This window comes from Cnephaeus nilssonii (genome assembly GCF_951640355.1).
Source record: "Cnephaeus nilssonii genome assembly, chromosome: 20".
Taxonomy (NCBI): domain Eukaryota; kingdom Metazoa; phylum Chordata; class Mammalia; order Chiroptera; family Vespertilionidae; genus Cnephaeus; species Cnephaeus nilssonii.
In genome coordinates, this window is record NC_137091.1 from 31,373,553 (window position 1) to 31,637,686 (window position 264,134).

The 264,134-nt window shown below is 50.0% G+C and overlaps 3 protein-coding genes and 2 pseudogenes across 5 annotated transcripts; 2 read left to right on the forward strand and 3 right to left on the reverse strand.

Moving 5' to 3' along the window:
• Positions 1-56,876: 56,876 nt before the first annotated feature.
• On the forward strand, positions 56,877-143,507 carry JPH3 (junctophilin 3; the record flags this gene model as incomplete). The annotated part of the gene is made up of 5 exons (XM_079799319.1): positions 56,877-57,258; positions 81,528-82,305; positions 136,156-136,280; positions 138,437-139,317; positions 141,945-143,507. The coding sequence occupies 5 exons, from the start codon at positions 56,877-56,879 to the stop codon at positions 142,023-142,025; spliced, it is 2,247 nt and encodes a 748-aa protein (XP_079655445.1). The 3' UTR covers positions 142,026-143,507.
• A 1,757-nt stretch (positions 143,508-145,264) lies between these two features.
• On the reverse strand, positions 145,265-202,000 carry KLHDC4 (kelch domain containing 4). Its single transcript, XM_079759622.1, has 12 exons — positions 201,842-202,000; positions 198,055-198,146; positions 194,840-194,918; positions 194,132-194,230; positions 182,854-182,990; positions 169,683-169,775; positions 165,481-165,640; positions 156,615-156,690; positions 154,539-154,747; positions 153,520-153,922; positions 152,691-152,801; positions 145,265-151,777 (listed from the first exon to the last, which is right to left on the reverse strand). Exons 1-12 carry the CDS (start codon positions 201,938-201,940, stop codon positions 151,605-151,607), a joined length of 1,731 nt encoding a protein of 576 aa, XP_079615748.1. The 5' UTR covers positions 201,941-202,000; the 3' UTR covers positions 145,265-151,604.
• A 10,526-nt stretch (positions 202,001-212,526) lies between these two features.
• On the reverse strand, positions 212,527-217,994 carry LOC307092483 (speedy protein E4-like; the record flags this gene model as incomplete). Its single annotated transcript, XM_079759763.1, has 7 exons — positions 212,527-212,625; positions 214,160-214,234; positions 214,403-214,574; positions 216,237-216,322; positions 216,513-216,571; positions 217,212-217,424; positions 217,886-217,994. The coding sequence occupies 7 exons, from the start codon at positions 217,992-217,994 to the stop codon at positions 212,527-212,529; spliced, it is 813 nt and encodes a 270-aa protein (XP_079615889.1).
• A 7,790-nt stretch (positions 217,995-225,784) lies between these two features.
• On the forward strand, positions 225,785-226,095 carry LOC307092295 (annotated as a pseudogene). Its single transcript has one exon. The product of its transcript is annotated as an uncharacterized misc_RNA (transcript).
• Positions 226,096-231,216: 5,121 nt separating this feature from the next.
• On the reverse strand, positions 231,217-231,534 carry LOC307092640 (thymosin beta-4-like; annotated as a pseudogene). Its single transcript has one exon. The product of its transcript is annotated as a thymosin beta-4-like (transcript).
• Between the last annotated feature and the right edge of the window lie 32,600 nt (positions 231,535-264,134).

Genomic DNA, 264,134 nt, shown 5'->3' on the forward strand with positions numbered 1-264,134 from the left:
CAAGGAGTCGTCAGGGGTTCTTGGGTCTCATTGGGGCGCAGGGGGTCACAAGGGAATTTCCCTTTTTGTAGCTGCCTCCAGCAGCTACTCAAAACAACCCCTGGAGGGGATGGACACCGGGTGGGCAGAGGCAGGGAGCGCGGCGCGGGTCCCAGGTGGCAAAGGAAAGCTCCCACAGAGGCGTTTTCATCTGGCAGTCCACTCTCTGTTCCCACTGGGAAAAGCGCTTGTCTCCTGCCAATGAAGGTGGCATGGGGGGGAACCAGTGACCCTTACACTGCAATCAGACTCCCTGACCTTTCTGAAAAGCCCCTCTACTTGAGTGTGTTTCCATTACAATTACTGATTTTAAAACTATAACTTAAGAGTTGACACACACACACAAGGACCAAGTGGCCTACAAAATATTTTCCTTTCCTTCCTAAAGATTTTACAATGTGCTGTAATCATTAATTACATCAAAGTTAAATGGCCAATTGAGACAAACACTTATGAGACCGTTTCTCCACCACTGATTAAGACTGGGTGGCAGCAGGTGTCAGAAATAAGATTCATTTAGTTTCTGAGCTTGCTGGGCAGACTTGGTGACTTTGCCAGCTCAAGCTTCCTTCTTATAAATAGTTAACTTTAAAATTTGGTCCCTGCTTTTAACCTCTTGGACCACAATTGTTACAACTTTATACCTTCAAATTAATAAACATAGACAGAAATTTTGTTAGGCGGGCCGATTCCCCCTCTGACAGAGAGCAAACACCCCTGGGAAAAAAGAAATCCCAGTGGCCACTCAGGGCGATTTGCTATGTGTCAGAGCACTCGGCCTTAAACAAATTAAATGTTTCTTTTTTCTTTCACAGACTTCTATATATGAACAAATAATTATACCCAGGCAGACAAACAAAATATCAAACAAACGTCTGTACTTACACCATTTCAGTGAACAAGTATTCTTATAGTTTTGTGATCTGAGCAGATAACAGGAACACTGCCTCTAAGTCCCCTGATGGGGGCCTCCCTTTCCCATATCCCAGGACAGGATTCTCGACTCATGTTTAAACAAGACTAATATTCCATGGACTGTGAGGGGAAAGTTATCCTACAGTCCGGCGTTGACCTGGGGGAAAAAATGCTTGGTCGGGGAGGGACAGGTTACACATAGAGTGTTATTTCAGGAGAGGCAAAACCTTGATAAAAGCTCAGTAATCCAATTACACAGTCAAAGGTTAAACAGGAAGGGAAGAACCACTCAATGTCCTCTGAGAGGATTTTAACAAACTGATAACAAACTGACAAAACCTTGACAAATCAAAACTCAACAAATAATATATATATATGGCCCAATTATGACAGAAAATATAAGACAAAAAGACAAAACCAACAGTCCTGATACCAATATGACAAAACACAAAACAAACACCTGTTGAGAGGGAGAGCCTCCAGCCCCTTCTGGGGGGTCCCTCTTTCCTCTCGCAGGAGGAGATTTCTTGTGAGCTGAAAGCCTGGATGGCTTCCTGACAGAAAAGATTTTCAATCCAGTTACAGATGCTATTAGAATCAGAATGAGAGAGGAAGGGAAAGATCAGGTTATGTCCTCTATGAGGATCCTAATAACTGAAAACAGTAAGTTATACAAATGGAACTTCAGCCTTAGTTTCACGTTGGACTATGATGTCACAGGCAGGGACAGAGCCTGTAAATCTCTCCGCCCCGCGAAGCTGTTAGCTGGGAGTCTCCCAGCACCAAAAGAGATAAGGAAGCTGTAAATAAAAGTTCTTTGAAATGTTATAAATGGATACTTTTAAATCAACCTTAGGACTTTAAAATTCAATTTAATACAGTAAATTCACAAATCAGAGCAAACTGAAACCTTCATTTATACAAACAGAGGAATTTTTATCTAAGTGGGCTGATTCCCTCTCTGACGGAGAACAAAGGGCTCTGAGAAAAAGGTGTCTCAGCAGCTGCTAAAGACCTTTGTATTCCGCAACAGCAGGTCCGCCCCATCTTTAAATAAATTAAACAGCAGAAAGAGACAACAAATACTTTCACATTTATCTTTATATACTAAACAGTCTGAGTTTTTGACTCCTATTAGATATTTACCAGAGTTTAAACAGTCACCTGATTAATTTGCCTGAGGAAGCTCTATGGCCTCAGGGGGGGGGTTAAGCTCCCCTTTCCACTCACTTGGAGTGGACTGAGTCTATCCCATAATGTCCGTCCAGTAAGTCCACAGAAGTCCACAGAAAGACACAGAAACCAAACAGACAAAGACACCCGGGAACAGCTGGACGATGGCCCTGTGCCAACCAGCGGGAGCGACCCGCTTCGTCCCAGAGTTTTGAGGGTAAGCCACTCCCCTCCAGACGAGGGTTTTTACGCCCCCCAGACGGGCGCGATCTTAACAATAAACCAAACAGACAAAGACAACCCGATCAGCGCCCTTACAGCAGGAGACCACCAGGCGTCCCTGGCTCTCCTCCACCCGTGGGGCGTCCCCCCGGGCTGCAACCTGTGGTCCTCCAGGCACGTCTACCGACCACTGTTCGGTCACTCTCACGAGTCGCCGAACGGCTGCAAAACCAGAAGTGCGCACACAGAACCAGACCAACTAAAACACAGGACAAAGACAGACAACTTTGGGGTACCCCTTCTTACCTCCAAGATCGACTCCGCGGATGAGGGGGGGCCGTCAATCCCGGACGAGCCCCCAAATGTAAGACCCCCAAAATGTAAGACCCCCAAAAGGGAGACCCTTACTCTGTCCCAGGAATCGGCGGCAACCCCAATCACCCGCAGGAGGCGTCACTTGATGCAAACCGCAAGAGGCTTTTATTCCAGCGCGCTGGGGCCCAACTCGTAACTCACGCAGGAGCAGAGGAGTTGAACCCCGAATGTAGAATCTTACACGCTTATAAAGGGAAAACTATAACCTGGGGCGGGGTACAATGTAATTCGGGGAATTTCTAAAGTGGACCTGGGCTTGTTTACAGTAAATTTTACAATAGACCTCCTGACTTAATCAGTTGTTCTTATCTGATAACCCTACCTCCTATTTTTCTTAATTGTTAGCACCTGTTGCTCAGAGCTGTTTCCTGGAACAGTTTAAGGCTTTTGTTCCCAGTACTGGAAAAAGGGGGTTTGTGGAACAGTTTAAGACTTTTGCTCCCAGTACTGGGAAAGGGGGTTTGTTTAGAGCTGTTTTGTTCTATCAGCCTCATCTCACACCCCGCACACTGCATATCAGACCCGAAAACTCTCTGGTTCGACCCCCTCTGGGAGGTACTGCCCTGCACCTTCATCTCTCCTGTTAGCTCCCAAATGCCCTGTGAGGGTCCAGCCTCCTCCATCTCTGTGTGTTTCGGAGGCAGGCAGCCCGTCCTAGTGGACTTGAATGGGCATGAGATGCCTTGCAAAGCCCGGGGCCTCTCCAGCAGGCACCTCACCTGGTTTATTGGAGGCTGCATTGGGTTGAATTGTGTCCCTCCAAAAAGGTGTGTTTAAGTCCTAATCCCTGTTACCTGTGGGTGTGGCCTCAATTGGAAATAAGGTCTTCACAAATGCCCAGTTAAGATGAAGTCATGTTGGATTGTTTGTGCCCTAAATCCAATGCCCACTGTCCTTGTAAGAAGAGACACAGTGACAGGCACACACAGAGGAGAAGACGTGATGCCCGCGGCAGAGACTGGAGGGATGCGGCCACAAACCCAAGGACACAAGATAGGGGGCCAGCACCCGAGGCTGGAGGAGGAGGCTGGAGGGATCCTCCCTTAGAACCTTCAGAGGGAGTCAGGCCCCACCCACACCTTGATCTCAGGCTTCTGGCCTGCAGAAAGTGAGAGAACAGGTTTCTAGGGGGTTCTTTAATTAGTTAATTTTAAGTTTTATTTTTTAATTGAATTTATTGGGGTGACATTGTTTGATAAAGTTGTAAGATTTCTGTTGTTTTAAGCCCTGAGATCTGTGGTCCTTTGTTAGGCAGCCCCAGGGAGGCAAGAGTTGGAGGGAGGCAGGCCTGGCCTGGCCCCTGGCTGTCGTTTCCTCTAAGACGGTGGGGGAGCATGCCGTTCCTACCCAGCCTCCGAGCCTGCTCAGCTGCTGCACGCAGACCTCTCCTCATGCACGTGTCCCCGTGTGTCCCTCCCTGGCTCTTCTGTGCTCTGAGGACATCCCTGAGGTCCTGCTTCCGACAGAGGAGTGGTGAACAATCCTGCCTCTGCCACTCACAGCAGGAGAGTGGATGTTCCCTCTGCACCTCAGTTTTCTCATCTGTGAAAGGGACTAGTAAGGATGGCACCAGACATGGCCTGTGCAGCGCACGTTTAGAAGGTGCTCAATAACTTCTCAAACAATGGCTGTGTGAAAAGAGACTACCAACCCCTTGATTTCCTCTTGGAAGCAACTTAGCCGCAGAGCAGGGAGCCAGGGTGGATCCTGTGTGGAGGACCGGAGCCTGGGTGAGCCTTTGGCTCCGGGCCGGGCCCTCACTCACATGGGGAGGGTTTTACAGGAGCGCTGAGGGGGAGAGTCCCCCTACGTGTACAAGTCACGTGCAACAGGCTCTTAGAGCTCCCGTGCAGTCTGCAAGTAAAAACCGGGTATTTGAGCGTTGGGAACAGACGAACAGATGCTGTGAGGTTCCAAGAGGAACATGAGCACTTCGAAGGCATCAAATCCAACGGGAAGTTTCTAAAGTCGGGTGCAATGCAGGCCCTCCTTGGTTTTCTGGCAACACATGGCAGCCTCAGTTTCAGAGTCTGACCTGTTCAGTGCCCCCTGCGGTGACATTCATTCACGCTGCCCAGCAGAAGGACTGATAATGGACCCTTTGCCAACAGTAAGTCCAGGCAGGAGTGAGCAGAGGGCCTGGGGCTCCCACAAGGGGGGGGGGCACCAACAGGAGACCCCAGGGCCCAGATCTTTTTGGGGCACCTGGGCCTGCCTTGTCCAGCCCCCTGGACCATTGCCTACGCTTGGAAGAATTTGCTTCCATTTGTGGGACTGGGCAGTGGAAGCCGCAGTCTGACAGAAGGCTGAGGTCAGATTTTTAAAAATATTTTTTTAATTGATTTTAGAGAGAGAGGAAGGGAGAGGGAGAGAGTGAAACATTGATGAGGGGGAAACATCAACATTGATTAGCTGCTTCATGCACACCCCCTGCTGGGGATCAAGCTTGCAACCCAGGCATGTGCCCTGACCAAGAATCAAATCGGCGACCTCTTGGTTCATGGGTCGATGCTCAACCACTGAGCCACACCTGCTGAGCTTGAAGTCAGATTTTTGTTGTTATTTTTTAGGATAGATATCTCCGTCGGACTCAAATGGGGGTGCTGTAGTCTGGTGTCGGTGGACACATGGACTTTAGAAATAAGGCATTTATTCTTTTTTTTATTAAGGTATTATATGTGTACATATCTTACCATTGCCCCCCCCACCCCACTCCCATATATGCCCTCACCCCCCAGAGTTTTGCATCCATTGGTTATGTTTATATGCATGCATACAAGTCCTTTGGTTGATCTCTTATCTTCCCCACCTCTCCCTAACCTTCCTGCTGTAATTTGACAGACTGTTTGATGCTTTACTGCCTCTGTATCTATCTTTTTGTTCAAGTTTATAGTGTTCTTTATTATCCATAAATGAGTGAGATCATGTGGTATTTTTCTTTCATTGACTGGCTTATTTCACTCAGCATAATGTTCTCCAATTCCATCCAGGTTGCTGCAAATGGTAAGAATTCCTTCTTTTTTATGGCAGCATAATATTCCATTGTGTAGATGTACCATAGTTTTCTGATCCAGTCATCTGCTGACGGGCACCTAGGCTGTTTCCAGATCTTAGCTATTGTAAATTGTGCTGCTATGAACATAGGGGTGCATATATCCTTTCTGCACTCACATGGATTTTCACTTTGGGGGGTTGACTGTTTTAAATGAACCATAAAACACGTGCCTGAATGTCCCTATGCCCTTTTCTGTAGCAATCAGTAAAGCGAGGCAGCCAGAGAACATTCTTAGACACAGAAGGCGCTTTAGAAGTAAAGATGTTGCTTTTAGTGTCATTTACCATTGAAAATGTTGGAAATAACTGACACGTCCAAGACTAGGGCAGTGGTCGGCAAACCGCGGCTCGCGAGCCACATATGGCTCTTTGGCCTCTTGAGTGTGGCTCTTCCACAAAGTACCACGTGCCCTAATTAAGTTAATAACAATGTACCTACCTATATAGTTTAAGTTTAAAAAATTTGGCTCTCAAAAGAAATTTCAGTCGTTGTCCTGTTGATATTTGGCTCTGTTGACTAATGAGTTGGCCGACCACTGGACTAGGGGATAAGGTAAGCAATGCTGCTTTCTCCAGACGGAACATGGGATCATCAGAAAGTGAGTAGAAATGTGGACTTGTGTCTGACCTACGGTCCAGCAACTCACATCCGGGACTCACCTCAAAGGCACACACAAGGCAGAGTACACTGGTCTGTTACAATCACCGTGGAAAAGCTCGGAAACCACCTCACGTCACCCAGCAGAGACTTGGGCTGCTGGCCTTGGACAGAATGGAATTAGTTTTTGCATCAGAAACAGACGGGCAAGTTCAAGGAGTTTAGTGAAGGGACAATTTATAAAGATGGGGGTGGAGTTAAAGGAGATTAACAAAGGAAGGGGAAGAAGCTCAGGCCTGGTAAGGGGAGCCCTTAGCACCCTGAGGCCTCTGGGTGGGAATGCAACCCCAGCCCACCCATGGGAGCAGCGGCGGGGGAGGAGGGGACGGGGCGGGGGGGGGGGCAGGCTGACGTGGGGTCTGTAGGATAGCAGGGTCATGTCAGAAGGTGGCCATAGCACTTAGAACCGATTGCTACAGAAAAGGGCCTAGGGACATCCAGGCACGTGTTTTATGGTTCATTTAAAACAGTCAACCCCCCAAAGTGAAAATCCACGTGAGTACAAAATCCTGAGTGCAATATATTTTAGTGCCGTTGCTCTTCTAATCTCCCTGGAGGTATAAGACTATAAAATGGCCCGGCCAGCATGGCTCAGTGGCCTATGATCCAGGAGGTCACAGTTTGATTCCTGGTGAGGGTTTCGGGTTCGATCCTCAGTGTGGGGCGTGCAGGAGGCAGCTGGTCAATGATTCTCTCTCATCATTGGTGTTTCTATCTCTCTCTCTCCCTCTCCCTTCCTCTCTGCAATCAATAAAAACATTGTTTAAAGTCATTGTATGAATATATGTATATATGTGAATGTATATAGAATGAAAAAATATATACAACAGCAAGCACATATGGAGGTATGATCTTAAGTTTGAAAATAAGCAAACGAATAAATGTACGTAGAGATTTTTTTTAAAAAAAATTACGCTCTGGCTGCAGGAGCACAAGGGGTTAGTAAGCAACAGCTCCAGGGGGTTGGGGCTAAGGGAGATACTCTTTTCCTCTCTCTCCTCGTTAGACTTCTATTTTCTGACTATTTTGCAATGAATATGTGTTGCTCTTAAATGAGAACAATATCTATTTTGCAATACATGCATAAATAAATGTTGCGAGGAAAGGCAGCGTTGGCCAGGATTATGAAACAGTGCGGACGGACACTTCCTGACACGCTGTGAGGCGCGTGAGAGGCCAGGCTGCCCACATGTGCGCTCCGGGGTCTGACACGTGCAGACAGGAGCGGCCCTGCCCTGGAAGGTGACGGTGATGGGCCCCTGACGTGAGGGCAGCGTGGGAGGGCTGCTTCTGCTCTTTCTCTGGGCAGAACCTTCTTCCTTAAGATCCGTGCACAAAAGCGAAGCAGATGGGCTTTGAGAAGAGGGCCCGGGCCCAGTATCAAGAAGGGGAGCTGGCCTCTATTTCCACAAGAGGAAGGGCCAGGTCAGGCCCAGAGGGTCCTGTGAGGCGGGACAGAGCCCAGTCTCCCAGTTCGCAGACGGGGACACGAGGCCCAGGGTGGGGCCGACACGCCTTCCGCACTCAATGCGCTCAGTTGTCACATTTGCACCCTGCAAGAGCTCTTAAGACTAAATACTCTTATAACAACCCACATCCTATCGAAACGGAGAGGTGATGCAGTTCACCAAAGGCCACACAGCCTGGAGCAGGCTTTGAACCCCAGAGCCTGACTCCCGAGGCCACATGCTGGGCTGTTTGCTGTCTCCCCCCCGGTAGAGCTTCTCCTCCCTGGTCACTCAACCTCCTCCGGGCCCCGGGTACAGTCCTCGTAGCTGAGCGCCACTGCCCCGCCTTGTCCAGGCTGTCCCCTCGCCTGAAGCACCCTCACTTTCTGCTCTGCCGGGGAGAAGCGGCTGGGCTCCTGCGTGGGCGGCATCCCTTCCCACGCACCGAGACTTGCCACCAGCTCTAGGCCATGCCTCCCCGCCCCCTCCAGCTCCCGGCCACAGCACAGTAACATCTCCGCTTCCTGGCTGGTCAGCGTTTTCTCATTCTGCCAAGACTTTCAGGAACACAGCTGGGATGGCTGGTGACCAGAGGGGCCTGGCCCTGAGTGGCCTTCCTGGCTGCTGGGCCCCAGGGAGATGGAGAGCTCAGAAAAGCTTCTCTTGTCTCCAGCTGCTGAGAGAGAGTCCAGCTGCCGGTTCAAGGGCCGAGTGGCCCTGACAGGCCTGTCCCTGGCTCAGGGCTGGCCTCGTTTCCCTTCCAGGAGGAGCAGAAAGCAGAACCTCAATCTGTGGGCACAGGCCGAGCCTGGGGGTGGGGTGGGGTGCAGAGGCCATTGCCGGGACACTGGCACCACCAATTGGGCTCAAGAGGTTAAAAAATTCCCACTGCTTGGGGAGGACAGGATGGACCACGATCCCTGCCAGCCCCTCAGCCAAGTTTGATTCCTGTGGGAGCACGGTGAGGCCTCGTGGGGTTTATGGAGGGACTTCAGGGGTCGATGAACTTGATGAGGAAAAGATTGCAGCCTTGTTTTTACCAACTTTTTTAAAAAAATTCCTCACCCAAGGATATGCCTATTGATTTTCTCTCTCTCTCTCTCTCTCTCTCTCTCTCTCTCTCTCTCTCTTAATATTCTTATTGATTTCAGAGAGGAAGGGAGAGAGAGAGAGATAGAAACATCAATGATGAGAGAGAATCATTTATTGGCTGCTTCCTGCACACCCCCCACTGGGGATCGAACCTGCAACCCAGGCATGTGCCCTGACCAGGAATCAAACTGTGACCTCCTAGTTCATAGGCCGACGCTCAACCACTGAACCACACCAGCTGGGCATGCCTATTGGTTTTAGAGAGAGGGGAAGGAAGGGAGAGAGAGAGAGAGAGAGAGAGAGAGAGAGAGAGAGAGAGAGAGAGAAACATTGATGTGAGACAGAACATCTATTAATTGCTTTCTGTAGCTGCAACCTTTTGATGCATGGGATGACACTCCAACCAACTGAGCCACACCGGCCAGAGCTTCACCAACTTTTAATTGATGCATTCAGGCCCCAGATTCAGTGGGATTAACTTTGCCAGCCATAGAAACCTTAGATGGGTCATGCCAGCTTCAGAGTAAGTAACCCTATGCGAACCTCCAGCCTTCCAGGCACGTGCTGTGATCATCCCCACTGTACTGATGAGAAAACCAAGGGTGGGCAGGGCAGTATCATTACTCAGGGTGCCACAGCTCATGAATAGCAGGTCTGGGATTTGAACCCGGGTCCACCTGACCCCAGCGCACACGCACTGAACCCATGCACTAGAACGCATCATCCCACCAGTGCCCAAAGCCTCCTGCCGGTCATCGCCAACGGGAAAGACCTCCGTATTAGAGCTTGTTATTTAAGGTGCTCGTGAAGCAACATTACTAGATCTTTATCTACAATGGTATTTTTAAAAAATATATATTTTATTGATTTTTTACAGAGAGGAAGGGAGAGGGATAGAGAGTTAGAAACATCGATCAGCTGCCTCCAGCACACTCCCTACTGGGGATGTGCCCACAACCAGGGTACATGCCCTTGACCGGGAATCGAACCTGGGACCCTTCAGTCCGCAGGCCAACGCTCTATCCACTGAGCCAAACCAGTTAGGGCTCTACAATGGTATTTTTAAAAAATTTTATGTAACTTCTTTGTCATACCCTGTACATTTTATTGGTGCATTGGAAACATTACTCTGAGAAGGGACCCATAAGCTTCACGAGAAGGCCAAAGGGGTCTGTCTGTCCATAGCATAAAAAGGGCTGGGAACCCTGGCTTTAGCGCATGCCCAGAAAATAATAGTAATGAGGATGAGGAAAATACAATGTGGCTCTCTGGTTCACTGCTCTATTTCAGTATCTAAATGAGCTCCCAATCGGGGGCAGCGCCAACAGGTGCCTGAGGGAAGGGCCCCTGTTCACCAGCCCCTGCTCTGTAGGTATAATCAAGGCAACCTTCAGGCAAACCGCCCTGGGGTCCCTCCTCCTGCTGAGATGGATTCCAGGGCGCCTCTCCTATTGAGTCCCTGGAGCAGCCGGGGGCCTCGATGCTGTCCCATGGAAGGGATGAGTCCTACAGGGCGTGCAGAGCATGACTCTGGATCAGACTAACCCAAGTTCAAATCCTGGTCCTCACAATTTACTAGCTGGGTGACCTTCAGCATTTCCACAACCTTTTGAAAGGTTTCCTCACCTGTAAATGGGTTTAATCACAGAATTTTAATAAAAATGTTCTATATGGACTTGCTTAATCACATATTTGTGCATCCATTTAGCCACCCATCCATACATCTCCATCCATTCATCTATCCACCCATTCATCAGCCATCCATCTGTCCATCTGTCCATCCATCCATCCATCCATCCATCCACTCACCTTCCTGTTCATCCCTCTTATTCTTTGATATATTCAGAGTATGTACATCTTTGCCTAAACACTTCAACATGCATATTGTTAACAAGATTTTAATATTTCAGAAATTTATTTTTACTTCTGGAAATGCAGATGGCTGAGTCCTGCTCCCTCCTTGCCTCTCCCCACTCCCACCCTGCAGACTGAGAGATCCCTGGCCAAGAACCAACAGGACTCTCTGAATTCCCTGCAGACCCCTGGTTCCTGGAGGAGCCTCCTCTGTGGAGAACCTGAGGACAGGAGCTGGTGTCTTACCGTAGCTCACCGGCGGCTCCTTTCTCTCAAAGCCCCTACTATGCGCTGAGTATTGCTTGTTGCTTTGGAGGCATATGCGTACCTTCTTCCCCTGGAGGCCCTGCCCATTCCGCTGGCGCTGAGCTGGGACCAGCTGCTCTCAGAGGTGGTGAGCTCCTGTCAGAAGCTCTGAAGGGGGCGGGAGGATGTCATAAAGAGGGTTCAAACCCAGAACAGGGGTTGAGCTACAAGAGGGTTTCTCAGCCGCAGCACTATTGATGTTCTGGGCTAGACTACTCTGCTGGGGACCGCCCCGGGGCACTCTGCACTGCGGGATGCCCTGCAGTATCCCTGGTTTCTGCCCACTAGATGCCGATAGCACCCACAGTCAACCAAAATGGCAACCAAAACTGACTCCATCATTGCAGATGCCCGCCCCCCCCCCAAGCCCTGGGAACAGGGGTGGGGGTGGAGTTGGGGGGAAGGACTCCCCCCAGTAGAGAACTCCTGAACTAAAGGAAGTGAAAGGTCCGCTTTTTTATTTTTTAATCCTCACCCAAGGAGTAAGGATATTTTTCCCATTGGTTTTTAGAAAGAGTGGAAGGGAGGGGGGAAGAGGAGAAAGAGAGAGAAAGGAGAGAGGAGAGAGGAACTTTGATGTGACAGAGACACATCGATTCGCTGTTTCCAACACTCACCCGAAGAGGGGAGGGGGAAGATGTGGGGATCGAACCCGAGAACCTCCGGTGCACAGGCCCGATGCTCTATCCACTGAGAAACACCAACCAGGGCGTCCCTTCTACCTTGAAATTCCATGATTTAGCCTGCTCTCAGGACTTCCCCCACCCCCATTCTCTTTGCTCATAGTGCTGCATCCTTTCTGTTGCTATGGAAACTGGGAATTTTCTTGCCTCTTCTGTCTCCTTGCTCACCTCGTTTATGCCTCTTTTAAACCAGCAGAGCTCGTGTGGCCAGCCCAGGGGACACCACTACAGACAGCCTCGGTTTCCTCTTCTGTCAGAGGAGAGCAGCAGCAGCCTGACCTCGGAGACGGAGGAGGATGAAGGAGGATGAAGGAGGATGAAGTGAGGGTGCAGGGAAAAGCGCCAGCACACTGTGGCAGGCAAGATGCACAGCTGCTCTTACAACTGGGGTTTAAGTGCGGGAAGCGGGGGGTGGAGGGGGATGAAGGGGGGGTGGGCAGCAAAGGAGAGTAGCCGGGCCTGGCTGGCGCGACAGGTGGGCTGGGCTGACACTCATCTGAAACTGAAGGACTGGTGCTCACTGGGCAGGTGGAGGAGCCTTGGTCTGGGAGTGGCCCTTGCCCCTGGAAGCGACAAGCTCCCTAGAGAGTATTAAGCCTGGGGGAGTGACCTATTGGGTGTGAGAATGGGGCTGGAGAGAGGACCGGTGGACCAGAGTGGGGCAGTTACCACAGTCCAGGAATAGATGGTGGGGCCTGGACCCAGTGGTGGGGGCCAGAGCAGAGGCTGAGCAGGAGGAAGGCAAACAGAGGGAGAGCAGGTTCTAATGAAGCAGGAAAGAGCCAGGAATGGGGTCAGGGGAAGAGCCAGGCTTCCCTGGGGGAGGAGCCAGGCCTCCTCCCGGCAGGGCCCGGCTTGGAGAGCCAGGCCTGGGGATGGGGCCAGGCCATTGATTGACTCAGGGGAGCAAAGCAGAAAAGCCGACCTTCTTACTGTCTCGCAGCCTGGTTTTCATGGGGCTACCTCTGTGCTTTCATCATAGTCTGAACCATCTGGCCATGCGGCACCATTAGACATTGCCAAAGCATGTGCCTGGAAAGATTGCAACAGCCTGGTGTCCCTCGGTGGGGGGGGGGGGGGGGGGGGCGCGTCACATGCCTTCAGGTAAACGCACACAATGAAGGATGCACAGCCCCTGTAACCACGTGTTCTGCCTGGAGGAAGTTAAGCTCTGTTGCAGAGTGAATACGTGCAGAACTGTATGCTCTGTGCTATCATTTGGCTGGAAAAGATAAACAACCTATGATCCAATGTGCTTATATGTGCATCCAGTTTTTCTGAAAGACCCCATGAAACCGGTCACGTTGCCTGCCTCTGGGGACGCTGGGAGCTGGAACAGGGCTGAGTGGAAGATCCTCCCTGTATCCCAGAGCCAGTTGGAAACTGCGCGTGGCTGCAGGGAACCAGCCCGACTGGCGCAGTGGAATAAGGGACGGTTCCTGCGGCGCCTGGGGCGTCCAGGGGCAGGCCGTCCGGTCTGGGCAGCAGCTCCACTCTGGCAACAGTGACCACATCCAGCTGCCGTCCTCAGGGCCACATGATGGCAGCTCTCCCACCAACATCTGTGTCCTCCAGGTGGGGAGGAGGTCTGTAAAACAGATACCAACGTTTCAAAAGCCCCATCCCCAACGTGTACCCGCCTCTGGCTGCAGGGAAAGCTGGGGCGTGTGGGTTTTCAGCCGGGACCTTGGCTCCCTGGTAAGAAGGAAGACGAGAGGCATGGAGACAGGTCTGGTACCCTGTGTGCTTCTGAATGTCGCACTAGGTAACTCAGTTACCTCTCAGGAACCAGCAGACCTCTCCAACACTTGCCCCATCCACCACTCCGCGGCTGGAGCCTGTTACACAGCCTGTCTGAGCTCCGAGCCCCCCGTGGAGCAGGATGCGGGAGGGAGAAGGCTCGGGGCAGCATGGACTCCTCACTTCCTACTGGTGGGAGGATGGGGACATGCCAGGTGACATGACAGATGGTGTCTGGGGGGTAGGGGGCAGCAGTCTCTAAGGTAATGAGGTAGCTCATTATCAGAAAATGTTTTGTAGTGGCCAAGAGTCCAGCCCCAGCCCAACTCCCTCAGCCCAGGGACGTGAGTTTGGGGCATGCTGCTGCCTGTCTAGAGAAGGCACAGCCCTGTCTTCATGCAAAGGGTTCTTTGACGCCCCTCTGTGATGAGCCAGGGTTCTCAAACCTGCCACCTGGAGATGGATGTGACTCAAATGCAGATCCTAGGCTGCTCTGCCCAGAGAGGAAGATTCGGTGGGTCAGAGGGGCCCAGCAACCTGGCTCCCAGGTGATTCTGGCACAGTCAAGTTCTTGGCTAGACCACAGAGCCATATTCAAATGTGATTTGTTGAGCACCTGTGATTTGCGGGGCACAATTTTCTTTCTAGACATTAGGTTTTGTGTAATCCTCACGGGGGTCACCACTGATGACCTAAAACTGTCATTAGCCCATTTCAAAGACAAAGGAATGGAAGCTGAGGATGTGAAGTCCCTTGGTCAAGATCACACAGCTGTCTTGGAGGAGTGTCTATCCTGGCAGACAGCCTTGCTCTTGAGAGCAAAGTCTTGCACCCGCATTGTCCGGTGTAGTCACACAGTGCGTTGCCACTTTAACCGATGGGGAGATTGAGGCTTAGGGCCTGTATCATCACTCTGAGTTCCAGCTGTACTGGGCAGTAGGTACCTGTATTTGTCAGAGAAACAGAACCAATGGGATGTTTATTTATAAATGTATTGATGTCTGTCTACCTATCATCTATCTATCTATCATCTTTCTATCTATCTATCTATCTATCTATCTATCTATCTATCTATCTATCTATCTATCCAGAGAGAAAAAGAGCAAGGTTAATTCTAAGGGGTTGGCTCAGCAAATAATGGAAGCTGGCATTTCAAAATCTGCAAGGTGAAAGAGCCAATGCTGCAGTTCCAATCGGAAGGCCATCCGCTAGCAGAACTCGCTCTTGCTTGGAGGAGGTCAGTCTCTTGCTCTATTCAGGCCTTCAAGTGATGGATGAGGCCCACCCAGATTATGGCAGGCAATCTGCTTTATTCAAAGTCTATGGTTTAAATGTTATTTTCATCCCAAAACATCCTCACAGCAACATCCAGAATAATGTTTAATTAGATATCTGGGTATCAGGGCTCAACCAAGTTGACATCTAAAATCAACCATCATGTCGGTTGGCCGGTTAGCGTAGTTGGTTAGAGCGTGGTGCTAATAAAATCAACCATCACAGTGCCCAATCATTGTTTGTTGAATGAATAAACGAACGTTTTGGGGGCTAGGCATTTCCCCTTGGTAATCATGATTGTATTAGGGAAGATTTCTCATCAATGGGCATCAACCTGGACATAGAAAAATCTACTGTGGCTCAGGCTGCATGCCCTGATGACTGTTTCTGTCCTGGCCCCATATGTCCTTTGCCAGAGGGAGGTAAGTCTAGACTGGGGCCTGCTCGTCACCTGTCTGCTGCTTCCTCCAATTAGACGTGTTCAGCCCTGCAGGGCGAGCTGGCTAGGATAATGGTGGCATCTCCAAGTGGCTGCCAGCTTTGTCCATAATTGGAAGCGTTCTTGCATCTAAGCACTAACCACCTTCCTGGAGGTTATAGAGCTTCGTGTTTCCAGACCTTGAACTTGAGGTGCCCCCGGTCTTCCTTCTCTGGTTATGTAACCTGCCACCTGGGAGAGGCTTCCAAATGTTTGTGGTGCTCAATTGACTTTGCCATTTCAGGAGGATATTCAGAATCTAGGCTGCCTGTTAGCAGGTGGTGTTAAGAAGGTGGCTCTGGAGTCCTGCTTTCTGGGTTCACATCCCCACTCTGCTGTTGGAACCGTGTGATGACTTAGCCTCCCTGAACCTCGGTCTCCTTGGCTGTCAGATGGAGAAAACAGTAGGATCTATTTCTTGGGTTGCTGTGAGAATCAAATGGGACGATGCATGAAATGTCTGATAAAGCCTGGCATGTAGAAGGATGTCCCTGAACCGAAGTACTGTCATTGTCATCATCTATAGACACCCAGCTCATCCGAGGGCAGCGTGCTGTGGCGGGAGGCCCCAGACTCCCTCCTCATTCTTGCCATGGGATTCACTAAAAAGGCTCAGGGAGGGGAGGTGGTGGTCTGCCCCAGTCACACATTGCCCATCTTCTCACACCCTTGCTCTCCAGTGTGAGAACTCAGAGACCTCAGGAGGCAGGTCTCCTGCATAGAGCGGGAGAGGCAGCTGGCCACCTGCCTGTGAGTGTGGCCTGTGTCAGCGCTGCTCAGGCCCCATTCTGTCCTCTCTGACTAGCCAGGAAGCTGAGCCTCCTGGGCATCTGATTCCTCATCTGTGAAATTGGGGTGCTGGTAGTAATTCCTCCCCAGGATAGTTTTAAAAAAAGAAATGAGATACTGTAAGAAAGGGGCTCATCCTAGACATAGTAAGTACTCAAAAATATACACTTAGGTGTAATTTACAGGGAACATTTTTATTAGAGATCTCAGCTCTTTGTATATTGAGCCAGCACCTTGATACTTTTATTAACTTTTTTAAAATGTAAGATTCACCATTTAACTATGTTAAAGTGTACAGTTCAGTGGCATTTGCTACATTGGAGAGTTGTTCCAGCCATAATCACTATCTAATTGCAGAACTTTAAATCACCCCAAAAAGAAGCACCATACCCATTACCAGTCACCACCATTTCCCCTCCCTCAGCCCCCGGTAGTCATGAACCTGCTTTCCATCCCTGTGGATTTGCCTGTTCTGGATATTTCTATATATAAAAGCCTAAGCGACCGAATGACGGGTCATTCGGTTGACTGGTCAATCAGTTGACCAGTCGCTATGGCACGCACTGACCACCAGTGGGCAGATGCTCAATGCAGGAACTTCCCCCTGGTGGTCAGTGCACTCCCACAGTGGGAGTGCCGCTCAGCTGACCGACCCATCCTGGCGGCCCACCAGCCCAGTGGCAGCCACTCCCTCCCTCAGTAGTCCTGCAGGTCCAATCTCCAGAGAATGGGCCAGGCACCAATGGACTAGTGTTACCCGCATGATCCCAACAGCACCTCTGACCTCCTGGAAGTTGGCCTCAGGCACCGCGGCCGCTTCCCGTTCCTAGATGCTCCACAAGGAAGAAAGGATACAAAAGCGCCGCCAGGTGGCTCCCGACAACCAGTGCAAACATCAGTGGAACAGATCCGGATCCTGGGCTGGCAAGGGCTTCCCACCGCCTGCCCAAAGGGCCGATCGCATCCTGCCACGCCGCCCCCCCCAGAACCCCAGCTGTGCATGAATTCATACACCAGGCCTCTAGCTTCATCTTACATAATAAAAAGGTAATATTTAAATTGCCATCACTCCGCTACGCCCATGATTGGGCCAGCGGGTGACACAGGGGGCGGGACTCGGGGTGGCTGGGGTGGTGATTGGGCTGGCAGGACGCTGAGCTCGCGTTGCCAGCGGCGACGCGAGCTCAGCGTCTGCGCCATGGCTGTGCTGCGGCACAGACAGGCCTCTGGGGCAGCAAGCCGAGCCGGCGTTTTGGAGGTTTGGAGGCGGTGGGCGGTGGGCGGGCGGCGGCTCCCCGGGGAAGAGTCTGGCGGCAGTTGGGCCGCAGGAGCACGTGGCGGCAGCCCCAGCCTTCCTGGGCGGGAGGCAAAGGCAAGACCCTGGCCTGGGCTCCGGCCGCAGGAGGACCACGCCCCCGCCCCGCCTCGCCCTAGGGGCCCAGGGACTTCGGAGCTGCCGACCAGCGGACAGACAGCTTACACGTGCATGATTAAATCATGCACTGGGCTTCTAGTATAAACATAATCAGACAATATGTGGCCTTCTATATCTGGCTTCTTTCACTGAATATAATGTTTGCAAGGTTCATCTACACTGCAGCATGAATCAGTACTTCGCTCCTTTTTATGGCCAAGTAATATTCCATTGTGTGGGCATACCACATTTGTTTATCCAGTCATCTATTTACCAGCAGTTGGGTTGTTTTCTTTCATTCCCTTTTTAAACATATTTTTATTAGTAGACATTTATTGAAATATAAATACAAGCAAAAAGCATGCAAATCCTAAGTTTACTGTTGGTTGAATTCTCAGAGTGAACCCACTCACATAACAGGACCCAGATCAAGAAACAGAACTTCAGCAGCCCAGTCCCCTTTCCTGTCCCCCCCCACCCCCCCCGCAGGCACGCCCCAAGCATAACCATGGGTATGACCTTCAACATGGAAGATTGGTTTCTGAGATTTGTACAGATGAAATTAGATAGCATGTGCTTCCTTAGTTCATAGCTTTGTTTATGTGATTCATCCATGTTGTTGTAGTTTTAGCTCCTTCATGTTCATGGTATCCCATTGTGTGAAGAGAACACATTTATTTACTCTACTATTGCTGGCCACGTGCGTTGCTCCCAGGTTAGGGCTATCACCATTTGTGCCGCTATGAACATTCTGGTACGTGTCTTTTGGTGAACAAATGCACTCATTCTGCTGAGCACATGCCTGAGAATGAAACTGGAATCATTGGGTATGTGTGTTCAGCTTTAGTAAATGTTGCCGGTTCTGCAAAGTTCTATAATTAAAGTTTCTCAAAGTGTCTGAAAATTCAAGTTGCACCACATCTTTGCCTTCTATTAACTTTTGTTTCCTTTAAAGTTTTATTGAGATATAACTCACAGACCATACAAGGTAGCCACTGCAAGTGTATAGTCCAATGGTGCTTACCATATCCGCAGAGCTGTGCAACCATCACCACAGTCAATTTTAGGACATTCCCATCACCCTAAAAAGAAACCCTGCACTCCCTAGGTGTCACCCCCACCCCCCACATTCCCACTAGCCCTAGGCAACCACTAATATACTTTCTGTCTCCATGGATTTGGACATTTCATATCAATGGGATCATATACTATTTGGTCTTTTGTCACTGGATTTTTCACTCAGAATAACATTTTCAGGGTTCTCCCAAGTTGTAGCATGTATCAGTCCTTCACTCCTATTTATGGCTGATGACTATTCCATTGTATGGATGGACCACATTTTGTTTATCCATTCATCACTGGATGGTCACTTGGGTTGTTTCCACCTTTTGGCTATTAGGAATAAACTATTATGAACATTCTTGTACAAATGTTTGTATGTTTTCATCTTTCTTGGGTATAAGCCTGGGAGTGGACTGCTAGGTCATATGGTAATTCTATGTTTAACTGTTTGGGAAACTGCCAGACTTGTTTCTCACCATTTTACATCCCCACCAGCAGTCGTCTCTGTGACCAAAAAAACATGCCACTCCACTAAATGGTACTGGCCAGGGGCAGGCCTCATGGAGCTCAGCATCTTCTCACAGGGGAGGAGGCTGGAGGGAGAAGGTGCCTGCTGTAATGCTGTGACCAGCCTGGGAAAGCCAGTGTCCGGGCAGTGTCCAGGGCCCTCGGTCTACCATGAACACAGTGGCCACTGCAGGGTCTGAAGAGGCGTCTGGCCCAGAGGCACTAGTGGGACTTGCTGCCCGTGGCCTCGGCCCTTCACCCGGAGCTGCCATGCTTCTCCGGTGGCAGGAGTCTCCTGGGAAGGACAATGGGTGCAACGATGAGGGGCCGGAACTTGGTTAAATTTCATCATTCCTAGGGAATTTCACAGAGGCCTGGCCAGAAATCCTGTCCAGCTCCTGGATCGTGTTCTGCTTAAGCCCAGCCTCTGCCTGATGGGGAGGTGCCCTTCCAAGTGGAGAAATTCCCCAGGACAGAGGGAGGGGCTCCTGGCCGCAAAGAAAGGCAGAGGCTCCTGGGCTGATGCCACTTGAACCAATGCGGAGAGGGATTCAGGCAGGCGCTGGCCAGCGGGACACCCGCGCTTCTGTGCAACACATTGGACGTTCAAGGCAGTCCTCAGGGACATGTCGATGGGCACCATCCCTGTGCCCCGAGAGGAGAGTCCCTGTGCAGGCTGCCTGCCTGCCTCTGCCTGCGCCGTGTTTCTTGCTGTAATGAGGCCCGGGGTCCATCAGAACCCGTGCTTGGCTGAGTTTCAGGGGCTTGGGCTCCGCCCCTGACTCCCAAGTGACCTTGGGCAAGTCCCCACCCATCCCGGGTCTCAGTTTACCTGTCAACAGGAGCATGGAGTCAAGTGAACAGCTCAGGGAAGCTGCACGGTGGCCTTTGGACGGCAATCCTCTGAGTCTGCGAGCGGGGCTGTGGCTCCCCCAGAGGAGGCCACGTGGAATGTGTTTATAGTCCTGAGCTGAGGAATGCCTGGGAGAGCACAACCCTGGCCTGGGTTCCTGTCCACGGGGGACTGCCCAGCATCCACGGAGCTGGTGGGCCCCCCAGTGGCAGGGAGGGAGAAGGGACAGCTTCCCCAGACAGTTCCATTGCCACCAGCACAGGGATCCGCTCGGAGGGATGCGGTTCTCTTTCTTCATTCGCTCAACTTTTAGCTCAGCAACCTGCACTAGGTGGACAGCTAACAGATATTAGTTGAAGGAATGAATGTATTCAGTCAATGAAGAATAGTGAAGCCTCGTGGTTGGAGGCCTGGGCGAGTGGGGCTAGGGCGGAGGCCCTCATGGTCTTGCTTGGCCTCCAGAGTACCCTGGCGAGGTGAGAATTGCATCTCTCCTTGAGGAGGAGGGAATGCCAGGGTAGAGGGGCAGGGGCCTGGACCCAGGACTGGCTTCCCTCAGGGCCCCTCTGTGCACCACACTGCCCTGTCCCTTAATCCTTACCTGCACAAGTCAGTGTGGGGGGTTTGGCAACACCCGTGTGTTGTAGGAAACCTGGGGGAGGGTCTGTTCCACCTCAAGGAATGTGGGGAAAGGTGCCACCGAGCAGGTCACCTCTGGGCCGGGCTCCACAGATGGACACGGGGCCCCAGGAGTGGGAAAGGGAACTGTGGGTGAGCCCCTCTGCACAACAGCTGTGAAGGTCTCCATCTCGTAGGACCGTGTGAGGATGCGGGGCACAGAGCAAGAGCTCAGTTTTAAAAAGCCAGTTGCCCTGTGCCCATTGCGGGCCCACTAACTTCGCAGATGGAATGGGAATGAGGGGTCAGGTCTGTGATAATATGATGGTGAGGACGATGATGCCACCCACCACTGGAGCCCACACATCCTAGCAGCGCAGGTGCTAATCTGTGTAGCTCTTGACACAGGGGTTTGAGAATAATCATTTGAAACCCAAACCCACTGCACCTCTTCTACCTTCTAAGGGTGGTGAGCAGCTGCATGAGTGTCCTGTGGCTGCTGTAACAAATGACCACAAACTCAGTGGCTTCTACAACACATTTATTCTCTGACAGCTCTGGGGGTCAGAAATCCAACACAGGCCTCAAGGGGCTAAAATCAGGTGTCACGGGGCTGGTGCCTCCTGGAGGCTCCAGAGGAGGACTTGCTTCCTCCTCTTTTCTGGCTTCTCAAGGTGCCACAGTCCTTGTTCGTGGCCTCATGTCACATCATCTCTCCCTGCTTCCCGTGTCTTCCTCTCTTGTGGTCAAATCTCCGTCTGCCTCCCTTTTATAAGGCCCACCCAGATAACCTAGGATCTGCTCCCATCTCAAGATCCTTACCCATGCCTGCACCTCTATTGCTGAGTCAGGTCACAGACCAGCAGAGTCCAGGGATCAGGACGGATGCCTTGCAGGGCTGCCGAGGTGTTTCTGCATCTACTAGGGTTCAGGAATCTGGAGAAGGGGCTGTGACTCAAATTAATAAAGAGGCTAAAGAAGAAATATGAATTTGGAAGGCATTTTGGGGGAGCCAGAGGAGGCTTAGTTCTAGTAATTAAGTTCTCTGAATCTCTGGATTCCTAGCTTTTTATTAACACACTAGAGGCCCAGTGCATGAAATTCAGCCCAGCCTGCACCCTCTTCAATCCGGGACCCCTTGGGGGATGTCCGATTGCCAGTTTAGGCCTGATCCTGTGTATCGGGCCTGAACTGGCAGTTGGACATCCCTCTCATAATCCAGGACCGCTGGCTCCTAACTGCTCACCTGCCTGCCAGCCTGATCACCACTAACTGCCCCCCGCCTTGCCAGCCTGTTTGCCCCCAACTGCCTGCCTGCCAACCTGGTGACCCTCCACTGCCCTCCTGCTGGCTTGGTCACCTCCAACTGTCCCCACCTCCCCCGCTGACCTGCTCGCCCCCAACTGCCCCCCCCAGCCTGATCACCCCCAACCACCCTCCCCTCCTGGCTTGATTGCCCCTAACCGGCTCTGCCTCGACCCCGCCACCATGGCTTTGTCTGGAAGGACGTCCAGAAGGTCTCCAGGTCTAATTAGCATATTACCCTTTTATTAATGTAGATTTTGCCCTATAGCAAAGCAGATATACATATCAAAGGTAAGGTTGGGTAAACAGTAAGATTATCAGGTTGGGGGAACTGCCTTCAGCTGTCTGGCAGCAGGTAATAACATGCAGATTTTCAGCCCTGGGGAAGCCCCAAGTTCCATCAACCTTTTGATGAACTTTTTGCACTTATGACCTGCTGGAATTAGCCTCCAACACAGGGCCATCACTCAGCCCACCACAGTGACATAATGAGCCCAGGGGGGGAACACATCTCTATACTACTCCCTGCCGCTTACAAAGACTGGAGGTGGCCAGAGAAGGATCTAGAAACACAGATCACGGCCTTTTCTTCCTGCCATGCAGGGTGGGACCCAGCTCAGGGGACCTGTCTCTGTGATGCTCATTGAGCCAGACATGACCCTACGGTGAGGACCCGAGAGCAGGAGCCCTCCCTGGCACCCAGTTTACTACCCCTCTTCCTCTAACTCATTTGACCCCTAATGAGCCTCCTGCACAGAGGGAGCCACCTGACAGTGGGACAGTAATTCGCTTCTCAGCACCAACCCGGATGGCTCAGAATGATTTCACAGCCATGGATGTCCACCCACCGCTAGCCCCTCAGACCGTGTGTGCATCCTTACGTCGAGTGGTGGCACCCATCATGTGGTGAGGCCTTTACGTGAGGACACCCACGTGACAAGTGAACACCCAGTGGTGGCCGTGCTCCTGGCAGCGTAGAGCCTGGGTGGTGGGTCAGGCTTCCTGGCCTCTGAGATCAAGGCAGTGTGGCTTCCTCTGTCTTCGGAGGTACAGTCTCGGCCTGGATGAGGCCATTGTTCCCGGAGCGATAGGTATTATTTTATGTTTACAAAAGGACCACAGGCTACTCGCTGAGAGTCCTGTTCAGCCAAGGGGACAGGATTGCTGTCACCAGCAGTGGTGGCGGGCAGAGCAGCCTCCACAGAAGGAAGATGGATGAGGCTGGGAGAGGACGGCCGGAGAAGCCTGGATCCAGGCCACTTCTCAGGCTGAGACCCACCGGCCATGACGGGCCAGAAACAACAATGCCTTCTTACCGCCACATTCATTGCTCAATTCAACATTCACACGATTTAAACTCTGAAATCTCTCTCTGGAGTTTTGCTTCCTGATCCATGGAACCATGGGAGTCCTCACAGTGGCCTCCAAGGCCTCTGACCTCGGTCCTCCCTGCCTCCCATTGCTAATAGTAACCACCACACGGAGCCCTGGGGACGGCTGCCCAGGTCCACCTCAGTCTGGCTCCAGAGCTCTGCCTTGTTTCTGGTTAAGGGTCAGCCCTAGGGTGTGGCCTGGCCCCCCTCCTGGTTCCCACCTGCCGTCTCCCCACCACCACCCCCGCCCAGGAAGAAGCCCCGGAGAAGCCAGGCCCACCTGGGTTCTCTGCAGCTCCTGGGCACCTGTAGTTGGAAGGTCCCAGCCTGGGTCACTGCTGTTGTCTCCATCCACTCCCACTTCCAGGCTACCACCATCACAAGCAAAAGGCAAAAAAAACAAACAAACAAAAAAAGCGGGGGGGAACCTACTTGGTTGATGCCCTGGCCAGCATTCCTAAACCCTGGTGGATTGCCCAATGCTGTGGGCACTTCTTAGGGACGAAGTTGTAAGTTTCTGGAAGGAGGTAGTGTATCACAGTGGTCAGGGATGCTGCCCACTCTTGGAGGGTGCCAGGCACAGATTCTTGTCATGACACCCAACCAGCATCCTATATACACATGTTTTAGGACATCCTGTGGTATATTCACGCAGGCGGAAACCCTTTTATAACTGTGTGTGTCTATGACCAAACTCCATTTTACAGACAGGAAGTATGGTTTTGTCTGTATTTACTCTGCACTGTTGCCAGGCATGCAACTATTTTTTTTAAATAAGTATTTATTCAAATGGCTTAGGGTTTGCAAACTGGAAACACAACTAGGCAATACCCAGAGTATTCTGAAGAAGAAAGCAAAGCTGAGGGTTCTTACAGCTCAAAGTACATCCTTGAGAAGAATCAGTCCTGCATTCTTAGCCTCTGGATTGGTCTAGATGCAGGTGGACTGGATAATAAATGCAGGTGGTCTGGATAATAGATGGAGGTGGTCTGGATAATAGATGGAGGTGGTCTGGATAATAGATGGAGGTGGTCTGGATAATAGATGGAGGTGGTCTGGATACATGAACATTCCTCCCTTAGTTCTTCAGGGGGTAATCAGAAGTTTATCTGAAGTTTGATGTATGTGTATGCCGTGCAGGCATTGAGGCAGAAATTCATGTAAATCAAGATTTTCTGCCAATGGGCCTTTCAGTCCCCAGATAGGGTGCGAGCCTATTGGCTAAGACTCCTAACTGCTCTGTAGTGTGAGCAAAATCCAGAGACTACCCACGAAGACCAGGCATGCAACTATTTTGCGAATGGTGGGGACGTTGCGCTTGTTCAGAACTTTGTCAAGAGGTTTCCACCATTTGAAAAGCCATGTGACCGGTAGGTGGGTCCCACTCTCCACACCTGGGTCAGGTGCCATCTGTACTGTCTTGTTCGTGTGAACCTGTGCACGCACACCAGCAGCTGATAGGTCCCTTCTCTCTTCCCGGGGGAGGGGGGACACAGATGAGCATCGTCCCATTGAAAAACGTGTTATTTTATGTTCCTACTAGAGGTGTGGTACACGGATTTGTGCACGGGTGGGGTCCCTCAGCCTGGCCTGTGCCCTCTCACAATCCGGGACCCCTAGGTGGGGATGTTGCACTTCTGAAGCTGCAGGTGGCCAGGGAGGAGCCCCAGCCAGGGCCAGGGCCCGGCACAGCTCTGCTGCTGCTCATCCCGGCCCCACTGCGTCTGCTGCTGCTGCCACCACCCAATAGCACTGCCACGGAGGCGGGAGAAGATCCTGCCGCCGCAGCTGCGCTCGCCACTCGCCAGCTGTGAGCTGGGCTTCTGGCTGAGCGGTGCTCCCGCTGTGGGAGCGCACTGACCACCAGGGGGCAGCTCCTGCATTGAGCGTCTGCCCCCAGGTGGTCAGTGTGAGTCATAGTAACCGTCGACTGGTCTGGTCATCCGGGCATTCCCGTCATTCCGGTTGTTCAGTCATAACGGTTGCTTAGGCTTTTATATATATAGATTAATTCCTTTCCTTTTAGATCTGCTGCAAACTGCAGCTGGACATTAAATGGCGTTGAGGAAATTGTTGGGTTTCTATGCATTTCACTTTAGGATGGCAATGGGGGTGTGAAATTATTTGCTAGGAAAGGGACACTGGTCTGTTGGATTAGGCACGATGGCCTGAGTGGACACACCTAGTGGCAGTTTCTGGGAACCCTAATTAGAGTATGCTGGATGATCAAGGCCAATTTTCCACATGCATGTGTGCAGGCGAGGACACAGCGGAATCAGCAGGTGAAAGGCCCCTTTTGCTCTATGCAATTGCGAGGGCAAGGACTCAGTAGCAGCAATATATGTACAGCACAAGCGCACCCGTATGTAACCTGTTTATGTTAATGTAGCATGGACGTCACGAATTGGCACAAGGCCTCTTCTGTTTGCGTGTGTATCACTAATTGGCATGAGGCCTCTTTTGTTTGAGCAGATATATAAATTTCCACTGACCAGGCGGTTGTGGGCTGCTCTGGGTGGCTGCTTTGGGCAACTGCTTTTGTGGGGCTACTTTGTCTGACGGCTCCTGTAGTAGCAATGGCTACTTGATCTACAATAAAATCTCTCCTCTATGTGCCTATGACTTCTCATGTCTTCATCTAATGCCCGGCGTCCGAGGAGCTGTGCACCCAACACAGTTCCAGTGCTCTTTTCCCCTCTAGCTCTGCCCCTTGCTCTTTTTGAAAAGAAAAAGGAAACTTTATTGAGGTATAACTGACATACGAAAACCTGCACATATTTAATGTACATAATTTGAGTTTGGACATATGCATACACCTGTGAAACCATCACCCCCATCTACATATGTATACTAGTATAAAACCCTAATATGCAAATAGACCCAATGGCACAACAACCAAACAACAGGTTGCTATGACGTGTGCTGACCAACAGGGGGCACGCACGGAACATGGCAGGCATCGGCAGCAGGCGGCAGAATGCGGAACATGGCAGGCGTTGGCCATGGAGGAGTGGTGGAGCAGGTGAGCGAGGTGCCAGACCAAGGTGGGGTGCCAGTCGCTGTCATCAGGGTGAGCCTCTAATGGTTACTGAAAATTCTTTGCTCCCATGCACTGCGATCCTGCCCGGCACTTGCACCTACTGCCGGCGCCAGCCCCGCTCACACCCGCTGCCAGTGCCCAGAGCCACTGCTCACACCTGCTGCCGGCACCTGGTGCCAGCCCCTATTGCTCAGCACCGTCAGCGGGTGAGAGCAGGGCCAGCACGATCAGGAGCGGCGGCAGTGGGAGCTGGGCTACCAGCAGACAGGGGACCAGGGGCCACGGCAGGAGGGGCTGGGCAGGGGCGCAGAAGATGGGCCGAGACCTGTCCCTGTGCCCACCACAGCCTCGGCCACAGCTCCTTTCCAGGTGCATGAATTTGTGCACTGGGCCCCTAGTTAAGTAATAAAAAGTTGCCATTGCCTCCAAACATTTCTTCATGCCCCTTTTTTGTTGCTTTTTAGGTTCTTTGTTTTTGGTGGTAAAAACACTTAACATGAGACCTACCCTCTAAACAAAATTTAAAGTGCACAATACAGTGCTGTTAACTGTAGGCACTATGCCATATAGCAGATTTCTAAACTTATGATCCAATGCTTTTTAAGAAAAATTGTTGTTAACCTTTTATTACAGACTATTTCAAACATACGCAAAAGTAGAGAAAAGAGCATAATTAACCCTATGTAGCTGTCACCAGCCTCAACTCAACGTTTTGCCATTTTGCCAATCTTGTTTCAACTGCTTTCCATTCTTCTTTTTACCCCCAAATTTTAAAGCAAATTCCAGACGTTGTGTCATTTGCATGTACGTATTTTGGTATGCTCTCTGACTGATAAAGAGCAAAAGAAAGTGCCCATTATGCCAGTGAGATACCTAACACAAATATTCCCTTAATATCATCACTATCCGAGCCATGTTCAAATTTATCCAGTGATGTCTTTATGTAATTTCTTAAAATCAGGACCCAAATATGGTTCACACAGTGCATTCGTTGTTTGTAAATTCTGTCTGGATGCTTTCCCTCACTGGTCGCTTTCCCTTCCCCCCAACCTCCCTGCACCCCATCCCAGATGAGGTGACATTTTTTTTCTTGCTTTCCCAGGAGGAAGTCTTTCTTTTCTTTTTCTTTCTTTTTCTTTTTTTTTTTTGTAATTTTTAATGGGATGATATTGACTAATAAAATTACATAGGTTTCAAGTGTACAATAAGCCTTTTCTTTTTCTCCCTATCTCCCACCTATCCCTTCATGGGCACCTGCTGCTCGTGTACTAAGACCTGGGGACACAGTGGTAAAAAATCCCTTGTCCCTGCTAGCATGACAGCATAATCGAGAGGGAGAGACGAGCCTTAAAAAAAAAAAAAAGCCATTGGAAGTTACCAGCAAAGAACAGAGCTTTCCTTCTTTCCTGTCTGCCTCCTCCTACCTGCTCTCAATTCAACTCCCTCCTGCCCCAGCGGGCCCTGATTTGTTAATTACCTCTGCCTCTCCCGCGCCTTCTTCTTCTCCAAGCTCAGAAGGACGCCTGTCTCCCAGCTAAAGAAGAAACCATCCTTCGTCCTGGCGGGGCTGCCTGCTTTGATAACTGTAGGCCCTCATCCATTCCTGTGTCCGCCACTGGGCTGAGCCCCTCACACATATCAGCCCAGGTATTTTCCCAGTGACCCCCAAAGCAGGGACTACTAAGTCCCTTTCACTGACAAGGACTGGCTCAGAGAAGTTTGTAACTTGTCCTAAAGTCGCCCTAGAGTCACAGCTGTTGACCTCCAGGGCAGAACGTGTACCCAAGCACTGTCTCGTGCTCAAGCTCTTGGCCAACGGGTCTTTTTATATTTATGGTTGAGGTAGCTGAATCTAGGTGGACACTTCTGACTCTCTTGAATTTAGAGGAATTGCATCAGCAGTCAGCGAATTACAGCCTGCAGACCAAATCCAGCCACTGCCTGTTTTTGTAATGAAAGTTTTATTGGAACACAGCCATGCCCATCATTTACATATTGCTCTGGCTGCTTTGGTTCTACAATCACAGAGCCCAGTAGTTTTTTGTTGTTGTTGTTTTTAAAAATATATTTTATTTATTTTTTACAGAGAGGAAGGGAGAGGAATAGAGAGTTAGAAACATTGATGGGAGAGAAACATCAATCAGCTGCCTCCTGCACACCTCCTACTGGGATGTGCCAGCAACCAAGATACATGCCCTTGACCGGAATCGAACCTGGGACCCTTCAGTCCGCAGTCCGATGACAGAGCCCAGTAGTTTTAACAGAGACCACATATCTGCAAAACCAAAAGTATTTACTACCTGGCCCTTTACAGAAAAAGTTGGCCAAACTCTGAGACGTATGTTTGACAGGAGGAAGGAAAGAAGGAAGGAAGGAAGGAAGGAAGGAAGGAAGGAAGGAAGGAAGGAAGGAAGGAAGGAAGGAAGGAAGGAAGGGAGAGAGGGAGGAAGGAAGGAAGGAAGGAAGGAAGGAAGGAAGGAAGGAAGGAAGGAAGGAAGGGAGGAAGGAAGAGAGGAAAGAAGGAAGGAAGGAAGGAAGGAAGGAAGGAAGGAAGGAAGGAAGGAAGGAAGGAAAGAAGGAAGAAAGGAAGAAAGGAAGGAAGGGGAGCTTCTTTCCCCCCAAAACTTAACTTATTTGATGGGGTCTTCCTGACAGAATCCTTTTCTGGAAGGTAGGTAGTGTTAGATTGTCGAGGTGAAAGTAAAAATCATAAACCCTGTGTCTGAATCCTAAGGATACGCTTTCCAGGTGAATTCCCTGCATGAGCTATTGAATTTAAATTTTTAACAAGAGAAAGAAAATAGCTTTGATTCCTTAACATGAAATCTCAAATCATTCCTCAGTTTACTCAATTCCAGCAACCAGTTTAGAGGGGCTCAAGGCAGAAATCCCTTCTCTCAGACTGGACCTCACTGTTACCAGAACGGGCGTGGTTTATTTGTGTGCGGGGGCAGAAGGCTCTGCCCACAGCGCGCATCTGACTGGCCCGGTATCCGAGGTCTGAGCTGAGTGCAAGACTTCGGATTGCATGCAGCTGGGCTCTAACACAGGGCGTTCCTTCCTCAGGTGAGCCTCTCAGACCACCTGCCTTTACGTGGTGGGAGTTGGGCCTGGCCAACTGAGTGTATTTGTTTCCTGACAGGGTGTTTTAAACAGCAGAAATGGAATTTCCCAGTCCCGGAGGCTGGAAGTCCGAGAGCAGGTGTCAGCAGGGATGGTTTCTCCTGAGGGCTGTGAGGGAGGAGTCTGTCCCAGGCTTGACTTGCAGATGGCTATCCTCTCCCGGTGTCCTTCCACTACACACCCCTGTGTCCTAATGTCCTCTTCTTATAAGGATACCATCCTTTTGCATTGGGGCCCACCTGTGTGACCTCATTTTAACTTGATGACCTCTGTAGAAACCCTGTGTCCAAAAATGGTCACATTCAGAAGTCCTGGGAGGTTAGGACTCTAACATATGACTTTTGGGGGACACAGTCTGCCTGTAACAGTGAGTTGGAGCCAGGCACAGAAAGCTTTGGTGAGGATGACTCCAGACTGTGGGTATAAATGAAGATGTTGGGACATTGGCGAGCAAACAAGGGACAATCTGGGCCCTCGTTCTCATGACCCCATGACCCCGACTCTCCCCAGTCTAGGCCTCCCACAGGCATTTCTGGGGGGCAGAAGGTGCATAAGAACCAACTCACCCACAGCCTTTGTCTGGGCTGTTGTGGCTGACCCAGTGACGTGGTGGTACTATTGGCATTTGGTAGGCAGGAAGCGAGGGAAGCTAAACATTCTGCAATTTCTGGGCACCATAAAGAGCTATCCTGCCCTGGGATGCCAACAGCGCCCCCTGGAGTAATGGCTGGAGATATGGCTGAATTCTTGAGGGGAAGCCATTGGGCTTGAGTGCTCCTCACCAGCTCCTCCATTTGAGGGGATCTCATGGCACAAATTAAAATGGAACATTTCTGTCATCCAGCTTGCCCCCCCCCCCAGCTTTTAAAATATTAGAAAATAGATTATTGATAAAATAATACTAATCAGAATTTATTGTGTTCAACACTTCACAGACATTTTTACATCAAGTCCTCAACAGTGCTGTGAGGAAGGCACTGTTATTTTCTCCCTCTGTAGGAAGAGGGCCAGAGATGGGAAGTCACCTGCCCAATGTCACACAGCTAATAGGAGAGGAACTGGTACCAGAAGCCTGGGTGTCTCCCAGGCTGCCCCATTCATATGCTTCAAAACATGTAAGCAATGACATTGACTGGGTGAAAGGAGGGTTTATCTGACCTCTGCTCCAAAACAATCTGGGGGCAGGTGGAGATGGAACAAGATGGGTCCGTGCTCTGCCTTCTTTGATAAGTTGGCATTTTCCATAGTAAATGTTTTTTTTTTAATGATATTGACTGAAAATACCCTCAAATATAAGGCAAGGTTTCTCCCCTCCCTCAAAAATGTGTCCCTTGCCCTAACCTGTTTGGCTCAGTGGATAGAACGTTGGTCCGCGGACTGAAGGATGCCGGGTCAAGGGCATGTAGTACCTTGGTTGCGGTTAGATCCCCAGTAGGGGGCGTGCAGGAGGCAGCTGATCAATGTTTCTCATTGATGTTTCTGACTCTCTATACCTCTCCCTTCCTCTCTGTGAAATCAATAAAAATATATTTTTAAAAAATATATCCCTTATTGTAAAATTAATATACAGAAATCTGTCACATTCTATATCCTAATAATGAACAGTCAGAGGGAGAAATGAAGAAAATAATCCCATTCACAATTACACCAAAAGAATAAAATACCTGGGATAAACTTAGCCAAGGAGGTGAAAGACCTGTACTCTGAAAACTATAAAACATTGAAGAAAGAAACTGGAGGACACAAATAAATGAAGTATATACAGTGCTCATGGATAGGAAAAACCAGTATCGTTAAAATGACTGTACTACACAAAGCAATTTACAGATTCAGTGGAGTTCCTATCAAAATATCAATGTCATTCATCTCAGAACTAGAACAAATAATCCTAAAATTTATATGGAACCACAAAAGACCCAGAATAGCCAAAGCAATCTTGAGGAAAAAGTTGGAGGTAACATGCCCCCTGATCTCGAACTATACTACAAGTTTATAGTAATCAAAACAGTATAGTACTAGCACAAAACAGACACATAGATCAATGGGACAGAATAGAGAAATAAACCCACGCTTATATGGTCAACTAATCTACAACAAAAAAGGCCAGAATATATACTGGAGAAACAACAGTTGCTTCAAGAAGTGGTGTCAGGAAACCTGGACAGATACATGCAAAAAAATGAAACTGGACCACTCTTTTATTTTTTTTTAAGATATATTTTCATTGATTTCAGAGAGAAAGGGAGAGGGAGAGAGAGAGATAGAAACATCAGTGCTAAGAGAGAATCATTGATCAGCTGCCTCCTGCACGCCCCCCATGGGGGATCGAGCCCACAACCTGGGCATGTGCCCTGACCAGGAATAGAACTGTGACCTCTTGGTTCATATGTAGATGCTCAACCACTGAGCCCCTCTTTTATACCATATACAAAAATGAACTCAAAATGTACTGAAGACCTGAAACCACAAAATTCATGGGGGGAAAAACACATAAATACATTATCTGACATTAGTCTGAGCAATATCTTTGTGGACACATCCCCTCCAGCAAGGAAAACAAAAGAAAAAAAATAAACAAATGGAACTTCATCAAACTAAAAATCTTCTGCAGAGAGAAGGAAACCATCAACAAAACAAAAAGGTGACATACTGACTGGAATATTTCCTCAAATGATGTATCTGATTAGAAATTGGTATTCAAAATACTAGTATATAAGAAGCTCATATAACTTAATAATAATAATAATAATAAAAACAATCTAATAAAAAATAAGCAGAAAAGACATTTTCCCAAAGAAGACATACAGGTGGCAAACAGCCATATGTAAAGATGCTCAACATCATCAAACACAGGGCAAATCAAAACCACAATGAGATACCACCTCACATCAGTCAGAATGGCTGTTATTAAAAAAAGCCAACAAGCCCTAGCCGGCTTGGCTCAGTGAATAGAGAGTGTCAGCCTGTGGACTGAAGGGTCCCAGGTTTGATTCTGGTCAAGGGCACATGTCTGGGCTGCGGGTTCAATCCCCAGTGGGGGGCATGCAGGAGGCAGCCAATTAATGATTCTCTATCATCATTGATGTTTCTATCTCTCTATCCCTCTCCCTTCCTCTCTGAAGTCAATAAAAAAAATTTTTTTAAAGTACTTCTTTCACACAAAAAAAGTCAACAAACATCAAGTGTTGGCGAGGATGAGTAGAAAAAAGAACCCTCTTGCACTGTTGGTGGGAATGGAAACTGGTGCAGCCACTATGGAAAACATTTTGGAGATTCCTCAAAAATTTAAAAATAGGTATACCATAAGATCCAGCAATTCCACTTCTGGGTATTATCCAAAGAAAACAAGAACAGTAATTCAAAAAGACATATGCACCCCCATGTTCATTGCAGCATTATTTACAACAGCCAAGATATGGAAGCAGCATAAGTGTCCGTCAATAGATGGATAAAAAAGATATGGTACATGTATATACACTATGAAATATTATACAGCAATAAAAAAAGACTCTTGCCATTTGTGACAACATGGATGGATCTAGAGGGTAATATGCTAAGTGAAAAAAGTTGGGCAGAGAAAGACAAATACTGTATTGTTTCACTTATACGTGGAATCTAAAAACAGACTCATAGGAACAGAGGCCAAAGGAATGGTTACCAGAAGGTAGAGAGTGGGAGATGGTGAAAAGGGGAAGGGGAATTTGGTCAGTAATATTGTGATAAGTTTACACGGCAACAGATGATTACTAGAATTAGTGGGGTAAGGTATAAAAATGTTGAACACTATATTGTACACCTAAAACTAATGTAACCAATTTAAGATTGTATACCAACTATATGTAAATAAATAAATAAATAAATAAATAAATAAATAAATAAATCTATATATATAAAAGCCTAAATGACCGAACGACTGTTTGATCAGTAGCTATAACGCACACTGACCAGCAGGGGGCAGACACTCAATGCATAGGCGTAGAAACATGGAACAGACTGATGAATCTCAGAAAGAAGGGGGCAAGGGGGAGGGTGAAAAGAGATTAACCAAAGATCTTATATGCATACTAGAGGCCTGGATTCATGCACCACTGGGGTCCCTCGGCCTGGCCCATGGGGATCGGGCCAAAACCGGCTCAGTGCCCGAATTGAGACGGGCCGGACATGCCCTGGAGCCCTTCCTCGGTCCCTCCTGGGCTCCAATAAGCCCTGATCGGGACTGGGTGAGACAGGCCAGCTCCTGCGAGGACTGGGCCGAAACCAGCAATCCAACATCCCCCAAGGGGTTCCGGATTGCAAGAGGGTGCAGTCCAGGCTGAGGGACCCCACCGGTGCACAAATCCATGCACTGGGCCTCTAGTAAATAAATAAATAAATAAATGAAATAGCGGGTGTGGGGGGGATGAATTCCTTACAACAGAGGGTGTGTGGTATACATGGTAGAGACAACACAAAATGGGGCCATATATCCATCACTGTGGAAACTGGGTGTTGTATATACCAATGTCCATCACACACTTCATCCTACTTTTGTATTTTGAAAATCTCCAAAATAAGAGTAAATAACAACAAAAATAGAAGAGCTCAGTTTAAAAATAAAGTCACCTAATAATTGTGTCTCTACAAGTCAGTCTTTCAATTATTTTACTTTGAACAACTGAATTCATTTGGAGAAGACACCTTGTTTGGAATGACCTCAAACAAAGCTAGCTACAGATCCTTATGGGGATAACCGGAGGAAGCAATAAAAAAGGATCCTCAAAATTACCTTAGCTCTAGCCAGTCTCCCTCCAGGAGGACCTGACAAGTGTAGATGTCACCGGGAATAAGCTGTTTAAAGATCCCCATTTGAAAGGAATACTGTAAGTGCTTAGGTTGTGAAGGCCAAGGATCTCAACCTACAAGTCAAATGGAGGAAAACTGTCCTAATATTTTGTAATAGAGGTGTGTATCTTGGTAAAGCCATTGCCAACAAGGTCCTGAATGAATGACAATCTCATAGGACTCAAGGGAAAACAAGAGGCTGTGCTTTGGAAAACCGGGTTTGAAGACTCAAGTAGTTCTTGAAGATTAAGATGCAATGTTGACAATGCATGCGATGGATTTGAATAAAATTGACTAAGGAAATATGAAGTGGAAAAAGCATTGATTCTAAATTAATGTCTTGATTAAGGAGACATCAACCAGCGCACCAAACAACTAAGACAATCATGTGAAGTGACGCCATGGGGCCATTCTTTCTCACCTAAATCGAATTGGGTGTTTGGGGGTCTTTAGGGATCCCCCATCCCATGAGGCTCAGCATCCTGGGCTGGATCCAGCGTCCAGCTGGCAGATGGGGTGTGAGCTTGGAAAGGCTGGACACGGGAGGTTTCTGAGACCAGGACCAGAAGTGATGTGACATATCACTGCCCCATTCCACTGGGCAGTCTCCGTCTTGGGTCTGTACTGACTGCCAGGGTGGCTGGGAAGGGGAGGCAGTCTGCATCTCCAGGAGGAAGAGGGAAATGGTTTGATGGACAGCTCGCCAATTTCTACCACACGTTCTATTTGATCTCATTTATGATTCTAAAAAATGCATTTTTAATGAATTAAATGTATACATATTCCTGTGACTATTTCATTGACATCCAAAACATTTCTATATTCAACTTGGGCCAAATATAGAAATGTTTTGGATGGTGGAGGATTTGATGGGCAATTCCCTGTATTGGGGGCTCCCTTATATTCAGGCAGAAGGGTGATTTCTTGATTTGGAAAGATGTTTGCATTAGAGGAAGTAAAAGGAGCAAATGAAGAATAAGAGTTCACAGTTAGTGAGTGCTCGCCGCTGCCCTCACCCCAACCACTGGGGAGGTGGGACGCTTGGTTGGAGGTTCAGGGTGGGACTTTGCTCCCTGGACCCCCACAGTCTGACTTCTGCATTCACTGCCTCCCCGTGAAAACACAGGAGGTAGATCAAGACTTTATCTTTCCATGAAAAAATATGCATAAATGTATGGGAAAATGGCCTAGAAGAAAACCCCCCAAAATGTTAATATTGGTGATCCCTTGGGAATAGAAAGGGGCAAGTTTTTATTTAGTAAAGCTTTTCTTGAACATACACATGGAAACGTGCACAGATCATAGGTGCACAGCCTGGTGTGTTTTCACACGTGAAAAACGCTGGGGGAAGTCCAAGCAGTAGAATGTCCCCTCTCCCAGGGTGGCCGCCACCCGGGCTTCTCACACCGCAGGTTAGCTTGGCCTGTTTGAACTCCACAGTAATGACACGCCTGGGAGGGTCTGGCTTCTTGCCCGGGAGGGTCATCTTTGTTGTGTGTGGATCAAGTTGGTTTGCTTCCTCGTAGTGGAATTGGGAGGTTTTAAACTCTTCCTTATGCTTATTTATAGTTTCTCGATTTCTACAATAAGTATATATTACATAATGAAACGCAGTTTTAAAAATCAAAGGGGGGAAAAAGTGCAAGCTGATTTCAAGAATTCAAACAACAACCACAAAATCGGCGCTGTCCTGGGGCTTCTGGTTCAGGAAAAGCTTCAAAACATATAATTTCTGGCCACGGCCAGCCTGTCTGTCGGCCAAAGGGGAGGAGCGCGGGCAGCTGTCGCCGCAGGCTATGTCCTCCTCCGCTCCGTGATCCGACCCGCAGGCAGGCGGGTGAGGCCTGAGGCTCGGAAGGCGCAGCCTCGCTCCTCTGCTCCGGCTAAATATATGCACTGGAGGCACTGCCCCCTGCTTTTTGGTCTCCCCCGGCCTTTTCCTTTTCCACTAAAGCTTGCAGTGAGGAGAAAAAAGAAACCCGCCCTCTGGGAGGATGAAAGGTCAGGCGGGAGGTGCCCTGGGGAGTGGAGGTCCTGTGTGCTGTGGGCAGAGGCTGCTTCAGAGTAACGGAGCTGGCCCTGGTGGCTGCCCGAGGAAGGACCCAGCTGTGCAGACTGGGTTGCAAACAGCCAGCTCTTCATTCTGAGGGCATGTGGGGTCCCACCTCCGCCTCTGGCTCCCCCAGGCTCCAGGCAGGTCTGGACGCCCGCCTGTCAGGGCCATGTGAGCTTGGGGGAGTCGCTCTCTCCTTGGAGTCCTCCCCGCTGACTGTAAGTGAGCCTATGGACAGATACACGCCGGGACTTCTTGTTCTCCTAAACGGCAAAGGGGCTGAAACAAAAGCAAAGATGGTGGGCGAGAGGTCACTCTGCTGTGTGGCTCAGAAGGAGAAATAGGTTTGTTTACATCTTCAAACACATGACTTCGAGGTTCAGAGTGTGAGCTCTTAAGTTGGGCTGTTTGGCTTTGCACCCTGGCCCCAGGTCTACCAGCCATGTGACTTTGGGAAAACCATTCTGCCTCTCTGAGCCCCAGTTCCCTCATCTGCAAAATGGGGATAATGGTAGAACTACATTCCAGGAGTAAATGGGTTAATAAATGTAAAGTTCTTAGAATGATGTGGGCCCGTAAGTGCTCAATAGCTACTGCTAGGTATGCAACATGCACATATACATGCACAACACATTCATGTACACATACATATACACACATGTACATTTATACATGTAACACCTACCAACATACACATACCCACACACATACACATATACACGCTTGCTTATATATACATATGCACACACATACACAATGCACACATGGATACACATATACACTTATAGTCTTAAAGGTCCCCAACCCCGCTATAATGTACTAAATACATACACACATATACAAGCATTCACACACAGAGAGAAGCATTCATGAACATACACACATTCACACTCACACACGTGTGTACACACATGGGTACACATGAGCCTTATCTAAAGTTGAAACCAGGGCCACAAGGACAGGGGGCGCTCCCTCTCGGGTATAAGCCGGCACTGCAGGACCCTGAGTGTGCAAGCCTCACTTGCCCTAGCCCCTCAATCCCCCAACCGGTGAGGGGAGGAGGGTTGGAAATCTAGGCCCATCAGACTCCAAAACTTCGTAACATGGAGGAAAATTCTAAAACTCTTCATGTGCCAGATTCTGTGTCAATAATTGATATTCGGGAACAAAGTTCATCTGGGAACTAGCTCCCTGCAAACTGGATCTGGATCTGAGTTTACTTCATTCATAGTATTACAATCGCTGGAGGGCAGCCAGTCAGGGTTTTGAGGGAATTGGCAGGGTTAGAGGAGGGCTGGGAGGGGCGGGGGGGGGGGGGGGGGGGGGGCGTTTACCATTGGTGCTTACACAGACATGCCACCCAGGCGCTCAGCTCGTGTGAGGGGGCCACAGCTCAGCAAGCTGTGACGGGGTCCATGCTGGTGGCTTCTGGTTCATCACATGCCCTCTGAGGCTAGGACACTATGAGGAAGAGATACTTTGAGGCTGTTGGTGGTGAAGCCAGCTGGATGCCCAAGTCCTCCTGCATTCTACCTCCTGGCCTCTGGTCGATGCTAAATGAGTGTATTCGTTACCTGCTGCTGTATGACAAATATCCCCAAACTCAGAAGCTTAAAGCAACAAACATGTGTTATCCCATGGTTTCGCAGGTCAAGAATCTGGGAGCTGCCTGAGTGGTTCTGGCTCATGTGGTTGCAGTCGGGGCTGTCAGGCGAGGCTTCAACTGAGTTGTGGTTGTTGGCAGGTCTCAGGTCCCCACTGGCTGTGGGTGGGAGGCCTCCATTCCTTGCTATGTCTCTCCATAGGGCAGTTTCCCAGCACGGAACCTGGCTTCTCACAGAGTGAGTGATGAGGAAGAGGGAGCCTAAGACAGAAGCCAGGCTTCCTATAACCTAATCTCAGAAGTGACATGGCACCACTCCTGCCATGTCCTAGCTGTCAGAGGTGAGTGACAGAGTCCAGCCCATGCTCATGTGCCGGAAACAAATCAGTTTCACTAAAAGAGAGATGTTGACAGGGAGCCAGGAAGGCTGGTCAACAACCTTAATTGCTCTAACCACTCACCCTTTAGTTGTTTACATTGTTAGCTGAAGCAGACTCCACCTTTATTTGTCCCATGTAAGTTTCTGTTTATCTCCTGCCTAAGGGCTACATGTAAATTTCTGTTTATCTGGCCTAAGATGTTTTTCCCCAAAACCTCAATAAAAGGGATGGCAGGGCCAGAGCAGTGAGTAGTTCTCCCACTAGAGCTGGACTACCACCTGGCCCCTCATTTCGCCAAATTGAATTTCTTCAAGTCTCCTTTCATTTGTGTGCGGCCCTTCTCCAGAACTGGAACCCTGAAACTAGAACCCTGAACCACTCGGAAAGTGGAAAAGGGGTTCCTACACTCATGAGCAGGAAAATCAAGCTCCACCTCTCGAGAATGTGTGGACGTCTTTAAAACCGCCAGCACAGGTGACCTCCCCACAGGTATGTGTGGTTTTGCAGCGGCATGTGATGCTCTGGTGATGAAGCAGAAGGGACTGGAGATTTGGAGTCTGATCTGTGCTCATCTCCTGGCCTGTCACTTCCTGAGTGGTCTTGCCCTCTTCATCTAAAAACAATGATTATAAGCATCAATTAGAAACAACCAAAAGCTTATCAGGATGCAAACTAGTTAAGAAGGCAGGGTTTAGTTACACAGTGGAATAATGTACTAATAATTATGTCAGTCATTTAAAAATAACCGAGAACTGCGTGGATCACCATGAATAAACCTAAAACGTTTTACTGAGAGAAGGAAGATGAGGTGCTAAAGGGTTTGAACAGTGTGGTCATCTTTAGGCAAACTCTGTGGCACAGAGTGTAAGGCGTGGGGTTTCTGGACGTCGGCACAGGTGGGAAACAGGCGCGGGACTAGTGCGCAGTAACTTCAGTAGGAGGTCGCCGCTGGGCCGGGTGGGAGGAAGAGGATGGGGTGAAGCTTCAACTCTCTAACTTTGATCCCATTAAAATGCACTCCTCAGCAAGTCTGCAAAAGATGAACATTTGTGCAAGCTGGGTGGTGTACATGGGTGGCTGGTACATGCTGAACTGTTCATAATTTAGAACCGGATGTGTATTTTGACAGTGGAACTGCTGTGAGGTTGCTCTGGGGGCAGGTGGGTTGAATGTACCCCCACAGGGGTCATCATGCTCCCTGCATGGTGTATGTGCACGTGTGTACACATATATAGCATGTGATGCATGTCATGAGAGTCATGCCAGACACAGGATGGCCAATGTTTTATTTTTTATTTATTTTTAAAAATATATATTTTATTGATTTTTTTACAGAGAGGAAGGGAGAGGGATAGAGAGTTAGAAACATCGATGGGATGAGAGAGAAACATCGATCAGCCGCCTCCTGCACACCCCCTACCGGGGATGTGCCCGCAACCAAGGTACATGCCCTGGACCGGAATCGAACCTGGGACCCGTCAGTCCACAGGCAGACGCTCTATCCACGGAGCCAAACCGACTAGGGCTGGATGGCCAGTGTTTTCATCTGGAACCAGGAAGTGGGCCTGTGGATGGGAAGCAGACTGACTCCATTTCAGATCCTGGGTGCTGGGAGCCTCTAAGCCTCACGCTGCTTTCTCTTTGCCCCACACCCAGGCAGGCTGACAGGGAATCCCAGGTGCTCCCCACCTCATTGCAGGGGATTCAAACCACACAGCCCCATTCAGCTCGACCCCACTCCAACCACAACCAGACCCCGGGCCAGTCTCCTTTCTCTGCTCCCTCAAGTCATTTGGGAAAAACCTGGGAGGCTGCCCTGCTCTCCCAGAAGCCTCATCACAGGAATAACACACTGGTCCTGCCCTCCTGGTGCTTGTGCAGCCATCACCTTCGGGAGGGGGTCCACCCTCTTCCTCCAGCGTGGCCACAGCACGATGACACCTGGGAAGCGCTTACCTCCTTACTCTGGAAGGTCAGGGCCAGGGGAGGCCTTACTAGCTATCTACTTATCGGCATCTGTCTGTTTCCGGGATCTCAGAGCTCGGCCCCCTCCCCAACACCCACCCCAGCTTCTCACTTTGGCCCCTGTCACTCCACCCCACTGCTCTCCCAGGGATGGACCGGCGAGGTCTTGGTGGAGAGAAGAGAAGGAGGCCAGCTCCCACTGACACGGGACAGATGCCGGGGCCGTGTGGGGCTCTTTGTCCTGCGTTGGCTCATCGGTCCTCCCAGGCATGTGGCTGTTGGAAGCTCGCCATGGAACACAGCCGCTCTGAAATGCTGGAAAGAGAAAATGGGGCCCTGAGTCTTAAAGGTCCCCAGAGGAATTCCCCAGCTGGCAGTGGGACTGAGGGGCCCAGAGCACCTTACGCTTGGGGGCACCTTAAATTCCATGACATACAGGTAATGTTGGGAGCAATATGTGATGGTGTACAAATATGCTGGCATAGCGTGTCCTGAGAATGGGGTACCTATAAAAAACGACCCTGAAGCTTTGCACTGAGGGTGAATATTGAACCATATGAAATTGCCCTTTCAGAAGGCAAAACTGGGCTCAGATCAGCAATTTTATCTGGTTCATGTGAAAAGCAAAACACTAAGTATTTTGTGCGCTCCCCCAGCTTCCTCTTGGATTAAAGTTGTTGGTGTTTGTGCAACCCCCCCCCCCCCCCCCATCTCCACTTCCGCCCCTACCCCCGCTTCCGCCCAAGGGACGCAGAGGTATCTGCAGCCTCTCAGGTGCAGTAGAAGCCCAGCAAACCCTGTCTCCCAAGGCGGCGGAGAGAGCTGCGGGCGCTGCACAGACGCTCCCGGCCAGACGGGGTCTCCCTCGGCCCGCCGTGCTCTCGCCGCTCGCAGCGCCGCAGGACCCAACCGAAGGCTGGGAGGCTGCAGGGAAGGCCCGCCGCGCACAAGGCTGGACCCCCGCTGCCTGGCCTCAGTGCCGAGAACCAGCCTCACCAATCCTCTCTGGGCGGAATAGATTCGCAGTAATTGGCGCACAAACAGCCCATCTGGGCTGGCGGCTAATGGCAGAGATTCAGGCTCCTCGGGGAGGGCAGGAGCTGTGCGGACGCGGGCAGGGTGCCAGGACCGGCTTCTCCAGCCCCCGCGGCTCCATACCAGCCAGCCAGGATCACACTCCCTGGGTCCCTGGTCTGTCCCGCCCCTCTGAGCACCAGGCTTCCTGCAAGAAGGGGATGGCAAGAACTGTGAGCGTCTGGGGCACCTCCTCCCCCTCAACCCCCCCTCTCGCCACTCAGAGTGTGGTCCTAGACCAGCGGCGTCAGCACCGCCTTAGAAACGGAGTCTCAGGCCCCGCCCAGTCCTGCCAAACCAGGATCAGAGCCTGGTGATGCTGACCCGCCGAGCAGCTGTAACCGGGAGGGCCGTCCAGGTGGCGCAGCAGGTTTGCAAAAATACCCTTTGACCTGGCTGTCCCGCGTTTGGAAGTTTATCCAAAGGAATCAGTCAGAAATGCCCACGCGGAGATGTTTGAAATGGCAGTGCAGTGCTGACCCTGGACGTCCGGCCCCAGGCACAGTGGATGTCCCAGCTCCTGTCCCTGGAGGCGGCTCGTGATGAAGAACTCACGGGAAAGTTGTGGAGCCCAAGGCTATCCAGCCACGACACAGTCGAGTTAGGAGCTGAGTTCGGACAGTGGGCTGTGGCCCCCACCAGCAGTGCCCTCTGCCTGCCTGTGTGAGCGCATCCATCATGGTGTCACTTGTGCGTCAGGGCGCAGAATGCCGCACCTCCAGCGCTGAGGGCTGGCGCAGTCCGTCTGTATAACTGGGTGTCCTGCTCTCCAGTTGGGAGCATGGATAGCAACCAGCCGCCTAGTAGGAGCCTATGGACACTTGCACAACACCCCTCTGGCCTGGCCTGACGTCCACACTCCCCTCCCTTCTTCCTGCCCCTGTAAAAAGTCCAGGGGAGGGTGTGCCTCTTCTGAGCCCAGGTCTGTGTTCCGCTCTTGCTGCTGAGGCTGCCATTGGCCGCCATTGGCCAGGGAAGCCGGGCTGTGGAGGGTCAGGCCCGTATCGCCATGGCAGCTTGGGTCAGTCCCCATTCTAGAGCTTGGTGCTTGAGACCAAGCGGGCTGGGAATTGGGGCAGGAGAGGACCACATCCCTCATGTACCTGCGGCTATGGGAGTTCCAAGTTAAATGGATTCCCAGCGCTCCTTCCTCAGGTGCACGCAGGTGCACGTGGCCACACAGGCAGGCATGACCACCTTCTCCACCACAGGCTTCGGAGAATGACGTGACAGAGGCCCAGTCGGCCCAGTAACAGTTACCCGCTGGGCTCAGAGTCAGCTGGCCTTCCTGCCACCTCTTGGTCTGCCTTCCAGGATCATCCCTGTCCCGTTTCTGCCCATAAGAGGGCGCTTCAGAGGCAGGGTGGACTCTGGAGCCAGACTGCCTGGGCGTGACTCCTGGCCCCACCGCTTAGCATCCGTGTGATCTTGGGCAAATGGCTTCACTTCTCTGTGCCTCAACTCCCCACCCCCCCCACCCCCGCTGTATGGGGTCGCAGTAGTAGACTTAGTTCATGCGGTTGTTGTGAAGATTAAATGAGTTACTATATGGAAAGCATTAAGCACATATGAGCACAACATAAACATTATAAAATTCTAAAGCATGATATGAATTATATATATACATAAATGTTTGCTATTATTAACAGCTGTAGACGGATACCAGCAACCATGAAGTTGGGCTGTAGAAGGCAGTTTAATGATGGGAAAATGTTCAGGACATGTGCTAAGTGTGGGGGAAGGGAGTAAAATACAAAACAGCCTTTTCAGTATGATGCTAATTTTGTAAAATACATACAAGCATCCCTATGATTTTTCGACTGTATGATGGTGTGCAAGTGATTCGCATGCAGTAGGAACCTGACTTCAAATTTTGAATTCTGGTTTTCCCTGGGCTAATGATAAGTGGTACATACTTACCCTCTTGTGATGCTGGGCAGTGGCCAGTCAGCCATGTGATCATGAGGGTAAACAACTGATACTCTACTATCTAGTGTTGCCAGCATTTTGGGGATATTATGTTTTGTTTTTGCATCCCATCATATCTACAAAATACCCACTGTGTCTTCTGTTTCTGGTGTGAAGAGGAAGGCAATTACTCCTAAAATGGAACAAGACAGTTGCAGGCTAATGTATGAGTTCTGAGTACATTTAAGGTAGGCTAGGCTAAGCTATGATGTTTGGTATGTTAGCTGTATTAAGTGAATTTTAGACTTATGATGGGGTTGCGGCCCCAATACCCCATCCTAAGTCAAAAATATCATAAGTCAAAGGGTATTTATATATTTGGGTTGACTATGCAAAGAAGAAAACAACAGGAGGAAGTAAATCAATTGTGAACTGTAACCACTGGGTGATGGGATGATGAAAATTTTAATTTCTTGTATGTGCTTTTCTGTATTTTCCAAAGTGTGTATAGTAAGTGTAATGGTTATAATATGCACCAAAAAACAATTTTTGAAAATATTTTTTATTGATTTCAGAGAGGAAGGGAGAGGGAGAGGGAGAGAGAGAAACATCAATGTGAGAGCCAAACATTGATTGGCTGCCTCCTATATGCACCCCAACTGGGGATTGAACCTGAAACCTTGGGTATGTGCCCAGACTGGGAATTGAATTGGCGACCTTGTGTTGCAAAGGATGATACTCAAACAACTAAGCCACACCGGCCAGGGCCCAAGCACATTTTTTAAAACTGCTCTGCAAAGAAGAAAGCTATAGTTCAAGGGGCCTCTGGGCCTTTTCATGAAGAGGAGCTACCTTTCATTTCAATGGGTTGCAGGGTAAGGTATGTGGGGGAGATGGACTGTGGGAGTAACAAGAACCACTATTCTCTTTCCCCAGCTCTCCAGGGAACTACAGAGACCCTGGTCCAGCAGGCTCTGCCCCTCCAGCTCCCGGGGCTTCTGTTTCCTTTCCCAGGAGGTGCCTTCCATGTGGGCTTGTGCTGATTCAACGGGTAATGCCTAGGCCAGCTCCTGGCACACAGCTCTTCATAAACGGAGGGATTGTCACCACATCCTGCCAGGTCAGCACTGACCATGACTTACATTCGTAGTGTGTGCAGGGCCTAATTCTGTGTAGGGAGGAGGGGCGGAGTCTTCTTCCCATCTGACAGGTGATGACTCTGAGGCTCAGAATGGCTGAGGGACTTGCTCAAGACCACACAGCTAGCAAAGGGCAGAGCTAAGGACTGAGCACACATCTTCTGAGTCTACCCCAGGCTTCCAGAAATTCTTTATCGTTCAGTTCTTGCTCAGTTAGAGGAGTCCTTAACTGACATAACTATTTCCCAGCCAAGCCTGTTCTCCACGTCATCAGTAACTGTAATTTCCATTGTCAGAGTTTTACAGTGTGATAGTTTTCTGGCCACGTGGGCAAAGACCACGCCCATTTTATTCTCTGCCACATCCCTAGCCCTAGCCTCAGGTTTCTGGAATGAACATAGAGTGAGCTGTTGAATATTCAGGGTGAAGGGTCTGTGTTTTGGAGGCAGGAGAGGTGGGTAGGGAGCGCAGTACAGAAAGAAGCTAATCTGATCAGCTCTTCACTTGACAAAGGGAGAGACTGGCTGCCAGTTCAAGGCCAGGTTTATTCTCTGATAAGGCAGAGCTCACAGAAGCTGTAATGGGCCTGGAGAGTCATCCGATTCAGGCAAGCCCCAGGCTCTTCAGCCCCTTATAGGGGAGTGGAGCTTGATTTATGCTCACGCTCTCTGATTGCTCCCCTCTCTGTGTTTTCCACATCCTGCCGGTCCTTCCTCCAGGAAGTCCTCGTGTGTCCAATCAGCTCTGGCCACAGTGGGGGACAGGAATAGGTGTCTTGGAACTTGGTCCATCCAGGTGCCTGGAGTGCTTTCCCCAAAATCCCATCGTGGGGCCCTGGACAACACTGACATCATTGGTTCAACCTCCCTCCCCCATCTTCAGGACTCTCACTTGGAAGGCAAGCCCACCACGATATAAAGATATACAACAGGCCAAAATGATGAGGGTGAGCAGTCCTCTCAAAGAAGGTGGGTGTGTTAGGGTCCTTCAACAACAACACTAAAAGTCACCACCAACAAAAGAAAAATTAGGTATATAGGACTTCGTCAAAATAAAAGTCTTTACTGCAAATAATAGATACCACAAAGAAAGTGAAAAGACCACCCTTGGAAGAAAATATTTGCAAAGCAGATGGATCTGATAAGAGATTTGTATACAGACTATAGAAAGAACTATAACTCAATAATAAAAGTATAAATTTAGAAAAGGGCAAAGGACTTGAATACATATTTCTCCAAAAGAGGATATACAAATGGCCAATAAGCACATGAAAAGATGCTCAGCATCATTAATCACTAGGGAAATAGTGCAGCTGGTCTGAAAACAGTCTGGCAGTGCCTCAAACGGTGAAATGGAACTACAATATAACCCAGCAATTACACTCCTAATTTTATGCCCAACAAAAATGAAAATATGTAGCCTCAGAAAAACCTGTATATGAATGCTCATAGCAGCACTATTCACAATAGCCAAAAGTGATGATGGATAAACAAAATGTGGTCCATCCACACACTGGAATATTACTTGGTATTAAGAAGGAATAAAGTCCTGATACATGCTATAACATTGATGAGCTTTGAAAGCATGCTGAGTGAGAGAAGTCAGTTATAAAATGCATATAGTGTATGGTTCCATTTATAGGAAAGGTCCAGAAGAAGCAAATCCATAGAAACAAGAAGTAGAGTAGTACTTTCCATGGGTTGTGGGGAGGGGAGAATAGGAAACAACTGCTAATAGGTACAGATTTCCTTTTGGGATGATGAAAAGGTAACATTACATTGTGGTGATAGTTAACAACTTTTATGATTATAATAAAAACATTGAATTATAAACTTTAAATGTATGTATTATATGATACTAGAGGCCTGGTGCACGAGATTCGTGCACTCGGGGGCCTGGGGGGGTCCCTCATCCTGGCCTGCGCCTTCTCGCAGTCCATGAGTCCTTGGGGGATGTCCGACTGATGGCCAGAAGCAGGCCTAAGCTGACAGTCGGACATCCGTAGTGCTCCTGCCACCACCGCCTCTGCGCTCTCCAGCCATGAGCCCGGCTTCTGGGCTTCTGGCTGAGGGGCGCTCCCCCTGTGGGCAGCTCCTGCATTGAGCATCTGCCCCCTGGTGGTCAGTGCGCATCATAGTGACTGGTTGTTCCCCCGTTAGGTCGATTTGCATATTGGCCTTTTATTATATAGGATGTGAATTATATCTCAATAAAGCTATGAAAAACATTTGTTTACAATTATTAGAAAACCCAACTCAGAGTGATATAAGCAAAAAGGGAATTTGTTAGCTTCTGTACTTCAGTAAGTGGGTAAGTTCAAACACAGGTCTGACTTCAGGTAATACTCGATTCAGGGCTAAACAGGTCAGCATAACTTGGAGGAAGATTACCCAACACATGGGCTGAGGATCAGGGAGCAATCTGAATGTTTTGCCTAAGTAGAGTAGGACAGATGCTGAACAACCCTATGTTCACTGCACTTGACTAAGCACGTGAGGGAGCTCTTCCTGGCTTTGTCTACGCAGAGGCAAGGTTGGGGGACAGGGCTGGGAGAGAGAAAGAGCTGTCCTCAGTCGCAATTACCTTCGAGTCACTCCATGATCCTGAGCAAATACTTGACCATCTTGTTTATTCATCACCCCAAATCATATTTATTGAGCACCTACTATGTACTGAGTTGGGGTAGTATGTGAACACAGCGGTCATGATTCCTGCCCTTAATTGTCTAGCAGAGAATGTTGATGATGAAACAAACCTGGACCACACAGTGTGTCAAATGCTATGAGTCAGAAGGCCCAAGGAGCTCTGGGAGCACAGGACAGGATCATCCATCTTGGCCCTGGATGGGGTAGGAGGTCAGGTAGGCTTCTAAGCTGAGACATGAAAGCATGCAGCAGGCAGGAGGAACAGAGTATGTGAGGGCGGAGGCCAGCCTAGGCAGGGGGGGACATAGGAGCAGGAAGTAGGGAAGAGAGAGGGGAGAGGGAGGAGGGATAGGCAGGCACTGGTCAGGGAGGTCTTGTCAACCATGTTAAGGAGGCTGGATGCTATCCTGAGGCCCGTGAGCTCTGATGAAACTCATCACTGATAGGATAGAAGTGAACTCACCTGGCCTGGCCTGCATACCAGCTGGTCTACTCTGGCCAGGTCTCCAATCCACCACTGTGACTTCCGGATTCACCTCCCCAACCTCTGACTTGACCCTCAGATACACCCAACAAACGATGGCAGCTCAGCCCCTGCCCCGACTCCATGACTTTCATCTCCCTCTCTGATGGACCAGCAGATCCATGGACCTCTTCCTGCCACTGCCTGCTCACTAATCTTCCATGGGGATGGACAAATCGGATACACAGTAGATAAGGAAAAGGCACGAGAAAACCACTAGCTGCCTGGCTCTAATGAGGTCTAATCACACTTATTAGCCCTGGGAGGCAGAGAAAGAGGAAATAGAAAAAGGCAATGCAGCCAGAAATGTTTTTCTGGATGTCTTTATGCATCCAATATGCCACCTGCTGAGCAGGAAGGGTGAGTGAAGCCTCCATAATCCTCCCCACTCCTCGGCCTGTGACTGTGCCCCCAGGTGCCATGTCTGTGATATCAGCCCGTGTCAAACAAGGTCAAAACGCAGATCAGAAGCAGCCACAGCTGAGTGAACATCTTAACAGCACCTCTGGGCTCCACCGTTCACTTATGTGACAAGCTTCGGTTCAACAAATGTTTAGGGAATGCTGACTCTTCATTCCTTTCTTCATTTGTCCATTAGTCATTTACTCCAAATGCAATCATCTCATTCCTAGTGTGAGCCAGACATCATGCTGGGTGTCAAGGGGGAGGAGAGGAATTTGACAGGGTCCCACCTTGCAGCACTCCCTCCCCCATGGGAGTGGATGAGTCCATGAATTAGAAGGTGACTACAGGGCAGAGTGACATATGCTGTAGTGGGAGGAGCACAGGTGCTCGGAGAAGAGGCACCTGGCCCGAGGGGTCCCTGGAGAGGGCTGTTTATGGTGAGTCCTGAGCGTGAACAAGTGTTCCTGGGCAAAGAGATGGGTGCACACGTTTCAGACTACATCCAGTGGTCGGTAAACTGTGGCTCGCGAGCCACATGCGGCCCTTTGGCCCCTTGAGTGTGACTCTCCCACAAAAATACCACGGCCTGAGCGAGTCGATTTTGAAGAAGTGGCGTTAGAAGAAGTTTAAGTTTAAAAAGTTTGGCTCTCAAAAGAAATTTCAATTGTTGTACTGTTGATATTTGGCTCTGTTGACTAATGAGTTTGCCGACCACCGACATAGACCAACAAGTGGAAGCAGGTATTTGTAATAGCCCTAAACTGGAAATAAGCCAAATGTCCAGTGCCGGGAGAATGGATATTCATGCAAGGGAATATTACACAGCAAAGAGAACACACAGACCCCAGAGATGCACAACCATGTGGCTGAACCTCAAACACAATGTTGGCATGTAGTATAATTCTAGTCACATTAAAGTTCAACAACAGGCAAAACTAAACTACAGTGCTTAGGAATACATACCACCTGGTATGCACAGGTGGCACAACTATAAGGACAAAAAGATGACTATAAATTCAGGTGAGTGGTTCTGTCTTGGGGGAGGAGAAAGCTATGATGGGGTAGGGGCGCATCTTGGGTTTTGGGGGTACTGATTATGTCCAATTCCTTGGCCTGGGTGGTTGTTCATGGGCATTTGCTATTAACCATTCATCAAATGGTACGAATACATGGCTTGACCTCAGACAACGACTCTTCTTCCCAGTGAGGGGACGTTTGCACACTTGAGACAGAAGAGTGTGGTGGTTCCAAGCTCTCTCTGCTGTCAGCTGCTTGGGCTCATTTCCACCTCGGGCAAGTGACTTGACCTGTCAAAGCCTTAGATTTCCTCATCTTTAAAATGGGGATAATAATAGTACTGGTCTCACTCAGTTGTTTTAGGCTTAAATGTGATAGTTAATGTAAAATGCTGAGCGCAGAGCCAGGGACATCAATGCAAACGTAATCATCGTTATCATCACCATCATCCCCTCATCCCCATCACCATGGCTATCACAACCATCATCATCATCATCACTGTCATCATGACATCACCACCACCACCTCAGCCTCTCTTTCCTTCTTGCTAACGCATCCAAATCACTCTGCATTATTCTACTCTTCCTCCTTTCCTCCACTTCTCTCTTCTTTGTAACTGTCTTCATCTAGAAACTGAATGATCAGTGACACTCCTTCTTAGGGGTCATAGATAATTGTAGTTCTTGGTAAGTAAGGAAGTAAAATTATGCCTGCCATTTTTCATAGCTCTTCCATTCTCAATGTCAAAGCAGCTGTCCCATCGACAGAATACATATCCCAATTCTTGATTCAAAATGTGCCTCCTCTACTTGCACTGAAAATGCTAATTATGTTTTCTTCCTGCTGTCACAAGGCAGGACCCCAGTCGCTGACCACAACTGAGTGGACACTTGACCTGCACTGGCCCAAATGGAATATCTCTCCCAGGAATCAGATGCATAGAGCCCAGGTTATTGCCTGTCAGGGTGCTGGACTGAGAGATGCTGGAAAGAACAGACTACGGCAGAGGAAACTGGTGTCTGGAGAGAAACATAAAGCATGAAGGCCAAGAGGAGAGACAGTGGGGCCCAGGAAAAGGGAGAGACTTGGGTTCTGACTTCAGTTCTTGGTTTCTCTCCAGAGCCTGCTTTTACCTTCAGCCTTGAGGTCAGAGAGGTCCACCTCTCTTCCAATAAATTGACACATTATCATCCCTCCTGGCCTATTGATTGTATAAGATTATTCTTTAAGTGTGTCGCCCCCACCCCTTTTTTATTTTTAAATATATTTTATTGATTTTTTTTACAGAGAGGAAGGAAGAGCGATAGAGAGTTAGAAACATCGATGAGAGAGAAACATCGATCAGCTGCCTCCTGCATACCCCGCACTGGGGATGTGCCCGCAACCAAGGCACATGCCCTTGACCAGAATCGAACCTGGGACCCTCCAGTCCGCAGGCTGACGCTCTAACCACTGAGCCAAACCGGTTAGGGCCCACCCTTTTAAAAAAAAAACACCAAAACCTGGATAGATTTATTTTCAAAGAAAACTTTACATTAGCTTTCTAAATCGAAAACCTGTAGCATATGATATTCTCAGAAGGAAACTAAAAATAAATACAACAAATAAATAAGAATAGATATAAACATCAAGAATAAAAAAAGTAAAATGTAAGTTTAAAAAAGCCTCATTAACTTAGAGTGTTTAAGAAATGCAAATTAAAATCACAATAATATACCATTACACATCCACTAGATTGGCTAACATGAAAAAGATTGACATTACCAAGTGTTGGTTAAGATATGAAGTAACTGGAACTCTCACCCTCTTCTGGGGGAGTGCAAATTGCACCAACCATTTAAAAAAACTAAATACTAAAATTAAATATATAGCTACCCTAGGTCCCAGTAAATTCATTCCTAGAAGTGACATACAAGAGTGCTCTTAGTAGCTTTATTCAAAATAACCCCAGATTGTCCTGGCTGGTGTGGCTCAGTTGATTGGAGCATTGTCCCATGCAGCAAAAGGTGGCAGGTTCAATTCCCAGTCAGGGCATTTGCAGGAGGCAACTGATCAATGTTTCTCGCTCACATTGAAGTTTCCCTCTCTTCCTGCCTCTCTTTAAAGTCAGACTGACAGGATTTAGATGAACTAAGGTGCTCAAGGTCTGGCACAGAGAAATGGGCCAACAGCATCCGGTCTTTCTGACTCCTCCTCTTGCTCTCACCCAGGGCTGGCACCTTTCTCTGCCTCTGGTTGGGGAGAACCAAGAGCCCCAGGACAATCCCAAAGTTTAGAACCTTATGAACACCTCCAATCAAGTATCTCTTCCCGGAGGCCGGAGTGTGGACAGGCGGAGAGTTACAACCAGAGGCTGTGAAGTGGTGGTGTGGGAGAAGGAGAGAATGGGGGAGGGAGGACACAGGGCATCTCCTGCACCCTTGGGCCATAGACAGCTCCTAAAACAGGTGACCATTCTTGGGAACAACCATCCCTGGAGAGGGAAGGAATAATAATAACAACTATGAGTTACTGAGGACCAACAAGATGCTAAGGACCACCCAACACCTTTCCTACCTGTGTCAGTTACTCTTCACCCCAACCCGACAAAGTGGGAATGGATGCTGGTGCCACTTTAAAGATGAGGAGAGAGGCATGGAGATTGCCCATAACTGGCTCCCAACAAGAAAGCAGCTGAGCTGGTTTTCAAACCCAGGCAGCTAAGGGGACTGACTGCATGGATGAGACAGGGGCCATCTTCCTAACAACTGTTCCTGGTGCTGCAGCCATGCCAGCCTCCCACATTTGCATGAGCCTGTGTAAGGGGATCAGTCTTGGGGTGCCACAGGGCTGGAACTGGCCTGAGGAGGCATCAGAAAAATAGCCCCTCAGAAGGCTCCGCTCAGCAGATCCATGCCTGCCACACCCACGGCCCTGATGACTAATCTGTGGCACAGAGACCGTAAGTAAACTCACCCCCCCCCCCCACACACACACACACAGCAGTGCAGGGTCACACTGGACTGCAGGAAGAGGGGCTGTGAGTGCAGAGGAAAATTCTAGAACTATAGAACCGATGGACCAGGAAAACCATCTGGTTTCCCATTTTATAGGTGAAGACCCTGGGAAGCTGGTGGACTTGCCCGAAGTCACACCATAAGTTAGTGTCAGAATCAAGACCAAAACCCAGGTCCCCCGATGCCCGGAGGGTATTATCCCTATCACCAAGCTTTTTGCCACCACCTCTTGGGTTGGTAATTTGTGCAGCAGAAGTGAATCATACACCCATTGTGTGCCTGCTACTTGGGGAGAGAGTAAACCACACAGATGTGTTTCCTTCCGCTTGAAGCTTACAGCCTGTTCTGGTTACTACTGCTGCATCACAAACCACCTCAAAACTCAGCGACTGAAAGTAGGGTTCCACAGATTGAACGTGACTGGATTTGGTGTAGGCACATAATTAATGTTAAATGAGGTCTTCAGGGTGGGGCCTGATCCTGTGGGATTAGTATATTAGAAAAAACACCTGAGCACTCTTGCTCACCTATGCTCACTGGTCTCTCTCTCTCTCTCTCTCTCTCTCTCTCTCTCTCTCTCTCTCTCTTTCTCGCTCTCCTTCCCTCTCTTGCCTTCCCCAACTGTGAGTACTCAGTGAGAGGTGATATCTGCAAGGAAGAGGGGTCTCACCAGAACCCAACCATGTTGCATCCTGTTCTCAGACTTCCAGCCTCCAGAATTGTGAGAAAATAAATTTCTGTGTTTAGCGCCGCCCGCCCCTCCTCCCCCCTCCCCCCCCCCCCCGCCCACCCGGGCTTACGGTTTTTTTGTTATGGCAGCCTGTGCAGCCTAATACACAGGGCTTGGCAAACTCCTTCAGTAAAGAACAAGATGGTAAATATTTTAGACTTTATGGGCATATGGTCTCCGTTGTCAGGATTCAACTCTGTTATTGTGGTGGGAAAGCAGCCATGGACATGTGTAAATGAACGGGGTGGTTGTGTTCCAATAAAACTTTACTTATAAAAGCAGGTAGTGGGCCGGATTTGGCCATTGAGCTGGAGTCTGTATGACCCCTAGCTGAACATAACAACAATCACTAATTTTGTTCAGAAATTGAAATTAGGACAAGACATGGTGGGGGAAGCTCCATGGGCGGGGTCTCTGCTCCAGATGGTCCGCCTGAGCGGATCTAGTTCAAGATGGTGCGCTCACATGGCTGCCAATATGTGCTGGGCTGGTTGGGAGCCCAGCTGGGGCTGTGGGCTGGAGGCCCTGTTTCTCTCCTTGTGCGCCTCTCCTCGGACTGCTTGGGCTTCCTTATAGCATGGAGCTCTGTTCCAAGCTCTAGCATCCTGAGAGCATGAGGCTGAAGCTGTGTCACTGTTGATGCCCTGACTTTCGAAGTCACACTGTGTCACTTCTGCTACGTTCACCAGCTAGCTCACCTCTCAGAAGGAGGAGTAGAGCCCCCAGAATGGGGCATCTTGATGCCGTGTGGGGGTAAACACCGCACAGGCCAGAAGACAGGTAACTAGATTGTAGCTCAGTTCTCTGGAGGAAACAACAGGCTTCTGTGGAGATAAAGGGAGGGTGTTTTCTCTACAGGGAAATGGAAGGCCTTTCAGGAGCTGAAGCCAGAACACTTCCCAGTCATGGTCATGGGAACTGGGAGAAGGGAATGGCAGTACAATGCCCAGAGGCCGGGAAGGTTACAGGCTGGGAAACCAGACCACCTGGGCTGGAATCCTGCCTGGTCATTATTTCCCTTTGGCCAGACACTTCACTCGGGTAGGCTCCACGTTGGTCTTTACGAAAGGAGGGTGTATAAGCCCAGGCCACCCAAGGAGTGCCCATGGGATCACTAATGTGAGATTCTCATCCCAGAGCACGATGCACACAGCCATGAACTATAGTGGTATAGTTTCTTGTTTTTCTCCCTGGTTTTTGTTTAGACATTGCTATGTTTGTAGTCTTGGAGAGTTTCCTCCAAAATGAAATCAATGCCTCCAGCCCCACCTTATGGGAGAACGATTTCCAAATTGCACAAAATGAATGCCTCTAATATCTGCATTCTAGACAGTAGAGTCTGTCACTGCTGGAGTGAATCTGACCATGCACGGGAGAGGAGGGAAGGTCAGTGGTGGGGGAGAGGGGTGCATTGGAATTGCCAGGGGAAGGGTATGCATTACCCAGAGGTAGAGGGTGCTGACCAGCAATTGCTTGCAGCCAATAAGATCTCAGTTGCAATCTACAGCTTCTCTGTGGAAGGGCTGCTGAATCAGCAAAAATCAGATTGGAAATGAAATGGAAGAAAGTGCGGAGTGTACAAGAGAAACAGCAATTTTATGTCAACAGTGTTTGGGATGGAGCAGGTTGAAAGCTGGGGGGCTCCACGTTGGAACTCATGATCTTTGCTGGGGTGGGGGTGGGGGCTGGTCTCCTAATAACACGACTTCCTATTTCTTCAGTGCTTACCATGTCCTGGGCACCCAGCTACTTGAATTCTCACAGCAACCTTATGGTAACTACCATTATGCCCATCTTATGGATGAGAACACTGAGCTCAGAGATTAAATCACTGCACAAAGCCACACAACTAGCCAGCCCTGGAAGCAGGATTTGAACCTGAATCTTGTGAGGAAAATCTGCAGCCCTTTGGCCTACGTATTTACTATATGTAATTTTTCATTTTCACCAAACAGCCCTGAGACGCTAGTTCACACCCACTTAGATTGACAAAATAAAATAAATGGAAACCTAATAGGAAGTCTGATAATACCAAGTGCTGGCCAGGAGGCAGCGAACCAGGAGCGCAGGTGCACTGCAGGGTCAGAAGGAAAATCGCCAGGTGTTCTGGAGAACAACTTCTACTGTGTCCGAGATGTGCCCCACTCAACAAATCCACCCCCAGGCATTCAGGGAAGCACTGGGGACAGGGCTAGAAGGTGCTTTGAATCTTTGCAACTGCAAATCACAAAGCTAAACTGAAAACTCCCTGAACGACCTCCCTGGGGGTGGGGGGTGGGGGGGGAGGGGGTGGCTAAGGAGGTGACTGCCCTCCAGGCTGGTGGCACTTTAGGGAGGGGGTTTGGGTGCCCAGGGCAAGACAAGAAGTCAGAGCTTGAACTTTGGAGGTCGGAGGAGGGGCTAGTTTTCCACGGAGGGTCTGTTTACCCAAAGGTGAAGAAGGCTGAGCAGAGCCCCTGGCTAATTGGAGGTTTCAATTTGCGGCCCTTCTAAATCTCAGCCTCCACTGCCTAGTTTGCAATTCCTGGCTCAACGCCATCGGAGACACCTGCCGGCACTCCCATTAGCCCGGACCCCCGCGCAGTCCCCCCCCCCCCCCGCCCCCCTTCCAGCGCTGGCTGCTGCATTTGCCACACGCGCTCCCGGAGAGCTGGGAACGCGGGCTCTGCCTGTGGATTTATGGTCCAGGAAATGCATTTTAAATTGGTCCCAGGATACTCAGATCCAGGAATCAGCTACCATCTCTTGGGGGAGAGGGTGGGGTGGGAGTATGTGTGGAGAGAGACCTAGTAACGCAGGAGATTCCACTTTACTCCCAAAGCGCGACCACTCCCGGAGTTGGGGGCTACCTGTTGTCTAGGGCGTAGGGGATGGGGGTATCTTACTCCAAGAGTGTGCGTGTGGCAGGACTTTCTTTTCATTTATGGGGAGGGGACATGTTTTCTGAGGCGAGCGCCCCTTACACCCCGCCCCCCCCCCCCCCGCCTCCCACATTTGGAACTAAACTGCTTGTAAGGAAAAGGACGGCTTATTTATCATGGGGAAAACCACCTGTGGTTTGCCCAGAGCTTCTCTAGTCAAGCCAGGGGCAGGCATCGCAGATAGGAGCCAGGTGGGATAGGCGAGGAACGGGGTTGGGGAGCGGAAACATTCGGGGGGGTCCCCAGACCGCCCAGGGCCTGCTCGGCCGGGCTTTACTCGCGGCTCCCTGGAGGGGTAGAAAGCGCTCTGGGTGCTGGGCGCCTTCCCATTACGCAGTTCCTGTCCCTTTAAATCCAAGTGCCGGGAAAGGTGGGGGCTGGGGTGCCCTGGCTGGACCCCTATTTCCAGGCAGACCCAGGCAAAGGGGGAAGCCTAGCGGGCCGGAGCGCCGGGTGGGGGATGAGGGCGGGGCGCCAGGGGTCCCCGCCGGCGCCCCTCGCCCTCTGCCACGCCCGGCAGCGCCCCTCTCAGGCCGCGGGCGCGCCAGGGACTGGGGGCCAGGGCGGGGGCGCGCGGGCGGGCGGGCGGGGTGCGGGGCGGGGGCGCGCGGGCAGGGTGCGGGCGCGCGCCGCGCCGGCCAGAGCGCGCAGGCCGGGCTCCCAGCGCACGCCGCCGCCGCCACTGCCCGACCCGCCGCATTGCTGCTGCTGCCGCCGCCGCCGCCGCCGCCGCCCCGGCCCGGCCCGCGGCCCCCAATATGGTGCAGCTGCCCGCGCCGCCGCCCGTGCCGCCGCCCGCGGGCCCCGCCGCCGCCCTCGGGCGCCCGCAGAGCGGCAGCCGCAGGTGGAAGCCTGCGCCCCGAGCCTGAGCCTCTGTCCCCGCGCCGGCCTGCGCGGCCAGCCCCGCGGGCTCGCCTCAGAGGGGCACTAGGCGCTGAGGTGGAGCCGTTTGCACCAGCGCTGCTGCTCCTGCCCCCTCCTTCCCTTCCCCTCCCCTCCCCTCCCCCTCCCTCCTCCCCTCCGGTCCTGTCTCCAGCGGGAGCGCGAGACGCTGGTCAGGCTCCGCGGCGCAGCTCAAAAATGAATAATCGCCCCCGATTGACTTAAATTCCACCGAAGCCGGCGCCGCGGCCGCCCGCCGCTCGGGATCTGCTCGCTGTGTTTTTGCTTTCTCCATTCTTCCTTTAAAAAAAAAAGAAAATAGCAAAACAAAACCAGCCAGCCAACCAAGAATCCGGTTTGTTGATCGCCTTATTTTTTCCCCCCACCGTTTGCGGGATTTGCAAACCGAATTACATGCATGTCCAGTGGGGGTAGGTTTAATTTTGACGATGGAGGGTCCTACTGTGGAGGCTGGGAGGACGGCAAGGCGCACGGCCATGGCGTCTGCACCGGCCCCAAGGGCCAGGGCGAATACACCGGCTCGTGGAGCCACGGCTTCGAGGTGCTGGGCGTCTACACCTGGCCCAGCGGCAACACGTACCAGGGCACTTGGGCGCAGGGCAAGCGCCACGGCATCGGCCTGGAGAGCAAGGGGAAGTGGGTGTACAAGGGCGAGTGGACGCACGGATTTAAGGGGCGCTACGGGGTGCGGGAGTGCACGGGCAACGGGGCCAAGTACGAAGGGACCTGGAGCAACGGGCTGCAGGACGGCTACGGCACCGAGACCTACTCAGATGGAGGTAGGTGCGCCGGTGCGGGCGGGCTGGGGTTGGGCGGAGGAGGGACCTTCTCTTGCCTCTTCTGTTTATCTCTGGGGAAGTTGAGCTTCTCCCTCCAGTGGGGCCGTGGGCACCTGGGCATTTCCTGGGGTTCTCTGGAGGCCCAGCTGCCCTGGCTACAGGTTGCCCCACTGCTTGGTGGGGGATAAGCACGCCTGTGCCAGCTGAAGGATGTTGGGGGGCTTTCCAGGAGCAGAGCCAGGCCCTGGAGTTGCGGAGTTGAGCAGAGTGTCTGTGCATCATCCAAGAGCAGGCCAGAAACCTGCGGAAAGGCCAGATTGGGCCTATGGCCTCCTCTGGGACCCACGGAGGGCGGAGAGGGACTGGGAGAGGGCCCCCTCCCCTTGTTGACAGAGCTCCCTTGGTGTGGGCCTCCTGGAGTCAGGCCCCAGCTTTGCTTCTTGTTTTCCTGTGGTGCCAAAGGGCCTTCCTCAGACCTGATCAACTCAAGCCAATGGAGACAGAGCGATTGGGAGAGCTATAGGCGGGGGACGCGAACCCAAACCACCACAACAAGGCAATAAACTTCTAGGTGGTTGGACATGGGCTAGCACTGTCGGAGCAGGCTGCTGAAAGGAGGGAGGGAGGGAGGGAGGCCCATCTGTTTCGCCAGAGCCCAGGAATCTCACCGTTCAGTGGCTGAATCATTTTCCCCATTAGTTCAGGGAATGCTCTGTGCCTTCATTCTAAGATGCCACCACATTCAGGGCTGAGCTGGTGCAGGAAGCCAGGGGAGCTGCCCACCCGCTGCCCACCACTGCTGTAAGGTGATTTCTGTGCAGGGAGCCTTGGTGGCCTTGCGGCTACCCCCCCCCCCCGCCCCAAGACACTCCAGTGTCCACTCCTTGGTGCATCTGAAAGGCATGGAGCATTTACTGTTCCTGGAAGCCAGACCCCAAACCAGCCTGCTCTCCACATGCAGCCCCCGCCCCCCACCCCCCACCTCCTCCCCACTCTGGGAGCTCATCTTCAGAAGTGGCAGGTAATTTTTCAGGCTCGGGCAAGGAGTGGGGCACAGCAGTGACTTGTGTGCTGCTGTGGGCATAGAAATCATGAGTGTACGTGTGGTCTTCTCCCTGCCTCTCGCTGCCTCCAAGTCTCATGAAGCAAGTCCTCAACACCTGCTCCCCGGCCACATCCAGGGGTGACAGAGGGCTGGAGAGTAATTATTATTTTGGCTTATGCAACGGAGAGGCAGGGTTCATTATTCCTGAAAGGGGAGGAGGCGTGGGGGGCAGTTAATTATATAATGCTCCTGCCTGTCACAGCCGTGCCCAGCCCTGGTCCCAGGCGGCCTCTTCGGTGCTGCTGCTGTTGTTTTCACTGATCAGGTTGGAGAGTTCTCTGACCCTGAGGTGTGGGCAGCAGACGGACCTGCTGGGTTCCAGGTCGTGTGTTTGTGTGTGTGTGTGTGTGTGTGTGTTGTGTGTATGCATAGTGAGGCCCCGTAGCAGATGTGGGTGGTACAGCAGCCTAGCACACCCAGCTGGGTACTTTGGGAGCCCAGGGGCAGTTGTCACCCCTGGGCTACCCAGGCTGCTCTGCAGATCCGTCCCTCCAGAGGTGTTCCCAGATGTGCCTGAGCCAGGAGAGTGGCTGCATGGTCCTATGCAGGGGGCCTCAGGTGGAGGCATGTGGAGGAGAGGAATTAGGAACTCCCCAGAACATCTGACGGTGAGGTCTAGCACCCCAGTGTGCCCACTTTCCCTGGATATCTTTAGTGGCCTGTGGAATTCTCTTCTTCGTTCAACAAATATCTACTGAGTGCCTACATTGAGCAGGTGCTCTGGACTCTGGGAAAACAGCAGTGAACAAAGCAGACAGAAATGTTGCCCTCATAGAGCTTCCACTTTAGAAGGAAAGGTGGTAATTACATTGTGATTACTGGGGGAAGAGAGGATCTGATTCTGTGGCTGGCCATGAGTTTAGGGTCTGACATGTTGATGTGAGAAACACTCCTTTTATTGGATTTATGCCCTTGGTCTCTTATCCCCCACCCAACCAGCTAAGCAGCGTTCAGCTCCTTGAAGCCCTTCCCCGCTGCACCTTCTTGCTTGAGTATCACATAATGTAGGGGTTCACGACCATTTTACAGATGAGGGTAGTAAGGCCCAGGAGCCAGGCCCTCAGCCTTTGGCGGCAGAGTTGAGAGTCTGAACCCTGATCTGTCCTCATCATACCACCTGTATGCCAACAGAGGCAGCATACCAATGCAGGGCGCCTGGGCCAGCTGCTCCCTTGTGGTTTGTGATGTGGCACGGCAGAAAATGGAATTGACCCTTCTGGTCTGGGATAATCAAGCCCAGAATCTGGGGCCATTTTGCTGGGACATGGCCCCACTTTTCATTAGGAAGGAGGTGACCGTGGAGACTGTGTACCTCTGAGCAAGCAGAGCCAAAGTGGGGCGTCTTAATCCGCCAGAACCAAACAGTGGGTTTCTGTGCCTTCCCCGGTGGGTCAGCTGGTGGGCTGTGATGCGTCTCCCTTCCCAGTGGGCAGAGCCTTTCATGAATTAATGCTTCAGCCCAACTTTTCCGGTGCACCAAGGATGGGAATATTGGGCAGGCATCAGCAAAGCTCCCAAACTTCAGCCCAGCTCCCAGTGCTGACTTGGGAAAACGGTGATACTCATGAATAATGCACAGATGGCAAATGTATTCTACATTTAGCTGGAATTGGTATGGAATCCATTTCCACTGGAGACACTTCTGCCAACTCCTCCTCCTCCTTCAGGTTCATCCTCCCCTGAGCGCAAGGCAGGTGTTGCTCATTGAAGTGAGCTGAGCGGCTTCCACAGTGTGTTGGGTGACTCCACGGAGATGGTGAGGCTGGGGGTGTGGGGAGGCAGGAGAACATGCTGTGGAGTTTACAGCTGTTGTGCTTGAATCCCAGCCGTGCCTTTGCTCTGTGACCTTGGGCAAGTTATTTCACCTCCCGTATTACTTTGTTTCTGTTTCTTCACCTGTTCAAAGGACTGATAATAATACCTGTAAATTAGGTGGGGATTAATTGAGGTGGTGTACGCAGGTGTACTAGCAAGCATTCCTTATTTTTTATCACTGTTTTATTATTATAGTTCACATGCCATGAATGCCACGTGTAATGATTATTTTTCAGAACCAATAGCCAGACATGACCATGATGATATTGAAAAGGACAATTCATAGCCATAGTACACACTCACTGTGTGCAGGGGAATGAGGCGAGTGTTTGGGTGAATTATAGCACTTAATTTCTGTACCTCTCCAGGATTGTTCCTCCCATTTCCCACATTGGGAAGTGGAGGCTCAGAGAAGGCAGATGAGCATTGGGCCACACCCGGATTCACACTCAGGATGGCGATACCAGAGCCTGGCTTTTGTGTGGAACACCTCTCTCTACACTGCCAAGTTCAGACTACCTCCTTGTTCTTCCCTCTTCCTCCACACCCATTCTTCTCTTCTGGGTGCAGCAGCCCAGACTTGTAGGCAAGTGCACTTTCGCAGGCGCGTACACCTGGACCCCCCCCCCCCCACCTCCAGTCCAGTCCCACCAGGCCCATTGCCTCTTCTCCACTCGCTGGACCCCTGCGCTAAGCTGCACAGGTAAATATTTCTTCCTGGGTGCCGTGTACAGAGGGTCCCTGGGACCAAAAGTTACCCCCTGCAAATAAACCCTCCCACAGCCTGAAAGATATGAGTCATCTCACACACCCGGCCTCTCCCCCTCATACACAGATTCCGTTCACCGGCCCAGATCCCTCCACCCCCACAAATCACACACGCCCACAGTCAAAATTCAGATCTCCCGGCGCCTGCGCGCGCAGGCGCACAACACACCTGTCACCCAGAGACGTTTTCCATCCTGTCCCCCAAAACACAGCCACGTGCACCCGCCCAGCTTTGTTCTCTGGCCAAGTACTCCACCCCCTACGATTCCTGCTCCTGAGAAGCAGCCGTCCCAGAGGGAGAGCGCTGGCCTAGAGGAGGGCTCAGATTACAGATGGAGCAGAATATGTCCTTTCCACTTTAAACATACGTTTATGCAGTTCATGCCCATAGGAAGGGAGAAACCCCTCATCCAAACAAAATAAGCAACCTTTGGGCATAATTTTGGTACTTGGCCATAAATATGTGAAATAATTTTTTTTTTGGGGGGGGGGTTAGTCTTCACCCAAGGATATTTTTCCATTGATTTTTAGAGAAAGTGGAAAGGAGAGGGAGAGACAGAAACATTGATGTCAGAGAAACACATTGATTGGTTGCCTCCTGCATGCACCCTGAACAGGGCCAGAAAACTTGCAACCAAGGTACATGCTCCTGACTGGAATCCAGCCTGGGACCCTTCAGTCCTTGGACTGATGCTCTGTCCACTGGGCCAAACTGGCCAGGGCAAAAGTAATTTTTTTAAAAAATCCAAATGCCCAGGTTAGGTGGAAGTGGGCCATCAGAACTCCTTTCAGAAAGAAAAAGAATCCAGCACTCAGCTATGGGAGATAAAAGCATCTCCTCAGAAATTCTCTTTCAGTCACTTTGGAGAGGGAGAAGGTGAAATGAGAAGGGAAAAGCAAATAACTAGTTCTTTGTTGCCAATAATAGCTGAGAAAGAAGTGTTACTGAAGACTCCCTCACCCAGCACAGCCCTGGAGCGATTTGATGGGCTTTATATTAGGAAGCCGAACGGGCTGGTGAGGAAGTGAGGATCAGCACCCTCCGAAAATAGCCACTCCACCAAAGTCAGTGAGTAGCCTCCGGCTGAGGTTAACAGTTAACGCAGCTAACCTGACAAAAGGGGGCTGTGGGCCCATCTGGCTAGAGAGGGAGACCCCGAAAAAACAAAGGGTGATAGTGGCTATAGCGGGAGAGCCAAGAACCTCTGCTGTTTTTCTACAAGACTCCTTTGCTTCCTCCATTTCCCGCAGGCCTCCACTACTAGCCACCAACTCTGAGCTGGTAATTTTGTACGTAAAACTCATTATGTCCTTCAATGACAAGATGTTTAGAGTTGTGAGCACTAGAAAAAGAGTAATGTTCGTTCTCATTTTCGACAGTGGTCTCTCCCCTCTTGGATCAGCCACTCCCTGAATTTGTAGTGTTCTGGTTTGTGAGAAGCCACAGGGTAGAGGAAGGTGGACGCTGTGGGGTTCTGGCGTCGCCACAAGCAGGCTCTGTGGTTTAGACCAAGGGCCTGGCTCTCTTGGGTTCACCTGTCTGCATTTAGGAGCAGGGAGGCTCTTCAGCACCTTGGAGAGCTCCCCACACACTGCCTGGGCGGCTGGCTTTGCTCTGATTCCCCAGGCCTCCTCCCCCAGCCAAACCTCCTCTCCTGGCCAGGGACCGCCTGGCTCGGACCCCCTCCTGCACACTTGGCTGTCAGAAGTCAGCGTGCTCGCGTTCTGCCACTGTGTGGGTTCCTTACTCCAAGAAACACCACCCCTGGGGGTGTTTGCCTATTTTTCACCCCAATCCTGTCAGTCCTTTCTAAAAAAGTTGAGTACCTTCCTGGTGTTTCCTGCTGCACTGGGGGAGCCTCTCCCAGCTGATGTAGGCGGGTTTGGGGCGGGTTATTTAGTAAGACTTGTAGGAGTCACTCTAAAGTCTGAGGTTGACTTCTGCCTCAGGTTGCATGTGCTCAGTGTCCTTAGAGCGTGCAGGGGTTATAAGTGTACAACCAAAAGCACGCAAAGGAGTGACCTTGTCTGTAGCAGCCAGCGAAAAGCTCTTGTACCACTGTTCTCTTTAAATCGGCATCAATGGACCAGGCATGCAGGCCAACCCTGCCCAATCCAGTGGCCACTGGCCACTGGCCACGTGTGACTATTTGAATTTAAATTTAAATGAGTTGAAATAGAATGTATACATTTCAGTGCCTCGGCCACACTGGTCACATTTCAAGTGCTCAATGGCCACATGTGACTAGTGATGGTACATATTGGACAGGGCGGAGGTAGAGCCTTCCCGTCATCATGGGACGTCCTCTTGGACAGTGCTGGTAGAGCGCAAGTAAGCTTCCAGGGACTACAACAGCGCCAGCATGCAGTGGCCACTCAGTAAATAGTTGTGGGATGAATGAACTGGGGAAATGCAGTCGTAGTTGATCATTTCATTCACCGTCATCATTTCATATGTCCATCTCATTGCAAGAACTTAGAACTGGGCATAGACCATTAAAGGGAAAATTTAAAACTCTCTTTAGAGTATCACTGTTATAAATCCTGATCAACTTTGTTTTGTTATTGGCTCTGCCATTGCTCATAAGTCCTTGCTAGTGTTTTACCTGAATACGATGGACGGTGTTGAATACAGTGAAGGATAGAGTGGTACTGTTCTAATGCTGCAAAGCAGTCACGACCAGAGGTCATTTTGGAGCACTGTTTAACGAGAAGCATTCATTCCAAAGTCCTCGCAAAGATGAGCAGGGGAGGGGACCCCTGCGTTGAATCTGGAAAGGTGGGCAGGGCAGCCGTTGCTCCAATACTGAAGTTGCTGACTTTGAAGAAAGCTTGTCCTCTCTCAGCCTCAGTGTTCTCATCGCTATGATGGAATCATAACACTTTTCCCCCTCTCAACATGCGCTATCTCCCACCTTCCCAGGAATGTCACAGGTTTTCATTGGGGCCCAGGGAGGGTCCCCTGGTGCTTTTGGAGGTGCCCAGAAATCAGGGGTCTGTTTGTGCTGCTGTAGGAACACAGGAGTTGGGCAGGGTGTTGGCTTGCCCTCTGTCTATCACCCGGCCAGTACTCTCCAAACTTGTGGGTCTATCAGGATCGCCTGGAGGGCAGGTTCAACAGATTGCTGACCCCCCCACCCCTGAATTTTGGGGCCTGAGATCTCTTGCGCAGGAATTTACATTTCTTACAAGTTTCAATTGATGCTGAAGATGCTGGTCCGGGGCCCCACCAAGATGGTCCCCTGGGAGTCAGTTACAAATGCAGAATCTCAGGCCCTAATGCAGATCTTCAGGGTTAGAATCCGAGTGTTTGGGAGATGTCCAGGAGGTTCAAATGTGGGAAGCACTGCTCTAGCACACAAGCGCCAACCTTGGCTGTGCATGCAGTCATCTGGGTGCTCAGGAAGATGCTGAAGCCGGGGCTGACTGAGGTGGCCTGCATGCAGCCTGGCATTGGGGTTCTCTTGTAAACCGTCCAGGTGGCTCTGGTGTGCAGCTCAGGTCGAGGGCCTCTCTTCCAAAGCATCCTCCGCTGCATATGGGAATCCCTGGGATGCATCTGGGGTTCCATCCAACCCCACTCAGCCAGGATCTTGGAGGGTGGCACCAGCCTTCGTATGTGATAAGGACAGGCAGGGCCAAGAGTCGCTGCTCTAGGCAGAGGTTTTCAAACTCTGGGTCATGTGGCTCATGAAATGAATGTGCTTCATTAAACTGAAAGAGACTAGGAAGCTTCTAAGCACAACACCTAGCGCGCAGTAAGGAAGAGCACTCTTATGTCTCTGCCTCTGTCACCACGGGGTCTTCTCCCCTGTGTCTGTGCCTTCTCTTCTTCCTTTCTTATCAGGACACCTGCCATTGGACTTAGGGCCCAGCCAAAACCTAGGTGATCTCATCTCAAGTTCTTTAACTTCACGGCATCTGCAAAGACCCTTTTCACAAGTAAGGGCCCATCCAGGTATCTGAGGTTAGGATGTACATGTAGCTTGGGAGGGGGGCAGGTCACTCTTCAGCTCACTGCAGTGTCTCGCAGACGTCACTTGGACAGTGCTCCAAAGCACATAAGTAAAACCTAGAGTCACAGGGAAGCCAGGGAGAGTCCTTTGAAAGAAGGATGCAGTTTTCAAATGTCTACTTTGTTCTGCGTACTGGGCTGTGCGCTTTACCGTAAATGTTCTCTCTCTTGTTCCTTAAAGCAGTGCTTTGAGATAAGCCATGTGCTCCCATTTAAGAGACGAGAAGGGTGGGGCTCACCGGGTTATGTGGCTTGATGAGGTCATATGTGGACATTGGGGCTCGACTGGCTCCAGAATTATCTCTAGCACCCAGTGATGGAGCAGTTATTTCAGCCACGTTCTTGCTTTACTGATGGGGGACCTGAGAGGCCCAGAGAGGAGCCCAGTGTCTGAAGTACAGGAGAGGCTGGGAAAGGTGACGCCACGGTCGTCTTCTTTTTTTTTTTTCCAGTTTCTTTTTTTCAAATTTTATTTATTTATTTATTTATTTGCCCTGACCAGAAGATACTTTTCCATTTAAAAAAAATTTTAAATTCTTTATTGTTTAAAGCATTATATATGTTTCCTTCCCCCCCCCCCCCATTGACCTCTCCCCAGCCTTTCCCACCCCCAGCACTGCCCTCACCCCCTAGTATCTGTGTCCTTGGGTTATGCTTATATGCATGCATACAAGTCTTTTGGTTGATTTCTTATCTCCCTCTCGCCCCCTCATTCCCTCTGAAGTTTGATGGTCTGTTTGCTGCTTCTCTGTCTCTGGATCTATTTTTGTTCATCAGTTTATGTTTATTATATTCTACAAATACGCCACGGTCTTCTTAAACCTGGCCTTCAGTGGGCCTCTGCCCAGCAGTTCATAAACTTGTGTGTTCTTCCAGGCCCTTCTGAGAGTGTGATGAAACTGTGGGTCCCTTCCCAGGACACACGCATGTCCTTGCACACATGCCATGTTTGTGGACACTTGTGGCGTTTACAGACTCCCTGGGGCTTATCCATGGACCCCAGGATAAGAGCCCTTCCAGTCTCCACAGATGCCTAAATGTGCAGAGATGGGTCTCATTGAGCATAGTGAGTGGGAGATGGGAGGAGGGCGGAGCCTACAGAACCCTGCAGGCCTGTGGAATCAAAAAGCAAAGGCCAGGAGGGGGCAGCGGGAGATGCTGGAACTCAGCAATATGTGGTCGCCAGTTTGAATCACCTGCCCCGGGCCCCAGGACAGGCTCCCCAGAAGAGCGCTCGGGAGTCTATAGCAGGATCACACACCTGGGCCGTCTGATGCAGGGGCTCCTAAGTACAGGCCTTGAGATGCACCTGTGCCCCTCCCAGTGAGTCTGTGCCTCAGGGGTGAGGATCCCTAGGAAGGATGTGAGGCATTTCTAGGTATAGTGGGTGGCAGTCTGACTGCAGGGAGGCCCAGGAGGGCTTTTCAATGGGGAGAGTTTCAGGAACTAAGGGAGGTAGGAGGCCCCTCCCAGGAATACCAGGAGGGGCCTACCTGGTAGGCAGGTATCACAGCCTCATCTTACTTGGAGGCTAGTTGTAAAAGCAAGACCAAAGGGCCATGAGCTGGTACCCCACTGTCAGCTTAGGGACTGTCCAGCTAACTTTTGTGCATAACCTTTCTGTGGCCCCGCTCCCAGCCATTTGGTTGTTCACTGTTCAGTTCAGAGCCCTAGCTGCTTGTGGGTCGTTTGGGGTGGTGGAGCAATAGTGGAATTGCACTTTGGTGAGCATGGTGTGGGGTAATGGGTGGGTTTGCCAGGTGTAGGGCACCCCTCCTCTGACCTCTGCAGGGCCTCTGGGCCCTCCATTAGTGCACGTGCTCCTGTGTACTGTAACCAGTGGCTTCTGTGACTAGAAGCTCCTAGAGGGCAGGGACCCGGTCTGCAGGGCTGCTCACTGCAGGGTGGCTCACTGGGGCCCTGGTGTGGCCACAGGACCTACAGCAGGGGAGGCAGGGAGCTCTGGAACTCACAGTTGGACAATGAATGCGGCATGACCTGTCAGTGGAGAGCTGGAGGATGTGTGGGGCGTGGGAGAAAGAGCGTGAGGGAGGGAGAACAGCATGTGCAAAGGCTCAGAGGCCAAACAAGCTTCGCTTGTTCCAAGAACCAAAGGAAGAGGCATGCGGCTGCAGCAGACTGAGGGGAGGGGTTTGGGGGGGGGGTCTGAGCTCAGAGATCTTCCCGGCCTCGGGAGGGACTTTGGATTTTGTCCGGGTGTCAGAGAAAGAGCAGCAACACTATCCGGTGTTTGTGGTTTTGTAATTAACCTTTTTTTGTTTTGAGATGATTGTAGATCTGCATGCATTGTGAGAAATAACACAGAGAGATCCCCTGTATCTTCCACCAAGCTTCCCCTATTGTAGTCACCTCCTTGACAACCACTAATTTACTGTCTCTATGGGTTTGCCTATTCTGGATATTTTGTACAAATGGAATCATATTACATGTGATTTATTTCATTTAACATAATGTTTTCAAGGTTTATCCACGTCACATATATCAGAACGCCATTCCTTTTTAAGACTGAATAATGTTCCATTGTGTGGCTGGACCACATTTTATTGATCTATTCATCAGTTGATGGACATTCAGGTTGGTCCCACCTTTGCGCTCTTGTGAATAGTCTGTTATGAACGTTCTTGTGCAAGTTTTCGTGTGGATGTATGTTTTCCACTCTCTTGGGTAGATGTCTACAAATGGAAGTGCTGGGTCACATGTTTCACCTTTTTGAGGAGCTGTTTTCCAGGGCGGCAGCACCATTTTACGTGTGTGTGTGTGTGTGTGTGTGTGTGTATGTGTGTGTGTGTCCTCAAGAGAATGTGGCAGAACTATAGCAGAGGTCAGGGCTTTCTCAGGTGGAGGCGGCTGGGTGACAGTGACCATGAGGTGTGCACAGGCACAGTGTCCTATGAGCTGGAGACCTGAGCCGGAGGAGGAAAAGCAGCAATGTGCAAGCCAGGGAGGACGTTAGTAGAGAGACAGTGGGAGGGGGTGAGGGGAGAGACACAGAGACAGAGGCAGAGGGAGAGGGAGAGAGACAGATGGGAGGGAGGGAGGGACAGAGAGACAGGAGAGCGGGAGGAGAAAAGAGGAAGGGAAGGAGAGGGAAGGGGAGGGAAGAAGGGGATGCAGAGACAGGAAGATGGGTGGATGTGAAGAGAGGGGGGCCGGGAGGGGAGAGGGAGGAGAGAAATGGAGAGGGAGAATGAATTGCTCCTGCTGCAGGGACACAGGGCACAGATTATTATCCCGCGCAGCAGCCTCTGCAGCAGGGCGCCCTGTTGCACAGGAGGAGGCATCACCCTCGTGGCCACATAGTCCCCAATACAGAGCAGGGGCCAGTGGGGGCAGAGCGCCCAGGCCCTTCCAGGGCCCCGCCCTGCCTCAGTTTCCGGTCCTGGGCCTGCCTCTTAGGACAGTGAAGAGCATTAACTAGAAACTGGGTCCTTGGAGTGTGGGGGGTTTCGGGGTAAAGCTCAACAGTATTTCCTTCTGGGCAAGCTGGGCAGGGGGTTTCCTGGGTGATTCTGAGCTTGTGGGAATCAGAGGAGTGGACTGAGCACTGGTGCGTCAGACCCTTAGTGGTCTCCAGCTGACCATGGGTGCCATGACCACCAGGTGCTGGGGCCCTTGGAGGGCAGCAGAGCACAGACACGGGCCCTCCCTCAAGGGCCCGTCAGCCTGGGAGACCCAGCCTGCTGCCTGTGCAACCAGCACTGACAGGTGCCTGGAAGGAGTGCTCTGCCCCAGCCAGTGTCACTGGGATGGGGTCTGGCCAGGTTCCCTGAGGGACGGGGGGCTGGGACCTGACAGAGGAACTAGGTGGGATCAGGGGTAGGGAGACCCCAGAAAGGGTCAGGGTCTCCAGTCTGTTTACCAGAACCCACCTGGAAGCCCTCAGTGTTCCCTGTGCTCTGGCCAGCAGCATCGTGGGGCATGAAGGCACAGTACTGGATGTCCTTTCCCTAAGCTTGGAGTGGCATTCGTGGGGCCACAGAGGCGGGCATGGACTGTGGGCGCTGTGTGTCCTTGGCCCTCTCCACCCTTGGCTGGCCGCTCTGGTGTCCGGAAGGGTGGGTGTGAGATTCATCCCGAGCTCTCCGGCCCTGCTCTGGCCTAGACAGGCCTGGACGTAACGTTATCTCGGGCTGTTTGCAGTCACTCTCACAGGATGTGCCATTTCTGTTGGTGCCGCCACCGTGGTTTGCTGCCCAGCTCCATCTCGGGTAGAGGTTAGTGAAAAATAAAGCTTAATTTCTCTCCACATGGGCCCCAGTTGTAACCACCCCAGGCTGGGGGCCCCTGTACCAACCCTGCCCTTGGGAGCAAATGCCATATGTGAGATTGATGCTTCACCTCTGTGTCCTGTGGGGAGCCCTGAGCCCACCCTTCTCCTCTGCATAGGCCACTGGGGGCCACTGGGAACATTTCAGGGGTTCTCTGTAGAGGTTTGGGGCACAGCTTGGAAATACCCCCCAGCTATGGGGCCCATTGTCTCCTGAGCAAGCTTTCTGAGAAATACTCATCCTGTGAGGGCCCCCCAAGGGGCCTGGGCAAGGAGGGGTGTTGTTATGAAACAGAGGCTTTTGGCATTTACAGAAAGTTGAGGGTGGACAGGGCAGCTGTGATATCTGTTAGGAGGGGCAGAGACCTCTGTTACCCTTCTCCGAGGCCAAGGAAGGCTGGGGCTGCTGACGCTGGGCTTGCCTCCTGGCTAGTCTGCCCTAGATGCAGGTGGCCTCGAGTGGCCTCGCCCAGGCACGTTCCTGCCTCCGGTCTGCATGAGTCTGAGGCCTTCTCAGGGAGCCTTCTCCCTGGAGTCCACTGCCCTGCCACTTCTCCCCCTCTTTCTATGTTTCCCCACCAGCCATTTAAATGTATGAGCTGGGCATTCAGTCACCAGGCCATTGTCCTCCGGGGCTTTGTGTGGGAGTACAGATCCCCACCCCCAGGAGGCACAAATCCTCTCTGGGCCTTGGTGTCTGAAACTGGAAAAACGAGGATAGTATCACCATTGTGAGAACTTCCTCATGAAGGTATCTTTCCCCCCTTGAAAATGTTGAATCTTTAAAAGATATGGTGTGCCCATAGTTCAAGATGTCAGTTAGTGCGGAAGCCAAAATAGTGCCTGGAACAAAACTCAGCAGGACCCTGGCCCCATCTGCTGCAGCCCTGAGCTACAGCTTTGAACTCTTTCAGCGGCGACTTCAGAGACTTACCTCCAAGTTGCTGCATATGTGCTCTTACTGCTTTCTTGGTTCATTCTCACTTTTAGCCATCTATTGACTTCCTATTATGGTAGCTGAAGATTTTTCAGTCTTTTAGAATACTCTTCCTCTTACCTTCCCTAACCATTCCAGTATTTTGTCACAATTTTTGGTTAACCATAGTCAATTTTTTTTTCATTATTAAAAGACTAATATAAGTATTTCTTATTACTGAGCCAAGGAATACACTCTGATTCTATACACGTTTCATGCACAACTTTAATTAGTAATTTCCTCCTTTTTGCAATTGCAGAGTTTTCTTGAAATCACTGGTTATTTCTTTCCAGATGCTCAGGAAAATACAATGCAGCTTGTCACATGAACAAACCCACCAGATTCTCTACAAATAATATATACATGCATGCATACCTACTTTTTATATATTTGTATATTTTCATTTATTGCTTTCTAGAAGTCATATCTTTATATATAAAAGCCAAGCGACCAGAATGACCGGAACGACCGCACACTGCAGCCTGCCAACCGGCCTGATGGGGGGCGGGGATGGCCAGCTAACCTCCCATGGCCCCTCTCCCTGGCCGGCCAGCCCCGATCGTCCCAATTGGGCAGGACGGCCGAACCCCACACCTGTGCATGAATTTGTGCACTGGGCCTCTAATCCTACCTAATAATAGACAAATATGCAAATTGACCGTACCTTCGCTATGCCCACGATTAGCCAGGAGGCGCGGGGGGGGGGCGGGACTCGGGGTGGCCGGGGTAGCTGATTGGGCCAGCGGGACACTGAGCTGCGTCGCCAGCAGCGGCACGAGCTCAGCGTCTGCGCCATATCTGTGCTGCGGCACAGAAGGGGCCTCTGGGGCAGCGAGCTGACGTGCCGCTGTGCGGACCATCAAAAGCGGGGGAGCTGAGTGCCTGTCTGCTCAGGCAGCAGGCCTTTCAGAATCCGGCTTCTGAAAGGCCTGCTGCCTGAGCGGACAGGCACTCAGCTCCCCCACAATCGAAAGCAAAAGTGTGGGAGCTGGGTGCCTGTCCGCTCAGGCAGCAGGCCTTTCAGAAGCCTCCGCCATGCCGGAGGCTTCTGAAAGGCCTGGTGCACCAGCGATCGAAAGGAAAGTGTGGGAGCTGGGTGCCTGTCCACTCAGGCACCAGGCCTTTCAGAAGCCTCCGCCACGCCAGAGGCTTCTGAAAGGCCTGGTGCACCAGTGATCGAAAGCGAAAGCGTGGGAGCTGGGTGCCTGTCCACTCAGGCAGCAGGCCTTTCAGAAGCCTCCGCCACACCAGAGGCTTCTGAAAGGCCTGGTGCACCAGCGATCGAAAGGAAAGCGTGGGAGCTGGGTGCCTGTCCACTCAGGCACCAGGCCTTTCAGAAGCCTCCGGCGCCTGGTGCACCAGCGGACAGGCACCCAGCTCCCCTGTGATCGAAAGCAAAAGCGTGTAGGGCACCCTACACGTGCATGATTCAGTCATGCACTGGGCCTCTAGTTTATACATATAGGGATATGTGCATTTATGTAGCTCCATTTGCACTAACCGCTCTTCTTCCTGGAAATTTCCTGTGTTGGACCTTCCCTGTGTCTTCCTCCTTCTTGGTTTACTCCCTCATTTTTGGTGGAGTGCATCCTGTAGTAGCTTTCTGAGAAAGGATGCATGGAAGATACAGTTTTGGTGGCTTGATAACTTGATTGATAAATTGATTGTGTGTAGAATTCTAGGTTAATAATTATTTTTGTTCAGAATTTGGTGGTGGAGATGGGGCAATTCCACCCACTGACTTCTCGGTTTGGGTGTTGCTGTTGAGAAGTCTCTTGCCATTCGGATTCTTGGTCCTTCACATGCAGTCTGTTTTTCTTTTTCTCCGGAAGCATTTGGGATCTTTGCTCATTGGAGTTCTGAAATTTCATAATGCCATATCTCAGTATGAGTCATTTTCCTTTCTCATGTGTCTGTGAGCCCCTTCAGCCTGGACACTCACATCCTGCAATTCTGGAGCAGTTCCCTGTTTTATACCTTTGGTGATTTTCCTTCATTGATCTCTGGGACTCCTAATACAGTCAAACCTTGGTTCTTGAACATCTCCCACCTTGAACAATTTGGTTTTCAACCCTTTCACACTGATACCTGTATGATCAGTCACGTGACTCTCAGGCAACAAAGGGGAGAATGTGCAAGTATGAGTCAGTTTACCACTAAACCTCATGTTGTTAACATCTTAGGAAATGGTGCTGTGAATAGTTTCTTTCTTTCTTTTTTTTTTTTACTTTTATTGCTGCTTATTATTATTGAATTTTCATTTTTACTATACATTTCATGTCCTTTTTGTTTTTAAATTGTTTATAGATTAAATAGTACATTAGACCTGTATTGTATACAAGCAAGGTTAAAACAGGGAATCATTTGTGGGCCTGGAACAGATAAATTCAATTTACATTGTTTCTAATGGGAAAAAAATGATTTGGTTTTCAAGCAGCCTTCCGGAACGAATTAAGTTCAAGAACCAAGGTTCCACTGGATTTGGGGCCTTCTGGGTGACTCTGATCTCACTATTTCTTACTACTTTGCTCACTTCTTTGTTCCAGTTTGTTGAAAGATTTTGTTGAACTTAGCTTCCAACTCATTGACCAAAATGGTTATTTTAGCCATCATGCTTTTAATTTCCAGGAGCTTCTTCTTTTTCTCCCGTGTTTCCTTTTTTACTGCATTTGATTCTCATTTTACGGATGCAGTATTTGATTTGAAGATATAATTGCTGGCTTCCCTGATGTCTTCTTCCACACTCTGCGTTTTCCATGATTCGCACACACTCTTTTCCCATTTATTTGTATGTTTTGGTGTTTGTCTTCTCTGTTGGAGGCCTTCTCCAAGTGTCTGATGACCCGTGGCTGTTCATTTACTGAAGTAAGGTACCTAAGAGCTGATTGGAAGTTCTGCGTGTGGAGGAAGCCTTCGCTGCCGGCCTGGTTCAGTCTTCAGAGGACCTCTCCTCTCATGCCAGGTGTAGCAATTTCAGCTGAATTGGCCGGGGGAGCAGGCAGGGTCTCAGTTCGGAATGACTTCCCTCGAATAGTCCTGTGTCTGGTCCATGCCTCACCCCCACCCCCACGCCCCTCTGCCTGGTGTCTCCCCCCCCCCCCCCCGGGCATGTTCTTCGGGTTCTATTTCTCCAGAAACTTTTCTCCTGTGTCCTAGATGTGGGGAGAAGGCTCTCTTTTAAAATGTATGGCTTGTATGTTCTTGGCAACATGACTTTTCATTCTTTCTCTTGGTTTGTCCTCCTAACTTTTACTTTGTGCTTATATAGTTACATCCCTGACTAGAGGCCGAGAGTTCTGTAATAGTTTCCCAGGGCTGTGATAGCAGAAAATCACTCTGGGGGTCTTAACGAACATTTGTTGTCTCACAGTTCTGGAGGTGGGGAGGCCAAATCAAGGTGCCGGCAGAGGTGGGTTCTGCCGCGGCCTCTCTCCTTGTCTCCTTGGCTTGCAGATGGCTGCGTTCTCACTGCCTCTTCACATGATTGTCCCTCTGTGCACGTGCCCCTGTGTCGCTTCCTCTTCTTTTTTTTTTTTAAATATTTTATTGATTTTTTACAGAGAGGAAGAGAGAGGGATAGAGAGTTAGAAACATTGATGAGAGAGAAACATCGATCAGCTGCCTCCTGCACACCCCCTCCTGGGGATGTGCCTGCAACCAAGGTACATGCCCTTGACCGGAATCGAACTTGGGACCCTTCAGTCCGCAGGCTGACGCTCTATCCACTGAGCCAAACCGGTTTCTGCTCACTTCCTCTTCTTATAGGGACATCAGTCCCATTGAAGCATGGCCCACCCTAATGGTCTCTCTCTCTTTTTCTTTTTTTTTTAAATCGTCTCCCAAGGATATTTTTTCCATTGCTTTTCAGAGAGAGTGGAAGGGAAGGAAGGGGAAAGAGAGATGAAAAGAAAGATCGATGTGAGAGAGACGCATTGATTGGTTGCCTCTCCCATGTGCCCCAATCAGGGCCAGGGATTGAACTGGCAACCCAGGTACGTGCCCTTGACAGGGAATCCAACCTGCAACCCCACCGTGCCTGGGCTGGCGATCTAACCATTTGGCAACACCGGCCAGAGCCCTGGTGGTCTCTTTTTAAAATAGTGGTACAATACACATAACATAAAATTTATTATCTTAACTGGTTTATTTATTTATTTATGTAAACCCTCACCCAAGGATATTTTTTCCATTGATTTTTAAAGAGCGGAAAGGAGTAAGGCAGGGGAAGAGAGGGGGAAAGAGAGAGAAACATCGATGTGAGAGAGACACATTGACTGGTTGCCTCCCACACGATCCCCAGTCACTACTGAGCCACACCAGCCAGGGCTTAACTGTTTTTAAATACATTCAGAATGTCGTGCAGCCGTCACCCATCCATCTCCAGAAAGCTTTTCATCTGGTAAAACTGAAACGCTGTGCCCATTAAATAATAATTCCCCAGCTCCCTTCCCCCAACCCCTGGCACCATCTTCCTACTCTCTGTACTGCTCTAAGTACCTCATGTAAGTGGAATCATACACTAATTGTCTTTTTGTATCTGGCTTATTTTCTTAGTATAATGTTCTCAAGATTGATTTGTGTTGTAGTGTGTGACAGAATTTCTTCCATTTTAAGGCTGAGAAATAGTCCATTGCATGGATGGACACATTTGCTTTATCCATTTATCCTTCCGTGGACACTTCGGTTGCTTGCACTTCTTGGCTGTCGTGAATAGTGAGTGTGCAAATATCTCTTTGAGACCCTGCTTTCATTTTGGGGGGATATATGCCCAGAAGTGGAATTGCTGCATCATATGGCAATTCTATGTTTAATTTCTTGAGGAACTGTCAGGCTTTTCCACAGTAGGTGAACTATTTTATGCTCCCACCAGCAGTACACATGGGTTCCTGCTTCTCCACATCCTCTCCAGCACTTGTTTCTGGTTTTTGTTCTGTGATAGCAGCCATTATAGTGGGTGTAAGGTGGTACTCAGTGTGGTTTTGACTTGCATTTCCCTCATGATCAGTGATGTTGAGCATCTTTTCATGTGCTCATTGCCTAACAACCTCATTTTATCTTAATCATTTCTTTAAAGACCTTATCTCCAAATGTGGGTACATCCTATGGTACCAGGGGTTAGGATTCCAACATATGGATTTGGGGGGACATAGTTCATCCCATAACAAATTCCACTAGCTATAACTCTTCAGAGCCCGCTAAAACAGATTTTTAAAAGTGATGCTTTCCGGTGTTGGTGATGATGTGGGGAAAATAATCACTCTTATGTGGTCTTTTCCAAGGGCAATTTATAAAAAAACCTTCTTTAAAATCTTCCTTTTGACCAAGCAGTTTCATTCTAGGAATTTATCCAAGGATATAACTTAATATTACGTACAAAGATTCGCTATCAAAAACGAGAACTACCTAAGTATTCGCAGGACAGTAATTTGGCTTGTAATTTGTAGGACTGTGGCACGTTCACGTGTTGTACTAGTTGCAACCATTATTAATGACGTAGAAAAGGTGGCGATAGGTCCAGGATACAGTGCAAACTAAGGAAGGTTCCAGAACATTGGACACCACCTGCGCCATGATGCTGCTACCCTGGCTCTGCTGCCCCTGACCTTGAACTAGTTGCTTCACCTCCTGATCTTCCTTTTCCGCATCCCTAACACCCAGGATGCCCTGATGAGAAGAGTTACCGGGGGGCTGTGACCGTGACAGGCCCCCTGGTCACCCCTGCCATCCTGGTTCATTAGGTCAGAGGCGGGGCCTCGGAACATGTATTTCTCCCCCTCTCTCTTTTTAAAAGCATAAAAACACAACAGGTGACTTCCATCTTATCTTCAGGGACACTTGGGAAGCAATAGCTTCCTCACTGGTCACTTCAGAGTCCTGCTGGCCTGGCGATTCGGGGGTGGCCCTCGCGCGGGGAAGTTGCTGTGGGTGGTCTTTCTAACTGTGGATGAAGTTTACTCTGACATCTGTGCCCACAGTGTCTGGGAAAACCACTTCCCAGTTGAACTGTGAAGCAAAAGGAAGAATGAAGAACTACTTGGTACATCTTCATCCTGGTCACACGGCCCCTCTGCCCACCGTTGGGACGGATGAGATAGGAAGGCGGGGTAAAGGGCGTTGGCCCAGCTGTGAAACAGGGGGCCTGGAGCTTTGTAAATGCCGTCTGTTAACCCGCGGGGGGGGGGGGGGGATGCCCTTCAACATGGGGTTCTCGTGGCCAAGTCTCACATGCGCAAAGGGCCTGGTGCTGCAAGGGTCAGAGCCCATTTCATCTGGCCAGGCATCTCCAGGCCACTCTGGAGGCCAGCACATAGTGGGACTGCATTTTCCATGAGGCTGGTTCTCTGGGCCTGTGGTGAAGGCTCCAGAACTTCAGCTGATGGGTAGGGGCTGCAGAGGAGGAAAATAAGAGTGTGTGTGAGATGGCGCAGGCCCGAGGCAGACGCAGGTACCTTGGCCACAGCTGACCTCCACACTACCCAATATGCCGGCGCTGGGGTTGAGGCCAGATCTCAGCTGGCCAGGCCGTGCTCTGGCCCAGAGCTCTGGTTTTCAGATTTAGAACCAAACAACACTGGTGCCCACACAAGCCAGGTGCTGCTGTGCCAGGTGCTGGAGTGGAACTCGGAGTGGGGTCCCCAGAGCACAGCGTCGCCTTGCCTGGGAGCTCGTTAGGAATGCAGATGCTTGCGTGCACCACCCTGTGGGGTCGGAAACTTGGGCTCAACATGCCTGGTGGGGGTGGGGGGATGTTGGTGCTTTTCCAGTGTGAGATCCACTGGTGGTCTTGCCTCGTCTGCTCTTCCCCGCGGCCTGGATCATTCCAGTGGGCCTTTGACAGGCACGGTTTAGGGAGGTTTATTTCCTCATCTGAGTCCACTCAGAGCTTCTGTCCAGGTCTTGCTGGTGTTCTGGGCAATAGGGAGCTCCCTCCCCACCCTCCTCAACGAGAGAGAGAAAGGTAACATGAGAGGAGGCCCCACGAGGGCCGAGGGCCGGCCCAGATGCCCCAGGAGCCTTCCTTGGGCGGGATCGGCTCCTGCAGCCGTCTCCTTGCTGAGCTGGCCTGCATTCTCCCTCTTGCTCTTTGCCTCCCTTGCTGTGGAGCCATGAGGCCGGCCGCCCAGGGCAGTCTCAGCAGAGCTCATCTGGAGGGTGTTTTGTATAACTCAATCCATTTTCTTACTGACGTCAGTTATGAAATCAGAGATATGTTCCCACGGGGAGCAAAAATGCAAAGACAACAAGGCTGCAGACTCTGGGCGGGCAGGCCTAGCCGCCCCTCCCGCCCAGCGCCTTATGTGCGTGCTACAGGATTTGGACCTGCGTGTGGCACAGGTGTCACCTCCATCATGCAGGAGGATAAGCCTAAGTCCCCAGGCTGCGGGCTCCGCTCTCCCAGAGCCCCAGCACCTCTGGGTGGCCCGCCCGGCAGGACCCTTTGGCCACAGGAGCTTGTTTGAAAGCCCGGGACCCTGGCTCTGCTCTCAAGAGCCCCTAGAACTTGATCAGCTCCTCTCTGTCTCGTTTTTGAGAGTTTTAAATTATATATACACTAGAGGCCCGATGCACGAAATTCGTGCAGGAGTAGGCTTTCCTTCCCCCGGCTGCCAGCGCCGGCTTCCCTCTGGCACCCGGGACCCGGGCTTCGCTCACAGCAGCCCCGGCTTTGTCTGGAAGGTCGTCCATTATGAAGGTCGCCCTTTGCTCTTTAACTTCCACTCCATCCTGACCTGTAAGTCCAGCCTCCTTTGAGGGGAAGCAGCGGTGTGGGGGCAGGTGGTTGGTCTCCTTCCTTTGCAGGGGATCCTCGGTTTGGGAGGGGCTGCATCCTTAGCACCCCAACCTCGGCAAAACCCAGGTGTCGTCTTGGGAGGTTCCAGTGGGGTGGCCATATTCAGCAAAATAACCTATGGGGTGGCTAGCTAAATTTGAATTTCAGATCACCTGCCCGATCTTCCCTAGTATAGGTCTGTCCCATGCAGTGTCCCCTAGCAAAGTGTGCGTTGTTCATGTGAAATGCAGATTTAACCTGGCGTGCTGCGTTTTATCTGGCAGCCCCACCCCCAGCTCACAAGTAGAAGGGGCAGTAAGGCAGGAATGAGCTTTGGAGGTGAGAGTCCTTGCCATGGCAGCCCGTTGCCAGCTTGAGGGGCTGCAGAAAGACCACTGTCTAGGCGGCCGTCTGGCCTTGTTCAGGGCCAGCTTCCCACGGGCCGCCTCACACCCAGGCAGGGGAGAAGCCACGGGGTCGCAGAGCCTTCCTTGTAACCGTGGACCGAGGCAAGCCTTGGAGTCTCCGCCCAGTGTGGGCCACGCTGGGATGCTGAGTGACACAGCCAGCCACTGCCTTGGCCTGGCCCTCCACGACTGTCCTCTGCTGGCAGCCAGTTGGCTGATCCTGGGGTGCTGGTGCAGAGGGTGCTGTGGGCATGGAGGCGCACTGCCTCCTTGGGGAGAAGGTGCGCTCTGCCCAGCACGGGCCATGCCGCCTGAGGGGGAGGAGGGCAGAGAGTGCCCCAAGTCAGGGGTAGCTTCCAGTGTTGATGGCCATGGGCCTACGCCCTACCTAGCTGCCTCGCCCTGTGCCCCAACCCCACCTTTGGGGGTTCAGAAGTCTAACCTCCTCGCCTCAGGGTGGGATGAATTCCGTTCAGCCCCCTACGTTGTCAGGCTGAGGCGGTGTCCAGCTGAGACCACCCCCTCTTGGCTCCCCCATGCCCTCCCTCCCTCCCTGTGCCCCCTCCGCTTACGAATCACGTGCACAAGGATGTGGTCTCAGGCTCTGCTCCTAGAAGACACCTGGGGCGGGGCCACTTTAAATGGCCAGGCTGCTTCTGCTGGAGCAGAGGGCTCTCGGGTGCTGGGGCCCTGGCCCCTTCCGGGCTGTCTGCACATCCTCCTCCAAGGTCCAGGTTTGTGTCGTGTGAAGAAGGAGGTGTCTAGAACGCAAGGCCCATTCCCCCTGGGGAGCTTGTAATCTGGTTGAGCAGGGAAGATGCATTCAGGCCCTCTCCTGAGTCCCCCATGGAGTGTGGATGCAGGCCCGATGCTGCGGCTGCTGGGTGGGGAGCCCTGTGGGCTGGAGTGTTCGCCCAGCTGCTACTGAGAAGGGGGTGCCAGCTGGGCTGGGTGTGATTTGAATGGTAGGGGTGGGGATTTTGAGTAAGCACAGGCTGTGTGGACGAGGTCTCAGAGACAGAGAAGCCCATGCGTGGCCAGGACCGGTTCTGACTTGGGGGTGATGGCCGTGCGGAGTGGTGACTAATCAGTGACAGATCATTGGGGACCACGTGTTTGGATTCCACACTTAGTTTGGATTTTGCCTCCAATGCAGGACAGGTAAAGAAAGGAGGTGGCCTAGGTGGGAGAGAGCAGGGCGTAGTGGGGAGTGGGGCAAACTGGATGGGGTGTGCCTACCTAGATGGGCCAACTATTGCTGCACTTCGGTCCATTTTACCGTCTGAAAATAAAGACCCAGGGCGGCTAGATCTTGCACTTTTTAGGAGAAACAAGAGATCTGAACTTTTATGTGAAATCTCTTGAATTTGAAATGTTGGCAGTCAATTCCAGTTTTTTATAAAAATGCTGTATGGGACAAATAAAAACCTGTATATTGGCAAGTTTTAGCCTCTGATTTGTAGTCTCTTAAGCCTCTGCTATAGTAAGTTAGAAGAGTAATGGGACAGGAACCCTCCCCCTTCCCCTCCCCCTCATTCTCACCCAAAGCCCTTACCAGGTAGGTAGAATGTCCCCCTCATTAGTGCTTTGCTAAGGCCTGGTAATAATTCTAATAACACATAGGACAGATGCAGATTGAGGTTGACTTCACATATGGCACCATGCTGAGTCATTTCATTCTCACAATGACACATAATATGAGGAATTTTAGACTCCTATTATAGATAAGGAAACTGAGGGTCAGAGAGGTCCAGAAACTTGCCTCAAGTCACACAGCCATATGTAGAGCAAGAATATGAGCTCAGTTTTCCTGATTTATTTTTCTTTCACTTTTGTTATGGTAAGATATAGATAACAAAAAAACATGCCATTTTAATCACAGTTCAGTGGCCTTAATTACATTCACAGTGTTACACAACCACCACCTCTAGTTTCAAAACTTTTTTTAAAAAAATATATTTTATTGATTTTTCACAGAGAGAAAGGGAGAGGGATAGAGAGCTAGAAACATCGATGAGAGAGATACATCGACCAGCTGCCTCCTGCACACCCCCCACCGGGGATGTGCCCGCAACCAATGTACATGCCCCTGACGGGAATTGAACCCGGGACCCTTCAGTCCGCAGACCGACGCTCTATCCACTGAGCCAAACCGGTTTCGGCTAGTTTCAAAACTTTTACATCACCTCAAACAGAAACTCTGTTTCCATTAAACAACCCCATTTCTCTCTCCCACCAGCCCTGGCAATTACCAATTCTGCTTTCTGTTTTTATGAGTCTAACTATTCTAAATACTTCATGTAAACAGAATAATATAGTTTTTGGCCTTTTGTGACTGGCTTATTTCACTCAGCATAATGTCCTCAAGGTTCATCCATGTTATAGCCTGGGCCAAAATTTTTCCTTTTTTAGGGCTGAATAACATTCCCCGTGTGGCTAGATCCCACTTTGTTAGCTCACGCATGCTTCGGTGGGCACTTGGGTTGTTCCCACCTGTTGGCTGTTGTGAAAAGTGCTGCTAGGAATGTGACCAAGATCTCTTCAAGTCCCTCCTTTTGGTTCTTTTGGGGACATCAGGCCGGCCAAGTTCAAGCCTTAAGGTCTTGAAGCACTAAGGTCCCCGTGCAGTTAAAGGTGTCCCGCCGAGTGCTCTCCCAGACTCCTCTCGGATACCGCTGGCCGTAGGGAAGTTAGTCTCCTCCGTGCTGTTTGCAGCCCAGATCTGTGTCCCTGAAGCTGCCGCTCACCGGGATGCGCTTCTGCGTTCTTCTTCACTGCGTCCCTCCGGTCTTCTCTGGGGGGCCTTCGGCCCATGTGGAGGTGGAGCGCTCCAGTTTTACTCTTGACTCTGTGCTCCTGACTGTGTACCACCGACTCCTGGCCTCCCGTCTCCCTCCCCAACTTCTAAGGGAGAGGACAAAAAGCAAGTGCGGGAAGCAGGATGGACGTGTCCTTAAAAATAACCATGAGTGATATAAGTTGTAAAAACGCACCACAGTGAGTCTGTTAACCGCACTGCGTTGTCCCAAGATAGGAGGACCATCGGGGTCTCTGTCCACCGTGTAAGGTGCCCGTCCTCCATCACTGCCTTGGGGAGCTCACCCTTTCTCCTCTGTCTCCACAGGGACCTACCAGGGCCAGTGGGTCGGCGGCATGCGCCAAGGCTATGGTGTGCGGCAGAGTGTCCCCTACGGCATGGCGGCGGTCATCCGCTCGCCCCTGAGGACATCCATCAACTCCCTGCGCAGTGAGCACACCAACGGCGCGGCGCTGCACCCGGACGCCTCCCCAGCGGTGGCCGGCTCCCCGGCCGTGTCCCGAGGGGGCTTCGTGCTCGTGGCCCACAGCGACTCGGAGATCCTCAAGAGCAAGAAGAAGGGGCTGTTCCGGCGCTCGCTGCTGAGCGGGCTGAAGCTGCGCAAGTCGGAGTCCAAGAGCAGCCTGGCCAGCCAGCGTAGCAAGCAGAGCTCGTTCCGCAGCGAGGCGGGCATGAGCACGGTCAGCTCCACGGCCAGCGACATCCACTCCACCATCAGCCTGGGCGAGGGCGAGGCCGAGCTGTCGGTCATCGAGGACGACATCGACGCCACCACCACCGAGACCTACGTGGGCGAGTGGAAGAATGACAAGCGGGCGGGCTTCGGCGTGAGCCAGCGCTCCGACGGGCTCAAGTACGAGGGCGAGTGGGCCAGCAACCGGCGGCACGGCTACGGCTGCATGACCTTCCCCGACGGCACCAAAGAGGAGGGCAAGTACAAGCAGAACATCCTCGTGAGCGGCAAGCGCAAGAACCTCATCCCGCTGCGTGCCAGCAAGATCCGGGAGAAGGTGGACCGGGCTGTGGAAGCGGCTGAGCGGGCTGCCACCATTGCCAAGCAGAAGGCGGAGATTGCAGCCTCCAGGTAGGACGGTGAGGGGGTGGCATGGGCAGCAGGGTGGTTCTGAGTTGCCAGCTGGGCCGGGTCTGACCAGTCATGCTGCCCGGTTAGAAGCCTACACTGGCATTTCTCAAAGTATGCCCCTGGGAACCCTGGGGTTCCTCAGAGGTTCTCAGAGGTGAGGCAAGGAAATGGTTGATCTGAGAGGTTCTCGGTCATATTGCCCCTCCTTAAACAGAGCAGTATCTCCTTTGTCTATGTCATATGCCGGTGTTGAATGTAAAATGTTGATGGATGCAGACGGTGGGCCATTCTGCTGGTAAGATGCGTAAGATGGTGCCGGCTAAGAGAAAGGTGCAATGCCACCGTGGCCGCATTCCCAGCTGGGCATGGAGTGCCCAGCATTGCTGGGACGTGGGAGGAGGGTGAAAGCTGCCCTGGCCATCTGGCCTCCAGCCCAGACTGTCCCTGGGCCCTGGGAGACAGCACCAACTGGACAGATCGGCCGTAGGCGCCCGGCGAGACTTGGTGCTGCGGGCCAGCAGCTGTTCTGAATGGGGTTCAGGACTTTGGGTTTGGGGTCGGCAGGGCGGGTGGACCTTAAGCAGTGGGTCTGGAGTTGATGTGGGTGGGCACCATGTTGGATTTTGCGGTGTCTTTGGTATTGGTGCAGGGGTGGGGGCTTCAGAGCTGGAAGAGTGGGTGCCGAGGGAGGGTCTCCCTGGGAGCTGCAGAGGTAAGCGTGTAAGCCCGGATGTGGTCCCGGTGAGGCTGTGGGAGGCTGTGGGCAGCAGGAACATGGCAGGTGCCTGCCGCAGGTTGAAGGAAGCTTCCCTGTTGAAACCCAGGGCCCCAGGTCGCCACACTCCTGGCTTCGAAAGGAACAGTCCCTGACGGAGTTAGCAAGGAGCTTTCACCATCCGTTTGCTTTCCTGGGTCAGGGCAGGGCCCTTGGGTGCCCTGAGAGTCCTGGGCGTTGGGACAGGGGTCTGGGACTGCTTTTGGTCCCTCAGGGTGCCCAGACAGGAGGCTTCTAGGAGCGGCGTCTTTCTGGATGATTCTGTGTTCCCAGCCAGGGCCAGCCTAGACTTACTCCAGGAAAGCGCCTGGCTCAGGATGCTCAGACCTTCCCAACCTCGTCACTTAATTAAAACGTTAGCTCATTTGGTTCTGGTTTTCGGTGACCTTTGGTCCACAGTGGAAGAACAAAAATGTGGTTGGCAGAGTACCTGCCACTCACAGCCTCCGAGGCTTCAGAGGCAGACGAAATCCATTCCAAGAGGCCGAAAGAAAAACGGCATTACTCCCTGGACACGGAGGTCAGAATTGCTCTGTGCACCCCTCGACTCCCCCAGACATGGTCGGGCAACAGAAATAAATAGGAGCGGCATTTATGACTACTCACCTGGTATTTTAGGATCAGTTTAGGTTCAATCGTTACTTTTCCCATTATAAGTGTAGCCCGTGCCCCATACAGGAAAATTGGAAAATAGAGTGGAAAAGGAGAAAAACGACATCAGGTCTGGTCTGCTATGTCACTAGAGACTCTGGTTGGCATTTTGCCCTGTTTCTTTCCTTTCAGCGTTTATCTTTTTACCATTCGTATTATGTTTGTTTTGTTGACCTCAGTGGACAAGAAGCAGTTACAGGGCAGGCCCCAGGATTGTCCAAGATTTGGGGTGCTCGTGCCCGCTCCCGTCTGGCTGCAGGTTAGCTCGCGGCCAAGGGCCTGGGAGGCAGAAGCGCAGCATTCAGTGGACACGGAACTGGTTTAATTTTAGAGTCTGATGACCCGGCGAACTTCTTAGGAGTGACGAATTCTCTGAAAAAATCCCCCAGAAATGGGGATAGGGGGGTGCTGGTTCCATTAAGGAAACGAAGGACGGGAGGAGCAACATACACAGCCCTCCCGTGTGGAGCCCGGTGTGCTCCTCGAAACCTCCCCCCCCCACCCCCCACCCCCCCCCGTCCTGAGCCATGCCAGGCCTCCCCTCCCTGCAGCTCCCGGCCTTGCAGGGAAGGGGGCATGTCTGCACATCCACGCGTGTGACCTGGTCGTGCTGCTCCTGGTGCCCAGGTTGCTCCTTGGAGGCCGGAAGTGACAGTGTCCTTGGTTGCCACGATGGGCATGAGACTGAGGCTCGTTCCAGGCTGCGGGTGGAGTTGCTCGTCCTGCATTTTCTCAATGAGCTTAGATTTGGAAAAAAAAGGAGGGAACAGAGGCTGCGTCCTCGAGAACAAAGCAGCAGATGGACGGCTGGGTCAGTGCCCCCAAGGCCCAGGCCCACCCTCCACTGGAGGGTGAAAGTGGCACGGCGGCCCCGTGGGGCTGCGCCGTGGCTGGCCCCGGGTGGACTCTGGTCACTGTCATCGCCAAAGAAAGAGACCGCCAGGCAACAAGGGAGCGGTGGCCGGCTGGGCGTGGGTTACTGAGCTGAATCAGAGAGACACGGTTTGGTGTGTCCTCCTCAGAGCGCCTGGGGCAGCTGCTGCTAGGAGGGGGACACAGGCTTTCTTGTGAAATGGGGGTCTCACCGAGTTTGAGTGCTGAGAGGTGGTCCCATTCCCTCCATTTCAGAGAGGCCCACGGTGGCTAAGGGCCGGGGACTGGCCACACAGCTAAGGGGGAGCTGGGATTCCTCCTGGGACAGGGTCTGCAGCAGGTTCCCAAGCCTCGCCGCCCCTGCCCCTTGTGTGCTGGAACTGCCTGCGGTGCGCAGACACATGCTGGCCGCCCCGAGATGCTGAGTGCCCGGGCTGCGGAGCCCTTCGCGTCTCTAGGTGATTCCCAGGCGGGCTCAGCACCCTCCGAAGGCGTGTAAGATGCAAATGGCTGGGCCCTACCTCCAGAGCTTCTGATTCGGCAGGTGGGTACCTAAGAACCTGCATTCCTGAGGAGCCCCCAGGATGCTGCCCCTAGAACCACGGCTCTCCTCTCTCACGGGAGGCCACCGCGGAGAGGAGACGCTCACAGCTGTGCCTGCGGCAGAGGCAGAAGGTGGAGGGTGCCCTGACAGGGTCTTCGGTGTGAGAGGAGAGGGAGGGGCAGGTGTACCAGGCGGGTTGATCTGGATGAGTTGAGATCAGAGCAGAAGGCGCCGCCGTCCTTCACCTGTGACTTCCTCCTCTGGGGTCCTCTTCCCCAAATTGTGAACCCCCATCAGAGATGGGCTGTGTTGTACTCCATTCTGCCCTGCCACCCAGCCAAGTTAAGTCCCAGCCAAGTGGGAAACTCAGGGGCACACTCAGCTAACTGCTGTAAGCTGCCTGTATTCGGATGGACCGCAGGTAAAGACCTCTCTTGCCTTCATGCACTCGGGACACTTTTATGAAGTATCTTCTACCCAGATAGCAAATAGTCACCTTTGCACCTGCTGCTTCTCACCCCTTGCCTCACCCGTGGCAGACATAACTAGTCGATCACAGTGCTCCTAGGTGCTGGGCTGGAAGATGAAACCTAATGGCCATCAGCTGTTGCTCAGCAGAGGTCCTGGTCCAGCCTGTGGTCTGGTTGGGAATCAAAATATAAACTAGAGATGCAAGAGGCATGGAGAACACCTGGTGCAGAGGTTCTCACACTTTACCTTTTCGTCACAGAGCCCTTTGTCGTGCAAACCCTTACAGCTCCCCCAGGTATAAAACAGATGAAGGTACTGTTCAGAGTCAAGCTGGGGGCCAGTCAGGGCACACGGTGGCCTGTTTGTCTCTCTCTTTCCTACCTCCGTGTGGTGGCCCCAGGACGTCCAGCAGTGTCCTGGGTTTGATGGTTCATGCTTGAGCAGGTTGTCTGACACTGCACCCAGTGCCGAGGGAGAGAGTGCTGGGATCGGCTAGCTATGTCTGCCCAGAGCCAGGCAGGGAGGGTGCTGGCTGCTGTGAAACCCAGGATCTCCTGGACCCTACAGACCCTGGGAGAGTTACTTGGGAATCTGGTGGTGTTCCTTTAGCTGGGACCCCCTCTCTCTGCCTCCTCTGTGATTTATCTCAAACGTTACTGTGAAGAGAGGTCAGAGGGTTTTGCTGAGTGGTAAAGAGCTGAGGGGAGGAGGTGTTTATTATCATGTACTGACTCCATTCTATTGGAACATGAACTCCCCAGGCCAGGGAGTCACTGTTGAGTCACTGGAGCCTGGGACGCTATGTGGCTTAGCAGCATAGCGTCTGTGTAATAGTTTGGAATGAATGAATGTATAACTGCTTCGGCCCCACTTTCATTGTCAAGGACAAAGGCTACTTCCTTTGGTTCTGGGGACCCGGAGGTATGGCAGTGCCATGGCCACCTTGGGGCACGGGATGACTGGGTCAAGCTCATAGGGAGCAGCGGTTGCCATAGCTGAGTGATCACTCCTTTCCAAGGGGACCCTGGGGTCCCGCTTGCCCCTTGGTGCCCACAGATTCTCGAGGTGCGAGGTGGACCCTCCTGGGTCCAGCAAGGCAGCACCTTCTGTCAAAGTTCATGGGAGAGAGAACTGTTTGCTCCTGAGGTTTAGGTCAGTGTCGTAGTGCCTGGGCCCCGACATCCCACAGAGGTGCTCTGTGGCCGTGGGCGGGTCACCGATTCTGCAGAGGGTGGTGCAGGTCAATTGCCCCTGGGGTCCCGTGTTGTGGGGATCACACCAGACGGTGTGTGTGTGTCCTGTGTAGCACTCACCCAGGCAGGGGGGTGTTTATGAAGGTGAGGATGAGAGCTCACTGTGTGCAACACTCCTGCTCACCACCACCCCCGCCCCCAGAGACCCTGCAGGCGACCAGGTTGGCTCCTGAACTTGCTCTTTGGGTTGATTGTGTGGCTGGAGTGGTGGGGGACAGATCTCTAGAACACGCGGGGCAGGATGATGCTCCAAACCCTCTGCATCTCCGCCCCCCCACTTCTTGGCCTGGCTTCCCCCTGGCGCTCAACCCGCAGCCTAGAGCTTGGAGCCAGCTCAGCTTCCTGGGAGTGACCGTTCGCTGTGCTTGGGGGTGAGGAGGAGGCAGACACGGACAGCTGTGCTTTTCGAGGAGCTCTTGTTACCCTGGGAGCAGCGCAGATGAACATGGGTGTGTGGGCAGGAGGCAGGGCTGGGCTGAGAGGCCTCGGGTGCAGAGGGCATCTGTCTGTCCTGGTGGAGGCGGGAGCCTTCCCGGAGATGGTTGGCCGGAGGAGGACACCTGCTCCTGTGCATTGAGGTCGCCATGGCAGTTGACAGGGCTGTAGCAACAGGCCCTTGGGCCGGCTCTCAGCTGATGCCTTGTCTTGTGATGCTTTGCTGAGTGAGCAGAATCCCAGGCAGGTGGAGCCAGGAGGGACCTTGATAGGCATTTAGATGGGAAATGACAAATTCTTGGCACATTGGCAGCCGTTCCTCCCTCCTGCAACCGTGGCAGACATGGCTAATTGATCGTTGCACTCAGAACCCTCACGCTAGGCAGGCAGGCCGGCCCTCTGAAGGATGGGGGCCACCTCTGCCAGCAAGGCAGGAAAGTGGGCCCAGTGGGTGTTACGACCTAGAGCTAGACCCCCTGTATTAGAGGGCAGTGCCGAGTCTCAGCCAGGACTAGACCTGGAGACTGCCTTCTGCCCTGCTCCATCTCTCAGCCCCTTCAGACCTGGGCTAAATTCAGGGACCCCCCCCCCCAGTCATAAATATGGGGGTGTTGGCTGACTCTTTAGGAATATTCTCCAATGACAGCGTTGCCACTAGAATGGGAAAGATTTGATGTACACGCCTCAGGTGCGCCCTGCTCAGGGAAGGTCTTCTTGTACAATCTTAAAACAACAAAACAGATTGGAATGAAGTAACTGTGTCCCACCGGGACCTGCTCATCTCCTTACAGGTGTGGATGAAAAGGGGCCACATGCTGACCTGACAAGCTCAGGGGAAGCCTGCGTGGCGGCCTTGCAAACTCAGAGACCTAAAGTCACCACAAAGGATGGTCTGAAATTAAAACTTTTTTAACTAAAAGCAGGTCATGGCAGATAGTCATGTCCCAGGCCGGTATCTTCCCTGACAACGGGCAACCTTTGCCTTAACTGAGTCTATCTATTGCCTTTTTGTGTCTAGATAATACATCATTGGAATGTCAAAGTAATTTTCCTTTTTCCAGACGCCTCAAAGTACAGGCACTGCTCTGCAGAGACCACAAATCCCCCCTCCCCCCCCCCGCATTGTTATTTAGTTAATTGTTGACTGTCAACTATCCTGCATCAACTATATAAAAGAAATATGTCTATCATTTTACTTACTACCCAATCCCAAAGGTTTCCCCACTTTGCTTTCTCCTGCCTCCCCAATCTGTCACAAGTGGATTTCATGCAACCCACTTACACCTTCTCCTTTGATTGTAATGTATAAAATAAGATGCAAAACTGTCATTCTCCGGAGCATTATTTCAGTCCATTAATATTTTGCTTCCCGGCAATTGTTGACAGTTTGGCTCAAATAAACTCACAAAATTTCTCTACAGGTTTGAATGTTTCTTCTGTTGACACAGGAAATTACAGTCTTTTCAACATATAGGCAGATAGGTATGTCATACATTCATGATTCCTTGTATGTAATGGAATTGCACTGTCCGTGGTGTTGTTTTATAACCTGTTTTGCTTTTCTCCTCACTCACATCAAGGACATCTTTACATATCAGCATATCTAGACTTGTATGTTTCTCTAATGGCTACGGAATGCCCCATGTTGGTCCAACCCTTACTCTATTTGTCGATGTTTTGGATGCGTCTGATCTTTCAGTCTTTCAAATAAGGCAGCAGAGACTATCCTTGTCCACCCACCTTGCTGCTGGCGTGGGTATGTTTGCACCGTGGTCTCCCAGAGCAGGCACTGCTGGCTGAGAGGTGGGTGGATTTAAAGTCTGTGGGAGATGCTGCCACATTGCTTGGGGAAAAGGCCACGCCAGTTTACCGTGGCTGGGATGGAGGCCTGCAGGAGGAGGTGGTGGGTGGCCTTGACAATGGCTGTGCCCCCGAGGGGTTTCTCCCTGAGGTGGGCTGCTAATAGCCCCCAAAGAGGTCCATGTCCTACATCCTGGACTCTGTGGCCGTCCCCGTCCATGGCATAAAGGGACTTGGCAGAGTGATTAAATTAAGATTTTGAGGTGAGGGGATTATACAGGATTATCTGGGTGTGGGGGGAGGCAGGTCATTGTAATCACAGGGTCCTTATTAGAGGAAGACAGGAGGGCCAGAGTAGGAAGGAGCTGGAATGATGCAAGTAGAGCTTGGAGTGATGTGGCCACAAGCTAAGAATGCAGGCGGCCCCTAGCAGCTGAGAAACATAAGACACAGATTCTCCCCTGGAGCTTCCAGAAGGAAACAACCCTGCCAACACCTTGATCTCAGCCCCAGTAGGTTCAGTTGGCCCTCTGACCTCCAGAACTGGAAGATGAGCCGAGTGTATTATGATATGAAGCCACTGAGCATGCGGAGACTTGCCACAGCTCCATAGGAATCCATGCACTCCCGTTCTGGCTGAAGACAGGGCATGCCACCGCCGTGTTCCCCTGCCGTCCGCCTAGAATGGGCATGCCCATCGCTTTCCTGCCCCACCAGGTAGCCTGCTTTGCAGCCCTGCTTCCAGATCCTGTGGAATTGGGCCCTCTGTGCAGGGTACATGCAGCTTCCTGCCTCAGGGGGAGGGCCAGCCACATGTCACACGGGTGACAGCCATCTGTTCCAACTCTGCCCTCTGGACATAAAAAAACAAACAAACAGGCAAAAACAGAGAAGCAAAGACTCGGTGGGTGCGAGATCCTGGGAAATGACCAGATGCAGGGCCAGCCGAGGGCTCGGCTGGGGGTGAGAACCTGCTGCCCCGGGGCTGGGCGTGCCCACAAACCTTGGATTCCTTCCCAGAGATCCAGGAACTCGTGACCTTGGGCCTGTGTCTGGCATCTCTATGGTGCTTCTCAGGGGTTGGCAGGTCGGGGGCTTGGGACTTGAGGAGCCGGCTCCTGCCTCCACCTCCACCTCCACCATCTCTGGTCCTCACCCCACTGTGTCTCACCCTTGAGCACGGGGTCGGGGGATGCGGGCTGTCACATGCAATGAGGATCTGGCCCACTTCACTCTGCCACTTGTTAGACAGAATGCACAGAGCCTCTGACTCACCCACAGGCAGCTTTCCCACTTGGCACTTGGAAGCACCTTGGGTGACGTGAGGCAACAGGGAGCCAGCCCTGTGCTGGCTGTGCCCAGGACAACCCTGGGCCAGGGGTCCTGGGGCCCAGACTAGGCCCAGGGGCTGTGGAGCCTTTAATCTGTCCTTCCCTGCGCTCCCTTCTTCCCAAGAGAAGCTGGTGCCTTTTACAAGGCCCCGGAGGGAGGCCCTGGATGAGTCCCCAGACTTGGTGACTGTGGGGATTTTTCCTGTAAGTCGAACTCCAAGCCATCCGGTTGCAGCCGGAGTCCATTTCTTCTCCATCCTTGAGAGAAATGGTAAGCGGTGCTGCTGTTCTTGCCTCTCTGGCCTTAGACAAGGTGCGTCAACTCCCTGGGCCTTCGTTTTCCACTCTGTAAAATGGGGTGAAGATAGTGCATGTCCAGTGGGGTTGTTGTGAAGGGTAACGATATCTCAAGGAAAGATAGGACGCCTGGTTGACTTTCCCGTGACATGTTAGACAGGCAGGGAGACGGGCGTGGAAAGGACTTCCCTGCCTTCGACTCCTTGGCAGTCACCAGGCCTCCGTTTCCCCACCTGAGTGAAACGGCGCCCTCGGTGCCTGGGACAGCCATATCCACACTTGTCAGATCTGAGAAGCTTGCTTCATTCCCTTTAAGTTCACTTCAGTCCCGCGGGGCGCCCGAAGGTGCTGTGGTAGATTTCACCGTTGGCCCTGATTCCTCTTCCTGACGCTGGGCCCACGCCCTTTGCCCTGTGACTTTTCAGCCCGCCCACTCGGGCCTTTGTTCGGTGGAATGGGATGTCAGTGATGATGTTCCACTCGCACGCTGAGGCCCTGGGAGGCTTTGTATTCTTGCATGCTCGCCCCTCTTGTACTTCTGCCAATGTCATGACAACATGCTTTGGGAGCACCCATTACCCCCCCCTAAACCCCACCCCCCACCCCTGCCGTCCCTGAGGATGAGGGGCCCTTGGGATGACTCAGATGCATGAGCATGAAATAAACGATTATTTTAAGCCACTTACTCTTGTTGGGGGGATTGTTACACGGCACTAACGTGGAAATAGCTTACTGATTCAGCTTACTGATTCGGTGGGTAGTTCTTGAAGGAAGAAAGGAGTGTCTTCACTGTGCTCGTCCCCACACACCATGAGCTCCAGCTACACTGGACCATTGTTCCTTTTTGAGACAATCCTGATCATCTCTGTGTGAGTGTCCTGGGGCTGCCATTGCCAAGTGCCATACACTGGGGGCCTAAAACAACAGAAATTTATTCTCTCACAGTCCTGGAGGCCAGAAGTCCAAAATCAAGGTGTTGGTAGAGCTGCTCCCTCTCAAAGCTCTAGGAAGGGATCCTTCCTGCCTCTTCAATCTCTTGGTGGCTGCAGGCATTCCTTGGCTTGTGGCCACATCACTTCCATCTCTACCTGTATTTTCACGTGGCCTCCTCCTCTCTGTGTCTCTGTGTCTTCTCTTATAAGAACGCATCACTGGATTTAGGACTCATCCTAATCTAGTATGACCTTATCTTAATTGTATCTGGAAAGATTTTGTTCCCAATAAGGTCACACTCTGAGGTCCCTGGTGGATGCAAATTTGGGGGTCCATTCAAGCCCACTGTGGGGCACACTGCCCCACAGCCAGGCTGTTCTGGTGGTTGCAAATGCCTTTCTTCCTGTTTCTTCATCTCAACTCTGTAAATCGCAGCTCCTGCCTCTGGAATCAAGCCTGCCCTCCAGAGAGCTTGGATCAGGACTTCCTACTCACCTGGACAGCCCAGATTTAGCTCAAACCCCATCCCCCTACCCCCAAATTTATTTGATTCTCAGGTTCTCGAGTGCTCATGCATGGTGCCTCCAATCTTGTGGGCATTGCACCAGCATTCCCAGGCTTTTTTATGAGCATGAATTTCCCAGGAAAAAGGACCTACACCGGCAGGGATGTATGTGATGGACTTTACAGGTGGTTTGGTGAGATGGAAGGGGTGTTATCTCAGTTACTGAAAGAACCCACCACTGCTTACAGATGTCACTATTCTCAAAATGTCCAGCCACTCCTCCAAGATGAGGTCCAGGCTTTGTTTGTTGTCAGGTCCCCTCCACCACCACCACCCCAGACTTTGCCCTAGATGGCCACTTGCCTCTAAGACCCATTAATGGTCTCTGCCAGGCAGTGGGTCATTCATCCCAGCTCACCCTCTGCCAGCTGCCTCGTGCCCAGAGAAGTCACACCATTGGAGCATTAGAGTTACGGTTCAACCCTACCAGCTTGGAGGCAGGAGGGAGAAACAGAGGCAGGTCTGGCAGGAACAAGATGGGAAATGGGAACCTCTCACTGAGCTTAGTTTCCATTGTGTGAAAGATCTGTGTATTTTGTAAAGCAGAACCCCTACATGTATAACTAGAGGTGATTTTGACCACTTGAGGTTTTCTCCAAACCTATGTCTGTGTAAAATGTGATTTGTCTCTATTAATCAGGACTCAGTTGCAAGTAACAGAATCAGAGCTCAAACTAGGTCAAACAGGGAGGCATCGTATTGGCTCTCATTCTCGCTGGGTCAGGGTTCAGATCGTGTCAGGGCCCTATCTTCCTCTTCCTCTCTCTGTTCTGCTTTCCTCCCTGTGTTAATTTCATCCTCCAGCAGGTGGTCTGTGTATGTGGTAGGAAAGACCAGCAGGGTTGTTCTCACAGAACGCTTACAGCTCTCTATCCTGGGGGCAAGGAAAGTCCGATTCCTCCCAGCACCTGGATAGCACTGACCTGGAAAGGCTGTTGTCTCCGCTGGAGTCTCCTGCCCACTCACTGCCCACGAGGGATGGGATTTTCTGATTGACCAGGCTGAGTCATGTACCCACCACAAATGTGCGGGGGTGATCAGAGGACAGACACCCTGACTGACACCCAATTAGGACACAGAGTCGGGGAGGGTTAGTCCCTAATGGGGGATGCTGGGCAAACAGACTTCAGAAGGGAGCCGTGTAGGGATTCATTTATGCACGTCTACGAGAAAAAATAGAAGTTCCTCCGTTGCTTTTTTTTTAAATAATATATTTTATTGATTTTTTACAGAGAGGAAGAGAGAGGGATAGAGAGTCAGAAACATCAATGATAGAGAAACATCCATCAGCTGCCTCCTGCACAACCCCTACTGGGGATGTGCCCGAAACCAAGGTACATGCCCTTGACCGGAATCGAACCTGGGACCCTTCAGTCCGCAAGCCAATGCTCTATCCACCGAGCCAAACCGGTTTCGGCCGTTGCTTTGTTTTTATTGAGATGAATTCACATACCATAAGAATCACCCTTTTAAAGTGTACCATTTTATTATTTTGGTTTTTTTCTAATTTATTTTTTCCATCACCATTCATCTCCTCTATGCCCTCTTCCACCGCCCCCACCCCTTCCCAGTGTCTACACTGTTGTTCATGTCCATGAGTTCTCTCTTTTTTCTTTTCTAGTCACTTCTCCCCACTCTCTCCTAACAGCCCCCCTCCCACCCCCAATCCACCAGAGCTGTCTGCCTGCTCTCAGTCTATGAGTCTGTCTCTATTTTGCTTGGTAGTTCAATTCAGTGGTTTTTAGTATATTCACAGAGTTGTGCAACCACTATCTACTTTCAGAACATTTTATTCCCTAAAGAAACCCGTTAGCAGTCACTCCTCATCACCCTCCCGCCAGGCCCCTGCAACTACAAACCTACACCCTCTGTGAATTGCCTATGCTAGACATCCTATATAATAAAAGGCTAATATGCAAATAGACCGAACAGCAGAACAACCGAACAATCGGTCACTATGACGTGCACGGACCACCAGGGGGTGTGCACAGACCATGGTGGGCATCGGCCGTGGCGGGATGGTGGAGCAGGTGAGCGGGGTCGCCAGACCAAGGTGGGGCGCCAGTCGCTGTCATCGGGACGAGCCTCTGGTGGTTACTGAAAATTCTTTGCTCCCATGCACCATGGTCCCCCCTGGCGCTCACACTTCCAGCACTGGAGCTGCTGCTCGCTTCAGCGCCATAAGAGGGTGTGAGCAGCGGCTGCCTGCCCTGATCACCCAAGGGCTTCTCCACCTCCCCCTGCTCCTGAGGGGTGATTGGGGCAGCAGCCGCAGCTCTCACCCACTGCTGGCGCCTGCCCCAATTGCTCTGCACCATCAGCGGTGCAAGCGGGGCCGGCGCCATCAGCAGGTGGGAGTGGTGGCGGTGGGAATGGGGCTGCTGGCAGACAGGGGACCAGGGGAGCAGTGGGAGGGGCCGGGCGGAGGTGCAGAGGATGGGCCAAGACCCGCCCCTGTGCCTACCACAGCCTCATGTCCCACAGTTCCTTTCAAGGTGCACGAATTCGTGCACAGGGCCCCTAGTTTCGTATAAGTGGGATCACACAATATGTGCTCATTTGATGCTGACTTTGTTATGTTTTCAAGGTTTACCCATGTTGTGGCATGTGTCAGAGCTTCATCTCTTTTTATGGCTGAGTTATATTCCGTGGAATGGATAGAACACCTTTTCTTTATCCACTCGCCCACTAATGGGCATTCGAGTTGTTTCCACTTTTGTCTATTATGAATAATCCTTCTGTGGACGTTTTTGTGTGGATGTTTTCCGTTCTCTTGGCTATAAACCCGGGAGTGGAATTGCTACTTTTTGAGGTACTGCCACACTGTTTTCCACATCGGCTGCCCTATTTTGTGTTCCTATCAGCAGTGAGGGTGGGTTCCAGTCTGTTCACATTCTCACCAACACTTGTTGTTGTCTGACTTTTTTTTAAAATCCTTACCTGAGGATATGTTTTATTAATTGATTTTAGAGCCCAGCTGGTGTGGCTCAGTGGTTGAGCACTACTTATGAGCCAAGAGGTCGATGCTCAATTCCTAGTCAGGACACATGCCTGGGTTGCAGGCTCCATCCCCAGTAGGGGGTGTGCAGGAGGCAGCTGATCAATGATTCTCTCTCATCATTTATGTTTCTATCTCTCCTTTTCCCTTCCTCTCTGAAATCAATGAAGATTTTTTAAGTTGATTTTAGAGAGAGAGGAAAGGAGAGAGAGAGAGAAACATTGATGTGAGAAAGAAGCATCAGTCAGTTGCCTCCCATACATACCCAGACTGGGATTGAACTCGCAACCTGGGTATGTGCCCTGACTGGGAATTGAACCCACAACCTTTATGATGTACGGTACAACGCTCCAACCAACTGAGCCACCCAGCCAGTTGTCTGACTTTAATTCTAGCCATCCTGGTGGGTGTGCAGTGGCGTCTCCTTGTGGTTTTGATTTTCATTTCCCCAATAGCAAGTGATGTTGAGCATCTTGTGTGTGTGTGTGTGTGTGTGTGTGTGTGTGTACGCACACATGTGCTTATTGGCCACGTGCACCTTCTTTGGAGAACTGTTCACAACTTGGGGTTTTGTGTGTGTGTATTTTAATATATTCATTTATTTATTTACTTATTTTATTTCAGAGAGGAAGGGAGAGGGAGACAGAGATAGAAACATCAATTATGAGAGAGCATCATTGACCAGCTGCCTCCTGCACGCCCTCTACTGGGGATCGAGCCCGCAACCCAGGCATGTGCCCTCAACCGGAATCGAACTGAGGACCCTTCAGTCTGCAGGCCGTCGCTCTATTCACTGAGCCAAACTAGCTAGGGCTGTCTTTTTTTTTTTTTTTTTTTTTTTTTAATCCTTACCCGAGGATATTTTCCCATTGATTTTTAGAGAGAGTGGAAGAGAGAGGGAAGGACAGAGAGAAACATCGCTGTGAGAGAAACACGTTGATTGGTTGCCTCCTGCACTCACCCTGACCAGGGCCCAGGCCGGGAAGGAGCCTGCAACTGATGTACCCGGGACCTTTCAGTCTGCAGGCCGATCCTCTATCCACTGAGCCAAACCAGCTAGGGCCGAAACTTAGGTTTTTAATAAATATTTGTGTCTTCTTCCCTGTCACCTGCATTTGCTCTACACTGACGACCAGACCCGTCCCTCCTGCCCGAAGGTCCCGGTGAGCTCTCTTTAGAGGGGTTAAAAGAGCCCTCCCTGATGTGAGTGCCTCGAGCAAGAGAGACTGATGCTGCTTGGACCCTGACCCCTTCCTGAACCTTGGGATGCCACCGAGGCACCTGGGTGGTCAAAAGAGTGTCAGGGAGGCAAGAGGGTGTCTTTCTCTCTCCCATCTCACCTCGGCCTCTCTGGGCCCCACTCTCTCTTCCCTTGAGCCCCCACTCCCAGCCCTGGGCCCCTGGATGGGGGGAACAGGACTGTAGGTGTTAGAGTCCCAGCTACTCCGGCCTCATCCCCCCACCCCCCATGGTAAATGGATAAGAACACCCCTTCTTGGGACTGGTGAGAGCACAGTACTTATCATGGGGCCTGGCTGGGGCTGAACAGTGCCCCCCCAAATTCACATCCACCCAGAACCTCAGGTGTGGCCTTAGCTGGAAGTAGGGTCTTTGCAGATTTAGTTTAAGATGAGGGCAGACTGGAGTAGGGCGGACCCTAACCCAGTGACAGGTGTCCTCCTAAGAAGGCCATGTGGAGAGGCAGATGGGAGGGATGTGGCCACAAACCAAGGGGCACCTAGAATCCCCCAGGCACTGGAAGAGGCACTGGAAGAGTCTGCAGGCCGTCGCTCTATTCACTGAGCCAAACTAGCTAGGGAGGACCCTCCTCTAGAGCCTCAGTGGGGAGTGTGGCCCTGCCCACACCTGGGTTTCAGACTCCTGGCCTCCAGGACTGCGTGCCAGTTGGTAGCAGTGGCCCCGGGAAACGACGCAGGCAGTGCCCAGACACGGGCCTGTTCCTGTCATGCCCCTTCGCTGCTGTTGCTCTGTGCTCTTTACCGCGTCTCTGGAGCTACACGGGGAGTATCACACCTTCACAGGGACCAGGCCCACACTGCACCGCTCCCTTCTGACTCCGGCAGATTCATCACTTGCTATTTCGAAAACGGCCTTGAGTAGGAATGTACTCGGGGCAACAAGGAAACTTCAGGCAAAACCAGGCTCCGTTCCTCTGCACCCCCTGGTTGCTGGGTCCAGCATGACTGTGCGGGGCTGGCTCTCGGCCCACCAGTCCAGTCCCCTTCTCCCCGGCGCACAGCTGGATGGCGTCTCTGGCCTCCCCGAGGGTGAGGTGGCCCTGTGCTCTGTGACCTTCCCCTCTGGCTTCTCGGCTTCGTGGCGCCTTGGAAGCCAGTGTTGAGTATCAAAGACACCTGGGTCCTGAGTCGCCACCTGTAGGAGAGCCACGGCCAATGAGGAACATTAAGTTTTTTTTTAAATTGTGGTAAAATACACATAACATAAACTTCACCATCTTAACTATTTTTAAGTGTACAGTTCAGTGGTATTAAACACATTCACAACCTTGTGCAGCCATCACTACCATCCGTCCACAGCACTTCTGTTTCCCGAACGGAAACTCGGTTCCCATCGAACACTAACTCTGCCTTCCCTCACCAGCCCCTGGCAGCCATCTCTGTGAATCGGACTGCGCCAGGTACCTCCTATGAGCGGAATCATACAGTATTTGACTTTTGTGACGGGCTTATCTCACTTAGCATACTGTCCTCAAGGTTCATCTATGTTAGGGCAAGTGTCAATGTTATTCCTTATTTTATAAAGTTTTTTAAATTGATTTTTAGAGAGAATGGAAGGGAGAGGGAGAGAGAGAGAGAGATAGAAACAACTATTTGAGGGCGAGACATCAATCAGCTGCCTCTGGCATGCCCCTTACTGGGGATTGAGCCCAAAACCCAGGCACGTGCCCTGACAGGGAATTGAACCTGCAACCTTTTGGTGCTTGGGCTGATGCCCAACCAACTGAGCCATACTGGCCAGGGCTGCTTCATTCCTTTTTAACATTAGAGAATCATTGTCTGGAGATACAGCCGTTTGTTTATCCATTCACCCATCGACAGACACTCAGTTTACTTACATCTTTTGGCTATTGTGAATAATGCTGCTGTGAACATGGGTGTGCCGTTTACTTTATTTTATTTTTACTCTGTATTATGGAAATTTTCAAACATGTACAAAAGTGGAGAGAGGAGTCTAATAATGAACACCATGGGCCACTCACCTGGCTTGAACCATTAGGAGCTCATGACTCATCTTTTTTTTTTTTTTTTACCCTCCCACCCTCCCCCAAGGTTACTTTCAAAGCAAATTTCAGGCATCATACCATTCCATTGATAATAGGTAAAAAATAATTTAGAAATAGCCCAGTCAGCGTAGCTCAGTGGCTGAGAATCGACCCATGAACCAGGTCACAGTTTGATTCTCAGTTGCAGGCTCAATCCCCAGTAGGGGGCATGCAGGAGGCAGCCAATCAATGATTCTCATCATTGATGTTTCTATCTCTCTCTCCCCCTCTCCCTTCCCATCTGAAAGCAATAAAAAAATATTTTTAAAAAATTTAGAAATAAAAACATGACATTGATAGCATCTCACCTAAAAAATAACGCAATACCTAATATCATTAAAAATCCTGCCACCCTTCTCATTCTCATCCTGCTGGCTGCCTCATGTTTAATTATTTCTTTAAATCAGGGTTAACATAAGATCTACACTGAGTGGCCAGATTATTAAGATCTCTGAACGCATAATAATCTGGCCACTCAGTGTATATCCTATATAATAAAAGGCTAATATGCAAATTGTCCCCTCAACCAGGAGTTCGACCAGCAGGAAGGCTGGCCAACCGCCCATGTCTCCTCCCCTGGCCAGGCTGGCTGGACCCACCCATGCACGAATTCATGCACCAGGCCTCTAATTACACACACACACACACACACACACACACACACACACACACACGCACTGAGTGGGCAGATTATTATGCGTTCAGAGATCATAATAATCTGGCCACTCAGTGTATATGTTGTCATTGGTTGATGTGCCTCTTAGATCTATTTTAAGCTCTAGGTTCCCTCCCTGCCTTTTTTCCTTGCAATTTTTTGTTGAGACAACCAGTTTGTTTGTCCAATAGAATTGTGCAGTCTGGGTTTTGCTGAGTGCCTTTGGCGTGTGTAATACGTTCCTCTGTGGATTTCCTGAAAGTGGCCGTTAGACCAAGAGGCTTGATCAGATTTGGTGTTTGCTTATTTGTTTCTACAAGAACATCTCCTAGATGTGCTGAGTAACTCCGAAGACATTGGGCCCAGGAGGCCTCTTTGTGAGGCCAGCAGTCAGTTGTGGTCATTGTGTGGTTCCTGTTTCAGGAACACCTGGATTTGACTTTACATGAACAAGAAATAAATGTCTGTTTCATCTGAGCCATTGTCTGTCGTTGGGCCTATTTGTTACAGCCGTTAGCCCAGCCTGACTGATACGCTGACTACTTAGAGTAACGTCTGTCCTGCAGCAGCAGGTGTGGGGGCTTCCTGCTCCCAGCCCTTGGGGAGGCTGATGGTCCCTCAGAGCACCAGAGAGTGAAGGCCCCGCCCTGTGCTGGCTCATCTCCAGGCAAGCATGGCTCCTGGTCCCTCTGTGCTATTTGGATGGGAGCTAGGCCCACCCAGCCCTGCAGGTCAGCAAAGCAAGATTGCCCTGGCATGAGTGCCATGCAGTAGCCCAGAGAGGCAGCTGGTGGGTAAGAGAGATGTGGCATGCTGGTGGGTGGGACCCCTGTACTCTGAGAACTCTGAAATAAGACTCCCCTTCCCTTCCCGCCCCCCGCGAGGGGAGGGGGCCTTTCCTCACTATTCTTTCAGGATGGCCTCTGGGCCCCATTTGTCTCTCCCTCAGCCTGTTTTCAATGTTACTATTTTCTTCCTCTTTTTATTAAAGAGTCTGGTAAAAATGCAGCCTCCAGGTCCCACCACCCAGAGCCACTGTTAGGTTTCCCCTCGCATGTGAAAGTGCGAGTGTAAGATGAGACTATCTTTGCAAAAAAGAGAAAAGACTAAAAGTATATATTTATGAATATTTAGATGTATGAATTTTGGCCCTGTGGCTTAATCCCTGTCATGTTCCCAAGCCCTTTGCTTTCCCTGTGACTGGAACAACACTGGGCCCCCAGTGGGTGCCAAGACGTGCTGGGCTGACAGCTTAGAGCGTAGTGGTGTTGCAGGGTGGGGTCCCTGCAGCAGGACCATGTGTCCCGGTCTCCTCCCCTATCCGCATAGCACAGGTAGGGCCCCCGGAGGTCCCCAGGGAGGGCTCGGAACTTCAGCCACAAGCCCCCTTGAGCTGGCACCCCTGTGACCTCTGGTGCCACCCCTTGATGAAGCTTTGAGGTGAGATCTGCAGGCCTGCTCTTCTCAAAGGGAAGGAGCTGGCTGGTGGTCTTTGGGGATAAGGGAATTGTGGGAGCAAAGAGGAGATCTGGCAGTCGGGTCCAACCCCATGGAGGCACTTCCTGTACTCCCAGGCTTGGTTGTCAGACTGGCCTCCCGATGCCCCTGGGGGTCCAGAAGGACTGGCCAGGATGCTGTTAGGGTGGAACCAACTGTGGTGGCCAATCTCAGGGGTCTGGGATCCAGCTCCGTGGAGATCTCCACTGGTGCAGAGAAGGGAGAACAGAAATAGGGCCTGGGGACCTGTGCTCCACAGCGCCCTCCGCTGGGAGCGCTCACAGCTGCCCGTCTTCAGTGCTTATGTCCAGTCATCTCTGCAGTGGACAGATGGGCCGGGTGGATCAGCTGCTGTAAGAGCAGGAATCTGATCTCTCTGTTCCAGTCCTTCAGATCTTCTGAGATAAAGGCCGGATTCCCAGCCAGATGACCGGCTTCCTTGTTTTCTGCCCTTGTATCCCACCACCCCTGGTCACAGTCCGGCACTGCCGCCCCACTCTTTGCACACGCTGTTCCCTCTGCTTGGAATGGCTCCCTTCAGCTTAGTCGATGAGCTCCTATGCATCCTTCAAGACCCAGTTTAAAACCCACCTCTCTGAGCTCACCCCCTAACCCAAGAGGGAGTCAGTTGGTCCTTTTTTGTGATCTCAAAGCACTTTCTTTCCCCTCTGTGTTGGCATCTACTTGTGGTGCAGGAGTTTTTATTTATTTGTTGGGATTCTATGAGCTCCCTGGAGTCAGGACAGTTTCCTGAAGTCAGAACAGTTTCCTTCTCAGTGCCCTGCAGGTATAGGAGCGAGGAGGAGCAGAGGGCATCTTCCTAATACAGATGATCACGTCTGAGTAGTAAGCGGTGTGGGCTGTAGGGTCAGACCAGCCTTCACTGCTCTGGGCCTCGGTTTCCCCATCTGTACATCAGGCATGATGACAGACCTCACTCCTGGGGCAGCTGGAAATGGAATGGGAGGTTGCCTGTGGAATGCTCAGCCTGTCCCTGCCACCAGGAAGCCCTCAGGGATTGTAACAAACAGCATTGGCTTTTTCACCTTGAGATTCTGGGAACCAGCAACAAACTCACTAACCAATCATTTAACCACGGCGCGGAGGGAGGGGAGGGGGGCTCTACAGCTGGGCTCTGAATCCCGTCCCGCACACATAGATCCAGTTCCGAGAGTTCACCGAACTGTGAGCACCCAAGCCTGGGGTGACCACACACATGTGCACTGGCCACCTGGCGGGTCACCTGCCGACCAGGACTCCTGATAAAGCCCCTCCTTCCCCACCCCCACCCCCACCCCCACCCCCATTTGGTTCTGGGAAAATATTGTCCCACAGTTGAGCCTCTCTTTGTTGCCAAATACCCAAAGGGTGTGACCCAGCTTACCTTAGCCGAGGGCTGAGTGGCTCTGTGGGGCGGGAAAGGGCCTCCTCGAGGCTCTGCTCTGGTTCTCCCTGAAGCTCCTTCGATTCGTACGCTGAGGGGGCGGAGTCACCTCCGCCTGGGTGCTCACAGTTCGGGAAGTCTCAGAACTGGATCTGTGGGGGGGGGGGGGGGGGGGCAGGACTCAGAGCCCAGCTGGAGAGCCCCCTCCTGGCAGTTAAATTATTGGCTAATGAGTTTGTTGCTGGTTCCCAGAATCTCAAGGTGAAAATACCAGTGCTGATGGTTACAATCCCTGAAGACTTTCTCAGCCCCTTCCCCCCCCCTCCACCTCCCGCCAGAGCAGTGAGCTTCCTAGGAGCGTGGCCACCTCCTGGTCATGAGGAGACTGCCACACGGGCCCCCGTGACCCCACCCAGCTCAGCCCCCTGACGGAGCAGTGTCTCCCCGAGCCTCAGTTTCCCTGTCCATAGAACAGGAATTTTTCAGTTTTACCTTCCATGTCCTGTTTTCCCTAAGAATCACAACTGTCCCCAGGGGTGTCTGTCATTCAGAGTATTTAACGGCCGATGTGCACAGCACCCGCCGGTGTCCCGGCCCTGCCCAGAGAACAGTGTAGCTGTCCCAGGCCCACACTTCCCGCCTCAAAGGGGGCCTGGGTGAAGTGAGGTGAGGGACGTGTACACACACACCTGCCACCAGCGCACACTCGGGAGTGCCCACTGCCGCTCCGCCGCCACGCACTCCCTGCCCCGCCACCTCTGCCCCCATGATGGGCCCCCTGACCACCTCCCCTCCAGCCTCCGCAAAGCGGCCCCGGGTGAGGCTGCCGAGGGTGGGGTCACTGCTCGATAGCCCACCCCCAACAGAAACCTGTACCCACTAAGAGGGGCTCACACCCCACCCCTGGGAACCTCTGCTTTTCGTCTTCTGGACCTTTCATAGGAGCGCGGCCGCACAGTGTCTGTTCTGTCCTTCTATGTCTGCTGCTCTTCCCAGCATCGTGTCCTCGGGGTTCATCCGCGTGGCAGCAGGTGTGAGACCTTAAGCAACTGTGATTTGGGGTCTTGTCAGTCTGACCTCCTTCCTAATGCACCACTTGCTGCAGGCTGAATGGTGACCTCCCAGTTCAAAGGTGAAGCCCTGATCCTCAAAGTCACTCTTGGGAGATGGGGCGTTTAGGAGGTAATTGAGTGAGGTCGTGAGGTGGGCCCTGACTCGGAAGCTGGTGTCCTTGTAAGAAGAGGAAAGAACTAGAAGTGAACGTGACTTCCGAGGTCACGGCCACGCCGCGGCCAGGCAGCGTGTGACGCCCAGACCTAGCGCATCCAGGTGGAGAACTCTGTGCTCTACCTTCCGGGGAGACCCGGGAGCTTTGGGACCAGATGCCCCCTCTGTGTCTGTCTGTCTCTGACTCCAGCTCGCTTTGTCTCTGCCCATATCTCTGTCTGTGTCTCTCTGTCCCCCCTTTCCCCCATCCCTCTCTCTCTCTCTACCTTGTGCATCTGACACAGACCTAGGGGACAACTGGCAAGGGAGGATAGCGAAGGAAAAGGGGGGCTTCCAGATGCCCCACGTGTGGGCATGGGCAGGCCGAGAGGTGGGGTGCAGGGCCATGCTCCCACCGTGGAGGCAGCCGGACAAGCCAGCTTCACTTCCTGACCATCCCCCTTCTCCAGGCTGCCTGCTTGGGGCCTGATGCAGGGTTATAGGAGGGCCTGAGCCTCACCAGTCACGCTGCAGGAGCGCTGCTGACTGCCCCCCTCCCCTCCCCACCCTGCAGGCGCGGGTCCCTCCCTTTCTGACTGAGGCTCCCCGCTTATTTACCCAGCAGGAGGTGAGACTGGCTGGTGCCCGTGGGTTAAGTGTCTGAACTGGGCGTGATAACCTCGGTTATCAGTTATTGGTTATCACTGGCGCTGGCCAAGGTGCTGGGCGGGAACACCCAGCCCAGGCCTGGTTCTGGGTTAGACTGGATGTGGAGCAGTTTGGGGGGATGGCTGCCGCGTCTCTGATGGGTCGTCTGCCTAGGGCTCTGGGTTGAGAAGGGTTCTGAGGCCAGTCTGGGTCAGTGCCTGTCGTGGGCACGCAGAAAGGAGCCCCCGAGAGCAGCTCGGGGCTCAGCACCTCGCTGTCCCTGAGGAGGGGCCCGAGCCGAACTTCTCTAGAGCACGCTGCTCCCCCTCCTTGGCCCGGGGTGGGTGGCCATGGCACTTTTGGTTGCAGTTTTTAACATTATGATAAAAGGCATGTAGCACAGATTGTATTGCCTAACAATGTCTCAGTGTATAGTGCAGTGGTACTAAATGCATTCATAATGCACAACCATCACCACCAACCATCCACCTTCAAAACTTTTTCATCTAGCCCTAACCAGTTTAGCTCAGTGGATAGAGCACTGGCCTGCAGACTCAAGGGTCCCAGATTCGATTCCAGTCAAGGGCATGTACCTTGGTTGCTGGCACACACCCAGTAGGAGGTGTGCACGAGGCAGCTGATCGATGTTTCTCTCCCATCGATGTTTCTAACTCTCTATCCCTCTCCCTTCCTCTCTGTAAAAAATTGATAAAATATATTTTTTAAAAAACTAAAAAACTCTTTCATCTTCCCAAACAGAAACTCTGTCCCCCTTGAACAAATTCTCCATGCCCTCCTCTCCCAACCCCTCGCAACGGCTGTTCTGCGTGCTGTCTGTGGACGTGACCCCTCGGGGCCGCAGTGAGTGCAATCACACAGCATTTGTCTTCTGTGACTGGCTCCTCTCACCCAGCGTCCTGTCCTCGGGCCCCTCCATGAGCAGCCTGGGCCAGAACCCCTTCCTTGTGAAGGCTGAGTGTTAGTCCAGGGTGTGTGTGAACACAGCTGCCTCTTCACCTGGTGATGGAGACTTGGGTCGCTCCCAGGTCTCATCACTGTGAATGACGCTGCTCCAAACATGGTTGGACACTTACCTCTGGGAGGCTCAGTTCTTGTGGGTGGGCACCCAGAGGTGGGTGGCTGGCTGGGTCATGTGGTTCCATGTTCCATTTCTTAGCCTGTTTTCCACAGCGACTGTGTTATTTTACATTCCCACCGGCAGTGCACCAGGGTTCTGTTTCTCCACCTTTTTGCCAACATTTGCTATTCCCTATTTTTTTGTGAGTTTTTTTTTTTTTTTTTTTTTATAGTGGCCATCCTAGTGGGGATAGCATTTTGTACCGGCTTCTATTAAACCTAGGTTTCCCATCTCAGGAGAAGGCACCACCATCCACCTTATGGGGCAGCAGAGAGCCGGACATCCCCTGCACCCCTGCCTCCTGCAGCCCCAGCTAATCCCTGACCAAGCCCTGCTGAGTCCCTGGGACTCCGCCTCCAGGGCGGCCCTCGGGTCCTTCCTCCCTCCCGTGGGTCCCCTCCTCGTCCCGCCTGCAGCAGGCAGCAGCCCTCCTGCTCCTCTTCTCTCGGTCCCCACCCACTCTCCCCCTGCAGCCGGAATCAGGCTCCCCAGGGCGGCTCTCACCGGCTCCGGCTTAGAGCCTCCAGGGCTCCCCACGGCCAGGAGAAGGGTCCCGGGGCGCTGGTGGTGACTGCGGTGTGGGAGCGTTTCTTCTGGCTGCCCAGCCTCACCCTGGCCCTCCTCACCCCGGCACCCACCCCTGCAGCTTGCTCTCGGGCTCCGTGACCCCGCCCGCAGTGGCCCCACTGCTGTCGTTTACCGGTGGCCCCGGCACCACTTCTTTGGGGACCTTCTGGACCCTTCCGCAGGCCAGGTGCTGTCCCCCTGACATGGTTGCCACTGCCTGTGTACTAGGGGTTGCCCCTCCTTCTCTGAAGAGCCTTAAGGGTGGGGAGCAGTCCTGGGGAGGCACCAGCTGGGCCCGCCTCTCCCCTCTGGGCCACCCCTCTCTGCTCGGAGGAGAGGCCTTCCGGTGGCTCCCGGAGGTGGGGAGGGGGTCAAGTCCCATCCTCCACGCGTTGCTCCGAAACCCTGGGAACCTGGGCCGTGCGGAGGGCCCCACAGGCTCAGGTGGGGATGGAAAGATCACGTGTGCACTTGCACTCACCTCCAGGTGAGGGTCAGCCTCCCCTGCAGCTACGAAGCAGTCACAGGGCTGAGCCTGCCCAAGCCTCCCGGCATTGCCCCTTCGGGCGGCGGGTCGCCCAGCTCCGCTCCTCGGTGTCCCCAGGTGGACGGCTGGCGCGGCGTGTTTCCCGTGTCCTCCAGCAGCACCGCGGAACGTGTGACTCACAAGTCCGATTCGTAGGGAACGTTTCAAAATCGGCGGCTTCCCGTGGCGCCGCGCGTTTTGTTTTGTGTATTGAAACCCATCTTGGCGGCCCTGGCGTGCCTACACTGGCTGATGGCCAGGCTACTTCTGTGGCTGTTCCTGCTGCCCTGGCTCCTCTTCTGGGGTGCATCCTTGGGGAGCGAGGTCCTGTGGGGTCCGTAGAGCAGGGGGCCGGGGGTGAGTGAGCCTGGCCCCTCCACAGTCAGCCTGGGTCCGAGCCTCGTGTCGGCCAAGCCCTCCTGGCAATTTGGAATGAGGGCCCCGTCTCTGGGGTTGGCTTTCCCATTTACCCTTTAAATAAAGCTGTTAGTCACTCCCTCACCACCTGCCATCCGAGGGCCCCACGGCCTCCTTTTGTCTCCCTCTCTCCACGGAGCGGCCCCATGACCTGAGAAGGGCCTTCTCTGCTTAAAACCCTTCAGCACCACCCCCCCCCCCCCACCCTTTGCCTGCAGGAAAGAGCACAGGCTTTTCCCAGCAACTTTCAGGGTCCCGGGGTCTGGCCCCACCAACCTCACAGCCCGTACTCACCAGCACCGCCTGGCACCGGCTGTTCCGGTCCCTCTCAGGCCACGCGATGCTGGCCTGGCTGGCAGGTGGGCCGTGTGCTCGCCGCCTGTATTAGGTGTCGGGCCGGTTCGAGGTTAGCTTCCCGGTGGCGGTGGATGTAGAGTCAGTCAGGCTGCAGTGCTTGTTTTGAAAATGCAAATTGGCTCCAACACGATGGGTACGCGCGGGAACTATTTGAACATCCCACGATTTGCGTGATTTCATCGCCAGAAACCCTGGGCGCACGCGGACAACAGCAGCAGGGCGTTGAGGGCGAGGGGAGAGGTTCAGGGAGAGCCAGGAGGTGAGGCCCTGCCACTAGGTCCCTCAGGCCAGGGAAGCTGACGGCAGCATCGCGGGCATCCTGGGAGGGTGGTGAGGAGAGCCCCAAGATCAGGGCCGTCCGTCCGAGAGAGGGGCCAGGCCCTAGACGCTGCTGCCTCCGGGCTGAGCCGTCTGGAGCCACCCCCCACCTGCCAGCATCCCCTGGGAGCTCACTCAGAGCAAGTCTTGGCCGACAGTATTGCTTCTTTCCTCCAGCTCTGCTCTTTCACGCAAGAGGTATATTTCCCAAAACAATTGAACATTTTTACAAGAACTTAAACTTCCCAAAGATAAGCAGGCCCCGGGCTTTTACCCAGGCAGTTCCTGCTGCTTATAGGCCCCATCCCCCCACCTCTCTGTGCTCTCAGGGTCAAGGCCCCCCTTAGTGACGGCAGTAGGAACAGCGTGCAGCGGCCCTTGTCCACCAGGCGCCACACAGCTCCACGCGGACTGTGGCCCGTCCACACTGTGCCTGCTCTCCAGCCTCTCGCACCCAGGGCTCTGCTCAGCGCCCTCCCCCCCCCCCCCCCCCCCGCTCTCCCCAATCCTCGCTCTTTGGCACCCAATGCCTGTTTATAACCATCTCAGTTGTGCTTGACCTGTCATCCAGTTGCCGTCAGGTGAGAAAGTGGAGGCGAAGGCCATGAGCTGGTGTGTGGAGGGGCTGTCTCCTTCACCTCTGTCCCCAGGTGTCTGGCTTGGTGCCGCCACCTGAAGGAACAGTAAAGATTGAACCAATGGATCCTTCCTGGAGGCCTGGGTGGGGGCGGAACCTGGTCACCCAGAGCCAGTGGCTCAGAGATGCCAGTGCAGCACCCTGGCCTCAGCAGCTGGGCAGGACTGTGCCCCGTAGGATCGTCTAGTGGGCCGACTACCATGACTGACAATGACTTACTTCAGGGGAGGCCGGTGGCGGGGCGGGAGGGAGCACCAGCGTCAGTAAGCCTTAAGTGCTGGCCACGTGCCCTTACGAGGCCTGGGAGGGATGGGGAAACTGAGGCCCCAGGGGCCATGTGACTTGTCCTGGGTCCCAGCTAGTAGGTGGAGTCACACCCAGCACTCAGGTCACTGCTGCAACTCCAGGGGCAGCCTTGCCCCGGCCCAGCTGTCACCTCTGTCTCCCCCCGCCCCCCCCCCCCCCCACCAAACCTCCAGTGCACAAAACTTCTAGCATCTTGCGTGCAGGAGCTGTCCATGGATAAACAGAGAGCTAGTCAGCCCCCTTCCTCCCAGCCCCAAGCACTTCCCATGGACGTGGAGAAGGACGTGCTGGTGGCAGCCTCTTCTGGTGGCTGGGCTGCATGCAGTGAGCTCACGGCATGGTGGCAGGACTTTCTTCTCGGGGCGGACACTCGGGGCGCCCAGCCAGGACACCCGAGCTGACGGCTGCCCGGACCTGCCGTTTTACTTCATCGTGGCTGACCTCTAAAACTGTCGCCTTCCTCCCTGCCTGCCTGCCTCACACCCCCACCGAGCCCAGCTTGCACCTGGCAGACCAGATCCCCGCCCGCCCCCCCCCCCCCCCACCTTTGATGAGGCCGTTTGACAAAAGCACCTTGTCTGCTCTCCAGAATGTTCTGTCCCCTGTTGGCACGCTGATCATCATGACTCTCTTCTCAGTTTTGGTATCGGATCTCATCACTGAGCCCCGACGCAGGCAGCCCCGCTGTCCTGCGGCCTGACTGTGTGCTTCCCGGTGCTGCCTGTGGGTGTGCAGTGTTACGTTAGTCCACAGAGTTAGCACGGGCAGACCAGGATGCTTCGTGATGTTTGAATTATTCAGGTAAACAAGGAATAATCTTTAATATACGTGTGCCTGCCCCATGGTAACCCCGATTTAACGGTCACGGTGACCCCTGGAGGTGGGCAGTATTGTTATTCCCATTCTGTAGATGGGGAACTGAGGCGGACCGGGATTGAGCCCAGGCGCCCGTGTGCTCCCCGGACAGCTGTGTGGGTGTGCTGGTCCGCTAGGGTCCCTACAGCCGAACACCGCGGGCTGGGCTTAGCAACAGGCACTTATCCTCACGGCTGTGGAGGCCGGGAGTCCGAAACACAGGTGTGGGCGGGCCGTGCTCCCCCCGGAGGCTCTAGGGGAGGACCCCTCCTGCCTCTTCTAGTTCAGGGGGCTCCAGGTGTCCTTGGCTTGTGGCCGTATCACTCCCACTCTGTCTCTGTGGTCACACGGCCTCTCCCTCCTCTGTCTGAAATCTCCGCCCGCCTCATAAAAGGGCACTGCGGTGGCAGTCAGGCCCATGTGGCTAGGCCAGGATGGTCCAGTATCCTTAATGCAACCACGCTGGCACTTAGTCATTTTCCATCTCTTGTATGTAACTGTCCTGGATTTGGGGTTCCACATAGGCCTGTCCCTGGCTGCAGGCTTAACCTCTCCAGAAACGCTCTTTCTCTGGGTCCTTGTCAAATCCCACCGGCTGGCGGGACGTGGGTGGGTAAGGTAGTGAGCACAGCTGTGCCTTAGCTCCTCTCTGCCAGAGACGATAGCAGCTCGAGGTCTGTCCTGCCCGGTCAGGGGAGAGAGCGCACCCACACAGAGCATGGCCGGTCCCACTGAGTGTGTCCATCACAGCAAACCGCGGTTTCCTCTGCTGTGGATGGGAGGATCGCCTATCCCTGCTGTGTGCTGGGGGCAGTGAGAGCAGCTGAGTTAGGCCTGGGCAGTGCTCACAACGTGTGGGTCCTGTCCCCTCCCTCCCGGATGGAGTAGGGCCCACGTGTTGGCTGGTTGAATGGATGGTTCGTCTCTAAATGGGTCCTTTCATGGCTGCTGCTGAGCCCCTGGTGCTCTTGACATTACAGACCAAAGAGCTAGGCTCAGGGGCCACCTCCCCCCGCCTTCCCCTGGGGAACGGAAGAGCTTCCCCAAGGAACCTGAGCCACGCCCCTCCTCGCTGACACGCCGGGCAGGGTTCCTCCAGCTGGCCCCTTGCACATGCCTGACTGTTCCCCAGGGAGCTCCGGACACTCTACAAACATCTCATTAAGCCTCTCGAGGTCCCGTGAGGTTAAGCTCAGGCAGCTCCGCCTTCGGAGAACTGAAAACCAGGGAGGCAGTCTCTCCCAGCTTCTCCGGATGGACATGGAAGGCTGGAGGTGCTGCTGACGTCCCCTGTCTCACGCCAAGTGGGACCAGGGACGTCTGTCGTCTTCAGGGTCTGCCCTGGGCCCTCACAGGCGTGGTGGTGTGCACAGCAGTGAGTGCAGGAAGCGGGTAGCTGAGGGGGGGGGGTGGGCTCAAAGCCCTGGTCCCCCTCCCTGCCTGCAGGAAACCTGGTCATGCCCGTCAGTGGGCTGAAAGCCCTGATCCCCATGCCCACCTGCTGTCTGGGGCTGAAAGCCCAGGCCCCGTGTCTCATCTCCTCCAACCTGACTTGGGTGCTGAATGAAGGAGAGGCTTGGCTGCCTTTAGGTTAAAGCTTGCGCCCAGAATGGTGCTGTAGGTCCCGTCACCCCTCGGCCCCTTGCCTATCGCCTTGGGCAGGTTGCAGTGCCTCAGTGTCCTCTTCTGTGAAGTGGGGTGATCCTAGCATCAGGTGCTCCAACAGGTGCTGTGTGGCAAGGGAAGGGCATTGAGGGTCCTCGGTCTGCAACAGAAGCTCCGTCCTTTCTCCCTGGTCCTGCTCTAGGCCTGGCTCCCAGTGATTGCCCTTTCGAGTGGAATGAGTGGCATGATACGTGTGAGCTGCCGGCCCTGAGGGGAGGAAGGAAGAACATTGGTTGCAGCAAGAATAGTAGCAGCAGCAGCAGCAGCAGCTAACATTCACAGGGCACATCCCTGGTGCCTGGCACACTCACAGGGCGCATCCCTGGTGCCTGGCCCTCTGGGAGGCCTGCATGTGCTGACTCTCTGGGCCCCATCCCCATTTTACATTAAAGGGCTGAGAGAGGCTCGAGGAAGGTGCCAGCGTCACACAATAGGTGTCCAGCTGCACCTGCAGCTCAGGCTGGTTGTCCGCAGGTGTGCCACGCCCCCGCCTGCCTGAGGACGGCACCTGGTTGCCTCCAGCTGGCGGGGGGCGGAGGGTGGGGGGAGGGGGGCTCTGGCCAGCCTGCGTGAGGCTGCGTCCAGGAGGCTGTAGGAGTTGCTCCTTTCACTGCCCCAGAGCCTCTCGGCCCCTCCATGGACAGAGAGGTGGGAACTCTCAGCAGTGGGTCAGCCTCAAGCTAGGCTTGCACTGGCTCGCACTCCACAGGAGCACAGAGGATGACGGTTGTGAGGAGGGGGCTGAAGTGATGGGGGATGCAGGGGGGTGACTGTGCCACCCATGGGTACCCAGCAGCAGGGATGGTGGCCTGGGGACCTGCTGCAAAGATTGCACTTCTGGTTAACGGCCTTGCCTCCATTTATCCTGTAGCTGCCGTCCTGGGAGAAGCCAGCGGTCATCTTCGCTGAGTCAGGGGCGGCTCTCCAGGCCAGGAGCAGGGAGCGTGGCCCCTGACTCACCCCCCTGCTAGCTCTCACGGCCCCCTCCGGCCTGGCCTCATTTCATTTTCCTATCCACAAAGGGTGTTGATGTTGCTGTGTGAACAGCGCTGTGCCAGGCTCCGCATGCCTGTGGCTGCACCGGAGGTGAGGGTCTGCCCACCCCGCGGCCCGGCCTCTGTCAGCCTCCTGTCGTCCTCCGTCCGAGCCTCTGCCCGTGCTGCTCTGGCCTCCTTTCCATCCTGTCTCTCCGCAGATACCTCCTGAGCACCCACGTGCACCAGACTCTGCCGGTGGGACCGTCAGCCCCGCCTCGGGGGCTGGTGGGAAGGAGACAGATGATTCTGGAGAATCACACTAACATATGGGTTCCTCAGCTCAGCAAATGCCTTCTGGGGCCCACCCCACACCTGCCACTGGTCTGGGTGCACGGGGCTGCCATGCTCGCGCAGGGGCACCCACTGGGTCTCGGTCCCCAGGCTCTCAGGAGGGTGGGGAGAGGTGGAGACAGAAGGAGTTCCCGGAGGAAGTGGAATTAGGTCAGGGATGGAGGGGCTCTCCCTGAGCCAGGAAGCAGAGGGTGGCAGCAGTGGGCGAGCAAGTGGTGTGGGCAGTGCTGTCTCCCGGGCTCTACCCCCAGAAGGGCCTGCACTTGGGGTTTAAGGCCTGGTGCTGGCATCTTGGCATTCAGAGTCACTGCAGCTATGACACTGCTGTGTACGTGACGTCCCCTGGGACAGGAGCTGGAGCTGGAGCCTCTGCTCCCACAGTTCCGTCCGCGCCCCCCCTGGGGCAGGCCTCCCCTGCATCATCCCGAGGTGCTGGCCGATCCACGTTCTACCATGGCCCTCTGCCCTGGTGCGGACGGGGGGGGGGGGCCTGGAGAGTCGGGGCCCGGAGCGCGGCCCACCCCGAGCCGACCGGGGCACAGCACATCTGGTGGGCCCCTCGTCCCGCCCCATCCAGACCCCAGCATGCCCTGGTGGCCTGTCTGCTGGGCGTGGGGGTGGCAGGTGCCTGGAGGGGAATCCAGTGGCCCTGGCCCAGTCCAGACTTCGTGGACAGACTGGTTCCTTTTTAAACGGATTGTAACTAAGTTACTCCCAAGATCGTGTTTCAGGAAGAGCATTGAGTGGGCAGACTAAAGAGGACGTGGACGTGAGTGTCCCTGACTGGTTTTAAGTAAACATGTCCCCAGCCCAGCCTTTTGCGCCCGAGAAAGACCGTACCCAGATTTGATTGGGCTCGTCCTGCGTTCAGGATCTGTCCCTGCCCTGGCACCATGACCCCATCCTGTCTGTTCTGGTCCCCCGCCCCCCCACAAACCCTCGACCCAGGCCCAGGGACAGTCACAGGCCGGCGTGCCCAGTGCACCAGCCTGAGCTGGGTGGACACCCAGCACCTAATGAGTTGTCTTTCCGCTTGTTCAGTGGGCATGTAGGCTAATTGTGGGGGGCTGCTTGCCTGCTATTCCTGGTGTGCGGGGGCTTGGGGTGTGGGGTGAGGGAGGAGAAGAGGGGGTGCTTGGTCTAAACATAGACTGCATCCCGGAGGGGAGGGGAGGCAGGCGGAGGGAGAAAGGGTGTTGGGAAGTCAACTCTTGAGGAGACTCCCGTTTCTAATGAGCAGGAGCTTCTGGGTTGCCATGGCAACCAGGATGAGCCCCTCTCCACCCCACTGCCACCCCGACCCCCAAAACACGCTGGCCCAGGGCCTGCCTGGCTCCGATCGCAGCTGGGCTTCTGGCTGGAGACGGTGCGCACACCCGCCCCGCCGCAGGGCTTCGTCTCCCAAGGCCTCAGTGTTCTCACCTGTGAAGTGGGGGTGTGGCAGTGGCAGCCTCATAGAGCCTTTTAATGAACATTCTTACAAATCAGCAAGGAAGCAAAGCCACCCCCATTCCTGATAACCAAAGTGCAAATGAAAACCACAGAGAGATAATACGACGTTTCGCCTGTAAGCTCGGGAATGATAAACCATGATGACCCACTGAATTGGAGAGGATATGGAGAAATGGCCCTCTGGGTACTGCTCCTGTGAGTTGATAGAACCTCTCTGGAGAGCAAATTGTTCATCTCTGTCAAAGTTTAGACTATAGGAACATTTGACCTGCATCGTTGATTCAGTAGCTGCACTTCTAGAAATATCCTGAAGATAGGTTTGTATGTGAAATGTCAGATGCACCAGGGGTATCCCTGGGCCGTGATTTGTAAAAGCAGAAAGTGGAAAACAGCCGACAGGTCCCTCAGCAGGGGCAGACCCAGTGTATTTCAGCACGAAACCCATTGAAAAGAACAAGAAAGCTCTGTGTTTGCTGATGTGGAACACCCTGCAAGTACAGTGTTAGGTTGGAAAAAACACACTCAGAGAAAAAGCAGGACACAGAACAGGGTGGGCTGCTAACACTTGTGTCGAGTTTTCAGTGCGATATTCTATAGGCTTTAAGAACAATAAGAAATACCTTGGCGAACTCATAAGCAAGAGATGTCCATGGCATATTAACGGCAAAAACAAGTCATAGGTAAAAATATGTAGAGTATGACCATTTATTTTTTTAAAAAATAAGATGTGTATGCCCTGGACAGAGTGGCTCAGTTGGTTGGAGCGTCGCGTCCTGTGCATCAGAAAGTCTAAGGTTCGATTCCCGGTCAGGGCACATACCTAGGTTGTGGGTTCGTATGGGGGCCGTATAAGAGACAACCAGTCAATGTTTCTCTCTCTCTCTCTCCCCCCTACTCCCTCTCTAAAATCAATAAAAAAATAAGATGTGTATGCCTATAAGTATATAGAAAAACAGCTGAAAGAGAATCCACTAGAATTAAGGATTGTTATCTGTGGGGTCTTGAATAGGTGAGAGAAGTGTTGAAAGGGGAAATTTATATTCATTCTCCACACTTTTTATTTAAAATTTTTTTTTAAAGAACCCATATTGCTTTTGTTTATTTTTTAAAAGAAAATATCCAGCCACAATAGGCAGACAGTGGAAGGCTTTTTAAAAATTGACTTTTAGGGAGAGAGGAAAGGAGGGAAAGAAAGAGAAGAGAGAAGAGAGAAACTGATGTGAAAGAATCCTCGATCTGTTGCCTCCTGGATGAGCGAGCCCTGACCAGGGATCAAGCCCGGGACCTTTGGGTGCATGGGATGACCCTCAAACCAACTGTCGCACCAGGTCAGGGCAGCAGTGGGAGGTTTCAAACCCAGTATCTTTCCTACCACCCCCATCCCTCCCCACGAAGCAGTCGCCTCTGCCTGCCCCTGGGCCTCTGCACCTGCTGTCCCCCATCCTCTTTTCTCCTAGCCAGTCCTCCCTTGCCTCTCAGGCCTCGGGGCCCCTGTCCATCCCAGAGCATTGCTGATGCTCCCTGTTCCGTGGCTGTGTCCAGACCAGCGTTCCCAGCAGACCTTCCACTCCCTCTGCCCCTGTGCTTTGAGTTCCTGGTGCCTGCACGTGTCCAGCCTGTCCCCTGGCTGTTGGCCTGCAGCGTTGGGGCAGTGCTGTGGTGTTGGTGTCTGGGGGCGAGTTTTCCACATTTCCCTTCTGTCTTCTGTTTTATTCCAAGAACATGGTTTCTGGAGTTTTCTCAGATTTTACAGCAAAGAGTGTCTTTTAACTCAAAAAAGAATTCCATAATCAAAGGAGTTCAAAGGCGACCCAGGCTCGGAGGGAGAGGGGAGAGGGGCTGCAGCGCTGGCCCTGCCCCATGGTGTCACCTGGCCCTCCCTTTCCCTGCACCCCCATCTCCCTCCCTTCCCGCCCCACCCCCCAGCTGACACAGGTTCACACACTGCCAGCCCTTGGCTTCTTAGTTCCTCCCTGAGAGAAATACTCCACAAAACAACAACACACAGCAGACTGGAGGTTGACAGGAGCTGGGAGGAATGGCGAGCCACTGCCAAAGGGTGATGGAAATGTTATAAAATTATGGCTGCACAACTCTAAAAATACTAAAACCCACTCTCCCTTTCAACGGGAGAATGTTACGGTATGTAAATTATACCTCAGTAAAGCTGCTAAAAACAACAACAACAACAACAACTCACAAAATATCCACTAAGCAGCACAGGGCTGTGTGCTGTCTCATTCGTCTTGACAGAGGTCCCGCACGGATCCTTATTACTGTACCCATTCTACAGCTGAGGAAACTGAGGCTCAGAGGCATCACCCTGATAAAGTAGCTGGTGAATGGGGAGTCTGGATGCCAACACACTCAGCCCTCTCACACCTTCCTGAATCATGGCACTAGTCCGAGAAGCCCAGAATGCTTGTGGGGGGTGGAGGGTGAGGTCAGGACTGCTTCCGGGGAGCGACGTCTGGCCTGGGATTGAAGGTCACAGAGAAATGGAGCATTAACCCTTTGCACTCGCTTGCTTTTTTCTCGATCCCTGCTACCGATGCTAACCGTGTCGAGTCACACTCGACATCCGAGTGCAAAAGGTTAATACCACATAGTAGGTTAGTGGTGGACCCCAATAAAGATATCCAAGCGGAACCTCAGACGGTGGCCTCTTTTGGAAATAGGGACCGTCCAGATGTCATGAGGTAAAGATCAAGAGAAGGTCTTCCTGGATTAGGGTGGGCCCTAAGTCCAGTGAGCGTGTCTTTTAAGAGAAGAGAAGGGGAAACACACAGGGACACAAAAGCAAGGTGGGCCAGGAGCCAAGGCGCGCCAAAGATCGCCAGCAACAGCAGAGTTGGGAGAGAGGCCTGGGCCAGGTCTTCCCTGAGGCCTTCTGGCCTCCAGACCCGTGGGAGAATAAGTTTATGTTGTTTTGAGCCCCTGCTCTGTGGTTGCTATTACTGCAGCCCCAGGACAATGGTCTTTCAGGCAGAGACAACTCCTGACCTCAGATCACCCCGCCCTCACCCCACACCCCACCCCCAGGCCCAGACCTCAGACACCTGGGGCCCTTGCTCATCCCAGGCTTGGGTGCGGAGTGTCCCTCTGTGGTGGCGTTTCCTTGACCCCCCCCCCCCCCCCCGTCTGTTTCTGGCTGCCTTTGTGAGTCAGCCTGGCTGGAGCCTGCTGGTGTACCAGACACCATTTCTTTAATGATTTTGGCCTTTTTTTTCTTTCTTTGAAGACTTTTTTCATAGGAGGAAAAATGGGCGTCGGGGATGATGTGGCAGGAGAGAGGCCAGCTGTCGCGATTTGATCCGGAATGTTTTCCAGCGTTTCAGGCAGCTCCGCTGTGTGACCTGCTTGTGTTTGACGTGGAAACCGGGTCTGAACAGATGAGCTACGCTTTCCAGGGACCCGGGTGGGGTTCAGGCCCCTTCCCCCAGGTCCTGGCTCTGGCAGACAGTCCCATTAGAACAATTGCAACAGGAGACTGGACTCTCTCATCTTATACTGTTTGGCTCTGTTTGAATTCTTTTTTGACTTTAGTAATTTTTTTAAACCCTGCCAACTCCCCGTCTTACTCACGTGATCAGCTCAGGCCGAGGAGGCGAAGATGTCACAGACACCGTAGAGGACAGTAATGGTCAGTCGGTCTTGTGACTGGTGCAGCGTTCGGATGTTTTCCTGAGAGGGCCCCTCTCCGTGTGCTCCTCAGAGCTGGTCCTGTTCTGCCCACGGCCCTTCAGAGAGCCTTCACTGGCCTTGGGATGAACAAGGCCTCTGTGGTGCAGCTCCTGCCCCAGCTCCTTTCTCTACGTGGGCCCTTGGGTGCATCATGCCCCCTGTTCCCATCTAGGACCTCCACAAGCCCCATCCAGCCCCTCACCCTCACCTTGACCACTCTCTTGCTAGCCTTTCGCCATCACCTCCTCCAGGAAGCCCTCCCTGACCAGGCGTGAGCCCCTGGGAATGCAGTCTCAGTGCAGCATTCGCTATAACTGGTTACAGTTGTAACCAGTGGCACTGGGGTTAGTTAATGGCTGTTTTGCCCTCTAAGCCTCCTGGGCAGGACGTGAGCCTTTCTTCCTGTGTCCCTGGCCCTGCACGGGGTCTGACACCGCGGGGGAGCGCAAAGAAGGTTGCTGTGAGTGGCCTAGAGCCAAGGCCTTTCCCATCTCTGGTCTCGGCGTCCCCTCCTGCTACCTGGAGCTGGAGCACAGCGGATCGACCCTACACAGACGTTGGGGGGTCGGCCTTCTTGTGCCACCAGTGTAGCTTGAGGGCGCACACTTGACCTTCCGTGACTACCGGCTGTTGGCAGAGGGAGAGATGGGAGGCGTGCACCATTGGCCCCGGAGCATGAGAGAGCCCTGACCGTCGCGCTCAGATAGTGGCGGTGGGAAAGGCTGCTGTGAGCTGAGGACACGCCTCTGCCTCTCTGTCTGATGGGCTTCCCTCCCAGCTTGCTTGCTGCCCATAACAACGTAGCAGCACCGTGTGAGTGACAAACGGTGGGAGAGGTCCCTCCTAATTCCCACGTGCCGGTGCCGGCGGTGAGTGTGCAAGGCGACAGGACGCCCCGAGGGAGCACGCTCCCTGTGGGTGCACAAGCCGGGCGCTGCGACGGTAGCCCCAGGGGTGTTCGGAAATGTCTCAGCAGCAATCTGATGTATTGGTCAGCCTCGGCCTGGCCGGGCGCCCGGGCCTACCTGGGAGGAACGGTGGGACCAGGTGGGCTCTGGGAAGGCTGCTCCTACCTGTGCGTGTGCTACCGTCTCTCCTGTCCCTGGGAAGGAGGGCCCTCTGAGGAGGACTTCATTTTGGATGATGTGACTCAGTCAGTTACAAGATGGCTCATCATCACCCCCAGGGTTTTCCAGCGTTGCCGACCCCCACATGCCTGAGCTGGGCCTCCCTTCTTCACACACCTCTCCCTGCCCGGGCCCATCACCCCCAGATCCCAGGAACCAGTGAAGCACAATCCTCTGGGCTTTAACAGCATGCCCATGTAGGCACTTTGTGTTCTTTCTCTCAAAGAAGGCCCAGCCTCACAACCTCAGGGCCCACAGCCCGGCTCCTCCCAGGCCCCAGCTTCAGCCTTAACAGGGCTGCGGTGCAGGACCTTCCTCAGGCACAAGTCTGTGTGAGAGTCCTCAGGGCTAGTTCAGGCAGACGCTTGGCCTTCCAGACTCAGCAGGGCTGGAGGGCCTGAGAATCTGCATTCTGGACACCCCAGTGATGCAGATGCTGCCGGTTTGGGCAGCACAGTTGAGCCCTTGACCACCTCTGGCAGGTGCGTCAAGTCTGGTTGGGGTCAGGCACAGGTAGAGTGAGCAGTCCCTTTGGATGGTGTCTGCACTGTTCACAGTGTTTTTATGATCATCGGTCCGGCCCAGGCTTCCCCACCAGCTTATGCTGATACAGAAATAAGGAGCAGTCTGCCCAGGGAGGGCACCTAGCTCACAGCTTGCCAGCTGATTCTGATTGGCGGGTCAGGGCGGCTGAAACAGAAGGTTCCCAGGCTGTGGCCAGAGCCTGGGAAAGAATGCAGTGATTGATTAGTGATGTCTGCCCGGGAGGGGCCATGAGAGCTGCCCCTGGCCTGAATGTTAATCTCATTTCCAAGGCATTCTCTTTAAAAAGAATAATCTTTATTGTTGAAAGTATTACATATATCCCTCTTTTTCCCCCATTGATCCCCTCCAGCCCGCCTCCCACCCCCCACACTAGGCCTTTACCGCCCTATTGTCTGTGTCCATGGGTTATATGCATACAAGGTCTTCGGCTGATTACCTTCCACCAAGCCACCCCCTGAGATTCCGCACTTTGCTCCATGCTTCCATGTCTCTGGATCTACTTGGTTCATCAGTTTATTTTGTTAATTAAAGTATTATATGAGTGAGATCATGTGATACTTGTCCTTCTCTGACTGACTTATTTCACTTAGCATGATACTCTCCAGGTCCCCCCAAACTGTCTCAAAGGGTAAGAGAGTCTTCTTTTTTTACTGTTGCATAGTATTCCATGGTGTAAATGTACCACAGCTTTTTTATCCACTCATCTACTAATGGGCACTTGGGCTGTTTCCAGATCTCAGCTATTGTAAATTGTGCTGCTATGTACATAGGGGTGCATACATTCTTTCTGATTGGTGTTTTGGGGTTTTTAGGATATATTCCTAGAAGTGGGATCACTGGGTCAAATGGCAGTTCCATATTTAATTTTTTGAGGAAACTCCATACAGTTTTACATGATGGATGCACCAGTCTGCATTCCCACCAGCAGTGTACTAGGGTTCCTTTTTCTCCGCATCTTTGCCAGCACTTGTCAAGTTTATTGATTTGTTGATGGTAGCCATTCTGACAGGTGTAAGGTGATACCTCATTGTCGATTTAATTTGCAATTCTCAATGTGCACTTTGGAGAAGTGTCTATTTAGGTCCTTTGCCCATTTTTTAATTGGATTGTTTGTCTTCCTTTTGTTCAGTTGTATGAGTAACTTATATATTTTGGATATTAACCTTTTATCAGATGTATCATTGCCAAATATGTTCTCCCATACAGTGGGCTCACTTTTCATTTTGTTGATGGTTTCTTTGGCTGTGCAGAAACTTTTTATTTTGATGTAGTCCCATTTGCTTATTTTCTCCTTAGTTTCCTTTGCCCTAAGACAGTGGTCGGCACACCGTGGCTCGCCAGCCACATGCGGCTCTTTGGCCCCTTGAGTGTTCTAACGCCACTTCTTCAAAATAGACTTGCCCAGGTCGAAAACCGACTTCTGCTCAGTTTCAGTCGCACTGTACGTGCACGCCCGCATGTGGTATTTTGTGGAAGAGCCACACTCAAGGGGCCAAAGAGCCACTTGTGGCTCGCGAGGCGCGGTTTGCCGACCACTGCCCTAGGAGATGTATCCATAAACATATTGCTACGAGAGATGTCTGAGATTTTGCTGCCTATGGTTTCTTCTAGGATTTTTATGGTTTCCTGACTTATATTATATCCATTTTGAGTTTATTCTTGTGTATGGCATAAGTTGGTGGTCTATTTCAATTTTTTCAACACCATTTATTGAAGAGACTGTCTTGACTCCTTTGTATGCTCTTGCCTCCTTTTGTCAAATATTAATTGAGCATAATGGCTTAGGTCAATTTCTGGGGTCTCTGTTCAGTTCCATTGATCTATATGCCTGTTCTTGTGCCAGTGCCAGGCTGTTTTGATTATGGTGGCTTTGTAGTATAACTTTAAATCTGGTATTGTGATTCCTTTAACTTTGGTTCTCTTTGGTCAAGATTGCTGTAGCTTTTGGGGTCTTTTTGGTTACATATAAATTTTTGAAGTATTTGTTCTAGATCTATGAAATATGCTGAAGGTATTTTAATGGGGATTGCATTGAGTCTGTAGATTGCCTTGAGTAGTATGGATATTTTAATGATGTTGATTCTACCAATCCATGAAATGGTATATTCTTTCATTTGTTTATATCTTCTTCTCTCTCTTTTTTCAACGTCCTGTAGTTTTCTGAGTGCAAGTTTATTCCAAACTATCTTAATTTTTTTGTTGTAATGGTAAATGGGATTGTTTGTTTAGTTTCTCTTTCTGAGAATTCATTATTGGTGTGTAAAAAAGCCATCGATTTCTGGGTATTGATTTTGCACCCTGTTACATTGCCAAATTCATTTATTAGATCTGGTCGTTTTTCGGAGGTGCCTTTAGGGTTTTCTATGTACAATATCATGTCATCTGCAAAGAATGAGAGTTTTACTTCCTCCTTTCCAATTTGGATGCCTTTTATTTCTCCTTCTTGTCTGATCGCTGTGGCTAGGACTTCCAGTACTGTGTTGAATAAGAGTGGTGAAAACGGACATCCAGGTCTTGTTCCTGTTCTTAGGGGAAATGGTTTTAGTTTTTGCCCATTGACTATTATGTTCGCTGTAGGTTTGTCATATATGGCCTTTATCATGTTGAGATGTGCTCCCTCTATTCCCACTTTGCTGAAAATTTTTATAAAAGATGGGTGTTGGATTTTATTGAACGCTTTTTCTGCGTCTATTGATATGATCATGTGATTTTTGTCCTTCAGTTTGTTTAGTGATGTATCCCGTTTATTAATTTGTGAATATTGCACCAGCCTTGCATCCCGGGAATAAGTCTCACTTAGTCATGGGGTATGGTATTTTTAATATATTGCTGGATTCGATTTGCTAATATTTTGTTGAGGATTTTAGCATCTATGTTCATCAGGGATATTGGCCTGTAATTCTCTTTTTTTGTAGTGTCTTTAGCTGGACACTCTCAGGAATTAGGATAATGCTGGCCTCAAAAAGAGCTTGGAAGTGTTCCTTCCTCTTGGAATTTTTGGAATAGTTTGAGGAGTATAGGTGTGAGTTCTTCTTTGAGTGTTTGGTAAAACTCCCCTGTGAAGCTGTCCGGACCTGGGCTTTTGTTTGCTGGGAGGTTTTTTTTTATTACTGCTTTTATTTCCTCATGTTAGGACCACATGTTAGGTTGTTATTGGCCTATTCCGGTTTTCTGATTCTTCCTGACTTAGTTTTGGGAGATTGTACATTGTAGGAATTTGTCAATTTCATCCACATTGTCCAGCTTGTTGGCATATAGTTGTTCATAGTATTTTCTTATAATCCTTTGTATTTCTGTGGTGTTGATGGTTACTTCTCTGCTTTCATTTCTGATTTTTTTTTTTGGGGGGGGGGGTTCTCTCTGTTTCTTTCCTCTTTTTTTCATTTTTATTAATCCTCACCTGAGGATTTTTTCCATGGATTTGTAGAGAGAACATTGATGTGAGAGAAACACATCAATTGGTTGCCTCCTGCATGCACTCTAACTAGGGCCCGGGCCGGGAGGAGCCTGCAACCAAGGTATGTGCCCTTGACAGGAATCGAACTGGGGACCCTTTAGTCTGCAGGCCGATGCTCTAGCCATTGAGCCAAACTGGCTAGGGCTCTCTTTGTTTCTTGATGAGTCTGGCTAACGGTTATCAATCTTGTTTATCCTTTCAAAGAACCAGCTCTTGGTTTCATTGATTTTTTTTTTTTTAGTCTCTGTGTCATTTATTTCTGTTTTAATCTTTATTATTTCCTTCCACTTCCTTGAGGCTTTTCTTGTTGTTCTCTTTCTAATTCTTTTAAGTTTTAGGGTTAAAAAGTTTATTGCTGATTTTTCTTGTGTTTTGAGGTAGGCCTGTAGTGCTATGAACTTCCCTCTCAGGACTGCTTTTGCTGTGTCCCAGAGATTTGGGGTTGTTGTTGTGTGTTCATTTTCATTTGTTTCCAGTAAGTTTTTTCTTTCTTTCTTGATCTCATTGGTAACCCATTCATTGTTTAATAACATGCTGTTTAGCCTTCGTGTGTTTGAATGTTTTGGGGAGTTTTTACTACAGTTGATTTCTAATTTCATTCCACTGTGATCTGAGAAGATGCTTGATATTATTTCAATCCTCTTGAACTTATAGAGACTTGTTTTGTGTCCTAACATGTGGTCTATCTTTGTGAATGACCCATGTGCACTTGAGAAGACTGTATATTCTTCATCTTAGGGGTGAAATGCTCTATAAATAGCAATTAAATCCATCTGATCCAATGTGTGCTTTTGAGTCACTGTTTCCATGTTAATTTTTTTTTGTCTGGAAGATCTATCCAGTGAAGTTAGTGGGGGGTTAAAGTCCCCTACTATGACTGTATTGTTGTCAATCTCTCCCTTAAAGTCCTCTAGAAGTTTGATTTTTTATATATTTAGGTGCTCCTATATTTGGTGCATATACTGTATGTTTGCAAGGGTTATATCCTCTTATTGAATCAGTCCCTTTAGTATTATGTAGTGATCTTTGTTGTATCTTGTGATGACCTTCATTTTGAAGTCTATCTTGTTGGATATGAGTATTGCTACCCCAGCTTTTCTTTCTTTTGCATTTTCATGGAAAAAAATTTTTTATACCTTCACTCTCATCCTGTGTGAGTCTTGTTTTCAGGTGGGTCTCCTGTAGACAGCATATAGTTTGGTCATGTTTTCATATCCATTCAGCTACCCTATGCCTTTTGATTGGAACATTTAATCCATTTACATTTCAAGTTATTATTGATAGGTACTTATTTATTGCCATTTTAATTCTGTATTCCTAGGTTTCTCTCTCTCTCTTTCTTCTTCTCATTATTGCAGTCCCTTTAGCATTTTTTGTAATGCTGGCTTGGTGGTGATGTACTCCTTTAGCCTCTTTTTTTTTTTTTGTCTGGGTAGTTCTTTATTTCACCATCTATTTTGAATGATAGCCTTGCTGGATATAGTAATCATGGTTTCAGATCCTTGCTTTCCATTAGCTTGAATACTTCATGCCATTCCCTTCTGGCCTATAGAGTTTCTGATGACAAATCAGATGACAGCCTTATGGGAGCTCCTTTTTAGGTAACAGTTTGCTTTCCTCTTGCTGCCTTTAAGATTATCTCTTTGCCTTTAATTGTTGGCATTTTAATTATGATGCGTCTGGGTGTGGGCCTGTTTGGGTTCTTCTTGTTTGGGGCTCTCTGTGCCTTCTGATGACAAATCAGACGACAGCCTAATGGGACAGGGCTGGCTGGGGGGTGGGCAGGGAGGCCGAGGGGGGCGGACGAGGCACCGGCAGGCTGTCCCGGCTTCCTCGCGTAGGGGCCCAGGAGGTGAGGTTTTGGACCCCCGAGGAGATGGGGGCTCCAGGACATCTCGCAGCACTTCACAGGCAGACATGCAGAGCAGGGAGATCGTGTTCGGAAGCCGGCTTCCAGCTTCTCTGCCTCAGTTTCCTCACCTGTAAGTTAGGAATAACACTAATTCTATGTATGGGCTGAGCCTTCTGCTGGCTGACCCTGGGCTGCAGGTCCTGGGGATCCCAAATCCAGAAGAGATGGGCTCCAGTCCTCGGGGACTGACCAGTGGGCCTGGCCTCCAGGGCTGGGTCGTGTTCTGGGCACTGGCTCAGGGGTGGGAGGCCTGCTGCACACCCAGCCCTAGTCGTGGGTCCCTCCCTCTGGGAGGCAGGGTTGCCTTGGCAACTGCAGCCAAGGAGGAACAACTTGCTCTGGGCTGGGCTGGCTCTGTCCTCGATATAGTGGTCCGGAAGCTGGACTTGCTTGGAAGGCAGGGCCAGAGGTTTTCTTTCTTTGCCTTGGGATTTGGTTGATAAGAGCATCCCTGAGCCACCAGGCTAGTGGGGTTGGGTTGAGCCAAAGGCCAGGGTGTGACTCCAGGATGAGCCATGGCCAGTGAGAAAGAGCTGCCACAAGTGAAAGGCGTCTGTGGAAGTAGAACAGATTCTGCCTTCGTCTGCTCTGACAGTCGAAACAGCAGATTTCTCTCTCCCGGGCTGGACGCTGCAGGCCCGAGATCCAGGTGCCGCCTGCCTGGCTCTGTCTGAGGCCTCTCGTCTTGGCTGGTGGATGGTGGCTTCTCCCCTGTCCTTCCCTCTGTGTGTGTCCGTGTCCCAGTCCCCCTTTTCATAAGTGGATTAGGGACCCACCCTAAAGATCCCATTTTAGCTTTATTACATCTGTAAAGACCCTACTTCCAAATAAGGTCACATTCATTCACGGGTCCCAGAGGTTAGACCTTCCCATGACGTATGCATATACCCTTTCTAATGCGTGAGATCTTCCAGGAGTGAGAGGGGGGAAACAACACATTTTGAAAACAGGAAGAAGAGTACCCCTGCCTCCCGGTGGCTGTCAGAACCCCCTGCCCTGTGCGGGCCCAGAGCCCCTGGTCTGAGACCCGACCCCCCGTTCCCCTGGGTGCTGTGCTAGAGGGTGCCCTCACCTCCCTGGGCCTTGGTTTTCTCATCTGTGAAATGTCGTGCGGAGATTTGATCCTCATTACTGCTCCCGTCCTGTGTCAGCAGCCCGGCCCTCTCGGCTGGGTCACCCCGGCTGTCAGCACCTCTCCTAGGGCAAAGCCTCGATTGCACAGCCCGCCCACTTCCTGCCCATTTCTCCTCCGTGGCTGAGAAGGTGTGGATGGTGAGACAGACACGGTAGGGGTAGGATGGGGTGGGATCCTGAATCAGGGAACCTGGCAGGCTAATGGACTGGGAGCCACGGGGAGGCACCGGACTGCTGTTCCTGTTCAACAACGGCACATCCTTCCTTAACATGCTGGGCGTCCGTGCTGTCCCCGACCTGCCCAATGCATCCTGGACTCTGCCGCCGCTTCCTGGGACCCCAGACAAGTCCCTCAACCTCCCAGGCCCCAAGTTTCCTCACCTGCAAGAGAGGGCCTCGCTGACCCCATGGCATCGGGACGAGTGGAGTGAGTGCGAGGGGCCTGAGCACGTGGAGGGTGATTGGACCGGGATGGCCGTCTACGGGCGAGAGATCAGACAAGACAGGGCGGGAGCCCGGTGTGCGGCCAGGGGCACCAGAAGTGTTGGCTCTGCTGTTGCTGCCCAGGCTGCAGCTGACTGGCTGGTTCTTAGCCTGTCCATGGGAAGCCGAGTGGGTGGGACTTCCTGTGAAGCCAGCTCTGTGCTCATTTACTTACATAACAGGCCTCGCCGCATTTCCACGATCCTTTACTGAGACACGTTATTCCTTGGCCGGAAGGCAGCTCCTTAGTGCGTACTTAGTAATGCAGAGACAGAGGGTGCGTGGCCCGGCACTCAGTAATGCAGAGACAAAGGGTGCGTGGCCCGGCACTCAGTAATGCAGAGTCAGAGGGTGCGTGGCCCAGCACTCAGTAATGCAGAGACAGAGGGTGCGTGGCCCGGCACTCAGTAATGCAGAGACAGAGGGTGCGTGGCCCGGCACTCAGTAATGCAGAGACAGAGGGTGCGTGGCCCGGCACTCAGTAATGCAGAGACAGAGGGTGCGTGGCCCGGCACTCAGTAATGCAGAGACAGAGGGTGCGTGGCCCGGCACTCAGTAATGCAGAGACAGAGGGTGCGTGGCCCGGCACTCAGTAATGCAGAGACAGAGGGTGCGTGGCCCGGCACTCAGTAATGCAGAGACAAAGGGTGCGTGGCCCGGCACTCAGTAATGCAGAGACAGAAGGTGCGTGGCCCGGCACTCAGTAATGCAGAGACAGAGGGTGCGTGGCCCGGCACTCAGTAATGCAGAGACAGAGGGTGCGTGGCCCGGCACTCAGTAATGCAGAGACAGAGGGTGCGTGGCCCGGCACTCAGTAATGCAGAGACAGAGGGTGCGTGGCCCGGCACTCAGTAATGCAGAGACAGAGGGTGCGTGGCCCGGCACTCAGTAATGCAGAGACAGAGGGTGCGTGGCCCGGCACTCAGTAATGCAGAGACAGAAGGTGCGTGGCCCGGCACTCAGTAATGCAGAGACAAAGGGTGCGTGGCCCGGCACGTGGCCACCAGAAGAAGGCTGTTGGGCTCGTGTGAAATCCTAATTCCCGCACTTGTGTTTCCCTGAATTCTGGCTCTGAGGTATCCGCTTTTTTTTTTTTTTCAGGGAAACCACAGTTGTCTATTCTGCCCTAAAAAACACCTGTCCTTCGCATGCCCATGGGGTGGGGGCGGGGGGAGGCGGGGCGGGGACACACGGGTCTGGCACTGCCCTCCTGCCGGTGGGAGGCGGCCTTGCACGCTGACCGAAGGGAAAGGTATTCTGTGTGGGGCAGGCACCGGCCCTGCCTCCTTGTCCAGCGACCCCAGCCAGGCAGCAGCGAGCCCGGCATCCCTGTACCGAGCTGACCCGTGGCCCCCGACAGACACGTCCACCAGGACCCTTCCTTGGAAAAGGGGTCTGTGCAGATGGAGTTGAGTGATGGACTGGAAATGCAGCCATCCTGGACGCCCTAAACCCGATGACTGGTGTCCTTGTCAGAGACAAGAGAGGAGCCACAGACACACAGGAGAGTCCGTGGGAAGACAGTCTTGGAGGGATGTGGCTACAAGCCCAGGGACACCTGGAGCCCCAGGAGCTGGGAGAGGCAGGGAGGCCCCTCCCGCAGAGCCTCCGGAGGGAGCATGGCCCTGCCCACACCCGGAAGTTGGACTTGGCAGGGGATGGGGGCTCAGTCCTGGATCCCACAGGAGGCTAGTCCCACCCGCCCTCCCCCACACCCAGTCCTGTCTGAGTCTGAAAGGGCCTTACCTGGATGCAGATGTTTGTCTCCTGTGGGTACTCCGACAACCAGCTGCTTTGCCCTCTGGTCATAATGAGGAAACCAGCTCGGCAGAAGAAATCCTAACCCGCCAGCCCCAGCCAGCCGTCGGGAATGCAGCTCAGAGTGTAGACGCTCAGAGTCCGTTTAACCCAGAACAGAGGGTCTGGCTGCAGCACGCTGACGCCCCTGACTCCCAAAGTTGGAGACAGCCGGGCCCAAGCCACCCCCTCGGCTCAGAGACCTGTGTGGCACTTGGGGCCGGGGGCGGGGTGGGCAGGGGAGGGAGAAGGGTGGACGGAGGAAGAATGGGGCGGCAGGAGGCAGGGAGGAAGAGGAGAGAAGGAAGGGAGCAGGGAGAAGGAGCCCGAAAAGGGGAGGAAGGGGAAGAAAGAAAGGAGTTGAGAGGGAGCAAAGGCGCGTTCACACAGAGCCATGCTCACCGTGTCCACAGCAGCACAGTCGCCAGAACGTGGGAGCAGCCGGCGTCCACCAGCGGCGGCTGGATAAGCCTCATGGGCTCACCGTACAGAGGCGGAGCCACGCGGGGGAATGTTATCCCGCCCTGAAAAGCGCTGCCACGTGTTTGAACCTCAGAAACATGACACCCCGAGAAACCAGACACGAAGGCCCCGTGCGGTCTAATTCCGTTAGAGGACATGTCCAGAACGGGAATCCTCAGAGACAGGGAATACATGGGGGGCTGCCAGGCTTGGGGGAGGGGTGGGAGTGACAGCCAGAGGGCGCAGGGTTTCCTGTAGGGGCGCCGGAAACGCTCTGGAATCCGATGGCGATGGTGGCACGTCTGTGAATGTGCTAAAACCACGGAACTGTAAGTGGGTAAACGGTGTGTGATGTGCGCAGACCTCAATAGAGCCGTTAGAGAAACTTGGGGGGGGGGGCAGTTACGAGGTCCAGAGGGCACCTCCACTGTGGCCTGTTCTGGGTCACCTCTGAGGCGTGACAGGGGGCGCCCCCAAGGATGCTGCAGGAAGACGGGGTAAGCCCGGGAGGGCGGGGGGGGGGGGGCCGGTGCTGGGTCTCCGCAGGCTGTGGGGACAGCGGAGCACTGGCGCCTGGCCCTGGCCTGGTCCAGGAGGGGAAGGGGAAGGCGTGGCCCTGGGCGGTCCCCCTGGTTGTCCGGAGACCAAGCCTCCCTGTCGCACCTCCCTCGGGGCCTCTTCCAGGCACAGGGCAGCATCAGCACCGAGGCCTCAACCCCACCGGCCTGGGGCTGTGTGGGCTGTCAGGGAGGAGGGACCTCGTAGCACCGGACATCTGTTTGGTGCCTTTTCCTCTAACTGTACCCAAAGCACATCTCCACTTGGAAAGAGGACCACTCGTGTGGCCTGAGAAACGTGTCTGTCTCCGCCCCGCTGCCGGCCACAGCCCTGCCTGGGCCCTCGGGAGGTGTGCAAAGCCAGGGCTGCTCCCTGCGCAGGGAACGTCCCGGGGGGCCCAGGTGGGTTTCTGCCTGTAGCTCCCTCGGAGAATCCTGGGGCAGCGGGCGGGGGGAGGGGGGGGCGGGAGGAGTAGGGAGAGGAGGCCTTTCTGCCTCTTCCAGCTCCTGGGGCCTCCAGGCCTTCCTGGGCTTGTGACCACCTCACTCGAGTCTCCGTCTCTGTCTCTGTCCTCGCATGGCCTTCTCCCTGTCATTGGATTTAGGGCCCAGCCTCATTCCGTAAGCATGACCTTATCTGACCTAACTACATACGTACTGTTTCCAGATCAGGCCATGTTCTGGTGAATTTCGGGGGAGACACTATTCACCCCAGTACGTGGTCCTTCCCGAAGCAGATGGCTGGGAGGACACCAACCTCAGGATCAGGCCCTTTATCCTAGACTCTGGGCACGATTCTGAGCTGGAAGAGCATTTGGATCATCGACTAGGCCAGACCACCAATGGAATACGGAAGCCCAGAGCTCCGTGCCTGTTTCCTCATTGGTCAGAGAGGCGCCCAGAGCTCCGTGCCTGTTTCCTCATTGGTCAGAGAGGCGCCCAGAGCTCCGTGCCTGTTTCCTCATTGGTCAGAGAGGCGCCCAGAGCTCCGTGCCTGTTTCCTCATTGGTCAGAGAGGCGCCCAGAGCTCTGTGCCTGTTTCCTCATTGGTCAGAGAAGAGTGATACTCCCTGTGCCTGTGTTATGTGGTCATGGATGGGGACATGAGTGCTTTGGAAAACAGTGCCAGGTGTCCTGTTGCAATGTGTGGGAGACCTCTGACCCCAGGACAGGGCATCTGCTGGGATACAATGGGTTTGAGGGCCAGTGAAGGTCAGCCCCTCCAGGACGGGGCTCAGCACAAGCCTCCCAGCATCCCAAGGCCCCTGTGCTGCACCCCATCTTTCCTACTATGCTTCCTTTTCTGCTATGCCTCTTTCCACGGCTGAGGCAACAGCAAGCACACAGTAGGTGCTGACAGTCCAGGGATGTCAGTCTGAGTGGGAGACTCTAAATTCTGTGCCTCCTCACAGTTTGAGGGATGCCAATTCCCGGGTTTGCCCCTGACTTGCCAGTCAGACACTGGGGGTAGCCAGGCCAGGAGGGTTTTATCCCACCTCAAGAGACCCTATCTCCAAATTAAAGCCACATTCCCAGCTTCCAGAGGACAAAATTTGGGGGGACACCATTCAACTCAGTATAGGTGCTAAGAGGGGACCTGGGGGGACATGGGAAGGTCACCCCATGCCCCACCTATTTCTGTGTCTTGTGCATCTGTGACCTTGACTTAGATGTCGCCCCTGAGGTTGCATATCCATCCCAGGAGCCTACAAGGGCCGGCTCCCATGTTGGAGGAGCCGCCCCCACCCGCCCACTGGTCAGCAGCACACAGGGACCCGGCTAGATTTCATGGCCTGGGTTCCCAGCTGGTTGGGGGAGCAGGACAGAGGGTGCAGGCCTGAGTAACATTGGGGGTGGGAGGAAGAACGTGATTGAGATGCAGCCTGTGGAGTGGCCAGCAAGTGAGGAGGCCCCCGGAGCTCACTGTTCTTCCGACCCCTCCCCCCCCCCCCCCCCCGCACCCGAAGGTGTCAGCCAGAGGGGACTTGGCCCCTGAACCCTTACCCATCGGGAGCTTGGCTGCTGGCAGAGCCCTGGAAGTCTCACTTAAAGTTCACCTTCGCAGTACGCTGGGAGGTTTTCTCTATTAAAAGCACTCGTCTTGATTGAATTTTATTTTAAGGTGGGTACAGCATTTTCTTTTTATGTATGTGTGAACGTATATATGTAAATACACGTATGATGTTGGTGGATTAACGTTCCTGGTATATTTACTAAGTGAAGCTGTGAAAACCAATAGTGGCCCCTTCAGGGGAGTTTCCCACTCGCTTACTTGTGCTGTGCATGTAGGGGGCTCTGAGCAGGGGGGAGCAACATGCCCTCCTGTCCAGGAGTGCAGGCCGCGGGGGCATTCATGACAGGCACCCATCCAGGGTGGTCGATGGGCGCTGTGACGACAGGTTCCCAGGACCTGAGGAGTGGAACGACTTGCACGCTCCCCATGCTCGCTCTGAGGCGGGCAGCAGAGTCTCAGGCTCAAGGTCAGGCCATGCAGCGGAGCCTGGGGGTGCCCCGAAGATGCCATGTGCCAGGGGCCCGCCCAGAAGCAGATCTGCCTCCGAGAGTCAGCCAGGTGGGAAGGGGTGGTTTTATTTCCAAGGTCCAGGACAAAACAGAAGCACTTGTGGTGAAAGCATGATCTTCGCTCGACCTCTGGACACGCCCCTCCCAGGAAAGGCCGCTGTCACTGAGCTGCGTGTCCGTGAAGGCAGGACCGGAGGACAGCACACGTGTTTGCACGCGTGCTGCTGGGACGCGTGTGTGCAGAAATGCTTTGGAACGATGCCCCGTTAGCCCGACTTTCGGGGAATTTCAGCTGAGATCTGTGAGGTGGGTGCTTGTATAATAAGCAAATTCACGTCATTCCTTTCTAAGCGAGGAACCATCAAACTTGCTCCTTTAACAACACAAAATCTCACACTCCCGTTTCCCTGTAACTTCATCCTGTGAGCAGCCTTGTCCAGTCCAGCCTGCTGCACTTGGCTGTGGACTTGGGCACACTCTCGCTCCAAAGCCTCTAACCGCTGCTCCTCAACCATCATCCATAGCTCCCCATTCCCCTGAAGCCTGGCAGCCGCTCATTCTACCCTGAGCTGGCCCACCAGCCTTTCCCTCTGCAATCGGGCCATGGTCCCGCTGTCCCCTCTCTTGGGTGGTCAGGTCCGTTCTTTGGGCTCCATATTCATCAGCATCCGTCATGGTCGGCAGCAGTGACTGCTGGGGACGTGGAGGTCTGCCGTTAGCAGGCAGCAGACAGTGTTCTGCCTCACATCTTGTCAGGATGAAGCCTGCCCCAAGCCATCCAAGCTCGACCTCAGGGGAGACTCTCCGCGGGAGGGCGCTGGGCCCTGTACCAGACCTGCGATGCGGTCTGCAGGGACCTCGGGCTCCTCCCTTTGTTTTCACGGAACTCTTGCGCAGCCTGGCAGCCTGCAGGGAGGGTCTTTGCAAGATGCCCCCAGGGAAGGCTGAGGCTGAGAGACTTCCTTTTCCTTCAGGGGCAGACTCTGGCCTGCCCGTCCCTCTCCTGGGCACAGCTTTGATTGTGGCTGATGTGCATCCTTATCCTCATCCATGCTGTTCCCGGCTCGCCTTGGCCTCCAGGGAGCTCGAGCCCTCCAGGTGGCCAGGCCCAGGCATGACCCCCTGTTTCCTGCCTCTATCCATTCCCCTCATTCCCTCATGACCTTCAGTTACTCTGTTAGTGGTTTGTCTGCCTACCCTTGTTAGAAGACAATGGAGTACAAGATAAATAAATGCTGTACTGACCAGGGTGACTGGGTCCCCAGCCTTGTCCACCCTCCTTGGCCTTTTAAACCCTCCATCCTTGAAGCCACCAGTTTGGGGAGGCCCCACGCCCTCTCCCCTGACTGCCTGGCCACTCACTGTCTCCATCGCTCAGGTCACAGCCCCTAAAACATGCTTATTTTTCAGGATTCCATCCTCTGGACACGAGCGCATTGTGTGCCCCTTGGTGTACAAAGGTGCGCGGGTGGCTCAGGGCGGACGTCACCTGCTCGGGTCCCAGCCAGACACGGGGCTTCGGGGACACACGTCAGGTCAGCTGTGATGCTCCGTTGCCAGCTGATTTCCCCGGCCCCCGGGATTAGGGGCCCTCGGCCAGCTGGGGAAGGGCCCGGTGTCCGACACAGCGCCACGCGCAGTCGAAGCATGTGAGGGTGGGAGGTGCTTAGTGAACACCGAGTTGTCGCTCAGAACCCCCAGGGCTGGGGGCGCGGGTCGGAGTGGGGAGGGTCTCCTTTTGGGGTGACAGAAATGTTCTATAGGCAGAGGTGGTGGCTGCACAGCACTGTGGGTGTGCTAGCTGCCATGAACCGGACACTTTTCGATGGTTTACTTGATGTCATGTGGGTTATACCTCGATTTTTTTTTTTTTTTTTTAGAAAAGGAAAAAGAAAACCTTAAAAAAAAAAAAACACCAAAAAACTAGTTGGGCGTGGCATGTCCAGAATAGGCCAATTTACTGAGACAGAAAGTAGCCTGGAGTTGCCTAGGCCGGTGGGCAGGTGTTGGGGGAAATGGGAAGGGTGTTACTACTGGCAAAGGGGACAGGGTTCTTTTGGGGGCAAAAATGTTCCGAAGTTGATTGTGGTGATGGTTGCAGGCCTCTGGATACACTAAAAACGGCTGGGTTTTAAATGGAAGATTGTAAAGTATGTGAGTTATATCTTGGTAAAAATTATTACTAAAAACAGAGAAAACCCTGCCTGTGGCACGTCCTGGAGAGAAAGCACACCACACCCCACGCCAGCATCCGTGAGCTCAGAGCCCGAGGGGAAAGGGGGGGAGGGGGAGGGGGCTGCGCCACGGCTCCCGGGCGCCCTGGTGGGATTGAGCCACGTGCTGCCTGCCCTGCTTTTCTCCCTCGGGACCAGCCGCGTTCGGACGGCCAGTGTCTTAGCTTAGGGGCGGCACAGAGCCTCACGGAATCTGATGAAAGGTGTCACCCTCTGCTCTGGGGGTTGGGGGATGCATGTAGAGTATTTTGAGTATAATTTCAGGGGACACCCCAAAGGCGCCCAGTGCGGAGCCTCGGTCAGCCTCCAGGTCTCGGGGCTGGGGTGTGGTGGTGCTCTGGCTGTCCGCTCGCTGGGTCTCAGCCCGGGACGATGCGGGACAAGTGGCGGGGCTGGCTCTGAGGCCTCTGCTCCGCTCACCCTACCGCCGGCCTTCCCCTCGGCACGGACACTCCCACCTGCGTGTGCCCGTGGAGGCTCCCACCGGCCTCACTGGGTCTGACTCCCACCTCGTTTCCCACGTGGCGACGCTGACAGCTCTCGGGATACAGACGCACCTCTCCCAGCCCACGTTTTCCATAAACTCGTGGCTGTGACCTTCGGGAGCCGGAGCTGGGGCTCGCTGGCTTCAGGTGGGCGTGGCCCTCAGAGGCGTGTGGGTGGGGAGGGGCCAAAGGCTGCAGTAATGATTTACCCAGTTGATTGGTTATTGATGCAAATTCAGTGTTAATAGTTGGTGCTTTATCGATGGCTTTGTCTCCACGAGGCTCCTGCCCCTCGTCTGTTGTAATTACAACCACAGGCTTCCCCAGGAATCTTCTAGAAGGTGGTGCTCCTCAGCTCTGCCCCAAGGGTCACGGGGTTGCAGCTGTCCTGAGTGACTGCCATCTTTTCCCAGCTTCTAGGAGAGAACTCAGACAGACGCTACATTTTGCAGGGGTTTCTCTTCCGTTTGGGGCCTGCTGCTGGCGGGGCAGCGGGTGGCGGGCGGCGGGACCCTGGAGAGGAGTTCTAACGGGGACCCTGGAGCTTGGAGACGGCTGCGCTCGGGCAGCCTCAGCAGCTCCCTCGTTCCCTACACACATGTTCGTGCTGTGATTGACTGTGTGTCTGCATGTCATACATTTGTTTCTTATAGCGAAGGTGTTCCTAGTTATCGGTGGGATTTTGAAACAAGAAAGCCTGGTCCCTCACGAGGAGCGAGGGGCCCCCGGGGTAAGCCTGTGGACGGAGGAACTTGGGGGTTGGAGGGTCAGGCTGCTCAGAGGAGCCTTGAGAGGCGACCGCTGAGGCGCAGGCTACGCCTTGCCTTGGACTGGTCGCGGGGCCTCGGTTTCCCTGGTGTTGGAAAGCAGTGCCCTCTGGGCCCCGGGCAAGTGAGATGTAGGGACTCGTGGCGTTGCCCTGCCTTGGGCACCCGGTCCAGCCTCGCTTTGTAAAGGGAGGCTCATGTGGGCCTCCGCTGAGGAGCAGAGTCCTGGGGCCCCTGGGCTAGAGACTGGGGGCAGCAACATCCAGCCAATCTGCTGGCCGCCGTCAGCGCACCCACCCTGGCGTAGGCATCACCGGGTCTGCCACTTGGTGCAACGTGTGCAGAAGGTGTATTGACGTGAGAGCAAACCCATTCTGATCCCGTCCCCCACACCCAGCCTGTGCTTGGGGCCTTCATGTGCCCCCCCCCATACATTCATGAGATCAGTGGTGTCACTGACTCCGTGTGACCAAGGGAGAAACTGAGGCACAGATGTGTGACTTCCGCTGAGCCTCTCGGCTCCTACGTGGAGTGCCACGCCTGTGCTCCAAGTGGCGCCATCACCCTCGGTCAGGTGCCGGGGGAGTTAGCCTGGTCTCTGGGCAGAGCCCGTGGGAGACAGACTTGCTTTCTCCCAGCATCTGGAGACCACACTTCGCGCCCACTCTCTCAGCCTGCCTCTTGCACACACCTGGGCTAGAGAGCAGCTGCTAGAAGGTGCCAGGTGATGGCTGAGTGCGCCCCTGGCCCCGTGCGGTGGGGTGGGGGTCGGAGTGGAAGGAGTGCCGGGTGGGTGAGTGTGCCGGGGACCAGCTGCAGGCCCAGCGCGGCCTCCCGGGAACGCCTTCCCAGCTCTCAGCTCACCTGGGCCTCCTCCTCAGGGGGAGCCGGGGGTGGCAGTGCCATCTGCTGGGATGAGCGATGGGCAGCCTGGGCCCAGGAGAGTGGGCGTCTGGACGTGTCTGGAGAACCCTTCTGTGGCGATTCGGCTCCTCCCTGGGCCTGCAGCCAAGCCTGGGGCTGGGGGAGCGTTTCGTTCCTTATGCCCTTGACCTGCTGAGTGCTGACGGGTCCACCACCAAGCCTGCCTGTTCCTGCTCAGAAGCCTGGCTGCCCACTCGCCCCTTGGGTGTGGCGGGGTGCAATTGCCCCCCAAACTGTTCATTTGTCAGGTCAACATTGATTAAGCACCTGCTCGCTCCTGGAGACTCAGAGATGAGTCAGCGGTCTCGGCTTCGGTGTGTGGGGCGACCCAGGGAGGAGGGCATTCCTGCGGCAGGACCTGAACTCCACTGGGACCCGGCCCCGCACAGGGGTGGCGTGCCCTGTGCCCAGTGATGTCCGCTGAATGAGTGAAGGAATGAGAGATCCGGAAGTCTGAGGCCACTTACCCCAGGGGAGCCAGCATCCTGTCCTGGGCCAACCCACTGTGGGGATGGGCTGCCCAGCCCCCTCTGCCTCCTGTGCCCTCACTGCCCTTCCTGTCTCTCCCCCAGGACCTCCCACTCCCGGGCCAAGGCCGAGGCAGCCCTCACTGCGGCTCAGAAGGCCCAGGAGGAAGCACGGATCGCCAGGATCACTGCCAAAGAGTTCTCACCTTCCTTCCAGCACAGGGAAAATGGTGAGTCGGGTGCCGGGCGATGGGGCAGGGTGTCCTCCAAGGCCACATTCCAGCAGGTGCTGCCTGCCGCCATCTCCCCTCGTGTCCACGCTCCTTCCCGATGATGGGTGTCCCTGCAAGGGGCCTCGGCACGCTCCTCCCTCACACGTGTCAGCGTGTGTGGTCTCAGCATCTCTCCCTGCCTCCAGGGCTGTGTCCCTGTGTGCACGCGTTTCCATGCATCACCCTCCTGCTTTCCATGATGGTGAATGTCTGTGTGCTCTGCGTGAGCATGTGGCCTCTCCCTGCCCTTCCCCCAATGTCATGCTAGAACTTTCTGTGACAAACCCAACTATTCTGTAACTGCTCTGTTCAGAAAGGTAGCTGCTGGCCATGTGGGGACTGCGGCTAGCTGGCTGAGGCCCTGGTCCTTAGTTTCATTTGATCAGAACTGATCTACATTTAACTGCCGATAGCCACGCGTGCCTGCTGGCGGCCACACTGGGCAGAGTGGCTCATTAACGAGGGGAGCTCCCGCCATGTCCTTCGGTGGGAGCTGAGGAGCTAGGAGCCACTGCAGGTTGCAGATCTGCGACCCTCGTCCTGTCTGGGGACCAGGCCTGAGGGAGGCAGGGAGGCTGGAGAAGGCGGGCATTGATGAGAGAGGGGGACAGCCGCCTGTCTCCGCTCACTTCCCTCCGGCCTCACTCTGAAGCTTCTTCTGCAGCGGGAAGCCCTGGAGAGCAGTTGGTGGGGCTAGAAGCCGCTGGAGGTTTTAGGCCGACATCTGCCATGCGCAGTCTGTCCTGAGAACACGCCCGAGCTCTCCTGGAGCCGGAGCTCCTGGCCGCCCTGGGAGGGTCCCGGCCTTCGGGGCAGCTGAGGGAGGCCGCCCGCTTCTGGGAGACAGGAGGACCCAAGATAAGGGACAAAGGTGCTGGAATTCAGCCACACATGTTCTGCTTTGCATTTTCACAAGGATGCTTCCAGGAATGTCACGCGCTCTGCAACTAATTTTAGCTGAGCACCGTCTCCTGGCTGGTGGCGCTGATAGGGCGCTGGAGCTGAGCATGAGAGCACCACTGTGGGGCGCGGGGTTCACGGGACCCTGCAGGGTCGGTGTCCAGGCTTGTCTGGGACCCTAGGGTGTAAGGCACAGGGGCTTGGGCCCCAGAAAGTCCAGATCACAGTCGGGCAGGTCAGGGAAGGGATCATGGGAGTCCTGTGATGGGGCCAGGGCTCCCCAACCCAGAGCCATAGGGCCCCCCACAGGGAGGGCTCCCTCAGACACCCCCTGGCCTGCTTCCCTCTCTGTGCTGGGAACTGGGGAAGAGGGGGACTGCAGCCCAGCCTGTGTCCCCATCCCATGGCTGCAGAGGTGTGGTAGTTGAATGAGATCTGGACTCACCTGGCTATCCCAGGTGTGACAAATGGGTGCAGATGCAGGGGGACTGACTACTTGCCCCAAGTCCCAGCACCTATCTCTAGCACATCCAGGACCACATGGGACTCCCCTTGGCGGCCTTCGCCCTTTCAAACACCCCAGGGACTGTTCATGGGCGTTTACAGCTCTGCTTTGTTCTGGTCACTGTCTCAGGCCCCCATGCATGCCACCAACAGCATGGTGGATGCCTCCTCATAAACGGGGGGCCCAGCCCCTGCTGAGAATTCTGGCCACACCGAGGGTGCTGTGTCCCCTATGGCCTTCTTCTGCCCTGGTTCAGAGGCTCCAGCAGGGAGGGGAGCCCAAGCGGGGGTGGGGCAGGAAGAACAGGCCACCAGAGGCCTAGGCCACCAGAGAGGTCAGTGTCCGGGGCGGAAGGCCCCCCTCCCCAGGCCACAAGACCTCGAAGGCCACCTAGCAGGAGATGCTTCCTTTCATCCTCAGGAGGGGCCCATGGGGGGGGCGGGACCTGAGACCCCCAGAGTAGGCAGGGCCCCAGTCCTTGCACACTGAGCCTTGGTCTGCCCTGCAGCCGGGCTGGGGCCAGAGCTGCTGCCCACCACTGCCTGTTGTGACCTGGTCGTCCTCAAAGCACCTGTGGGCGGAGGCTTGGGGTCCATGGAGGGGCTTTGGGAACCACTGTGTCCCAGGCTGTTCTGCCATCCTCGGGCGAGACCAGGCCTCCGCACGTGGCTGAGTAACCAGCCTCTGTGCTGCCCGTTCCTCCGCCTAGGGCTCGAGTACCAGCGGCCGAAGCGTCAGGCTTCCAGCGACGACATCGAGGTGATCTCCATGGGGACGCCCATGCAGCAGGAGAGCCCGGAGCTGTACCGCAAGGGCACCACCCCCTCGGACCTGACCCCCGATGACAGCCCCCTGCAGAGCTTCCCTGCCAGCCCCTCGGCCACCCCCCCACCAGCCCCTGCCTCCAGGAACAAGGTCGCCCACTTCTCGCGACAGGTGTCGGTGGACGAGGAGCGGGGCGGGGACATCCAGATGCTCCTGGAGGGCAGAGGAGGGGACTACGGCCGCCACAGCTGGGGCGAGGAGAAGGCAGGGGCCTCCAGGGGGGTCCGCAGCGGAACCCTCCGCAGTGGCCAGCCCGCGGAGGACTTCCGCACCCGGGGCTCGGGCCACAAGCAGCCCGGTAACCCCAAGTCCCGGGAGCGGCGGACGGAGTCGCCCCCTGCCTTCTGGACTTCCCACCCTCGGGCCAGCAACCCCAGCTCAGGGGGCGCCAAGCTGCTGGAGCTGGACGAGGAAAAGCTGAGCAACTATGAGATGGAAATGAAGCCCCTGCTGAGGGTGGACTCCCACGTGCAGGAGGCATACCCCCAGAAGAGACGCTACAGTAGGGGGGCTGCCTGCCGGGGCCTGGGCGAGGACCGGGGCTTTGGGGCACAGAGACTGAGATCCAAGTCCCAGAACAAGGAGAACGTCCGGCCGGCTGCGAGCGCGGAGCCCGCGGTGCAGAGACTGGAGAGCCTGCGGCTGGGCGACAGGGCCGAGCCCCGGCTGCTGCGCTGGGACCTGACCTTCTCCCCGCCCCAGAAGTCCTCGCCCGTGGCCCGGGAATCAGACGAGGAGAACGGGGACGAGCTCAAGTCCAGCACGGTGAGTGGATGCCTGTGGGGAGTGAGAGCCCAGGTCCGTGCCCCACCTGGAGACTTCCACGGAGTCCACCTCTAGCTGAGGGGTGGGGTGGGGGTCAGGAGCAGCCCCCGGGTGATGGCCTTGGCTTCCACAGGATGAGGCCCTCCCCCCCTCCCAGGAAGCCAATGCAGGGCTGGGTGGCATTTCCTTCAGACAGAGACTCAGGAGGGTAGTCACAGGCTTGATCCTTTTAGTGAAAGCACTTGGCAATTTTGGAAGCTCCCAGAAAGAGAAGGGCAGCATGGGACCCCAGCCTCGCCCAGACCGTCCCCAATTTCCTCCAACTTCCCTGTGCTGGAGAGTGCCTCCTGTAAGCCCTCACCACTGTCCACGAGGTACCCCTGTCCAGGAGACACACAGAGGGCCAGACGCAGAGCAGGGGGCGTCGGGCTGGGTCAGGTCCTTTGTCCAGGCTACATCGCTGACCTGCAGGCCAGGCACTGTGGTCCCATCTGCCGGGACACACGTGTCCTGCTCCAAAGCCTCCTTTCTAATGGTGAGACGGACCGTTCTGTGAGGCTGTCTACCCCACAGCCCTTCCTATAAAGCCGCGGTTCTCGGAGTATGGCACTGCAGGGCACTCTGGGAGTTCGTTAGAATGAGGCTCAGGCCTGTGGGATCAGTGGCTCTGGATGGGGCTGTAATCCAGGTTGATCAGGCCCCGTGGGGGACACCGGAGCTGCCCAGGAGTGAGGACCGTGTGTCTCAGGTGCGAAACTCACCTAGAAGCACTACTCCCAAGGCGGATGGATGCAGTGATGGGCAACCTTTTGAGCTTGGTGTTTCAAACTTCGCCAAAAAACTGAGCATAACTCGGGTAGTGTGCCACTTTGAGGAAAAAACATTATTTCGCGATATTTATAGTTTAAATAACATAAATGTTTCATCCTCGGCATGCGGCCGCCTCAGCGGCCGCGTGTCATCAGAAATGGCACTGACACGCGTGTCAGAGGTTCGCCATCACTGGATTAGAGGAAAGAAAAGACACCCTGGGCAGGACCCTGTCAGGGGCTGGGGAGAGCTCTTGCACCCAGAGGTACCTCCTGGGACCCTGTCAGGCGGCTTCCGCCTAGAAGCAACATGCCTTGGTCCCTTGGAGCAGCGGCAGCAGAAAAGGCCACTGGAACACACTTCAGACCTACACCCCAGGCTGATGCCTGTGTGGCCCCACACGATCCCGCCTGGACCAGTGTCAGCCTATAGGGCCTCCCGCACTTGCTGATGGGCGCCGAGTGCCACAGTCCCACGTGTCCAAGAGGAACGCTGGGGGCCTGCCTCGTGGGCATGCAGAGCCCGACACCTGCACTCCATCCAGACTGCCCCCTGGGACTTAGTGCCGCTGCAGGGCAGGGGCAGGGTCTGCCCGTCCCCAAGGAGTCCCATTCCTCATCTGGATGTTGTCCCTTTGGGAGAGAAGCTTCCTATCAGAAGACAGCCTGCTGGCCCTCGAGGCCATTTCTGCTTCCCCTTGAAACCACTGTGAGCACGTCTTCTTGCTGGTGGGCTGGTTCCTAAAATGCTTCTGTCTTCCCCGCCCAAACCCCTCTCGAGTCCCCTGGAGGGCAGCCCCCGGGACCTAAGTGCCAGCTGCTACAAGTCCGCTTTCCTCATTCTGGCAGCTGGAAACGTGTGTGCACGTGCAGCCACATGTATGTGGTGTGTGTGTACCTGATGTGTGCCACCCATGTGCACTTGTGTGCGGATGTGGTTATTCTAGGACAGCTGGATGAGGGGCAGGGGTGGAGACGCAGGACGGGTTCCGTAGTTATCCCACTTACCCTGCTGGCCAATCGGTGCTTTAAAATGGAGCTCCCTTGGGAAGAGGTGCAGGCTTCCAGCTGGGCTCTGGTACTTCCTGTGCCAGACCAATGCCTGGTCCTGAGGGGCAGCTGGGGACCCCAGGACAGGGGAGTGGAGGGGAGCCCCAGCAGAGGCCTCAGGTGCTAGCTCTAACCCTGTCCAGGGGGCAGGCTCTGCGCCCAATCACTGAGGCTTCAAGATGACAAGCCCAGAGGAGAGCCTGGGTTCTGGGAGCCCAGGCAACAGCAGTCTCCGCCCTGAGGCGCTGGGCGCCCAGGAGAGGCTGGAGAGGACAAGCGCTCCTTCCTGCTGGCGAGGGAGGCAGGCTGCCCAGGGACAGCGGTTAGCACAGACCTGGAGCCGCTTCCGGGAAGGTGGTTTCTACTGAGGAAGATGTGTTCAGAGGCCTATTAGAAGTTCTCCCATTGGTGGTTTGGGGATCCCAGGCTGAATTTAGGGGCCACTCTGGGTGGGCTGCATCTGAAATCCAGTGGCAGTGTCTGAAGTCCCAGCTGTACAGAGCTGGGTGTGGGGGGTGTACTTAAGGAGAGACCTGGGGCACCAGAAGGGCGGGCAGCCGCCAGAGTGCTCGAGTTCCCAGGGCGGTGACTGCAGACCCAGAGGCCACTGGCAGCCTCTTCCTCAGGTCTGACTTCTGAAGGGCTTCATGCTCTGAAGAGTTGGATGTTTGGTTCCAACCTCCTATTCTGGTCTGCGGCTGGGGGGTGGGTATGGCCAGAGAGAGAACACTCCAGACCAGGCTCATCCCTTCTCTCCCTCTGTTCCAGGGCTCAGCTCCCATCCTGGTAGCCATGGTGATCTTGCTAAACATCGGAGTCGCCATTTTGTTTATTAACTTTTTCATCTGATGAAATTGTCACATTAGCAAAAATACCAGTTGGTGTAACAAAAGGGGGACGTTAAAAGCAAAACAACAAAAAGGAAAGGATCATAACTCGGACAGCCCACAGCTACTTCCGAGTTTCTTCACAGAACAATACGATTGGGTATTACTCACAGTTTGCCTTTTTTTCTGGGTAATGTTTTTTGGATTTTAGCCAAAATTCTTTGCTTGTATAACACTATGCTGTGTGGCATGGCAGAAGGAGGCCAGCACGCCGATCCTCCAGCTTGAAGTGGAAAGAAAAGGGATCCCAGCAAATCAGCGGCAAAAAAAATAAAATCGTCACCATCGTCATCACTCCCTCCTGGGGTGTGGGAAAGGAGGCAGCCCAGGAAGACCCCTCCGAGTGTCCAGCTGTGCCCGCGGGGGGAGCAGCGGTTGGGAGGTGTGACGCGGGGAGTCGGCTCACTCTGCTTCTCCTCCCTGTCCTGGAATAACGGGGACAAGTGTGGTGTGAGCGCGGGGAAGAGGGTGTCCCATCCTGGCTGGCAGCAGCCTGGGCTTTTTCTGTTTTAAATCTGTGCTGCAGAGGTCTGTCTTCTCTTCTCTTCTCTTCCCCAAAAAACAGATCCCTTGTCTTGGCACTGCCCCACGGCTTCCCCTGCAAGGCCAGGTCCCACACCGAGTCTTACAGCGAAGTCATTTCCCTGCCGTCCCTCTCTATTCCCCATCCTCCCACCAGCCCCAGGGGAGCCTTGCTGCGGACATCCAGAGCCTGCAGAGGCCGGGGCTGGTGTCGGGGGGCAGGGAGCAGTGCAGCCCCTGGGCCATCACGCTGGCCTTCAGCACAGCCTTCCTGTACTTCCTGTGCAGGACAGGTATCCAGGCTCCCACATCCATGACAGACTCCGCAGCCCTTTCATGACACCATCTTCCCCCACGTCACTGAGCCCACGAGTTTCATTTTGTCCTGTGCCTGCAACTTCCCCCACAGACATGCCTCTTCTTCCCAGATGCCTCATTCATTCTCCGGAGCTGCTCTAGTCCCAGGACAGAATGTGGTTGAAACCAAGTGGCTTAAAAATTCCTGAGAAATCGTTGCATATCCATCTCCCCCAATATGTAACACAACTTTCAGCCACACACAGATTCCTGGTGTTTCTGCCTTCTCCAGAATGCTTGAGTGCTCTATGGTCCTAGCTCGAGCCAGCCCGGCCAGCAGGTATGGACGTGTCTGTGGGGCCACGGACACGTCCATACCAGGTCCCCTGTGCTCACAACTGGGAAGGTCCTTAAAGTGAGTTCCCACAGTCGTCCTGGGTACAGCCCGCCTATGACTCTGCCTTGCTTTGCTTATGTTTAGCTGTTTCTCTGCTACCTTTCAAGCAGATTTCTTTACTACACTGCACTGGATTGCTATATTTTTAACCAGAAATAAACTAAAGATTAGAGCATGTTCCAGTTAAATTCAGTTTTATTTTTTTTCTGTTATACATTCAATCCCCGTTCCTTCTCACATTTTGGTTTATGTTGGGGTCTTTTTTGGGGAGTGGAGACATGGGAAAGGGAGGGAGGATCCGTGGGAAATACATTTCTGATAAAGTTGCTTTCTAAAGGGATATTACATCTTTTTGTACATCTTATTTTCCGTTCCTCTTTTTTAATATCAAGTGGTTGCTGCAGACCTGAAGTGAACCAAATAAAGATGCCTGCTCCTTGCAGCTCTAAGAACCATCATGCTGGGATATGTGGTTTATAATTCTGTTTGCAACTCTTTGTCAAGATTACAGATTTTTTTTGGACATTCCAATAACTGCATGACAAAAATGGTACCTACAAATGCAGGTTTATCTATTTACATGCAAACACCATGAGGCTGTTAGATGCATAAAGCAGCACAGACGCGCACATCATTCAACAGAAGCAGTAGTGGTTTCATGACTAGATGTCCCCATCACTAGTCCAGCTGCCAATCAAGCACTTGTGAAAACCAAATCAACACCTCCCTCCCCCGCCCCCCCGCACCTGCAGAGGGCAGAGCCATTTCCCTGCACGCCTGGCGAATTCCAAGTAGATTCCACCAAGACCAAAACACTGGGTCGGAGAGACCAGAAAGCTCTTTTTTAACTGTTCCAGTGTGGTCAAAGACCAGGCTGCCTCGCAGCATCCCTGCAGATAGGCCGAATGCTTTGCCTACCTGCCCAGAGCCTCAGGTTTGCCCGATGGGTGCACCAGTCACCTAACTCCAGGCCAAGTCAGCTGACCTGCTTCTCTCATGCACGATCCTCGTGGATGTGTGTGCTGAATTCAACAAGGACACGTGGGGCTGTGGGGAAAATAGACATGTGTCATGGCTGCCCCCACTGGTGCAAAGCACTGACAAGTTTTAATTATTTCCAGAACAACCTTGTGAGAGTCAGTTCTCCCGACATGCTCTGGATGTGAAAACCTGGGGCAGAGAAATTGAGATACCCGAGATGCTAGGCTGGGCCATGGGAGAAGGGGTCACCACCCTGTGCCCACCTCTCCTCACCCGCCCAAGGCTGGGAGCCGGCACTCACACCTTACCCTAAATTCACCAGGCAACATGTCTGTGCCGATGGCTCACCGGTTCCACTTACCACAAAGGAAGGAGCCTCGTGCGTGCACTGGATTACTTGTACTTTTAAGTCTGCTTCGTGTCTGTACAATGCCTGGATGATTTCAGGCCGAAAAACCCCTTCGTCCATCCTTTTGAATTCTAAGGTTTGTAATCATTGGCACACAGATTCCCAAAGACAGAGATGAGGTATGCAGTACATAAGCCACAATAACTGACAAAGACGATGCTGATATAGAAAAAAATCAGTGCAGCCACAAAAATGCAAAGCCCGCTGCCTAGATCATGCGAGAGGGGGAGAGTCATGAAAATGCAAGGACTCTCTGACTCGCTTTCCTAGGAAGTCCACATCTAACAACCAATACACTCCGGTCTTTGTTGAGACGCCATGGCGCGTGGTGTGAATAAACACTCGTGGTGGGATGACAGGCTCTTTCCAACACGCGCTAAACCCAAGATAAGAGTGAGTCTCACCAGTGCAGACTCCCCTCGGGGCCTGTCGGGCACCCAGGGCACACAGATGGAGCAGACCCATGTCCTGGCTAATATCTGACGCCCCAGTCTGGTCATCAAGATGCTCCCATTCCCTTTCAGTAAGTCATTCGGCCACCGCCCCTCCCCCTGCTCCCCTTCCCTCCCCCCCCCCCCCCCCAAACCAACGGGCGTTCCCAAGAGCTGGTGGAGGTGTTCAGATGCCACTAGACACTGAGGACTTGTTCAAGAGGAATATTTGGGGAGTGAATCAAATAGTGGTCCCATTTTTTGCGATTTTTGTTAGTTTGGGTTTCTGATTATTCTTTAAAGCATCTACAATCACCACCAGTATTCTCTCTCTGGGCAGGGTTTTCCTGTCAGGCAGTTCTCACCTGTACCCAAGCAGGGGGAGGGCCTAAGAGGCCCAGTGGGTGCTCCCCGGGATGCCCCCAGTGGCCTCCTCCAGGGGGACTTGCTTTTTTCATCTTCACATGCACAATAAGACTTTTCAACACGAAGGGTGGACGATGCAACCCTTCTACAGGAAGCTCAGCTTAACTTTTATAGGTCTTGTCTTCCAATTATTTTCTTGCCTTTGGTCTCAGAAAGTTGCCATAAAGGTGCCTACTAGGTTTTAAGACATCGATTTCCACAGCCGAATGTACTGCCTGACCCTCACAATCAGCTGACGGTACTGAGTATCGCTGACAAACACCTCAGTGTCATGATACCGGGAACACAGTCATCTGTAATCTTGCCTCGGATAAGCATTGGCTCCTAGTTAAGCATAAAAGTGAAGTAACAGGATCAAGAGAAAGAAGGAATGAGGGTGAAGCTCTGTCTGTAGATGTAAGGTGTCTGGCTAGTTTTGTTCTCTGGCCAGGGCTGGCCACGTCAGGCAAGACCATCAGTAAGCAAACACTAGAAAAATGACCTGTCCCAAGTGTCCCTAACTCAGCCTTAAAAGAAAAAGTGCAGTTGCCTTTGATTAAAAATAAAAAAGCTGTATTTTGACAGTGTATCCATGTGCCTGGACCATGTGAACTACAGACTCTATGGAATGTCTGAAAACTATGGAAGCACAAAGGTTCAGTCACTGAAACACGTGAGGGTCGGCGCTGGCTCAGGGAGGCACGGGAGGCGGCGCTGGCACGGAGTGCCAAGTGCAGAAGGGAAACAGCGAGGCGTGGTGCCAGAACAGGGGACCACCCCTGAGGGAGATGGAAGCAATGCTTTGGAAGATGGCTAAATGTTCTCCACAACTCACAGAACAAACGCTGTTTTTGGAGTTTGCTTCCACATGAAATCCCAACATGGAAGTGCCTGAGACAAATGCAAACGTGCTCCTAAACCTCAGAGAAGCAGGCAGCCACAGGGGCAGAGCAAGGTGTGGACGTGAGCTTGCCACAGGAAGTCGGGTGCAGTGAGCCCGGGTCCGGGGTTTGGGGGGATGGCGAGCTGGGCCGGGGGAGAGCGGCAGACCTCACACACCTACCTCACTTGGCTGCCCCACCACACCTCTGCCCGAGATACACACAGCTCACTGTGTGCCGACGCCACGGGGCCAGGCCCCAGGCTTCCCAGGCCTGCCGCCACATCCGTGCAAACCCTCTCCTGCTGCCCTTCCCATTATGTCTGTGCCAGACGCAGGGCTCCAGCTGTGCTGCCATTGCTTGGTGATGCGGTGACAGCAGCAACCCAAACCCATGAAGGCAGAAGGCCCCAAGGAATGGTGGAGACTGGTCTTGGCTGGATCCCTGGGCCCTTGGTAATTCATCCACATCTGCTAGGTCAGACAGGAGCCAGGGCTACTTCCTTAGAGGTCAGCACTTGACATACCCAATGCAGGCGTGATAAGTTCTAGTCCCTTAAGATTAGAGCACTCATATTGCAAGAGCACTTACACAGCCCAAGAATTTCTCTCTCTAAATGTTATCAGTTCCAACAGGGCAGACATACTATGCACCCACCGACCTTCCATGAACGACGCCTACACCACGCTATGTGAGCCTGGAAAGGCAGGTCAGGAGTCTGCCCCGTGTGGGCTTCCCAAACATCGGCACAGGCCAGGAAGACAGTGAGAGGCTCAGGAGGAAGGAATCAGCGCTGAGGGCCAGCACTGTGCATGCGCCCTCCAGGCTACTCGGGCACCCATGGCCCCGACACCAGGCTCTCCCACTGGGCCTCTGAGTGAGCCTGTCCTTTAGCGTGGTCACGGACACCATCAGAGCAGCAGGGCCTGCACTTTCACCTGTCTGCACTTGACCCTCACGCACACACAGTGGCTTATTCAGGAGCGAGCGTGTCCTGACCACTGATCTGCCAATGCCTCCGAACACTGGGCTAACCCTGACAACATTCTCCAGCTGGACCCTGCTTACCTGCACCATCACCATTTCTAGCCTGAATGAAAAACCCACACACTCGCACCGTTCAGGTGAGCAGTGCGTGAAGCTCATCCTCACACTAGACATGAAACCACTAATCCTGATGTGGTTGCCTTTTTGTGAATGAACTCTAACATAAATCTGTCTCAATCTGCATTTTCTTTTTTCCACCTTTTTCCCATGGTGCATGTGAACTGTTTGCTAATACTGTGCAATCATTTTGTGCATTGACAAAAAAGAATGTTGACTGTTCTGATTTTTCTTATTAATGAAGCAGCTAAAAACATTACCTCGGCCTTTTTCTTTTAGTTGGAAAAATAGCTTGGTTATTTACAAAATAAAAATAAAATAATTTTCTTTAATGAATGTTTAAATCAGACCATTACTATATATTTCACTATCTGAAAGCAAGGGACACTGTTGAGATTAAAGAAAAATTTTGCTCCTTTTAGTAATAAATATTGTCATTTGAAATTTGGAAAACTTGCAGCCTTGTATAAGTAGTGTCTTTAATGCAAGCTCCTTCTAGTGACAAAATTATAAGCTGGATAATTACAACTTACAGAACTGAGTCTCCGTTAACCAATAGGGTCCCTCTGTCACATTTGGATCTTATTATTTTGAGTAGGAAGCTCTGTGAATATGAATCTGAAACGTGCCCCCACCTTCTCTCACCAGCTTTTCCTATGTGATTAGGCTAACTCTATTCACTGTCTCAGGTTCCTCACCATAAACTGAGTGCCTGAGGCCTCCTACCCATTCAGGCCTCACTCCCCCTCTGCCAGCTAACAGCCCAAGGATCTCACAGTATTCTTTTTTCCAAACCTATTTTAATTTTCTTAAACTTCAACATCTGTGTTTCTCATGGGGCGGTTGTACTAAGTGTCTTTCTTTCCCACGAGAGTTTCTCTGCCTCAGAATCCTCCTGACACACTGCGGTCTCCAGGCCCTGCTCCACGGGTGAGGTCCCTTCCCCACACCGAGTCCCAGGCCACACACAGCTCAACATGCCCGTCCTCAGCCTGACGCGATAGCTTCCAGGGTGGCTTCTCACCCTGGTCCCAGCACCTGTGGCCACCAACTGTTTTGGGCAGTGCCTTGGCTTCCGGCTGGACACCATGGTCAGACCCCAAGGTCAGACCCTGTGGGCAGCCCGGACTCGAAAGGCACTGCCGGAGCTCTCTTGCAAAACAGGATGACTATGGTCTGTACTCGATGAGACTGATCTCTGGTGATCAACCACCTACACACAGCTTGCTTCCCAATTTAACAGAAGTTATTAGAAAGCCTCTTCCATACACATGGAACTCGGCAATAGACAGCAGGTGGATTTCAGACTCACTGGAGCTAGAGCTGATCACTTTTCCTTTATGCCAGGGAACAAGTGTCCCCTCCCTGCCATCTTCTGATATAATCAACACTGAGTCACCTTCTCATTGCAACACACCTGGAGGGCTCCTAACCAAGCTAGCTCATCTCACACGGGCAGCCTCTTGAAGAGTCTAACTTTCACCAGCAGCCCACCCAGTGTCTGGTCCCTCAATGTACTTGTATTGTCATCTAGCCACTGGCTTTCTGCTTGTACCAACTTGGTATTCAAAAAATCCTATGTCCAACTGCAATCAACATCACTGTCAACAGCTTTTAAAAACCAACACTTCAACCCCTGCAAATTCCTCTTACTTCAGCCTGACCCAGACAGGGTTCAGGTGCTCCTGGGAAGTGGGGAGAACAGAGAACTCATCACACTTGAAACCCCACGGAGACCTTCCAGGAGCTCCAGCACGGTGTCCACAGGGCTGATGTGGCAGGGTGATGGGCACCAGTAAGAGAAAGAGAGGGAACCCACCAAGGGGGTGGGTATTAAGGGGGGCTTACCAACAACCATCAGCCAACCGAGGGCCTTGCTGACCTGGACATGGCCACCTTGCGCTGTTCAGGCTCCACCAAGGCAGGGGCTGCATGCTGGCCACTCATGGCCAATGTGGCCGTTGGAGTGTCGAGAGCAGTTAGACCAGTGGTCGGCAAACTCATTAGTCAACAGAGCCAAATATCAACAGTACAACGATTGAAATTTCTTTGGAGAGCCTAATTTTTTAAACTTAAACTTCTTCTAACACCACTTCTTCAAAATAGACTCGCCCAGGCCGTGGTATTTTGTGGAAGAGCCACACTCAAAGGGCCAAAGAGCCACATGTGGCTTTCGAGCCGCAGTTTGCCAACCACCGAGTTAGGCAACCTAGTCACTGACAAACAGGACAGCAGGCGTGGCCGCTGCGCCTGGGGCACCTGTGTCGATTCCCACCTCCCCGCTGCTGCAGACTGAAGGCACCGTTCCTGGCGTTTTAATCACAGCAATTAAACAGCAGAGACAGCAACTCTCCTGGAAGCTTGTTTCTTTAATCCTCCTGGGTTCTGATCAACCTCCTTACTCAAACTGCATCTTTAGCAGCAGCCCCACGGACATGACAGCAAAATGGGTACTGGTTTGTACAGAAGCTTCTCTGGAGGGTACTTCTCTTTCAACCTGGTTGATTAAAAATTACCTTCTTCTTTCCAGTCTTTTAGCTACAGGCTCTTCTAAGAAAAGTGGCCTCTGATAATAGACAACTGTGTTGAAGCCAATAAGACCTTCCAATTATTTCCTGCCTTAGCAGCTGCACGATCCAGCCTGGTGTGCTCCTGTCACAGGGTCAGACAGCAAGGCCGAGGGACCTGTGTGCAGTTCCTGGGGGCCAGCTGCGGCGCTCACCTGGCTTTCAGCCGTCCTAGGAGCTTCCAGCTGGACTCTGCACAGAATGTCAATTAAGGACTCAGACTGCCCCAGGACCCAAGGGAAGTGCCACAAATGAAAGGGAAACGCCAGAATCCCTGACCCTTCTCCCCATGCCAAGCAACCAGGCGCCATGCTGGCCAACACCCACTTGGCCTCTCCCCGATGACCAGGGCTCCTTTGAGCAATGCACGGCACACACCCAGAGGGAGGCTCCAGCGGGCAGATGTGGCGGGCAGGCTACTGCAAGAGGAGAGCGTCTCACTTCTAATCAGCCTGCAAAAGCCCATTTCCCCTCTGGGTCCTATTACAGCACAAGCTCACACCAGTGGGAGCTGGTTGGACCCAAGTGTCATGGGAAGGTAAAGGCAAGGTGGAAGGAGGGGCTGCTGCTGGATTACATTGGCCCCAGTTCTTCCAAGCCCTAGTCCACGCCCTGCTCTGCTGGAGGTAGGTATTCCCTTGTTACAAACAAACAAACAAACAAACACAGGTAATGTATGGGATGAATGGGATGCTGGCCCCTTAACTAAAAACTAAGATCCTACATTCTCATTGTTGAAGATATTTAAGATGAAAAAATGCACCAAGCAGTAATTCAAAGCCCAACTTTTGACCCCAATTTTACAAATGAAAAGCAGTCTCCTGCCACTCACCTTAGAGCAGCCACCAGCCAGCATGCTCCCACACCAGGACTTCTGCTGTGAGGAATCCCTGCCCCCAGGCCAGGCACTACACAGCAACTGCATGGGAAAGGACAGTGGGGTAACTGCCCCCCAGCTTTCTTTCCTCTCCGTCACTTTGCAAATGACCACCTTGAGCCCTAGGGGTGAAGGACAGAGGATGGCTCCACCACCTCCTCCCCAACAAGGCTAAGGGATTGGTCCCTGAGGCTTCAGGTGCACTTGATCACTAGAGAGCCCCAAGAAAAGCCAGTGGCAGAGAAGGAGAACTGCCCAGCCAACAGCTATTTTATTTTATAAATAAGAAGAAAACTCATATAACAGGCAGTCTGAGGGCTACTCCTGACAATTTTTAAGTCAAAAAGCCAATCTCCAGGTGGATGATATGCAGTCAATCAGAACGTTCCTCCCCTAGCTCTGCAGAAGGGAAAACCCCCACAGAGCGCAAATGTTCTGGTCTGTATCGGAGCGTGCTTCCCGGGGCCACTCCATATTCAAGTGCCGCCCACGGTGTGGGTGGCCCACTCTCAGCCTGGCCCTGCCCTGGCAGGCCCCTCCAGGACCTTGGTGCATGCAGGGCCGCACAGAAGACAACCTTTGCAGCAGCCTTGTTCCAAGTCCGGTTTATTTTAAATCACACCAGTGACGGGGAGGGAAGACAACCTCACTTCTGGCCGAGGCTGGCGGCTCATGCTGAGTCATCAAAGAAAGCTTTTGCCATGGCATGGGCTACCTTCAGCACTCTCTTCTCCTTTGCTTCTGACCCAGCATCATCTCGGGCAAGCCTCACCCAATACTGCTCAGTCCTAGGCAGGTAGTCTGCGAACTGCTCACCAGGCGTCACCAAGGGGTGCTGTGGCTCTTTCATGGGAAGGAGGGAAAGAAAGAAACATGTTCAGCAGAGGAAGAGGCCTGGGTCAGGCAGTGTAGGCCACCTGCTCGCGGCCTGATGAGTGACTGTGGGAGCACCTGGATTTACAGAAATGACACCGTGAAGCCATTCTGCACTTTATCACTTTATCACGATGACACTGCTCAAATAGCAAGCTGCTCAATAATGACTCCAGATACAAATATTTTCTAAAAAACTTAGTGTGGATGAAAAGGGGCCACATGTTAACCTGACAAGCTCAGGGATGGCCTGCATGGTGGCCTTGCAAACTCAGAGACCTAAAGTAACCACTAAGGATGGTCTGAAATTAAAACTTTTTAACTAAAAGCCATTTATGGGAGGTAGTCAGGTCCTAGGCTAGAATCGTCCTCGACAAAAGTTCATCTTTATCTTAACTGAGACTGTGTATGGCCTCTGCATCTAAGATAACATACCTTTGGAATGTCAGGGTAACTTCCCTTTTCCAAACCCCTCAGGGCACAACCAATGCACCAAAGCAGAGACTACAAATATTTTTTTGTGTTAACTGTTGACAATTAAATATCCTGTACCCACTTTAACTAAAAGATGTATCATTTTACTTTTTATTCAATCCCAGAGGTTTCCCTGCTTTGCTTTCTCCCACCCTCCCTAATCTAGCACCAATGAATTTCATGTAACCACTTATACCTTCTCTTTTGATTGTAATGTATAAAATAAGGTGCAAAACTGCCATTCTCTGGAGCATTATCTCAACAGGTTGAGATTTTGCTTCCTGGAAATTGTTAACAGTTTGGCTCAAATAAACTCGCAAAAATTCTATACAGGTTTGAATGTTTCTTACACTGACATCAGGCTCAGCTCTGAAGCATATCTACAAAGCAGTCAAATGTTAATACTCACCCTGGTCCTCTTCACTGCTGTCCTCGTCCTCCTCGTCCTCCTCTCCGCCCTCAGCGCCCTCACCAGCATCGCTGTCCTCCGAGTCAGACTCCTCCAGCCACTCCTGAGTTGCTTCAGAGTAAAATGAACACCCACAGAGGGTCAGTGCACCCAGAATGAGGGGAACCGAGACTGGGAACTGCTGAGGACCCCATCTTCTCACTAAGGAAACCCGACCTGAATGGAAGGACCCTGACCCCAATATATCAAAATGCGCTGTTTTCCCTGGATCTTAGCAGAGATGGTAAGAATAAGACTAGCAAAACCAGAAGACAGGAAAAAATCTTACACCACTGTTTTATACCTTTCCCTAAGTGTGTGGATTTTAACTTCTAGTCTCAGACCTTAAAGAAACTAGTGACTTAAGAAATGAGCATGTACCACTAGCAAGAGCCTGTGGTACAATGTGAAAGTGAGGAATGAAGGATCAGAGAGTAAACGAGGCCCCAAGGTTCAGGTCACAGACTGGAAGGGGTTGCCTGGTAGGCTCGTGTGCACACAGCAGGCTGCCCACAATGGGAAGCCGCCACAGGCAAAATCTGCTTTGCATCTATGGAAAGCCTGGACAGTCCTGAGGCTCACATGAATGGTGTCAAGGGCGAGCCGGGGTCCCTGTGATGTAGCCTCGCTCCCCCAGTGACCAGGGTCTGCCCTCACATGCACAGCCAGAAAGGACCCGGCCCATCGGCACAGGGTAGATCTGGGTGGCACTTGGGGGCAGACTTGATGAAGATGCTTTCAGAGTGCTCTCACCCCAACCAAAGGAGGTGCTTACCCCACCACAGCTCACCTGGATCCGCCTCCACCAAGACTATCCACTGGTCCATTTTATGCAGGTCAAGGCAGTAGAAGTCGCTAAGGGTGACCTGGCGGTCACCAGCCTCAAACATGCCGCCATAGAGGTAGAGTCGGCCATGCTTCACGGCCAGCATGGCATTGGAGCGGGGGCGGGGCTCCACCAAGGGGCCACCTGCTTCCTCTGGGCTATCGTCCTCATCAGACTGTGGCTGTTTTGATGGGCCTGGGGCTGTGAGCATCTGCTTAATGGTGACCACTGTTCCGTCCTCTGTGACCACCTCTCTGACCACCTCCAGGGGCGCCTGGGCACTGGCCTCCCCACACTCCTGCTCGTTGGCTCCCTCAGGCTCTGCTTTTGTGCCCCGCCTCCGCTTCCTCTTCTCTGACTTTGGCCCCTGTTGACAAAAAGTAGGGCAGCCCACTTCAGCGGCAGACAGAGCTGTGAGCTCCAGAGTGCATGGGGAGCACCACCCACCCCGGGTGCTGGGCAAACAGCATTGGGCTGCACCCCTAATCCACCTGCTGGGGTTGCCCCTTGAAGACCACACCCAGTGTCACTCCTCAGAGAGTGTGGAAGGTGGCGAGTCCAGAAGCAGGCCCTCATGCTCACCCCACTCTCAGCAGGGGCACTGAGGCCCTTCGACCTGGGCTGAGTCACAAAGTGCCGCCTCCCTCCCTCAAGCCCTATTTCTGAGGCCGCTGACCTGACTTTGTCAGCTTGAGGCCCAAAGCCGCTGGGGATCCCACTAAGGGGAAGGAGCCCACCACTGGGACTGGTGCCACAGCAGGGACAGAGGTGATGGGTTCCCTGCTTACAGTGACAGCTCACAGAGCCGTAGAGGGACCCAGAGGCCTGGGTGTCTCAACACCTGGCCTGGCAGGCAGAACTGGCTAACAAGACCGCACAGCCTCTACCCAGGATCACCTGCAGAGGCAAGAGCCAGGTGCCGTGTTAAGCTGCCTGTCTGGTGCACGACACACCATGGCAACCACTTTGGAGCCCAACTCTACCTTCAGCTGTCCCGCAAACCAGCGGTTCTTGGTGGCATCGTAGAAGTAGAGGTCATTGAGGAAGTCACCCTCCAGGCTCTCCTCCTCTTCTTCATCACAGACACCCCCGAAGAGCAGCGTCTGACTGTTTGGGGCCATGGCCACAGAAAAGCCAGACCTGGGAGTGGGCTTGGTGCCTGAAGGGTTAATCCGAGTCCACACCCATCTGCCTGTCACAGGAGAGCAGTAGCTGAGGTAAGATGTAGGGATGGAGGGGTAGCAAGAACCAGCCAATGGCACAAATGTCCCTGCTCCCCCAGTGACTAGGATAGATGAAAAAATGCAGAACCGGGTAAAAGTCCATCAAGTTCACTCATTTGCTCCCTCTGCAGAAAAACAAAACACCATTTTCAACATCTCACTATTCCAAGTTTAATTCTTTTCCTTAAGGTTCAGTTTGCACTGGGGTGCCTTTTTCACAAATTTTCCAAACACTGCGCCCTAGAATCTCCAGCTGTGGATGGAGGCAGGGAGACAGAGGCATGGAGGCTGGCATGCCCAGTGCTGGGAGAGGCCCACGCTGCACCCTGGCCTCCAGGAGGACCCTCACTCCACCCTCCCTTTGTCCTCTGTGGGCTGCAGGGTCATGGCTGCATGCCCACAGGCAACACCACTTTATGCTCTTCCCTCTGGCTTGTGTTTCATTTCTATGATCAGCCTCAAAATGTAACCTAGCGTGAAATGCGGGGGAAAGCTTTCCATCACGTCTAGAAAGAGGAACCAAGATTTTCATTCCAACAAACATTAAAAAGAAACTTAACAGCCCAGTGGTGTTGCTCAGTGGTTGTGCATCAACCTATGCACATGCCCAGGTTGCAGGCTTGATCCCCAGTAGGAGGTATGCAGGAGGCAGCCAATTGATGATTCGCATAATTGGTTTTTCTACCTCCCTCTCGGAAATCAATAAACAAATATATATTTAAAAAAGAAGAAACTTAACAGAAGCAGCAAATGGGAAACATTCTACTGTGTCCTGCCTACATGTCCTCCATCGGGGTACACAGCCGAGGGGTGACTCCAGGCTGCACCCACTAGTGGGCCATGAGATCGACTCATTACCACCAGCATATTAATGCTTTGAGGAAATAGAAAAGGATACACGTCAGAGGGCCCTGCACATAGCCAGGTAAGACATACTAGTATGACACATGCACACAAGTGTGCTCCAGCTCATAACGCACATGTCTTCTCACTGGGGGGGTAAGGGCCTGATGGCCAGGATGCAGGGGCAACACAAGGCTTGGGGGTCTCACTGCCTAGAACACAGTTCAGCTTCCAAGTTCAAGTCCACTTGATGTGTAAACTGGGTAAGTTACTTCATGACTCTAAACCTAGCTCCCACTTGGAAACGCAGATGTCCTCACCAGTCGTGCAATGTGTGTGGTTGGCACCTGAAGCACCTGGTAGGAACATTTCTGAAGCCTTGGCTTAAAGAATTTTAGTACAGGAAAGAGATGAAGGTATTCTGCACAACAATCCCTCATTTTACAGAAGACAGATCTCCCGGGGAGATGAAATAACTCACTAGAGGTCATAAAGCAGACCCTGATTATGCTGGATCCCTTCAGTCTAGTCCAGTCCTCTCATCACAAGACCTGCGTCACACAAATGAACCACAACCTTGCTTTTTGTAAAGGAACTTTAAAAAGTGAACGTTGGGGATGTCAACCCCACCTTAAGCGGTCCAGAGGTCTATATCCTAACATCAGTCCCTTGCTCTTGAGCAAGGACAAGAGAAATGACTAGAAAGCTGTAGCTCTCTGCAAAGGGGAGTTCATGGCTTGACAGTGTGTTCAAGCCAGTCCATCCTGAACTCCCCAGAGGGTGAACACTCCTCAGCTGCCTCTCCTGTGCAGGCAGGCGGACACTTAGGGTTATTTATGGAGGGTCTGGCCTGGCCTGCTCAGGAATGAGGATGGCCTGTCCACTGTCCATCAACCCTACAACCAGAAGGGCAGCTGGGCTTCCATTTCTCTGCCCTGCCTTTTGCAGCGACATGCAAACCACCCACGGCCCGTCCTCTCACAGCACGCGAACCTTCTCTTCCTTCCTCAGACTTCAGCAGGAACATATCTGAATGCTGGGTGCCTTTGTCCACATCTTTCTTGACTCTCTGCAAAAGGAAAAGGGGAGTCGTGTGAGAACTAACAGGGCACCATCTACATCTAAGAATAGATTTCAAATTTTAAAAATCTGCCTTCTAATAACCACAATCATGCTAGAAGCACTCTATGCTTCCTTACTAGAGCTTCCTGTGGCTTCCGCAGCAATCCTGCTTTAAGTGGACGGAGCTCTATGGAGACCACCGTGGGACTGTAATGCTATCACAATACAGCTATCCTTCCATTTTCAGTCCCTGCGTATCTTCAGTTCCCATCATCCTTCAAACCACGTGAGTCAGGCTTCACTGCGAGGATCAAACTGATGCTCCAGCAGAAGCCAAGCCACCACCCAGGTAAGACTTTTCTGAGCTTCTAAAACAACAAGCCCAGGTGTCTGAACCCGGAGTCTAGCGTCAAATCGCTATCATTACCCAGCCAGACCAGACACCTCACTCTCCATAGCAACATCCTCCAGGCCTCATGCCGCAGCTGTTATCTAAACACTAAAGGTGTCTCAAAAGCTACTTGGCAAATATTATCCTGGGTGGAAGGATTTCAGTAAATCTTAACTAATTTTTATTTGTACTTTAAATTCCCTATTTTTAATAAAATTTTAATTTCAGAATACCTTTATATTTGCAGAAAAAAATCAGGAGATATTATTGAGGATTCCCACATACTCCACACCCAATTTCCCCTACAGTTACCATTTTACATTAGTGTGGCACACTTGTCACAATTAATGACCCAATATTGACAAATTACTATTACCTGAAGTAATTCTTTGTCCGGATTCCCTTAGTGTCTCCCTAACGTCCTTTTCTGTTCTAGGACACTTGTTTTAGTGTCATGAATCCTTAGGCTCCTCTGGGACATGACCGTTTTTTAGACTTGCTTTGTTTGTGATGACCTTGGCAGTTTTGCAAAATGTCCCTCTATTAGGATTTATCTGGTGTTTTTCTCACAATCAGACAGGGTTGTGGGGTATTGGGTGGTGGATCCCAAAGGTATAGCACCCTTCCCATCACATCATATCACGGGTGCATGCTGTCACCATGACTTACCACTGCCGATGTAGACCTTGACCACCTGGCTAAGGTGTATTTGTCAGGTTTCTCCACTGTCAAGAGACCCACCCCACCCCACCCCACCCCACGCCAGCGTTCCACACTGTCTTCTTCAGAAGGACACACTGAAGCCCCCACTGACCGAGAGGGAAGTCATGCTCCGCCTCCTGGAGGGGCACTGTTTCCCAGTCTCTGTGGAACTCTGCATAGGAGTTTTGTCTCTTCCCCAGTTTATCTATTCAATCACTTGTTTATAAGTTAAGGACTCATGGTTATCTATATTACACGGTGGGTCATAATCCAATACCGTTTCATTTTGTTGCTCAAATGGTCTCAGCTCTGGCCACTGGGAGCTCTTTCAGTTGGCTCCTGTGTCCCTCTGACACACTCCATCAATGTGGTTTCTTACAAATAGTCCCTTGATACTACAAGATGCTCCAGACTCATCTTGAGTATTTCTTGCCCCAGTTCTAGAGCGAGCCATTTCTCCAAGGAGCACTGGCTCTGGTTCATGGAGGTGGTGGTAGGAACCAAGACCTGAGCACTGGCGCTCACTGCTGCTGGGTGCTGTTGCTCATCAGCCACTCAGCTGACAGAGCCAGGAAATGTTAAAAGAATGAATAATTCTTTTTCTTTTAACTAATGCATATGTATTGTATTTGCTATAAGGGGGAGGAGCTATTCTCCTTTTGGAAAACAAAACAAATAATCCAATGTCCATGGATAGAACAGGTGACCTGAACATCCTCAAACCAAGGAGGTTCAACATGGATCACACATGGGGAACAGCTGGAATCGCAGGAAATCAAAACTGGTGCAAGCCTCTTGTTTTCCTTCTGGAAATATCTGCACGTTCAAGTGGTACAACTTCTGCATGTTACCCAGTTTTTCTAGCAGATTAACACAGAGGAAATGATGACCACCACTTCCATGCTTACCCTTTCAGACCAAAAGACCCAGCATTTTTAGGAACTAAATTCACACCCAGCGTCCTCTCCCGCTGGGGGGACAGTGAAGGAATTCAGTGACATCTGTATTTGTCATAGAAACTCAGATAACAGCTGTGCTTCAGCCAAACTCTCTCTTGGCCTCCTTGTCGTCACTGCACCTGCCGACATTAACTGCACTGTTTTGCTGACAGCAATGATTTCTTCTCAGAATTAACAGTCTAAGGAGGTGGGGGGACACCTTTTATGCCATAACATTTAAATCCATCCCCTCGAAGCTTAATAGCCAGAACCCTTCCTAAGAAGGGCTACTAGCTCACCCAAGTCCACAGCTTCCACAGTGACAAGCCAGGCTGTGGCCAGGGGACAAGGATGCCACACCCTTCCGACTGGAACTGACTAGTTAAGGGGTCTGCATACCCCAGCAGGTTTCTAACTCCTCCTTTATAGCAGTTTCTTTTCCTGAAGTGTTGTGGCTTCCTCCAAAACCCAACCTCCTTGTCCTCAAAGGAAACAAAAAGCTGCCTTGTATTATTCTATTATTGTGGATCACCTGTGCCACAGCTTCTTTCTATCAATGCAAACCACACTGGTTTTTAACCCTTTGCACTCGCTTGCTTTTTTCTCAATTCCTTTATTCTAATGCTAACCGTGTCGAGTCACACTCGACATCCGAGTGCAAAAGGTTAATCTGCCCAGTTAGTCTCTTCACTGGATTAAACTTGACTAGGAGAGGAAACAGAATCTGCAAGGATATTTGGAGATGTCACACTCCCATCCAGGGAGTCAGAACTCTGAGGGCCCAGCCTCTTCAGAAGGAGGATCGCCTCCTCCTTTAAGCAGTTCAGGAGACTTGACGTTAATGCCACACAAGGAGTAACCCAGACATTCACTCTACAGAGCAGAACTTACTCCTCTACTCATACATTTCTGTCTAATACAGTATTAATGGAACCCAAAGACATCTGAGAGATGTGTATCAGGTGTTACAACATTAAGTTGAAAAAAACCTCCTGTTTCTGAAATTATTCAGTCTGTCTGAGACCCGGACACCAGCACTGGGCACCCATACCATCCTCCCACCCCAGTCCCAGGCCTGTCCTTGCAGCCCGCACACAAGCTCTACACTCCAGTTCTCAAACAGTCCAAAACTCAGAGACGGACTCATTTTTATTGTCATGAGAGCAGGCCCACAGGCCACCCACACCCCCGCATTCAGTGCAGTCTGGTCCCTGGAAAAGGTAGCAACAGCTTTGAGGTAAGCAAAGGCCTTGCACTCCAGAGACCTGAAGTCGGAACTGGGCAACTCCACTCTGAAGAGCCCTTACTTCTCCTATCCACTCCTTGGGGCATTCCCACCTTTATCCCCGAAGGGCAGGGGAGCTTCCACAAAAGTAGCTGCAACCTGGTCAAGATTCAAACAAAATGAAAAACCCTGAAAGGGAGAAGTGAGCTTCAAGTTACCTGTTTTTCCAGGGTCAAATAAAACAGCCACACAACACACCCAAACCAGGGGCTGTGCGAACAGAAAACTCCTGTCCTGAGAGCTGAGAAACAGCAACACAGCTGACAACAGGAGGAGGCCCGCCCCCACTCCGCATGCGTGTGAGGCATCCTCCCAGACACGGGAGGATGAACTGCAGTCCCCTCTACCCACTGTTTCACTTTCCCCAGTCTCAGTTACCGTGGTCAACCACGGTCCCAAAATATTAAACGGAAAACTCCCCAAATAAACAATTCTTAAGTTTTAAATTGCAAGTCATTATGAAATAGCATGATGAAACCTCACACTGTCTCACCCGGGACGTGAATTGTTCCTTTGTCCGCCATCTCCCCACTGTATATACTCCCTGCCCATTCCTTAGTCACTAATCAAATCGGTTATCTAACAGACTGTCATGGTATCACAGTGCTTGTGTTCAAGTAACCCTTATTTTACTTAATAATGTCCCAAAGCACAAAGAGCACTGATGCTGGTGACTGAGATATGCAAGTAGAAGCTGCATTTTCATGAAGTAAAAAGGTGAAAGTTCCCGATTTAATTAAAAAAACCTTGTATGCTGAGGTTGTCAAGATCTACATTAAGTCTTCTAACCATGAAATAGTGAATAAGGAAAAAGAAAGTCATGCTACTTTTGCTACTGTACCTCAAATTGCAAAAGTTAAGGCCACAGTAGCATGTAAGTTAGTTAAGATGGAAGGCACTAAATCTGTGGGTGGAAGACATAAACAGAAAATGTGTTGACGTGTTGTGCCAGAAAACACTGAGCCAATAAAAAGACTTCAGCAAGGAATCCCCTAAAATGAGTGACATTAAGCCATTTATTGCAAGGTTACTGGTTACACAGACTCAGGAATAGGTTTGGACTAAGAAATATAAAAATTGCTGGAGAGGGAGGGAACATAGACGTAACTTTTATTACAGTACTAGAGGCCCAGCGCATGGATTCGTGCACCAGTGGGGTCACTCGGCCTGGCCTGCAGGGATCAGCCGAAACCGGCTCTCTGACATCCCCTGAGGGGTCCCAGATTGTGAGAGGGCACAGACCAGGCGGAGGGACCCCACCGGTGCACGATCAGGGGTGGAGAGGGACCGCAGGAGGGATCCAGGGCGTAATCGGCCCATCTCACCCAGTCCTGATCAGCCAAACCCCAGCAGCAAGCTAACCTACCGGTCGGAGCATCTGCCCCCTGGTGGACAATGCATGTCATCAACGGTCAAATGAACGGTCAGACACTTCGCATATTAGGCTTTTATTATATTACTAGAGGCCCAGTGCACAAAATTCGTGCTCGGGTAGGGTCCCTAGGCCTGGCCAGAGATTAGGGCCAATCTGTGGGGCGATTGGTGGGGCAATCAGGGGTCCCCGATGGCACCCGCCTTGCCCGGGCCTGGCGCTGCCCGCTCGCCACTGCTGGTCACCTCCCTCTGCGGGGCAACCGGGGCGGGGCCTGCTGGCTGGGAGCAGCTCCTGTGTTGACCATCTGCCCCCTGGTGGTCAGTGCGACCAGTCCTTCTGCCATTTGGTCAATTTGCATATTAGGCTTTTATTATATAGGTTTATATGTTCTACTTTATTAGTGTTGTTAATCTCTTACTGAGTCTAATTTAGAAATTAAACTATCACAGGTATGTGTGTATAGAAAAGAATCCTAATAAAATGGTAATATGCAAATTAACCATCACTCCGCTACATAAGCCACGCCCACCAGCCAATCAAGGCGAGTATGCAAATTAACCCCAATCCAAGATGGCTACAGCCACAGAGAGCAAGGTTTCCCAGGTAACAGAGCAAGCCAAGCTTTCCATAGCCATTGCAGGCCTAAGCCTCCACTCAAGCTACAAAGTTTCAATTGTAGAAGGTAAACAAATTGAAACAAATGGCGGCAGAATGGAGCTTGAGAGAGCAGGCCAGGGTTGCCGGTGGCAACAGGGGAAGCAAAGCTTTCTGCACACCCTGGCCAGGCTCACCCGCTTAAGGCTACAAAGTTTCAATTGTAGAAGGTGAATTAACTGCCACAGAAATGGCTGCCGCCCCAGAAATGGCTGCCGCCCCAGGCTACGAAGTTTCAATTGTAGAAGGAAAATAAATTCCAGATACCAGGGCCTCCCCTTGGGTAGCCAGGAGGCGTGGCCGGCCTGCAAATCACCACAGGCCCCTCGCTCAGGCCGCCCCACACCCCAAGGGAACCCCCACCCTTATCTGTGACACCCTTCAGGGCAAACCAGCTGGCCCCCACCCGTGCACCAGGCCTCTATCCTATCTAATAAAAGAGTAATATACAGATTGATCATCACTGCAACACACAATATAGCTGCCCCCATGTGGTCAAAGATCCTGCCCCCATGTGGACACAAGATGGCCAGCAGGAGAGGGCAGTTGGGAGGCACCCGGCCTGCAAGGGAGGGCAGTTGTGAGGGACCAGGCCTGCAAGGGAGGGCAGTTGAGAGGGACCCGGCCTGCAAGGGAGGGCAGTTGGAGGTGATCAACCCTGCAGGAGAGGACAGTTAGGGGTGACCAGGCTGGCAGAGGAGGGAAGTTGGGGGCAAACAGGCTGGCAGGGGAGCAGTTAAGCATCAAACAGGCTGGCAGTGGAGTGGTTAGGGGGTGATCAGGCTGGCAGGCAGAAGCGGTTAGGGGCAATCAGGAAGGCAGGCAGGCGAGCAGTTGGGAGCCAGCAGTCCTGGATTGTGAGAGGGATGTCCGACTGCCCGTTTAGGTCCGATCCCACCAGGATCGGGCCTAAACGGGCAGTCGGACATCCCTCCAGGAGTCCCAGATTGGAGAGGGTACAGGCTGGGCTGAGGGACAACCCCCCGCCGTGCACGAATTTCGTGCACCGGGCTTCTAGTATAGTATAAAAAGGGTTTGGTATTCTCAATGGTTTCAAGCATCCACTAGGAGTCTTAAAACATATCCCTCACACATAAGGGGTACTACTGTACTTTAAAATGCTGTAGATTCCTCTGGACAACGTGTCTGGAGCAGGGGAGAAGGCAAGCTGCCTTCTGTTCTCTAACCTGCCACCTTCAGCATCTTGGCCAGTGGGAGGTTGGATTTATAAAGTTATCAGAATTTTGTCTTGATTCCCCTGGATTTACAATGGCAGTAATTTTTCAAAACCTGGCACAGTGATGGCTGAGGTCCCCAAATGAACCATCTGTGAAACACAGAAACCCTAGGGCGCTGTTCTTTTTGACACCTCCTGATTTAAAACCCTACTTGTGCAGGCTGCTCCAAGATAGTTCCAAGGCGTCTTCCCTGGATTACGCACCGGGCACGTCATCAGCTCACCGTGCAGGTTGTCCAGCAACCCGTTCCCTTTGCCAGGCAGTGATGCCAGGCAGGAGTCATCTCCAAAGGGTGTTCCCATCGGGACTTGAGCAGCCCACCGTCTACTTAGACTAACCACTTTTTAATATTCCATAGCGTTCACAACTCAAATCTTTCCCACTTCTGATCAATCCCAACAGATAAGCTTTTCACTGCAATTCAAATACCACAGGTCTGGATTAAGTGGACTTGGAGTATCCACCCGGCTAGTTCATGTGGCGAGCTGGAGAAGATTAGGCACCAAGAATTAGGCACCATTTTGATTAACAGCAACAACAGCTTCACAAGATTCCACTGTTGTCATCCTGGTTTACTCTATGAAGCATTTGCTGTGATCAAGTACTGGATCTGGGCACTTTGCACAGCTTTTGGCCACACCAGCCTGTTTCTCAGGACCCTCCTGACGATCAAACATTTTCTCTTTCCAGAACAAAGGCTGACTACTCACTGGGGTGGGTGGGGGTATGGAAGACGGTGGACACAGGGCATCTCTCTGCCTCAGTTGTCCCAACCACCCCACAGGCAGCCTACTCAGCTACCAAGCCAGAGGGCCCATTCACCCGGGGGAAATGAGAATGAAAACCACATGAGGTGACACACATCCATCAGAAAGGCTGAATGTACTAGTAAAAAGTGTGACACTATCAGGTGCTGATAAGTATGTGGAACAGCCACACTCTCAGGAAATTTGGGTGCAACTGTTTTGGGATGAAGCACAAGTTTCTTATTAAATTAAGTTAGACCCATCAGGCTCACTCCTAGAAATCTACCTGAGATAGCAAAACGTGCAGCCACAGAATGACTTGCACAAGAATGCTCACAGCGCTTTATTCAAAATGACAGAAAATGGAAATAAATCAGGTGTCCACCAATAAAAAATGGACAACTATGATGTGTTACATATGGAAGACTTAGTGTGAAGAAGCAGTTAACTGAAACGTGCAATGTGGCCAAACCTCAAAACATGCTGGGTGAGAGGAGGCTTCCTCTTCTAAAGAACACATGCTGCATGACTATCTGAAGTTCCAGAACAGGCAAACCGAATATATGGTGGGAAACACCAGCACAGTCCTTGCCTCTGGGGGGTGGCAGGGGAGGCTGGGAAGGGCTTAGCAGAACCATAACTCACAAGGGACGGATATCCATCTGTCATAACCAGCAAGTACACACACAAACTGTGTACACTTTTGTAGGTATTTTCACATTAAAAATTAAACATGGAACTCTACTCAATGATACATGTTCTGGTATTTAGGGGCAAGTATACAGATGTCTATACTTTTCTTTGAAATACATTAAAAAATGGGTGGGTAGCAGTATAGACATGACCAAATATGTGATAAAACAAGTACAGTGAAATATCAATGGCAGAATCTAGGTGGGGAGATATATAAGTATTCACTAATTCTTTCTGGTCACTGAATGTCAAAAAAGTTTTCAAAATAAAAATAAGAAAAATCCTAAATGAGATACCAATTCATCTCTCTCAGATCCACACCTGCTTGCACGTTGGTGAAGTGCTGATAACAATGGAGGGAGAGCAATGCTGGGGGGTTTGATGGTGGGAGGGCACACCGTGTGAAGGACACACGCCAGGAGCCAACAGGAGACCCTCTAGTGCACATGAACCAAGAGACGGGCACGAGAAGGTTCAGGTGCATGTCAGCACTGCTTGCAGATGAGAAAAGAAAAGGCCCACTAGTGATAGAAAGGAGAAACAAGTCGTGGTATATTCTACAATGGAACACCCGATAGCATTAGATCCCCACATACAGAATTATTCATACTGCAGCATTTTTGGGCGTATAGATTAGACTGGAGCAGATTAACACCATCTCTGTCCACTTCTAATTCAATAAAAAGAATCATTTATATGAAACTAATATGCAATAAGTTCTCATTGTTGATGAAAATACGGAAGTTACTGTATTCTCCTACATGCCACGTCTTACCTGCTTTGAGTAGCCCCCATAGATGACAATGCTGCCCTGGGGAGTGACAGACATTTGGCAGCCAGATCTGGGTGTGGGCCCAGTCCCAGATGGGGACAGCTTGCTCCACGTGAATGTGTCCAGGTCAAAGGCATACACGTCATTGTAATAGATGTAATCTCTGGTTATAATAAGAGTCACACAAACAAAAAGGCAGTGACGTTAAAAAGCAAACCTAATTTAACGTTTTCCAGCATTTGTACTGTATTCAGTTTAATTAAAATTTAAGTTCATGATAGGACTAGAAGCATATTCGAGTTTTATTTTTTAAAATAAAAATGCTAGACCATAGAAGCACAGTGATTTGCCTGAATCTGAAAGCCTTTTTAATCTGAAAGTTATACCATACTTCCTTACATAGTTTATAAAATCACAATCTTACAGTCCTGGCTGGGTGGCTCAGTTGGTTAGAGTGTTGTCCCATATACCAAAAGGCTGAGGGTTTGATTCCCAGTGAGGGCACATACCTACGTTGTGGGTTTGATCCCCAGTCAGGGCGAACAAGGGAGGCAAGCAATGTTTTTCTCTCACATCAATGTTTCTCTCTCTCTCTCTCTTAAATCCATAAAATATAAAAACCATTTTCTTGGGGGAGGATTTAAAAATAAGTTATAATCTTGCAAAATAATTACATTAGATTACTATGAGTGTAATTTTAAGCTCAACCATGAAACACAGATCTAAATGGATCCTCAGACAGAGGTATTTACAGCTTGGTAAGGCCTGTGAAGAGACCCTGAACTGGGTGGAAGAAGGGACCACGAGGCCTGAAACAGAAAGATGCCAGAGGCAAATCCTTTGACTCTGTAAGCACAGGCAACGAGGACATAGTTGAGGTGGTCCAGGAGGCATTGCGGCCCTGCCCTGCTTAATGCTCCTGGAGTTTAAGTGACAAAGAACTCAAAACGCAGAAGGGGCCTTGCGAGGGGAGCCCCAGTGTGGGGAGAGTGGCAGCTCTGTCTGGGTCACAGAGAGAATGTTGTGTCCTGACATGGGAATTTTACACATGGCCACAGGCCTCTGGTCAAAATCACACCAAAAGAATAACAGACACTCTCCAGCTATTCAAAATGGAGAGCCTAGAACTGATTTTTAAAAGAAAACAGAGAAAGTGATTGGCCACCCCAGTCGGAAGGGATTTCTGTCTTTTCCACTGCATTCTAATAATCCAAGACGGGACTCCATAACAGAGGACCACGGTGCAAGGCCGATCTGCTCACCTATACCTCCCTTCAAACACTGTACAGCATGGCATCTGAAACAGAACAAGTCACCTGGTGGCCTTTCTGACTGGCACCACGACCAACTGCACCGTTCTGCAGGTGCACATATAAACTGAGGAATGGGGAGGCTTCAGATTCTCAGCAAATAAAAATCCTGTTCTGCACATACAATAACTATAAACTGTTATTTGGTTTTTAAAAGTCAAACTCGTTTAATATAGATGGTGACTACACAGCTATCTGTTCTAGTTTCTTCATTTTTTTCTGTGTTTGAAATACTTCATAAACAATAATTTTAAACAAGGTAACAGTTGACAATAGCTTTGAAAATTTTTCTAATTCTGAAATGGTTGCAAGTTACAACCACTATAAAATTTGATTCACTTTATAACCTGAAGTGTCAGGAGGGGCTATAAATTTTTGGTGTTGTTGTTGTTAATCCTCACTCAAGGATATTTTCCACTGATTTTTTTTTAGAGAGTGGAAGGGAAGCAGAGGGGTAGGGAGGGGGAGAGGGAGAGGGAGGGGGGAGGGAGAGGGAGAGTGCGGTGCTTTCCGCAGGTGCCCTGACTGAGGCGGGGATTAAACCTGCAACTCAGGTATGTGCCCTTAATTGGAAATGGAACCTGCGACCCTTCTGTGGGCATGCCAACGCTCTAAGCACCAAGCCACACTGGCCAGGGCGAGGAGAGGCTGTATTGATATCACTCCCTGTCCCGCACACAAGAGGTGCTGAATTAATGCAATGACAAAATCATGAATCCCCATGTCTATGTTTGACAATTATTTGTGTGTTTTTTTAAAGTTCCAGGAATAAATATAAACAACAATTGCTTGGGTATCAATTTTTAAAAATAGTTCATGCCTTGGCCGATGGGGCTCAATTGGTTTAGCATCATACTGTGCACTGAAAGGTTGCCAGTTCAATTCCTGGTCAGGGCACATGCCCAGGTTTATGGGTTCATCCCGGTCAGGGTGTGTGCGACAGGAAACCGATTGATGTTTCTCTCTCACATCGATGTTTCTCTCTCTCTCTCTCTCTCTCTCTCTCTCTCTCTCTCTCTCTCCCCCCCCCCCCCCCCCTCAAAGCAATAAAAGTATTTTTTTAAAAAATAGCTCAGGCTCTCTTGCCCAAAATGGTAATGACTAGCCAAACACCTACTTGGCAGGAGGGCAGACCTGGGGCTGAGAGCCAGGGTGAGGGCAAGAGGACAGAACACGGGACCAACTGAAAATCAGCAATCTTTGGTTGAGGATAAGTTCTACTACTAATTTCCTTGATTTCCTCAACTTTAACTTAAGATGATAATTTAAGACAATCTATAAAAAACTTGGTAAACATGACAAGACATAAAACTAAAGCTTTATTACAACCAAGTTACGCCTTCCAGGATACAAACTGACTCCTTGCTTAATTTGAATTATACTTTTAAAATCCCCTCCAAAGAATTTAAGAATTTATATCCCTGTTTCTCAAGTAATAAAAGTATTCTTTATTCATGAAGAAAATGGAAACTTTAATGAAACCAAATCTATAGTACAATCCTCAGCCTAAAATGGGAGGATGGGGGAAAATTACAAAGCTCACTCTTCATTCACCATATGCCTCCTTCTTCACATATATGTGTGAGGATTTATTCTTTTTTAAAAAATATATGTATTTTTTATTGATTTTAGAGAGGAAGGGAGAGGGAGCGAGAGATAGAAACATCAATGATGAGAGAGAATCATTGATTGGCTGCCTCCTGCACGCCCCCTACTGGGGATCGAGCCCGCAACCCAGGCATGTGCCCTTGGCTGGAATCAAACCTGGGACCCTTCAGTCCGCAGGCTGATGCTCTATCCACTGAGCCAAACCAGCTAGGGATCTTAATTTGACAAAAATGTGAGTGGGGCCACCACAACTAACAAATTGATAACTGTGCTATTTTCTTATTTTTTACTTATTTATTGATTTCGGGGAGGGAGGGAGGGAATATATCACTGATCGGTTGCCTCCTGCACATCCCACACTGGGGATTGAGCCCACAACCGGGGCATGTGCTCTGATCAGTAATTGTGACCTCCTGGTTCATAGGTCAACACTCAACCACTGAAACACACCCGCCAGGCAAACTATGCTATTTTTTAAAAGAAAAGAGAGGAGAGCAGAAAATGAGGCACTCAGAAAAAGGCATCCATCCACCTTCTTTGACATGGTCATGGTCAAAGGAAAATCATTGCAAACATGGCCTTCACCAGGCGTTACAATAGTGTAGACATTTTACCCAAAATGTTATTGTGTTATAATGGCAAAAGGAATACTGCTAGCCTATTCACTATATATCTTGTTTATCTAGTCTAAACTAGGGATATTCAAGAGGGCAGCTGTACAGATGACAGGCTTAAAACAATCAGGGACCCTGCTAGGTTGGCCTGGGAACCCACTGTGGCTTATACCAAGGTAACCATGACACCGAAGGAGAAGTGGAGGCACCTCTGCAGACACCACTGCAGAACACCAGCTAGCGCTACATTCCCCAGCAGGGTCCCCGGGACAGCAGCACCAGGCCCCCGGCCTACTGAGTCAGGAACCTGAGGTGGGGCTCAGTAACCAGAGTTTTAACAAGCCCATCAGGGGATTCTTTATGAGGCTCAAGTTTGAGAAGCCTGTGTTAGATAAGATGACCATATCATCTATAGGGCTCAGTACAAAATAAAAATGTGGGGCCTGTTCAATAATTAAGAATTCCGAGATAGTGACAGCAGAGCATTAAACTAAGCTCAGGCCCTCCTGAGTGTGGGGCCCTGGTTGGCTACATGAGCTGCATGCCCATGAAGCTGGGCCTGGTGTTAGGAGATGGGCAGCATTTTCCTTGTGTGTTCAGAATGGTCTTTCCCATAAAAAGTTCCCTCCTTACTACTCTAGGAAAGAAAAATCTTCCTGCTATTGGCACTAACCTTGTACTCTCATGGAAACCACCAAAAAGTATTAACTGTCTCTTCCAGGCTACCATACGATGTCCACTCCGGCCTGAAGGACCCCCTGGTGATCTAAAATTTAAAAAAAAAAAAAAGACCACTTTTTAGACCAATTTCTGTTTGGCAAGCACTTACTGAGTACCATTTAATTTGACAAGAAACCTTTGCAGACTTCAACAAGCTCCTTAAGTATGCTGAAAACATGGACCCCAACACTGAAAGGTTTTCTTTTCTTTTGTTGTTAATATATTTCTCTTATTGATTTCAGAGAGGAAGGGAGAGGGAGAGAGAGATAGAAACATCAATGATGAGAGAGAATCATTGATTGGCTGCCTCCTGCACGATCCCCACTGGGGATCGAGCCCGCAACCCAGGCATGTGCCCTTGGCCGGAATCAAACCTGGGACCCCTCAGTCTGCAGGCCGACGCTCTATCCACTGAGTCAAACCGACTAGGGCTGAAAGGTTTTCTTTAATAGAGAGGAATGTTCATTATGTGCTTACAAGTAAATCTGTAACGAAAATAAGAAACAAACCTAGCCAACCACCATGGACGTGTTTTAGAAAAGAGTGACACCTCCTCATGAACCTCAGGCAGGTCCTCAGGAGGCGTCCCAGAAGACAGACGGCATTGTTATCATAGGAGATGATAGCTCCACGCATGTTACTGCCCCTGAGGACTAACCAGTGGGACAAGTGAGGCGGGAGGCCATGATGTTGATGATCCTGACTCTGTGTAGGTTTAAGCTAATGTATTTGTATCTTAGTTTTTTTTAAAAAAAGTTTAAAAAGTGCCGAGGCCGGTTTGGCTCAGTGGATAGAGCGTCGGCCTGCGGACTGAAAGGTCCCAGGTTCGATTCCGGTCAAGGGCATGTACCTTGGTTTCGGGCACATCCCCAGTAGGGGGTGTGCAGGAGGCAGCTGATCGATGTTTCTAACTCTCCATCCCTCTCCCTTCCTCTCTGTAAAAAATCAATAAAATATATATATTAAAAAAAAAAAAGTTTAAAAAGTAAAATAAAGATTAAAATTTTTTAAATGGATAAAAGCTTACAGAATAATGATATAAAGAAAGAAAATATATTTGTATAGCTATAGAAATTTTAAGCCAAGTGTTATTACAAAAGGGTTGAAAAAAGTTATTTTATATATTTACTGTAGTCTAAGTGTGCAGTGTTTACAAAGTCTACAGCAGTGGACAGAAATGCCCTAGGCCTTCACATTCACTCACCACTCACTCACTCACTCACCCAGTGCAACTTCCAGTCCTCAAGCTCCATTCATGGTAAGTGCCCTATGTAGGTGTATCATTTTTTATCTTTTTTTATAGTATTTTTACTGTATCTTTTCAATGTTTAGATGCACAAACACCAAACACTGTATTACAACTACCTACAGTATTCAGTACAGTAACATGATGTACAGATTTGCAGCCTAGGAGCAATAGGCTATATCATATGGCCTAGATGTGCAGTAGGCTATACCATCTAAGTTTATGTAAGTGCACTCTATGATGATTGCACAATGACAAAAATCATCTAAAACATTTCTCAGAACACAGCCCCATCATTATGCAATGCATGACTGCAGACTTGCCTTGTAAGAAATGTTTTTTAAAAGTTCTTCAGAGAAAAGAAAAAGAATATAGGTCAGAAACATGGATCTACATAAAGAAAGAGCACTAAAGAAGGTGAAAAGAAAAAGGTAAAAGTAAAAAATTTTTACTTAATTGATCTACCAGATAACAATTTGCTTAAATAATAAAAACTATGTATCTGATTAGGTAAGCTTTTATATACACATACACATATGTATATTTATATACAAATAAAACGAATGACAGAAATAATACAAGGGATGGAGGTAGGAATTAGAATTATTTTGTTATTATAAAGTATTCACATTACTCGTGAAGTAGTATATTGTTATTTTAAAGTGTACTTGGATTAGTTGTAAATGTATATTGCAAATTCTAGTGCAACCGCTAAAAAAAGAACTACAACTGATATACTAAGAAAGGAGAGAAAATGTAACCATATAAAATGCTCAATGAAAACCACAAAAGGCAAAAAGAGTGAAAGACAAACATAGGAATAAAGATAAAAGGCAACAAATATAAAACAGTAATGAATGCAAGAGAAATTAATCCAACTATATCAATAATCACTTCAACTGTCAATGGTCTAAATGCACCAATTAAAAGTCACTGATTGTCAAAGTGGCTCAAAGCACATTTCTTGTCTACAAGAAACCCACTTTAAAGACACATATAGATTAAAAGTAAATGACTGGAGGAAATATACCATGCTAACACTAATCAAAGGAAAGGGTAATTAAATTAATTTCAGACAAAGCAGACTTCGAAGCAAAGAAAAGTTATCAGGGATTTTTTAAAAGGCATTACATAAGACACAACAATTCTTAACATGTATGCATCTAAAAACAAAACGTCCCAACTATGTGAGACAAAAGCTAATAGAACAGCAAGAAGAAAGAGATAAATTCATTATCGTAGTTGGACAAATTAATGCCCTCCTCTCAAAAAGGGACCAATATAGCAGGCAGAAATCAATAAATATATTCTCAGTTGAGGATTTTAAAATAAGGAAGCCTGAGCTGCCCAATCTAAACATCTCCCATTCAACAAATTTCAGGTGAATTTCAGAAAGTTCTCACCTTTCTTCAAATGCTTGATCATATTTGTCTCTCTTCCCCCAATGCCCTCAGTTTATTAATATCCCTATTAATGTGTCACTCAAATGAGTATTGTGCTTGTCCATGGAAAGTCAGCCAAAAATCACCAATACCTATTCCTAGATGCCAGAGCTGTTAATCAACCTTTAATCATTGACCAACTCTTACTAGGATTCAAGTTCCTAAATTCCTCTCATCTATGAGCAAGGGCAACTTTTTCAAAAAGTCTTATCTCGTAAAAATTCTTTGTAGAACTTTAAAGGAAAATTTATCCCACTTCAATACTATTTTTAAAATTTTAGCCTATCTTTTTTGATAGAATATTTGCATTTAGATTTTTAACCATATCTAAAAGTATTTTTAAAATTTTTCAATTATAGTTGATATTCAATATTATATTAGTTTCTGGTGTATAGCATAGTGGTCAGACATTACATAACTTAGGAAGCAATCTCCAATAAGTCTAGTACCTTACTGACATCATACAATTATCACAATACTGACTATATTCCCCATGCTATATTCTACTTCCCCATGACTGTTTCATAACTGCCCATTTGTACCTCCTAATCTTTCACCTTTTTCAACCAGCCTCCCAACCTCCTCCCACCTATTTGTTCTCTGTATCTCTGAGTCCATCTTTTTTTTCCCATTTATTTTTTTAATTTCTTTATTGATTAAGGTATTACATATGTGTTCTTATCCCCCACCATTTGTTTTATTTTGCCTAAGATCCCACATATAAGTGAAATTGTGATGTTTGTCTTTGTCTGACTTATTTCACTTAGCATAATACCTTCTAGCTCCATCCATGTTGTCCCAAATGGTAAGATTTCATTCTTTTTGACCAAGTAATGTTGCATTGTATATATGTACCACTTTTTCTTTATCCAAGTGTTGATCAATGAACAGACTGCTTCCATAACTTGGCTATTATGAATAATACTGCAATAAACATAGTGATGCCTATCTTTTCAAATTTGTTTTTGGATTTCTTCAGATAAATATCCAGAAGAGGGAATGCTGGGTCACATGATAGTTCTATTTTTAATTTTTTGAGCGACTTCTATACTGTTACCCAATTTGCAATCCCAACAGTGCATGAGGATTCCCCTTTCTCCACATCCTCGCAAACATTTTGTTGTTTTGACAACAGCTATTCTGACAGATATGAGATGATTTTCATTGTGGCTTTAATTTGCATTTCTCTGATGATTAGTGATGTTGAGCATCCTTTCACACATCTATTGGCCATCTGTATGTCTGCTTTGGAAAAATGTCTCTTCAGGTCCTCTGCTCATTTTTTAATTGGATCGTCTTTTTGGTGTTAACTTATATATGAGTTCCTTATATATTTTGGATATTAACCCCTAATCGGATGTATCATTGGCAAATATCTTCTCCTAGTCAGGTTTTTTTGCTTTGCAAAAACTTTTTAGTTTGATGTAGTTCCATTATTTATATTTTCTTTTGTTTTTCTTGCCTGAGGAGAATATCCAAAAAAATATTACTAAGAGCAATGTCAGAGAGTTCACTGTTTTCTTCTAGGAGTTTTATGATTTCGGGTCTTCCTTTAAGTCCTTAATCCATTTTGAGTTTATTCTTGTATATGGGGTAAGAAAGTGGTCTAGTTTCTTTTGCTTTTTTTTTTTTTTTTTTGCATGTATCTGTCCAGCCTTCCCAACACCATTTATTGAAGAGACTGTCTTTTCCCCATTGTATATTCTTCTCTCGTCATATACCAATTGACCATATAGACGTGGGTTTATTTCTGGGCTCTCTCTTCTGTTCCATATATTCCAGTACCATGCTGCTTTGATTACTATAGCCCTGTAGTATAGTTTGATATCAAAATATCCTACTTGTTCTTTCTAAAGAGTGCTTTGGCTATTCAGGGTCTTTTGTGGTTCCATATAAATTTTAGAATTGTTGTAGTTCTGTGAAAAATGTTAGTGGTATTTTTATAGGGATTACATTGAATTATAGATTGTTTTGGGTAGTATGGACATGTCCGTAAAAAATTTACTAAAGAGAGAGAGAGAGACAGAGAGAGAGAGATAGAGAGACAGAGACATCGATTTGTTGTTCTACTCATGTATGAAATCACTGGTTGATCCTTGTATGTGCCCTGACCAGGGCTCAAACCAGCAACCTTGGCATTTCTGGGCAATGCTCTAACCAACTGAGCTACCTGACCAGGGCAGTATGGACTTTTTTTTTCTTAGTATGGACATTTTATATATTTTTAAAAATATAATTTATTGATTTTTTACAGAGAGGAAGGGAGAGGGATAGAGTGTTAGAAACATCGACAAGAGAGAAACATTGATCAGCTGCCTCCTGCACACTCCCCACTGGGTATGTGCCTGCAACCAAGGTACATGCCCTTGACCGGAATCGAACCCGGGACCCTTGAGTCCGCAGGCCAACGCTCTATCCACTGAGCCAAACCAGCTAGGGCTTAGTATGATAATTATCAGTTTAATGATAATTCTTCCTATCCATGAGCACAGTATATGCTTCCATTTGTATCTTCTTCAATTTATTTCTTCAGTTTCTTATAGTTTTCTGAGTATAGGGTCTTTTACCTTCTTGATTAAATTTATTGCTAGGTATTTTTAATTCAATTATAAATGGGATTTTCTTAACTACTCTGACAATTCATTATTGGTGTATAAAAATGCAACCAATTTCTGAATATTAATTTTTCCTGCTACTTTACTGAATTCATTTATCAGTTCGAATAGTTTCTGGTGGAATCTTTAGGATTCTCTCTCTATATATAGTATAATGTCATCTGCAAATAATGACAGTTTTAATTCTTCCTTTTCAATTTGGATGCCTTTTATTTCTTTTTCTTGACTGATTGCTGTGGCTAAGACTTCCAATACTATGTTGAATATAAAACCCTAATATGCAAATCAACCAAAGGGTGGAACAACCGGTCACTATGACGCGCACTGACCACCAGGGGGGGCAGACGCTCAAAGCAGGAGCTGCCCCCTGGTGGTCAGTGCGCTCACAGCTGGCAAGCGCAGTGGCGGTGGCAGGAGCCTCTCCCGCCTCTGCTGCAGAAGGGCAGTAAGGAGCAAGGGGTCCCAGACTGCGAGAGGGCACAGGCCGGGCTGAGAGGCTCCCCCCGACCCAATGCATGAAATATCGTGTTGAATAGAAGTGGTATAAGTAAACATGCTTGTCTTGTTCCTGATCTTAAAGAAAAAAAGTTCAGCTTTACACCATTGAGTAAGATGGTAGCTGTAGGTTTGTCATTACGGCCTTTATTATGTTGAGCTATGTTCCTTCTATTACCACTCTGCTGAGAGTTATCATAAATGGGTGGATTTTACCAAATCCACTTCAATACTTCTTGCTAGATTTGGTCCACAAGTATACTTTTGGATGTTGAATATGTCAACAACTTATTTGCTCTCCCACAAATGTAGTAAGCATATTTTCTTATCCAAAATCATGATTAAAAAAATACCAAATGAACGAGGCTCAAAAGGAGAGTCTGGTTATGCCATGACACCACCTGCAGGTTCATACCAAATCAGCACCGGCCTAGACTGGTACACAGTGGGAAAAGGGCTCTCCTTGGAGCTGGTCCCACTCCACAAGCTGAAGCAGATGGCACTTCTCCATCCCCTCTGTGCTGGGTACTGAGAAAACAGGCCACCACAGTACAACTCGACAATAGAGAAGCTGATAAGAAGGAAAACAGCACATGTGCTGGGCAAAATGTAACCTCCTCTTTTGATACATTCTCTGATGTGATACTTTAGAAGGATAGCCTGGGGAACAGATTTTCATTCAGCAACTAGTATGGTCCAGTTCTACTTCAAAATATTTATGCAGGAGAGCCAGAGTGTTACCCATGTTAGTCCAGTAGCGGTGAACCTAAAGGACCACAAACCTATGGAAACAGTGTCAGCAAGCTGTCATCCTTAAATGACTCCCAGCATCTGAGATGCACCAGGTAAGGGCCTCCTGTCAGCTTCCTGCCCACAAATCTGATGGGTGTTTTGTCCTTCAGTGATCCAGGAACTAAGGATGTAAGTTACTTTTTGTAGCACCAGCCATGTACCACTGTGCTTAGTAACCAAAATGGGAAAATCTTTCTATAAAAACACTTCACATACCCCTTTAGAAAAATAAAGCCACTCAAAAAAGCCTGTTTATATTTGAATCTCCAACAGGCCTTTTCAACTGCCATCACTCCTAAATATGGAGTCTTAAAAAATTCCCATGTTGTACTCAGCCAGATCTATATGCAGCACAAAAATACATGTGCAATATTGTGGGAGGGAATGCTTTCAGTGCAGCCGAGTTATGTGCAAAATGGCATTCCAACAGGGCAAGCTGCCACTCACCATCACCCAGGCCCCTTCTAATGGTTCCATTTACAGAAAATACTCTAGCATCAAATAACTCCATGGGCTTAGAGTACAGAGTGTTAAGAACTTGGCACGTAAATGGTTCCCTGAGGTAATTCAAAGTTTACACCTTACAAAATTACATGCTATAGTACCATACCAGGCAGCCCTGAGACATTTACTGAGCAAAAGAAATTTTTTTCTCATAAAACCTGAGAGTTAAAATCACACAGGCCCACTGGACAGGAAACTGAGTCTAACGGCTTATTCTCCAACCAGAAAAGGCCCCTCCTCCAAGAATGGTTACAGCATGGCCCAAAAGCAGGAACCATGTGCAAAAGCACTGCCCTTTTCATTTTAAACAGTGTCCCTTCAGCATTCGGCTCCACTTTTCCAAGTGTTAAAAATCGATTATTAATATTCCATCAAACAATCAATATGAGGCTTAGTATAGGGAATTTATCTCCTTGTACAGAATAACTAATAGTGGTCTCTAGAATCTAGATAGCCTATCAAACTGTGTTCTTGTTTGAGTTTTATTTTAACTGTTATTTTTAACTAGAGGCCCAGTGCATGAAATTCGTGCACTCGGGGAGGTGGGGGCCCTCAGCCCGGATTACGAGAGTGCACAGGCCAGCCCGAGGGACGATACCGGTGCACCATCGGGGCCAGAAAGGGACATGGAAGGTTGGCCAGCTGGGGAGGGATTGCGGGAGGGCTCCAGGGCATGTCCAGCTTGTCTCGCTCAGTCCCAATCGGCTGGACCCCAGCAGCAAGCTAACCTACCAGTCAGAGCGTCTGCCCCCTGGTCTCCTGGTGGTCAGTACACGTCATAGCAACTGGTTGACAGGTCGACTGCCCCCTGGTGGTTAGTGCATATCATAGCAAGCAGTTGAGCGGCCTTAGCATATCATTAGCATATTACACTTTGATTGGTTGAATGGCCAACTGGACACTTAGCATATTAGGCTTTTATTATATAGGCTAAGAAAACTATTTGTGGAATGTTTACTCTATGCCATGTGCATTTATTCCTCACAATAACTGCATGGCAAAGACATTATATTTAATCCCACTTTACAAATGAGAAAATCAAGACAAGAAGTCAAGAAACACATTAAGCTAGTCAACAGCAGAGCCAGAATTTAAATTGAGGCAACCTGGTCCCATAACGCACACTCTCAACAGCCAATTAAGTCACTAAACCAAGCACGTCAAACTCAAAGGCTATCAAGGACCAAGTAAACAAGGTGTAAGTTTATGGGCTGCAAAAAAAAAAAAAAGCTTCAATTTTCACAGAAACGTAGTTTTATTTCGATAGAGACATGCTGAATACAAAGGGCTGAAATAAATGAGCAATTGTTAAGATAAAATAATAGAACATTTTAATAAAAATTAACATTTTTCTTGAACATTAACTTACCAGAAAATGAATAACTGCACAAATTAATAAGCGTAATGCAAATAAACCTTCTTTTCTTGTTCTCTGAAAGCAAAATATTTCCTGTTGCACACACCAAACAAGTCAGTATAAGACTAATGATGTGGCAATCGGCTGCTAAAATATTCCCTGCTAGTATTAGTGGAGAGAAATGGTGCGCCGGCGTGTAAGGCATATAAGGAAAATGAATGCAACACGATTATAATAATTAGTCATTAGCGAACATTGTAGTTCATTATTAATAATTATTTGTAACAGGATATTGTAAAAATTAAGTTACAAAATTTTTATTAAAATGTTTCTTACATACCGTTATATTGGCTGGGCCACAAAAATATTTGTTGTGGGCCACGAGTTTGACATGCTTGCACTGTAATACTAAAAGTCAGAGATCTCAGACTAAAGAAATCTATGGGCCAAAAAAATGACCCCTTACTCTGACAGTCTTCAATTTCATGCATCCTTTCCTTACCCCTTGATTTTCCTACAAATCAGTCACACTCTCTCTACCTGTTGGTCTTCCCTTCCTCCTTACCCACAAGCACTTCAAGATGATAATCAATGGGCAGTGAAGGAGCAAGGGATCCACACAAGCTTCCACTCCCACTTCCAGGGTTTCCTGGCTTCTCTCGAAGTTGATGCACAGCTGTTAATAAAACCTGCCTGATTATGAAGTCCACAAAGCCTCAGACCATGAGCCCAACCAGCTCATGGGAGATGCCAGAGAACAGAACATATGTGTGTTTCTGTTTCCACATGATAATTATGGGGTATGGTCTGATTTCAGCTAACTCATTGCGGCCTTTTGCAACAGGATCGTACAAAGAACTCTGAATTATTTTGAGAATAATCTTTCTAGGATGTCAACTTTTCTCAGACACAGCTTTAAGATACATACACTAAGCAGGTTTAGCTGAAGACGCCACAAATGTTGGCTCCTTTTCCAAACCAAGAACAATAGTGTGCACACATGAACACACACACACACACACACACACACACACACACACACCTATACAGTATATTATTTTTCATTCAACCAATTTTTATTGATCATGTACTAAGTGCTTCAATGCATATAAAAATGTATTAGTTGTAACAAATGTTCATAGCAGCTTTATTTCCAAGAGTGGAAAGTGGAGACAACTAAACATCCATCAATAAATGAATGGATAAACAAATGTGGTATCTCAAAACAATGGAACATATTCAGTCATAAAAAAGAGAATCTGACATATACTGCAGAATGGATGAACCTTAAAAACATTATGCAAAGTGTAAGCCAGTCACAAAAGAACAAATAATGTAGGATTCTAGTTACATGAAATATCTAGAATAGGCAAATCCACAGAGATAGCAAGCAGATTAAAGGTGAGTGAATGGTGGGAATGGAGTCCTTTTGGGGTGATGGAAACATTCTCTGGTATTTAACTAGCAGTGGTAGTTGTACAACTCTGTGAATATGCTAAAAACCATATCATTAATTTTGAAAGGGTGATTACATAGGTATATGAAAAACATCCGAAAACAGCCGAGTTCTTTAAGTAGCCTGACCTCCTTGTTTGTGGTTTATGGAGCCACAGATGACTAGCTAGGATGGCAGCGGCTTTAGAAATAAACAAAGAAAGGGTGTCAAAAATCTTTCTCCCCTTGCCCAACTGCATCTCCTCCAGGGAGTAAGGAAGAAAAGTGGGGTTCACCTTTAGAAGTGCTGGCTTTTCAGTGTGGCAGGCTGACTGACTAAACTTTAACAAACGGGAAACCTGAGCTGGTAGGGCAGGCCCGCTGACTGAGGAAGGGGTTAAAAGTGCTTGAAAATCCTGTCTGGTTACACAGGCAGTTCCTCTCCATGGCTCCCGGCTTTGCTCACTATCAGAGAAGTCCCACCAAAGCAAGAAGCACCAGCAGGAGATTGGAGGTACATGGAGAAGAGGGAAGGAACCAGGGCACAGCCCCTTACCCCTGCCTTGCCTCCTTCTCAGGAGCATCGACATACATCATCTCCAGTTCCAGACCTCACCCCACCCCAAAGCCTAGCAGTGGGAAGTGGGTTAGCTTCTAGCTGACCCACTAGTTTGGTTTTCTCCACCATAGGTGTGACCCATCTCTTTCATGTCTTCCTGATTAGACCCTCACTGATACACCAATGGTTGCCAAAGGAAAGATGTTTGCAAACACTAGACACTAGCTGTTATGGGCTGAATGTTTGTGTCCCCCTCCCCCGCAGCCCCTACCAAAATTCATATGTTGAAGCCCTAACCCGCAGTGTGATGGTATTTGGAGGTGGGGCCTTTGGGAGTAGTTCAGTTTAAATTAAATCATGTGGGTGGGGCCCTGGCCGGTGGGACTCAGTGGTTACAGAGTTGGCCAGCACACCAAAAGGTAGAGGGTTCGATTCCCAGTCCAGGGCATGTATCTGGATTATAGGTTCAATCCCTGCCCTGGTTGGGCTATGTGGCAGGCAGCCAATCAATCAGTCTCTCACACATCCATGTTCCTCTCTATTTCTCCCCTGCGCCCACGTCACTCCCTCCCTTTCACTCTCTCTAAAGAGCAATGGGAAAACTATCCTGTGGTGAGGATTAAAAAAAAAAATAATGAGGGTGGGGCCCCCATGATGGGATCAGGGCCTTTACAACAAGAGGAAGAAAGAACTCTCTTCATGAGCAAAAAGCAACCATGTGAGGACACAGCAAGAAGATAGCTGATGTGTTTCTCTCACATCAATGTTTCTCTCTGTCTTTCCCTCTCTCTTCCACTCTCTCTGAAAAATCAATGGAAAAATATCCTCGGGTGAGGATTAAAAAAAAAAAAAATTCTCACATTTTAATTACAAAGAACAAGTATTCAAGTAATGAGAGACGTGTTTATCAGAGACAATTTCAGATTTAAGACAGATGCCTCAAATGTTGCGTAAGCGTAACTGAGCCAAGAGCACCAGGAGGCAGCTGGAATCCTGCGCTGAGCCGAGGGTGGCTATCGCTGGCTGGCTGGGAGACAGCAGCCACAGCAAGCTGTTCAAAGGGCACTCCCCAAGTGACCACATGTCAATAGTGCCTCCCTGCTTCCTTGGAACAAACACACACAATATATGTTATAGAACCAGAAAAAGCTGAAGGACACAAGACAAAATAGCTTAGAATGTCCCTGCAGGAACACTCACAGATGTGCCATCGTCAACACTAGACCCAGCCGAGGAGCTGTAAGACTTGTATATATTCTTTCATGGAGAGGTTTATTATCCCTCAACCATAAATTTGGACAAATAGCAACCATGTGGATGACAAAAATGCTATGAAAATATCAACAATCAATTCAACGACAATGAACAAACAAGCACATAAAACTGGGTTTCAAAAAAAATAATTGGAGCAAAACAAGACAACACAGATTGCAAGCTCTGGGCCTAAATACTTTTTAAATTATGGGGAAAATGACTAAGTTTCAATATATACATAATGAAACCAATTTTAATATGAAAATAACTTCCTGACTGCTGTGCCTACTAAGATAATGAAGCTTTCCCTAAACAAGTAAGCGAAAGGGAAATTAAGTCAGTAATTGGTAATACACACCAAGGCTCCTTCTGGTTCCGATTTGATTCAGGATTGCCACTGGGCCCCTTTCCAGCAGGTTAGCCCGGCTTGGGGACTCTACTTACACTTTCCACATGCACAAGGGACATTCTACATAGTTAGTTCCACTCCAGGCCTGAAGCCAATCAGATCAGGTCTCCACAGCCTGGCATTGTGGTCTCCTAAGAGGCTCGTCATCAAATAAGCAAGCACACCCCCTCAGGGAGGTAGGCTTCCCTCTTATGCAAGTCCCAGGACCTGAAAACACTCTGCACCACCACTGATTTCCGCAGTGCAGCTGCCTTCTCCAGTGAGGCGAAGAAACTCTGGTTGTTGCTTTAGCAGTGGAGAGAAGGCACCCTGCACCAGGTGCACACAGCCCAGCAAGCAGGCATGCGCACCCCAGGAAAATGAAGCCAACTAGCTCTTTCAATCTGTCACTCTCTTAGTTCTTTTCTTGTAAATAATGTATATGCGGACACAAAGTCTCTCTTCAGTCAGGTGTGCAGCACTGACCACTAACACTAGTGGTTAAGTACAGAAATCAGGCTTTAGTGATGGCTGAGCCTAGTTTATTGAAGAGCAATATAAAGGCTTTCCCATCAATCATCTTACTGGCTCCACTGTTTCTATGTCCACTAGACCTAGAAAGAGCACTCCCTTTAGTATACCACAGCTCCATCCAGCAAACTGAAACCCAAAGTGCCTTTAAGGAGATAAACAGATGGTGCAGGAGAAGAACTGCATTAAAATATGATCAGTGTAACACACACAAGGGAGGAACAAGAAATAAGCCTGAATGCAGCGCTGCTCCTAGCGACCCTGGCAACACCTTCAACAAAGCCCGTGGTCAGGCAGCAGTGGCCAGGCAGGGCTTCTCAGCAAAGGGTGGAAAAACTCAAGCTCTTTCCTTTCTGCAGTTATCTGCGAAACTGGTCTCTCAGGCTCTGCAAGGGTATTACTCAAAGCCCTGGAATTCTACAATATCTGATTCCATCACTGTGAACCAAGCATGCTGGCATGGACAGGAGGCAGGCCCAGATGTCGACTCATCACCCAGTGCCTTACCTGACTTGCTCCCAGGTTTTGGTGGCTAAATGCAGAACCCAGAGATCCTTGTAGTGGTAAAACTGCTCTCCGTCAGGAGAAGCAAACTCCCCTCCAAAGATCCACAGCTGCCCACCACCTTGAGGCACCACCACAGCCTGTGAAAAGAAAGGTGGCAGGTCAGAGCAAAGCAGCACAGCTCTTGGCTGGCTCCACGGCTGCAGTCCAGGTTCTGTAACATCCGCCAGAATACAGCACGTGGTAGTCTTGGCCAGCACCCACACTTCTGCCTTTGAGGGAAAATTCCTGAAAAATCCCTCATCAACAAATCCTCCAAAGTCAAAATCTAATAAACTTTCAGGTACTCCTAGGTTGCAAAATTAACATCCACTTATGTTTAGACAACCCACATCCCATTAGAATGGACAATTATGTTAAAAGTTAACATCTATATATATATATAATATGTATACATATATATAACATATATACATATATATGTGTATATATATATATATATATATATATATATGTATTTATATGGCTAATATGCAAAGTGTCCCCTCAGGAGTTCGACTGGGAGTTCGATCGCTCGCTATGATGTGCGCTGACCACCAGCGGCGGTGCAGAACAAAGGGAGGCCCCGGCTGGCAGCCAGCAGCCTGGGAAGGGAGGCCCTAACTGGAAGCAGAAGGCCCCGATCGGCCTGATCTCCGGCCAGGCCTAGGGACCCTACCCATGCACGAATTTCGTGCACCGGGCCTCCAGTCAGTTATAACACAAATTAACAGAGTATTTTCATTTTATTAAATACCTTTAATAAAGCTATTTACCTGCCCTCATTAATCCCTTTCCTAGAGATTAAGCATTGTATACCTAAAACCACACTCGTGAATAAAACATGTTTAATATGTAATGTTTTTGTAACATTATTAACATTTACTTTTTAAAGATTTAAGCGTAACAGGAAGGCACACAAAAGCAGTGAGGACAATAGCCTTTGGGCTGCAGGTGCAGGTAGCTCTTACACAGGAGAGGACAGAGCAGCACACAGCCAAGCACTTTCAAGACCCACAGATGCATATTTCAAAGTATTAGTTGGCTTAGCAGAATATCAAAGTTTACATAGAACAAAAATGGTCTACAAGCCAAACATTCTATAAACTAATGTGCCGATCTAAGGGGAAAAACAGCAGAGAACAGGGACTCCAGGAACTCATATCCCATGAGCAGAATGACACCTCACATTCCCAAGGTTACTCACTAATTTAAAAAAATGACAACAGCCAACACAATAGCCGTCCAGTGTGAATGAATCAAAATTATATGTATTTTTTTGTCATATCGGCAAAAAATACATTTTTGTGTGTGCTGCAGAATTTTAATAATTAATTTATGTGTGTCATGAGTTGAAAAAGATTGAAAATCACTGGGTAGAACCAAGATGGCAGCATACGTAAACACCTGAACTTGTTGCCTAGCACAACCACTTCAAAACTACAACGAAAAGACAAAACGGACATCATCCAGAACCACAGGAAGGCTGGCTGAGTGGAAATTCTACAACTAGAAGGAAAGAGAAAAGCACACTGAGACTCAGAGGAGCTGCGGAAGTAAAGTGCAGAGGTACGGAGGTGCGCGTGCAGAGAGGGCTGGCAACTGAGTACGCGGTTGTCTTTCTCAATCGGGAGGGAGACACAAGCTCCCAACTGCTCTGAACTCCAGTTCCGGGCGAGACTCTGGGGACCCAGACTCATACCGAGAGAAACTGAACTGTCTGGCATTGGGCAGAACTCGAGGGCGGCTTTCTCTCAGAGGTGCTTGCAGCGATTACCAAGGGACACTGAGACCCTGGGGCCTCTTAGGGCAGGGCTGACGGGAAGCCATTGCTGTCTGCTTTGACCTGAGACTCCGCCCCATCGAAGCTGTGTGCAGAGGCTTTTGCATATGAATGGCCTGGTCCTTTGAAATCTAAACTGAGGCCGTGGGCCCCTGGATCCGGGTGAGCCTGGCCCCAGGTCCGGGTGAGGCCGCGGGCCCCTGGATCCGGGTGAGCCTGGCCCCGGGTCCGGGTGAGGCCGCGGGCCCCTGGATCCGGGTGAGCCTGGGTCCCGGGTCCGGGTGAGGCCGCGGGCCCCTGGATCCGGGTGAGCCTGGCCCCGGGTCCGGGTGAGGCCGCGGGCCCATGGATCCAGGTGAGCCTGGCCCCGGGTCCGGGTGAGGCCGCGGGCACCTGGATCCGGGTGAGCCTGGGTCCCGGGTCCGGGTGAGGCCGTGGGCCCCTGGATCCGGATGAGCCTGGCCCCGGGTCCGGGTGAGGCCGTGGGCCCCTGGATCTGGGTGAAGCCGTGCCCCTGGGTCCGGCCGAGACCAAACCAGAGGGAGTCGGACCTGCATTACCACCATTTGTCCACCATCCAGAGCTGAGGGGTCAGTGCCGACATGTACTCATAAGGAACTGGTGGACATTGATATTGGGTCTCAAAAGAACTGTTGGTCCAGAAAGAAACTCACTACAGACTGATTCATTTGCCTGTCAGCATAACTATTATTGCTCGTCGCACATTCAATTCTTATAAGTATATCTCTAGTGATACATGATTTCGCTCATCTAGGGGAAATGATGAACAACATGGACTGATGAACAAGAACAGAACCAGAAACAAGGAGGCATCGATCGGACTATCGGGCCTCAGAGGGAGGATAGGGGAGGGTGGGGGGAGAAGGGAGAGATCAACCAAAGGTCTTGTGTGCATGCATAAGAGCCTAACCAATGGTTAAGTTCAACAGGGGGTTGGGGCATCCATGGGGAGGGGTGTGGGATGGGAATGGGGGGATGAGGACTAATATGTGACACCTTAATCAATAAAGAAATTAAAAAAAAAAAAGATTATTAATGATTGGCCAAAAAAAAAAAAAAATCTAAACTTACCTAACAAACTGCAGCTGAGTCAGAGAGACCCAGAACATCCAAAAGAAGGCCCAAGGCCCCACAGCAGTTTGCACTGCTTCACAGCTGGGCCTCATCTGGGCACCTCCAAACCCCAAACAAAGAAGAGGAATCTGCAGATCCCTCCGTAGCTCCTGCTGGGTGGCCTCAGGCAGAGGCTAAATTAGCACCTCCTTGGAGATCCAAGAGCCAGTGTACCTAGGGGTCAGAGTAGGACCATCCAGATTACAACTCCTCAGATCTATAAGGGACACACTCAGGGGGCAGACTCAGTGAGCACCAAAGCCCCACTGAAGCAAGTCTTGCCTCATAAGGGTGTCACCAGCACAGAAGTTCTCCCAGCGTAGACACAGCTGATCCACACAGCCAATTGGCCTGGAGGTCAATTCCTCCCAGTGACACCAACAACAATCAAGGCTTAACTACAATAAGACTGTGCACACAGCCCAAAAGGGGTGCACCAAGGGTGTCCACCTCAGGTAACTGGGGAGGCTTAGCTACTGGGCCCTACAGGACACCTAGTACACAAAGCCACTCTATCAACACAGGGAAGCAGCCAAAATGCGGAGACAAAGAAACACGTCACAAATGAAAGAAATGGAGGAAAGCAAACTACTGGATATAGAGTTCAAAACCACGCTTATAAGGTTTTTCAAGAATTTTCTAGAAACCGCTGATAAATTTAGCAAGACCCTCGAGGATATGAAAAAGGACCAACTAGAAATTAAGCATAGACTGACTGAAATAAAAAATAATATACAGAGATCCAACAGCAGACTAGAGGATCACAAGAATCAAGTCAAAGATTTGAAATACAAAATAGTAAAAAACACCCAACCGGAAAAGAAAAAAGAATCCAAAAATATGAAGATAGTGTAAGGAGCTCTGGGACAACTTCAAGCGTACCAATATCCAAATTATGGGGGTGCCAGAAGAAGAGAGAGAGCAAGATATTGAAAACCTATTTGAAGAAATAATGACTGAAAAATTCCCCCACCTGGTGAAAGAAATAGACTTACAAGTCCAGGAAGCGCACAGAACCCCAAACAAAAGGAATCCAAAGAGGACCACACCAAGACACATCATAATTAAAATGCCAAGAGCAAAAGACAAAGAGAGAATATTAAAAGCAGCAAGAGAAAAACAGTTAGTTACCTACAAGGGAGTACCCATATGATTGTCAGCTGATTTCTCAACAGAAACTATGCAGGCCAGAAAGGAGTGACAAGAAATATTCAAAGTGATGAATACCAAGAACCTACAACCAAGATTACTCTACCCAGCAAAGCTATCATTCAGAATTGAAGGTCATAAAGACCTTCACAGATAAGAAAAAGCCAAAGGAGTTCATCACCACCAAAGCAGTATTATATGAAATGCCGAAAGGTATTCTTTAAGAAGAGGAAGAAGAAAAAGGTAAAGATAACAATTATGAACAACAAATACATATCTATCAACAAGTGAATCTAAAAATCAAGTGAATAAAAAATCTGATGAACAGAATAAACTGGTGAATATAATAGAATCAGGGGCATAGAAAGGGAGTGGACTGACCATCTTCGGGGGGAACGGGGTGTGGGGGCTGCAAGAAGAGACTGGACAAAAATCATACACCTATGGATGAGGACAGTGGGAGGTGGAGGGGTAAGGACATGGGGTGGGGTGGGAACCGGGTGGAGGGGAGCTATGGGGGGAAAAAAGAGGAACAACTGTAATAATCTGAATAAAGATTTTTTTAAATCATAATAATAAAAAATAAAAGAAAACCACTGGATAAGGGAATGTATTTCAGATAAGAGTAGATCCTATTTCACGTGAAATGAGCTTTATAGATGCAAATACAAGAAACACTGACTTGGAGGATTTTAAAGGCAATTCATACACTACCTAGTCTAGGGTTACACTTTTAGATTGGATTTCTTGTTGAAATGATTGAAGTGATAACTAAAAAGTAACACACATGAAACTGGAACCCCTCCCCAGAACTCGGTCGGCCTCCTTCTTTCCTAAGGACACTTTGATTCCAAGCTCTGACCCTCATCTTAGAATGCCTGCCCTGCCCAACTCTCATCAGGGCCTGCTCTCTCTGTGGTTTTACTAAAGACCCAGGACTCAGAAGCCACACTGGAACCACCCTCAACCGTCTGGACCATCCAGAGCCACACAACCCTCTGGCCAGTGACCAACAGAGTCTCTGAGAAAGTTCAGTGACGTGCCATCTGATGGACGGCAGACAGTAATGCTGTGGCTGGGTTTATCGTCAGATGACTTGTAAACCACGCCTCTGAGGGGACAAACTTCACAGAAATGACTTCTCCTGCAAGCACCCCACAAATGTGAGGTTTGACACTCAGGCAACACCTGACAGAGCAGGTGCCGGGCCAGCCTACCCTGGGAGACACCAGCCACAGGGTCCAGGCAATTAAGTGGACAATGAGATCATATCCTTCTCACACAGGGCATGTAGACAGGAAACAGTCAAGGAACCTTCTTGCCAAGGAGCTTGGAAATAGTGGCCACGGCACCAAGCACAGTGTGGCCCAGGGAGGGGACCTGGGTCAGGTGCTACTGGGCACCATGACGCTCCTGAGCATTCCGTGTGACGCCTACTTGCCCTCTCATACCTCCACAGAAAAGTTCACACCAGGAGGGTCAGCCGGTGGTTCTCAGAAGGCTCCATCCCCAGGCACCCAGCGCCCCACTGCAGTTTTGTGTGCATCATCTCAGCACAGATGACCGACCTTTAAAGGGCCAAGCCAGTTTCCTATCATTTTAAAACCTCAGTAGTTCTATAGGAAAGAAACTGAGCATTTCAAATCTTTAAAGCAGAGATGATTATTAGCTCAGGCCCAGACCTAACATTTTTTTAATTTAATGAAGTTAGGCAATACATTCACACTATGCAATACAATGGAGTTTTGAAACATCATATTATAGAAGGCTATTTAATGGCATAATACTATAAACCAGTATAGAAAAGATATATACATATATGTGTGTATTTGCATGTATATGCCAACTAATATGAAATATAGATGTGTAGAAATATGAATATGCAGAGAAAAGATGAAGAAATATAAAATAGCAGTTCTAAGATGACAGACAATGGACTTAGATTTTCTTTATTCTTTCTTTTTAATTTTTACAATGAAGTTACTTACATAATCAGTGTTAAAACCGTTTTTAATAAATGAAGTCCAACTCCAGGCAAGAAAAAAAGACTATGCCACAGTTCATCTTCTACAAACCCTCCCCCATCTTAATTACAATATCAGGCCTGTCACAGTCAGAAGTATAGGGACTACAGGAACGTGGATCAACAGTCAGTGATCTGAGGGATATGTATTAACCCATTCCTCAAAGAAAAAAGTTAACATATTATTCAAGAGAAACTTAAAACTATAAAGAGACAGGCATAAAAGACTTCCACTTCTGACCAGGATAGAGCAACCTATACCACATTAGCCCTCCCACTGTAAACAAGGAGAAAACTGGACAAAATCTATAAAGGAACTAGAATCAGACAACAGGAAGTGCACGACTGTGACCCTAAGGACAGTAAAGGAGAAAGGTGAGTACTGTGCCTCTGAAGGAAGTCTCTGCACCCTGGTGCAGGGAAAGGAGCCCAACAGAACAGGTGATCTTGTTGAGCTGAGGAGACAATGGTCAGAGTTTACGGATACTAAGAGAGCTGGAATTTGCAGGCAGAGTATTGGAGAGAGAGCACCCTAAAAATCCATGTGGGTGCCCTGGAGCCTTTGAGCACTAAGCTGCACATCTGCAGGAGAGTCTGGGGAAAAAATCACCACTGTGAGGCTGAAAGCTTGAAAATGATGTGCACTTACTCGGGACTTGGAGACAGGCAATTTCCAACCAGACATAGTTAAAGATGTCACTGAATACCCAGGGCACTCAGTAGCGATCCCAGAAAAGATATACCCTAAGGCTAAGCCAACTCTAAATAAAGTTTCAAAAGGATCACGCTGATCTGCAAGTGACTTAACCGCCTGCCAAAACAAAACTCATCAATTGCTACTAGATGAAAACAAAATCCAGACAGTCAACAGGCAGCATTCACAAAGTCCTGTATCTAACTACACAATTCTAGTAGGGAAATGTGACTGATAACAAGGGAAAAGGTCAGTCCATAGAAAGAGATCCAGAAATAACACAGATGGGAAAATCAGCAGACAAGGACTTGAAAACAGTTATAAACACATCTAAAGATTTAAAGGAAAACATGAACATAATAAACAGACATGGAAACAATAATAATAACCAAATAACTTCTAGAGCTGAAATACCATACATAAAATAAATAACTCACAAGTTCTCAGCATATCCACTTACCTTGAAGGACAATAAAAACTATCAAAATGAAACGAGACAGACTCATTGCCCTGTTGGATAATATTAAATAGTCTAACACACATATAATTGAACTTCAAGAAAATCACAAAGATACATCAAAATCAAATTGCTGTTGCCCAAACCAGTGTGGCTCAGTAGTCAACCTATGAACCAGGAAGTCATGGTTCAATTCCCGGTCAGGGCACATGCCTGGGTTGCAGGCTCGATCCCCAATAGGGGGTGTACAGGAGGTAGGGAGATCAATGCTTCTCTCTCATCATCGAAATATAATTTTATGATTGGGGGTCACCACAACATGAGGAACTGTATGAAAGGGTTGCGGCATTAGAAAGGTTGAGAACCACTGCACTAGAGGCCCAGTGCACAAATTTGTGCATTGGTGGGATCCCTCGGCCTGGCCTGCGGGATCAGGCCAAAACCGGCTCTCCAACATCCCCCGAGGGGTCCCGGATTGCGAGAGGGCGCAGGCCAGACCAAGGGATCCCACTGGTGCATGATCAGGGCCGGGCAGGGACGCAGGAGATTGGCCAGCCAGGGAGGGACTGTGGTAGGGTTCCAGGGCGTGCCCAGCCTGTCTTGCTCAGTCCCGATCAGCCGGACCCCAGCAGCAAGCTAACCTACCAGTCAGAGAGTCTTCCCCCTGGTAGTCAGTGCACGTCATAGCGACTGGTCGACCGGTGGACTGTGTGCCCCTGGTGGTTGTCAGTGCAAGTCAGTTGAGGGGCCTTAGCATATCATTAGCATATTATGCTTTGCACAAACAGTTGAGGGGCCTTAGCATATCATTAGCATATTATGCTTTGATTGGTTGAATGGCCAACCAGACGACTGGACACTTAGCATATTAGGCTTTTATTATATACTAGAGGCCCGGTGCACGAAATTCCTGCGGGGGGGGGGGGTGTCCCTCAGCCCAGCTTGCACCCTCTCCAATCTGAGACCTCCTGGCTCCCAACTGCTCGCCTGCCTGCCTTCCTGATTGCCCCTAACTGCTTCTGCCTGCCAGCCTGATCACCCCCTAACCACTCACCTGCCAGCCTGATTTATGCCCAACTGCTCCCCTGCCAGCCTGATTGCCCCTAAATGCCGTCCCCTGCAGGCCTGGTCACCCCTAACTGCCCTCCCCTCCAGGCCTGGTCCCCCCCAACTGCCCTTCCCTGCAGGCCTGGTCACCCCCAACTGCCCTCTCCTGCAGGCCTGGGTCCCCCCCAACTGCCCTTCCCTGCAGGCCTGGTCGCCCCCAAATTCCCTCCTCTGCTGGCCTGGTCACCCCTAACTGCCCTCCTCTGCTGGCCTGATCGCCCCCAACAGCCCTCCCTTGCAGGCCTGGTCACCCCCAACTGCCCTCCCCTGCTGGCCTGATCGCCCACAACTGCTCTCCGTTGCAGGCCTGGTCCCTCCCAACTCCCATACCCTGCTGGCCATCTTGTGGCGGCCATCTTGTATCCACATGGGGGCAGCCATCATGTGTTGGAGTGACAGTCAATTTGCATATTACTCTTTTATTAGATAGGATAGAGGCCTGGTGCACAGGTGGGGGCCAGCTGGTTTGCCCTGAAGGGTGTCCTGGATCAGGGTGGGGGTTCCCTTGGGGCGTGGGGTGGCCTGGGCGAGGGGCCTGTTGTGGTTTGCAGGCTGGCCATGCCCCCCGGCGACCCAAGTGGAGGCCCTGGTATCTGGGATTTATTTATCCTCTATAAATGAAACTTTGTAGCCTTGAGTGGAGCCAAGACTCCTGCTTGCTCCATGGCCGCAGCCATTTTTGTTGGGATTTATTTATCTTCTATAATTGAAACTTTGTAGCCTTGAGCGCAGGCCAGGGCAGGCGGAAAGCTTGGCTTCCTCCATTGCTGGGGAAACCCAAGCCTCCTGCTCGCTCCGTGGCTGCAGCCTTCTTGGTTGGGTTAATTTGCATACTTGCTCCTGATTGGCTTATGGGCATAGCAGAGGTACAGTCAATTTGCATATTACTCTTTTATTAGATAGGAGCATATGAAACATTTTTTCTATTTTATGAGATAATGCATTTTGTTTCGAGTGAGTTTGTCATTACTTAAGGAAAAACAAACATCAGATGAATCATAAGACAGGAACTCACGATGTTTGCCACCTCCTTCTCATGCAGCCCTCGATTCTCAACAGTTTCACTCCCTGTGTCCTCAACAGGCCAGGCACGAGAGTTTGAACACTCCCTTCTTCTCTCTCACGTCACTTAATGACACATTCGGCAGATGTTATGACCCTTTATTTTTTCTCACTGGGCTCTATTCATTTTACAAAAGACCATCTAAACTCTCAACTTACAAACTAAAACAAACTTCACCCCATCCCAAAATACAGGACCTAGGAGAAAAAAAATAAAGGATATATGTATAAGCTTTCCCTTTCTATTCTTTTTGTTCTCTAATTGATCTAAAAAAAGATCAAGTCCACAGATTCTAACATTCTAAATCATATTCATTAAACTAGTCTATAATGAGGAAACTTTTGTCTCATTTAATGTAGTAGAATTTGAACTGTAATGACCTTTAGGCAAAAAAAAAAAAAAAAAAATTGTAACCAATTTTCTGTTTCCCATCACTACAATTCATTGTGATATTCACAGCATAAACAGCAAGCCAACCTTAATTCCAAGGATATTATGAAGCCCTAGACTAATAAAGTCCTCATCAGGCATGCATATGGATCAGAGCCTGCTAAGCACCCTGCCAAAATACCTGAATTTTAAAATCTCAAAGAATTTTATGACTCTAATTCTTCAAGGACACAGTTAATAACTGTTGATTAAAATAGAGAAGAAAATAAACAAAAAAAGAAACCCCTAGCCTGCATTATGTGACATGGGCATGAAGCTTGACTGCTCCATTGAGACATCAGCCTTCTTGGGGCCCAGGAATCTGATGAGGCATCTGGGAAGATTGGGGACTCAAGAGTGCTCACCACTGGGACAGGACTTAGTCCTTAGCTTTCCTGGGGCAGATCATTTACTCTTCAGAGCTGGAGAGGGCTCTGGTAAGTAAACTTGGAATTTATCAAAATCCATTTATTTATTAAAATCCAAGCTTACTAAATCTAATTTTTAAACCTGAAAGCAAGTGCCTTCCTCTTTTCCAGAAGATAAACCAGTCCAAATACTTGCAAGCTTTCATGTGCACAAGAAGCTCATGCAATTCAGGCACACAGGTCCTCCTACCACCCAATTTCAGATCAGTAGGCTATTTCTGAACACAGAATCAGGAAAAGGAGAACCACATACACATGGTGGGCTCCTATAATCATCTTTCTCCACCCTGGAGAGGTATCACTCATTTAAATTGTTGGATGTTTGTTTGGTTTTTGGGGGTTTTTTGTGCCCCGACACTGTTCCAAGTACTGGGTTATAATAATGACAAGACCAAGTGCCTGTCCTCATGTAACTTCATAGAAACTGAAACCAGGACCCCTTCCCTGATAGGTAAACAGCTCTGACAGAGCTCTCCTGGGGTAAGCGGAAACCAGCCAACATCTGATTTAGCACTTCTCCTTCATTATCCCTGTTTATGACTCATTCATTCTGTAATAATTATTTTCCATGCAGCATTTACACCTCTTTTTGAACAGTTTTCTCGTTTTCATCTCTCTAGTCATCAGAACTTGAGCCTATAGGAGCCTCTTTCACTCAAACAGAAAAGGAGCAATTTGTCAACCATATGCCAGGCACCACACTTGGTATTTTTACCTAAATTATTTCATATGATCGTTGCACCACCTGGAGGAGCAGGTATTCATCTCCCTGTCTTACAGATGAAGACAGTGATGTGTAAAGAATTTCAGAAACAAGCCTAAGTTAGAAAACAGCAAAGTGAGGACCATGTGCAAGACCTAGTCTCTGTACAAGGCTGCCTGTCATTTACCAATTCTAAAAGTCCCTAAAAGAATCCTCAGAGTAAAGCCCCAACGGGAACAGAGGGAAGGCTAAGAGTTAGTACTGACACATACCTGGTGAGCACAGCGCCTTGGAGGTGGACTGGGGATTTCGACCTTGGTCCAAGTGTCCTTCCTGATGTTGTAGATATAGAGCTCATTATATAAAAACGTCTGTAGGAAGGAAGAGTAACTTTACTGACATGAATGATGCTTCCATGAAAGTGACAGTAAGTCGAAAAAAAGGATCTATCGCTAGCCTGCCTGGAAAATGTGTTTCCTAAGCAATGTAAATCTTATCAATACAGAGCTGGTGCAGCAGGTCCCCTGGATCCTATGTGATGATGACACAAAGTAAAAGACCATCTGTCCACCATGCAGGGAAGGTGAACTTCATGCTTTTGTAACTGTTTCACACACAACTCTGAAACACCAGTCTATCTGGACTGTTTAAAAATAAAAATTAGATCTAAAACTGATCAGTACTTTTCTAATTCAAAACAACTTTGGAAACCCATCATGAGGAAGAACATGGACAATCAATCTGAATGAGGAGAATGCTGGTCAACCTCAAGGCAGTAACAAGAGTGACCCTAAAGGTCACTAAAGGATGCTGATAGCTTGTCAAGGAATCACATGCCAGTCCTGACAGCTCAGGAGGCAGGACACGTGGGAGGGGAGTTAAAGGACCAATGAGTATTTGATATCACTGTTTTAAATAAATTTTACTCCAAATGAGACCCATGGAAATTTGCAAAGGAAAGAAAAAAATATATACTTTACTTTTTGGCCATTGAAATATTCACCTCCGAAAAGGATTAATTCATCTTTCTCAGGATGAGCAGAGAGAGAGGCATTTAACCTGCAAGAGACAAAACCAGCAGATCAACACAAAGTCACATCATTTGATGCCCAATCTGAGACTGTTCTCTTTTCCATCAGAGTGCTTCATCAGAGATAAGTCTTTTCTAACTTCTGTGAAAGAGGAGCCTACAGTTGAGAACAGAACCAAGGTACCATCCTTAAAAGTAGTCTCATCCATGATACTAATACCCAGGCTCCCTGCCCCAGGAGAGCTGGACCTGCGCTACTCACACAGCATCTGGCTAACATCATCAGGTAGTGACAAATCTAGGTATTCCTACTTATGTGCCAAATTTCCCAGAACTGTCCTATTTTAAGGATCTATCCTCTTAATTCACAATCAAAACTGCTCTTAAAAGTCCAGTATTTAAGCATTTCAATATACATCCCAGACACCTTCCATGTAGAAAAAAAAAAGGTAAATACTTTTCTACTTATTTTACACATGAGGACAAAGGAATAGCTATAAGGAAATCATACACACATTCTGACCATTTCAGTGAAAAGTAATTAAAGTTATGGTGAATGAGAAGGTCAGTGACTGGAAAATGCCTTTCCTTCAAAATTCCCTTGAGTGGTATACCCAAGATGAATCCTATCACACTAATGCCAAAAGATGCTTCTCGGGGGGGAAAAAAAAAAAAAAGTTTCAAGGTCAATTAGGTTGGGAAATCCGAAAACTCCATTTTTCTCTTGGGGATTTATTGTATACAGAAACATCTTACAGGCTGAGAAATTCTGCAGTAAAGAAACCAGTGTTAAAACAGTGCAGCTGCTATGGCTCACAGTCTCTCAAAAGTTAAACAGACTTTTCCACTCCCAGGTATGTAGTCAAGAAAATTGAAAACAGTAACGTTCATTACAGCATTATATACAATAGGCCCAAAGTGGAAACAACCCAAGCGTCCATCAATGGATGAATGGATAAAATGCGGCCCATCCATACATGGATACTGTTCAATCTTAAAAGGAATAATGTTCAGATTCATGATACAACATGGACAAACCTTGAGGACTTCATGCTAAATGAAAACACCCAGTCACAAAAGGACAGATATTGTATCAATCTACTTATATGAAATATTTAGAATAGGCAAATCAGAGGAAAAGAAAGTAGGATAGAGGTCACCAGGAACTAGGAGAGCAAATGCTTAATCGGTATAAAGCTATTGGGACGATGAATATTTTTGGAAATATATGGTGGTGATGGTTGCACAGCATTGTGAATGTAAGTAATTCCACAGAATTGTTCCGTTAAAAATGGCTAAAATGGCAAATTCTATGTTATATATATTTTATCACAATAAAAAAAATTTTCAAAAAAAAGAAAACCAGTTGCCCAAAGTTCTTTGACCACAAATCTTTTTTTTCACTTACCACATTAATTTTCTGTGGAAAAGTAACAAACACACTTGGGAGACAATTCAATTTAGGCACAGAGTACCGAAGTGTCACTGCTGTCCATGTCTGTCTACGCCCACCTTCACTGAGTCACAGACACACCAGAGCAGCGGTTGCCAACCTTTCAGGCCTTACGGACGTGGTCCGCAGACCACCGGCTGGCGACCGCTGCACTGGAGCACTCTGAAGCACTGAGGCAGCTGTGCACCATATCCTTATTTCCCATTAAATTACATCTCAGCCAATACTTGGGAGATATACACACTAACAAAACTTGGTCATTTTCATGGTTTTGTTACCATAATATATGATGGAGAGGTAGGAGGTGAGAAGTGACTATGATTACCAACCAAAAGGTCTTCATCTCCTACCTCAGCTCCATCAACTGTAAGGGAGCATGCCCAGCTGACCCAGGGAATCACCCACCTTTCAAACTATATCGTGACATTAAACCTGGCTTTTGGGGCAACATTACTTTAGAAAAGTTCTAAAATGTCACCCAAAAATAATCACAAGTGGCTTCCCTCAGGGATGCTGTACATATGAAGCCTTAAAGATCTCAAGGATTTATTTACTTCAACAATTCAAATGAAAAAGAACATCTTACCACAAGTGGAACTTGTTTGGCCCCAACAATACCATGCTGAACAAAGGGGGAAATAGAACAAGATTCCTAATGAAACTTATTAAATGAAGAACAGGAAGGACTTCCAACTCTGGGAGCTGCTGTGTCAGGTTGTTTGGCTCAGGGGCTAATCAAGTTGCCAACCCCAGCCCTCTAACAGGTGATAATTAAATCTGGGTCCCAGGTCATCGGAATTAGGTGGCAGAGCCTTCACCACCTGCACCTCACTGAAGTGAAGGCCGCACTATAACCACCCCAGGACTCCATTCAGGCTGACAACAGCTCTAGGGAGACTAAGCTGAGGGCAATGAAGCAAATCATTTCTCAGCCAAACAGTCCCAGGTGCTTGTGAAGTTAACATGCTTCCCCTTCTCTGAAGGACAGGTATCTATCTCATTATCAGGGTCAATTGGCCTCTCTAACTCAGTGCATTCTGTGTCATGCTCTGCACTGTTGGCACATATAAAAATCACACAGCCCAAAACCAAATTCTAAAGCAACTGGAATTCAGAAGACAAGAACTGACGCAGAGGAGTAAGAAGTCAGATGAAAACCAAAGCCTGCTCATTTCCGCTCCTCCCACAAGTGTTTGAAATCCTACAAAAAATTTTGAAATTTTCACATAATTTACAAATTCATTTAAAATGGCTTATACACAATTTATATTTAATAATCACATTTTTCACTAGAATTTAAAAGCAATATAAATGAACATAGCTAAAAGCTTTTGTGATTTTAAATTTTCCACCCATGATAGGAAATTTCAGAATATCTTAAGAACCAAAGAAAAGCTCATTAGGACAACACTTCAGTCCACAAATTGTTACCAGCTGGGGAGCTTTCAAACCTGGCACAATTTCCCAGGTAAGCAGGCTGAGACCTCAATTGCCCCATATTTCTGCATGACGAGAGCTGAAGAGCCTCATGCCATTTTTCAGAAGAAGTGAAAAAATGTCCAGTATTATGAGAGCTAATCAGAACAGGTTTTAATGATGAAAATGTCTCAAGTACCTGGTTGTTTATGATAACATGCTGCCTATATAAAGTGGTTTTCCAATTTATACAAGAAAACTCTCAGAAGCTATAATGAAGAGTCTTGCTCACTTACCTTGGTGAAGGTGGAGAGCAGGGCGTCTCCACAATCTGAGTCTTTTTGGCATCTAGTGTCTGGAAATGGGCTATGAGAGCTTCAAGGTCTTCCTAAAGGCAGATAAGCAATCACATGTAAGACGTTTTCTTAAACCCTACTATGGGGTCAGAGGCCTGGGTCAGCTTTCCCACTGTCCATAGACTTACAGGTAGTTTTCTTGGAAATGTGGATGCCTGAACGTATCACCTAATTCCAAACCCTCACACTCCCCACGAAGGGCCTGCCACTTAGACAAGCCCACCCAGAGTTCACACCGCCATCTTCAACCACCTCTCAGAAACCCTACCCTGAGCACCCACCAGCCTGCTTTGCTGTCTGCACAGCAGTGTCTGATATAAGAATTCTTGCTCATTTATTTTTAATTTTCTGTTTCCATTTCCCTCCCACCAAAACAGTAAGAGCTCCAAGCAAGCAAGACTTGTCAGTCAGCTTAAACCAGAGCCTACATCTGCGGGCTTGGCAACTATGGGCTGCAGCCACTCTGTGTAAGAGGGCCTCTATTTCACATCTGCAGACAGGATTTAAGATTTATCTGTCCAGCTGGGTGGCACTGGAACCTGATCTTCCTACCCCCAGTGCAGTGCCTCGTTCCCTGTATAAACCTCCCCCCAGACCCTGAAAGGTGATGCATGACCTTTGTGTCATAAGGAAAGTCCCCTTCTATTCTTATTCTCTTCTTGGAAGCTCACTCCCCCACTTTGCTCATGCTGAGACCTGGGATATGTCCCTGCCTTCCTTCCTATCCACCCCCCAAATACATGCACCCACATTTCCATGGTTCCACATTTCACACTGAAGGCAGGTTAGATGTCCTTCCTGCATCTACAGACACTTGCAGACCCTTCTTCCTTCTTCTCCAGCCTCATTTCCCACACCACCTTTCACTCCAAGCTTCACTGGCTTGCTCTCAGTCCCTTTAATCATTCCCTTGGCCTAAACCGGCACCAGCACTACCCCCAGTGTACCTACCACCTTCACCTCCCCAAAATAACCACTATATGGAACTGGGTACTCATTACTCTCTAGCATTTCTTTACACTTTTATTATACGTTATGTATCCCTAAGATATATATACAGCAGGTCCTCGAATAACATCATTTCATGATAACGTTGATGAGATGCCATAGGAATTTAATTCTTGTTTATACCAATTAGCACAGAGTAAAGCTGGTTTCTGTATACAGCCATACTTTAGAGATATTGCGGGTTCAGTTTCAGGCCACACAATAAAGCAGTGGTTCTCAACCTTTCTAATGCCGCGACCTTTTAATACAGTTCCTCATGTTGTGGTGACCCTCAACCATAAAATTATTTTCGTTGCTACTTCAAAACTGTAATTTTGCTACTGTTATGAATCGTAATGTAAATACCTGTGTTCTCCGATGGTCTTAGGCTCTACAGCAGCGGTTCTCAACCTGTGCGTCTCGACATTAGAAAGGAAATGTGAATGCTAGCAGGGTCGCCTAAGACCATCGGAAAACACAGATATTTACATTACGATTCATAACAGTAGCAAAATTACAGTTATGAAGTAGCAATGAAAATAATTTTATGGTTGGGGGTCACCACAACATGAGGAACTGTATTAAAGGGTTGCAGCATTAGAAAGGTTGAGAACCACTGCTATTGCAACAAAGAAAGTCGTAATCTTTTTGCAGGTGGAGGGTCTTACCTTTAATTTGTAAAAACGCAACATCTGTGAAGTGCAATAACATACAATAAAACAAGGTATGCCTGTATGTCTTTCACATACACACAGAATCTATGGACAATGTTAAGTGAGGATTTGCTATGTTGTTTTCATTTTTCAACCCCACCTAAGTGTTATCATATGTATATTCTCTTGCAACTTGCTCTTTTGCTAAATAGTTTGATACACTGAATCCACTCACTTTCATTGTGGCAGACATAGCACACCATCACATCTTCTCTACCCAGCCTGTTGAATGAACATCTGGGTCAATCCATTTTTTTGTTTATATAAACAACTAGAGGCCCAGTGCACGAAATTTGTGCATGGGGGGGGGGGGGTCCCCTCAGCCTGGCCTGCACTATCTCGCAATCCAGGACCCCTTGGAAGATGTCCAACTGCCATACAATATGATCCCGCAGGGATCTTTGCTGAGGACATTTCAACATAGAAAATGACTTGGCTCTGAACATGTCAGGGATCTGCAGGATTGGGCCTAAACTGGCAGTTAGATATCCCTTTCGCAATCCAGGACCGCTGGCTCCTAACCACTCGCCTGCCTGATCACCCCTAACCACTCGCCTGCCTGCCTGCCTGCCTGATCACCCCTAACTGCTCGCCTGCCTGATCAGCCCTAGCCTCCTATGCCTGCCTGCCTGATGCCCCTAAATGCTCACCTGCCTGCCTGATTGCCCCTAACTGACTCTGCCTCAGCCCCACCACTGCCACCTCATCCGAAAGGATGTTTGGAATGATGTCTGGAAGGTCATTCGGCTGTCCAGTCTAATTAGCATATTACACTTTTATTATTATAGATACCACTATGGCCATTCCTGTGTTTGTGTAGTTGGGGGAAGTTTTTCCAAGGGAAACCTTTGAGTGTGTAATTACTAGGCTGTAGCTTCCCCTTGTCTAGATATTGACAAAGTAGGTCCATAGTGGCTCTGCCAATTTTCACCCTCTCAGCAGTCTATGGAAGTATCCATTATCCTGCTACTTCTATGTGGGTAGTTAGTTTACCTAACGGCTGTCCTGTTGACCAACATGTCCCTAATGCCAAACATGCTGCATTAGGTACTCAAGGCAAATTACTGAATGACTGGAATTTTACAGAAAGACCTGAAAGGAGAAGGGACTATTGGAGTCACAATTAGTTCAGAGCTCCTGATCTAGTGTCATTCACCTCAGAAATTATCTTCCTTAAAGCGGATAAGGTGGGAGGAAGGAGTGGCTGGAATGAGGAGCAGCAGGTGTGGAGGGAGAGCTGCTTTATGAGTTTTGGTGCAAACTGGCACTATCGCCCACCATTATGCAATGAGGACAGGCATCTCCACCGGTGTGTCTGGTTGAGAGCTACTCATTAAGAGCACAGGCTCTGCCTTCTGGAGACCCATTTCAGACTCCCTCTGGCCACTTCACAGCTGTGTGACCCAGAGCGGTGCATTCTGATTTCCTGTCAGATGGGGGTGCCAAAGCTACCTAATTCATTCGGTTGTGAGGATTAAAACCCAGAGAGCACAGTGCCTGGCCCACAGCCAACACTCATGAACCATTATAAGTTGCCCCAGGCTAGGGAGCCGGAGAACCACAGTCAACAGAAAGCAGAACGCTCAACTCTGAGTTCAGCCCTGTTCCATTTGCAAACCCCTGCTGAGAGAAGTGAAAGTGAGAGAGAAGGAGGGAAAGCAGAGAAAGTGAGAGGGGAAGAGGGACTGAGAAAGAAGAGAGTGGTGGTTGCCGTCAACCGGTACGGAATGCCCGAGTTTCACTTACTCCGCGGACGCTCATTGCTCAGGGTTGCTGTGAGAATTACTTTTTTAAAGACGAGGCGTGAGGCTCAGAAGTTAAGCCTTTGCCTCCCCCCGCCCCATCACGCCCCAGGCAGAGGCGCGCCGCCGGATCCTCCCACACTAACAAGCCGCCCCTCCAGCTCCCAGCCGAGGGAAACCCGGCAACGCCAGCGACACAGGGCGGAGGAAGCCAGCGGACGAGAGCAAGGCAGCCAGCGCGGAGGAGCAGCGCGCACGAGGGCCCGTCCCGCCGGCCCCGCTCACCTCCTCCTTCCGTGAGCGCTTGGACACCTTCTTCTCCATTTTGGCGGCCGTCTTCTCCGCCCCGCGGCCCTTCTTCTCTTTCTTGCCCTTCTTGCCCATCGTGCCGGTCCGAGGCGGCCACGGGACGCCAAGGCTGGTAGCAGGCAGCGCGCGGCGCGCGGCGCGCCGGAAGTACGTTTCGTGAGCCGGCGCGCGGAAGTGCGTCACTTCCGGGAATGCGGGCTGGGGCTCCGGGGCTTTACTTCACCACAATCTCTGGAAATGAGCAGGAGGGCCTCTTGCAGGACTGGCTCCGTCCCCGAAGTACCGAGCTGCGCCGGGTGCCTTCAGCTCTGCGTCCTTCACTGCCTGCGGGTCGCCGCAGTTGTCGTTTTCGGTGCGACCCAGACTGGCCTTGAAGGCTGGCTTCGAAGTTTACTCCATCTGGGCAAATTGCTTAGCCCTGTTTAGAATGACCCAATTGGTGACTTGTCAGGAAGCGACATTTCTTCTACCTGGGACCCTTTTGGAAATGAGATGATTGTTGTGGCTTCAACCCCAGAAGACTGTGCATGCACTTACAAGAATTTACAGACCCTAAGTGAAGACAATACTTTTTCCCAAACAAATCGCCCCTGTACTGTTAGGTGCTGAGGGTATTTTGCTCATCAATAAAAATACAACCCTGGCCCTAACTGGTTTGGCTCAGTGGATAGAGCATCAGCCTGCAGACTGAAAGGTCCCAGGTTCGATTCCAGTCAAGGGCATGTACCTTGGTTGCGGGCACATTCCCAGTAGGGGGTGTGCAGGAGGCGGCTGATTGATGTTTCTCTCCCATCGATGTTTCTGACTATCTATCCCTCTCCCTTCCTCTCTGTAAAAAATCAATAAAATATATTTAAAAAAAAAAATACAACCCTGCCCTAGTCGGTTTGACTTAGTGGATACAGCGTTGGGCTGCAGACTGAAGAGTCCCAGGTTCGATTCCTGATCAGGTCAGGGCACATGCCAGGGTTGCCATCCCCAGTAGGGGGCTTGCAGGAGGCAGCCAATCAATGATTCTCTCTCATCATTGATCTCTCTCTCTCTCTCTCTCTCTCTCTCTCTTTCTCTCTCTCCCTCCCTCCCTCTCTGAAATCAATAAAAATATATTTTAAAAGAAAGAAAAATACAACCCTGCCATTCCACTTTCTAGATGACTTTCCTCAAATGTCCTGTATTAGAGGACTTGTTTCTTCATTGGTAGAGCAGGACTCATCACACCTCCCCTCCAAGGGTAGTTAAGTTTATCAAGCCTGAGGAACTAGAACTACCCCCTAGGCAACTTTAGTATTTTACTCAAAGCCTATATAATAAAAGCCTTATATGCTAAGTGTCTGGTTGTCCAGTCTGCCGTTCAACCAAAGTGTAATATGCTAATGATATGCTAAGGCCACTCAACTGCTCGCTATGACGTGCACTGACCACCAGGGGGCAGTTGATTGGTCGCTATGACATGCACTGACCACCAGGGGACAGACGCTCAGTAGGTTAGCTTGCTGCTGGGGCCTGAGCAAGATGAGCCCGACATGCCCTGGAGCCCTCCCCAGCTGGCCAACCTCCCGCATCCCATCCCCGGCCCTGATTGTGCACCGGTGGGGTCCCTTGGCCTGGCCTGTGCCCTCTCACAATCCGGGACCCCTCGGGGGATGTCAGAGAGCCGGTTTCGGCCTGATCCCACAGGACAGGCTGAGGGACCCCACTGGTGCACACATTTGTGCACCAGGCCTCTAGTAATGTAATAACCACTTGTAGGACATGGAATGCTATGGTTTGGACAGAGCAGCATGATCATGCTTATCATTACTAATCAAAGAAATTGGACAAATTAAGGAAAATCACAAGCAAACATTTGGCAAAGGGAAAGTATAAACCAGGAAGTGATCTACTTTCTTAAAAAGAAAAAGTACTGTAGATCTAATTAATTTGCTAATCCCTGATCAGTCAAGGAGGAATGCTTTTCCAAACAACTCCAAGCCTTGTCCAGAAACCTAGTTATTTAATAAGAAAATAAAATTTGGGGAAATTATGAGAAGAAAAGGTAGAATAGGATTCTGGCTGCCACTATCTCCAGCACTGCCTGTTAGAGAATAAAAGGAGACCTGTGATGATAGAAAAATAAAAACATTTGGAAGCTGATCAAAATGCTGCTGCAGAACTTCACAGAAACCTGGATCGTGAGTCTCAGACATAATCATTTTTTACAATGGGCTACAAAAGGCCATATCCTCACTATTGCCGTGTGGAAATCATTACTTTCCCTCTAGTGCAGTATGACTTTAAGAACATGCCTAATCCTTTTATGCTTTTCTAAGAATATTAAGTAACCTTGAGGCAATGCACTTGAAGCAAGATGGCCCTTCAGTCACAGCACATCTGTCTGCAGTACGTTACAGCAGTCCCCTCTTAAGGGCTGCAAAAGGGGACCACATTCCCTATTAAAGATTTAGAAAGATCCGGTAGATGCAGTGCTTAATACTTTTATTATCCAAAAAATCTTAAAGCTGAATTGGAAGGCTCTTGGATTATGTGTCATAGTGATTTACGGATAAGGTTGAAATTCTCATTACTGAGAAAGAAAGAGAATAGAACATATGAAATGAGATCAGAATCCTAAAATAGTAAAAAGATTAAGTACAGGGACTTATTTTAGTGAAATTCATATTTTTGAAACCTTAATGGATTATCTTAAATCTAGTAATATATCAACTATCAAGTGTACTTTGGTGGAGTCAGACGCCCTCTGCTGTCTTCAAGTTGAAATCCGGAAGAGAGAGAAAAAAAAAAATAATGGACCCAACTTCTAAATTACCATCACCACCAGTATTCAGAGTAATTGGAGAGTTCTCTCAAGTGTGGTATAGGTGAGGTGGTTCTTTGCACATTTCCCATACAGAGGGTAAGAATAATAAATCTGCCTACCTACTACACAGACTTCTTGGGAGACTCAAGTGAAAATATAAGAAAGCTTAGAAAAATTAAAAGCAAAATGCAAATTTAAGAGATTTTATGTGCTGCAAAATGAGGTCATGATTTGAACTGGCTGACAATCATTTCATTAACTGGATACTACAACGTGTGGACACGGTACTAGGTCACCTGGGATACAAAACAGAAGAGCAGCCACCAGCTTCAAGGTTTTGTTCTAATAAGAAAAACATGATGTTCCTCAAAAGCATTGTGAAATGAAGCAAGGAATAAGGAAGGAAGAATAGAAGGAGGGAGGTGGGAAAGGGTGAAAAAGAAAGGAAAAAGAAGGGAGACAGTGAAGTCAAAGGAAGGGAATGAAATAAAAATCAGTTTCGTACGTTTTGTCCAGTTTTCTAGTTGTCTGAGGGAAAGGATAAGTTCAGTCTCATTGCTCCAGTGTGGCTAAGAGCAAAATTCTCTCCTCTTTGCGATTAAAGAATACTGCCTTATGTCCAACTATTTTGAGATATTTTTGTTATTTATTTCTAATTTAATGCATTAATTTAAGGTATCTAAGAGTTTAGTGCTCTCAATTTCCCTTTAAATACTGCTTCAGCTGCACCCCCCAATTTTTAATATGTCACATTTTGATTTTCATTCAGTTCAGGACACTTCCTCTTTTGATTTCTTCTTAGACCCCTGGGTTACTTAGAAGTGTGTTATTTAGTTTCCATATAGTTGAAGATTTTCTAAAGATCTTTCTAAAAGGTAATTTTTTCTGTTTTTACGACCTTATCTTTATCTTTATTATCCTACAATTTCACTAAGACATATTTAGTTAGTTAGTTGTTGTTAATCCTCACCCGAGGATATTTTTCCATTGATTTTTTAGGGAGAGTGGAAGAGAGAGGGAAAGACAGAGAGAAATATTGATGTGAGAGAAACACACTGATTGGTTGCCTCCTGCATGCGCCCTTTAAGACTGTCAGAACTGAAGTCAAATGTGGCAACATGTGCTCATGCCCCGAAGCAAAAGCCATCTCAGAGCCCAGTTTCTACCCAATTTCTGTTTCTACTGTCTTTTAGGTTCTGATTTGGTTATTCTTTACCCCTTGTTAGCTCTCTGATGTCTTTAAGAAGACTCTTTCAACATTTGTTCAACATTCTTTTAGTTATTTTGAATGGGAGGAGTGGTCCAAATAACCTAACATCACTTGAAATGTAGCATTGCTTCATTTTTACAATGGTGTCTTTCAGTGTGTAATTAATATAGACTGATTTTTAAAATTTGGAAAATACAGACAAGAATAATGAAGGAAACCCCAAAGTCACCCATAGTCTCCTGTCACCCACACAACTAAGCATCTGGGGGAATTTCCTGCTGACTGATATTAAGCAAAGATCTGTGTGAAAGCCTCACTCATCTGCTTAGCTCACATGGACAGGGCCGCTTTCATTCTTTCTTTTTTTAATTTTTAATTTTTTTAATTTGAGAGAGAGAGAGAGAGACTTGCTGCTCCACCCATTCATACGTTCATTGGCTGACTCTGTATGTGTCCTGTCCAGGGATCAAGCCCAAAACTTTGGCCTATCAGAATGACGCTCTAACCAACTCACCTGCCTGGCCAAGGTGGGCCTCATTTATTCTTGATCTTTCCCTCTCTTCTTTATCTCCAGATCTCAGAGGCATCACAGGAAGATCAAAGACATTTTGTAAACCATCAGATGCAAAAACTGGGGAGACGGGAACACCAAAACCTAGACAATAGTACCGAAAATGAAACAAAAGACAGAAACCATGCTGGATATGCTAACTGCAAACTAGGAACCAACTTTAACATCACAGGGCCCACAGTGAATCAGGGAACAGGTTGAAATGAAGCCACAGACCTTGCAGGTCACCCATATGAGCCTGCAGGCTCACATCTGTCCTGGTTAAGCCCACCCAAACACAGTCCAAAATCAGGGCTCCTTCCTGCAAGGGTCAGAGACACCAAACTAGAGAATACACAGTATGCAAAACAATGCAAATCTGCCCCTAATCTGAAGTTTGTTGTTTTAACAAAAAACTCCTTGATAAATTGTTGAAGATGATGATTCTAAAGTTAAGTCAATTTTTTAAATCCTTATAATATCTATTTGAACATCTGGCTCTTTAATTCTGCCAGACCCAGGGACCAGCCCAATCATCTCATAGTCAACAACTTACTAGTGTGCTTAGTGTTCTTGCACTGAGTAGCCCCATACGTTCTAGCCGCCTCGCTGTGAAAATAGATTGCACCCACTAAAACGGAATTCTCCAGAAGGGAGTTTCTCTCACTGTTCATCCCTGCGGTTCTGATCTCAGGCCACCTGGAGGAGACCAGGTGTTAATATTTCACGAATTACTAGTATAGTTCTGAAACCTACATTATTGGTACAGAGCTAACCACATCCTCCTATTCTTGGCCATATTAGAGAGTGACATAATTAATATAAAACATGAGAAATCAACAAAGACTTCTACATCAGAATCTGAAGCCTGGAATGTTGTAAGAGGCACTCGGAAACTGAACTGGGCCCTAGCTGGTTTGGCTCAGTGGATCAAGTGTCGGCCTATGGACTGAAGGGTCCAGGGTTGGATTCCAGTTAAGGGCACATGCCCAGGTTGATCCCCAGTGGGGGGTGTGCAGGAAGCAGCCAATCAGTGATTCTCTCTCATCATTGATGTTTCTATCACTCTCTCCCTCTCCTTTCCTTTCTGAAATCAATAAAAATATATTTTTTTAAAAAGAGAAAGAAACTGGAGAATTGGTTTGCCCAGTATTTCAAAGACATGCCAGGAATAATATATTCATGTTATATGATTTCTAAGTCAATATGTTCCCATTAATAGCTTTTCCTCCAGTGGTCATGAGAATACTCTACAAACTTATTGCATTTTAAATATATTTTATTGATTTTTTACAGAGAGAAAGAGAGAGGGATAGAGAGTTAGAAACATCCATGAGAGAGAAACATTGATCAGCTGCCTCTTGCACACCCCCTACTGGGGATGTGCCCAAAACCAAGGTACATGCCCTTGACCGGAATCGAACCTGGGACCCTTGAGTCCGAAAGCCGATGCTCTATCCACTGAGCCAAACCGGTTTCGGCAAACTTATTGCATTTTAATTATCCATGTGCTATATCTCTCTTCCACTAGATTCTAATCTCTCAGGACTGATTTTTTTTCTAAATCACCCAAGGATATGTGTGTGGTTTTTAAATTGATTTTTACAGATGGAGGGAGAGAGAGAGAGAGAGGAGAGAGAGAGAGAGAGAGAGAGAGAGAGAGAGAGAGAGAGAGACATTGACGTGAGGGAGAAACAGCAATCGGCGGCCTCCTGTACTCTAGGGCAGTGGTCGGCAAACCATGGCTCTCGAGCCACATGCGGCTCTTTGGCCCCTTGAGTGTGGCTCTTCCACAAAATATCACTTGCGGGCGCGCATGTACAGTGCGATTGAAACTTCATGGCCCATGCGCAGAAGTCGATTTTCGGCCTGGGCAAGTCTATTTTGAAGAAGTGGCGTTAGAACACTCAAGGGGCCAAAGAGCCGCATGTGGCTCGCGAGCCATGGTTTGCTGACCGCTGCTCTAGGGGATGGACCGGACATCAAACTTGCAAACAAGGTATGTGCCCTGACTGGGAATCGAACCCACAACCTCTTGGTATTCGGGATGACACTTCAACTGAGCCACTGGCTTGCTTTCTTTTGCTTTTCGCGCTGACTTATAACTTAGTCTTAAATGTTTATAAATTTTTCCAGTTTGGGTCATGTTAGTAAACATTTTCTTCCACGTTTATTTGACACTTTAGTTTATTTTCCAGGATTATCATGTCATTCTGTAGCATTTGCGTTTTGAGAAATGGAGTACCAATACTTTCAATTTCTCAAAATGAGCACGCTTTTGTGGGTGGGATTCCTGGTTCAGGAGCACCCTCTTCAGGGAGTCCTGGGGTATCGCGTCTCTCGTGGTGGGGAGGTGGGGAGTTCCTTTCATTTCTCTGGGTTCTTAGTGTCCCCTTCCTGGCTCTGGCGGCCACGTTAGTCACTGTCTTTGGACAGGCCACGCGGGTGCTGTGCCGACTGCTGACTCTGAGGCTTTGCATGTGTGAGCGTGTCTTTCTCCACCTCCCCCCTTCCCCGCGATGGGCAGGAGGACTCTTGCTGGGCTGGGCATCCTCGGACTTGGCTGGGGCCCAGCAGGTTCCCGCTGTCTTTGTGGTCTGGTCCCCAGAGATGCCTGTGAGATCTCCGACACGGAGCCTGTGTGCTCAGGTCTTTGCCGTTTACAATCCTCTGCGGATACTCTCCTGTTTTCACGAATGGAACTCCAGCGCCTCTTTCCTCGCCAGTCAGGGAAGGCCAGTCCTCTGAAAGGCAGGAGCCCTGTGCTCCCTCCCCCACGGCAGGGGAGCGAGCGGCGCTGTCTGCAGGAAACCTCGCTCTGAGAGAGTGGGGACTGCGATGGCCCCAGAGCATTGTCACCCTCGGCCTGATGCTGGCGGGTGAAACGGGCAAGCAGTTCTGGTTCTGTGATCACAAAGCTGTCTGGGCAGTTCCTGCTCTGAAGAGTCTGTTAAGATTCACCCTGTGGCTTGTTCCCTTGTCCTTTGTAATGAACCTAAAATCCCTAAGTATCTGCAGTTCTGATTCGTTTCTTTTCTTTAAAAAAAAATCTTTATTGACTTCAGAGAGGAAGGGAGAAGGAGAGAGAGAGAGAGAGAGAGAGAGAGAGAGAGAGAGAGAGAGAGAGAGACATCAATGATGAGAGAATCATTGATCAGCTACCTGCTGTTTGCCCCTACTGGGGATTGAGCGCGCAACCTGGGTATGTGTCCTTGACTAGAATCGAACCCAGGACCTTTCAATCCATCAGCCCAAACTCTATCCACTGAGCCAAACCAGCCAGTGCCGATAGCATTCTTTTTCATTCAACATTTTATTTTGAAAAAAACTTTCAATTTACAGAGCAGTTACACGCATTGTACACAGAACTCCCATATTCCTTTTGCCCAGACACCGTGTGGAGAAGACTCGCCACCCGGACACGGGACTCCAGTCTCCCCTTAATTTAAAGGAATGTCTGTACCTCCGCCGCTGCACGAGGTGCGCCCTCGCCCTGACCCTTTCCTTACCTTGGGAGCTTACGGCTTAGAATCAGCGACCACAGGAAATTGACAAATGAGGGAAAGAACGAGGTGTGTCCTGCTCACTTACATGTGAAACATTTAACTAAAATAATTAGTGTAGAGAGTTCCGCCATAACCTCATGGACTGTTCGCCCGGGATGCCTCCCGTCCCCCTTGTTGGGAAAGAGAAACCCACCCCCAACACACAGACACGCTTCCTCCTTGGCTTCTCCTCACTCAGTGGCTCCCACGTCATTAGCTGCCCCATGTCCCGAATTGATGCATCTCCCGAGCTCCAGAGGCCTGTGAGCGCCCCCTTGTTTCACTCCTCACGTCATCAGCGTCCCCCGTCTCCGCTGCCACAGCGCTGGCCTGAACTGTTCCTGCAGCCACACCTGTTTCCCTGCCCTGACCACCGGCCATGCTCAGGGTGTCGTGTCATGAACACTTTGGCTGGTCCTTGTCCCTGGGTCCCTGGAGGAAGCCCTTCAGTCCTCGGAGTGTCCTGAGTGACAGGGGTGTGTGCGCACCCCGCTGGGCCCCGTGGAGCACACCTGGGCTTATGCTGAGGAGGGGCCTCAGGGCGTGGGCCAGTCAGGCCAGAAAGACCAACCCTGTGCTTGCAGGTCAGGGATTAGGCCCGATCTCTGGGGAGGAGAGGGCGCTGGAGACCGAGTTCAAACTCCGGGCCAGTGATTGACAGGATCGTGCCTACATATTGAAACCCCAAGGAGAACCCAGGTCCTGAAAGCTCAGGTGAGCTTCTCTGATGAGTGAAGCACATCTGAGTGCTGTGAGGGAGGCCACAGGCTGAGGACCCAGAAACTTGGTGTGTGGGACCGCCCAGCATTCTCTGACCATCCCATCTCCCAGGAAGCTTTCCTCCACAATCCACTGTTCATGGCAGTAGTTCCTCCTTCTCCAGGCCCATCTCCCTTAACAGCGTGAACTTGCCCCAGAAATTTCCCCAGTACTCTCTTTTCTTTTCTTTTTTTTTTTTATTGATTCAGAGAGGAAGGGGGAGGGAGAGACAGAAATAGCAATGATGTGAGAATCATTGATTGGCTACCTCCTGCATGCCCCCTATGGTGAACGAGCCTGCAACCAGGCACATGCCCGCAGCCAGGCACAAGCCCTTGACCGGAATCGAACCTGGGACCCTTCAGTCCACAGGCTGACGCTCTATCCACTGAGCCAAACTAGATTAGGGCAATGCCCTCATTTCTTTTCCAGGGTTCCTGCTTCACCACAGGCTCTACGTGTTCCTTCTACCACCTGATACTGTTATTGGAGGTTGTGAAAAGGACTCCCATTAGGGGTAAAAGAGTGAACACTGTGTGTTCTCTTGTGCTCAGGGGTCCCTTGTCACAGCCCATTTCCAGGAAAGCTTGTCTGGTGGAGTCACCTGTCCTTGACTTGGAATTTCTGGTCATTGTCTGGGTACCCGGGATGCTTTCTTCCTTCTCTCTGCTCTTCCCCATTCTTCTACCTCAATATTGTCCCCTTCTTTCCGCTCTCAGACTCTAGCTTAGGATCTGCCTCAACTTCTATTATTTTTTTCTAATATGTGGAAAACAATTCAGGATTATTTTTCAGAGTTAAGAAAGTTGTTTGAATAATCACAACCCCATTTAGCTACATTATCATTTGACAGTGAAGAGGAGAATCAAATTGACACTACCACACATATCACAGAGGTGAGAATTCATCTTTATTATATTTTTTCAAGAGATGCATAGCCCTGTGCTCTTTAATGATCTAAAATAACATACACACATGTCACGAAGGCAAGGTAAAAAATTATACTTGAATTCTCACAATTCAATAATATAGACCAAAAAATAAATAAATAAAAATTACATTTACAAGAATACAGAGGAACTGCTCAACTAGCTATAATTAATGTTATATAAATATAATAGATAAAACCACAAAAACCTCTCTGAGTATGGAAACAAAATTAGACAGTATTTACATATGTATTCCAGCTATAACATTAGAAAACTATTCAAAACTACTTAACATAAATACATAAATATGAAACCCTACTTCCTTATTGTCCTTGTGCACTGGGTGAGGGGGGAGTCCCTCAGCCCGGTCTGTTCCCTCTGGCAGTCCAGGACCCCTTGGGGGATGTCTGCCTGCTGGTTTAGGCCTGCTCCCCACAGGCCTGCTCCTGCCACTGCCGCTGCGCTTGCCCGGCTTCTGGCTGAGCAGTGCCCCCCCCCCTCCCCCGCTGTGGGAGCTCACTGACTAACAGGGGGCAGCTCCTGCATTGAGCATCTGCCCCCTGGTGGTCATTGCATGTCATAGCGGCCAGACATTCTGCTGTTCATTATATAGTATGAGAATAAATATAACAATCCTATGGGCAACATTTTCAAAATAAACCAATAGAATGTATGGCATACATTCAGCTATCACACACTTAGGGCTCTAATTTTATACTTTTCAAGTATTTCCCACCTTCAGATGGCTCTGCACTGTTGCACTTAGGTGTAGAAAAAACAGGACCTCCAGCTTCTGCCTCAGGGGAGATCTGAGTTAAGCAATGTGACATGTGGGATGGAGCCTCAGGAAGGGATGGAATCTGAAAAAACCCTACTTCCTTATTACCCTCCTACAGACTCCTCGAAGTGCTCCTAGGGACAGACAGACATAGCTATTGAGCTTGCCGGTGATCGTTGTGGGCTCAGCGATCTGGAGGTAAGAGGAAGAGACAGGATGTCACATTCCAAACAGGCAGCTCTCCACATGTAAAGATGATTAAATCCTCAGGCGAGTCTAACGGAGTTTAGACTGACCTATAGACCCCATTTTATCTCCAGTGCCCCTTTCTCAACCCCACTCCGGAACCACTGTTTCGACGTTGAAGACCCTGAGTCCAAACATTTCTTAATATACCCAGCGACCTGCTGTATAGCCAGGACTCTAGGTGACCCTGTTCGGGGGCAGCACACTTAGGGAGAGAGCTGCTCTCGCTCACTCACACCTTGGTCCTTTTGTGCTCCTTCACATCTGAACTCCCAGCCACACTGCAAACATCACTGACATGTCAGCAGCACAGACCATGAGCCCAGGTGCCCCATCCCTGCTCCGAACCCTGGATCCTGATGTTTAACCATCATACCGAGTCTGAACGAGGCTAGTGCTATGGTGTGAGTGTTTGTGTCCCCCAAATTCATCACCCCTGAGGTGATGGTAATAGGAGGTGGGGGCCTTTGGGAGGTGGTTAGGTCATTGTGTGGGGTCCCTAAGAATGAGCTTATTGTCTGCCCTTAGCAGAGACCCCAGAGAGATGCCTCGCCCCTTCCCCTGTGGAAGGACATGGCGACATGTTGGCGTCTGCAGCACAGAAGACGGTCCTCTCCAGAACCCCACCGTGCCAGCACCTGACCTCAGCCTTCCAGCCTCCAGAGCTGTGAGAAGTAAATGTCTAAATGTCTGTTGTTGATCAGCCACCCGGCTGTGGTATTTTGCTATAGCGGCCAGAATGGACTAAGCTAGGTCACAAGATTTTAACCAAAACTTAATCCTCTGCCCAAATCTGTCACTCCCATGTGTTGATCAGAGTAAGCCATGCCGGAGGCAGTGTTTCTCAACCCTTAGTTCATTCTGACAAACTTCCTTGGCCATAAACTTGAGGGGAGACGTGTAATGGTGCAGGGGGAGAGACTGTGAGCCAGGGGAAATGAAGAACACACGGTGACCTGGCCATAGGCGATTTGTTTGCATGTAAACTTGGATGAAAACATAGCTAGTCAGGATTTACCTATTGATCTTTGGATATAGACTGTTCCACCTGATATCCTGTTGTTGACTTCATTGCAGAAAGTCCCTATAGTTGGCATTCCTGAGGGATGAAAAGGCCCAATTGAGTGAACAACAGAAAGCCACAATATATGGAAAAAATTGGAAACTTACTTTTCACAAAACACAACATTTCAATAAAGCTCTTATTTGGACCCAATTGCTCTGTTTAAAATGATTCCACCGAATCTGGAGGTCTGGCCCCCACACATCCCACTGAGGAGCCTGTGTGTCAGCTCTGGCTGGGAGCTGAGTCAGTGCCTGGCTGTGTGCCTGGCGGGTCCACTTCAGTGTGTGGAGAGGTGATGGGGAGGGGGACGATGAGCGTGGGTCCAGCCATTGGATTCCTGGGATTTCTTAAAGAGGCAACAAACCCTTCCCTCTGTACCTGTGAGGACACAGACCCGCCTTCCTTCAGACCTACCTTAGGCTCGGTGGTCTCGGAAAGGAGGGTGCGATCTTGCCCCCACACCCAGAGCTCTGGATCAAAAGCCTGGATCTGGAAGGACAAACAGCCCCCGAGAAGATGATGACTCTCCAGGTGGACCCCATCCCGTCCCTGGTCCAGCCTCCAATTCTTTGTCATCCCCAAATCCCCAAACCGGCCCCCCACGGTCCCCTGTCTCTCCAATCTGGCCCCCTCTCCCTAATCCCACAGCCCACCTACCTCTTCGCACTCTTCTCGCGTGACCCTCGCCCTCCAGCCCAGGGCACAGAAGAACTGGAATCGCAGTTTGTGGAACAAGGGGCGCAGGGGGCAGTTGTTCTTCCCAAAGAGGAAGGACAAGATGGCCTCCTTAGGGGCCTGGTAATCCTCTTCCATGTCCAGGGCCAGGTAGCTGAGGACGGACATTAGGTTGCCTGTCAGGAGCAGGGCAGGAAGGACCCTGCCTGTGGTCAGCCTCCCGGAAAGCACACAGGCTGGGTCCTCCTCACACAGGCCCTAGGGGGCCCGATCCGTGTCTCTGAGGGCCACCCAGGCACCAGGAAGCTGAGCGGGGCCTGAGGGCACCTCTCAGACCTTGACGATGAAGATAAAATTCAGCAGGGAAGCCGGCCCTTCCCTTCACCCGTAGTGTGTGCACACACCTGCCTCCTATGGTGTCAGTGCCCACACAGCTCCTGCGGGCAGGGGCCGACCCGTCCATGTCCGTCTTCATCACTTTCCTACCAAGTGACTAACAGGCCCATTAACTCAACAGCACTTTTAAATTCTCTTCCCATCCTCACGTTCCCTGGCACATGAGATGGACTATACAAGGTTGCACAGAATGAATGAATGAATGAATGAATGAATGAATGAACACTTTTTCTCACAGTCAAGTGGAAAACTGATTACCTTAGAGACTCAATATAATTTGAACATTTGCAAAATAAAATTGTGCAGAGTGTTTTAAGATGTTTTGACGAGCGCCCTCCTCAACAGGTGCCTAGTTTAATGGGATTGGGGAAGGAGAAGGGGAGAGATGAGAAATAATTGTAATCCAAAATATCACATTGTAGCAGGATTTTAATTGAAGTGCTATTGGTGTGTAGAAATCGTGGGGTCAGAGACAGTAACTGAAGATTCTGATGTTTGAATCAATTTTAGGGATATGTCTTTTTTCCAGATACATACATGTAAAAAAATACCTAGACAGAAAATACAACATAAGAAGAACACAGGGAAGGGTGTTGGGGAGAGCAGTAAGCAAAGAATGGGATATAGGGTGGTAAGCAAGTTTGATAGAGATCATAAAGAGCTGAATTCAAGCTCAGAACCCAGACCTTGAATCAGAAGGTAATTAGCAAATGAAATTGTGGGGTGGTTGGTGAAGTGGTTAGACCTGTGTTTTGGAAGGATATTCAGGGAGACTTGTAAGAAACATCCCTGGGGCGCATTTTACAAGAGACCTGTTTTATTGATTGATTGATTGATTGATTGTTAATTCTCACCTGAGGATTTGATGTTCAGGAAGAGTGGAAGGAAGGAGAGAGCGAGATATCCATGTGAGAGACACATCGATTGGATGCCTCCCTCACTTGCCCGACCAGGGCCTGTTATGGACCTGCAACCTGTGTATGTGCCCCGACGGGGAATCGATCCCAGTACCTTTCGGTGTAGGGGACAGCACCCGTAACAACTGAGCCACCCCAGCTGGATCTGTGTTACTGAGTGAGAGCTGGAGTGAGGAGGAAGACCATGACGTTTGGATTGTTATAGGGGTGAGAGAGAAGGAGACAGAGGTAATAATGACAAGCCCCAAGTATATTTACTTGGGAGCAAAGTGGTGTCCATCCTTTATGACGCTTTTGTGTTTTCTTTGGCTTTGCTCAGTCTTTTCACTGTTGGCTTTAACAACGAATAGCATTAAAAAACATTATACTACAATCTGTCCGTTTGCACACAAAGGAAACTACAAATAGGTTAAAAAATAGGTGAAAGGTCAGAGATGCAACCCCTCTCCCTCCATCTCCCCGGGGTATGAATACTGACTGATGGGAATAAGCAAGATACTCACAGGGCCAGGAAGAAATGCATTCGCTGGTACTGCCAGGAGAAGAGGCCCACGCGGCTGAAGTAAGCTACCACCATAGACAGGAGGTACTGACGGAAAAAGAACAAACATGAAAGATCCCGGAGGAGCCAGGGCTGAGGCAGGCTGCCCGTCCACACTGCAGGAGACCCCTCGGTCCCCGAAGGGAAGGGTGACAAGGCATCAGGTTGGAGAGACAACTGTGGGCTCAGAAGGCTCTCCCCTGCCCAGGATAGAAGGCAGAGCAGGAATACCTCTTACCTTGTCCGAGAGCCTCAGATTTGTGTCCCAGGCCAGGAATCTTTTAATGACAGGATCCTCTGTGAAAGAGGGTGTATGTTAGCTTGAGGACAGCAACAGGGTTGCCATGGGAGCGTTGCAGGGCCAAGAGCAGAACCATGGCCCTCCTGGGGAAGTTTCAGGATAGCGGCCAAGGCTGAGGCCAGTAGGAGGAGGGATAGAGGAGATTGTTCCTGGGGCAAAGAAGCAGTGGTGACCCCTGAACCTTACTCACCCAGTTTGGGGCGACTGAGTGACAGGTGGGGTGTCAGTCACATATCTGCAAGATTCAGAGCTTAAATAATCCAACAACATGCATGAATGTACCCCTGCCAGTGCCATGGCCATCGTCAATGGACAGTCCATCAGGGTGGGAAGGAGGCCTCATTGTGCCCTCTTACACAGATGAAGGTGTTTAGACTCAGAAGGCCAGTCAGAGCTGAGAAGTCGCAGAGGGTGCAGTTGAGACTGAGCTGCCTGATCCCAAGTGCAGACCCCTTTCAGGTGTAGCCTAGTCCTCCATTATCTCTAAGTGCCTCGATGAGTGATTGATACGGAGCCCTCTTAGGAGAGGGAGCTCACTCACCGGCAGGGAATGCTTTTCTGTTGGGAAAGAGTAGTTATAGGAAGGTCCTTTTTAAAGAGTAGGATTAGAGGGTGCTCTCCAGGGTCCCTTCCTACCCAGTAGCCTGGTGAAGGCCTGATGGTGCTCAGGTCGCACTAAAGACACCCCCTGCCTCTTCAACTTCATCTTGAGCCCGCACAGAGTCTCCACGGCCCAGACGTCCTGAGCCCCAGGGGCAGGCTCCTCCTCTGTCCCCTCCTCTGTGGGCCACTCCCTCTTCCTATTCCGGCCAGCGGATTGAGGCAGGGCGCTGCCCTCTGCACAGGGGCCTGCGTAAAGGAACCAGGCTACAATACACAGCATTTGCCTCTGGAATTCAGCTACTGGTCACATAAACCCCTCCCCCACTCCACCCTATTTACCCCCCAACCCCCAAACACAAACCCCTCCATTCTCTCCAGTCTCATAGACTACTGGCCTTCTCCTCAGCCATCTTTCCATCTTTCTATTCATCTTGCCGTTGTTCTATATCTCTGTCCTCAAAACTCGTCCTTGTTAGAGATAATTCCTCCACTGTTTCCTCCCTTCCCTTCTCTCACCCTTGGATCTCATCTCCTCGCCTCCTTCCTAGCTTCCCAGGCTGTCCTTTCGTGGGGATTTCCTTGTCCCCAGCCCCTGTGCTCTCCTCCAATCCCGGGCTTTCTGAATCTCTCTTTCACACACACCACACTCAGGTCCCCCTTCCTTAGTGGTCAGCCCTGTCAAATCCCTCTGCCCCCAGTCTCCTCACCTGATGGTCCTGGGATGACTTCTACTACTCTCACCTCCTGGGGGCACCCTGAGCAGCTAGGCTGTGGTCTCTGCTTCTCACGCTGGAAACTTGGGCCACCACTGGCCATGATTTCTCCCGAATCGTCCCTTTCAGGACACCTAGACGCTGATCTGTTCAAATTCTTGGAGAAGATGCTGTTGCCCACCTCCGTTGCCAAGCACCACGGAATTGGGTCCTTCCAATCAGGAAGGTCGGAAGCCTCTGATGTCATCGGTCATTCCAACAGCTGGAAGGATCCAAACCCATGTAACTGCCATGTGTGCCCTGCTCCTGGGAATCAGGGCCAACCACACTCCGGCCACTGACCCAACAGCCTCTGTCCAGCCTCCAACACCATCCTCTATGGCAGCGTCACTCGTTACCCCTCCCTAGGAGATGCTGTGTTCTCTCCATTCTGAACTTGAAATAGGCCGCACCCTCTCCTTTCCCATCATATTTCAGAGCTTGGTCTGATGAGAGCGGGAGGTCACAAGGACAGTTAGGGGAAGGAGAAATGCTCAGACCTTACTAGAATGAGATACGTGTGTAAAAAAGAGCCCAGGCACACTGACTCCTCGTGTTAAATAGTTACTTAAAACACTCCGTTTGCCAAAGCTCGATGGTCACAGACACGATGTTCAGGATTCTGTCCTGGAGGACATGCATCTCCCGGCCTCAGCATCTTTTAGTCCAAGAGACTGTGAGAACCTAACACCCTAGACAACTGCACATGTGCTCACACACTCAGGTGGTGTCTACAATTTCAGGGAGTCTCTGGATTGCCCAAAGCCTGCCCCTCAATTCGAATTAAACGCTAGTCTACATATTTTCAGCCTGTGCTTCATTCTTGACCCAGACATTTCACTACTTCTCATGTATCCTGTGAATGAAATGTCCCATGCACAGAAATACTACGTGGATTCCAGTTCACGGCAGGACGTGACTTTCTCTGTGTAGGAGGGGAGTAGAGATGCAGAGAAGAGACTAACTACCTCAGTGTCCCACAGGACCAGGGCCGGTTCCCCTGAAGCACCTGCCTACCTCATGGGTCTGCTGTTCACCTGGGCACTGGACCTTTTCCTTCCTTCCTTCCTTCCTTCCTTCCTTCCTTCCTTCCTTCCTTCCTTCCTTCCTCCCTCCCTCCCTCCCTCCCTCCCTCCCTCCCTCCCTTCCTTCCTTCCTTCCTTCCTTCCTTCCTTCCTTCCTTCCTTCCTTCTTTCTTTTCTTCCTTCCTCTCTCCCTTCCTCCCTTCCCTCCCTCCTCCCTTCCTCCCACCCTCCTCCCTTCTTCCCTCCTTCCCTCCCTCCTTCCCTTCCTTCTTTCCCTCTTCCCTCCCTCTTTCCCTTCCTACTTTCCCTCCTTCCTCCCTCCCTTCCTCTTTCCCTCCCTCCCTCCCTCCCTCCCTCTTTTTCCTTCTTTCCTTCCTTCCTTCCTTCCTTCCTTCCTTCCTTCCTTCCTTCCTTCCTTCCTTCCTTCCTTCCCCCCTTCCTTCCTTTTTGTGGTAAAATAACGTAACACAATTTAACATTTTAACCACATTTAGGGTTAAATTCAGTGGCATTGAGCACATTCACATGGCTGTGCTACAATCACCATCCATCTCCACAACTTTTCCATCTTGCCAAACTGAGACTCTGCAGCCATTAAGTGCTGACTCTCCCGTCTCTCCCCAGTCCCCGGCAGCCACCATTCACCTTTCTGTCCTTATGAGGATGACCACTCCCGGCCCCTCATATAAGTGGGATCAGACAGTATGGGCCCTTTTATTTCTGGCTCATTCAGTCAGCATAATGCCCGCAGGGTTCATCCATGTTGTAGCCTGTGTCAGGATGTCCTTCCTTTTTAAGGATGAATAATATCCATTATAAGGGCCATGTTTTGCTTATCCATCCATGGGCTGATGGACAGGTGCTTGTTCCCATCTCTTGGCTCTGAGACTTGCTTTTGACCCATTGTTTGAACTTTGATGAGAAATTCTAGATGTACTCAAACTTTTATTTTTTTATTTTGATCACTTAATCGGCCCATACCAAACAGGAGTGAAGTCAAATCAGCTCACCCAGAAAACAGTATGGAGGTTCCTCAAAAAATTAAAAATAGAACCACTACATGATGCAGCAATACCAGTTCTGGGTACTTATCTAAAGGAGTAGCCAAGATATGGAAACGACCTGTGTCCACCGACAGATGAATGGGCACAGAAGATGTGATCTATGCGTACAAAATGGAATGTGATTCACCTACGAGAAAGAAGGAAATGCTGCCATTTGTGATGGATGGACTTTGAGGGTATTATGCTAAGTGATATAAACCAGACAGAGAAACACAAATCCTGTGTGGTGTCACTAATGTGTGTAATTTAAACCTGGGAAAAAAGTCACTCATAGAAACAGACAGAAAAGAGAGGTTGTCAGTGGCTGGGGTTGGGGATTAGGGAGAGGGTGGTAAAGGGCACAAACTTTCAATTAAAGATGAATAAGGTCTGAGGATTTTATGTGCAACTTAAACTGTTGTATAATTGATATTTGCTAAGAGTACAACTTAAGGGTTTTTACCGAGAAATAAATAGCCCTAGCCAGTTTGGCTCAGTGGATAGAGCATTGGCCTGCAGACTGAAGGGTCCCGGGTTCGATCCCAGTCAAGGTTACATGCCCAAGGTTCGATCCCCAGTGGGGGGTGTGCAGGAGGCAGCCAATCAATGATTCTCTCTCATCATTGATGTTTCTATTTCTCTCTCCCTCTTCCTTCCTCTCTGAAATCAATAAAAAGATATTTAATAAAAATAAATAACGAAATAGGAAAATAGGTGAGGTGATGGATAGTTGGCCTGGATGGAGAGAATCCTTTCATAATATATACATACTAGAGGCCTGATGCACGGATTCATGCATGGGTGGGGTCCCTCAGCTTGGCCAGCACCTTCTCGCAATCTAGGACTCCTCCTGGGATGTAGCAGTGCCAAAATGGCAGGTGGCGGGGAGGAGCCCCAGCCGGGCCAGGCGCAGCTTTGCTGCTGCTCATCCTTGCCCCGCTGTGCCTGCCGCCACTGCTGCTTGGTAGCACTGCCGTGGAGGTGGGAGAGGCTCCTGCCGCCGCAGCTGCTCTCGCCAGCCATGAGCCCAACTTCTGGCTGAGCTGCGCTCCTGCTATGGGAATACACTGACCACCAGGGGGCAGCTCCTGCGTGGAGTGTCTGCCCCCTGGTGGTCAGTGCGCGTCATAGCGACCAGTCGTTCCAGTCATTTGGTCATAACAGTCGCTTAGGCTTTTATATATATAGATATCAAATCACCATGATGCTCACTTTAAAAATATAATTGTATATGTTAATTATACCTTGATTAAGTTGAAATTTTAAAAAAATTTGTGAGGTTCAAGGACTAAATGTCCCCTTCTTCCCAGTCAAGGGCTTTCCCAGTTGGACCAGGTCTCAGGGACCAGGTGCCCAGCCCCGGAGCTCCTCCCCAGCTTCCAGGCCAGGCTGTCCTAGGACGCCCCACCAATGGGAAGGGCACTGCCACATGATGACCTGTGTCCCATCGCTGTGCAAGGTCCACCCTTGGGAAGCAGTGAGTCAGAGGAGACTGACTACAAATCGTGAAGACGGGTGCCAGTTATCTTAACAGAACGGATGTGTTACCCAGAACACACAACCAGGAGGAAACACAGGCAACTAAAGATACAGTCAAGGAAAGAAACCAAGATGGCAGCATAGGAGAACACCTAAACTGCTGCCTCGCACAACAATTTCAAAACTACAACTAAAAGACAGAACGGACATCATCCAGAACCACAGGAAGGCTGGCTGAGTGGAAATTCTACAACTAGAAGGAAAGAGAGGGGCACACAGAGACTCAGAGGAGCCGCAAAAGGCTGAGGTATGGAGACATGCGTGCGGAGAGGATGGGCTTCTGAGTGCCTGGCTGGCTTTCTCTAGTGGGAGGGAGACAGAAGCTCCTGACTGTGCTGAATTCCAGGTCGACTGCACTGAACCCCAGTTTCAGGTGAGACCCTGGGGACCCAGACTCATATGGGGGGAGTCTGGACTGTCGGGAAAAGAGAGGAGCACACGGAAACTCAGGGGAGCCGTGAAAGGCAGAGGTCTGGAGGCCCGCGTGCGAGTGCACGCAGAGAGGACTGCAGCGATTACCGAGGGACACTGAGACACAGGGGCCTCATAGGGCAGGGCTGAAGGAAGCCAAGGCTGTCTACTCAGCCCTGAGACTCCGCCCCATCCAAGCTGAGCACAGAGGCTTCTGCAATTTTGCAAGTCTAGTCTCATAAGTATATCTCTTGCACAGAAGTTCTCCTGGCATAGACACAGCTGATCCTCAAAGCCAATTGGCCTGGAGGTCAATTCCTCCCAGTGATACCAACAACAATCAAGACTTAACTACAACAAGGCTGTACACACAGTCCACAAAGGGGTGCACCAAGAGTGTCCACCTCAGGTAACTGGGGAGGTTGAGCCACTGGGCCATATAGGACACCTAGCACACAAAGCTACTCTATCAACTCAGGGAAGCAGCGAAAATGCGGAGACAAAGAAACAGATCACAAACGAAAGAAATGGAGGAAAGCAAACGACTGGATATAGAGTTCAAAACCACGCTTATAAGTATTTTTCAAGAATTTCCTAGAAAAAGCCGGTAAATTTAGCGAGACCCTCGAGGATATGAAAAAGGACAAATTAGAAATTAAACATACACTGACTGAAATAAAAAATATTATACAGAGACCTAACAGCAGACTAGAGGAATGCAAGAATAAAGTCAAAGATTTGAAATACAAAGGAGCAAAAAACACTTAACCGGAAAAGCAAAAAGAAAAAAGAATAAAAAAATGTAAAGATAGTGTAAGGAGTCTCTGGGACAACTTCAAGCGTACCAACATCAGAATTATGGGGGTGCCAGAAGAAGAGAGAGAGCAAGATACTGAAAACCTATTTGAAGAAATAATGACTGAAAAATTCCCCCACCTGGTGAAAGAAATAGACTTACAAGTCCAGGAAGCGCACAGAACCCCAAACAAAAGGAATCCAAAGAGGACCACACCAAGACACATCATAATTAAAATGCCAAGAGCAAAAGACAAAGAAAGAATATTAAAAGCAGCAAGAGAAAAACAGTTAATTACCTACAAGGGAGCACCCATACGATTGTCAGCTGACTTCTCAACAGAAACTATGCAGGCCAGACAGGAGTGGCAAGAAATATTCAAAGTGATGAATAGCAAGAACCTACAACCAAGATTACTCTACCCAGCAAAGCTATCATTCAGAATTGAAGGTCAAATAAAGAGCTTCACAGATAAGAAAAAGCTAAAGGAGTTCATCAACACCAAACCAGTATTATATGAAATGCTGAAAAGTACTCTTTAAGAAGAGGAAGAAGAAGAAAAAGGTAAAGATAAAAATTATGAACAACAAATACATATCTATCAACAAGTGAATCTAAAAATCAAGTGAATTAAAAATCTGATGAACAGAATAAACTGGTGAATAGAATAGAATCAGGGGCATAGAAAGGGAGTGGACTGACAATTCTCAGGGGGAAAGGGGTGTGGGGGGTGCGGGAAAAGACTGGACAAAAATCGTACACCTATGGATGAGGACAGTGCGGGGGAGGTAAGGGAAGAGGGTGGGGTGGGAATCAGTGGAAGGGAGCTATGGGGGGGGGGGAAGAGGAACAATTATAATAATCTGAACAATAAAGATTTATTAAATTAAAAAAAGACAATCATTTGCACTCATACTAAAAAGGTAACAATTCCTTTAAAAAAAAAAATAGAGACAGTCAAGGGTGGGAAAGCCTTCTTCGGGGACAAAGTCTAAACAGCGGGGAAGTGTGAGGAGAAGGTGGAAGATCTGAACACAAAAAATAAAAATGACCGAAAAGAAAAGAGAAATTAAGTCATGAAGATGGATGACAAATTGGGGGAGATTCTTGCATTTCCTACTAATAGGAAAAGAGGAAGCTGTGTATTCTCAGGCTGCAGTGAAGCCTCAGGAAAAGGTGGGCCTCTCCTGCCTCTGGCCACGACGGAATCCCGGGGTCCAGGTCACCCTCCCAGCTGGAACGCGTTTTTTAAAAGGGAGACACGCCTGCACTGGCAGTTGTCAGCCCTTTGGAGAGAGAGGTGAGCCCGGAGAGTGGCCAGCTCACTGCGCACAGTCCAGGCCGCGGTAGAGGGAGGAGGGTCAGGCGAGCCCAGTGGGCCTCTGAGCTGAAGGGCCAGAGTGGGCTGTGGAGGGGGCATGGCAGCTGGGGTTCTCAGGGCAGAGACCCCGAGAGGAGCAAGGGGCGGAGGGCACCCGGTCTTCCCGTGCCCGCAGGTCAGTGCTCGTTGCTGTTGTGGATGCCCACTGGCTTTTATGAGTTTCTAACAGGACACGTGCTTGTCCTTGGGAACTGCTTTGTGAGTTTCCTGGGCCATCCTATCTAATAAAGAGGGAATATGCAAATTGACCATCACGCCATCACAAAAGATGGCGGTGCCCACAGCGGAGGTGGGGTTTCTGTAACACAAGATGGCTACACCCACAGTGGAGGCCGAGTTACCTTAATGAGCCTTAACAAGCAATCAGCAGGGACCTGAGGCTGTGCCCCCCCGCCCGGTGGAGCTTGACAGGGGACCTCAGGTCGCTCCCCCTGTCCTGGTGCCAGTCTGGGGGACCTCAGGCCACACCCCCCACCTGGCGGGGCTTGACGGGGGACCTGAGGCTGCGTCCCCCGCCCCAGTGCTGGGCTGGGGGATCTGAGACTGCACCCCCGCCATGACACCGGGCCGGGGGACCTGAGGCTGTGCCAGGGGACCTGAGGCTGTGCCCCCTGCCCCAGTGCCGGGCCGAGGGACCTGAGGCTGCACCCCCCCACACACCTGGCAGGGCTTGATGGGGGACCTCAGGCCATGCCCTTGCCCAGCCGGGCTTGATGGGGGACCTCAGGCTGTGCCCCCCGCCTGGTGGGGCTTCACCTGGGACCTCAAAGCATGCTCCCTGCCCCGGCGCAGACCAGGGGACCCCAGGCCGCACCCTCCGCCCCAGCATTGGGCCAGGGGACCTCTGGCCATGACCCCCGCCCCAGTGCCGGGCCGGGGATCTGAGGGTGAGCAGGGGGACCTGAGGCTGTGCCCCCCACCTGGCGGGCTTCACGGGGGTGGGGCCAGCAGGTCTGGGTCTCGTGTGATTTTTTTTTTTTTTAATATATATCTTTATTGATTTCAGAGAGGAAGTGAGAGGGAAAGAGAGATAGAAACATCAATGATCAGAGAGAATCATTGATTGGCTACCTTCTTCAGGTCCCCCAACTGGAGATCAAGTCCACAATCCAGGCATGTGCCTTTGACCGGAATTGAACCTGGGACCCTTTAGTCCACAGGCTGACACTCTTTCCACTGAGCTAAATCAGCTAGGGCCTCTCGTGATTTTGAGGTGTGTGCGGGTGGGCGGGGACTTGACTCTGGGTCCCGCAGTGCGCCCCAGACTCTGACAGGAGGAAGACTTTCATATATATTTTACTAATTTTCTTTCATCTCTGACATTTCTATTATAGAGAAAGGGCAAATAGCAATATTAAAATATTTCCCCTAATTAATTCCCTTTTAATGTGCACGAATTTCGTGCACCAGGCCACTAGTATAGGATAATAAAAGAACAAGCGAAAATAGAGAAAAGTTTTACCACATTTAAAGATTACCAGGTACGCCTCCCCCCTCCTCCCCTCCCCCCGGCTGCTCTGAAAAGCTATCTTTGTGTTGTTCCTGTGCTGCAGCCACTTCCTTTGCGCGCCTCCGCCGCCACCATGGCTACGGACTCCGGTAGCTTCCTCAACAAAGTCCTCCAATTCTCACTCTTCTAAAAATATCTGCTTCCCCACCATGTCAGATGAGGCCATGGACACCAGCTCTGAGATCACCACTTAAAGGAGAAGGCACAGGATGGAAGTGACACACCTACCAATGGGAACGTTAATGAGGAAAATGGGGAGCAGGAGGCTGACATGAGGCAGATAAAGAAGAGGAAGGAGGAGAGGGGGAGGAGGAGGATGAGGAGGAGGAGGAGGGGGGTGGAATAAGAGGATAGAGATGAAGATGAGGAGGCTGATTCAGCTACTGGCAAACGGGCAGCTGAAGATGATGAGGATGACGATGTTGACACCAAGAAGCAGAAGACCAATGAGTGTGACTAAACATAAAAAATGAGAAGTTAAACTTCAAAATAAATAAATAAATAAATAAAGGCTGCCGTGACCTATTCACCCTTCACCCTCCATCTCATAATCTATAACTGGTCACCTTAGAGTACGGAGTCTGCTTCTCCTCCACCCAATCAAAACCATGTGAATTTGCAACAGGGGAGGAAAAAAGACCCCTTTTTCCAAGGCCCTGCTTTTTTTTTCTTTTCCTTAGAAGTGCTTTAAGCCCTAACCAATTTGGCTTAGTGGATAGAGCATTGGCCTGTGGGCTAAAGGGTCCTGGGTCTGATTCCGGTCAAGGGCACATGCTTGGGTTGCGGACTCGTGCCCAGGAGGCAATCAATGATTCTCTCTCATCATTGATGTTTCTAAGGCTCTCTCCCTCTCCCTTCCGGTAGAGGGCAGCCTGGGAGGCACCTGGGCATTTCCTTAATTATCATCAGCTGATCTCAGGGCGTAGGCCGAGTCACACCCTGGGAACATGCTTCCCCAATCATAGCAGCCCAGGTGTAGGCAGGGGCGGGACTAGATATGTAAATCTAGGCCTTTAAAATAAACGGGCTGTGTGTTGGTCGGTGTCTTGCTGCTTCTCCATCAGAGAAGATGGCGGCCCACCCAGCTCCCAGCTTCATGAATCTATTTCTGCCTCTTGGTCTCTTTCTTTCTTTAATTTCTTTTGTTTTTAAATATATTTTATTGAGTTTTTACAGAGAGGAAGAGAGAGGGATAGAGAATTAGAAACATCAATGAGAGAGAAACGTCAATCAGCTGCCTCCTACACACTTCCTACTGGGGATGTGCCCGCAACCAAGGTACATGCCCTTGACCGGAATTGAACCTGGGACCCTTGAGTCCGCAGGCCGACGCTCTATCCACAGAGCCAAACCGGTTTCGGCTCTTTCTTTAATTTCTTAATCCCCAGCTCCTCCACTCAGCAACTGGACCAGAACCTTTTCCGTGATGACGAGGAAAAGAGAGAAATACCACTACACTTCCTCTCTGAAATCAATAAAAAACATATTTTTTAAAAAGTGCTTTAAAACAAAAATTTGTATTTTTTATTTATATTGTATACTTTTGTCATATTATTAGGGGTCAGCCATTTTTAATGATCTTGGGATGACCAAACCGGCCTGTGGAGTGTTCTTTTGTCCTACTTCTTTTTTCTTTTTTTAAAAAAATATATTTTATTGATTTTTCACAGAGAGGAAGGGAGAGGGATAGAGAGCTAGAAACATCGATGAGAGAGAGACATCGACCAGCCGCCTCCTGCACACCCCCCACCGGGGGACGTGCCCGCAACCAATGTACATGCCCTTGACCGAAATCGAACCTGGGACCTTCCAGTTCGCAGACCGACGCTCTATCCACCGAGCCAAATCGGTTTCGGCATTTTTGTCCTACTTCTGACTTTACTTGTGGCATAACCATTATCATTTCAAAGGAGAAAAAAATAAAAAACCTTGTAAGAAAAGCAAAAACAACAACAAAACTATCTTCTTCCGAGCATTCCAGTAACTTTTTGTGTACTTACGTAGCTGTACTATTAATGGTTGGTCTGTATGAGATGGTAAAAAAGGCCAAAGGTAAAAAGTATCTTTGTTTTTTTTGTCCATGAAGTTGCTGTTTGTTTATTTATTTTGACCTGTTTGATGTATGTGTGAAGCAATGTTGTCCAACAATAAACCGGAATTTAATTTTGCTGAATTGTTCTAAAAAAAAAAAAAAATTACCATCGTGGACGAAAGGGGCCACCTGCTAACCTGACAAGCTCAGGAGAGGCCTGCATGGCAGTCTTGCAAACTCAGAGACCTAAAATAACCAGAAAAGATGGTCTGAAAATTAAATATTTAACTACAAACAGGTTATAGTGGGTAGTCATGTCCTAGGCCAGTATTTTCCCTGACAAAGATCAACTTAGATCTTTACTGAGCCCATTTGTCCTTTTGCGTCTAAGATAACATATCTGAGATATGCATGGGTAAGTTGTAACTTCCCTTTTTCCAGACCCCTCAGGGCAAACAAATGGCACCAGGACATTCCCTCATTGTTATTGTTATCAAGTTAATTGTCAGCTGTTGATTATGTAAAACTATCCTGTATCCATCTATGTAAAAGAAGCATATGTCCATCATTTCACTTTTTACCCTACTCCAGAGGTTCCCCCACTTTGCTTTACCCCAACTCCTTAATCTATCACCAATGGATTTCAGGTAACCCACCTAGGTCTCTTTCCTTTGATTGCAATGTATAAATACAGATGTAACCCTCCATGCTCCAGAGCATTATCTCAATTCCTTGAGGTTCTGCTTCCCGGCATATGTCGACAGTTTGGCTCAAATAAATTCACAAAAATTCTTTACAGGTTTCAGTGATTGTTTTTTTTTTTTTTTTTTGGTTTTTTTAAAAATACATTTTATTGTTTTTTTACAGAGAGGAAGGGAGAGAGATAGAGAGTTAGAAACATCGATGAGAAACATCGATCAGCTGCCTCCTGTACACACCTATTGGGATGTGCCCACAACCAAGGTACATGCCCTTGACCGGAATCAAACCTGGGACCTTTCAGTCCACAGGCTGACACTCTATCCACTGAGCCAAACCGGTTTCCGCTTCAGTGGTTTTTTTATGTTAACCCCAGGTACTTTGTGAAGTGAGCATCTCCAACCTCCCATTTCTGTCCCTTAACCCAGGCCCAATATCTGGGAAGAGGTCTGCATTTCTTTGTGAGAATATACTTAAGTAGACAATGATGTCTTATTTTCTCTTAACATGAAACCACTTTGGTCCCGGTCCAGGCGGCCAGGGTGGAGTAGACTGGACCCTTTCTTGGGCCAAGGATGTGGGCAAAGAGGGGCAGACCTCAGGGCCTGGGCTCAGCAACAGCAGCTGGAGCTTCTTTCCAGGTGCTGAGCAGCACCGTGGTTCTAATGGGTCACTAGTTCCCCTGGCGGGAGTGAGGCCCAGGGATATGTACGGGCTGTGGACACAGTTCCCACAGCAATGAGAAAGGAGCCTGAGAGGTAAGCTTCACCCCACCACAGCGCTTTGATTTAGCGGTGAGCCTGCGTCATCCGGCGCCGGCCAAGCCTCACTCTCACTGGGCTTTCCCCCGCCCCCTGGCTGATGCAACAAGGCCTGGAAGTTGAGTAGAAGCACGGAGCCCGGCAATGTTAGAGCCAGACAGCAGAGGGCAGCCTTTGCACACCCACAGCAGCATCCCCTGGAGGCCACGTGACACCAGCTTTGCATCATCCCTCTTGGCGTCCAGGGGCCCAGGAGGAAGGCTCTCCGGCTAGCCAGCGCCAGGGCTGAGCCCCCAGGAAACATCTGGGCATCGGAGGGAGCAGCGTCCCTAGCTGCTTGTGCCACGGAGTCTGACCTGCTGCTGGCGTCACAGAGTTTGTGGGTGCCCAGCAGACCTGCAGCTGTACACTCGGTCTTACACAGGCTGGCTGTGAAGGCTCAGAAAGGCAGCCGCTCAGAACTCACTGCTAGATCCCAGATAGATCATGTATTAGAAGCTGCATTTTTTGTCTTCTTTATGTCTTAAAAGAGGCTTCAGTACTGATTCACAATTAGTAACGGTTTCACAGGATGAAACGACGCCCCCCAGTTTTCACATTTACTCACACACAATACCCTAGGGGTGAGTGTGGCTGGCACCCTGGGCCCCCAGTAGAGTCTGTCAGGCTTTCCTAATCCAGACAGAGGACAGAGGAGCTGGGGAAAGGAGGCCAACCAAATACCGGATGTTTGCAATCCCTGGCGTCACCATCATCCAGTGTCTTCAGGTTAATCTATGGAAACCCCTGAAGACTGATTTGCTTAACTGTTCTGAAACACAGGGATTCAAAAGTCCCCTTTCTGCCTGCCAGGTGATAAAGGGATTGCCCAGGGCTCAGGGTCGAGGCCAACTGTTTGAGGATTTTATAACCCTAATCCTTCCATCAACATCCTCATCTCTCATCCAAGTGCTTGAAGTGCCAGAGTTTGATCTCTGGCTTCCCACAGACAGAGCCAAGCCTCCTTCCCCCACCTCCTTCCCCAGCAGCGTTTATAATCCGGTCTCAGTGTTCCCCCTCTCCAGCCCTCCACCCACCGGACCTGCCCCTCTCTCCACTTTCTCCAGCCTCTTAGCTTTCACCTGTGGCTTTTTAAAATTATTATGAAATTAAATACATTTTCTTATTTTGGAAAAATTATGGATTTGCAGAAAAGTTGCAAAGATAGTTCCAATAGTTCTTTTCTAAAATATGTTTTTATTGATTTCAGAGAGTGGAAGGGAGAGGGAGAGAGAAATAGAAACATCAATGATGAGAGAGAATCATCATCGGCTGCCTCCTGCGTGCCCCCCTTGGGGATCGAGCCCGAAACCGTGTCCTGACCTGGATTTGAACCGCAACCTCCTGGTTCATAGGTCAGTGCTTAACCATTGAGCCATACTGCTGGGCCCAATAGTTCTTGTGTGATCTTTTCCCATGGCCATGGTACATCGGCCAAAACCCAGAAACTAACATTGGGACTTGACAGTTAGCTACATTTCAAGCTTTATTTGGACTTTGCTGGTTTTCCCAATAATGTCCTTGTCTGGTCCCATTCAGGATCTCATGTGGGGTAGGTATGAGGTTGAATGTAGGTGTAGCTCATTTCTCATGCAGGCCCTGGATCATCCTGTAGCCTCCACGCCAGGCTCTTGGGAGAAAAGACACCTTTGATCATAATCCTCCATTATCTTAAATGCCTTTGGGTGAAATGATGAAAATGGCCAAAGGGCATCCATTTGACATTCTACCCAACCACCTGAGATACTGGCCTTCCCCCATCCTTTTGTTTTTTTCAGGTTTTAAAACTTTTTATTTGCATATTAAAAAATTGTGCATTCCGATAATTAAAATCATTTGAACAACAAAAAAATGGCACTCTGATTAAACTGCATTTTACAGCTCGCAGGACCCCTTGGACCAGCTTGGTGTTTACTCTAGATTTCACCCTCGTCCCACCCAGCTCGTTCCTTCACCAACATGCAAGTTCCCCCCCTTCCCCGCCAGCCAGCCGGGCAGATGGGAGCGGCAGGTGCGGCCTTCGTTGTCAGCAGTTCTGATGTGAAAAGGGGCAGCACAGTCACTTGGACGGATCCAACCTCTTTGCATCTTACGAAGTTAAACAGCTAAAAGAAGTAAAATGAGAAGGCAAAGCTTGTGGAATGCACAGTGCATATTGGCGGCGCATGCCTCATTACGATTCGCCTGCTTGCTTCTCCTGTTCATTCGTTTCTTTTGAAGGCAGTGGGGGGTTTTTTTTTCTTGCGTTTCTGTCTTCTTCAATTTCGACTTACCGAATTTCTCAATCTCAGCCATATCGGGTTCGTCAGACATGGCTGCAGAGGAAGCCGAGCGAGGTGCGTGCACGAGAGAAGTCCGATCTGCTCAGTGACCGCCGCCGAGTCTCCCCCATTTAGAGGTACCCACTGGCCTCCTTATCTCTACAACGGCCTCGCTATCAAGATTCTAAGTATTAGTCACTCACTCTTTAGTATGAACGGCAGGCTTTGCGGCAGTGTTGCACATGACTGCGATGCGAAGAGGGGGAGTTCTCTGGGACAGGAATCACCTAGAATCTCGAGTAATAGTAGGAATTAAAGCCTCTTTGAGAATCCCATTAATTAGAGAAAGTCCCCTCACTCATTTTTAAAAAATTTAAATTCTTTATTGTTTAAAGTATTACATAAGTTTCCTTCCCCCCCTCCCCGCAATGACCTCTCCCCAGCCGCTCCCACCCCCCAGCACATGCCCTCACACCCTGCTGTCTGTGTCCATTGATTAGGCTCAGGTGCGTGCATACTACGTAGTACAAGTCCTTTGGTTGATCTCTTACTCCCCACCCCCTCCAGCTTTCCCTCTTAGGTTGGATGGTCTATTCAATGCTTCTATGACTCTGGCTCTATTTTTGTCCATCAGTTTATGTTGTTCGTCCCCCACTCCTTCTGTGACTGGCCCTCTTGTACCCCCAGGATACCTGGAATAGCATTTGGACACGTCTACCCCAGAACCTTCACATTAGCTCTGTATCACTGATGTCCACCTTCTACATTCTTCCCCTAACCCCACAGCTGAAACGCTGACACAGGACATCATTTGAGACACACATCCATGCGGCATCGAGAGGCTGGCAAGATGAATTCCTTTCCTGTAGAAAACTAGAGAGAATCTCCCTGTAAGAAAATCTTACTGAGGCCAGGCCCTCCTTCCAGGCTCCTCTCCCAGCACTCTGATGCTTCTGTCCAACTGCCCAAAGGTCACTGGGTTTCACTCAGAAAATCAAAACAAACCCATGGGCAAAGGATGCAGACATCAAAATGTTAGGATTTCTATTGCCGGAGATCTGCTCAAACTTTGCTGCCTTTTTCCTCCTCCTGCCCGAGGTTGAGGGTAGAGGGGTGCTAAGTTCTTCAGATCCTGCCCAGGCTGGCTGATGTGCCATTCTTGGTGTCCCCTCCCCCAGATGGACCCAGCCATACGCGAGCAGAGGATTCCCTCATCCCCTCAATGCCTCCTTGGACCTGACCCTCACAGGCCTGATTTCTTCCAGCTCCTTGCAGTGGTCCTGTGGGGATCAGAGGGGATTCGGGCCTTCAGTAGAATGTTAGGGGAGCCAGGGAGGGAATGTCCTTGTCTGGGGGGTATATCCTGCCCTTGGTGTTCACACCACACCATGTGCTGGCGAGGATTTGGAGTAGATCAGGACATTTCCCGTACATTAGGGCAGTAGATCACCAGACAGGATGGAGGAGGACTGCAAGGTTTGGATTTACAACAGTGTTCTCCTGTGGTCCCTATGACCTTTAAAATGCAAGTATCTGGTCAAAAACTCTAGTCTGGCCATCTTTAAAAGTACGAGTTTCGCCCTAACCGGTTTGGCTCAGTGGATAGAGCGTCGGCCTGCGGACTGAAGGGTCCCAGGTTCGATTCCGGTCAAGGGCATGTACCTTGGTTGCGGGCACATCCCCAGTAGGGGGTGTGCAGGAGGCAGCTGATCGATGTTTCTCTATCATTGATGTTTCTAACTCTGTATCCCCTCTCCCTTGCTCTCTGTAAAAAAAATCAATAAAATATAAAATATATTTTTTTAAAAAAAGAAAAGTACAAGTTTCTGGGCAAAACTTAGCCATGTGTGCAGATCAAGTTAACTCATTACAGCTTTGATTGCTGAATCGCTTGCTTTTACCTATACTGCAAAAAGTCTGCAAGGTGGATTTGGAGTTGTTATAATGTCTTTTGCTTTATGGAAAGTGTGCTTTGAAACTAAGCATGTTTAAAATATGTTCATGGGTGTCAATCTAAGAAATGCTGGTTGTTTGCTTGTCTGGGGTACTGAGGATTGAAGCTTCTAAGAACTATTAATTGGAAATTGTCTCCAAAAAGAATACAGGCCATATAACAAATTCCAGATCCCAGTACCCGAAAACAACTCCGAGTTTTCCCGGGCTGACGGATACTGTAGACTCGGGATCCCAGGGCATGGGAAAATAGCAAAGCCTCTCTATCAGGCTCTCAAATCAGAGCCTGAGCAAATTCCTCTGCCCTAAAATGAGAAACAAAAACAGACGATTTACCCAATTAAAGGCAGCTCTAATAAAGGTGCCTGCTCTTGGGCAACCAAACCCCAAAACCCTTTCCAACTAAAAAACAGGGGGTAGTGGTAGAGATTCTAACCCCAAATCTAGGGCCCATAAAACAACCTATTGGGAACCTCTCCAAAAACTTAGGCTCCATGCCCCGGGGATGGCCTCACTGCCTTAAAATAATTACAGCAACTGGCGCTGTAGCGGAGGAGGCCTCCAAAATTACTCGTAGACAAAAATCACCCTTTATTCCTCCCACCAGATAAACTCCCTTCCAAAACATAGGGACCCTACTGACTTACAGCAAAATACTAAAATACCAAATTTTAATATTTAAAAAAACCCAAGTCAGGACGAAGCACTACTCCACTCTAATTCCAACTACCTGAATACCCGCCCCTCAGGAGAGAATGAGACTCCCCCGCCGCCCCCCATTCCTACAACAAAATCACCAATCAAACCTATGCCGGCAGGAGAGACTGGAAGGACCAGCCACTAGACAAGGTGGACGAGGTCCGGTTCTCTAATAAAAATAGTTTCGTCAGGAATGGGATGTACTCGGCTGGCTACGCGATTGTCACATCTCAACAGGTCGCTGAGGCCCGAGCCTTCCCCCCTGGGACTTCTGCCCAGCCTACTAAACTAACACCCCTAACAAAAGCCCTTAAATTAGGAAAAGGAAAAAGAATCAATATTTACATTGACTCTAAATATGCATTTCTAATACTTCATACTCAGGCCTGCTGCTTAAAAAGAAAGAAAAAGGCCTAGCCGGTTTGGCTCAGTGGATAGAGCATCGGCCTGTGGACCAATCGGTCCCGGGTTCAATTCCAGCCAAGGACATGTACCTTGGTTGCAGGCTCCTCCCTGGACCAGGCCCTGGTGGGGGCGTGTGCAGGAGGCAACCAATCGATGTGTTTCTCTCACATAGATGTTTCTGTCTTCCCCTCTCTCTTCCACTCTCTCTAAAAAATCAATTTAAAAAATCCTCAGGTAAGGATTAGCAAAAAACAAAAAAAACCCACAACAAAACAAAAAAAGAAAAAGAAAAAGAAAGAAAGAAAATACCTCACGACCAGGAATACCCCTATCAAACATGGGCCTCAAATCCTTAAATTCCTTCAAACTATAAACTTAGGCACACACACCCCGCCCCAAATTATACACTACAAGGGACATAAAAAAAAAATAACACAAAGATATGTTTGCCAATATCTCTACTAACAGAGCAGCTTCTATTCAAGGTTCCCTTCTAGGGCAAGCATGTCAAACTTGGGCTGCGAGTTTGACATGCTTGTTAGGGCCTTTAATTCCAACGGGCCTGGAGAAGGCCCCAACCCCTCAGTATAAACCAGGAGAAAATTAATTGGGTCAAACAACAATATGTCAAAACCACGGAAAACTACGCCAGCAGGAAAATCTCACTCACCTTCCAAACCCTACAATGGAAAGTTATTAAAAAGTGACATGACTCCTGCCATTTTACATGGAATACGTTTTAGGTAAAAAGTCTGTCGATGTCTTTTTACTAAAAAGGGCCTAATGCAAACCACCCGACAGGTTTGTCAGAACTGTGCCCTGTGTGCCATAAATAAAGGAGGAGGGACCCAAGCCTTCTCCTTCAGGAAAACCGGCTCAAAGAGGACCCTACTGAGGGGAAGACTGGCAAATTGACTTCACTCAAACACCCTCATGTCAAGGCCAAAACATCTACTCGTCTTTATTGACATCTCTACCAGTTGGAGAGAAGCCTTTCCCACCAGGACAAAAAGAACCCAGTAGGTAGTCAAAAATCCTTAAAAGAGATTATTCCTCAATGTGGACTACCCAGGTCATTACAAAGGCCTTCCTTTACTGTCCATATTACACAGCGAGTCTGTAAGGCTCTGGGGGTCCACTGGCACTTACACTTGGCCTGGAGACCTCGATCCTCAGAAAAAATAAAAAAGCTAATCAGACTATTAAGGACAAAAACATTAACAAACTCTGCAAAACAACAAAAACAATAACAACAATCAAACAAAATTGACTACAAATCCTTCCTATTGCTCTTTTAAGGACTCCAGCCAGCCCAACTACTCAACGCCAATGAAGCTCCTTTGAGACCCAATATGGGAGACCCTTCTTTTATCCTCACCTTATATTTAATGAAAAAATAGCTACAGCCACCCATTATTTCAGATCACTAACCAAATTTCAACAAGCCTTACAAGAATACGGTCACCAAATAGACCCCACAACTACTAATTCCCCTCTTTCATATGAGCCTGGCTCCCAGATCCTCATTAAAACCTGGCGAGATGGATCTCCTGATTCGCAACTCCCACCTTATGGAAGGGACTGTACCCTGTCTTGCTTTCCACTCATACAACAACCAAAATACCCGAAATTGCCAGCTGAATACATCATTCCAAAATAAAACAAATGAACATATACATACTTTTATTAATTATTACTACTATCCATCTCTAACTATAATGTGACAAAATAATTCTCTCTGCCTAACAACCCCTAAGATATTATCACAGATATCTAAATCCAATTATTAAATATGTCACCAACAACCCATTCCAGACACACAGGCTACTGTATTAGTACAAGCTGCTGATCCTACTAATGCCCTTCTAAACTGCCTTATCAGGCTCCTTTATCTACCTGTAATACAGCTATTCGAGTTTCTGCAATCCCAAGTAACTCCACTCAACATTAACACTTTAAACCCATAATCACATCCTCTATATCAGTGGTCGGCAAACTCATTAGTCAACAGAGCCAAATATCAACAGTACAACGATTGAAATTTCTTTTGAGAGCCAAATTTTTTAAACTTAAACTATATAGGTAGGTACATTGTTATTAACTTAATTAGGGTAGTCCTAAGCTGGCCTTTGCTAAAAACTCAAGGGGCCAAAGAGCCGCATGTGACTCGCGAGCCACAGTTTGCCGACCACTGTTCTATACTAGTCTCTACACTAACTTTTCCTCCAATGGAATTTTTAATTATATACAGAAACTCATTATAGTTGGGTTAGGCGCAAAGTCTTATCTATCTATCTATCTATCTATCTATCTATCTATCTATCTATCTATCTATCTATCTAGATATAGCCCACAACAAAATGCTACCTGCTATTTCAAAAATAAAACATCATTTCAAAAAAGCCTATAATAAAAAAAATTAATGCCAGACCAAATGCCAACAATTATACTGTAAAATCACTTAATGTTGCCCTAACTGGTTTGGCTCAGTGGAAAGAGCGTCGGCCTGTGGACTGAAAGGTCCCAGGTTTGATTCCGGTCAAGGGCAGGTACCTTGGTTGCGGGCACATCCCCAGTAGGAGGTGTGCAGGAGGCAGCTGATCGATGTTTCTCTCTCATTGATGTTTCTAACTCTCTATCCCTCTCCCTTCCTCTCTGTAAAAAATCAATAAAATATATTTTAGAAACCCCACTTAATGTTATCAATGACATCAATATACAATGACACCACACAAAAATCTAACGATAAATAAATATTACCAGGTAGTCCACTCTTTAAAAACATCATCCTAAAAAATAACTATTCTAACTAGAACCACCATGCCTTACGCGTCATAACTATCCTAAAATTACTAAATCACTCTCATCTTAATTCCACATTAACTCAAAGCAAAACTAAATATTTATACTTAACCATATTCCTAGACAAAACCCCACAAGGGGGCATTGCTTTACAAAGCCTCAACCCTAAAACTTCAGAATTCTAAACAATAAAATGTATTACACCCCTCAACAACAACAACAACAACAACAAATCAAGTTTTTTAACCCTATACACAAACAGAAAAACATACAATTGGACTTACTAGTATAATTGCCAATATTTTTTAACCCTATACACAAACAGAAAAACACACAATTGGACTTACTAGTATTATAGCCTTAATCGGCAGGTGGGGTAACTTATAATACCATAACTACAAAAAAAAAATAACTACATTCATAACTGTTATCACACATGAAACAGAAAAAAAATCCAACTATTTTCAAAATCTTTAGACTCACTAGCCAAAATAACATCAAATAACAGCATAATACTAAACTACTTACTGACATCAGACAAAAAAATTTATACTATAACACCTGTTACTATTTTTATATTAATACCACTGGCCAAATTAAAAAGAAACACACACATACACACAAAACAGCCCTAGCTGATTTGGCTCAGTGGTTAGAACGTCGTCAGACTGAAGGGTCCCAGGTTTGATTCCTGGTCAGAGCACATGCCCAGGTTGCCAGCTCGATCCCCAGTAGGGGGCATGCAGGAGGCAGTTGACCAATGATCCTCTTTCATCATTGTTGTTTCTATCTCTCCCTCCCTCTCTGAAAATAACAAACAAACAAAAACATATAACACATACTAATTACAGACCTTCACCTAACAGGACATTCACAACACCATTTAAAACTCTATACAAAATATACTTCCCAAACTGACCTGATTCCTTCTGCTACTAGGTCTGTGGACGAAAGGGGCCACATGCTGACCTGACAAGCTCAGGGAAGGCCTGCATGGCAGTCTTGCACACTCAGAGACCTAAAGAAACCACAAAGGATGGTCTGAAATGGAACTTTAATTAAAAGCAGTGATGGTGGGTAGTCACCTCCTAGCCCTGTATCTTCACTGACAAGGTCAACCTTTACCTTAACTGAGCCTATCTGTCTCTTTGCACCTATGATAACATATCTTTGAAATGTCTGGGTAACTTGTAACTTCCCTTTTCTTCTGCTCAAGGGCCACAGGCCACACAGAACCAGCATGTCAGTGATTTCCCCCAGTTTTGCCCGGGTTTCATTGTGATCAGAAAATGAGCTCAAAGCGTTTCGGACTCTGAGATGTGCCAGGGATGTGAGAAGCATTGCTTTTCTGAATCAGAGACCACAGTAAAGCTGTAATTGTTAGGGGCAGAAATAGAATATTGGGGACTAGCAATTAGTTATAAGAAATAAAAAGAGCCGAAACCGGTTTGGCTCAGTGGATGGAGCGTCGGTCTTCGGACTGAAAGGTCCCAGGTTCGATTCCGGTCAAGGGCATGTACATTGGTTGCGGGCACATCCCCGGTCGGGGGTGTGCAGGAGGCAGCTGGTCGATGTTTTTCTCTCATCGATGTTTCTAGCTCTCTATCTCTCTCCCTTCCTCTCTGTAAAAAATCAATAAAATATATTTTAAAAAAAAGAAAAAAGAGAAAAAAATAAATAAAAGAAGAAATATTAGTCGTGCTCTGTTAACCTTGATTGTTTTGTTCTGATTAAAGAAAGTACATCCTAACCCGGCTGGGAGTTGTACATGGGGTCTGGGAGCTCACTTGGAAATTCGGTCCATCCTCCCCATCCAGAAACTCCCTATTATCATGGAAAGACCAGCAGCCTTGTTGCAGAAAGGAAACAATGGAGTCCTGGATGCTCCCTGCCCTTTGCAACCCCAGCCCACATTGTCTGTAATCTGTAACCATTATACCCGTTCCTATTCCTTTTGCCTACTTCCCCATGTAATCTTTGTCCTTGTATCCCATATAAGCAGCTGACTTATGGGGAGGGGCCGAGCAGATTTTTGTGGATGATTTGCAGGCTGCCGGCATCATTGGAATAAACGCTCATATATGATTCAACCCTGTCTCTGCTGAACTGGCTCCAGTAGTGACAGGCAGCTCGGACCCCTTGGTTGCCCAGTTTCATAATGACCTTTCGTCCCGAAGGAGGAGACGGGCCTAACTCTAACCAGAGTTCTGAGTCGCTCAGCACTTCAGTCCAGAATCAGAGCAACAGGACATCCTCCTGCCCTGAGTGCAGTGGTCTCCGGACACTATCGGGGTGGGAAAGCCCACGATTCCTGCACACCAGCCTGGCTGCTGCGCCTGCAGATGTGAGGGCAGAGCTTGGGAGGTTGACGAGGGGGAAAGTGCTTAAAGCAGTGCCTGGCACAGGGCAATGGCTCTACGGTGCTGGGAGCTCAGGAAGATGGGAGCCGCTTGTCTCGTCCCTTGCCAAGCCCTCTCCCGGCTCTGGAGATACATTAATTCAGACCGATCTTCATTCTTTCCCCTGACACGCTGGGCTTGCAGAATACCCCTGCTTTATTTTGCAAATCAGAGAGCAGAGCACAAAGAAACTAAGCCTCTGTTTGTGCAGGCAGCAGAGCAGCCAGAACCAGGAGCTGCAACCGCCTGGGCCCCTGAGCCAGACTTGCTTAGGCTGCCAGGTCCCATCGGCCCTGGAAGTTTGGCGACTCCCACTGACCCTGAGTGCCCTCTAGCCCCTCTGGCTCTCCTGCTCAGGTGCCACAATGGCTCAGTGACTGTCCTCCTGGTTCCCCATGGCCACCCCCACCTTCATTCCCACCTCCTTCTCCTCTGGGCAATGAGACCAGAAAGAACTCCTTCATACCTCACAGCAGTGGCATTGGAAAGTTCAACACCCAACTCAAAGAAAGAAGTGTTCTTCGAAGCACTACGTGGTGTCGATGCGAAGAGGCCACGTATTAGCCCGGCTAGCTCAGGGAAGGCCTGCGTGGCGGCCTTGCAAACTCAGACCTCAAGTATCCACAGAGGATGGTCTGAAATGAAAACTTTTAAATTAAAAAGCAATTTATGGTGGGTAGTCATGTCCTAGGCTGGTATCCTCCCTGACAAAGATCCATCTTTACCTTAATTGAGCCTATTGTCGTTTTGCATCTACGAAAACATATCATTGGAATGTTTTCTCTGAGACCACAGATCCCCTCATTGTTACTGAGCTCATTGTTGCCTGTTAACTATCCTGCCCTCACCTAAATAAAAGAAGCATGTGTCTATCATTTTACTTTTTACCCAATCCCAGAGGTTTCCCCACGTTGCTTTCTCCCGCCTCCCTAATCCATCACCAGTGGATCTCATGTAACCCACTTACATCTTTTCCTTTGATGGCAATGTATAAAACGAGGTGCGAAACTGCCATTCTCCGGAGCATTATCTCAATCTATTGAGATTCTGTTTCCCAGCACCTGTTGACAGTTTGGCTCAAATAAACTCACAAAAACTCTCCACAGGTTTGAATGTTTCTTTCGTTAACAGTGGCTATGGGCTGGGTGAGGGTGAGGTGCCAATGTGGGCTCATGATTGTAACAGGCTTACCTCTGTGGTATGGGATAGCCATGCGGGGAGGCCCTCCCTGAACCTGCCACTTAACTTTGCTGTGAACCTAAAAATGCTCCAAAAAATAAAGTTGTGTTGTGTTTTTTTTAAAGGCAAGCATCGGCAGCTTGGCTGACCCTATTCCTACTGTGAGCTCACTCTGGATCCTGACCCCTTGGCAGCAGGACTCGATTTACAGAGCGGCCTGAGGTCCTGCAGACCCAGCCTGCAGTGCAGCATCTATGCAGCCATCCTGGGCCTTGCGAATCCTCCCTCCCCCTCCCCCATATTCATCTGCTCAGGCTGCCATAGCTAAGAACCACAGACTGGGGTAAAACCATGGAGATTTATCTCCTCATGTTACAGAATTTACCAGGCGACCGAAAAATACACCGGGAGTACTCGGAGATCCAGGAAAAACCCATTTATCTTCAGATGTACTAGGACTGTGACTCAGGGGGTCAGTTCTCCAAATTCTGGGTGAATATGGAGGAAGCTTTCCCTTTATTCCCTTTGGTTTCTTTGTTTGTTTTTTAAATATATTTTATTGATTTTTTACAGAGAGGAAGGGAGAAGGATAGAGAGCTAGAAACATCGACCAGCTGCCTCCTGCACAGCCCCTACCGAGGATGTGCCCGCAACCAATGTACATGCCCTTGACTGGAATCGAACCTGGGACCTTTCAGTCCACAGACCAATGCTCTATCCACTGAGCCAAACCGGTTTCGGTCCCTTTGGTTTCTTTGTTTTCTGTTTCCTAACTGCCAGGCTTTTGTGGTGGGCTCCCACAGCCCCTCCTGAGTTGGTTAGAAGGGGGAGGTAGATTGTATCTAAATGCCTGGTCTGGGTGGTGCCGGTGACCTCCCCTGTAGCTAAGCTGTTCCAGTCTTTGTTTATGGCCCCTTTGTAAATTGGGAGTAAGGAGGAAAACAGGTCTTGCAAAACCAGATTGTGGAGAAAAGGGCAGTGACTTACTTATAGGCTATCAAGAATGTACATTAGGTTATTGGCACAGATTCAGATTGCTAGCCCCCCTTCCTCCCCCCCCCCCCAAATGTCTCATATTCCCCGTCACTCACAATTATGGAGACTGGAAGTCCAAGATCCAGGTGTCGGCAGGGCTGGTTTCTCCTGAAGCCTCTTTCCTTGGCTTGTAGGCAGCCCTCTCTCCCCATGGCCCCAAGTGGTCTTTCATCTGTGTGTGTCTTTAATCCCCTCTTCTCCTAAGGGCAGATTGGAGTAGCTCCCCACCAAAAGGGCCTCATTTGATCTCAGTTACCTCGTTCAAGGCCCTGTCTCCCATTGATAGGGGAAGGGCACGTAATAGGAATAGGACCACAGGTGTTTAATAATTATTCACCTTACTAACTATAGAAAAGAGGTTTTCTTCCAGGGAGAATGGAGGATGTGTTACAAGAAGAAAAACAAGGCTGTAAAAAGATAAAATGTCTCGGAGCCCGGAGCCCGGAGCCCGGAGCCCGGAGCCCGGATGGGTCCATGGCTCAGAAAAGAAAATACATTTTGAGAACAAAGGATAGGACACATTTTGATTTGGTTGCTGTGCCTGCACCCTGACCCCCTCTGGGAGTTTGCCTCAGGAATGCTGACCATTCTCCAGTCCCAGGAACAGGCTGAACGGAGTTTTAACCTCACAGAAAATTAACTACCTTGTTATTGAACTTCAAGATCCTGGAAGGAGACACGGGGGCCCACGGACCCTGCAGCCCATATCCTGACCCCTCACCCCCTTCCCCTTTGCTGGAAACCCTACTTCCTTATCTCTATATAATCAGCTGGATAGTAGGAAGTATGAGAGCAGAAATTTCAGGATGACCTGCCGCTCTCTCCACAGTGCCAGCATTATTGGCATAAACACTCATATGATTCAACCTTGTCTTTGCTTAATTTGGCTCAAGTAGTGACAGGCAGCCCAGACCCATTTTGTGTCCAGTTTTACAAATACTTCCACATTCACATTCTGAGGTCCTGGAGGTTGGGACTTCAACAGATGAATTGTGGGTAGACAAAATTCTTGCTTTGAGAAGCACATGACTGGGATTGTCTCTCTTTCTCTCTGTGATGTTAGAAGCCACTGATGCTTGGTCCCTACATCCACTTATTCATTGGGGGCTGCAAAGTGGTAATATTCTAATTTATCTCTTTTTTCATCAAGTAGTTGGACTAATCTTATAAGGAGGCATTCCCCCTCATGGACTCTAAGGGGTTACAATGGTACAGTTCTTAAAGAAAGGCAGGATAGTTTCTCTACTCTTTCCTTTAATTTACCTGGTTTTCAAGGTAAACGCAGGGTAGATTGGTTTTCTGTCATCTTCAAAGTGTGACTAATTAGTTTGCTTGGTTTCCTTTAAAATACCATGAACAACTCATGGATGTAAACATTTTTGATGGGTTTCTAATTCATTGCAATTCTTTTTTTTTTTTTTTTTAATATATTTTATTGATTCTTTACAGAGAGGAAGAGAGAGGGAGAGTTAGAAACATCGATGAGAGAGAAACATCGACCAGCTGCCTCCTGCACACCCCCAACCGGGGATGTGCCCGCAACCAAGGCACATGCCCTTGACCGGAATCGAACCCGGGACCCCTGAGTCCGCAGGCCGACGCTCTATCCACTGAGCCAAACCGGTTTCGGCCTCATTGCAATTCTTAACTGCAGGTCGACCCATCTTTGGACAGAGAGGGCCTCCCCATGTTGGCTGCGAAGCCCTGTAGCCTTTGCTGGGCCCTAACTAGCTGGAATGTCAGACATTGCAGGGTCATTGTGTATATTTCCTGCCCAGACCTGGGACCTACTGTTCTCCCAATCCCTGGGATTTTGAATAGAAAATGATATTTTAAGACCATAACCTGGGTTTAGGGGGACACACCGCTCCTGGGGAATTTTCTTTGACTCTCTATTTGTTACATCTTTGTCTTCTGTCTTCCTCACTGAGAACCCTGGGTCTTAAGGATACTTGAAGTGATCGAATTAGAACATCCCTTCATGAATCACTAGTTCTGTCCCACATTACCCATCCCATAGCTCAGCAGAGCAATATCAACCTACCAGCACCAAGTGTAACTGCTGAGACAATTAAAATTTTTTGTAAATGATCCCCCTGTTATGCCCTATTTTTACTTATGTAACACCTACATTGTCAGATTATACGCTATTGCATATTGTCGTGTCTCTCATTTAATCTAGTTCTTCAAATAACTAGTATTTCATGCTCACCAGCAGTCCTCCTATTGGTGTCTCCTTCATCACTGTGGTCTGAAGCTGGTCTCTAAAAGGCCCCTCAGGAGGGTTTATGGGAACCATGTGCTGGTACATGTGGACAGCACTGCATCTATGCCCTTTATATTTGAAGATCAATTTTTTCTGGATATAAAAATTTTTGGCTCAAATTTTCTGTCCTTGAGCATCTCAACTATGTTATTCTGTTTCTTCTGGCATACAGTATTGCTGTTGAAGACAAATAAATCCTTTCTCTTGTAAGTCACTGCTCTTCTTAACTGGAGGCCCAAGGGATTTTTTTCTTTTTCTTTAAATACCAGCAATTTTACTAAAGTATGTCTTGGTGTTGGTCATTCTGGGTCAGTATTTTCAGGTACACATGGGGTTCTTCCAATATGTAACATTCAATCATGGTATTTCAGGAAAGTTTTCTTTAATAGAGTTTTTAGCAATTATTCTGCTCCCTTGCTTTGGCTGGCTTCTTCAAAGACCCTATTATCTGTATGTTGGATCCTTCTTGCCTATCTTTGATAGTTTCTCATTTTCTCTCAAATCCTTTAATCATGTTTTTTGTTTCTGTTTGAATTTTAAATTTTCTCCTTTTCGTCTTCTACTTCTCTTAAGGCATTATTCATTGTTTGTGTCCTCTTGTCTTCCTTCTCCTTTAGTCTCATTTATAAAGTCATTTTTTCTTTTATTTTTAAGTCTTGGGTCTGTCACCTCATTTTTTACTTATAAAAATTGACTTATGGTGGTGTTGTTTTCATGTTTTCTATCACGTTCTTAAACATTTTTAGCTTATTTTGAAATAGCATGTTACATTTTTTCTTTCTTCTTTTTTTTTAGTACATCCTTCTCAAGTGCGTTTATTCTTGTTATTCTGCTTATTCTCATTTTTTCTTGTAGTAAATTTGTATGGGATTTGATGTTGATACTTTCCTGTTACTTTTATGTGAGTTTCATGCTCATGAACTTTTAGCATCTCGAGGGGTCCCAGATTGGAGAGGGTACAGGCTGGGCTGAGGGACAACCCCCCTCCATGCACGAATTTCATGCACCGGGCCTCTAGTGTATATATATATATTTAGAGAGAGAGAAACATTAGTTTGTTGTTTCACTTATTTATGCATTCATTGGTTGAGTACTGTATGTGCCCTAGCTGGGGATCAAACCCACAACCCTGGTGCTACCCGGCCAGGGCCAAAAGATGTCAATTTTCCCCAAACTAAATTCCAGAGGGCTGTGTGTGTGTGTGTGTGTGTGTGTACAAACTGACAAGCTAACTCTAAAATTTAAATGGGAAAGCAAAGGACTGAGAGTGACAAAGACAATATGGGAAAAAGGAATATGTAGGGGGCTTAGCTTTCCAGATGTTACTGAAGGAGAGAACCCACATGCAAAGTAAAATGTACAGGCAAGAGGCTGGACACACAGAAGAGGTTTTCCACAGAAAACCAACACGTTCCTTTAGTCCCAAATGAAATGGTTTCATGCACATTCCCACATTTTGCACCAAAGGAATTGCACGTAAGGAGGAAACCAGGACGAGGCCCCAGCTTTTCCCCTGGCAGTTTCATGATAACTCGGGGTCAGTGAGAATTCCGTTTGGGCCTTCCTGAGACCCTTCGCTAACCTCTCCCAGAAACCAAGCACTCTCATTCCTAACATGCCTCGACGTTCCCTGAGTCACTGGCTTCTCCTGGAATTATCTCAGTTCTTTGGCAGCATTTTGTCCAGTAGCCGGGAGGCCTCAATTTCAAAAGGCAAAGCCAAACTCGTTTATTTTCTGATGAAAATGACTGGTTCATCTTTGGACCAAATTGCAATGTCAGGCGCTGCTTAGGGGAGAGGCTATTGAAATGGCCCACAAGTCTGCACTTGGCTATTTCCCGTATTTATGAGCCAAGACTCACGGGCTGCTGAAATCTTTGGTGAACGGTTGAAAACTGACATGAAGAACAAAAGACTAGGAGGGGAGTCAAGTTGGAAGGAAGCGGCTTCTTAGGCTTGTTTGATCGGGCTGGGGAAGCCATTAATCTGTTGGGGTGAGAGCACAGCGATTTCTGGGTCCCTCCAGCTATTTCATATCTTGGGAATTAACACATAGGATCCTGCAGGTTTTAACAAATAAGGTCAACGGGATGGGACTTGCCCAGAGCAGCAGAGGCCCTGGTCCCAGGGATGGCGCAAGGGAGCGCTGCTCAGTGTGCAGGAGGCAGGAGGTGACCTGGGGAGCTCTTCTGTCCATGAGACGATCAGGAGTCAGTTAGACTGAGCATTGCATAATACAAGCATGGGCTTAACAGGGAAATTCATTGCGCAAAATGTGGCTCAACACCGCACTGTGAATGGTGGTGCATCCTTGCAGCAGCCTCTCCGTGTGGCTTTTTGGAGGCTCCGTGGACCCCTTGGGCCCCTGGGACCTCACCTGTAGATAGCAAGCCAGTCCACTGGGCGTGGTGGCTTTTGCCCTTCAGCATCTCTGCAGAACTCCTCCTTGGGGGAACAAATGTAAATAAACTCACATTAGGCTTTCCATTTTATCAACTCAGAAGACTCTTCCTTCACTGGCCTTTGGTCTACTTGGCTAAAGGACATATCTTTTCAGCCCTGGGCAAAAGCATGCAATGCTCACATTCTTCAGAGATAATTGTATAATCTCACTGTAATTACCAAGCACACCGGAGCCCTCTGAAGGTCCCTGCGGTGTGGGGCAAGTGCCGGGACTCGCTGTTCTCCTTGCCTCCCAGGCTTGGCTGCCATTTGCCTCTGAGCATCACCGTTTTCCTGGCTCCCCAAGGTTCTCCCACCCAGAAGAGAGCAAGCCATGTCCTGCTGCCAAGACGCGGGGTATCATTTATCCTGTGTGGTTACAAAGCTCAGCCAAGCTGTGGCACCCAGCCAAGGACTAGTACTCGCTGCTGTCAGTAGCCACGGCCAAACTCAGACTTAGAAGTGACAGGTCAAATAAGCAAAATTCCCAGGTCACGGGTGAAGAAGACCCAGCAGAGGAGCACAACAGTGCACTTTTCCATACGGTTGGAGGGAACTTCATCAGCTGAAGTGGCACAATGAGTGGCCAGAGGCTTAAGTGTCCACAAAGCACACTGCACCCTCTATTCTCCCAACCCAAAGCCAAGGGCCCTTTGTGTGTCTGAAAAACTGGCTGGGAACTGGACAACAATCCTGTGCCAAGACACAGGCGACAGGGCTGGCTTTAACTCATTAGTCCCTTCTGGAATTCTTCGGTCATTTTGTAAATATTTGCTGTGTGCCCGCCATGTGCTAGGCCGCTCTAGGCACACAGAGGCCTCTGCTCTCATGGAACGCAGTGTATGGAGGGGAGACAGACAGATACAAGTGAGCAAACACAGAGAGCTTTGGATAATGAGCAGGGCAGCCTGGTGGGGAGCATGGGAGCTCCTTCAGCTTAGGGGCAAGGAAGGGCTCTTGAGGGCACTGAGGTGGTAATAACCTGGGGTAGGGGCTGCTGTGTGTGGGTGAGGAGGCGGGGACTGTGGGTAGGGAGCGGTTTGGGTTTTGTTCTCAGCACCATGGGGAGCTGGGAAGGGTGGGGAGCTGGGCAGTGACAGGAAGGGCTCTATCTTTTAAAAAAGAACACTCTGGGCACTGTGGACGGTCACTGTGCGATGACGGAAGGATGAGGAGGTAGCCAGGGTAACCACATCCTGTTCCTCATAAGGAACCTGTGCATATGTGACTGTACATGGTGGCAAAAGGGACTTTGCAGGTGGGAAGGATCTTGAGGTGAGAGATTCTTCTGGATTACCCAAATGATCCCGATGTAGTCACTATTGTTTTGTTTTATTTTATGTTTTTATGATTTTTAGAGAGAGCGAGAAAGGGAGAGGGATAAAGAGATAGAAATATCTATGAGAGAGCCCTAACTGGTTTGGCTCAGTGGATAGAGTGTTGGCCTGGAGACTGAAGGGTTCCAGGTTCAATTCCATGTATCTTGGTTGCGGGCGAGATCCCCAGTAGGGGGCTTGCAGGAGGTAGCTGATCAGTGTTTCTCTCTCATCCATGTTTCTAACTCTCTATACCTCTCCGTTCCTCTCTGTAAAAAAATATATTAGAAAAAAAAAGAAATATCTATGAGAGAGAAAGATCATCCATCGGCTCCTTCCTGCATGTCCCCTACTGGGGATCAAGTCGGAAACCCGGGCATGTGCCACAAGCTGGAATCGAACCAGTGACCTCTTGGTTCATGGGTTGACACTCACCCATTGAGCCATACCGGCCTGGCATTGCTGGGTCTTTATAAGGGGAGACAGGAGGACCAGACTCAGAGAAGATGTAACAACGGAAACAGGGGCAAGACTCAGGGAGAAATTGGAAGATGCTACTCTGCTGGCTTTGAAGATGGAGGAAGGGGCCACAAGCCAAGGAAAGTAGGTGGAAAAGACAAAGGAACAGATTCTCCCATGGAGCCCCCCTCAAAGACCCAGCCCTGCCCACACCTTGATTTTAGCCCCATGAGTCCCAAATGGATATCTGACCTCCAAAAGTGTAAAACACTACAGTTGTGGTAATTACAACAAAAGAAAACTAATGCAGATTGCAAGAGGCCTTTGGTGTGATCCAAGTGAGAAAGGTGAGAGTGCCCAGGTGCCCAGGTTTGCTAACATGTTGTGCTTCTCAGCACACAGAGAGAAAGGGAACAGCTGAGGGTCTCACTGGCAGGTGGTGTGGGGATAGGGTTGATCTAAGTGGCAGCAGCCCAGTGACAGGAGCGGATGGGATCTCAGCTTACTAGTGGCCCTTGGTCCCCTGCATTGGGTGGAAGTCCTGAGCTGGAGTCAGTGACAGAGTGGGGCCGCACGGAGGGTGGACAGGGCTGACGGCGAAGGCTCGGAGGCCCTGCAGCACGGGTTCTCCTCCATGTTCCTTTCTCTTTACTTTCCCTGTGCCTTCACCACTCTGCTCTCCAGTTGTCTCAAGGCGCTTCTGTCCATGTACATAAAAAATCAGCAAAGTTTTATTTTTATTTTATTGCTTTTTTAGAAAGAGAGGGAGGGAGAGAGAGACAGAGGGAAACATCAGTTTGTCATTCCACCTCTTTATGCATTCATTGACTGATTCTTGTGTGTGCCCCAACTAGGGATTGAACCCACAACCTTTGTGTATAGGAACAAGGATCCAACCAACTGAGCTAACTGGCCAGGACAGATGTTTCTATTTTGTTTATTTGTTGGTTGGTTGGTTGGTTTTGTCTTAAGATCAGACATTTTCCTAGTACCCTGGTTTCATGATAAATCCAAGACAGAAACAAATGTCAAGGAAAATACAGACCACCAAGGTTGGAAATCTATACTAATAAAAGGGTATTATGCTAATTAGACCGGGAGACTGGCCGGCGGGGGGGGGACAGATGGGGCCATGAGGCCGGCCAGGGAGAGCAGTTGGGAGCCATCTGGCCAGCTGGGGAGGGCATTAGGGGGCCAGGAGGCTGGCCAGGGAGGGCAGTTGGGGGCACTCAGGCCGTCGGGAAGGGGCAGTTGGGGCAAGCAGGTCGGCAGTGGGAGCAGTTGGGGGCAAGAAGGCTGTCAGGGTTCAGTTGGGGGCGAGCAGACCAGCAAGCAGAGTGGTTAGGGGCAATCGGGCAGGCAGGCAGGTGAGCAGTTAGGAGCCAGCAGTCCCAGATTGCGAAGAGGGATGTCCGACTGCCTAAACTGGCAGTTGGACATCCCCCGAGGGGTCCCAGATTGGAGAGGGTGCAGGCCGGGCTGAGGGACACACCCCTCCCTGTGCACGAATTTCGTGCACTGGGACACTAGTATATTATATATAGGAACCAACAGGGTGTCTGAAAGTCCTGGGGTGACCATAACAAATTACCACAAACTGAAGGGTTTGAAACAACAGGTGTTGATTCTCTCTGGAGGCCAGAAATCTGAAATCAAGGTGTTGGCAACCACCTCCCTCTGAGGGCTCTGGGGGAGGATCATTCCTGCCTATTCCAGCTTCGGGTGGCAGTGGCAATCTTTGGAGTTGTTGGCTTGTGGCGGCATCACTCTAGTCTGTCTTTACATAGCCTTATACCTGTGTCTTCACTTGTCTTCTTCTAAGGACATCATTCTTGGCTTAGGGCCCACCCTCATCCAGTGTGATGTAGTAGGTTGAACAGTGTCTCCCCAAAAGGTATGTTTTAACCCCCGGAACTTGTGAATGTGTCCTTAGTTGAAAATAAAATCTCTGCAGATATAATTAAATTACAAAATCCAATGACTGGTGTCCTTATAAGAGATGGGAGAGGAAGATTTGAGACCCAGGGAAACAGGAATAAGGCCATCGGAGGATGGAGGCAGAGATTGGAATGATGTGGCCACAACCAAAAGAACACCTGGAACCTAATAAACTGGAAGAGGCAGGAAGGTGTGAGGATTAATTTTATGTGTCAACCACAGGGTGCCCTGATATTTTGCAAACATTATTCTGGGTGTTTCTGTGAGGGTGTTTTTGAATGAGATTAACATTTAAATCGGTAGACAGAGTGAAACATATTGCTTTCCACAATGTGGGTGAGCCTCATCCAATCAGTGGAAGGCCTGAATAGAACAAAAAGACTGACCCTCCTCTGAGTAAGAATACTTCCTGCCTGATGGCCTTTGGATTAAGACAACAGTTTTTTCCTGCCTTCAGACAAAAACTGAAACATCGATTCTTCCTGGGTCTGGAGCCTGCTGGCCTTTAGACTGGAATCACACCATTGGCCCTCTGGGGCCTCCAGCCTGCCAATTCACCTTACAAATTTGGGACTTGTCAACATCTGCAATCACATGAGGCAATTCCTTTTTTTTTTTTTTTTTAATATATATATATATTTCTTTTTATTTCAGGGAGGAAGGGAGAGGGAGAGAGAGAAACATCAATGATGAGAGAGAATCATTGATTGATTGCCTCCTGCATGCCCCTGGGAATCGAGCTCCAACCCGGCATGTGCCTTTGACCGGAATCGAACCTGAGACCCTTCAGTTCACAGGCTGACACTCTATCGACTGAGCCAAACTGGCTAGGGTGAGCCAATTCCTTATAATAAATTTTTTTCTGTATATGTACATCCTATTGGTTCTGTTTTCTGGAGAGCCCTGTCAAAAACAGAAAGATTCTATACTAGAGCATTTGGAGGGAGCATGGAATTCAGACCTCTGGCCTCCAGAACTGTAAGAAAGAACATTCCTGTTTTTATGCTGCACAGTTTATGGTAATTTGTTACAGAAGCCCCAGGAAACTCATACACTCTCAAAATACCAAACCAAACTAAACCAAAGTTATGAGAGGCAAGTCACAGTTGTTTAATGAACTCCTCTCTCCAAACCTAACTCTTCTCTTGAAATGCAAATTTATCCATAAGCATTCCTGATTCTGAGAGTGGAGGAGTCCTTACCACCTGCCCTAGCAGAAGAACCGGAATGCTTATCTCCCCTGATCTCCAGAGGAAATGTTAAGAGAAGTATCTGAGGAGGATGGCTGGGAGTGCTGTGGGTGGAAATCCTGTTCTTTCATGCCATTGTGACGAAAGCATTCTACAGACCCAAGTACAGGAGATTGTGGCGTGTAAGATTTATTTGGGTGGAAATAGAAGGCTGCCCCTGGGTTTTCAACGTCCCATCTCCATCTGTCCCGTCATGCGGAAGTCCAATCTTGTCTTCATCAAGGCCAAACAAAGGCCAGTGTCCAGAGTTTCCCCTCCTCCCCCCTCATATTAAAGCTTAGTCCTTTGGAGCCCTGGCCGGATGGCTCAGTTCTTTGGAGCATCGTCCTGTACACCAAAAGAGGTTGTGGATTTGATTCCTGGTCAGGGCACCCACCTAAGTTGTGGGTTTGATCCCCAGTTGGGACACCTATAGGAGGCAACCGATTTGTGGACAAAAAGAGGCCACGTGCTAACCTGACGAACCAAGGGAAGGCCTGTGTGGCGGCCTTGTAAACTCAGAGACCTAAAGTAGCCACAAAAGATGGTCTGAAATTAAAACGTTTTAAATTAAAAAGCAGTCTATGGTGGATATCCATAAGGTACGTCCTAGGCCGGTATCTTCACTGACAAAGATCAGCTTTGATCTTAACTGAGCCTACCTTTGGAATGTCAGGGTAACTTGTAACTTCCCTTTTTCCAGATTCTCTCATTGTTATTGTTACCATGTTAATTGTTGACTGTTAACTATACTGAACCCACCTAAGTAAAAGTATGTGTCTATCATTTTACTTTATTAACGAAAAAAACCCATTGAAACCTGTAAAGAATATTAGTGAGTTTATTTGAGCCAAACTGTCGACATATGCCGGGAAGCAGAACCTCAATGAATTGAAATAATGCTCCGAAGAATGGTGGGTTACATCTGTATTTATACATTGCCATCAAAGGAGGGACATAGGTGGGCTACATGAAATTCATTGGTGACGGATTAAGGAGGTGGGGTAAAGTCAAACGGTGGGAAATCCCTGGGATTGGATAAAAAGTAAAATGATGGACACACACTTAGGTGGGTACAGGAACAATTAACATGATAATGAAGGAATTTGAGGCCCACTACATTTGGTTGTGCCCCAGGGGCTCCAGCAAAAGAAGGAAGTTACAAGTTACCCAGACATCTCACAGATATGTTATCTTAGAGGCAAAAAGGCAAATGGGCTCAGGAAAGGTCTAAGTTGATCTTTATCAGGGAAAATATCGGCCTAGGACATGACTGCCCACTATAACCTGTTTGTAGTTAAATATTTAATTTTCAGACCATCTTTTGTGGTTATTTTAGGTCTCTGAGTTTTCAAGACTGCCACACAGGCCTCCCCTGAGCTTGTCAGGTTAGCAGGTGGCTTCTTTCGTTCACAACTTTTTATCCAATCCCAGAGGTTTCCCCACTTTGCTTTCTCCCACCTCCCTAATCTATCACCAATGGATTTCATGTAACCCACTTACATCTCCTCCTTTGATGGTTATTTATAAAAATAGGTGAAAACCCACCATTCTCTGGAGCATTATCTCAGTCTGTTGAGATTCTACTTCCTGGTATTTGTTGATAATTTGGTTCAAATAAACTCACAAAAAGTCTTCACAGGTTTGAATGTTTCTTCCATTTAATAGATGGATGTTTCTCTCTCACTTCGATGTTTCTATCTCTCCTCCCTTCCTCTCTGAAATCAATAAAATATATTAAGATAAATTTAAAAAATAAAAAAGCTTAATCCTTTGGAGCTTGCATGGTCTGTCCCTGACCCCAGTTGGCTGCTAGACCTGCATTGTTGCTATGGAGAGAACCATGAACAAATGGGGTGAGCACATATTACTGGAGATGGGGTTGCTCTTTGTTCCCTGGGATTATATTATCTCCAGCCTGGGAAGGATCAGGCACTTTTTCAAAATAACCAATCAATTTCCCAAGCTTTCCCCGGGCTGGCGCTGGGTCTGCCTTCCAACCAATCCGTTCTTTCCCCCGGCTAGATTGACAGGCTTCTACGGTTTCCTTCTTGGCTCCTATTGTGCATGCCCACAAGCCCTGTACCTTCATCTGGTTTCTACTGCATGTGTGTCCAGGAGAGGAGTTTCCCCTCCTCCCCGCTCTGATAATCCTGCACTGGGTCATCGGCACCCCTGGAAGTCTTTCCTCTGCTTGGAGGATCAAGTCTCCTGGGCAGCAGTCCCCTGGAGTGTATGAGTGAGTATGTAAGTGCTATCGCTTCCTGGTACGCATAATGGAATGCTTCCCAGTTTACTAAGTTTAATATTTGATTCAGTTCTCTAGTTTATTAAGCTCAGTGTCCGATTGCCTTTCTTTATTAACATCAAGTTACCTACTGTAACAGGAAGAGGAGGAGAGATGATTGTCACTGTTGACTTTAGGTTTTGTATTGTTTGTGTTCGTGTTTGTAATCAGCCTAAAGTTAACAAGAGTTCTAACTGCAGGTTTCAGACTAATAGGATAGGGATCTGGGAAAATGCAGTTCCCCACTCTGGCCTCTGTAAAAAATAAGGCGAGCCCCTAAATTCAGGGGTCCTGATAGAACACAAAACATATTTGGGAGCCAGACAACAAGGCAAACATCTTTACTTCTACGTAGAAGAGTGTGCACACATGGTCTGAAAACATGCGCACACCAAGCAGGTGGTCTGCTCAGCTTTTTAATCCTGACGTATGTGACCTGTCCCTTGCTCTTGATTGGAGCTCAGGCACACAGTCTTTCACGATTGGCTAATTCAAAGGGAGGGATTGGCCTTTGCTGTTTCAAGATGGCGGCCCCCAGGGAAGCTGCAAGCCATGAGGCCAACATGAGGGCTGCCAAGTCACGAAGTCCAACATGGCGGCTGTCTAAACTGTCCTTTGACAGAAAAGATGACTTGTTTACTTCACACCTCTATCTCCTTATCTCTCAAATGACAAATAATCAAAACAGGATCAAATGATCCTTCTTTCCACAGTCCCTCATTCTCCACTTCATCCCCCACCATCACACAATGAGTTCCACTGGTTCTCTGCGGCTCCCACCCCCTCTGCCACGAAGCCTCCTTTCCACCTTTTACACAGGAGGCAGCTCCTTGGCCACGCCCTTAACACCTGGGCAGGTGTGAGATTCAGTCCATCCCTGCTGAGATCACAGGTGCTAGAGGCCTAAAGACAGGGCAGAACTCTCCTTACACCCCCTCCACACCCTGCACTGTGGGCCACCAGCACCTGTGGGAACATCATGTCCTGCCACAGCTAAACATCCCATGTGGTCCATGTTGCCGGTCCCTGAACACTCATCTGCCCGATGAGGCTGGAGGCTCTTGGGAAGCAGGGTGAGACTTTATTCATTTGGAACCCTTTAGTTCCTAGTGCCGGGCCTGCACAGGCCCCCACCTGGTCCACATGGCACAGAGTGGAGGGAAGGTAGCCATCCAAATGAGTGGCCCTCTTTGCATTCAGGAGTGGGGCCTACCACTCCCCTCCTGGGATTTGGACGGGCTCCATGGCCGCTGGACCAATAGGATCGGCAAGAGGAACCCTGTGCGAGCTGTGCTCCAGCCCCAGGAGGCGGGTCGCCTCTATTCCTGTCTCTTGAAAGAGTCACTCTTGGAGCCGAAATTTCCATGCCAGAAGTCTGACCACTGTGAGGCTGCCAAGCTGTGAAGACCCCCATGCCAGCCCTGTGGAGAGGCTTCATGGAGAGAGACACTCGCCCCGCAGTTCAAACCAGCCCAGCCCAGGGGCCAGACAAATAGAGGAAGAGGCTGTGAGAGACTCTAGGGCAGTCCCCATGAGTGCAGCTGTGTGTGTGGGACCCTGAGCAAGAACTACCCGCAGAACCCAGCTGCCCAGAGCCATGAGCCTTCAAAACACGTTGCCTTAAGGCTTAAGCCATTAACTTCTGGGCTGATCTGTTACACTGTGCTTGCTGGAGCAGGTGGTTTGGAGAGAACTGAAAAAGCCTTTCCCTCTGGGGGGACATATTGTCAAAAGCACTCCCTCTCAGTGGGCAGTTTCACAGGAGGCTGGCTGGGGCCCATGGGGCATCTCTGTGCCAGGCAGCAGATGCCCCATCCTCGAGCTGGAGGAGGCCGGCCAGGGTGCCTAGGTGCGTGTGGAGCACGGGCTGGGGCCGGTGCCTGTGTGCAGCGCACAAACCACAACTGTACGTGGCAGCCCTGAGGTGAGGCCTCCACGGGCAGGTGGTAGGACGGCTCCGTTTTGGATGGGTGCTCCCTCACTGTCCCTCGCCACATCTCCACTCCCTCCCTCACTCAGTCTGTCCTCATGCCAGCCTTTACTAGCTGCTGGGGAGTTTAGCCAAGCAGGAGGAAAGCACCTGGAGGCAGGTCTGGGTGCCAGGAGGGTGTGGAGGAGGGAGCCGAGAGGGTGCCAACAAGGCTCTTCGGCTCACGGATCTGGACTTGACCCCACCTTCCAAGCACAGTTCTGTAGTCACACTTGTCCAGCCTCGTTCAGCCCAAATGTGAGCTTTTTTGAAGTTAATTGCTGGCAGGATTAATAGGAGCACTGATCCAGAACCAGCCACTCTCCTCATCCCTCTAATCCTTGGCTGCCTATGCTGAAAGCAGATGTGCCTCCCGCCCTCTTCCCGCTGACTCCAGCCTACCTGAGCCACCTGGCACTGCAGTCCAGCCTGCTCTGCCCGGACCTGAAAGGATCAGGGTGCTGCCTGTGGACCCTCCCTCTGTGGGACCCTCCCTGCTCCGGGCCCTGGGAGCTGCCCTCCGTGGCATGCCTCCCCGGCTCCTCACTCACAGCTTCCAGTTGGGTTGGCCAATGGGGACACTATTGCAGGAGCCTGGAGACCTGGGGTGGAAGGAGAGTGAGGCCTGGGAAAGACCCTGCTCCCAGTTCCTTCCTTCCACTGGGAGGCCTATCAGGCGGCCCCTCCCACAGCTGCAGGAATTGATGTGTCCTACACACACACACACACACACACACACACACACACACACACACACGCTCCCTTACCCCTAGGCCCCAACCCCTAGGGCCTCATCTTGTCATCTTAGTAACTTGTTTCTCCGTTTCCTCCTTGGGGCCACCTGCTCTGCCAGGACTTTGCTGGTGAGGAATTAAAGGGAAAACAACTGGGGAGAAAGGCCTTGGTTATCCCACTGATTCTAAAAATAACCCTGAAAGATGTTGAGGAAGGGGTCTCTGGAGGGCACTCCCAAAAGAGGGTCATCCATTGTATTCCATATATGGGGTCTGATGGGGGGAGAGGCAGTGTGTGCATCAGAGAGGAGAGACTTGGCCCCCTCCTCCTTCCCTCACCCAGACACCAATGATTTGTGGTGACACATTTGGGCCCAGCATGCTGGCCACGAATTCCTGCCTGGCCGCAGCACTGAGGGGCCTTGGGAAGATGACCAAACCTCTTCGAGTCCCCACTTCCTCCTGTGCAATAATAATCCTATCTAATAAAGAGGAAATATGCTAATTGACTGTCACACATTCACAAAGCTGGCGGTGTCCACAGCCAATAAGGAGGGAATATGGTAATTGACTGCCACACCCTCAAAGATGGTGGCATCCACAGCCACAAGATGGTGGCACCCAGTCCCTGCAGCCCTGCTGGGGCACCTGCCTCCAGAGTCCCCCAGTCCCCTCGGCCCCAGCTGCCCAGAGCTGGCCCAAGGTACAAGAAAGCCTCGGATGGCGGCTGCCCAGCCACCCAAGGCCAGTCCGAGGTGCAGGCAAGCCTGGGATGGCAGCTGCCCAGCTGCCCAGGGCCGCCCAAGGCTCAGGTAACCAGGGCCAGCCGAGGCTTGCACTGCTGGCAGTGGCAGCAGCAGAGGTGTGATGGGGCTGTCGCCTTCCCCTGATCACCTGGTCACCTCCCACCCCTGAGGGCTCCCAGACTGTGAGAGGGGGCAGGCCAGACTGAAGGACCCCCCTCTCCAGTGCATGAATATTCATGCACTGGTCCTCTAGTAATAATAATAATCCTATATAATAAAGAGGTAACATGCAAATTGACCCTCGTGCCCTTGTGTCACAAGATGGCCACCCTCACGTTGTCACAAGATGGTCACCCCCATGTTGTCACAAGATGGCCTCCACATCATCACAAGATGGCTGCCACAAGATGGTCAGCCCCACGTCATCACAAGATGGTTGCTCCCACATTGTCACAAGATGGCTGGCAAGGGAGGGTAGTTGGGGGTGACCAGGCCTGCAGCGGAGGGAAGTTGGGGGCAACCAGGCCTGCAAGGGAGAGCAGTTGGGGGTGACCGGGCTGGCAGGGGAGGGCAGTTGGGGGTGATTGGGCAGGCAGAGGAGCAGTTAGGTGTTAATCAGGCCAGCAGGGGGCGGTTAGGGGGTGATCTGGCTGGCAGGCAGAGTGGTTAGGGGCAATCAGGCAGCCAGGCAGGCGAGTGGTTAGGAGCCAGCAGTGCTGGATTGTGAGAGGGATGTCCGACTGCCAGTTTAGGCCCGATCCCTAAACCGGCAGTCAGACATCCCCTGAGGGGTCCCAGATTGGAGAGGGTGCAGGCTGCGCTGAGGGACACCCGCCCCCACCCCCAGTGCATGAATTTCGTGCATCGGGCCTCTAGTAATAATGATAATGATAATGATAATAATAATAATAATAATAATAATAATAATAATAATAATAAAGTACTAACACAATGCCACTGCACCATGACATCAAGTCTCTCCTTGACTAAATTCTAGCCAGGCTTCTCTGGACACTTTTTTGAGAGGCCTCCCCTTGGGCCTTGTCCTAAAAAAAAACAATTTCAGCAAGAACCCTGACCAGTCAGTCTAGCCAGGACCCTCTGCATTCCCTATCTGGTCACCCTCCATATAGATCGGGCCGCTCATCCTCCCCCCTCCCCCAGGTGAGTCCAGTCACCCGGCCTGCCTTCAGCAAGAACCCTATCACGTCAGTTTAGCCAGAGTCCCCCTCCCCGCTGAGGTTTCCTCTTAGTCATTTCCCACCCACCGACCCCCACCTGCTCCTTGACTGTCAGTGTCCACGGGCCCATGCTGTTTTCGAAGTTGAGCCCCATCTCTCCCCCCTCTTGCAAAATCCGACTGCTGTGTCCCTACGCCCATGTGACAGCCCTGAATGACATCGGCCTCACCATCTGTAACAAGTGTGAGGAATAATTTATTCTCTAACAGCCATACTTCACTCGGGTGTGAATGAAGTGGTAGGGTGGTGGCCCCAGCACAGTGTCCGCCAAGGACAGGGACAGCAGGGCGTCCTTCCCTCCCTTCTCAGGCGGGTGAACCTCCTGACTTTTGAGGGAGAGACCGCCATGTTCTGGACACAAGAAGATGCTGCTCGCCTGGTCCTGGCCTCTCAGTCTGGCTCTCACCTGAGGAGAGAGAGGCGAACTTCCTGGCTTCCCGAGTCCAGCGTCTGTCTTCACAGGACGGGTGAGGTGGGGCTTCCCAGCTCCTGGGAACACTTTGGCAGGAGTCCAGGACAAAGGAGGACAACAGCGGGGGGCAGCCAGCTTCCAGGGAGGCTGAGAAGGCTCCAGGGACAAGGAAGGGTGGGCATGGCAGGCGTGGTGGATATGTCAGGCCGGATGACAGAGCCGGGGATGGAGGAGCAGGACAGTCACCTGGGCAGGGAGGAAGGACAGCTCAGGGGATTTGCTCAGCTCAGGGCCCTGGGCCCAGTGCTCAGCTCTCAATTGGGCAGATTGTACCTCCCCCAGGGGACACATGGAAATGTTTGGTGACATTTTTGGTTGTCAATACTGGGTGGGGGTGGGGGGATACCATGGCGTCTAGTGGGTAGAGACCAGGGATGCTGCTCAACTTCCTACAGCACATAAGACCGCCCCCACCACCTGGCCCTAAATGTCATTTGTGTGGTGGATGTGAAACCCTGGGACAAAGGGGCACAGCTTCCTGGCTCCTGCCCATCACTTTCTTTTCATTCAAGCAATGGTGACACCAAGGATCGCTAACATGCACCAGGCCCCTAAGGTCCCCCCTTGAACATAGAGCTAAGAAAGGCACAGGCGTGCCCGGTGAACACAGCTTCAAGGCCAACTTCCCAGCCACCCAGGCCACCTATCTGCAGCCAGGATGCTACCCATCTCTCTCCTCTAGAAAGTTCCCACTACACTCCAGGCCTCAGAGCCTTGCTCAGAGTCCCCAGGTCAAATCCCTACTGCTTAGTCCTGCTGAGGAGTGGAGACTATCCCTCCTGCCCCCGCCCCGCCCTCTCCCTCTCCCCCCCCCCCCCCCCCGCCCTGCCCCCGACTAGGTCATTGGGGGTAGAAGCAGGCTGTTTTCTGGTCACGCTGTTTCCCTTTCCCCCTTCTGTGCCCAAGGCAATTGTAAGGACTCCAGGAGTAGGGAGGGTCCGGTCCTTGTGGGTCCCTTTCAGCCCCCCTTCTGCAGAGCTCCAGCACTGCCCTCCCACCCTAACTGCTGAGCCAACACAGACAGCTGAGGTGCAGATGCATCGCCTTCTGCCTTCCTCCCCTGGAGGGCAGGTGGCCTGCGGTGGTAGGGTTTTTGTTTCCACTTCCAACTCGAATTGTGTTCCAGGGAAGGAAGCAATCCCGGAGCCTCTTGCATCAGCCACCAGCCTGATGGTGGGGGGTGGAGACAGGGAGGCCGTTAAAGCCACCACCTGGCTCCTGGGTTCACTGAGCACAGAAAGGAACATGTCCCCCGGGGCTTCTTTCTCAAGAGAACATGCCTCGCCCTAACCGGTTTGGCTCAGTGGATAGAGCGTCGGCCTGCGGACTGAAGGGTGCCAGGTTCGATTCCAGTCAAGGGCATGGACCTTGGTTGCAGGTACATCCCCAGTAGGGGGATGTGCAGACGGCAGCTGATGGATGCTTCTGTCTCGTCAATGTTTCTAACTCTCTATCCCTCTCCCTTCCTCTCGGTAAAACATCAATAACATACATTTAAAAAAAGAGAGAGAGAGAGAGAGAGAACATGCCTCACCTTCGTGCACAGGCTGTCCCTTGTGCAGGTGGAGATGAGGGGTGCGGTGGGGCCAGATGCACCTTGGAGCTGCTCTGACAGGTACCCACCCTCACCTAGGTCTGTGAGTTACTGCTCCTGAAGAAAGAGCCGTGAGCAGGGGCACTGAGAGCCGAGTGTGGCTCTCTGCCTGCTGCTATTGAAGCATCCGTCTTATATAAAAACTGCTGTTTGAAATTTTAACCCTGCTATTTGGCTTCTGTAAATGCTTGCTTGCTTGCTTAAATAATAAGGAAAATAAGACTACTCCCACTTCAGAGAGGCCATTAAACCTTCCCCCGACAAAATTATCAGTGCTGGCACCAGGCCAAGCCTTTGGTTGAGGTCTCAAGGCCCCAGCACATAGGGGCTCTTTAAGAACTTGGAAAAGGGGCCGGAAACACTCCATATTTGGGAGACAAAGAAGGTATAAGTAGGGAAAATTCCTCCATGTTGGGGCCCAGAATTTGAGAGACATTTTCCTCTGGACCGGCGCGGAATAAATGTAACTCCATCTCTCTAAGTATTGGTTGGTTCTTCTCCGGTTTTCTGTAACACTATGATGCAACAGAGGTTCTGGAAGGGGTCACGGTGCTAAAATAAGGATATACAAACCAGGACACTCTGTGCCGCCAGGAATGACAAAGAGGCTGCACCAGGCCAGCGCTAATCAACTCTGGGCTTCGTTTTCTAGCAGGGGGATGCCTGGCAGTGTTTGAAGACACTTTTGGTTGGCACAGCTTGGGAATGCGCTGCTGCTGCTAGCTAGTGGTTCCAGGTCAGGGATGCTGCTCAGCATTCTCCCATACACAGGACAGCCCTCCCCAGCCCCACTCCACTCCACCCCACCCCACACAAAGAATTTCCCGGCCCCAAATGTCCAAAGCCTGAGAACCCTGGTTTAGAGAAAGAGTGCTATCATCCATTGCTCGTCTGCCATTGGCACGGAGGTGGGAAGTGACGATCCCGTGGTCTTGATCCCAGCCCCGCTGGCAAATGAAAGCAATTAGTCCATTCACCTCCCCCACAGTCTCTGTGGGATCTTTGTGCCTGTAGTCTCTGCCCGGCTAGCTCCAGGAGGGCCCCAGGTTAAGGAGAAGGTGTTTGCACGTGGACCACACGTTGTGCAACCGCAGGGCTTCTGCAAGGTGGTGTCTTATTTGGATTGATGTTTTCTTGGGAATGGTGTTTATGTGGTCAGGAGTGGACATCTCACATGTCTCCACTGGCCAGCCCAGAAGAGAAACGAGTTGAGTGGGCAGGTGGAGGCAGTGGTGGACGCACCTCCAGTCTCTGGAGACTGAGAACCTTAAATGGCCACATCCTTGGTTTTATCCTATCTAATAAAAGAGTAATATGCAAATTGACAATCACTCCAAGACACAAGATGGCCGCCTCCATGTGGTCAAAGATGGCTGCCCCCATGTGGATACAAGATGGCTGCCACAGATGGCCTGCAGGGGAGGGCAGTTGGGGGAGACCAGGCCAGCAGAGGAGGACAGTTTGGGGGGGACCAGGACTGCAGGGGTGGGCAGTTGGGTGGGACCAGGCCTGCAGGGGAGGACAGTTGGGTGGGATCCAGGCCTGCAGGGGAGGGTAGTTGGGGGGGACTAGACCTGCAGGGGAGGGCAGTTGGGGTGGACCAGGCCTACAGGGGAGGGCAGTTGGGGGTGACCAGGCCTGCAGGGGAGGGCAGTTAGGGGCAACCAGGCTGGCAAGGGAGGGCATTTAGGGGTGACCAGGCCCACAGGGGAGGGCAGTTAGGGGTGACAGGGTCAGCAGGGGAGGGAAGTTGGGGGGTGACCAGGCCTGCAGGGGAGGATAGTTAAAAGGGTGACCAGGCTGGCAGGGGAGGGCAGTTAGGGGTGACCAGGCCAGCAGGGGAGGGCAGTTAGGGGCAATCGGGCCGGCCGGGAAGCAGTTAGGTGTCGATCAGGCTGGCAGGGGAGTGGTTAGGGTATGATCAGGCTGGCAGGCAGAAGCAGTTAGGGGCAATCAGGCAGAGGAAGGCGAGCAGTTGGGAGCCAGCAGTCCTGGATTGTGAGAGGGATGTCCCAGATTGGAGAGGGTGCAGACTGGGCTGAGGGACACCCCCCCCATGCACGAATTTCGTGCACTGGGACTCTAGTCTTAAAGGAAAAGTCAGAAATTTGTTTACTTTTAAATGTGAAAAAAATTACACTTTCTAAATGTCAATGCAAATTATTTGAAAATCCTGTGTGTGGGCAGGGGAGGGGTGCGGGGTGGTGTCTGTGGGTCCACATTGGCTCCCAGCTGTCCCCGTGCAGCCTCTGCATCTTGTTAGAAGTTCCTGGCTCCATACGTGACTGTGACTGTGTCCTGCTCGAATGATAGCCGCCCTCGGGTGCTCCAGTCCTTAGACTGTGGTGGGTTATACCAGCCATCTGCCAGAGAAGGACACGTGAGGGGCTGGGGCAAGAGAGAGCGTGGCGTGCAGGGAGGGATGGGAGAGACCTGGAAGGAGTCCGTGCTGGGCTTGCAGACCGTGACCCCGACAGGCACCTCCCAACTGGCTTCCCCAAGGCACCCTTCTGGGAATCCCTTAAACTATGGACCCCCAGGCTTCGCCCAAGGTCTGCCAGACCGGAATTGTGCATGTTTGACCAGGAACCTGTTTTTTTTTTTTTTTAAATATATATTTTATTGATTTTTTTACAGAGAGGAAGGGAGACGGATAGAGAGTTAGAAACATCGATGAGAGAGAAACATCGATCAGCTGCCTTCTGCACACTCCCCACTGGGGATGTGCCCGCAACCAAGGTACATGCCCTTGACCAGAATCGAACCTGGGACCCTTCAGTCCGCAGGCTGACGCTCTATCCACTGAGCCAAACCAGCTAGGGCAGGAACCTGTTTTTTGAGCAGTTTTTAAGTAATGTTCTATATCTTGATGGGGTTTGGGTTAATAAGTATATGTGTTTGTCTAAACTTATTGAGTGAAGCACTACAGACGATGAACTTTGTTGTGTACAATTTTACAAAAAGAAAGAAAAAGGAAAGGGAAGGAAAGGAAGGAAAGGAATGGAGGAGGAGGAGGAGGGGGGGGGAGAAAAGGGGAAGAGGAGAGAGAGAGAAAAAGGAGAAAGGAGGAAAGGGGGTGTGGAGAGAAAGAGAAGACCCTAAAACAATATTAAAACACAAGTGGGGCCTGAGTTTCCTGCTTCCGGTCCATTATGACTGATTTCCTGGGGATTTCTCAAACCCGGGGCAATCATGACTCAATCAGCCGTTTTACCTCTTCTCACTATTGTACTCTTACTCTGTTTTTCTTTAAATTGACTCAGTTTACTTACTTAAAGGGAGAACCAGCCATAATTAGAAGGTAAGTGTAAAAACAAGTACAACATAAACGCACGTTACGTTCTAGCAGGCTTTGGTGATTTGAGAAAGGATAGGGACTCCTTGTTAGCTGACAGGGAAAATCAGGGGAGAGAGGCATTCCAGGCCCATCGGAGGTAACTGGGACTTTCTCGACACCGCCAAAGGGCTGGGAAGGGGTTGATGAGGACGGAAGGTTCTCACTACACGATTCAGTGTTTTTACACGCAGGGTCCTCAGATCCA

Bases quoted from the DNA above. Each gene is read 5' to 3' on its own strand.
- KLHDC4 (XM_079759622.1), bottom strand. From the start codon at position 201,940: ATGGGCAAGAAGGGCAAGAAAGAGAAGAAGGGCCGCGGGGCGGAGAAG. The intron at 194,919-198,054 runs GTAAGTGAGCAA...TGTCTCTTGCAG, and splicing joins TGCTCTCCACCTTCACCAAG to GTTAAATGCCTCTCTCTCTG. The intron at 153,923-154,538 runs GTAGAGTTGGGC...TTTTGTCAACAG, and splicing joins GGTTTGCGGGACAGCTGAAG to GGGCCAAAGTCAGAGAAGAG.